General features: G+C 44.2%; 2 protein-coding genes and 3 long non-coding RNA genes across 8 annotated transcripts in view; 3 read left to right on the top strand and 2 right to left on the bottom strand.

Annotated features, from left to right (window-relative positions):
• Positions 1-87,172: 87,172 nt before the first annotated feature.
• Positions 87,173-193,713, top strand: FBXO11 (F-box protein 11). 2 transcript variants are annotated; one of them, XM_006269541.4, is made up of 23 exons: positions 87,173-87,478; positions 144,670-144,797; positions 144,910-144,991; positions 153,785-153,926; positions 155,524-155,653; positions 158,866-158,949; positions 159,034-159,166; positions 164,827-164,933; positions 165,020-165,131; positions 170,259-170,365; positions 170,459-170,596; positions 182,639-182,856; positions 183,276-183,361; positions 183,445-183,539; positions 187,260-187,382; positions 187,467-187,552; positions 188,112-188,188; positions 188,340-188,483; positions 189,415-189,525; positions 190,473-190,580; positions 191,843-191,951; positions 192,198-192,296; positions 192,387-193,713. In XM_006269541.4, the coding sequence occupies exons 1-23, from the start codon at positions 87,355-87,357 to the stop codon at positions 192,514-192,516; spliced, it is 2,673 nt and encodes an 890-aa protein (XP_006269603.2). In that variant the 5' UTR covers positions 87,173-87,354; the 3' UTR covers positions 192,517-193,713. The 2 variants fall into 2 exon arrangements, with proteins under 2 accessions (XP_006269603.2, XP_019340884.1); XM_019485339.2 differs by having other exon boundaries at positions 153,782-153,926.
• MSH6 (mutS homolog 6) lies at positions 193,680-247,811 on the bottom strand. Of its 2 annotated transcripts, none has more exons than XM_059718985.1 (10): positions 247,724-247,811; positions 229,310-229,512; positions 223,383-223,549; positions 209,221-211,771; positions 207,646-207,917; positions 206,802-206,919; positions 195,440-195,529; positions 194,666-194,820; positions 194,344-194,543; positions 193,680-193,851 (listed from the first exon to the last, which is right to left on the bottom strand). In XM_059718985.1, exons 2-10 carry the CDS (start codon positions 229,467-229,469, stop codon positions 193,770-193,772), a joined length of 3,795 nt encoding a protein of 1,264 aa, XP_059574968.1. In that variant the 5' UTR covers positions 229,470-229,512; positions 247,724-247,811; the 3' UTR covers positions 193,680-193,769. The 2 variants fall into 2 exon arrangements, with proteins under 2 accessions (XP_059574968.1, XP_006269601.3); XM_006269539.4 differs by lacking the exon at positions 247,724-247,811 and adding an exon at positions 233,177-233,472.
• On the top strand, positions 236,889-248,971 carry LOC132245852 (uncharacterized). The gene is made up of 2 exons (XR_009457583.1): positions 236,889-237,297; positions 246,002-248,971. It is a non-coding gene; the product is annotated as an uncharacterized LOC132245852 (long non-coding RNA).
• A 13,863-nt stretch (positions 248,972-262,834) lies between these two features.
• On the top strand, positions 262,835-276,143 carry LOC132245850 (uncharacterized). 2 transcript variants are annotated; one of them, XR_009457582.1, is made up of 3 exons: positions 262,835-265,317; positions 271,952-272,106; positions 275,485-276,143. It is a non-coding gene; the product is annotated as an uncharacterized LOC132245850 (long non-coding RNA). The 2 variants fall into 2 exon arrangements; XR_009457581.1 differs by lacking the exon at positions 262,835-265,317 and having other exon boundaries at positions 266,444-272,106.
• A 4,539-nt stretch (positions 276,144-280,682) lies between these two features.
• The window catches only part of LOC109282658 (uncharacterized), a 16,957-nt gene continuing 9,281 nt past the window's right edge, over positions 280,683-288,358 (bottom strand). Inside the window, exon 5 of the long non-coding RNA XR_002089684.2 lies at positions 280,683-283,274. This is a non-coding gene — a long non-coding RNA (uncharacterized LOC109282658). The remainder of the gene's footprint in view (positions 283,275-288,358) is intronic.

The raw sequence follows: 288,358 nt of genomic DNA, 5'->3' as shown, positions 1-288,358 counted from the left end.
TGGGTCGGTGCACGGAGGGTCCCAGAGGGACTGAAACCCTGGGAGCTGCACGAGGTGGTTAAGGTCTCCAACCCCCTGGCATGAGACCAGGCAGTTGGTGCATGGCTGGTGCATGGAGGGTCCAAGAGGGACTGAGACCCTGGGAGCTGCACGAAGCAGCTCGGGTCTCCAACCCCTGGCCAAGGCCAGGCAGTTGGTGCACAGCTGGTCCACGGAGGGTCTGGGAGTGGACTGAGACCCTGGTGCCTTATGAGGTGGTTCGGGTCCCCATCCCTGGCATGAGGCCAGGCACATGGTGCACAGCTGGTGCATGGAGGGCCCAGGAGCAGACCCCAGCGCCACACTAGGTGGCTCAAATCTCTGACCCCTAGCACAAGACAGGGCCAATGGTGCATGAAGCGGTGCACAGGGCCCTGAGCAAGCCAGAGGCCAGGACAGCCCTTGAGCAACTGAGGATCCCCTGCTGAGGAAGGGGGCGCCTCACCAGAGGAGTGAGACCAGCCTTGACAGGACTCAGAGAGTTGTGAGTTGCCCTGGGAAGCGGATTCCCACAGGGAAGGAGGGTCTTTCCCCCCATGATGAGCAATAGGGATATTTAAGTTGGCTAAAGGGGCAGCTGGTGTATCTGGGGCTCCCCACTCCCTTCTCATTCAGGGCTACTCCTTCTTCTGGGGCATTGCTATTGTTTATTTCCTTGGGCCCTGCGCCTCATATTTTGTGAACCCTGTGCCTCATATTTTGTAATTTAGTAATCCAGTAGAGCATAAATAGCCTTAATGAGACAAATGTTTTGACCCTTTGGATTCCTCTCCTGTTTATAGAGTTTATGTAGATATATAAATATTCTGTCTATAGTTCCTGTAGGTAATATATATATATATATATATATATATATATATATATATATATATAGGTGTATATATTAATTTTATAAACTTTATATCTTATTAAATTGGTATATAGTTCCAGTAATCCTGTGTCCTGGCCCTGCTCTATAGGGGAAGGAGGGAAACTGCATGCAGCTGGTAGTTTCAACCCCCCACAGCGCACCTGCCTTGCTAACATTTCCTTCGTTTGGAGAGGGGAATACAAACTTAGGTAATGCCTGGGTTACATACTGTACAATTTCTGTAGTCATGGCAGAATTTTGTCCTGCTACTGCCCAGCAAGGGCTAGGGATTGTACACACTACTAAAGGTCTATACTTATATGAGAAACACTTCTGAATGCATGAACAGTAGGAAGCTTTAGCAGGACTAATTATCAGATAAAACAAGCTCGAAATCTGCTCATAGAATGGGAGAACTGCTGTGCTGAGGCCCAGTTCTATTAAGCCTCTGAATAGAAACCGCTGCGCTTATAAATGATGTTTGCATTTGGCAGTTATTTATCACCATTTTAGTATATTGTGCTCCAAAACTGAGAAAACTATCTGATTGCCTATTAATAAATTCACTTAGGATTCATCAAAGGTCAACAGTTCTTTCTTGCTCTCAGAGCTTACAAGGGCTGAGTAGTGTTGCTAAATTCTGTACTGGACCATAAGTATTTGGCCAGTAATTTAAGGCTGCTGTTATAAGTTCAATATTGTGCCTGTAATGGAATATCAAGAGCACAAGAAACCTGTACCCATATAATTGTTTAACAGATAATTTAATACTCTCTCTCTCTTTCTAGCTATTTAAAACAAGAAGCAGAAGTGTGCAGGATTGTTTTTGTTTTGCCTAATTATTTTGTTAAAATAATTTCAGGGCAGAATAATTTATTATAGCTGAATAATAGATAACCCAAACATCTGATACTAATGCAGCATTATTAGCTGATAGCAAACAGGCCTTAACATAAAACACTATACTAATATATTGTTCATCATTGCATTGTGCACAACTTTATGGCTGCAGCGATATCATGAAAATGGTCTTTCATAGTGAGACCATTCAGGGACAAAGTAAAATTCATCTGAGGTTTTAGACTGTTGGAAATTATGTTCACTGTGGAGAAGTTCCCTGGCTGTAGTATAGTACCTGGTATCAGCTTCTTGAGATTAGACTTTAACGGATTTTAGTTCTTATATCCCTGACATTCCAAGCGTATGGAACCTAGACCATAACAGTCTGATTGTTTTTGTATTGTGTATACTAAATTTACAAATTTTAGGGAGTTAACAACTATTTTTCCCCCCAGGATTCAAGAGAGAGAAGTGAACCAGAATGCAGAGTAAGTAGAACTTTTTTACCAATATATGAGCACCTTTTTCTGTCTCCAGATCACTAATGCAAAGCAGGCAGAGTACTTACTGTTGCGTTTCTGTCACATCAAAACTGACTTATTGTACTTGGGCCCAGAAATGATTAATAATTGGACAGTCCTACATGCAAAGAAAGAACATGACATTAGCAGGGGGGATGTTTCAAGGTGGGGGAAGGGAATGCTGGAATACAAGGCAGAGAATTTTTTCACTGGAAATTCTGCGGCAGTTGAGAGTTGGTGTTGGCTGGACCAGGCTGGCAAGAGTGTCTTTCAGAAGTTTCTTCTATAGAAAAAATGGAAGTTAAATGTAGAGCTGTAGCGCTCTGTAAAACAATGTAGCTTACAAATACTAAATAGCATTTGTGGTCAATGGTGGGAATCTTTCTGCATTTTCATTTTTTCAGAAAAATGTTTGAAAATTGCATATTTTATAAGATAAAAGTGCCTTATGTTCTAGGAAACACAGGCTCTTAAATCCACACTTCTTCTAGATATCTGGGTATCTCCTCGACTAGTGTGCTCTGTGTTTACTTATCTGGGAAGGGGTTATTTAATTTGGGATAATTTTTTGTATGGTGCATGGAACTTTTTTAATAAACTGTGTTGACTGTGTATGGGTCATGTACCCTGAAGGTCTAAATAATACTGAAGACAGGTTTTCAAAGATAATTGTTGCATGGAAGGGCCTGCAGCCTGAGTTGATTTGCGGCTGAACTTAAGAACGGTGCTGACTGCATATCGCTCATAAATAAGAAACCTTCCTTTTGTTGTTCCTATATTTCTTTGTTGTTTTCTTTGTATTTGGGTAAAGTGCCTGTAGTTATCTAAAACCTGATTGGCTATTTTCTTGATTTATTTTCCATGTTTTATGTGGTTGGCAGGAAGTCCTGTACCATTGAGAAAAGAGGGTTTCTTTCCTCTAGGAGACATGGCAGGAAGTTTGGGACTTCAGGTGGAATACATTTTTATTCAGTCTACACCACCCTGCTGCCACTGTCCTTTTTGATATGTCCAGGGTGTTGATATAGCACTACTACTTTGTTTGCTGCTAGGACTTGTCTAATCTTTGGGTTGACGACCAGCAATAGAGTGGTCTATCACAACAAGGAAGTAAGGCCTGTGGAGGGAGGAACCAGCCTGCGGCAAGTCTATCTTATCCAGCAGATAAGAGTAGAGGGCAGCAATTAAAAAGAGGAAGGTGCTCACCAGATTGCAGCACTGAAAAGGAGACCTATTTTCGAGGCCCCAGGAATTGGAAATGATTTCTTTTTGTTGCAATATGGGAAAGAAGAGGAAAACGCGGATGAAGCCAAATCCTGTTATTGTGACTCCCTCTGCAAAGAGCATCCTTCTTTAACGCTTACAGCACTTGATTCAAACATGGGTTGTAAACTTAAAATTAAGGATGGTGCATAAATTCAGCAGGGTCCATAAACTGACACTAGATTAAAAATGGTGAGAAAAAATGGTTTGGAACTGCCATTAGGTAGTTGTTTGTTTTTCTTACTTGTTCATTACAGAGTATCGATCAATAAAATGTCTGGGTATACTTCTTCTTATCAATTAGCTATTGATTTTAGGTGTAGCAGGTAACATCAGTAACCTCTTTCCTATTTTTGAGGTTTCCAAGACTCAACTTGTGAGGTGATGAAGAGTTGATAACCACATAATACTGGTCTTTACCTTGTTTACAGGAGCTGAATTGTATTAAAGAAAGCTAAATAGCCATTAAATACTTTCATTTTACTTTGCACTGTAAACAACTGCAGTAATTATAACAAGGATTTTAAAGTGACTGTGAGTGAGGAGAGGTAGGCTGAAGAACAATATGAAGTCCCCCCCTATTAAAAGTGTTGAGAAACATTGTCAGGTCCTGACAATGAAACATCGTCATCATCTAGGCCTGTTGTTAGGATGATAATTCATGAAGGAACTGTTAGCACCCTAGGCTTCCTTCTTTTTGCCCTGGTGTCTTGTCCTGCCCATTACAAAAACAGGTAGGGAACTGCAACTATTCCTGTTTTACAGATGGAAGGCTGAGACTCAGGGATCACCCAGGAGGTCTGTGGTAGGGTAAAGACTTAAACCTGTTTCCTTGTTGTAACAGGGGACCCAAAACCTGTTACTCGGACATAATGGTGGAGGAGAAAAACCCAATCAGTGCACCTGGGGCATGTTTCAAAGCAGGCCATATGAAGGTTGGAGACCAGGCAGAGGGCACTGAGAGAAAAACTGAGACATTTGGGATGCGATCAGGGATTGAGGCAGCCCAGTCCAGGAAGACGGGATCTTTACCAGGGAGCCAGGGAGCTCCTGACACTTTTAAGAGCATGTAGCAGGCTTAACCAGCTGTGTGGGCAGGAGTGCAGGCTGACCTTTATTTAAGAGAGTGAAACCCCTGTATGTGGCTAGAGGGGACAGAAACATGGCAGGGCTCCCAGGCATATATAAATCCAGGCCCTGAGTCAGAGCCGGCAGTCAGGCCCTGCAGGCTGCAGGCAGAGGAGCAGTGCCCAGGGATAGCCAAGCTACGCACAATGGTGAGAGCAGGCATAGCTCTGGGAGTTATATGTTGTGGGAGGTAAACTCTGTGAAAGCAGTTTGCTTGTATTTCAGTTATACTGGTGTATGTTTGTTTTATGTTTGTTGAATAACTGGAGCACTGAGAGTGGCTGTAGGGGTGAAGGAGGCCATGAGTGGGGTACCAGGTAATTATCCTCTGTTGCAAGGCTGAGGCCTGAACCAGTGGACCTGGGCTGAGGGGCCTCAGCTAGAGGAAAAAGGGGCTGAGGTTGAACAGGCTGAATCCCAGACAAGGGTTGAGGTTCAAGGGGCCCAGTGTTAGTTTGGGGAGAGAGAGAGAGATCGACCCAGGCGTGCGCACACACAGACTGAGGCACACAGAGGGAGAGGCACACACACAAGCACACTCAGAGAGAGAGAGAGAGAGAGGGACCCACAGAGGCATCCAGAAAAGCACTGAGAGCAGTACCAAGAGTGGCACTGAGAGCAGCACCAAAAGCAGAAACCAGAATGGCACCCAGAACAGCACTCACAAAGGCACCTGGAGTGGCACCCACAAAAACATGAAAAAGATGCACCCGGAGTGGCCCCCAGAGCAGCCCTCAGAGCAGCACACACAGAGGCATGCAGAGCACAACACAGAGAGGGAACTAAAGAGGCACCTAGAGTGGAGCCAGGAGCAGCACCTGGAGCTGTACCTACCGAGGCACCTGGAGTGGCACCCAAAGTGGCGCCTGTAGTAGCACCTGGGGAGGCATCCAGAGAGGCACCTAGAGCAATGTGTAGAGTGGCCCCTAGAGCAGCTTCCTCAGAGGCACCTGGACCAGCACCCAGAGCAGCACAAAAATATGCCCCTGAAGTGGCCCCCAGAGTGGAACCAGGAGTGCCATGTGGAGCTGCACCTAGAGGCACCCAGAGTGGCATCTGTAGTGGCACCTGGAGCAGCATGTGGAGTGGCCCCTGGAGCAGTCCCTACAGAGGGACCCAGAGAGGTACCTGGAGCAACATGCACAGAGGCTCCTAGAACAGCACCCAGAGCAGCATGCACAGAGGCACAAAAAGATGCCCCCAGAGTGGCTCCCAGAGCTGCACACAGAGAGGGAACCAAAGAGGCACCTGGAGATGAGCCAGGAGTGGCATGCAGAGCTGCACCTACAGAGGCACCTCATAGAATCATAGAAGTAGGGTTGGAAGGGACCTTGTAGATCTTCAAGTCCGACCCCCTGCCTGGGCAGGAAGAAAACTGGGCTCAAATGACCTCAGCCAGGTAGGCATCAAGCCGCTTCTTAAAGACCCCCAGGGTAGGAGCAGCACCTGGAGCAGCTTCTACAGAAGCACCCAGAGAGCGGCACCCAGAGCAGTTTCTTGATAGGCACCCAGAGTGGCACCCATACAGATACCCAGAGTGGCACCCACAGTGGCACGCAGAGAGGCAACTACAGAGGCACCCAGGGCAGCACAAAAAGATGCACCTGGAGTGGCCCCTGGAGCAGCATGCACAGAGGCATGCACAGAGTCACTTGGGTGCTACACCTACAGAGGCACCCGGAGCAGCACCCAGAGTTGCACCTGGAGAGGAACCCAGAGTGGAATGCAGAGTGGCACCTGGAGTGGAGCAAGGAGTGGCACCCAGAGCCAGAACCACAGAGGCAACTAGAGTAGCACCTGGAGTGACACCTAGAGATGCACTTAGAGACTCACGTGGAGCAGCACCCAGAGTGGCACCCACAGAGGCACCTGGAGTGGCATGCAGAGAGGCAACTACAGAGGCACCTACAGTGGCATGTGGAGTGGGAACCAGGAGCAGCAGCCACAGATGCAACCACAAAGGCATGCAAAGATGCAGTAGGAGCAGCACCCAGAGTGGCCCCCAGAGCAACAACTACATAGGCACTCAGGCCCCCAGAGTGGAGCAGCCCCCCCGGAGCAGAAACCAGAGTGGCTCCTGGAGAGGGAACCAAAGAGGCACCCACAATGGAACCAGGAGGAGCACCTGGGCCCAGACCTACAGAGGCACCCAGGGTGGCACCCAGGGAGGCGCACACAGAAGCACCTGGGGTAGCCCCCAGAATAGCAACTAGAGGCACTCAGGGCCCTAGAGTGGAGCAGCCTCCATTGAGGCCCCTGCTGAGGCATGCAGAGCGGCACGCAGGCTGCACCTGGGGAGGTCCCTGAAGCAACACAAAGAGTGGTACCAAGCAGGCCCCCATGGAGGCCGCGTGAAGCAGCCAGGCACAGACCGTGGCAGAATGTGGCCACCCAGAGCAACTTTGGGGCATTGGGGTCTGAACTCTAAACTAGCGAGCCCCTAGTGAGCCCCTGGAGTAGAAAAAGGGCACTGAGAGCTCACCAACTTCCAAGTCACCTCATCATTAACTACATCAGGCAGACATCCCTGAGAGGCAGGAGCAAAGGTTGATCAGGACTTAGGTGGCCATCAAGGGGGCACCATAGCAGCCATAGGGCATGTCTTGTTATACCTGTGCTGGTGCTTTAGTCACAATATTACCATCTCCTGATATTTGTTATTGCAGCAATACCTAGAGGTACCAAGCCAAGTCAAGATGTCTTTGTACTAAGTTCTTTATATACACAAAGTAAGAGATAGTACCTGGCCCTACAACTTACAGCCTTACCCAAGATTATACAAGAAACCAATGGCAAAGACAAAAATTGAACCCAGATCTGCATAGTTGAAGTCTGATATCTTAACCAAAAAACCATCTTTCTAGCCTCCAAAGAGTGCTTCTAGTATAAAGCAGTGTGCAAGATACAAGAGGAACAAATCCAAATTTATAATGTTTCAAAAAATGAATACGCTTGAGCTGTGACTTACCTGGCCCTTTTAATTGTTTAATATCAGATATTCTCATGGGTGAGCACACGTGTGTTCTCCACCCAAGCCAACATATCTAACCATTGAGTATCACTTCCCCTGTAGGGAATGAAAAGCCATCTTTACAGGGTTCCATTAACCACTCAGACTTATGATGTAAAATTAGTTTTCTAAAATGTTTTCTTTAAACTCACTAGTGCCAACTACAAGTCCATCAGTAATTGTCTGTTCAGGTCTGTTCAGTTACAAGGACATAAAACTTGGAATAAGTATTTTGTAACAGAATTGGAATAAAGTGACACGCTTCAACAGTTCATTTTCTTATTCCAAGAATCTTTAACCAACAAATGTTCTCAGTCACATTAATATCTCAATACAAGAAAGCTCTAGAACCATTTACCTGTCGCTAAGTTAAATTCATCTAATGCATTTAGAGCTCTGTGCAAAATGTCCTTATGATGCAAGTCATTGAAAAAAAATTAAGAAGTTTAAGTATCTGTTGTAAGGAGGTATATACATGTGTCCACTATAGTGTGATAACCAGGGATCCTGGTTTTCTCTGATTAAAAAATCCCCACTTTTTGGATTAAACAAGTAACCCTAAATCCATGTTTTTCCATGATTAAAATGAAACCCCACTACACACACACACACACACACACACACACGCATGGAAATATGTTGATTTGGGGTTACTTGTTTAATCCAAAAATTGGGGATTTTTAAAAATCAGGATCCCTGGTGATAACACACAAATGCAGTAAGCAGTCAATGTTTCTATGTGTATGCATTCTTATCTCAGACAAAATAACTTGGTAGTTCTAATATTATTGTAACTCGAATATCAATAAGTAACTTGATACCCTTAGAGACACTTCAAGAGAATCAGAAACATTAGATTCTCTTAGTCAAAAAGACTGAGATTTTTTTTTTTTTGGAATTTTTTTTGCCTTCCAGGTCAAATCAGCCAAATTAGCTCTGAATCCTCTTGATTGGGCAGAACTCAACTGCTCAAACACCATATATGGCACTACAACTGGCAAGTATCCTTGGCTTCGGATACTCCCCATTGGAAGGCATCCAACAAGAAGGCCTACACTTGGAGGACTTGGGGGTTGGATGCCTCTGAATCTCATTTGTTCATAGCCAACTGCCACAGGAACAAGCTAGGGAGAAGTTCCCCATTTCCATAAAGTAGGTGTGTAGCTCAGATCTTCCCACTACTGGGAAGTTAATAACAAGACTCTTGTAGGGTGTCCTGTCTGTAGTGCATTGGACAGGGGTACACACACCACTACAAAAAGCCATTCAAATCCATCTCAGTCTGGGCAATATATCAGTTTAGCAAACTATTCTTCATCTTAGCCCAGAAGAGGCCAAGAAGCCAAAAAGGCTGAGATGTTAGTAGAAGGTTAGGCTAGTATAACCTATTTGAATAAGATAATATAGTTCTGCCCATGAATTCAGCATTGAAAGGGCTTAGCACACTCTCAGGTCATGGTGAAACACTACTTTGAAGACATTTCAAGTTCCTCTTCACTCCCACAGCTGAGCTGCACCTTTCTTCCCCATTTCCAATGATTCCTGTTTCTTCACCAGCCTTAAATGTCTGGCAAAGATCACCAAATGGGACCCCAGATATTTCACCCAGAATCCCTCTGTTGCCCCTTCTCTCAGCCTGTTACATATGATTGGTGTAGCCCTGCCCTCCATGAGGTGGAGCTGGACCAGGTTGTCCTGCACTTCATCTGCATATACATTTTTGGAGGATCCAGGAAAAGAACACCTAGTTCCAGTCATGAGTGTGAGGCTAATTAGCATGTGGATCCTTTGTGGGGGTCTTAACTACAGACACATACTGAGCAGGGCTGAGCTATGGAGTTGCTATGGTTTGAAAATGCTATCAACTCTGCCAGGGCCCAGGTCAATGAACTCTATTCTAAATCATGAGCCTTTTGGTTTTGGATTAGTATCATACTTATCTGGCAGGGGAGATAGCACCATGACATGTTTTTTCAGCCCAGGTGGTTTTAATTACTTGGCAAGGTAGATATCGTTCTTCTTGGCCTTGTATGATTTGGTGTAGTTGAGGGTGGAGGCTTTTCCTTTATACTGTGGGCAGGCAAGCCTGCGAGAGTCTGCAAATGCCTCCAAAATGTGAGGATCTCGGTTATACAATTTATGGTGATGGGGAATTGCTCTTGTGCTTTCCCTCTAGTTTGCTCCTTGAGCCTGTTGGCTAGGGGCAAGTGAGACTAGGGAGCATCTGAACTACAAGGTCTCTGGGCTTGGGGCTTCCACACAATGATGCCTGCCATGGATTTGGGAGTATGCGAAGCCCCTGTCTGAAGAGTCTGGGAAGTACAATACTTGCTCGTGGTAGTGCCACACAGACGTGAATGATTGAACTCTGTTCAGTCAATAGAATTTGGAACCGATTTGGCCCCAGAAACAAAACTTAAAAAAAATCATAGTTTGTGCTGTATATAAGCAGGTCCAAAAGTGATGCTTAAAATGGTGTTTATGGAGTACCTGTGCTAAGACTTGCAGCAGTCAAAAAAAAAAAAAAAGATAAAATGCATCAATTCTGGATGAATAAAGTCCATGGGTATCCAAAATATTGCCTATATATTTACTTCAAAGTCATTGTTTTCATATTTGCTCCTCATGTCCATGTGCTCAGAAAGAGTAGTCTGCCAGTAAGGAGGGGGAAAGGGGTGCAGGGGGAGGAAGTCACAGGGCACAGGGCAAGGAAAACACCTAATATTCCCAGATTTATTTTCCCTGCTGTAGTAGTAGGAGGGGAACAAATTCAAAGCAAACCTCAAAAAATTAGATTCTATACCTGGAAGGTTATAGCAAATGTAAACATTTTCCATATATAAAATCAAATTATTGGGGGTCATCTTATATTTGAGTTAATATGGTATTTGACTTAGAAATTTAGGTCCCATTTTCAAAAGGCAATAGGATTTAGATACCTACATTTCTTTTACTCCTATTTTACCCTTAAACTTTTGAGATAGAAATCCTAGCATCATTGAAATTAAGAGCAATGCTCTCATTGTTTTCACTGGAGCTAAAATTTCATCCTTGGAGAAGATAACTTTGGAGCTCTGTTTGCATACTCCTGCCCTACAGAAGTGATGTGAAGGACACTGAGTTGTTGCTTTTAAGATTGGCTTCTATTTATTTTGGAGACAAATCATATCCCTACTGAATGGTCATGCATTGATGCGGTTGTGCCAGATTCAGTGCCATCACTCAGCGTGCTAACAAAAGTTAGCAAGTAGGGGGCTGTCTGGAATGGGGCAGTGTAGCATGTTAGGGTCCCAAGGGTGGCTGTGATGCCTCCTAGGATGCCTTCCCATCTTGTCTGCTACACCTTGATGGTATAATAAATAGGGAGGTCTTTGTGTGGCCCCAGTTCCAGAACCCCTGCTAGGGTTCCCCCAGCACCCTACTGGTCCTCATGCCCCTCGCTGGGCCTCACTATAACTGTGCTGCTGCAGGGCACCTCAAGCCTTAAGGGGCTAATTGCATGGCCCCGAATCCTCTCTTACACCACGCCTCAAGCCTCGTGGGTGTTCCTATGACATTGTTCCCTCTGTTGGGGCTCCAACCTCCTCAGCCTCCACCCCTTTAATCTCACTAGGCCTTCTAACCTAGGCCCACCGTGACAGACATGGCTTTGAGGCACTAGCTTAAATTTATCCCTCTCAGGTGCCAGGCCCATAGTCTCTGTGTGGCTCTGCAGCCTTTCACTCTGCCCTTCTCTGGGCTCAAGAGTAGCTTGAGCCTTGAGTCTGCCCCTGACACCCAGAGAAGAAACCAAAGCAGCACCTCCCATCCTGGGCTCCTTGTTTGCTCCCCAAGTCTTACTATTCCTGCAGGCAGCAAAGCCATCAGCCTAGCATCCCAGGGTGGATCTCCTGGACAGGAGCACCTTCCCCCATGGCTACCAGGGAGAGACTCCCTTGCCACCTCTAGCCTCAGGTTTATATGCTCCAAGGGCCCTGCCTACATTCTGGTCAGCTGACTGCCTGAAGGTGCCTGCTAATTGTTCCCTAACTATACGGAGCCCTGCAGAGCTCCCTGGTTGGGCTGCTTTTATCTTAAAGTAATGGGAAGCAATCTGTTACAGGTAGAAAATGCATCCATTAGCAACTAGTAAGTTTAAAGCTTTAAAAAATGATATTCTAAAGGGACAGCTGGGTGGGGAGTCATTTCTCAGATTCAGTACTCTTCAGGTGTGGAAACACTGCTGCTTTGTAATGTTACAATTGTTATGACAGTAAGTATGACCAGACTATTAGCATCTAGCCGCAATACTAAGTAACACTCAGTATACTTAGGCATGAAACTCCCATTCATTAGAAGTCTTTCTTGAGCAAAAGGTGATGAATAGGATCCTGAAGTGAAAGCAACAGGAAGAATTTTTTTCAGTGATTAAATTCACTAAAATGTGTCTCTCCTTAGTGTTTATCAAAAGGACTTTAAACACCAGGTGAAAGGATTCCATTATGTTAGATTTCACTGCAGCTAATGCTGCCATGAAGGTCTGATTTAATAGAAATGTCAGGAGACAACCCAAGAGGGATTGTTGTTTGAAAATAACACTGGAAAGTCATAGCATCCTGAGAGTAGGCTTTTGATATAATATCAGTAAACATGCTAAAACTGCTTGTTTGGAGTAGTCACATCATTATTATGGTTCTGTTGTGGTTCTAAGGAAATCATTCTCTGAATCTGGATCACTATCATAGTAAAGTCTGACAAGCTTAGAATAAAATGCGTTTTTACTCCTTAGTCAAAGCATTCATCTAAGAATCATTATACAGAAAGAATGTAAAATCAAAACCTTGGCCTTATATAAATGCATATGCACAACTATTTTATGTGAAATAGTGTTTTATCTATTTAACTACTGAATACTAATGAGACCTTAGAAACATTAAAAAATGTTTCTGTTATTGTGGAGGTGGAGAGGGTAAAACAATGTGACTGAGGACTGATTTGCAAAATCCTTGGAGTACGAAATACATATTGTAGTTTCCTCTTTTGATGCACTACATCAAAATAATAATCTAACAGTGTAAAATCTTTCAGTCAAAGTTTTGTAAAGAGAATGGATTATAATGGAAAGATGAAGAATAGGCATTAGGCCCTTACTGTGTAGCTCTTTTCATAGAATCAGAAACATAGAGCTGGAAAGGATCTTACATGGTCATCAATTACAACCCCCTGCTAAAGGGAAGATGATATCTGTCTAAAACAGTCCAAGAAACGTCTGTCTAACCTGCACAGAAAAAATTGACAAGAGTTTCCACAGCCTGTCTAGGTGGTCTGTTCTAAGGCTTAGACATCCTCACAGTTAGAAGGTCCTTCCTACTATCTAACCCCTGTGACCAAAACCAAACAGTGCCCAAAACTGAACAGGATTTCTTGCCAGTACTGAGCAGGTTAGAAGAATCACTTTCTAGGACTTACATATGACAATTCTGGTAATACACCCCTATTATGAAGTTGCACTGTTGACTTATACTCTGTGATCCACTATAATCCCCAGGTCCTGTTTTTGTAGTACTTCATTTCAGTTAATAATTTGCCATTTTGTATCTGATTGTTCTTTCTTTAATTCTTTGAATTTTTCATTCTCTTTATTGCAGCTGCTTCTCCAATTTATCACGATAATTTTGAATTCTATCCCTGTTCTCTAAAATATCTGCTAGCCACCCAAGTTGGTGTCCTCTACACATTTACTAAGTGTACAATCAATTCTGTCCTTCAAGCTATAACCAACTTGAACAATAAATCAGGACAATTGAAGGACAATTCTGTCCTTCAAGCCATAACTGACTAGAACCATGCATGCTCTTGGTGCATGGTTGTCATGGGAGACTTCAACTACCTGGACATCTCATGGAAAGAGCACTCAAAGCTTCCTCAAAGCGTGGATGAGCTCTACCTGTCTCAGGAAGTGTATGGGCCAACAAGAGGTAAGGCATTGCTGGACCACATACTGGCCAAAGGGGATGATCTAGTCAGTGACCTAAGAATCAAAGGGAAGCTGGGTGACAGTGACCATGAGTTGATCACTTCCGCTATCTATCGCAAAGGTGTCAAGTCAGTCAGCAATTTAGTAGTCCTCGAATTTGGGAAAGACAATTTTTATAAGCTCAGGAGGATTGTTGTCGAGACCCTGAGAGGCAATGATTTCACAGGGAGGGGAGTTCATGATGAGTGGTTGCTCCGTAAGGAAGTGATCCTAGAAGCACAAGGGAAGTCCATCCCAACCCATAGGAAAGGTGGTAAAAGGGCTCAGCAGCCCTCTTGGCTAAACAGGGAACTCAAAGACCTCTTACATCTAAAAAGAGAGCCTAATAAAGGATGGAAGACAGGAAACACCACTAAGGAAGAGTATTCTGCATTGGTCCACACCTGTAGGGAGTGAACTAGGAAAGCCAAGGCTGCAACTGAACTCAAACTGACTACACGAATCAAGGCGTAACAGGTTGCCCTCCCCAGCGGCATTTTTTGCAGCCTATGAGGGGCACTCTTGAAGTCCCTTAATGTTTCACTTCCGTCTTATCCCACCTTTACTCATCTGCCACGTCTTGATGTAAATATTATTTAGATGTTCTTATAAGTGGGAGACTGCCTATTGTACGTCTATGTTGGGATTTTCAGCCACCACAGGCCTTGCCCCCTGTCTTTCTCTAGCTAGGGCTACCAGTCTAAACCCACCAGGTAGGATTTGACTCTGAGGCTCTAGCTCCTTAATCCTCTCTGGGACTGTGGCTCTCCTTTTGCTTTCACTATGGAGCCAGGTCTTCTGAGGTCTTCTGGCCCCTTTAACCCTGCTCCCCCTGGACGCCAACTTGTTGGGTCTTCTGCCTCTTCAGGCTTGGCCCTTTCTTATACTGGCCAAGATCCCCACACTGGAAGCCAGATTCAAAGTCCTGCAGCCAGCTCTGGGCTACTGGCCCTAGACAGCTGCACCCACTAGTGTACCAGGCCCTTTGGCCTTTTATGACTGCTCCCCAAGGTGCTAATGAGGCCTCCTCTTCCCCCACAGCCTCGACCACAAGCCACTGGTCTATCAGTCAAATACAAAAAGTAAGTCTATGGGCTATAACCACAAAAAATAAAAGTTAAAGAAGGCAGCATGCCAGCTTACGTTTTTTTATGGCCCTGTGCTCCTGCTTCCCACCATCTGTTACGCTCTGCCTTGTGGGGCTGCTGCAACTTCTCTGGGAGTCATTGGGAATTCCCCCTACAGCAGCTGGACAGGCAGCCAAGCATCTCTGTGGAGCTCTTATGCACAAATTCCTTCCCCCCTGGCTGCTGCCCCTGAACTGCTGCCAAGCCCAGGGTTTTTATAGTTCTGGCCTGCCCCCTTCCGGTCACCTTACTAGCTGGCAAGGGTCAGCTTTTAACCCCTACCCTGCCAGCAGGCTGTGTCTGGAAAGTTCTGGTCTTAAAGGGACCGGCCTGCTTTCTGGTAACAGGGATAGGGTTCCCTGTTACACACACCCCTCTCTTCTCTTTTGTCCAGGGTCTTTCTTTCTCCTCCAGACTCTCTTCTTCTTCATATTGTTGTGAGAAGAAGTCAGCTTTACATTCTTGGTCCCTGGGCAATGCTTTACCAAAAAGCAGTATGGCTGAAGACGGAGAGCCCATCTCATTAGCCTAGCATTATCTGTCTTTATGCTTTGTAGCCATCGCAGCGGAGCGTGGTCCGTGATTAGTGTGAAATTTCATCCTAAAAAATAATGCCAGAGTGTTTCTATGGCTCATTTGATTGCCAAACATTCTCTCTCTATTGTAGCATAATTCCTTTCAGGCGGGTGCAATTTGCTACTTATATACGCTATTGGACATTCTTCCCCTTCCTCCATTTGGGCAAACACTGCACCAATAGCCAAGTTCGATGCATCTGTCTGTACCAAAAAGGGTCTATTGAAATCTGGTGTATATAGCAGTGGCTGTGTACAGAATGCATCTTTCACCTTTTGGAATGCTCTTTCTGTCTCTGGTGTCCATATCACTTTGGTTTGGGCTCCAGCCCTTACCATCTCAGTCAAAGGCACCACTAAGTCTGCAAAGTGCGGTACAAATTTTCTATAATAATTTGCCAGTCTCAAGAAAGCCCTCACTTGTTTTTTTGTTCGGGGAGCTTGATACTTGCTTAATGACTCCACTTTATGCAGCAGCGGCCGCACCGTGTTTGCTTCTTCCCAATTGTGCACTTCTTTGGGTTGGTGGTTAACCCTGCCTTCCTTAGGTCCTGCAATACCACTCGCAGAGCTGTTAAATGTCCAGACCAATCTGCAGTATACATGATAATATCATCTATATAAGCTGTGGCGTAACCCCCCTGAGGGGCTAAGACTCTGTTCATAAGCCGTTGAAACATTGCAGCAGCTTCATGTAATCTGAATGGCATGCATCAGAAATGGAATAGACCCCAAGGTGTGGCAAATGCTGTCTTTTCTTGGTCCTCGGGTGCTAATGGGACCTGCCAATAGCCTTTCATAGATTTCATAGATTTCATAGACATTTGGGCTGGAAGGGACCCTGGAGGATCATCAAGTCCAGCCCCCTGCACCAGGGGCAGGAAGTCAGCAGGGATCATAGGATCCCAGCAAGATAAGCATCCAAATGTGTCTTGAAGGCGTTCAAAGTGCGTGCTTGAACTGCCTCCGGCAGCAGTCTATTACAAACCTTGGTGGCTTGGATAGTGAAGAAGTTCTTTCTTATGTCCAGCCTGAATCGGTCACAGTGGAGTTTGTGACCGTTCAATCTTGTCATCCCTTGTGGGGCTCTGGTGAACAGATGTTCCCCCAGATCCTGATGAGCACCCCTGATAAACTTATAGGTGGCCACCAGATCGCCCCTGAGCCTTTTCCAGGCCGAAGGGCCCCATGGCTCTCAGCCTCTCATCATAAGGCCTGTTTTCCTGACCTCTGATCATGCACGTGGCTCTCCTCTGCACTCTCTCAAGCTTCTCCACATTCTTTTTGAATTTTGGAGCCCAAAACTGGATGCAGTACTCCAGCTGTGGCCTCACCAAGGCCAAGTACAACGAGAGAATGATGTCCCGGGATTTGCTTGAGAAGCTTCTATGGATGCAAGCCAGCGTTTTGCTCGCTTTACTAGCTGCAGCATCACACTGAAGGCTTGTGTTCATCTTGTGGTCAACCATGACCCCCAAGTCCCTTTCATCTGTAGTGCTAACCAGTGTAGCACTACCGAGCCTATAAACATGCTGCAGGTTTTTCCTCCCAAGGTGAAGAACCTTGCATTTATCAGCGTTGAACACCATCAGGTTCTCGTCTGCCCATTTCATGAGTCTGTCCAGATCCGCCTGGATCACCCTCCTATCCTCAGGTGTGGATGCTTTACCCCAGAGTTTGGTGTCGTCGGCGAACTTGGCCAGTCCACTTCTGACACCAATGTCCACATCATTGATGAAGATGTTAAATAGTATAGGGCCTAGGTCAGAGCCTTGTGAGACTCCACTGGTCACAGCGCACCAAGACGATTGGCTCTCATCGACCACCACCCTCTGGGTCCTACCGCAGAGCCAGTTCCCCAGCCAGTGGATCATGATGACGTCAAGGCTGCAGTTAGCCAGTTTAGCCAAGAAGTGATCTTGGGATACCAGATCGAAGGCTTTTTTGAAGTCAAGATGTATGACATCAATCTCTTCCCTTTTGTCCAGGTGATAAGTCATAAAAGGTCATAAAAGGAAATGAGATTGGTCAAGCAAGACCTACCTGCAACAAACCCATGCTGGGTATCCCTCAGGATATTGCCTTCAGCTAGTCTGTTAAGGATGGCCTCCTTGATAATCTTTTCCAAGACCTTCCCCAGGATAGAGGTCAGGCTGATGGGCCTGTAGTTTGCCGGATCTACTTTCTTCCCTTTCTTGAAGATAGGCACCACATTGGCCCTCTTTCAATCATCGGGCACTTCACCAGAGCTCCAAGAGCTCTCAAAGATCCTTGCCAGGGGCTGAGCTATGATGCTTGCCAGCTCCCTGAGTACCCTTGGGTGTAACCTGTCAGGGCCGGCTGACTTGAAGGTATCCAGCCTGTCAAGGTGTTCCTTCACGAGGTCAGCTTTGATGGAGGGCAAGGAATCTCCCTCACCTGGGCCTCCCTGACCGATAGTGGGCAGGGCCGTCCCATGTAACTGGTGAAAAACTGACACAAAGTACCCATTTAGCAAGTTCGCTTTTTCCTGGGCGTCAGTTGTCAGTTGCCCCATCTGGTTTAGCAGGGGTCCAATGTTGCCCTTGCTTTTCCTCCAGCTCCCCACATATCTGAAAAAGGATTTTTTATTTTCATTGATATTTGTAGCTAGCTGGAGTTCCATCACAGCCTTGGCTTTCCTGATTTGCTCTCTGCAAGTCTGGACCAGAGCAGAGTATTCCTCCTTGTTGGCGGTTCCAGTCCTCCATCCTTTGTAAGTCTTCCTTTTAAGATACAGGAGGTCTGCCAGTTCCCTGGAGAGCCAAGGTGGTTGCTGTGCCCTTTTGCTGCCTTTCCTCCGAGATGGGATGGACCTTGCTTGCGCATCCAGGATTGCTTCCTTGAGGAGCAACCACTCATCCTGAACTCCCCTCTCCATTGGGTTGTGGCCTTTTAGGGCCTCTCTGACAAGCCTCCTTAGCTTGTTAAAGTCAGCTTTCCTGAAGTCGAGGACTTCTGTATTACTGACTGACTTGCCAGCTTTACAGCAGATGGTGAAGGTGATCAGTTCACGATCACTGTCACCCAGCTTCCCTTTGATTGTTAGGTTGCTGATTAGGTCCTTCCCGGTTGCCAGTATGAGGTCGAGCAATGCTTTACCTCTTGTTGGCCCGTAGACTTCCTGCATCAGGTAGAGGTCGTCCACACATGAGAGAAAGCTTTGCAACCGTTTGGATTTGGCTGAGTGCTCCTCCCACGAGATGTCTGGGTAGTTAAAGTCTCTCATGATGACCATACACTGGGATTGTGCAGCCTCAGTCAGTTCCCTGGTGAACTCCTGGTCAAGGTCTTGACTCTGAATAGGGGGTCTGTAGTAGACCCCCACCATAGTATCCCCTGTAACCTTTTGTTAGGTCCAAAATAGAGATGTAGCTGGCTTGCCCAATATTCTCCACCATTTCGTCCACTCTTGGCATCAGATATGCATCAAACGTAGCCACCGCATTTACTTTCTGGAAATCAATACAGAGTCTAATTTTCTCATCTGGCTTCAGTACTACCACGATGGGGCTGCGCCAGTCACTTTGGGATTCTTGTATTATGCCTTTTCCTAACATCATCTCGATCTCATCTCTTATCTGCTCCTGGAGTTGTTGTGAGATCTGCCTCCAGCTTTTGTGGATCAGCTGGCCTGGAGGGGTCTTAATTCGATGTGTCAGGCCTCGAGCTTCCCCAGGGACCTCTTGGAACATGTCTCTGTACTCTTCCACTAGCTCCACTGCCTATCGCCTCTGTTCCTCAGATAGTTGTGGAGCCACTTCCACTTCACTTTTCCTATCCCCTTCCCTCAGGGAGGGTCCCAGTTCTGGTTCATCTGGTTGAGGGGCCAAATATAGGCACTGTCGTTCTTGCCATGGCTTCTGCATGTTAATATGGTATACTTTTTTCTTTTGCCTGTCTGGCTGATTTACTTCATAATCTACAGGCCCTACTTGGCGTATAATTTCATAAGGTCCCGTCGTGCTAGTAACTTACTCTCCTGGTCTGGTAAGAGAACCGATACATAGTCTCTGAACTCAAATTTCCTTTCTCAGGCCCCTCTTTTGTAATAGGTTGGTTGTCACCTTTGGGTCTCCCTAAGATTTCTTAAAGCTTCTCTCCATGCCACTTACAGGTGGCATGGAGACAGGCATGGTCTGCTCTGTCCAGCCAGGGGCATGGACCAAGGTGGTCAAGGGCCCTAAGGCCCGCCGCACCAAGACCCCTGCCCCGCTGGAGCTGAGCAACAGGTACGCACCTCTTGCCGCTCCAGTGGAGCCTGCTGAGTTGCTGGCTCCCACAGGCAACATGGGCCCAACTGCAGCTACTGCCCCTGCTCTCCCCAAGACAAAACGTAAGGTGTTTGTTGTGGGAGACTCCCTCCTAAGGGGGACTGAGGGGGCAATCTGCCACCCCGACCCCTTAGCCTGGGAAGTCTGCTGCTTCCCGGGGGCCCACATCCGGGACATTGCGGAGAGGATCCCAAAGCTCCTCAAACCCACAGACCACTATCCCATGCTCCTAATTCATGTGGGCACCAATGACATGGCTCGGAATGCTCCCAGCCAGGTCATGAGGCGCTACAGGGATTTGGGAGCAGGGCTAAAGGGTCTGGGGGCACAGGTGGTGTTCTCGTTGATCCTCCCAGTCTCAGGCTATGGGCCGAGGAGCGAGAGGAGGATCCACGTGGTCAACCAAAGACTGCAGTGCTGGTGTCGTCGGGAAGGCTTTAGCTTTCATGACCACAGCCCGCTCTTTGGTGAGAGAGGCAGCAAGCTGCTGGGAAGAGATGGCCTCCACCTCTCTCCCCTAGGGAGGAGGCTCTTCTCAGCCAGACTGGCTGACCTGCTCCACCGGGCTTTAAACTAAGCCCGCTGGGGGACGGGGGGACTACCGCCACTGCTGGCCCGCTGAGCAATCCTTGCAAAGCCAGCAGTTCAAGGCACTTAAGGGAGCCCACCCCTGCCCCAGCCCTGGTAAAATCTGTGGGCAAGGAAGGAGCCCCCAGGGGGCACTTGCCTGCCTGTACACAAATGCCAGGAGCTTGGGGAATAAGCAGGAGGAGCTCATCCTCCTGCTCAATGCAAATAATTATGATGTCATAGGGATAACGGAGACCTGGTGGGACTCCACCCATGACTGGACCACAGGGATAGATGGCTATACCCTGTACAGGAGGGATCGTGTAGAGAAAAGGGGCGGGGGTGTAGCTCTCTATGTTAAGGAAAGCTACGCGTCCCTGCAAGCCGATATTGGCGACCAGGGTGGACGGCTGGAGACCCTCTGGGTTAAAATCCGTGGGGAACACGGCACAGGGGACACAATGGTGGGAGTCTATTACAGACCTCCCACCCAAAGTCCTGAGCTTGACCAGGAGTTTGCCCGGGAACTGGCTGAGGCCGCATGCTCCAGGACCATGGTTGTCATGGGTGACTTCAATTACCCGGACATCTCATGGGAGGATCGCTCAGCAAAATCTGAGCGGTCGCAAAGCTTCCTCTCATGCGTGGATGACCTCTACCTGACTCAAGAAGTCTATGGGCCAACGAGAGGCAAAGTGCTGCTCGACCTGGTACTGGCTACTGGGGATGACCTAGTCGGCGACCTAGTGATCGATGGGAAGCTGGGTGACAGCGACCACGAGCTGATCACCTTCACCATCCGCCATAAAGCTGGCAAGTCAGTCAGCAACACGGAAGTCCTTGACTTCAGGAAAGCCGACTTTGACAAGCTCAGGAGGCTTGTCAGTGAGGCCCTAAGGGACTGTGACCACAGGGAGAGGGGAGTTCAAGAAGAGTGGTTGCTCCTCAAGGGAGCGATCCTCAATGCACAAACTAAGTCTATTCCATCTCGGAGGAAAGGCAGCAAGAGGGCACAGCAGCCCCCCTGGCTCTCCAGGGACCTAGCAGACCTCCTGAGGCTAAAAAGAAAGGCCTACAAAGGATGGAGGATGGGAGTCACCTCCAAGGAGGATTATTCTGCACTGGTCCGGTCCTGTAGGGAGCAGACCAGGAAAGCCAAGGCTGCAACTGAACTCCAGCTAGCTTTGAGCATCAAGGAAAATAAAAAGTCCTTTTTCAGATATGTGGGGAGCCAGAGGAAAAGCAGGGGCAACATTGGACCCCTGCTGAACCAGATGGGGCAACTGACAACTGACGCCCAGGAAAAAGCCAACCTATTAAATAGGTACTTTGCGTAGGTCTTTCATCAGTCCCATGGGACACCCATGCCCGCTACGGAACAGGGAAGTCTGGGTGAGGGTGATCCCCTGCCCTCCATTAATGCTGACTTCGTGAAGGAACATCTGGAGAAGCTGGATAACTTCAAGTCATCCGGCCCTGACAATCTTCACCCCAGGGTACTCAAGGAGCTGGTGAGCATCATAGCCCAGCCTCTAGCACGGATCTTTGAAAACTCTTGGCGCTCTGGTGTAGTGCCCGAAGACTGGAAGAAGGCCAATGTGGTGCCTATCTTCAAGAAAGGGAGGAAAGTGGATCCGGCTAACTATAGGCCCATCAGCCTGACTTCTATCCCGGGGAAGATCTTAGAAAAGTTTATTAAGGAGGCCATCCTTAATGGACTGGCCAACGCCAACATCTTAAGGGATAGCCAGCACGGGTTTGTTGCGGGTAGGTCTTGCTTGACCAATCTCATTTCCTTCTATGACCAGGTGACCTATCACCTGGACAAGGGAGAAGAGATTGATGTCATATATCTTGACTTCAAAAAAGCCTTCGATCTGGTGTCCCATGATCACCTCTTGGAGAAACTGGCCAATTGTCGCCTTGGGTCCTCCACGATCCACTGGCTGGAAAATTGGCTCCGGGGTCGGACCCAGAGGGTAGTAATTGATGGAAGTCACTCATCATGGTGTCCTGTGACCAGTGGGGTCCCCCAGGGCTCTGTCCTTGGACCCATACTGTTCAACATCTTCATTAATGATGTGGACACTGGAGTCAGAAGTGGATTGGCCAAGTTCGCCGATGACACCAAACTTTGGGGCAAAGCATCCACGCCAGAAGACAGGCAGGTGATCCAGGCTGACCTGGACAGGCTCAGCAAGTGGGCGGATGAGAATCTGATGGTGTTCAACGCCGATAAATGCAAGGTTCTCCACCTTGGGAAGAAAAACCCGCAGCATCCTTATAGGCTCGGCAGTGCTATGTTGGCTAGCACTATGCAAGAAAGAGACTTGGGGGTCATCATTGACCACAAGATGAACATGAGCCTGCAGTGCGATGCTGTGGCTAGTAAAGCGAGCAAAACGCTGGCTTGCATCCATAGATGCTTCTCAAGCAAATCCCGGGACGTCATTCTCCCCTTGTACTCGGCCTTGGTGAGGCCGCAGCTAGAGTACTGCGTCCAGTTTTGGGCTCCACAATTCAAAAAGGATGTGGAGAAGCTTGAGAGAGTCCAGAGAAGAGCCACGCGCATGATCAGAGGTCAGGGAAGCAGACCCTACGATGACAGGCTGAGAGCCCTGGGGCTCTTTAGCCTGGAAAAGCGCAGGCTCAGGGGTGATCTGATGGCCACCTACAAGTTTATCAGGGGTGACCACCAGTATCTGGGGGAACGTTTGTTCACCAGAGCGCCCCAAGGGATGACGAGGTGGAATGGTCACAAACTACTTCAAGATCGTTTCAGGCTGGACATAAGGAAGAATTTCTTTACTGTCCAAGCCCCCAAGGTCTGGAACAGCCTGCCACCGGAGGTGGTTCAAGCGCCTACATTGAACACCTTCAAGAGCAAACTGGATGCTTATCTTGCTGGGATCCTATAACCCCAGCTGACTTCCTGCCCTCTGCCCAAAGGGCAGGACTCGATGATCTTCCGAGGTCCCTTCCAGCCCTATTGTCTATGAAATCTATGAAATCTATGAAACACCTGGTGTCTTTTTGTTTGCTCCTGCAGACGTTGGGCTACTTGTTGCAGCAGTCCCAATACCTGTTGCTGTGCCCCTAAATTCGAGGCTAGGATCTGCACCAGCTTTCCTGGCTTCTTTTTGGACCCAAGGGTTCTTTCTTTCATTTGGGCAAACCACCATCTCTGAGTACGCACTACCATAGGAAGTTTCCTGGCCAATGCACCAATGTAACAGATTGCCCTCCCCAGTGGCATTTTTTGCAGCCTATGGGGGCACCCTTGAAGTCCCTTAATGTTTCTGTCTTATCCCACCTTAACTCACCTGCCACATATTGATGTAAATATTATTTAGATGTTCTTACAAGTAAGAGACTGCCTATTGTACTTCTATGCTGGGGTTCTCAACCACCACAGGCCTTGCCTAGCTAGGCCTACCAGTCTAAACCCACCAGGTAGGGTTTGACTCTGAGGCTCTAGCTCCTTAATCCTCTCTGGGCCTGTGGCCCTCCTTTTGCTTCCACTATGAAGCCAGGTCTTCTGGCCCCCTTTCACCCTGCGCCCCCCAGACACCAAGTTGTTGGGTCTTCTGCCTCCTCAAGCTTGGCTTTGCTTCCCATTGTCTGTTAAGCTCTGCCTTGTGGGGCTTTCAACTTCTCTGGGAGTCATTAGGAGTTCCCCCTACAGCAGCTGGACAGGCAGCCAAGCATCTCTGTGGAGCTCTTATGCACAAACTCCTTGCCCCCGGCTGTTGCCCCCGAACTGCTGCCAAGCCCAGGGTTTTTATCATTCTGGCCTACACCCTTCTGGTCACCTGACTAGCCGGCAAGGTTCAGCTTTTAACCCCTACCCTGCCAGCAGGCTGCGCCCGGAAAGTTCTGGTCTTAAAGGGACCGGCCTGCTTCCTGGTAATAGGGCTAGGGTTCCTTGTTACACAAGGACAATAAAAAGCCCTTCTTCAGATACGTGTGGAGTTGGAAGAAAAACAAGGACAACGTTGGACTCCTGCTAAACCAGTTGGGGCAGCTGACAACCGGGACTCAGGAAAAAGGAAATCTACTTAATGATTACTTCAGGCCAGTTTTTCACCAGGTCAAAGGGACCACCCTGCCTAACATGATGCAGGATGACCAGGGTGAGGGTGAATATATGCCCACCTTTGGCATAGCTTTTGTGGGGGAACACCTTGAGAGGCTGGACACCCACAAATCATCTGGTCCAAATAGATTGCACTCAAGAGTGCTAAAAGAACTAGCAGACGTCATAGTGTGGCCACTGGCAAGAATATTCAAGAACTCATGGCGCTTGGGCAAAGTAGCTGAAGATTGGAAGAGGGCCAGTGTGGTGCCTATCTTCAAGAAAAGGAGGAAAAAAGATCTGGGAAAGTACAGGCCATTCAGTTTGACCTCAATCCCCGGAAAGGTCTTGGAAAAAATTATCAAAGAAACCATTCTTGACGGGCTAATGGAAGGCAATATTCTGAGGGATAGCCAGCATGGGTTTGTTGCGGGTAGGTCTTGCCTAACCAATCTCATTTCCTTCTATGAACAGGTGACATATCACCTGGACAAAGGGGAAGAGGTTGATATAATATATTTGAACTTTAAAAAAGCCTTTGACCTGGTGTCCCATGATATCCTTATGGAAAAATTGGGCAACTGGAGCCTCAACTACATTACAGTCCGATGGCTGGAGAACTGGCTCTGAGATCGGACCCAGAGAGTGGTAGTTGACGGAACCAAATCAACATGTTACTCAGTGACCAGTGGTGTCCCCCAAGGCTCTGTTCTCAGACTTATACTCTTTAATGTCTTTATAAATGATCTGGACTCTGGTGTCAGAAGCAGACTGGCTAAGTTTGCTGATGATACCAAACTTTGGGGAAGAGTATCCACACTTGAGGATAGGTTGGTGATCCAGGCCAACCTCAGTAGGCTTGCAAGGTGGGCAGATGAAAACCTGATGGCATTCAATATGGAGAAATGCAAGGTGCTCCATCTCAGGGGGGAAAAAAACCCACATCACACTTATAGGCTTGGCAATGCTGCACTCGCTAGCACCATGACTGAAAGAGACTTGGGGGTCATGATTGACCACAAGATGAACATGAGCCACCAATGCGATACCGCAGCTGGCAAAGCAAACAAAACTCTGGCTTGCATCTACCAATGCATCTCAAGCAAAACCCAGGATGTCATCCTTCTGCTGTATTCAGCCTTGGTGAGGCAGCTGCTGGAGTACTTCATCCAATTCTGGACTCCACAATTCAGGAAGGATGTGGGGAAGCTTGAAAGAGTCCCGAGGAGAGCCACACGCACGATCAGCAGGAAAGAGAACAGGCCTTATGAAGACAGGCTGCAAGTTATGGGACTCTACAGCCTGGAAAAGTGCACGCTCAGGCTCAGGGGTGACTTGGTGGCAGCCTATAAGTACATAAGGGGTGTGCATCAGGATCTGGGGGAATGCCTGTTTATCAGAGCACCCCAAGGGATGACAAGGTCCAACAGTCATAAACTCCTCCAAGACCATTTTAGGTTGGACATAAGGAAAAGCTTCTTTACTGTCTAAGCCCCTAAGGCCTGGAATAGACTCACCCCAGAGGTGGAGCAAGCACCTACTCTGGACACTTTTAAGAAACATTTGGATGCTTATCTTGCTGGGATCCTATGACCCTAACTGACTTTCTGCCCTTTGGGCAGGGTGCTGGACCCGATGATCTTAGGAGGTCCCTTCCAGCCCTAACGTCTATGAAATCTATGAATACTGGACCCATGACAGACCTTAGGAGACCCTCACTTGATACCTCCTCCTAGTTTGAGATTGAACCATTGATGACTATTCTTTGAGTACAATTATGCCACCAGTTATGTGACCACTTTACAGCTGTGTCTAGACCATATTTCCTTAGCTTATGAGACTGCCATAGAAGACAGTGTCAAAAGCCTTACAAAAGTGAAGGCATATCACATCCATTATTCCCCCCTCATCCATAAGGTATCACCTTGTTACAAAAGGAAGTCGGGTTGGGTTAAGCTTAACTTGCACTTGACAAATCTATGTTGGCTGTTACAAATCAACTTGTTATCATCTATGTTCATACAATTGATTGCTGATGATATGCTCCAGCAACTGTCCAGGTATCAAAATTACTGGGGAAACCTTCAGTCATACTCAAGGACATTCAGCCAATTTCAAGAAGAGGGGTCCTCTGTTTAAACAATCAAACGTAAGAACATGTTCTGGATTAATAAGCGAGTCTTACGACAATTCAGTGGAACATACTAGTCCTCATTATGCCCAGTTTCTTCAACATCCTCAAAACCAAACAAAAGAAAACTATGCCCATGTACACACGTGCTATTTATTCCTAATCTGTGATTTTATTTTCTGAATGCAAGTGCCATGTAGCTGCTCTGTTTCATTTCTCTGCTGCATTGTAGCAAAGCAAAATGTCATGTTTTTACCACAATGGGCATAGAGAGACTAGTTTGCAAGGCACAGTGATCAGAGAGTTAATGATGTAAAGGATGCTTTCTGCAACATGAAGCCACTGCCAACTGGTGATTAAGGTTGCCAAATGTCTCTGCTGAGAGGTGCAAAGAGGCTCAAAAACAAGATAAATAAAAGATAAGATATACTGCATTTTGTAAAAAAAAATGTTTCATACCTAAAAAAATGCTTCATACTTTAGCACCTTTTTTCTGAAAAGTATTACATTAAAAACATTAAGTGTAATTAATTAAATTAGTCTTCTAGGCACTTCTGTGTAGTAATCCTTCCGTATGCTTTCCATATGGGAGTTTTATTCCCCATCTTACTAGTATTTTGTTATTATTATGCTGTAGATTTTTACATGAGGCCTGGACACTTTCAAGAAAATGATTATACTTGCTTGAAAAGCATGTGCTGTTGCATAATCACAGAGCCAAAGCCAAAGAAACCATTGCTGTGCCCTAATCAGGCCACTTGTAAATAAAACACACCAGATGAAAAGGATCTTCTTATAGAAAAAGATGCACAAAAGAGAGCTTCAGCTCCCTTGCTTTTACAAAAAGACCACACATCTTCCTCCTTCCCTGCCTCTGTAGAATGTGTTGGCTAATTTATCCTATGTTCTATATTAGATGGTAAAATGAAGTAGCACTACTGATTTCTATTCGCTAGCAGGAGAAAGAGCAATTCCAAGAACAGGGATACAAATAATTCAAAAGCCACCTGCAGGTGCAATGCGAGTTTAGGGGAGGTGCAGCAGTGGTGGTATGAAAAGAACATTACTGCTCTTTCTTTCTCCATAAAAGAATGCTTGCACTTGTATGAATAAAATCTTGACTACTCATTTATTAGATGGGCAAACAAAAGCACAATAATACCAGCATCAAATCCAATTGCAATTCTGACTGTTACAAGTAGTGCTAAATAAATATGATGTCTGTTCATACATATATCACATTTATTTACCACTATTGTAACAGTCAGAATTGCCAGCTTCAGGAGCAGCAGTCTACACTACAGGTTAGCAATTCAGAGAATTCCTGAGCATTGTTATTAGTCATTTATTGCCAAATGTTTTAGAAGAGAACTAGCTTTCCTATGTCCAAGTACATAGTTAGCATTTCAAATAATTACTGGAGATAGTTGGTCAGGTTTCCAACTAGCACAAATCAGCATTGCTTAATTATAAGCAATTAAGTCTATTGGAGTGTTACTGACTTATACCAGATACGGCTCGAACTCAATGAGTGCATCTACACATGTATTTGATCCAGGATCAGTTTAATTGTAAGTAAATTACTCACGAGTAAACACTCCCAGGCAGGCATCTAAACATGCAGGGAAGTGGGAGCAGATTTGCTGCTAATGGCAGAAAATTGCTCCCACTTCCTGGGGCCATGCAGTGGGCCCCTACTGCCACCAGGGGGAGCCCTGCCCCAGCAGCAGGGAGATCCTGGCCCTGGCTTCCTGATCAGGGGCAAAGGACTTGGAAAGAGCTGCAGGAGAGAGGTAGGTCCCAGCCCCCTGCCCCAATGCATCGGTAGGGCAGGTAGCAGATAGCAGGGCAGGTGGCTGGGACATATCCCAACCCTGCAGCTCTTTCCAAGCTGTGTGCCTCAGTCACCCAATTGGGGCATGGGGCTGCGACCTGCCCCTGAGCAGGACAGTTCCCAGCCTCCACCCCACACACGGAGCAGAGGCTGGGGAGCCTGTTTCCATTCAGCTCCACACCATGGAGCTGGGTGGGGAACAGGCTGGGGAGCTTGGGAGAAACCATGGAGTGTGGGAACAAGCTGGGGAGCGACCACAGAGCTGGCACTGAGAAATAAGGATCTCCCAGCTCCCCAATTGTGATGGCAAAGAAGGGGTTGGGAGATAAGGATCTCCTGGGCCCTGCTCCCTGATTATGATTTTGGAGCAGGGGGCTTGGAGCTCACTGCTGCTGGGGCAAGAGGACATATTCCCTATCCAGGCTTCAGTGGCAGCAGCAGGCAGCTCTGGGGGGCAGGGAGCAATCTTCCACCCTCTAGTGGACAGCTGACAGGGAGCAGATTTGCTCCCAGTCTGTCGTCTACATGACTGTTAATAAGCCAGGGGTGGGCAAAATACGGCCTGCAGGCCGGATCTGGCCCACGAGGCCATTCTATCCTGCCCGTGGGGCCCCTAAAAAAAAGTAGAAAAATCAATATTTCTCTGCCCTTGGTTCCGGTCAGAAATGACCGGAACCAAGGGCAGTAGGACCCAGGGGAAGCCCAGTGGGCTCCAACAACAGCAGGGCCTGCCTGTCCCCACCCCCCAGCCAGAAGCCCCAGCCGGGGTTTCTGGGCTGGGAGCAGGTGGCTGCCCTGGCACGAGAAGCTCAGGTAAAGCGGGGGGCCCAGGCAAGGAAGGAGCTTGCGGGGGGAAGTGGCCCCACCCATGCCCGGTGCCCTGTGCTGCAGATGCTTGCAGCCTGCATGGGGCAGCCTGCGTGGGGCTGCCTGTGCCCGCTCCAGACAGCCCCATGCAGGCTGTGAGTGCCTGCAGCATGGGGCACCAGGCGTGGGGTGAGGGAGGGGCCACTTGCTCCCTGCGCTCAGCTTTTCCCTGGGCTCCTTTCCTGAGCAGAGAAAGATGGTGACCAGGGGATGGGGTACCTCTCAAGGGGTGGGGCACCTGTCAAGGGGCGGGGCTACCCATGCAGCCCTGGACAGCCTGGCAAAACTGGGTAAGCAGCCCTCTGCCCAAAATAATTACTCACCCCTGTAATAAGCCATTACTAATCAAAAGTAAATTTGCTACTTGCATTTGCAAATTTACTCATGATTAGTGAGGTTTACTGCATAGTAAGCATGCACACACGTAGACACCCATGCTTACTCTGCAGTAAACTATGCTATTGTACAGGTAAGCTTCTCGTGTAGATGCACCCAGTGTGTCTTCATGCGAATTTAGTTTAATAATGGCAATTTCAGCCTATGGAACTGGTGAAGTGGTGAAAGAGGCATACAACAACTAAACCTGCTGTCCCTCCCAAACACACTGGCAAAATAACTGGCAGCATATAAAATATCTATGGAAGGGACTTCCCATCTGCCACAAACTTTTAAATTTCTTCTTCAGATGCACAATAGGCATTTCTATTTTAAATGCCTACAGTTTTAAGGATGTGGTGCTTTAATAAGGAAGCATGTAAATGAATTAGCACTTTTGAGCACCGTTTTTTTAAAAGGAGAGACTGCACACACTTCTCAGCTACCTTCAGAGATCACAGCTTGTAGCCCTTTTCCAAGAATGCTCCTGACAATTACACAGGGCATGTCTACATGTGCAATTAATGCAACTGAATAAACTCTGGTGCAGTTTAAGCTGGAGTAAACTAATACTGAAGTCACCATATACACGTGCATTTAAGCACACTAATTTACTCCACCACTAGATAGTACTTGTGTCTGACAGAACAATCCAACAGCACTGTAAATTAGTTTACACAAGCAAAATTGCTGCGCATGTATAGATGGTGACACTTTACTGCTCAGTAAATTAGTCTACTGTACAGTAAAGTACATGTGTAGATACATCCATAGGATACAAGACCAGCAGCTGAGAATCAATGAAAATCACTTCAGAATTTTATTGCAAGTGCAGAACTACTAATGTATTCAAACCCACATTTTTCTGCACACTACAGTGGATTAGGTAGCAAAGCTTTATATGAGAAGTGAGCTATCTAGACAGTAATGATGACTTTTTTATAGCATTATAACTTAAAAACAGTTCTGAATATATTTCTATCATTTCTTTTTCAAATTGTGTCTGATCTTGCCCAACTAGAAGTATGCATATACGAGCAATGAAATTAGGTAGCTTTCAAGATCATTTCACAAAGAATTACTGTACTCATCTACTTGGTAGCTTTCCATAAGACTGAATGGAGGGGGAGTTGAAATATATCATATTATAATGAATATATATGATAATGATCATGTTCTCCCACAAGTCTTCCAGTGTAAGTACTTGGTTAATTAATCCTAAATCCAACAAGCTGGCTGATCAGGAATAGTACAATTGAATTTACACAAGCTTTCCTGACCATTAGTTTTTGAGGACAAGATTCTGCAACCTTTACTCACATTGAATAGTATCTTACCATTTGAAGAGCCCCTCAGAAATCAGTGGGGGAATACTCTATATTTATAAGAGTGGCAGAACCAAAGCAATTCTTAGCTGAAGCTGGCTTTATTCTTTTTACCTATTTTCTCCTTCGTTCTATCTCTCTCATTCTTTTCTTTTTACACCCAAGAAAGAAAGCTTTGCATTGAAAAAGAAGCCATTCAAATATTTTTCCCCCATCCAAGAACATATGAATATTTCTTGTTAAAATTAAGGTGATGGTTGACAAAACTTGGCAGATTTGAGCGTGTTTCTAAATTTGGAAGAAGACCAACTTCTCTGACAAAATGGGAGTGACAATTTGTGGCTTTTAAATGTGAAGTAGTTTATTTCTTGAACAAAAAAGTGTAGCTGCAGTAAAATTACCAGAAAGTGTTCAGAAAAGCAGTCGGAGCCAAAAGAAAAAGAGATACAAGATTTGTGAATTTTTATGCTGCCCAAGAGAGGAAAGAGGTGGAGAAAGACAAGGAAAAGTATTTTCCATTTGCAGATGTTTTCTGTGAGTTTTTCCAGAAGCAGAATGGGCTGTAGTTTGGTAGAGGAATTAAAAGCCTAAAGAAAGTCATAGGGAATAAAAATGGAACAAAGGAAGATGAAAAGAAGTTATCCAAATTAGCATCAAAATATCTGACTTACCTTTGAATGACAAGGGCTACAAGAGGACAATCACCCTATCTGTTCCTCTATAGCCATATCTATATAAATAAATGAAACACAGGAAATATGATATCCCTACAAGCAAAATAAGTGTGGAAGGAGGGAACACTGCTTCTTTAATGGCCACCGTGATCATATCCTTCCTCATCCACAAATTGTTTTGCATGCGCTGCAAAAGTGACCTGGACAGAAACCCATAGGAGAGACTGGCAGTAACATAACTGAGGGGACAGTGACTGGAGCAGCAGCTGCATGTTGTAGCAGGGCACTGAGGTACAGCTGCTCCTTTAGGGGAGACCATGACCCACACTCTTCGACCACGACCCACACTTCTGCGCAGGAGACATGCTAGGGTGGGATGGGCTACATCTCTCCCCGAAAGGTAAGTGTGTTTTCTCTTCCAGGTTGGCTGATCTCATACGGTGAGTTTTAAACTAGGTTCGTCAGTGAATGGGGATGCAGAGGTACAGGAGGACAGTTTGACATCAAGCCAGGTGACACAAGCAGGAACAACCCAGTTAAATGACAAGGACCCAGGCAAGCTTGGGAACCAGAGGGCAGCACAAACACCATAGGAGGTCTCAATTGCCTCTACACAAATGCTATAAGTATGGGGAATAAGCAGGAGGAACTTGCCTTCCTGCTAGCTAGCAAAAACCCAGACTTGGTTGGGCTTACAGAAACCTGGTGGGAAACCCATGACTGGGCAGTAGACATCAAGGGCTATAGGTTGTATAGACGAGATAGAGTAAGGAGACAAGGGGTTTGTGTTGCACTCTATGTTAAAGAGCAGTATATATCCTCGATGCTCAGGATGGGTTCAGAAGAGGGACAAACTAAGGCACTCTGGGTTAGAATGCAAGGGGTCGTGGGGAAAGGGGTGTCTACCACAGACCGCCTCACCAGGGGGATGAGCTGGACCTGGAATTTTCAGGTCAGCTCATGAAGGCTGTAAGGACAAGGGATGTGATTGTCATGGGTGACCTAAACTACCCAGACATCTGCTGGGAGGATCAGTCAGCCAGGTCTGATTGCTCATATAGGTTTTTAGCCTGCATGCAGGACCTCCACCTAACCCAGGAAGTACATAATCCCACCAGAGGAAAAGCCTTGCTGGACTTGGTCCTTGCCACAGGCGATGACCTGGTGAGGGATCTGCGGGTGCTTGACTACTTGGGCGTTAGTGACCATCGTCTGCTGGAATTTACTATCTGGCACAGGGTGGTGAAAGCAAGCAGTAAGGCAGAAGTCCTTGACTTCAGGAGGGCCAACTTCAATGAGCTAAGGAGATTAATAAGAGAGACATTGGGGCTCGGAGCCTCAATGAGATGGGAGTCCAGGACGGGTGGTTGTTCCTTAAGGAGACGATCCTCCAAGCTCAAGGGGAGTCAGTCCCAACGAGAACCAAAGGGGCCAAGAGTGCTAAACCCCCTCCTTGGCTCAGTAAAGACATCCAGGAGGGCCTGAGGGCAAAAAAAAGGTGGCATACAATCAGTGGAAGAAAGGGACAATCACCAAGGAGGATTACACCTCCATTGCTCGTGATTGCAGGGAGGCAGTTAGGAAGGCCAAGGCAGAGATGGAACTAGGGCTGGTGACCAGAATTAAGGATGACAAAAAGTCCTTTTTCAAATATATAGGGAATAAGAAGAAGGCACCAGGTAATGTAGGACAGGCCTGGCAATCTGGTGATTGCAGCAAAGGAAAAAGCTGATCTCTTCAATGAGTTCTTTACCTCCATATTTCTGAGCAGGGACTGGGACAACTCGCCCACTAGGATTATGGACAGGCTCAGGGGACATGAAGCCATGCCTAGAGTCAGGGACGATTTAGTTGGGGAACTCTTAGAGGGGCTGGATGTGTATAAATCAGCAGGTCTGGATGCTCTTCATCCAAGGGTACTGAGGGAATTGGTGGAGGTCATAGCAGGGCCCCTGGCATGGCTGTATGAGCGCTCGTGGAAAAGGGCCAATGTGGTCCCCATTTACAAGAAGGGGAGAAAGGAGGACCCGGGTAACTATAGGCCAGTTAGTCTCACCTCGGTCCTTGGGAAGACCTTTGAGAAAATTATCAAGGAACATATCTGTGGGGGCCCAGCATGGGAGGTAGTGCTCAGGGGCAACCAACACGGGTTCACTGAGGGCAGATCCTGCCTGACTAACCTTGTTTCCTTTTACAACCAGGTCACAAAGTCCTTGGATGTGGGCATTGAGGTGGATGTCATCTACCTGGACTTCAAGAAGGCCTTTGACACTGTTTCTCACCCCATTCTCATAAAAAAACTAGGCGACTGCGGCATTCATGCCTACACAGTCAGATGGGTAGCAAATTGGCTGGATGGTCACACCCAGAAAGTGGTGGTGTGTCATTTTTGACCTGGAGGGATGTGGGCATTGGAGTTCCCCAGGGCTCAGTCCTCAGGCCTGTGCTATTCAACATCTTTATCAGTGAATTGGAGGTGGGAGTGGAAAGCACGCTGTCGAAGTTCGCTGATGACACACAGATGTGGGGAGAAGTGGGCACACTGGAGGGAAGGGACAAAATCCAACTAGATCTAGACAGGTTACAGAGGTGGGTGAATGAGAATAGAAGGAATTCAATGCAGACAAGTGCAAGATGCTGCATCTAGGGAGAAGGAACCTGCAACACACCTATAGGCTGGGGAACACCCTTCTCATCAACACACTGGCTGAAAGGGATTTTGGAGTCATTGACTCCAGGATGGACATGAGCTGTCAATGCAAGGAAGCGGTCAGTAAGGCTAACTGCACTTTGTTGTGCATCTACAGATGCATCACACGCAGGTCCAGAGAGGTGATCCTTCTCCTCTATGCGGTGCTGGTCAGGACGCAGTTGGAGTACTGCGTCCAGTTCTGGGCACTGCACGTCAAGAGGGATGTGGCTAACTTTGAGAGGGTCCAGAGGAGGGCCATTCACGTGGTCAGGGGGCAGCAGGCCAGGCCCTATGAAGATAGACTAAAGGGCCTGAATCTATTCAGCCTCCAGAAGAGAAGACTGAGAGGGGATCTGGTGGCTGTTAATAAACTCACCAGGGGGTACCAGCAGAAAATAGGTGAGGCTCCGTTTCCCCAGGGACCACCTGGGATAACAAGGAATAACAGCTACAAACTGATTGAGAGAAAGTTCAGGCTTGATATCAGGAGGCATTTCTTTACAGTTAGGGCTGCCAGGCTCTGGAATGGGCTCCCAAGGGATGTGGTGCTCTCCCCTACCTTGGGCGTCTTGAAGAGGATTTTGGATAGATATCTAGCTGGAGTTTTATGATCCCAGTACTCCTTTCTGCCCAGGGCAGGAGGTTGGACTTGATGATCTGTTCAGATCCCTCCTGATCCTAGAAACTATGAAAATATGATCTAGTTGGGGATGGTCCTGCCTTGAGCCAGGGGGGTTGGACTAGACGACCACTTGAGGTCTCTTCCAATCCTGATTTTCTGATTCTAGGAATGGAACCCCAGAGAGGCTCAGGAAGCTTGCAGACCTAGCCCAGGGCTGGAAGGTATACCAGCATTAGACGGGAGGGAAGGTTTGCCTTCTTAAAGGGGCAGAGGGCTGCTTCCCCTTTATGCTTACGTTAAAGCCCAGTGGTCTATTGTTTACATTGCAGTTACATCAGTGGCTTGGGTTGGGAGTGTAGGGGCAGTATACAGAGGTCCCATTAGTGCCCGAGAAGCATACAATCACCTTGAGCCCTGCCAGGGGTAGGCTCAAGGCTCTAGCAACAGTTGAGCCTGGAGAGGGGCAGAGGGCTAGGCCACGCAGCCAGGGGCCCGGCCTCCAAGAGGGGCGTGATTAGACAGGGATGAGGGGCCCAGCAGACAGGAGCCAGGGGCCCTGTGGCCAAAAGAGCTGAACAAAAGCTAATGTCTCAAAGCCAGGTCTGATATAGTGGGCCTGGGCTAGAAGGCCTAACTGAGAGTCAAGGGGTGGAGGCTGAAGAGGCCAAAGCCCCAACAAGAGAACAATGTTACGTTAACACCCACAAGGCTTGGGGCGTGGTGGAAGGGAGGATTGGAGCCATACAATTAGCCCCTAAATATTTAGGTGCCCTGCAGTGGCAGAGACACGGCAAGGCCCAGCTAGGGGTCTGACACTTGGGCAGAGGATAATAGAGACCAGTAGGGTGCCAAGGAACCACAGGGGGGGTCTAGTTGGACTAGGGTCATGCGAAGGCCTGTGGGCAGCCTCCCTATTATATTTATTATTCCAGCAAGGTGTGGCAGGTGAGAAAGGGTGGAGCGGGGCACAGTTGTGGAGCCACCAGGGGGTGTCATGGCCTGCCCCCTGGGATCCCAACCTCGTACATGTGTGCTGTCTTGTGGGGCCAGGGGAGAGCACAAAAATAACCACTAATGCAGCTGATAGCTGGCCGCAGCCCTGCCAGCAGCAGTGCAGCAGTTGGTGCTGTTCCAGGCACTGCTGCTTTTCAGGGTACAGAGTGGCTCTGGTGCACCTCTGGAGAATGGGCACATGAGATGCCAAAACATGAAGTAACTGTCACAACCCAAGGGTGTGATTTGATGTGTGTGTGCTTCGGCACTGCTAAATTATTTCCCGCCACTCGGAGCTTTCTTTGCAGGGTGCATTTCTTAGTTGCAAAGAGAAATGCACAGTGCAAAGGAGTTCCTGCCATCCGCATGCAAATTTGTGTCCCACTATTGGCCAGTTCTAAATTATTCCCACATGGCGGCTAGTGATTGGCTTGCTAGCCATATAAGAGGCTTGAGCAGTTTCCGCCCAAGTTGGAGGACTCCACAACCATCTGGAGGAGGAGAACGTCACGTCTCGTGAAGATCTCTAAGCGCTGCGGAGCCTATCGGACCCAGCGTGTACCTTGAGAAGGCTACAGGGGTCTGATCAGCCTCTGGCCTCTCCCCGTCGCCGAACGATCCCTTGACGAACCCCTTCCCTGCGCGCAAGTTCCACGGAGCCTAGCAAACTTCATGTGAGTGTATCCAGAGCTCTTTCTCCGAGTTGTTTTCTCCGGTTGACACGATGGGCTCGCGTGTTTAGAGCTTTCAACCGGATTGGGCTAGAGGTTCGCGTGGAAGGAACTCTTGTCCGCTTTTCTTCTTTTCTGTCTGTAACCGCAACTCAAGCAAGTTTTCCTGCCTGCACTGCGACCATCTTCGGTGTAAGTAAAATAATCTTTAATCAACCGCTAAGCGTCCGTGCCTAATTCTAGTCCGCCGGCCTGCATTCCCCGACCCGCGTGCCAGGGCTGCTGACCACAGCCTGCCGCACGCCCCCGAGAACCTGGGACTGCTCCCGGCCCGCACAGTAACATGACTCCGTAAGGTAATGACATTTCAGGTCAAACCTTTTGGGTCATTTCTTCAAATGGAAATATTTTGAACATAAGGTTGAGCCAACTCAAAACCAAATAAATTGTTTTAATTTTTTTACAGAAAATGTAATACTTTGGAGGAAACTAGAAATTTCCCACAGAAAATTTTGATTTTTGCCAAAATGGCATTTTCCAGGAAAATATTATTTTGAAGGTCCAAAAGCAGCTCTATAGCTGCCCCAAAAAAGGACAAGGGAAATTGCTTTGCAGGAGTACTATGTCCGCTAATTGCAATAATTAACTAGTAAAATATTTGGTTTTGGTTTTAATATGCACCTAGAATATGTACCCTAATTTTCCGTTGCTGAACAACTATTGCTTACTCCATCCTTTTCCACAGCTAGGTGGCTCATTGTGCTAGTCAGGCATGTGGCATCGCTAACTTCAAGCTATTTAAATTGTAAGTACAATACTTACTAGCATTAGTTTCTCAATGCAACTGGATAGAAAAATGGCAAAGCAAAAAAGGAAAAGTAACTTTCTCTTTAGACAAAGACAGGTTTATTGCTTAGTCCAGTGGTTTTTAAATTGTGTTCTGCCAAAACTTGGGGTTCTGTAATATATCACCAGGGGTTTTGTAATGCACCTTAGCCCAATTTACTGCGCAGTACAGGTGTGCGTCTACACCTGCATGCCCTTACTGTGCAGTAAAAATGGCTAATTGCAACCAAATTTGATACCTGCTTCTAGTGCTAAGCTCCAGTTCTTTGTAAGCAGCTGTAAAAGGAAATGCCACCAGGTTATTTTGTTGCTGCCTTCCTGAAAGAAGGAATGGAAGCCAGTGCAAACTATCCCAAGGTATTTAGAATGTCAAATAATCACATCAGCTTCCAGGCAATAATTAGTCAGAGACCACGTCTACATGAGACACTTACTGCACAGTAGCTTGTTACTACTGCATGGTAGGGTTGTGGGGCATGAACCATGGCGCAATGCTACTGCGCAGTAGTAACAGGCTGTGAGGGGATGCTACTGTACTGGTTACTGCTCAGTCATTTAGTACTTGGGTATACAAGCCCTAAATGACTGCGCACTAACAACTCATGTAGACACAGCCAGAGCAGGTTGAATTGTATTCTTTATATCACCAAATCCATTTTACTGGCAAATCTGAAACAAACAATAGAAAATAACAAGGTTTGAAAGTGGTGGTATCAGCAGGAAAAGTCAATTTACCTCTGGCCCAAAGAAAAAAAATAGACTTCCATCCCTTCCTGTGAATAAAAAGCGCATGTGCGATACAGTATCTTTTTGGAATGACCCAAAAAAGTTGGCACCAAGCCACAATAATGAAGAGAAGAAGGATTAAATTCATGCAATGTCTCAGTTTGAGACTAACCTCACCAGTGGGTATATTATTAATATGTAGTCTTCAGATAAAATTTTCTGGCAAACAAATTGAGGAGCATCTATAAAGAAAAGGAAATGGCATCTTTTTACTATGAAAAATATTCCTTTGCAGCTGAGTTTATATTATAGTGAAGAGACTTGGTTAAGCACCCAGTTGTATAGATGTTGATCCAAACAGAAACTCTTTGCAGTTATGTACTATTGCTGCAAACCTCTATTGGTACAGCATATGGGTACAGCAGGCATCACCAGTTAGCATTATTATACAATCTTCTAACTTTTTAATGTGAAAGCAAGTTTTGACTTCTGCGTTGTTGTTTAGATTTGGGGTTGTGCAAAGTTTTTGTGCCTGGACAGTTTCAGGAAGGGAGGGAACTGTGTAAACAGCAGAGTTTGCTCACAGCCTCCACTCTTATTAGTCTGTTCTGAAAGCGGAGTTGCACCTTGGGTAGGGAACCAGGCATAGATGTTACCTGAGATTCCTGAAAGAACTGCTTAGTATGTTGTTCAACCATCTTGTTCTTATACCTGTAAATAGGCAAGCCGCATTTAGAATATACTCAGATTCCATGGAACTGATTTTCCCCTAAAGACAAGCTAGTGTTTAACACCCTGGACATCTGCTTCAACTTGGTAGGGGAGAAACACAGGTGTTGGAAGAAACAGTAACAAAACTGAACATCATGTTGAATACACGGTCATTTGCACTACTTAGTCTGGAAGGCTTTGGGAGCTTGAGGTCCAGAAGAAGAAATGATGTGTATTTCTCTACATAAAAAATAAAGATGTTGATGTTTGGATATGTGTTCTGGTGCATGTAGCAAGTATAAGGATAATGAATAATTAATAATCACCATTCTTGTGACAAGAGCATTTGAATAATAGTAACGTATTATATTACCCTACATACACACTCGTTGTTTTGAGATTATACTACTGAGATAAGTGAAGGTTTCACCTTACCTCTCAAACTGATTTAACTTAATCTGTTGATTTTTATAGGACCATTCAATGAGTACAGTGCTTCATATGAGCAAAAATATTGTAATCTGTCCCATAAGGAAAACACTTAAGTGTGTGCTTAAGTGCTTGGCTTAATGGAGTTTTAACTGGTAAATTAACATTCCCATTTTCTAATGTTGAGGTGTGGTAAGGAACAAGTAGACTCTGGAGGCAGCTTTTAAAATAACTTTAGCAAAGATCATACAGCATTATTTACAGAAACTAACTTGAACAGCTGTATCTTTGACTATCTTGCAGGACTCATTAACATCCTGTTTGATGCTTAAATAAGTTACTGTGTTTCATGGCAAGAAGGAGAGAGAACATGTGTTTTAAAGTAAATTACAGGATTTAGAAACAAAGATCAAGGAAGTCAAGCTATCTTGCAGATAATTCTGTTCCCCCAGGCTCTCTTACAAACTGAACAAATATGAAAAGAAGCAAAATGACCATGGCTATTATGCAGAGAAAGACATGAGAAAATAAGTGCCAGAGTTTTCATTTGAAAAAAAGAGGGAAGATATGAATAATATTAGATAATGAGAAGGCAGCTCATGAAGTCACTTCTGAGTCAATGGGCGCATCTACACAAGCTGCAGTAATGCACTTTAGCCCTATTTATTGTGCAGTACAGGTGTGTGTCTACACCTGCATGCCCTTACTGTGCAGTAAAAATGGCTAATTGCAACCAAATTTGATACCTGCAAATGCAGGTAGAGTTGTGCAAAGTTTCGGGCAGTGATTTGATTTGGAGGAGAATTGGCCCAATTCGGTGGCCAAATCTCCAAATCTGAATTGAATGAGGGGACCAGTTATAAGGTCCAAATCAATTCGAAGCTCTCTGAATCTTTGGAAAAGGTTTGGAGAACTTCGATGATTCAGACAGTCCCCGGTGGCTGCAGCACGGAGCTGCAGCCGGACTAGGAGCTAGTAAGTGGGGGGCGGGGGTGGGCTGGAGGAGAGGGGAGGGGACCATGGGAGGACCCCCGCCAGGCCCCATCCCCTGCCTGCTCCCTCAGCGCCCCCAACTCCCACCTGCTCCCCCAGCCCCCCCCATGGCTACCCCGCCTGCTCCAGTTCCTGGTGCTTTAAAAAAAAGCCCCACTCACCAGTTGCTGCTGGGCGGAGGGCAATCCCCGCTGCCCCATGCTGTGTGGGGGGGATCTGCACAAGCCCCCTGACCCTCCCCCTTGCTCTCCCAGCTGCCCCATGGCTGCCCTGCCCACCCCAGCTCCAGCCCTTTAAGAAAAAAACCCCAAGAAAAGCCCCACACTCTCCGCTCCTGCAGTAGCCTTGGGGCCTCGTGTAGAGCCTCCTATGTGGCAGGAGGCAGCAGGGATCACCCCCCCAGCAGCAGGAATGGTGTCTGGGGTTTTTCTCTTTTTTTTTTTTTTAAGGGCCAGAGCTGGGGCAGGCAGGGCAGCCATGAGGGAGGACTGGGACAGTGGGGGAGGGGCAGGGGGCTCATGCAGAGCCCTCCCCCCACAGTATGGGGCAATGGGGGGCAGTGGGGATCACCCTCCCACTCAGCAGCACCCACTGAGTTGGGGCTTTTTTTTCCAAAGTGCTGGGAGCTGGGGCAGGTGGGGCAGTCATTGCTGGGCTGGGAGATTCGGAGATTTGGCTGACTTGATTCAGGACAGTGATTCGAATCACCAAATCAAATCATTGTCCCTTGAACTGGCCGAATCCAAAGCGAATACTAGCTGCTTCTCACAGGCCTACCCTTCAGGTAGTTGAAGGCTGCTATCAAATCCCCCTTCAGTCTTCTCCAAACTAAATAAGCCCAGTTCCCTCAGCCTGTCCTGATAAGTCATGTGCCCCAACCTGAACCATTTTCACTGCCCTCCACTGGACCCTCTCCAATTTGTCCATACCCTTTCTGTAGCGAGGGAAACAAAACTGGACACAGTACTTCAGATATGGCCTCACCAGTGCTGAATGGAGGGGAATTATCACTTCCCTCAATCTGCTGGCAACACTCCTACTAATACAGCCCAATATGTTGTTAGCCTTCTTTGCAACAAGGGCACAATGTTGGCTCATATTCATCTTATTGTCCATTGTAACCCCCAGGTCCTTTTTTGCAGAGCTGTACCAGTGCATGGAATTGTTCTTTCCTAAGTGCAGGACTTTGCACTTCTTCTTATTGAACCTTATGAGATTTCTTTTGGGCCAATCCTCCAATTTGTAAAGGTCTCTCTGAACCCTACCCCTACCCTCCAGCATATCTAATCTTCACCACGCTTGGTGTCATCAACAGACTTGCTGAGGGTGCACTCTATACCATCTTCCAGGTTACTGATGATGATATTGAACAAAACCGGGCCCAGGACCAACCTCTGGGGCACTCTACTTGATATTGGCTGCCAACTAGATGTCAAGCCTTTGATTACTATCCCCTGAGCCTGACGATTCAGGCAGTTTTCTGTCCACCTTACAGTCCATCCATCCAACCTGTATTTCCTTAGCTTGCCTGCAAGAAAGTTGTGGGAAACTATCAAAAGCCTTGCTAAAGTCAAGGTATATCACATCCACTGGTCCTTCCTCATCCACAGAGCCAGTTATCTCATCACAGAACACAGTCAGGTTAGTCAGGCATGATGTGCCCTTGGTGAATTCAGGCGGACTATTCCTAATCACCTTCTCCTCCAAATGCTTAGAAATAAATTCCTTGAGGACCTTCTCCAGGATTTTTCCAGGGACTCAGGTGAGGCTGATCAGTCTGTAGCTCCCCAGATCCTCATTCTTCCTTTTTTTTAAAAGATGGGCACTATATTTGCCCTTTTCCAATCTTCTGGGACATTTCCTGATCACCATAAGTTTTCAAGGATGATGGCCAGAGGCTCTGCAACCGTATCAGCCAACTCCCTCAACACCTTCAGGTGCATCCCATTCAGTCTCATGGATCTGCACATGTCCAGATTTTCCAAATAGTCCCTAACATGATCTTTTGCCACTCATATCCTCCCCAAACTGTGCTGCCGGTGCAGTAGTGTGAGAGCTGACATTGCTTATGATGACTGAGGTGAAAAAGACATTGAGTACTTCAGCATTTTTTGCATCATCTGTCGCCAGGTTGCCTCCTCCCTTCAGTAAAGGACCCACACTTTCCCTGATCTTCCTTTTATTGATGACATATGTGTAGAAACTCTTTTTGTTACCCTTCATGTCCCTTGCTATATGCAACTCCAATTGCACTTTGGCCTTCCTGATTTCATCTCTGCAAGCCTGAGCAATACTCTTATACTCCTCTCTGGTTATCTGCCCAAGTTTCTACTTCTTGTAAGTTTCCTTTTTGTGTTTTAGCTCACTGAAAAGTTCCCTGCTAAACCAAACTGGTCTTCTGTCATACTTGTTAGTCTTCCTGTGCATCGGGCTGGTTCATTCCTGCACCCTCAGTAAGGTTTCTTTAAAATACAACCAGCTTTCCTGGACTCTTTTCCCCCTCAGATGGCCCTCCCCCAGGGTCCTGCCCAACAGTTCCCTGAGTGAGTCTAAGTCTGATTTTTCTGAAGTCCAGGGTCCTTACTCTGCTGCTCTCCTTCCTTCCTTTCCTCAGGATCCCAAACTCAATCCTCTCCTGGTCACTGTTGTCTAAATTGCCATCCGCCTCTATATTCCCCACCAATTCTTCCCTATTTGTGAGCAGTAGGTCAAGAAGAGCTTAGCCTCTAGTTGGGTTCTTCAACACTTGCATCAAGAAGTTGTTCCCAACACTCTCCAAAAATTTCCTGGATTGCCTGTGCACTGTTGTATTGCCCTCCCAGAAATGTCACGGTGATTGAAGTCTCCCATGAGAACCAAGGCCTGCGATCAGGAAATTTCCACTAGCTGTCTGCAGAAAGCCTCATCCATCTCATCCTCCTGGTCTAGTGATCTATAACAGCCCCCTACCACAATATCACCCTTGTTGCTCTGCCCTCTAACCCTAACCCAGGGATTTTCAACAGGCTTATCTCCAGTTTCATACTGGAGCTCTGAGCAGTCATACAGCTTTTTTACATAAAGCACAACTCCTCCATGCATCACTGCTTCAAAAAAAAATCCCAGTTTATTCAAGGCTGCTTGCTAGGACTTGGCTAGGAAAAAATATTTCAAGTCAGAAGGCTACTTTGCCTATCACTAGCAGTTCACGAAGAAAAATGTGGGAAGGTTGTTGTGATACAGAAACTCTAGGAAGAAGAGTTCAAAACAAATAGGTAGGAATAATGAAGAATTCTCTCTCTCAGCAAGCCCAATGCTCACAGCTTGAGTTAATGGAGGTTGAAACAAAATCTTTCCCCAGGCACTGAGCATACTTCACAAGTCACAACAGCCATTGCATAACAGCTTACAAGACATAATGGATCCACCCCCACTTTGCTCTCAGCCATCCCATAAAGGTAGAGTAGACACAGCCCTCAAGCATAGTTTCAGTGGAAACAATGGGTACAGAACTGACTGCACTCGGTTCTTCGTCATCCATACACTGAAACTTTACTATTACATTCATTATCCTTGTAATGTTACTAGGGCTAGAAGATCTGATTTCGACTGATTTTAACAGGTCTGTGCTCTTTCAGTGTGCTGTGTGTGTATAGTATATATTCCTTCCATTATTTGCTCAGGATCATTCTCTAGGAGGCTTGTTTGATTCCCATTTGCTTCTTAAGATCCAGCAGCCACGAACAAAAAGATTTTGTTCTCTCTGTTACAGAAAATGAGTTTTTCTTTCACATATAGACCATGATATATTTATTCAGGCCCTTGGCCCCAGGAGATTGCATTACAATAATAGATTCTTCGTGTTGCTACATTTGAAGTCTATTTGGAAATTTCAACTAGCATGGATTATAATGGCCTGTTGCCTATGTGCTTTTCAGAGGGAACATCATTATACCCATATTTCAAATTCTGTGCTTACTCCAATTTGTTTTCAAGTACAATTCAAAGCGTCTGTTTTAACCTGTGAAGTTGTAAGTTAGGCCCTACCTACAATGGATCTCTCTTCAGTTGAGAGCAGTGGAAGCCCAAGCTAATAGCCTTCTGGTTCTTTGAAGCTGAAACCAAAGAGGATGGTGGCTAGACTGGTTAATAAAGTGTTTTGAAGAGTTTCCAATTATGGTATAGCCTTCTAGGCTTCAGGTGTGCACGCCTACAATTCAATCTGTCGTTTTTTAGTCGTTTTTCTAGATTACTCTCTGATGTCAAGCTCTTATGTAGCAGTACCTATAATTACTCCTTTCTACCATTTCCATTTGGCTAAGAGACTTCCACCTTGGTGGTCAATGAACCTGTCTCCATTCTACACATTTCATCACCTCTCTACTAGACTACAGTAAGGCCATCTACCATTAGGAAACTCCTACTAGTACAGATGCTGAAGGGCATCATTATGGCAGTGGCAGACTCTTCATATGAGGTGACAGTCTTCCAGTAAATAGGAAAGTCAGCAGGGAGGCTTTAGACGATTGAAGAAACTGATCTGAGATCTTCACATTGTGCAGATGTGACACATAGTTCTAGGAGGAAGGAATAGGTCCTGGGGATGTTAGTCACAGCTCTTTCCCTTTGTTTCTCTCATCTATACACCTCCATAGTGAGGTGAGTGTGCTCAAAATAATTGATGCCTTGTCATACATCATAGTGCCATAGAGGATGATTCCATGCTTGAGTTTCCCAGGTATGGAGCTGCTGCCATATAAACAAGGCTTCAATGCTGGTGGTGTTTACTTGAACCAGAATGCTGGTGTTCATTCTTCTGCTTGTCCTTCCAATTGATGTGGACGATTTTCTACAGACATCATTGATGGTAATGTTCCCAAGCTTTCAGCTGTTCTCAATATGTCATTGAAATTTCACATCCATTCAGTAGGGTAGAGAGGACAATGGCCTGGTAGACAAGAAGCTTGGTTTGGATCCTGATGTCATTTTCAAAGCCATGATTTCAGAGATGCCCAAAAGCAACACTGGCTGTTTGTATTGTGTTGAATATCATTATCTATGCTTATTTTGGGGGATAGTGGCTACCCAGTTAGGAAAAATGCTGTACAGGTTGCCCTCTTATTGTAATAAGGGGAGGAACAGCTGGTTGGTTCAGGGTGGGTTGGTAAAATATCTTGACAGCAAGTCCAAGAATTTCATATGCCTTGCAGAAGCAATCAAGAGTGACCTGGAGCTTTTCCACCGAGTGGGCACACACAATACAGTCATCATACAGGGATCCCGGTTTTCTCTGTTAAAAAAATCCAGAATTCTGATTAAAACAATTCTAAAATTCTCTGATTTAAAACCCCCCAAATCCACATTTTTTCTGCAATTAAGATGAAACAGCATATATATAGGTATCAGTTGAACACAATGTTTTATTGATATATTCACTATTTTAAAACAGTTTGGAAGCCTACCATTGCCTCGATAATAAAATACAATCCTAAATATGTGTATATTTTGGCATTTGATTTTGGTTTATTTTATCATGGAAAATCAGAGCTCCCCCTGCCCTCTTTGCTTACTAGGATGCGGGTCCAGCAGCAGCTGTTCCCCCAGCTGTTTTATGGTACTGAGCAGCCCTGATACGCTGGTGCCCTGCTCCTACCTATGCTGTTGACCCTCATTCCCAAGCCAGTACTACCAGTTCTGCAAGTGCCCCTTACTCCTGACTCAGTCCCCAACTCCCCTCGGCCATGCCAGTGCCCCTCACTCCTGACCTGCAACCCCCTGCCCCCTACCCCACCTGGCCCTGCATGGACTCATATGATGGTTGTCTGCAGGGACACAGCAGGGACGGCCTCCAGCATGAGATGCATACAGCACACCTCATGCAGAAGCACAGGCTGCCCACTGGGACTGGGACTGGTGCTGTGGCGTGGTGCAGCAGGGAGGACCAGCACCACTCTCTACAGCAGCAGCATAAAGCACAGTGCAACTCAGGCCCGGACCATGCTGCAGGCAGCAGGAGGAGGGCAAGGGGCTCCAGGCAGCCTTTGTCCCACCTGGCCAGAGTGCAGCAGCTGCGGTGGTTCTAGCTTGTGTGGGCAGCACTGGAGTGAGTCCGGCCCTGGTATGGGCTGGGGGGAGAGGGAGGAGGAGGAGGAGGGGATGCCTGTGGTGCCTTCTGCCTCAGGCTGGGGGGTCCCCCAATGCACCAGGTGGCCTGGCCATGGTCTCCCCCTTGGGCAGCCCCTCCTGGCTGCCCCAGCTCTACCCTTGAGAGCACAAGCATTGGTCTCTGGCCTGACCACACAGCTCCCTGTTGGCCCTGAAGGACCATCCCCACTTCTGCTGGAGGGGCAGGCACCTCTGGGCAGGCCCTGCTGGCAACAGCACAGAGCTGGGCTTACTGGTGGCACCAAGCAGTGTCTCAAACAGCTCCTGCCTTACCACAGCCCTGGTGTCCAGACACCTTCCTCTAGTGCTGGCAGGTACTACCCCTTCTCTACCCACACATACACACACACACACACACATGCGCGCGCATGCACAGAGAATGGACAGTTCCCAAGCCCTGGCCCTCCAACATTCCCCCCCCCCCAATAGACTTACCTGCATCAGGCTGCCAGGGCTGCTCTTTACCCTGCCTGGCTGTATGCCAGCCATGTGTGTATGTGCATGCACACGCATATGGTGCCCCCTGCCTCCAATTGCTGTCCCCTAACTCCCCCCAGCAGCTCCTTACAGGCTGGAAGACTATCAGCCTGCAAGGGGAAACCTGTGGTTTCCCACATTTTTCTCCTTTAAAAGGGGAAATCCATGATGGAGATCTGTAATGGAGAAAGGAGCATTAATCAGTTAAGGCTGAGAGCATGGAGAGAGTTCTATTTTGTCTGCCAAAAATGGAGTGTTAGGACTGGGTGGGATTTTGTCTTTCTGCTGTTTTTGGACAGCTACTGGTTTTTCTTCTTTAAAGGATCAAATCTGCATTTTTCAGCAGGAAACAGAAAACCTGGATCCCTGGCCATCAATGTAGTGAAGATCAGTAATGGAGGTGTTGGTTATTCCCTTATGTTTTCAAAAAGGGGATGTGTCACGAGAGGGGGTCCTGTAGGATGGCCATGCTCTTCCCAAGGCTCCCTTACTGCACCCTCAATTCTCACCTGCCATGTCTTTGATTGAATAATTAATAGGGAGGCTGCCTCTAAGTCCTCTTGGACACGGTCGAGATTGATTCTCAGGACCCTGTGGGTCCCTGGACCCCTGGTGGGTCCCGCTCCAGGATGGATGTCACAATCAGGGCATCCTCGCCTTATGGGCTATGCATAGCTCCAACCACCCTTTTACCATGCCCCAAGCCTCGCAGATGGAACTGACGTTGTTTGGTCTGGGCCTTGTTATAATTTGGCCCCCTGGTCCTCCTTGGGCTCTCCGCAGCTCTGTCTTGCACTGCACCTTCACTGGTGCTCAGGCTCTCCACAGCCCTGTCTTGCACTATGCCTTCACTGGCGCTCGGGCTCTCCGCAGCCCTGTCTCACTCTGCACCTCACTGGTGCCTGGGCTTTCCACAGCCCTGCAAAGTGCTGTGCCCTCTCTGGTGCCTGGGCTTTCCACAGCCCTGCAAAGTGCTGTGACTTCTCTGGCGCCGGGGTTGGTGCACCCCCAAATGCTGCGCCTCCTCTGGTGCCAGGGTTGGTGCACCCCCAAATGCTGCGCCCTCTCTGGTGCCAGGGTCTCCATGCTGCTGTGGGTCCCCTATGAGGCCTCTTCCATCCCCTAATAGCCTCATCCAAACCACTGGTGTTATCCAGCAAACAAAACACAAGTCCCTGGGCTATAACATAAATTAAAGCCACCCAGCTATAACATCATTCAAGCCACCCCAGGGGTGCTCCGTCCCTCATCAGTATCAGAGGCTGTACCTGCAGCCAGGCCTCTCCCCTTTGCTTGCTCTGGGAGAGCTCCCTCCCCCTTGGCTGCTGGCAGGGAACAGCCATCCTGGCCTCAGGCCTGGGGTTTATATGTGAGCCAGGCCCTGCCCCTTCTGGTCAGCTGACCACTGGCAGGTGTGGGCCACTAGCTCACTCTGGTTGCCAGCAGCTGGCGCTCCCCACTCACTGCTAGGGCTCTTTCCCTAGCAGTTTCCACTCTTTAAAGGAACAGGGCACCTAAGTGCTCTGCAACAGGATGTATTGAGAGGTGTGTAAATGCATGGAAAATTAAGAACATGACAGACTGAAAGGGTGAGACTGTTTTTACTTGTTACCAGGTTATGTGAATTTTCTGTCAATTTTTGGCACTTTATGGCAGGAATAAGCAAATTTTTGGTACTTTTGGCAGGAATAAGACATAAGGAAGAACTTTTTGGCAGGAATAAAGAGAAATTAGCAGTATCTCTTCACATGTTACATGTGGACAACTCTTTACTGGGTGCCTGTTGCTGTCTAGGTATATTTGAAAGTGTAGATTTTGACCAGAAAACCCCTAAATGGCTTACTGCCAACCTAGTTTCTAAAACAGGTCTTTTATTCTGCTACAGCTGTGATCAGGAATCGCTCAAGCTGGAGTTCTCTCAGCCTGATGGACAAGGAGAGACTCACAACTCTGTAATTCACTCCCTCCACACCATGGTCCAAAGTAGCAGTAATCTGTTAAGGCTGAGGGCATGCACAGGCATGTATTAAAATGCAGTCATATGTTGTGTGCCAAAAATGGAGTGTTATGACTGGGTGGAATTTTGTCTTTCTGTTGTTTTTGGATAGCTACTGGTTTTATTTTTGTTTGTATTAGTATGACTGCATTTTAATACATGCAAAGGTACCGAGAGACCTGGATTATTATATATTAATAGGGACCTACCCAAATCAAGGCAGCAGATGGGTGATTTTGGAGGCCAATTACAAAACTGGCTGCCCTTTTTATGTGCTTATTGTGGAAACCCCCCCCCCAACCTCTGATTGGCTGAGGGGCCCTGTTGGTCCCACCCCTCGCCACAGGTTGGTAGATGGCCCCAAACTGCAGCATAATCCTCCTCAGGCTGCAGTATGCTGCTGCAGCATGCCTCTGGATGCTTAAAAGATGGCAACAAAACCCTGTTGGTTCCCTGACAGGCCTGGGACTGGTGCTTTTACTGAGTCTACATCACAGGCTCAGTCTCTCATCTGCTCCCCCTCCCTCTGTGCCCCAAGGCTGCAGGGCTGGGCTGCTCCCCCCCCCCCCTTCGCTTTTCTCTCCTTGCTGATAAGTTGGGGGTTTTTTTGTATCAAGCCTGCCAAAACTGTGGAGCCTGCAGTTTTTCACAGCAAATACCTGATTTCACGTTTTCTGCAAAAACCACAAAAGCATAATTTTGGTAGGTCCTATATACTAATGTCTATTTTATAAATCTAAACAAACACTCATACTCTGTGAAACTCTATCAGCTGAGCTTGGCAAAAAAGGAAGGATGATATAGGGGTGAAAGCACTAGACAGGGATATGTTACAACTGATGTCAACAGACTTCCTATGTGCTCTCGTAGGCTTTCTATATGGCCCACTTAGCCACTTGGGTCTTAGCTCCATATTATAAAGAAATCGAACCACATCAGAAAGGTTTTACCTACCTTAGGTCCGTGTTAAAAGAGAAATGCAGAAAAGACTATGAGGTGCTTCCATCTGCTAGTAATAGTGGCCATAAGTGTCATACATTGATAGCAGGAGTTTGTACGAGCCTTGTCTTTGGTTTCAATTTACATAGGGAATATCCCTTGAGGTTTTGCTTTGAGTTTTAGCTTGGAGAGACCGTCAAAATTACTCCATTTCACAGTGAGTTCAACATGGGCATGAAACAATAAATCTTTCAGGTACATTAAAAAAGCCTGTATCTGGATTTCTTCCAATACTCCTGTGGCTTTCAAGAAACATGGGACCAAATTTCAAATTCATTACAAAAACTATGAACAGACAACATTCTTGTATATTTGGGGCTTGTAACACAAGTTGCATACAACTCTTAGCTAATGTCTATATACATAAGTAGGAAAATATCATAATAGAATCTTTTAGGACTAAAACAGTCGATACTGCCAGTGATATAGTTCCCTTCAATTATAGAGAGACATTAATCAGCAACCTCCATTTATACATGTCTTTCTAGGTATTTCTACTAGATTGATCACTCTGGTATCCAAATGCCTGTCCTTTGATTGTGAATCCATACAGTTCTGCTTCTCTGGTGCTCCTATGCTGCACTGACTTGCTGGAAATGGTCTGTTTTGGACATGAGACAAGAAGTGAAAGGGAGAGGGCAAAAAAATGGATGGAAAATTATTAAAGGAGGAAGTGGAAAAATCATTAACTGAATTACGCAGATGAATTTTCTGATTGTTTTCCAAAACTCCTACCATCAGGTAAAATATTTTCTTTATTCTTACCATGAGTCTTTCAGATGCTTAACTATTGCAGATTTTTTCCTACAATTATTCTCACAGGAGTTGTGAAAATTGATTTGTATGAGTCCTTTTTTTGGATTACACTAGATACATATCTTTTCATTCTGACATCCAGTTTGAGACAAGAAATCAGCTGTTATCATTCCTCTGCATAACTTTAAGGTTAAGGAAGGAAAAAAACTTGAATATGAAATATTCTCAGTGCAGATTCTATGGTTTTCATTTACATCTGACTCTTTTGTGCCTTTTGGCCATCTGAAAATTTCAGAACATTTTTTCTGTCAGCCTCTATATATCTGATTCTTGGCTAAATAAGAAATATTAGCCCCTTACATTTCTGTCTAAAATACAATACTGCTCTGAGGGAGTGAAGTTACAGAGATGCTACACAAGGGATTCTGCACACCCTAGATTCTGCCTTGTCATGGAGTTGAATTTAGTTGGGGCATGGAAACTCTGATACTTTTCCTTAATGTGAGGATAATCCCGAAAGAGCAGCTTCCCCCCCTGCAGCACATATACATGCTATCTGATTTGACTCAAGCTTTCATTTTCTGCCATAGCCTTCCCTTTGCTCAGCTCCTCTCCATCCTCTTTGCTGAAAGATTCTCTCAGGATCACAAACAGCCTTCTTTCTCTACTACCTATCAAGGCCATCTCTACCTTACTATCTTATTGTCCAGAACATCATAATAGAAAGTAGAAGCTCAGTGGAGTAAGGCTTCTTTTTGTCTTTGGTCCAGGGGAATGGTACTGTGCACTGATGAAGTAGAATTTCAAAGTGATAATAGGTAAAGAATCCAGCTTCTCTCTGGAAGAGGATTTGTGACAGAGGGCAATGGAACACATACCCAGTAAACAGATGGTTTTAAACTCCTTTTAGAAAATGTGTGTTGACTTGATATTGGGCAAGTTCCTGAAGACATATTGAGAAATGACAAAAAAGAAAATGGGTTTACTACAGTAAGAATTGTCAGATGGGACATAGAAGAGACTACTAAGGGAATCCAAGGAGACTACCATTGGAGGGAGGCAAAATTCTTCGTGTGTGACCTTTAGGAGGACTACACATGCACAAAATGCAAGCTTGGTTTTTTGTTTTTTGTTTTGTTTTTTTTTTTTTTTTTACACACAAAAAAAAATGTAGGAAGGATCAAGTAATATAAGTTATTAAAACTTATATTTCCAGATTAGACAGATTATGAAAGGAGGTCCTGTCAGGCAAAACAGCAGGTTTGGTCCAAGAATGGGAAGGAGATGGATGGAAAATTATTGCAGTAAAAGGAGTAATACATAGTACCAATCAATCTAGACACAACATACTGTCCGAGGGACACCAGGGCTATGGGGGAACCCCGGGCCAAAATAGAAGGGGAAGAAAGCCCCTACTTACCCTTCACAGGAGCCGGAGGCAGCAGTGGAGCGCACACTGGAAAACCACCTGCGTGGTTCATTAGCCACGCTCATATTCAGCTGGGGCCAGGTGACGTCAGCGAGAGACACCACCTGGCAGGAATAAAGTGCAGCCCCGAGGGCACAGGCGGCGTGCAGATGACCAGAGAGCCCGCAGGGGAACCTGAGGCCAGGAGCACACACCCGCAGGGTCTGTCTGCCCGAGGCGGCGAGGGCAGCTGCAGCTGCGGAAGCAGCGAGAGCCGCAACGGTGGAGCAACCGGCATAGAAGCCGGCAAAGGAGTCAGCAAAGGAGCTGGTGGAGCAACTGGAACAGAAGCCGGTGAAGGAGCCGGCAGAGGAGCCGGTGGAGCAACCAGCAAAGAAGACAGCGAAGGAGCCGGCAGAGGAGCCGGAGGAGAAACTGGCGAAGGAGCTGGCAAAGGAGTCGGCAGAGGAGCCAGTGGAGAAACCAACAGCGAAGCCAGCGGAGGGGCCGGCAGAGAGAGCAACGAGAGCGGAGGGAGCAGCAAAAGCCAGGACAGCTACGGGGAAGCCCGGAGCCGAGGGACAGTGAGGAGCGAAGATGACAGAAGTGAGACCGGCAGAGACCCTAACGGGGATAGCTGCAGTAGAGGTGGCAGGAGGTCCCGAACTGGGAAGGCCAGTGGAGTTAGGGGGCCGGAGGAGGCTCACAGCACCTCCAAGAGGAGCCAGCTGGGCCTACAGGACCTCAGGGGACTATAGTTACGTCCCCAGATGGGAGCTGCCTAGGGGACAACCCCCCGGACCTTGGGGACACTGAAGCAGCAGGCAGTCACAGGGCTCCATGGGCTGGTGGCTCACTACTTTCCTTGTAGGCCCTCTTGCCTGATGATTGCACCTCCCCGGCAGGCACGGTTGGGGGGGGGGGCGTTTCTTCATGTGGTGGCACAGTGGGTGTTGGAATAGGGGTAAGGGTCGGCAGGAATCAAGGGCCTCTTAGCCTTCACACCAGAGCCCAGCCTAGGACACTGGGTCCTGCTGCGCTAGGACAATGGGAAGTCCAAGGGAAGAAACCAGGAGGGGCCAGTAATAAAGTAAGACTTGGAGACCCGCGGCAGAAGAAGGCGTTTGGCCGGGGTGTAGGGGAGGTTGGAGCCCTGTGAGTGCCCGCCGAGGGCCGTGATGACCCTGGAGGCTTCCTTGAAGGGGACCCCCTTCACTGAGGATCAATTCAAAGTCGTGGCAGGCAAGTTAGGGGGGGTCTTCCGACATCATCCGAGGTACCCTCTGGGGTCCACTTGCAGGCCCGGGGCAAACCAGGTCAACTGCCCGGGCAAAAGCTGCTCGAGAACGCCTAGTAGAGCAAAGGCGGGCACACATACATAAATCTGTAATGAATTATAAATATGCTGTTAGTGTTATAACAGTCATCTCAAGGAATATGACCATGCTTCCCAGATAACGATAACTGGAACATATGGCAATTCCCAGGGGTCTAAGATGAGAAGGCCATAGACAATAAAAAGGTTGCTAAGAACTTCAGCTTAATACAGAAAGAAAATAATATAATTGAAAGGAGCTGTACTTCATGGTGCATCTACATGTGCACTTTAATGTGCGTTAGCCTATTTAAATGTGCATCACTAAAAAAATGCTATTTAGTTAATGTGCTTTAAAATAGGTTAATGTGCATTAAGTGTCCCTTAAAATCTGTGGGCACTTATAGATGTATTCCAGGAGGTAGGGGTGGTGAGAATGGGGATGCTTTAATTAGCGTAGCTCCAAGAGCCATGCTAATTAAAAGCATCCTAAGAGTAAATTACCTACCTTGGAACAATAAATGCTGGACTTGGCCCTGGAGGGGTAGCAGGCAAATTGAGCTGTGCTAAGGCTCTTAGCCACAGTCCAGGCCTTCCTGGAGCTAAGCAATAAAATTGAACAGAGTGCCTTTTGTGGCACTGGGAGATGTGAGAGCTGTGATTGGTGCACTAGACAAGCAAGGCACAACAGTTTCCTTATAAGGAATGTGCCTGGCACAATGCCAGGGGATTGGTGCACCATATGAGAAATGTTTGGCTGAGTACCAGAGGACTGGCCAATTTGGTATGAAAAAGTTATAAAAAGTAGTTAAGGTGTGCCAGTACATGGTGAACCTGGAAAAAAACAGGTACAGCTCCTGCATCTCTGCTGGACAACGGAGAAGCCATAGACATCATGCACACAGCAGAAGAACCAAGGTCCCCACTGAGACGCATACAGAGCCACTTATCAGGTTGTATTACAGGGAGGAAACTTGTAATATTGTCTAAGGGTTACTAATTAAAGTTCACTTGATAACAAATTGGATGGGTTGCCATGTCAATCCTTTAGGGCTCTGACAAAGAAATCATATTGGTAACAGAGGGAATCTATGCGCTAAGGGAGTCTAAGTACCATGGCATTGCCAACCCCAAATATTGAGAGTATTCTCCCCAAAAATGAGATTAAAAAAAATAAGTTCTTGTCCTTTGCCTTGTTTCTGAGCCTTCAGGTAGCCCCTGCATCACATTTTCCAACTTTTCTTCACAACCACCAGGGTTACAAACTTACTTTAGGAGAAAGCTGAGATTCTCATATTGTCCAATAACTCCTAGGGCAGGGTTTTTTGTTTAAAACACCAAATAACATGGCAATTGGAAACACTGGCACTGTAGTGATGTTGCTTATACAATTTGGCCATTTCATTTCTACAAAAAACAATACAAGAAAAAAAATTAAAATTGTGCATAAATTATTAACATTTTTAGGACTTGGCCTTAAATACTGTATACAATAAAGAAAATTATTTCCAAAGGGGGCCCAGCAGGAAGGGTATTTTCCCCAAGGAAGGCTGTGGTGGTGGAAAGCAGCTGTAGACTTTAAAAGAGGCTAATACAATAAAACAAAATGTAACAACATAAAATGAAAAAAAAAAAATCAAAAAATTAAAACAAAAAAGCAAACAAAAACCTATGCTGGCTGCAGAAGGAGCAGAACATGGATGCTATGATTGGCTTAGTAGCAATCTGAACGAAGATTGGTTACAAGTAGGCACTGCACTGTGGTTAGAAATAGATTTCATGTAATGCAAGTAATAGAGCTGGTTCAAAATGCTTCTAATCCAAACTGGGTGGGTTTTTTTTAAACTAGAAGAAAAAACAAACATGAAAATATTAGCATTTTCCAAAAATAAATCTGAGTTCTTGATGGAAAACAAAACCATAATTTTTCTTGTTTTCCAGATCATTAATTACAATTTTAGTTTTTCCTATGTCAGATTCCTACTTTCAGGTCTGTGTTGTACTTTAAGTGTCAAAACGGGGGGACGAGAAAGAGAGAGAGAGAGAGAGAGAAACAGAGAAAAGGAGAGAGAGAAAAGGAAAAAAAAGTACCCCTCCCTTCTCAAGAAAACCCACATTTGAAATAATTTGGCATTTGCTTTTACTTACTTAAAACATTTCCAAAAGTTTGAGTAAAAGAAAATTAAAGGAAATTAAATTTTAAAAATATTTTGGGAAAATGTTCACTGTTCTCCAAGTCTCTCTAGGCCTTATTAAGCCTTTCCATCTCTCTAATTGGGAAACGTAAGATTTTGTAGTGGGTAACAGAAACAGTTAGAGCCAGGGTTTCTTTTCCTTCCTATTCTGTTTGCCCATTAGGTACCGACTAAAACTGTAATGCAATCTTAAAACACTGAATATTACAAATGCTATAATTTTTCATGTAGTCCAAATTTTAAAATTTTTAATGGCATAAATAAACTTTCAATTGCTGCATAGTTAAGAAGTGCATGAAAACCATTCATAACATCTACATTTTGGGAATGGATGTCAGCACCCAGGAGGCTCCATTCAGCCCTACTTTTCTAAGTATTTTATTTTCTATTCCACTGAATGTCAGTAAACATCTATGCCTCGCAAGCTGCAAGAAAAAAATTTAGCTAAGCAGCACGTGGTTAATGAAAATTTTAAATTACATACTATATAGTTCTTGAACAGAAGTGATCACAAACAGCACATAGACAATCCCTTTTTTCAGGAATCTCAGCCAAACATTAATGCACAGTTTCCAGGAGGTAACTCTGGGCCAAGCATTATATCAAACAGATTAGGACAGAGAGTAAATTCTCATTACTTCACGCAGGTTCCCAGTGGCAGGGCAACCCGAGCAACAGCCTTGGCTGCCAACTTGAGGGAGGGAAAAGGGAACGGGGGGAAGGCTGCTGCTGGTAGCTGTGCAATTGCAGCTGGGGCATGGAACAACCCTGTGCTCTGGGTGCCTGGCTACATCACTATGACATTGCAGGTTCCTTTAAAAAGAAACTGCACTGGAAAAATCATAGGACAATATTTTTTCCAAAGACTGTGCATTGTTCACACCCTAAAGAACTTGCACGACAATGTGTAACAGTGCCACCTGGTGACTTGCATCACAATATTATTGTATAAAGCAATACAAGAAAATAAAAAACCCTTGGGTTTGCAGTGTCTAGTTCACTTGCTGTCTCTGTCTAGAGATGTCTCCTGATTTTATCAAATTCTACTATAATTCAGGGAACAAATTAGTTAAAAAAATGCTTCCTTGTGGTAAGAAACCCCCTTTGTGAGTGTTCTACAACTGGAAATCTTTTTAATACTGCTTGCACATTAACTATTATAAATGTTCATCATAGATGTTCTAGAATCCCAGATTCCAGAAAGTTCCATTTTGATGCCACTATTCAAATAACCAGCCATACAACTTTGGTGGGACTATGTACTTGAAAAACATGTCTCTGTACACTACTATGCACAATGTAATTTTCCAGTTGTATAATAATTCTCACAAAAAATGTTTATTTCAAAATCCCAGCACCTGGAGTCAGGGGTGGCTTGTAAATCCAAGTTTTTAATTAAAAAGATGAGCAATGGTTACAGAGAAAAACCTGGAAATGAAAATCATGTGATCAAACAACAGAAAGAAAACAGAATGAGCCTCAAATGTAAAATTTTAAACATAGTGCATTTTCTTACATACCACATATGTTGTCCCCCCTCCTTCCCAAGAATACAGACTATAAAAGAACGCAAACTGTAAAAAAAAAAAAAAAAAAGAAAGAGAGAGAGATTTGTCCAGAGTTGTGGAGAGAAATGGACAGGGAACAAAACGGTGCAGGGGGGAGACAAGATGACACAGGGGGAGTGACACTCCCGGAGCAGCTGCTCGATTCAGAAAGAACAGCCCTTGGGGTAGAGGGGCATGCTGCCGAAAGCAGAGAGCGCGGGATGTCCCTGGGAAAGCCTGAGAATGTGGTGTGAAAGGGGGAATCCCCTGGGACTGGTTTTGAGGGGGGAAGAAAGCTCAGCCGGGTCCTGTTGAGCCAGGGGTCACCGGTGCAGCAGATTCACCTTTGCAGTGTCCCAAGCGGCAAGGGAACTCCAGCAGAGACAGCTGCGCTGTGAGAAAGGCACCTGTCATGCAGATTACAGCAGAAGTTGGTTTTCTTGGTTGTTTTTTTTCCGTTTGGACTTTAAATTGACCCAATTGGGCTCTAGAGAGACTTAGGAATGAGAGAGCCCGAGTGGTGGCAACTTACTCAAACCCTTAAAGAGACAGGCAGGTCTTGAGAGCCCTGTTGAGGCAGAACCTCACCAGGAGGTAGTGTGATCTGTCAGAGAAGACATGGGATGGGACGAAGATGGAATTCCTTGGTTTTATTTGAACTATTAAGTTAGGATTATCCCAAACTGGACACCCAGTGAGACTGGGGCGAGCTGAATCCTCTCAAAGTTAAAATTAAGACTTACCTGACACTGTGTGAAGTAATACTAACCCACTGAACTCTGGGTTGATTCTACATACAAAAATAAAACTTGAAAATAATGGAGAAGTGAATAATAAAGAAAATTGTTTTACCCAAATAAAACTGTGATTTCAATCAATGACATAACTTTTGGGTGGTGCTTGGAAGGGATACAGGGGAGGTTGGAGCCCAAGAAAATCCCCACGTAGGTTAGTGCAGTAGAAAGAAGTAAAAAGCAAGTAACACCTCCTGACTAATAACATCATAGAAAAATCAAGATGTGGCAGGCGAGAGTTGGAACATACCGCAGGGAGTCTAAGACTGAGCAATCCCAGTAAGAAGGGGTAGGAATAAGACGCTAGGCCCTAGGCAGAAACACCACAAGAGTCATGACCAACTGTGTGACGTAGAGTAAGTCCTTCTAGAAACAGTGTGTCTAGGAAGTGAGGCATCTCAGGAAATAATCTGGGTGAGGCAGCAGGATCTTCCTGGTGTGGCAGGCAGCAACAGGGTTAGGGCCTAAACTCTTGCAAGGGCAGTGGCAAGACTGTAACTCAGGGGTGGGCAATTATTTTGGGCAGAGGGCTGCTTACTGAGTTTTGGCAAGCCATCGAGGGCCACATGACAGGCAGCCCAGGGCAGATAAATATTAATTTTCTAAATTTTTTAGGGGCCCTGCGGGCCAGATAGAATGGCCTAGTGGGCCGCATCTGGCCCCCGGGCTGCATTTTGCCCACTTCTGCTGTAACTTGTTCAATATAAAAGTTCCTGTAAATAATAGTGCTGTTTCCATACCAAAAGACTCATCAAAATACTACAGACTGCATGTAGCAGCTCACTTGCTCTGAGTCATCCTCAATTGCTGATCAAGGTACAAAATGCAGTGCTCAGCCAATAGCTATGATTGTTAGAGGGTTAACACAGGACTCCACCCCCTTCTGCTTGCTGCATCCAGAAACAAATGGCAGCCATCTTAGCAGCCTGAAGCAAGCAGATGCCCTGCTCTAATATTCTTCCCTGTTTCTATACCAACAAATAAAAATCATCTCCCCTGCTTAAGGTGCACACACCAATTTTGGAGAGCTGATTTTTGGGAGTAAGGTGTATGTAGTATGCAAGTAAATATGGTATTATGAATGAGTTGATCTCATGCATTTTTTTTGGTGGGTGGGGTGTGACTCAAGTTTTTTGACTATTTGTACTGACTTGGGGCCACTGCGTGAAAGCAAGAAAATAATGATAATGAAATGTGAAGACTGACCACTGCCCCTCAATATTATCATCTTGTTTCACTGTTGCTGCCATTTGCTGTTTCTCACTGAAAACATTAATAATGTCACATGTCTCATCTGTGTATTTGACAGATTACTGATGAAACTTTGGTTTACCTATTCTTTCAGACAAAACAGCAAAGTTTGATAGTTAGAGTTTTATTCTTTCAAAACTTGTAACTGTAAAGAATAATTTTTAGGGATTAGTAGTTTGTAACAAATATACAACCTCAAGGAGATTATGGTGTTTGCTCATGCATGTCTGTTCAATTGCTCTTCTTCATGATTATATAAAAAATGTAAAATAACAAATAAACCTGGTTACATGGCTTCAATTCTATTTCCATTTTTTCCAGTCTTTAAGTAATGAAAATACCTCCCTTCCTACTACATTCCACAGCTTCAACAATCATAGCTGAGGATACCGGCACCTTAGATACTTGGATGCCTTCTGGGTAGGGCATGATACATATTGTACATCCCTGTGAATAAAAATGACATACTCATGTGACTAAGGTTTTTTAATATAAACTTTTGAGGCAATGAAGCAGGGCAATCAATTACAGCAAAAATAGCCTCTTTCATCACCCTGACTTCCAACAGTCTAGATGGTCCTAGTAGGCTCCTGTTTACAATACTCATTCTTTCCCCTGCTTCAGCTTCTACTGCAGGGGTGGGCAATTATTTTGGCTGGAGGGCTACTTTAGGAATTTGGGTGAGCTTTTGTGGGCTGGGGGGCAGGGGTGCTGACCTGTCCTCAAAGGGTGGGGGGGGGATGTAATTGATATTATCTGGCCTAGGCTCATCAACCCTACACCCATCACCGGGAGTGTCAAATGGAGTGGGCAGGAGAGGTCTCCATGGAGACTGTCTGGGACCCCTGCAGGCAGGGTGCACTTTGCTGGGCAGATAGGATGGGGCCACAAGCAGGGGTGGGGTGGGGAGCAGCATTGGGAGTGGGATGGGCAAGTGGGGGCCAGTGCCAGGATTGCAGAGTGGTGACAGTGTGGGGCCAGGGCCAGCTGCAATCCACTCTCTGCATGGCAGCTGAGCATACCCTGCCCATGAGGGCTCCGGCTTGGTCTCCATGGAGACCCCACCCACATGCTTTGTCTGGAGCACCTGGTGATGGATGGGAGATGGATGGATGGGGTGCTTGGGCAGTGGGGCTGGGTCCAGTGGTGGCAGAGACACTAGCTGCAGCAGCCAGAAGGAGCCACTGCTGGGGCTATCGGGAAGTCGAGTCTGGCCACTGTGCTGTGCTGTCCCTGCCCCACTGCATGCCTGAGTGTAGCGAGACCAGCTGAGCCATGGCCCGGGCTGCCCCTACACACCTGTGCCAGGCACAGTAGAGGGACCTGCCACAGGCTGGATAAAATCACTTGGCAGGCTGGATCTGGCCCACAGACTGGATTTTGGCCATCCCTGTTCTACTGCCACCAGTGTGGGCGTGTTTTAGCTTGCCCTGGCTCTGGTTTGGGGCCCCTGAAAGGAAGTTCATTTAGCACTAATCTACATATATAATAACAACAGTCAACATTATCATCATCACATGGTAGATCCCTCTTCTGGTTCATTCTGGTTAGAGAACAGCACATTCTTCCTTGCTCAATCTGATTGTCACTGAATGTACTCTTTCTCTGAACCTTCTGTCTACCCCATAAGTTGAACATTTACTCTTAATTTACAAATGCCCAAGACTGTACATGTGATTTCCCCTTTGGAGTATAGCAGTAATGGTATTCTGCAAACAAGATAGCTGCTGGGTGGCAAAATTTAATGAATTTTCAAATGCCAATATTGTTTTTGCCTTACTCTTTACATTGCTTCTACATGTGGATTGCAATATGGGGAAACTATATGGCAACCTGTTTAAAATCTACTGGCTAAAAGCAATCAAATGAAGCAAATTATTATTAGGCGCTTATTATTAAGTATATTCTTGAAACATGCAGTATCTGCCATAATAATTTTTGTCTTGATGTCTAGCAAAAAATCTGAATTAATTTTCTTTTTGGCAGGAGAGGTTTGACTGCCTCTGAGACTATGGACCTGACAGATGTGGGTACTTTGCCAAGAGCTCTCTTTGCTTCTCTTCAGTCTCACATGACTAGAACATAGTGACCCTGTCGTCACACTGGGAAACAATACTTCTTTTTTATTTTGGGGCTTTAAGTCTGTAAGAGGACAAATTATTTTATAAACAGGCTGAAAGACTTTTGGTTTTTGTGTTACTTTATTTAATATCTTTTAGACTTAAGGTTTGTGACAGCCTGTTAGATGAAAGTCTTTCAGTTGTTCTTTGGCTTTTCAGAATTAAGTAATTTTATGTAATCACAGTATTAATGTGACTTTCTCTATTATGAACCATAAATATCTGAAAATTCTTAATACATTTAAAAGGTGTCATAATATAAATCTTGAGTAAGTTACTCAATGTTCAGCAACTTTGAGTTGGTGAATGATTACTTTGTATTAAACAACAACAGAGTTTAATCAATTCAAAAAGGCGTATCTGAGGTTGTAGTAAAATACAGTAACTTAGAGAAAGTTATAGTGAACAGAAAGATAATGTTGGGACTGCTCTGTGTTGTTGTGAAAGGTACAAGCATAACAATAAATTTGATGAAATAAGATATTTGCCAGTTTATCTCAAGACTTTTCTACATCTGAGTCAGAATTAACAAGAGAGCCAAAAAATATTTTTAGGGATGAGCGGTACTTTTCTTTCATTTAACTGTTGGTACCTGTGACAGAACTCAGGCGGAGGGGGGTTCTCTGTCTCATTTAGATGGGTTCTCTTGCCTTCGGTCCATTCATAAACTTCTACTTTCCCAATTTGTCTGCCATACCTGACTGTTAGGTGACCTGTCCCTACACTAGGGAGAAACCTGATGACACTGTCCCCCTAAACCATCAGGATTTCTGGTGCTTATTTGGCCTCTGACTACTTCTACTATGACTTATACCCAGCTCAGTCCATGAGTTGGGCTCTTAAGCCTCAGTCCTTCAGAGTTTGAGTTCCTGGCACCTTCTGTCCTTTCTTTCAGTCCATTAACTACTTCCTGGCTTTTACTTCTCCAGGGTCTAGAAGCCAGAGCCTTGGCTTGGTAAGCCCACAACCTAACCCTTAGGCCATGTTCGTAGACCCACAGGCCTGAGACACCCAGCTTGGGTCTAGTTTTAGGGCTTTTATGCTTATGCCTTTCAACCTGTTCCTCCTACTGATACATAACCCTCAAGATCTTAGGCACCCTGTTATGAGGCCTCCTTATCTTTCTTTATAACTGCTCCCAGTCCACCAGGTGTTAGTTAGACAGAAATTCTAACTTAAGCTTATCCCCACTCTGGGTAAATGTACACAGTCTGTAACGTGATGCTAAGCCTTTGGGCTTGCTAAGAAAACAAAAATTTTATTCTTTCTTGCTACAGGGGCAAACTCCCAAGCCTGGTCCTAGTACCAGCCCGCCACCTATCTATGGGCAAATCGCTCACCTATCTCTCCTGCCATGCCATGTTGTAAAATAATTAAGATGTTAATTAGACAGGAGGGCTGCCCTTTGAGCACCCTGATGTCAACAGGTGGTATTCACATGACTCCAACCCCCCCTTTATCGTGTCCTGTGCCTTGCAGATATTATCCAGTTTGCTACCACTCCAGCTTGAAGCCGGGCCAAACTCAGAACATAGTGAGGCCTCTTGCATACTGCCCTGTTTGGGGCCTCACAGACTCCACCCCCCTCACAGGGGCCTCTAACACTCCTCTTGCTCTCCCCGGGCTTCTGTCATTCTGCCTATTGCTGGGCCACACACACACCGCCCTGCTCCCTCAAATGACCAATGCAGGCCATCAGGCTTATCTCTTTACCCCTTGGCCAGCCCTGGCACAGCCTTTTGGGTCTCTCCTGTGACCCTCATCTGCATAAGGGCTGGGCAATTAGCCAAACTGTGGGCTGACTTTGCCCCTAGCCCCGCACCGGGCAACTAATCAGTCTTGCTCCCCTTGGGCCAACCCTTGGGCTAACAATCTGCCCCTTACACTAGGTCTTCCCTATAGGCTCAGGTGCCTCCCCTTGGTGTGCCTGGCCCACCACTCCAGGGTCCAACACCCCTATAGGGCTCAGGTGTTTCTGTAAGCATGCCTGCCTCTCTCTCCCCCCACCCCCCGCTTCCTCAACAACCCACCAAATGGTGAGGGCTGGGGTGGGGTTAAGGCACCCCTACCTCCCTTTCACGAGGGAGGAAACTGGCTTGGAATTTCTTGGGAACTCCCTCACCACAAGGAGTCCCACCAGGTCACCCTTCCCTGGCAGGGTGCAGTTTCCAGCCATGCCCAGAACCAGGAGCCTCCTGCCATCCCCATAGCTCCTGCCCTTACCTCCATAATGTTCCAGGAACAGTAGCTCAGCCGGGTGGTGTTACTCCCACAATGGCTGGCAGCAAACTGGCTGCCACAGCCCTGGGAGCTGGGCTCTAAAGTAGCTGCCCTCATTAAACTCCTGCCAGCTGCTTGCTCCCAGCCCTTAAAGTGACAGGCACCCAAAAGGTATTCTGTCACACCCCTTCTAAGGCAAACAGACACAGTCTGTAACTGAAGGCTTAGCCCATTTGGGCTTGCTAATCAAACACTAATTTTAACTTGAGCTTATTCCCACTCTGGGTAAATGAACAGTCTGTGTGGCAGTGCACTGTGTGTGCCTGCCACTTTAAGAGCCTGGAGCTGGCAGCCTCCAGGTGCCTGATGAGGGCAGCCATTTTGAGGCAAGGGCTGCCTATATAAACAAGGCAGTTTGGCTGCAGGAGCCAGGCAGCAACATCGCCTGGCTGAAGGGCTGCTGAGAATGACCCGGAGGTAAGGGGGAGCTGCAAGGGGATGGTAAGGGGGCTCCTGGTCCTGGGCATGACCTGAAACTGCACCCTGCCGGGAGTGGGTGGCCTGGTGGGGCTCTCAGTGGTGCGGGAGCCCCCAGGAAGTGCCAGGCCAGTTATCACCCCGGTGAAAGGTGGGTCGGGGCACCTTAACCCCTAGCTCCCACCACTGGGTGGGTAACCCTGTTTGTGGGGGGTCCCAGAGGGCGGACCCAGAGAGAGTCATTGAGTACAGGGCGTGGTGCTGCGGTTGCCCCTGGGAGAAGGGAGTAGTGGCACGGTGAGGCCCGAGGATAGAGAGTGAGGGGCTAGAGACCCAGCCCGAAGGAGAGAGTACCCTTGACTGGCCCAAGCTGGGGCCAGGACCAAGTGGGTCAAAAGGGCCAGGGGCCCACCGCGAGGGACGCCCAAGAGCCGGGGGCCTGGGGTCCCAACTGGCCTGGAGGTGGGCCAGGGCAAGTGGCCGAAGGTCCCGGGGGGACCATGCCCGAGAGGGGAAGGTAGCTTCGGGGGGGCTAGGTAGCCTGGATGAAGGCGGAGAGGCCGCCTGATCGGAAGGATCATAGGGGGGTCCTGTATGAATGATTCTGGGGCCCAGTGTGGGGCCGGTGATTATGTGAACACCATAATGCCATCTGCGAGGCTTGGGCTGTGGTATTGGGGAAGTAGGAGCCGCAGAGAGCGCCCCCTGGCATCAGGGCACAAAATGGGTAGCCTCCTGCTTAATTGACATCTTAATTGAATCAATTAACACCAAGGCATGGCGGGCGAGATAGGCGGGCGGTTGCCCAGAGACAGGTGGGCGGGCCATGGAGATCGGCCCTGAGGAGGCCCCCTGTCATAGTTGTGGTCAGATAAACACAAACCCAGTATTGCTGCAGGCTCTCCCCATCCAGTTCTATTCACTGTCTATCACAGCCTTCCCAAAATTCAGCAGGGAGCAATTGGTCTTCTTGTACTGTGTGGACCTAAGTGCCCTTCTCTCTTCCGGTGTACACTTTTATATTCACTGGCCCCTCCCTTTTTCTGGTCACCTGATGCCTGCTGCTCCATCTAGTGGAGTTCCTCACTTCCTCTTTAGTATCCTTGATAGGGGTGAGTTTGCCCTGCCTCTCTCTACTTCCCCTTTAGCTCCTTTTTTAGGCTTTTGACTACTGCTAGCCCAAAAGGTCTGAGCCTTAAAGGGGCCATGCCAGTCTGTCACAGCGGTGTCCCACAGGAGGGCCGTGATCTCCTTGAGGTCCCTCTCACCGTGTCAAGTCCAGCCCAAGGGCACCCTCTTCTTCTTGCCTGCCACGTCTTTGATGTTCAGTAAGTTCGAGAGGCTGCCTTACACCTCCTTGGGCACGGCTAATCGGGACCTCCGTCCCCGTGTTCTCCTGGACCCACCGGGGGTCTCCCTGTACGATGGGTGCTCCCCAGGCACCCTAGCCTTAGGGCCACGTGTGGCTCCTACCAACCCCTAATACCACGCCCCAAGCCTCGCAGATGTTCTGGACATTGTCCTGTCGCAAATCAACTCACCCGCTCCCTCGGGCCTACTCCGTACGCTCTATGGAAGTGCCCCTTCCTGGGCTCTGTGCCCACTCTGGGCTCTCTCTCATATACTGCCCCTCTCTTGGGGCTCTTAAGGCCGACTTTAGGCCTTCTCTAAAGTGTCGTCCCCTTCAGGGACCCTTATCCACTCTGGGACTTCGTATCGAGCCCTACGGTCTCTTAGGCCCACCGCACTGCTAACCTCCCTCCTCCAGGTGCACCGTACTGCTATCCCCTTTTGCCGGGGACCACCGCCGCACTTTGCCCTTATCCTGGGCTCTGTACTGCTAACCCCTTTCGTTGGGGTCCACCGCAGCACCCTGCCCCTGTCTGAGGTCTATTGCAGCACTAGCCTACTACCCGGGCTTGCTACGCCCATCCTGGGGTTCTCCATATTCCCCCTCTTCTGGGACTTGCTGAGCCCACGCTGGGCTCCCCAATAATACCTCCCCCTCTCTGGGGCTCTTGCCCGCTCCGGGCTTCCTGGTCCTTGCCCCACTTGGGCTCCTACTCATGCGACCCTCTCCTGGTTCTTGCTGTGCCTCTGCTGGGGTTTCTCAAGTGTTGCCCCTCTCTAGGGTTCGCTGGGCCTGTGCTAGGGCTCCCCAATAATACTGCCCCCTCTCTGGGGCTTGCTACACCCACTCTTGGGCTCCTAATAATACAGCCCCTCTCTGGGGCTTGCTGCGCCCCCCCCTTGGGTGCCAGGGTTCTCACGCTCCGCCATGAGGCCCCTTTAAGGATACTGCGCCCTCATTAGAGCCGGGGTTCCCACACCACTGGGGTTCCCTCTGAGAATACTGCGCCTTCGCTGGCGCTAGGGCCCCACACCCCTGTGGGTCCCTTGGGGTTCAGCCGCTCCTCTCTGAGCTTAACTGACCCCACAACTGTGCCCTGCAACTCTCAGGGCCTAATGCGCCCTCACTAGCGCTGGGGTTCCCACCTTACCGTGAGACCCCTATGAGGCCTCCTCCAACCCCTATAGCCTCGCCCAAACCACCGGTGTAATAAACAACCACAACCAAACACAAGCCTCTTGGCCACAACTTAACTCAACGTCGCCGGGCTAAACCATGGTGCTCAAACCTCTTCGAGCTGCCCTCCTTTTCTCAGCTAGAGCGGTTCCTACAGTGCTCACATCCTAGCTCCAGGAGCTCCTGCCTCTGTGGCTGTTGGCAGGGAACTGCTAGCCTGGCTTCCGCCCTGGGTTTTATAAGAGCCAGGACCTGCCCCCTTCTGGCCAGCTGACTCTCCTTAGTTGCCCCGACAACCCGCAGCTGTGCTCGTTATTGTCCTGCCAGGGCTCTCTCCCTGGCAGTTTCTCCTCTCTAGAAGCAGGAGCACCGAGGTGCCCTGCGACACAGTCCTCTAGGTTTTTCCACCCATTCTTTATAAGAGGCATTTGACTCCCTGTTACAGTATTATTGAAATGCTATGGAATCTACAGAAGCCACTCACTTGAAACAAAAAACATCTTTTCCCCCTTTGAATCAAACTGTAGCACTCAGATGTATTTTTTTAGCAAAAAAGTCTTTAAAAATATAATTATTTTATTTTCACTACCCTGAAACTCTTTGTTTAGGAAAGAAGGGAGATTCAGATTGTGTCTTCAACTATTAAAATATTATTCAAGACTTTATGAAGGGTACAAATTTAGTATTACATAGGGAATTCTGTAGATGCTGCCCTGTAGATACTGCCAACTATGAAAAATACTAGTGTACAGTAGTATAGATTCTAATCTAATTTACACTGATGTAAATAAAAAGCAACATTACCAAATTCAGTTAAGTTATTCTGGATTTAGTGAGAGAAAATCAAAATCATGCTCACTATGTGGCTGACTATAACAAAGTATAATTCATGCCTCTCTTGTCCTATCCTGCTGCCACCACACCTATGATCAACAGAGGTAGTTAGCTGGATATCCCTTGGCATAAAAAGGGAAGCTCCTGCATCTAATTTAATATTAGGTGCTCTTCACTTTGCCAAGCAACTTCCTTCCTTCATCTTAAGGAGCTTAGTGTTTTCACCTCAAGTCACAATGGAAGCCTAATTTGTCTACCTAGACTTTTTTGGAAGGAAGAGGCACAACAAGGACTCAGATTTATTAGGCAAAAAGCCTATTGGTTGGATTTGATTTACTGGTTATGTCTTTGTCTTGGGGAGAGGTGTGGATGCTAGGGTAGTTTTTGATTTAATGGTATTTAATATTAGACAAATGTACTTAGAGCCCTGGATAAATGTGTGTACGAAACGATGAAGAATGCCTTGCATTTGAAAGCTTGTGTAACTTTATCCTAACCATGCAGTTGGTCCAATAAAAAATATCATCCAAACAAATCCTTGCCATTGTGTGAACACATGTATATTTAGTTATAAATTTAAAACAAATATAAAAATCAATTGTTTCGTCATTGAATATCATGATAAGATGAAGATATTATTGGAATAAGGCCAAGGTTTGGCTTTCTCTTCAATGGCATTTGACATGCCAGCTAGAACTGGAAGATACTTACTAATATGAATGTACATCTCTTTGTGGACACACACACACACACACACACACACACACACACACACACACACACACTATAGCACCACATACTAAAACACAGAAAAAGCACACATTTTCCATTGAGAAATGAGTCAAAAAACAATAAACATCATATTTCTGCCAAGAAAACTATGATATTTCTATAATCTTTGACCGGTCAAAAAATATGCAGTCAATTGACCAGTCAATTGACAGTATTTGACCAGTCAATTGACCAGTTTGCCAACCCTAACTGTACAGATGCAAACCTTACTCTGATAGACAAAAATATTTGTTTCCTCACATGCTTTGTTATGGCACTCATCACTTCGTTATGGCACTCATTGGAGCGCTTTATAAATATTATTGAAAGATATTTTCACAACATTCCCCTGAGGTGAAGAAGTGGTATTATCTCCTTTCACAGATGGGGAACTGAGATTGATGGATATCTGTTACCTTTCTCTATTTTGCATGACCTGCCAACTATTTGAAACATTCAAAACCTGATTTGTACAAGGCTTATGTTTATACGTTCATAGCACTGCTCTCATTGACTCCATTTGCTGTTGAGTGCTCAGCACTTCTGGAAATCAGTTTTCATGGTCTCAATGATCAACGCATACCATTTTTTTTCAAGGATGGGCATGACTTGTATAAGTGACTTCCCAGAATCACATAGCAACTATGTGATAAGAGTGAAGAATAGAATTCCATTTATAGGATATCATTTGTTTTAGCCATGAAACAGTCCTTTCCTTGCCTGCAATCTTATGCATCATTCACTGCACACCTTTCAATTTCTGCAGCAAAAGAGGCAGGGATTCTATAGAGAAGAGGCTCCGTAACTATACAAAGAACAGGCTCATTTTGTGCACTGAATGAGGCAGGAATCCTGTATAAAAAGTATGTGACCATGTATACAGGATCAGAATACATATGCACAAGGTATAAAGACTGGGTCATAGGCAGTTTTGTCTAGTGGTTAAGCCACCAGGGGAGAGCAAGGGCCAGAGGCAGAATCCAGGTCACAGGCCAAGTTAGGGTTCTAGAGTCAGGGTGACTAGATTACCAAAGCTGAGCAGGGTTCACAAAGCCAAAGTCCAGAAGCAGAGTCAAGCAGGGTCAGAAACCAGAGAGCATGCAATCCATGGAAGTTTACCACAGCAGACCTGAAGGCAAAACTGCTAGCTGGCCTGCAGTCTGCTACTATAGATAGACTTAAATGGGGAGGCTGCTTTTCCTAGCAGCCAATCAGGAAGCCCTAACAGTGGCCAGCTTGTATATCAGCTGTGGTAAGGCACCCTATTACAGTGCCAGGCAGGTTTGGCCAGCTGGGCAATTAGTCCAGACTGGGCTACCTATTAGGGCCCCTGACACAAGAGGGCCAAGTAAAGGTTGAAGAAACAGCCTGGAGTCTGGCATGTCTTTTGAGTGTTTGAATTTGTGACCTTAATAACATTTAAATGGAAGATTTTCACCTACAATTTCCTCATTTTTAAAAAAGAATGGAGTGACTCAGAAATCCTGGTTTCCAGGACAGATTTTTCATAAAGTATGTTCCAGGGGGTAGATTCTTCTATCTAAGCAGGACCCCTTCCCTCCCTTTTCCTGCAACTAGTTCCTGTACCAGTCCTGACTCTCCCCTCCCAGCTCCTTCTCCCAGTTCTGGCCTCCTCTCAGGTTTCTCATCCCCTTGCTCAGCCAACTCTAGTATCAACCTTTTAAACTTCCAGTCCATGAACACTACCTCCCAAACTGGGAGCAGTGAAAATTTATTCACCTAGTAATGTGTCCATAGGTACATCTGCACATCTAGGATTTTGAAAAAGGGGGTGCAGATGGTGTGCTGCATCATCATACGTAATACAACACATATTTTTCTCCAGTTAAAAAGAAACTAAAAGCTTCACTAATGCGCTAGGGGCCTAGGGATATATTATTCAATTTAAAATTGAAGCAAAAACAAGTATATCTTTATTGGAATGTGTATAAATTTGCTATATCATGTACAAAAAGCACAACAAACTAGGCAAAAATAATCAAAGATGTTGTTTCGTTAGTCCTGTAGTTATTAGAACTAAATGAATGTCTCTCTTCCAGATAAAACAAAGTCTAGGCTTCTTGAACATCTTGACAGTGCATCCAATACTTCACTAAAAGTAATTTCCACACCTGAGTAAATGTTTTTAGCTAGAGTTTAAAACAGCCTGCGGGACTGTGAAATAGGAGCTACATTACCAGAAGCAGCTAACAGGCAGCAGAATTGCAGAAGAAAGGATAGCTCAATTAGTGGAACATCAAGTCCATTAAAAAGGACAGAGGGAGTCATATTAGTACCTGTAGAATGAAGAGTTTAGCAAGAATTAGGCAGATTACAATGAGCCATGAAGTCAATTGACTCCCTCACTGCTGCCTGAATAGGAATGCTGTTGCCACTGCCAGGGGGTTGGTTTTAAACTTTTGGTGGACCAGGAATCAAAACACTGCACCCACCTTGGATCTGCTCCTGACTATGCCCAGTATTCTACCTCTCATCACAGTTAGTAGTCTGATTTCAATATCTTAATACCCCATCTCAGTTTCTGACCTCAGTTTCTTCGCCCAGCCAGTCTCAGTCATTTCCCTACACTGAGATGCTCCATCAGATTTCAGCTTGAGAACAGCTCCTCAAAAGGGGCAACACTTCAGTTTAGGTGGCTACTAAGACAACTTGAATCCTGACCATAGTGTCAAAAAGTTTCAGGGTCTTAATTTGCTTCTTAGATGAACAAGCATTGGGAGGAGTTCCTCTGAATTCACAGAGATTGCATCAACTTAAGTGAAAGAATCAGTCCTATTGAACTGTTCAGTAATATGAGAAAATTAAAGCAATTATTAGTGCAACAATAGAACAATTCACAACAAGTTAACAGGACACATCACTAAAACACTCACATCCCCTCATGCATTATAGTAGTTAAATAATAATCAAGAGTGAATGAAAAACCTTGGCATATTCCCACAACATCCCAAATTGATTTAAGACACAGAATACATAATGCTTTGAAAAGAGTTTATACAGAAAGCATTTGACTGGCAATTTTCTTTTCCCACTTGTTCTAACCCTACTTAACATTGAGGAAGTAGATTTTTTTTTTACTTGAACTCATTAGTCCTGTGGTGGACAAATAATATGTCAGGGATATGAACAAATACTTAAGTGGATTTCACAGGTTAATATTATTTACACAGATAAAAATAAATATACCATAAAAATATCTGGTATTCGTTATTCCTGGGATAAGGAGATAACCAAATTTTTTATATAAGGGGCAATCTGAAATAACCTGGCAGGGGTTTATAGATAATGTGGAGCTGGGGGGAGGGTGGGGGAGAAGGGGGAGTGGTGGCGGCTGCACATAGAGCGGCAGCAGTGCAGGGTGGTGGGTGGTGGTGGCTACCGCCGCGTGCAAACCTTCCCCTGCCCGCCCCTCACATCCGGCCAGGCAGAAATTCCGGTTAATAGAATTTCCGGTTAGTTAAATGCTGGATAACAGAGATTTTACTGTACATGATATAAAGCTCATAACAAGGAACAAGTAACTTTTGGTAAGTGGCACAGCATCCATTCAGTCACAATATCACAGTCCTGTGGGGGAGGGAAGGGGGGACAATAAAAAGATTAGTAATCTATACTTTGTTAATTCTTAAAAAACAATAAAGAGAGTAAAACTAGCATTTATAAGCTTCTAATGAGGGCTAGTCTGGCAACCCATAACCATTCACTCACAGTAACTGACAATAACCTGTCCACCTAAACAGACTCTAGGAAGGTATGGTACCATTATTTTCTCTTCTTGAAACCTTCCCCAACTATAAAGAAATATTCTGTATTCTTAGAAAAGTTTGTGGTGAGTCTTACACTATTTGATGTTTTTCTAACATCCCAGCTTCTGGAGGCTTATGAATACATACAAATCTCAGTTTTCTTAGGGGTCTTTTGTTTGTAGGCAACATTGCAGCCTACTTGATGATGGGAAAGAAAGCCTGAACCCATCAGCTAGATATTTTAAAATCCCAGATGGTAACTAAATAGAACCCTACATTTATTTTATAAAGGTTTACTAATTTTGGACAACAGGTGGGCATCAGAATTGGATGCAAATAACATATTCATAATTTTGGTATGCTTGGGGTTGATGAGTTAAACATGAGTATCAGTAGAGCGAAATTACCTATTATACAGAATAAGAAGTAAAACAAATATTTAGTATCTGTAGATACAACACACATTTGCTTTTATTTTATAGATGATCTGATAGACTAAATTCTATTGGTGCTCACTACACTGCAACAGCTAGCACAAGGGCTCTTCCAGGGTCATTGATACAATTTTCATGTCTGTCCTTCCAAATGGTCTCCTCTCTCCCCTCCTCCATCAAAAAAAGTTCAAATCCTGAGATATTAGTCACAAGTGACTAATAAAGACTATAATATAATAGAACACCTGTTATTCCAATTAATACAACTATTAAATCTTAATTGTGTCAACACCTTTTTTATCTAAGTTGTTTTGATAGCATACTTTAAGAAGAGCACATCTCTTTATTTTAGATATTGAGGCCAAGATGACAGAAACCTAATATGGATATTTCCTTAGGTAACAAGTACTGTTTCTCGCAGAATTTCAGCATAAACATTAAATACGTAAGGGGGCTATTCTATGAATCACATTTTTCGGGATATTTTTAATTACAGCTTCCTTGTTAAGTGCAGTGTGACTTATTCAACAGGCATTTTTCTTAACTTCTATTTCATAAGCCTGGAGAGAGGTAGTTAGCTGTGTTAGTATGAAGTCAGGCAGAAGGCCAGGTACAGATGCTGAAGACTAACTGATTCAAAGATGCATAACCTTTCATGAGCAAGAGCTCACTTCATCAGATGCTAAGCCTGTACTGACTCCAAATATTAGAGACAAACTCCTGGAATTACACCAGAATCTCTTTACCCTGGTTTTGTGCATTTCTCAGTAAGTAATGGTAATCTTGCAGTGCCACTGAATTTTGAGTTTCCTCTTACTTTTATTGACTTGGTGAAATAAATCCTGGCTCCACTGTTGTCAATGGAAATGTTACCAGAAAGTAAAACAGTGTACAAATTTTACTTATTCACATCAATGGTGGGTAAAAACTCACCGTTAAGTCCCATTTACATCTCTCCCCACACATGTTAACGTAAGATAGCTTCTATCTGAATGCAGAAATATCTCCTTTTTCATACCGTATATCTTTTGATGCATGTTAAATCAAAACCCCAGAATTTTATTTAAACGGAAGAATTTTTAACCATCTTCAAGGTAATTGCTGTTTAAAGAGAAAGAAAAATGAAGGCATTAGTAATGTCTTTCCATGTCCAAAATACATAGATATATTGATATGAATAATGTTAAAAGCCAGACATTTATTAGTTGTGAGCAGTTACATGGAAGGATTGTATATTTTAATGAATTAGGAATTATTCTTTAAACGCTGAACATTGCTATTTCTTGTACTGACATCTGCAGCTGAAGTAATATGTAAATAAATATTCAGCATATAAATAATGTGTGTATATCTGTGTGTATATATATGTTTGTGTGTATATACACACATACATATACACGTATGTGCGTGCATATTTATATATAGGCTGGAAAAGTTCTTCGGGTGGATGTGATATTTTACTAGACCAACTAAATAGTTGGAAAAATTGTTCTTTGCAAGCTTTCTGGCACAAACACCCTTCTTATGCCTTCTTCTTATGAAGAAGGGTATTTGTTCTTTGCAAACTTTTGGGCACAATTTTTCCAATTATTTCGTTGGTCTAAGAAAGTGCTTATACATGTGAGGGAGATTTAGTTCTTTGGGTTGCATTCTATGCCCCCTAAATTGAAATGGTGAATTATTAATTGAAGACTCACTGTTTCAATTTCCACCACTGTATATATGTGATTGTCTTGCCAGCTGCAAGAGCCTGCTGAAGGCAGAAGCTGCGAGGGGCCTGATCTTTTTTTTTTCTGGTAGAGCCTGTCAGCTTCTCCTGCAGACAGTGGGCAAGCTGACTAATGGCTGCATCATTTCAAATTGCATCATTGCAAACTAAACTTTGCAAGATTTTAAGGAAGTTGTTCTTTTTTAATTTTTCTTAGACCAGCAGCAGATTGGGGCACAATCTAGTTCTCAAAGGACTACCTACTGACTTCAGGAGCCAGGGTTCTCATCCAACTCTCACTGAAGTCAATGAAAAGCTTCCAATTGACTTGAAAGGGATTAGGATAATTCAAAAGCAGAGCTGGATGACAAATACATTTAGGAAAATTTATTTATAATGTTATTTGTTATTTGATAATCTGTAAATGTAAGAAATTGAAGAGAATCAAACTTCCATTTTTAGTTTACAGGTAAAGCTTTGCTTTTCTTTCTAATCTTTGAACCACAGTTTTAATTATTCTTCTGAGAAGATATTATAAGCTTGGTGTCATAAACTGGGTCTTTGCAGATGCATAATGAGATCATATGGCATTTGCTACCTCTTGCTCTATTCATCCTGATTTCTTGAACTCCCAATTTATGTTTTGAATTAAGTAAACTTCTTTTTCAGTAAAAAGGTTGATTTGTGACAGGATGTTGTCTAGTGTCTTTATGATGCTTTTACAGGCTCTGCCTTGTGTGTCACTGATATGCGAAGCATATTGTGGCTACTGCCTTCTCATTTTTCTTTTTCCCCTCATAGCCTTCAAAAATCTTATCTAAAGTACAACGTATGCATCTTTGACAGTGTCAAAGTCTTAATTCATTTTACTCAGTCACATAAAACTTGCCCATTTCCCCTTTCTATAGACACGGAAGAAAATGTAACATGCTATCTTTTAACATAAAAAGTTTGTTTGCCACAAACTGGTTTAACCCCAGGGAATGAATCTGGAGAACAATTAAGACTTTAAAAACCTGTGACAAGTTGCTCTACTTTTACAACCTCTCCATTTATTTTCCAGTAGAATCTTTTATTTTTCAATTTTAGAGAGACAAACTGCCTTTTTTTCCTGGGATTACTCAAGGAAATCTTCCTGGACACAAATGGCTAGGTGGTCCATGTGAGCATAAGAGTCTGCCTATATGGACCAGTTTGTAATGTGCAGCCTCAATCCTGTATGAGTATTTAAACATCCATCAAATATTTTAAAAATCTTTATTTAAACAAGTGCCACAGGACACAGAAATTCTTTGTTCATAAGACAATGGTAGGGAATAGCATAGCGTGGGAAGAACAGGAGGAAAAAAAAGCAACGTGGAACAAACAGGATTAAACTAATTTGCCAGTAATTCAAGAGATGCACGCCCCTCATATGCTTATGCACATGATTTGTCATATTCTTTGACATGACAGTTAAGATGGGTAACGTAGGAAATATTGTAGGGTAGGGGAATGAAATCTATAATAAAATGCACCACATTGAAGGTGGGGTGCATCTACCAACCTCAAGTTAAATAGATCAAGATGACAGGGGTCCATTTGCTAGAGTGTTTTTCATGTATGTCTCTTTTGAGTGATGGTATACTATTGACAATACCTCCTGGGATTCAGAGGATAGAAGTGATAGAGAAATTACATTTTACAGAAGTTACTCTTAGACATTAACCACCAGTTACACTTTATTCACCTGAGACACCAAACAAAAGACCATCAATGAATTCTGCAAATAGACACAAAATGATTCTTCTGCTATTGCATCCTATGATGAGCTTGTAATAACTTAAGTTGTGGTTTGGACCGACCAGAGCTAAAAGGGGTAGCATATATAACTTCCTTGTTGAATGAGAAATACTGTACTCTGACAACAGGCACCCTAGTTTCTACTCATGTGCCTACAGATATTTAATAAAACTAGTCTTCACAAGTTGTGGGGAGTGAAATGGAGGGGAAATGGTAATCAAGAGCCTAGAGTATCTCCTTTCATGAATGGGCTGGTGGAAGAAGTCCAGGGAGATAATAAAGATTTCAAGATTCCCCTTGTAGATTTTTTTCCTAGCTTCTTCTGAGGGAGTTTAGAGTTCACCCCCACCCTGCCTCATGGCAAAAGCATGGGGTTAAACCACTAAACCTCACAGACAACCTCTAGATTCATTGAGATTGGGCTTATTGCACAGTGGCTGCTCTGTTTCCACAGTCTTAAATGCCTAATGTGGCTTTCTGTCAGTGCAACTCTAAGAAAACATTTCTTCCCTCGCTCGATTCATCCTAGACTCCAGATTTCCTATGCTCCCAAGTTTATGAGTTGTATTAAATGCATGCATTTTTCAGTAAGAAATTGATTTGTGAGAAAATATTGTCCATCTTTCTCATACTCTTATAGAACTGTGTTTAGAATGATTTTCAGTTATACATTGCTTCTCCATACACACTTCTCACATTTTCTTCCTTTCCGTAACATTTTAAAAAACAAAAGCGGAATTGGATCCATCTTTCTGAGAGCAGGGTGGAGTGTTGAAATGGGATGGTTCCACAATAGTTGGCATGACAGTTGTGAGAGGGGCTAGAAGAAGACAAGGCACCTGGTTAGTCTACATACAGCCTGCTAGAAAAACTGACACTGCTGCTATTCATTGACACCTCTCTGGGAAGAGACTAACTTATCTGTCTCTGGAGAATCCATACCACTCTCCCCACAAAACTCTTTGAACCCCAATGGTTCTTGAAACTGTAAAGAAAAGTTTACAAGTAGTTTTCATTAATCTCATATATGTATCCACACACACACACACACACCAGCTTAAATAAATAAATAAATAAATAAATATAAAAACCCTATTACTCTTTAGGCTTCCTGGGAGCCTCTTGGGGCAGAATCTAAGAAAAACTAGGTTTTGTTGCATCCCGTTGAAACAGACGCATACCATCTGTGTAACAGTGGCTGTTTATTTTTCCTAAGGACCCTTCCCTTTTCCTTTCCTACAGCAATGCTGGAAGATTCCCTTAAACACCCCATGCACCTGGATCTGGCTGCTGAACTATCCTGTGCACCAGCCTGAGTTAATGTACAAAGCCACATTATCCCACCTGCATGGCTCCACACAGGTCTGGAAATCTGGCAGCACTGGAGCAACAATTGCCTTTGCCCCCTGCTGCCAAATTTCCAGGCCTGAGGGGAGCCAGATAGGCTGGATGACATGGCTGGAGGTTGAGCACCACCCCACCAATTTAGGAAAAAGAGAGATGGGTTTCCAGATTAGTTACAGGAACATTATCTGTAAAAATCTTATTCTTCAGTAAGTGGGAAGATTTAGATATGTTGTCTGGGATTAAAAGTTCATTCCCCAATTCCCTTGTACATTCAAGGACAGAGAAGTTGCAGAAAAAAAAAGTGTGTGTATATAATTTCTTTTTAAAACTTTATTCATTAACTAATACAACATCTCAAACAACAAACTGACATATAAAAATGCATCCAATCCCAAAACTCAGCACTTAAGACTCCAACACAAGGCACAGAAACATTATCACATTTAAGATCTTTTCCATCTAACAATCGATCTAGGAACAGACACCAATGTTGAAAACAGTCCAGATCATGGAAGTGGCTCTCAAGAAAATGTTTCTGGTTGGGTTTAGGGGATTTTTTTTTGATAGCTATAGATTCTAGGGTGAGAGTAGTCAAGGGCATTTGGTCTCGCACTTCCAAAAATGCAAACATTATCTCTGAATGAGCAAAGATATAAGTAGTGACTTGAAAAAAAAGCACAGCTGAATTTTTCAGATGTCTCAGCAAAAGAAAATGTTCCAGTGGAAGGACAACTGGAAGTAAAGCCAGGCAAATCTCATTGAAGTAAACCTGACTTAAAAGCTCCAGGTGAAGGAGACCTTGAAAGTCAAGGTGGCTCTGCAGACAGTAGTGAAGGCAAACAGAAATCAGAGTTTTTCTTCAAGGTAAGCACAGTTTTCCTTTCATATACTTACAGTATTATTGAACATTTTTCAGTTCATTTCCCAAACTAATTTGGATGAACTTGTTGTTGCACGGGTGCACTTTTATGATAAAAGCTGCTTCTGAAAGAGTTTGTGGAGGGAGCAGAAAGTTCTTTAAACGGATGAGTGAAACAATGGTACCAGCAAAGTCAATGTCAGGATTTTAGGTTCAATTTAGTTAGCCAGAATTTGGGCCAGCTTTTTAATAAGTTACTGCCTTCTCCCTTATGGCCCACCACAATCCCTAAGATCAGCTACGAGCAATCTCCTACAAGTACCATCAGTACACCAAGTCCACTTGGTGCAAACACATAGGATGTCACTTGTGGCAGTCGCTGTTCAGCTCTGAAATTCTGAACCCAAACCCGGACATCTTTCTGAAGTGCTGCAAGACTTTTCTGTTCTGGCAGGCATTTAGCAACCAAAGTTAGGCTGAAACAGTGTTTAGTTTACCTCAGCTTTAATTCTGTTTTATTTATGCAATTATCTTATTAGGTTGCTCTGTTTCTTTTACTGTAGGCTGCCCAGAGCCTTTGTTGGGAAAGGGAGCATATAAATGTATAAACAAACAAACAAAGTGCATATATATTTTCAGTTGCAGAGTAAAGTTATTTTTGTTTGTTCCCAGATCCAGAAAATTTAACTAATTCTAGACATTAAGTAGATGTACAGGAGAGACCCTTGTTACAGGCTCAGCTAAGGATAAAACCAAAAAAACCCCCCACACACTACTGCTTCAATTGTCAACATTTATTCAGTCCAAAAATCCTTGTGACAAAAGACTTGTCAAGATGTACTGAATGTGACCTTATGAACAGAGGCCTCAGTGCAGACTCAAGGGACCTGGGTTCTGTTTCTGGCTCTGCCACTGGCCAGTTAGGTGACCCAAGACAAGTCACTTTACTTTTGTAAAAAAAAAAAAAAAAATGGAGATAATAGCACTCATGTCTTTTGTAAAGTACATGGAGATCTACCACTTAGTGACATTTATGCAAGTCTGATCATCTCTGGGTGCATCTCCATGTGCATTAATGCAACATGATGAACTCTGGAGCACTGAGCCAGAATGAACTGCTGCCGAGTGCAGTTTCTACACATGCACCTGGGACAGCACCAACATAAGGCTGTGCATGGAGCAGGCCCCTAGCTGGCTGGGCTGACCAGGCGCACTTAATGCCCCTGGTCGCCATCTACATATGTGTTTCAGCTCAGTGAAGTACTCTGCTCTAAGATAGCACTGTCCCTGACAAAACTATGCTATGGTGGAAGGAATTAGTTTACTGTGCCCTAATACCAGTATACGTGTAGACTGTGACGCTTTACTGTGGAACTAATTAGTCAACTCCACGTGTATAGATGCGCCCTCTGTGAAATAAATTGGCAGAACATTGCCAAAATATTCACTTCCCTGGCATTTTACAAAATCAGGAATCAAAAATGTAGTGATGATGCATCACGCTATCCTGTGGGGAATGAAAGCTCAGTCCTAAATGTATCCAAAGTTCTTCATCAATTGTCAGGGGGCAGCCTCTGAAGTGAGGCTTTTGAGGATTGCAGCATAGATATGAAGTAAATGAAAGAAGACAGTGGGGATCCCAGCAGATGTTCTTAGAACTATCATTAGGCTGCCTGGCTGGCTTTAAAAAACAAATCTTATGGTTCAGCCCATATTCTTGGTTCCAGTTACTTGATTCTTCCAAACTGTAATCTCCCATTCCACTTGCCATAGCAGGGAAGGCAGGAAAGCAGTTGTTACCTTTGTATATGCTACTCCATTTATCCATCTTCAAGTTTTATTTTAAGGTCCTCTTCTTTGGTACAACTAACTGAATCCAGATTGAATACTGCATCTCACCACTTCCTCCCCCGCCATTGTAAAAATAAATCTATTATTATATTGCAGACCCTCTTTACTTTTCCCTTTCTACTTTACTATAGTTATTTTATACCTTTATGTTCCCCAAATTCACCATAAGAAGTTGTCATTTGTGATTACATGTTTACTCCCTTATGTATTATGCTATTTTTATCAAGATGACTGTATAAATTGGAGACTTTAATGTAAAAAAAACCCAAAACAACCAACCCCCCCCCCCAAACAAAAAACCGTGAAGAATATATTTTGAAATGTAAAGCTGTGGGCAGGGGGACAGGACAACCTGCATCATTAGTGTCCCAACTGGCATGGGAAGCCTGTGTGTAGCATTCAGGAGAGTGGGGAAGAGACAGGCTAAAGGACAAATAGAGCAGGGAACAGAAAACAGAGCACTAAATCAGGCAGGGAGCACAGGACAGGAAGTAGAAAGCAGAGTAGCAGATCGTGATCCTGAAAAAGGAATCTGAGTGGAACTCAGAGACAGTACAGGGCTAATTTGCTGCAGGCAGGCCTAAAAAGTTTGTTCACTTTCTAAATCAGTGGGGACCATCAGAGATGTAGGGAATAAAATGGAAGATCAGATGACAACAACCAACCTACACAAAGTTTGGCTATTGGTACGGTAAACTGAAACACTTTGGGATGAATTTGCCATATTACTCTTGATTGCTAGTCCAAACATAAAAACAGCATAAACATATGTGGCTACTTCTGATTTTCATCAATGGAGATACAAGACCCAGTATATCCACATTTGATGTTTGTGAATCATAAAGCTATGAAGCATAAAGCTTCAAGCAACTGCTGTTCTTCCAAGGGAGAAAGAAAATTGTTTTTAAAATGTAGATACCCAGTGTTCTGGGTGGATTATTATAGACCTGGTGAGAGGGAATGGCCACAGCCCCATACTACTCTTATGCTCTCAAGTTGTAGTTAGCACTTGCTGCTTTTGGTGGAGCGGGGTACAGTCTTCAAAGGCTTCCACAAAGTTCACCTCTGTGGACCGCTCCAGAAATAGACAGGGCAAAGGGGAAGCCAAGGTGTGTAGTGCCTTCAATAAATCCCCAATGGTCAAAAGGGTGTTTGAAATGTGATATGCAAGAGTGATTCCAACTTTAATGTGTACTGCTGCCTCCTCCTTGTACTCTAATGCTCTTACCCACAAGAAAACCACTAAGTTCCCTACAAACAAAACAAACAAGAAATTCTACAAGACAAACAAGACATTAACACTGTATGCATGCGTCTTCACCCCAAGTATTTTGCTTGTGTAACTATATTGCTAGTCTGTCCCTGGGAGGGAAAACATGTAGACTCTGCAGTAGCAATTCCCCTCCTGCACATTTATACAGGACAGGGCATGGTTACAAGTTGAAAACAGTGTTCCTGTTTTAAATCCTGCACATTTTGGGGGACATTCAAGTCTCAAATGACTGTCCAGATTGTGGTTGCTTTTGATGAAGCGGTACTGCCTCTCCCACCTTTTGTTTATGTTCTTAGTAGTCAAGACACAATCTGGGGCAAGGACTGCCTCTTAATATGCTCTGTACCACAAGCCTTTGGCAGCACAGCTATGCTAGCCAGGGGGCTGATTTAGGATCATAAGTCTGCCAGCAAAAGCTTGCAGTAAAGTCACAACTGTACTGGCAAAACAATGCTTTTTGTCACTGCAGTTTACTTCCCCAACTAGAAGGCCTGACTGAACCTTGCTGGCAAAAGCATGTTTTTTCTGCTATAAGCTGCAACCACACTAAGAGCACTTTGCTAGTATAGCTAATAAAAGTATAGCTAAGCCAATAAAAGTTCTCCCACAGTGCGGAACCCAGCCTTACTACCTGCAAAATGTCAAAAACAACGGGCTCTGATCTCATTTGGGGGTCTTTAAGTGCTACTAGTATTCGTTTCAGCCATTTGTCTTTTCCCAGTGACTACATAGTAGTAGAGAGCAGGTGGAGGCTTCTGTAACAACACAAAGATAGGCTCATTTTCATTTAAATACTGCAGTAGCGTACAGCAAGTCTCAACAACAAAGTTAATTAGGATAACAGCTCAATTTCAGAATCACTGATACAATAAAGATGGCTACTAATAGAGGACAGGGTAGACCAGGGGTGGGCAAAATCTGGCCCACTAGGCCAATCTACCTGGCCTGTGGGGCCCCTAAAAAAAATTAGAAAATTAGTATTTATCTGCCCGAGGCAGGATCCAAGGGAAGCCCCAGCAGGCTCCTGCAACAGCAGGGCCCGCCAGGCCCTGTCCCCCCCAGTCAGAAGCCCCTGGCCTGGGACCATGGGGTTGCTTGTGGCTGTGCCAGCATGGGAAACTCAAGAAGCGGGGTGGGAGGGAGGCAGGGGAAGACTGCAGGAATTGCTTTAGTCCTTGGGGCTGGGCCAGCTCCTACCAAGTTCTATGGTCTGGCTATGCAGCCAAGGGCAGGTGGGAAAGCAGTGGCAGGGGCAGAGAGTGGAAGCAAGCAGAAGCACAGGGCCTGTGCCAGTGTCCCAGGGCCAGCGCGGGTAGGGCCCAGAGTGGGTCAGTAGGAGTGTGGGCTGGCAGGGGTCCGTGGAGCTGGGCTGGGCTGCATCAGCAGGGAGAGGGGGTAGCTGGTCCAGCTCCACAGAGCCCCTGCCAGCCAGGACCCCGCGCTCCTGCCGACCTACTCTGGGCCACGCTGGTGCTGGCCCCAGGACACCGGCACAGGTCCCGCACTCCCACCCAGCTGCTGTTGGCTCCCATTCACTCCCAATGCCCCCACTCCAGCCCCGTGGTACAGGTGGGGAGCAGCGTGCAGCCCCAACCCTATGCTCGCTGGCGGGGAACAAGCTGGTGCTCAGTGCAGGGGTAAAGCGTGCCCTTCCCCCTCATTGTGGCTGGCACTTCCTGCTGCAGCCACTTGCAGCCCATGTGGGGCTGTCCTGCCTCTCTGTAGGGCAGTGGTGGCAATGGAGAGCAGGCACAGGCAGCTCTGCGCGGGCTTGGAGCGGCTGCAGCATGGGGTGCCAGCCACTGGGAGGGGGAGCCACTTTCCTCCTGTGCTGAGCACCAGCTTGTTCCCCAGAAGTTGCTGCTCAGGGCCGCTGGTCAGTTTGCTAAGGCCACCCACCTGGAGCCTGCGCCACGCTAGGCTGTGGTGCGGCTGCTTCACCGCCACCTCTGTGCTGCCAGTGAAGCAGCAGTGGCCATGTGGAACAGCTGCTGGGCAGCACAGAGGTGGTGGTGAAGCAGCTACACCACAGCATAATGCGGTATGGGCTCTGGATGGGTAGCCACAACAAACAGTGCCCAGCAGCAGCAAGGAGGGGGGTGCGCTTTTCTCCTCACCGAGCAGCAGGTTCTGCTGAGGCTCAGTCCCAATGGGCAAGCCCGGAGCCAGTGCGGGGCCCAGGCTAGCAGCAGTGGTGGGTTACGAGCTGGTGCCCCGCACTGGGGGGAAGCTCTCTTCACCCATGGCCAGTGTCCCATACTGTAGCCACTTGGAGCCTGCGCAGGGCTGCCTGTACCTGCTCTCCATTGCCACTACTACCTCGTGGGGTGGTGATGCAGCAGAGAGGCAGGACAGCCCCTGTGGGCTCAAAGCTGCTGCAGCACGGGGCACTAGCCATAATGGGGGAGGGAGGGGCGGTTTCCCCCCTTGCGCTGAGCACTACCTTGTTCCCCGTCGGTGAGTGCAGAATCGGGGCTGCGTGTTGTTCTCTGCCTGTACCACGGAGCTGGGGCAGGGGCACTGGGAGTAAGCAGGAGCCAGCAGTAGCTGGGCAGGAGCGCAGGGCCAGCGCTGGTGTCCTGGGGCCAGAGCAGGGTGGTAGGAGTGTGGGGTCCTGGATGGCAGAGGCTCTATGGAGCCAGGCCAGCTCCTCCCCCGCCTGCTGGCCCAGCCCAGCCCAGCTCCAGAGACCCCTGCCAGACCACACCCCGCATTCCTACCACCCTGCTCTGGGCCCTGCTGGCACCAGGACATGGGAGCATGGGGCCTGCACCTACTCGCTTCCACTCCCCATTGCTGCTTTCCCCACCTTCCTGCCCGCCCACTCTGCACTACGTGGCTTCCATACCTGCATCCATACCCACACACACACACACGCATCCACACATACCCCCATAGGTAAATCACTTCTGCATATACATCACAAACACCCACAAATCAGGACAAAAATATTCTTTTAGATCAAATTAAAATAAATTATTATAGGTGTTTGAGTTTTAGTATGCAATTTCCCCCCCCCCCCCCCCTTAGATGGCAAACCCTCTTCCCCGAAGGAGTAGTTCCAGGGGCAAGGGCAGAGACTTCCAGTGGCAAAGGTCAGAGGTTGGGGGTGGGGGTGGGGGAGGGGGAGACTTCTAGCACCAAGATGACAACCAGGGGGCAGGGCACCTGTCAAGGGGCAAGGCTACCCATGCAGCCCTCAACACCTTGCCAAAACTTGGTAAGCGGCCCTCCGCCCAAAGTAATTGCCCGCCCCTGGGGTAGACTCTTGGTTTTGTCACGAGGGATGAGATACAGAGCTAGAGTTAAGGCCGTTTTCTGAGAATCTTCAAGCTTCCCAATTCCTGACTGGTCTAAAAACGTGTGTTCTTGAGAATATGTTTGTGCGTTAGCCTAAAACTTTCTTCAGTTAAGATAAATCATAATAACAGCATAGATGAACAATGTTTATCACTTTGAAATTTTCTGGAAGGAAGTTATTTTATATGCATATATTATAAAACTAGCTAGAATCTTAAGTTCTCTCCTTGCCTCAACAGGACTTCCCAAAGCAACTCATTCCCCTTCCCATCAAATGAAGTTCTTATTCTCCCCAATCCTGAAACCAGGCCAGCAAGATTTAAAAACTGCTCTCAGTCATGGCCATCTGTAGACTTAGTATCAGAGACAAAGCATAGACTTTGGCTACTAACACTACAAATACAACGTACTGCATACTGGAACATCCTGTTATAAGCCAGTTTTGCCAAATTCCTGCTATTGACCCAATGCCAGTCAGAACAAGTCCTCATCACAACCGCCATATTGGAAAAGAACTGATGTTTCTAAATCAAGGAATTGTATTAGAATTCTAAGCGACAGGAAAGATAGAGGTTTCAGATCTTCAAAACACTTTTCCCTCCCAAAACTCAATGTTTATTTTCCACAAGTCTTTTCAGTAATGTTCTGTCTGAACCTTAGAATTGAAAAGTTTAGACACGTTGATTTAAATTTGGCAAGATTAGGCAACAGATTTGAAGGTTGTCTTCAGTCTTCAACTGATAGGTTTTAAGACCTGGGAACAGTGCACTAAGTTCAGGAGAGAGCTGGCATTGAACAAAAATTAAACAACCTGCTGAGATGCTGAAAATTCATGCATTAGAGCAGGAAAACGCATAATTAAAGCGCTTATATAGAAATTAAATGCAATAGTGTAATTTTACAATTTTAAGACAAATATTTGGAAGGGTTGGTTTTTGGGCTTTTTTTAGTTGCATATTATAAACCTAGACATATGTTTGTTGAAATCCCGTAGTACGTACTGTTCTTATGACACATTCAAACTATACCACAATTTTGACAGAAAAAAAAAATTATACATATAATTTCAACCAGGGTCTAAGTACCAGCATGGGTACTCACAACGTAGTCTGTACCCAAATAAGGAAATCTGAAGTGGAAGCTCTCTTCTTGAAAAAAAAAAAACCAAACAATTTTGTCTCTATGAAAAGATAATTCTTGTTTCTGATCTCCACTTTTAGTGGAAGGGAAAGTGTTAGAATTCACTTTTCAAGCAAGAGGGAAACTACTGTACATTGTTTCTTTTGACCATTCTTCAAAGCAACAAAATAAGCCAGTCCACAAGATACTAACCAATTAGAAGAACCAAATACTTTACATAGTTGACTATTTTCAGACATGAAATTTAAAGTTAATTTACTGTTACATTGGGCTAACTGAAATATGCTAGAAGAAAGAAATTTGGAGTTGGATTTGAGTCTTTAAACACAAGCAAAACACCCCAAAGCACTACAGCAGGACAACACTCCAGGCATTTCCAAGTCTTGTTTGTCTCTATTTGTTCACTTTGAATCAATGAATCTTTGACCTTATAGTTTTTTCAGCCTTCGCTGTTAGTTACACTTGCCCTAGTGAACCAATGTTTATTATTTAGACTCAAAAAGTAGGCCCTGCAGAGGCTTCAAGTATTTCCATTAAATGGTACTGCCAACACACTTGGAGTTATACTCATATATGTTTACAGGACTGGGGCATAACCACTGATAGAGAAAGTGTTTTCCCCTTACCTACCAGTAGTCAGAGTATTGCCATATACAGAATTTGTGCACATAGAAAGAAATAGGATTTCTTTCACCAATTTCTAGTCTTGAGCAGCCTGTGGACCAGCAGCCGTGATGAGCCAGCTTTCCAAGTGCATTGGAGCAGCAGCTCCAGAGCTGAAGTGTCAGGCCAAGATAAGACATATGCTCTCATCAGTAAGATACAGTGAAAGTGGCAGAATGTATACAGACAAAGGGAGTCTGCACTGCATAGATGGAGAGGCAGGGGGAATATGTTGAACAGTCAGGCACAGAATAATTAGCTGGGGCCTGGGAACCAAGGAAACCCCCACCCCAAGCTACCCTGGGGCCAAGGATACTACCAACACATGGTTACCAAGGCACACAAGACACACAACAAGGCATTACAGGGCTCCCTACCTACCATTTCGCACATAACATTAGCAGAGGGCTCTGCAGGACCAGGCCCCCTTCAAGCTTTCTCTGTGGGCGCTGCTCCGAGGAGCCAGCTTAGAGCCCACCGCAGACTTTGGCGAGGCGCACAGGCCCCAGCTCCCGGTGCCCCCACCAAGGCGGCTGCACGAATAGGCTCACTCCATCCCTCCCACGCCAGCTCCCCCCGCAGGAGAAAGGCCTCTCCCTCCCCAACAAGGTGGGGGGGGGGGGGGGGGGGGCTGAAATATCTTCCCCGCTCCCTAATTGAAAATACCCCCTCCCCCGCCTACTACCCCAACTCATCCCCGAGCCGCCTCCCTTATATCCCGCTCCAGCCCCCCCCCCCCGTCGCCTGCCCTCTAGAAGCGCGCACGAGATTGGCTGAAGGATGGTGTCGGTTCCGTGTAGCCAGCGCGGATTGGGCCGGGGCCGCCTTCTCGCGCGTATGTGCGCGCGCGCGTGGCCGTGTATGCGTATGCGCGCGCGCGCGTGCGTGCGTCTGGCTGGCTCCGGCGGTGTCAATGGCTCCTCCTGCCACGGAGCGGGCGGCGGGCTAGAGGCGGGGACGAGCGCGGGCGCCTTTAAGAGCACGGCTTTTTTTTTTTTTTTTTTTTTTTCCCAGCCGAGGGGGGAGGGCGGGCGGGAGGGGAGAGCGGAGCCCAGCTCAGGAGCGGAGCGGACGTCCCCGCGCAGCGCCACCGGCCCCGGGCCCCCTCCCCTCCCCCGCCGCCGCCTTCCCGGCCTGGCCCGGCCCCTCCCGCCGCGGCGCCGGCTGCCGGAGGAGTCGCCCCCTCCCCCTCCCCGCCGCCGCCGCTGCCCGCACGAGCCGGCAAATGAACTCGGTGCGAGCCGCCAACAGGAGACCCAGGCGAGTGTCCAGGCCGCGCCCGGTGCAGCCGCCGCCGCCGCAGCAGCCGCCAGAGAGGAACAACAACGCCGCCGCCGCCGGGGAACGGGGTAAGCGCGGCCTGGCGGCAGGGCCCGGCCCGGCCTCGCCCCCGCGCTTTGTTCGGCCGCGGCGCGGGGCCCGGGGCTGGGCCGGTTGGGGGGGCGATCTGCGAGGCGGCGGCCCCGGCGCTTGCTGCGCAGTTGGGATTGAGCGCGGCGGCGGCCCGGGCCCAGCCGGGGGGGCGGCGCAGCCAGCGCCATTGAGGGGCCTGGGCCCGGCCCGGCCCGCTTAGGCGTGTATGTGTGTGGGGGGGTGCGGCCTAGGGGACGCGGTGACAGCGGGGAAGCACCATTGTGCGGGGCCGGGGCCGGGCTCCTTCCCTCCCTCTCCTCTTCTCCTCTAATGGAGGCGCTGGCGGTGCGGGCCGGGGGAGGCGGGGGTCGCCCCCGCTCGCGGAGGGACTGTTGCCATCATCGCGGGCTGGGAGGGAGCGAGAGAGAGAGAGAGGGAGGGAGCGTGCGCGCCGGGTTGGCCCGGCAATGGCTTTTTTTTTTGAGAGAGCTGGGGGTGGGATCGGAGGAGACATTTTGCACGTCTTCTCCGCGCAGCGGGTTGTGATTTTTTTTATTTTTTTTTCCCCTTGAATGTCTTGGCTGTCAGTCCCTGTGGCCCCAGAGCACGGCCCAAGCGGTGGCAGGGTTGGAGGCACATGGTCACGTGCCCCTCACCCCACTTCTTTCTTTCTTTCTTTTTTTTTTTATTTTTTTGGGGGGAGGAATGAAGAAAAAAATAATCAGGGGAGGCCTTCATTGTCAGCCCCGCGGCGCCTTTTGTTTCCGAGAGTCTCTAGGAGACTGCGTTGGAAACGAGATCTTGCCCAGGCAGGGATGCACGGCCATCAATATTTCAGTGTTTGGATGCCACCAAAACGCCTCACAGGAGCACTGCAAAGAACATATAAGCAGAGGAAGTATTAAAGGAGGAGAAAAACCCCCTCCATTCCTCCCCCTTGCTTCGCTTTGCCTCTTCCTCCGCCCCTCTTGCGCACATTGGTTGGAGCAAAGAATGTTACCCAGACCAGATTGCCGGGTATAGACCAGGAGGATGTGATGTCTTATGCCCAATTATGGGTCTTGTGTAAACCTTCGCCTATCTTCAGCAATTATGTAATTAAAACATTTCTGGCAAAGTGATGTTTTTAAAGAGAATTTTCAGAGAATTTCCTCCTCCTATGTGCCAGGCCCTGTAGATTTCCATCTCTTGTGTTGCATGTGCACTGTGTAGGCTTTCTTCATCCCCTGAGTTGACAGTTTTAAAAATAGCTGAGAAATAACTCGGTGGACAAGAAAAATGACAAGGTTCCAGGTTACCTGCTGTGAGTATTCAGTAGGTTTTCTTGGCTCATCGCAATTCATTCGAGCTCTGATACCTAGTTAATAATCTAGGCAGAAACTTTTTCAATTAATATATGCAGCTGCAATTTAGTCAGATCACGTTTTTTGGTGTGGGGTGGGGATTTTTTTTTTTTTTTTTTTTTTTTTTTTTTTTGTAGCTTAACATTTGTATGGTACTCATTTACTGGAGTTTATCATCTCCTGATGTCAGAACTACAGCAATATCAAGTAGTCTTGTTTCTTAAAATGTCTGCTTTTTGTTGGATCACTGTTGGTTTTTTTTATTTTGTATTCTGAAGTCTGTCTTGACACCCCCCCCCAGTCTGCTTCATATGTTTTTTGGATGTTAACTTTAGTTTTACATGTAAGTTTTTAAAGCATCAGGGCTGCACTTCCTATTCTCCTTTTGGTTTCAGGGCTCAAATGTCTCTGAAAATTAGCAGTTTTTCCAGGGGCTGCAATAGTTGTTGGATTGGATCATAAACACTAGGAATGGTCAATGAAGCTACTAAGGTATTAGGCTAGAAAATGACAGTCCGTAAAGAAGTGATGTATGTTTTCAACTTATACTCAATCTAGGTCAGCATAATAAAAAGTCATAGCACACAGCAACTTAACAACAGACTTCCTTTTGAAAAGAAATATCTAAACTAGGTTTTAGTGCTGCAAAGGGGAGTAATAGTAGATGTGACAATGAATTAAAATAAAAATGGATGTCTGTGCCAGTGGGGCCTCATATGGACACAAATAAACAAATACCATATGATGCTATAATCACTGTTTATCTGTGGAATTTGTAGTGGCTTAATATTATTAAGGCAGATAGTTTAGGTTCATATAATGCTCAGACCTCTCTGTATTATTGAATACTCTCTGTGCGCGCACAATACTTTACAACCACAGTAGAGGTTCTGTTTGAACTAATGGATGAAGACTATGGGTTTTACTTCCTGTTACTGGAAATAGATGGATCAGTCAGTAAGTGGCACGAGAAGAGAATTTTTTTTATTTCCGTTTTTGGATAAGTTAATTATAGGAACTTAACCTATCCAAAAATGCAAATTGTTTGTTGTAGGACATGACATTTGCGTTACAAAATGTGAGAACACAATCTATTATTTGCAGTGGGATCAGGACATGCGTGTGTAACTACAATGTCCACACTTATAAAATAATACAGTATAGAAGTACGTAACTAACACACCCTTTTGTTTTTAGGGTAGAAGGGACATGGTATCTATGTGAAAATAAAATATACTCTTACAAAATCTCATAACTTTCATATAACCATGATTTCACATAACTAACAATACAGCGTAGATGGGTCTCTTACATCTTCCTTTGAAGCATTAGGGATGGGCTCCTGCCCAAGACCATGTACTGATTAGATGGACTTCTCTGCTTGAATGTTCTTATGTTTGCTATGCAGTGTTGTTTTTCACCCATTGAAATAGTTCAGATATGATTTTTGGAAAAAAACAAACTTAGGCTGATATCCAAAATCAACTCTTGCTCACTAGATAGACAAAAATATTAGCCTGAGAAACTTCACAGGAGATGAGTATAGTGTTTTTTCCCTCATTCCACTATTTACATTTCCAAAACAAAAAATTCTCTACATATATAAAATGTTAGGGCTTCCAATTCCTTCAATACTACATACATGATAAAGCATCTGTGAAATGAGGGGTTGTTGTCCAGTAGTAAGGGGCTTGGGATCCAATTCTTGTAATTTTCAAGAATGCCTTGTAAGTTTGCTTCCCTTCCCTGCACCCCCAAGGTTTTGTGATGGTAGTGGTAATAGCGAGTCTTATTTAGACCTGGGTTGTGCAAAAAATTATGCTGAAACAAATAAAATAAACATGTGGATTAAAACTTAATTTATGTGGAATAACCATAGCTAACTTTAGTCTTTTTATTCTAAAACAAGTGTTTGCACAGACTTCCGACAAAATAATGACATTGCTTTGGGTTTGTGTATAGCTCAGCTTTTAGATGGCAAAAAGCCAGGGATTCCCAATGTGGAAATACATTTTAATATTGGTTTTCTATGGTCCTTTAAAGCCACTTTATGCTAAAAAAAGATATGTTAATATGAGGATGTGCATTCCTTGTTTTAATGGAAAATTTCCAAAATACATTCTTAAGAAATAAAATTAGAAGTTGTAAACTCAGTGTTTTTAGCACTACTTTTTTTTTTTTTTTTTTTTTTTTTTTTTTTTTTTTTAAGTCCCAGTTCTTCATTGAACATTCTGAATACAAGGGAGTACCTCCAGTATGGTTCTTGGTGCAGGATAGAGACCTAAATTAGGTAAAATACCGTGAAGCTGTTGTTTCAGCCTTAACTTTTTGATTCTTGCCTGTTGTTTGTATCAAGACTGGGGGCCATGGATTAATATACATTAAAGATCATTTTCTGTAAATGAGACTGTTTAGATCTATTATATAATGTACAGTTTCTTCAGTTCTTGTGGAATTTCAGATCTTATTGTAGATCTGGCTTACAAATTCTTTAAAATCTCTTACTTTATTTATTTGCTTCAAGCTCTTTTCCCTCCTGCTCCCCTTTCCTGGTTACAGCCATAACACTGATTTCCCTGTCATAAATACAAGATGCATTTCTTTACTATTTCTAAACTGGGAAGATCCCTAGCTCTTCTCATTGGGATTTTTGGGTTGCTTTTTTTTTTTCTTCATAAAAACTAAACTCAAATAGAGGAGGGAGAGAAATTGTGCAGTACTGCATTGTATATGTAGATTACATGGTGGTTGCAATGAGAGAATAAAACTACATATAAATAGGAAAAATATTTAGTATAGCTTAAACTGACCATGAAAAAAGTACCCACTTTATATTGTCATCTCCTACTCTTTCATCATTTTCTGTTTGTTCTACATTTCTGTTAATTTGTTATAGAATATTTATTGGGTTTTTGATATGGGGGACAAGAGAAATGTATCCAATCACTATATTGCTTACAGTTTAGTAATGCTGGTCAGTATCTGAATTGGAGTTCTTGCTCTTCAGTAAAAATAACATTACAATTTTCAAACTACTGTTTACTAACTTGTTTTCTGCTTTTAACAGGAGATTATTAAAACTGCTAGTAAAAGCTAATAAAATCATCTAGGTGTATACGCTGATGTAGATAAAGGCATTTTAGACATGCCATAATGGAGCCACTTGTCATTAAGTCCTTCTTCCTGTAACTGGTTACTTAGGGACTCTTAAAATGTGACTGTCAGCCAAATATTGATTCTTCTTGGTGTAGTTGGAGAGGCCAGTGTAAATTTTACAAGGGAAAAAACCCTGTTGCTTACCAATATTCTTCAGCTAGTACCCTGGTGTAGGTGCTGCTGTCATTTTAAGGTACAATTCTAAGATCTATAAAAGCCTGGTAAGAGATTACTTCTTGCATTTTGCTTTTCTGGCAGTCATTCCTTAGGTATCCAGTTATTGTTGTTCTACTCCTCAGATAAGAGCTGGTTGGGTATTTTTGACATGGGCTGTATACAGTAGAGGTGCCAAACTCCCTTGGTTCACTGCCTTCCATCTAGACTCTGAGGGTCCTCATGGGCTAGATCTGGACCCACCTCTATTAATGGGCTGAGAGTGTCAGGGAGCCATGTGGGTTAATGTAGCCGTTGTTGGCTCCTCCACTGCCAACATGTCCCCAGTGGAACTTCACACACCAGAATCTGACTGTAGGCCCTGTCCTGACTTGCTCCACTTCTGAATTCCCAGTTCCTTTAGGTGCCTCACAGATGATACAGCTCTGCAGGTTGGATCTGCAGGCCTCATCTTTAATGCCCCAGGTCTACAGTATTGCCATTTTTTCCAAGTCATGGTATGTTTTCCTTAAATTTACAGAGAGTTAATTGGAACATTTCTGAAGCCCATATAAATAAGTTAATATGGTTTGTTTCTTGTTGTGGAAGAATCCTTTTAAATATAAAAAGAGATCTTTTGAAGGTACTTGCTAATAGAGTATAATAGTTGTCAAATACTATTTTAAAAGTTTTTAAAAATAGAGTACGTATATTGAGTAAGGCTATGTGTAAGTTGATATACACTCTAGATTCCATGGTGATGAACAAAGTATGATAATCTAGATGGATAGATGCTGGGACAGTTGAATAATTATTAATGGCCTAATCTAGGTGTTCCCAAACTCTGACAGATCATGCACCAACTTAAAATGATGCGTCCTCAAGTACCACCAGCAAATTTTTGTCATATAAAGTAATTATAATAAATCTGTTAACTTGTACACAGACAGCCTGTCAGTGGTACCACTGGTGGTACATGTACCACAGATTGGGAACTGCTGGCCTAATCCAAAACCCACTAAAGCCAACTGCAAACCTCCCTTTGACTGCAGTTGTGTTAGGATCAGCCTTTAAATGACACAAATGGGAACATTGTCCATTTCCTATTTGTTCAGTTGTTTCTTCATTTGCTGTAAATATACCCATAGGTAATAATTTTTCAGAAGTAAAATGTGAATGCTATAGGGATCCCAATAATTGTTGATGAAACACGTTGTCCTGAGAGGGCAATCTTTAAATTGGAAAGTATATTTTGCTTAAGTAGGTGTGGAAAAACTATCTTTTATGATGTCCCTCCTCACTGATTAAATTGTGAAAGCATCCTGATGGAGGGAAGACATTTCCATGTTAGCTTCTATTCACCTTTGTTTTACTTGTATGAGCATTCTTATATGCACCCTGCCGGTTATCTGAGTGCCCCAATAGTGGTTCTCTGGAGAAGCAGGTGTACCTTCTACTTCCCATTCTGCTTTTGGGTAAGATAGCTTTTTGCTCTGTTTCATGCTTATTCTTAGGCCTGAGAGAACTTTTACTTGGAAAGTTGGGTAAAATTAAGCATATGTGAATTATCTGAACATTGACAAGTGAATGTGAAATCCATATTTTGACATATGTATTTTGCACTCATTTCACATACAATGTATATTTATTTATTTAAATCTGGAATACAAGTTTTATATTAAAACCTCACACTAACTCGCATCTCAGTGTTGTCCTTGAGATGTGTGTTCTTGGGAAATGTTCCCCCCCTCAACATAATTAGAAAAAATGTAGCGTTTGATAGAAAATTGGTGTCCTGTACAAGTACAGTGTAATTTGCTGTCCCAGTTGCGGAAGGAAAATGGGTACTGCCCAGTAATCTAGGATGGATAGAAGTATTTGGGCAAGTAAAGGTGTACTCTACTTAACGTAGGAGATTAGGATAGTAAGAAACAGTAACAGTACACCTGCGTCACTTACTATGGTGTCAAAGCCTCAAGAATAACACGTGCAGTGACAGTTCAGTGGAATATGTTTACCATTTTCATCTTTTTTTACATCATTGGTTTGATTTGGTTGTTTTCCGTTTTAACTTCAGTGTATCATTTCTTAGAAAATAAACAGGAATTCTTTAGGGTAGTTGTGTAAAACCTTTTGTGAAGCAATAAGTCTTAATTTTTTTTTTCTGATAGTCGGATCTATGGCTTTCCTAATTTGTAATGGAAGGTGTTTCATAGCTAAAGATCTGCCTCTAGAAACAGTGCCTAATCTTTCTTGGCTCTTGCTAATTGCAGTTATGTCTTGGGTCAAGGATAGGGTGCCCTTTGTAAGATAGGCAGGACCCAGATCTCAGCAACTCGGAAGATAAAAACAGGACGCTTGCATGTATCTAGTATGTGAAGTCTATAGAATGGTATGGTATCATTAGTTTTTGTTACCTAGGTGATGAGACGCTTCATTTTGATCTGCTTGGAACTTATTCTCTGCCTGCCTTCTTATCTCTGGTACTGAGCTACATAATAGTTAAAGCTGGAAAGGGGGACATCTCATGTGACTAGATAATTCCTCAGTAGGAATCTGTATAATCTGTTGGCCAACTAAAGACTGGGGAATGAGTGGTATATGTACATTTGGTTATTCTTTCTGTTTAGCTGTCTAAGAACAGCTGAGACTGAGTGTGTACAATATCATAATCACAGAAGACCCTTTATTAAAAGTGGGTTTATATCTCTTCTACCTGCGACAGGTTTCCTGGGCTCAGCAGCAACTCATGATTAGTGGGCTGTTGACAGATTTGATGTACTGTATATTTGCCATTGTCCATTCTTATGTCAAATTTAAGGATTTAGTGATTTGAAGAAAAACTTCTGATTATGCTTTGTGAAGACCTGGGTAGATTCTGTTCTGAAGATGAAGCTGTTGTAAGATATATCAATATGCTGCTGCTAGTCAATAGAATTAGCAAAAGTGGGAATTTTATACACCAAGTGAGGTTTGAGAATCTAATTGTTCAAATTGTTCTTGATTAATACTTGGTTCCAAGCTTAGCTACACACCATTTTTACTTACCAACCCCTTTTTAACACTTGCATTAACTTTTATTTTTATTTGAAATGGGGGAGGGGAAGTTCCTCAAAATTTGTACAGTGGTGCCAGCTTTGTTGCGTTGTCCCAATCTTCAATATTTTGTTAATGAAGACTCCAGAATAACAGAAATACCTCTGCTAGTAATAGAGAATTTGTTCAATTACAGAAAAAATTAATATTTATTTAGATCCTTCAGCTTCTTTTTTTGCTTTTCATGCACGTGTCACTGCATGCAGTTTCATAATCAAGTTGAGTTTTAAGAAGAGGTTTAAATCTTGGGGGGGTGTGTGTGTGGATCTTGACTTGAAGGAAATCTAGGTAAAATGAGTCATCCCCCCACCCCCCATAACACCTCTTCAGAATTTTTTTTTTTTCTGCATTAAGTCAGTGTTTTGGTAGGAAATCTAAAACACCAAGATGGGTGCTTTTTCCAGGTGTTGCTTCTTATATGCTGAAGAATACAGTATTAGTTATAAATAGATTGCATTTGCTTGTGTCCTGACAACTTTTTCTCTGCTACTGGAAAGACATATGCCAAGTTTTATCACATTCTATTTGACAAACCAGGTTGAGGGGAAGAGTTCTCTGAGCTCAGAACAGGGAGACCATGAATTCAAAACCTGTTTCTGATGGGTTAAATGTGAATATACTTTTCCTTCTTATTGACCAGGCCCACAATGCACAAGCCTAGAAAGATGTAAAATAGGAACTGCTACTTCATTTTATTTAAAAGGGGGAAAATGCAAAGGTTAAACAAGGTCACTGCAGGCAAAGTCAAGAATAGCACACCCAGCACTAATGTTCTTAGCTGTTTAGCTAAGAATATGCTTTGGTTAGCCTCTGTAAACTACTAAACCGTAGTCTTCTCCAAATATCAGAGCTAGATATGTTTATATACTAATATTTTTCAGCAAAAAGTTGTGTGAAAGCTTGTGTCAAATTCTCTGCCCTTTTAGCAAATCTCTACTTTTGTTTAGCTTCTAGAGGAGATCATTATCAGCTGTTGTGAAAGAGGCAAGATATCCCGTAGGTTTTTCCCCTTTAATGCTGTGAACTTTTTTTTTCTTCATTTATTTGTCCTGAAAGTGTTTGAGTACTTATGACAAAAGTAACTGCACTTCACAGGTGGTGATAACCCTCCTGAACTATCTTGCTCTTCCACTTTCCTGTCTATTGGCTATCTGATAATTTCTGTTGTTCTGTTTTTATTTACAGATGGCCTTTTATCCTTGTCCCTTTCTGGGGGAAGGGTCTTTTGGTACCCAACACCTTGTCCAAGTCTATCCCAGCTATGCAGTTGGTCCAATAAAATATATATATTGCCTACAAAAATCCTTGCATGTTGCAAAAATACCTGGGATTTTTATAATACTGGCTAGACATACTAAAACTTAAAATCTTGTAATTCTGATAATCATGTTCCCCCACTTATTCTGTGAGTGTGATTTGAATCATGATTTTAGTTGTTTCACCAGTTGTTTCACCAACTGCAGGGATTAGACATTTGAAAAACATAATGGCATAAAGCAGTCATCTGTAGCTTTGGGTTTTGAAATGGTATTCAGTATCCGATCGAGCACTATTTTCTTGTTCATGACTCAATATAGCAGGTCATAGTGAATCAGTGTAATTTTAAGTCTATTACATTTTTGTTGATGGGAATAGGCAAGGTGGATGCCTTTCTCAGAAGCCCTCTTGACTGTTGATGGACACTTAATTCTTGACTTGATGGATTGGTTGGGATATTTAAACGTTTTGGGAGGAGGCTCTGTTACCTCTTAACTGCCTGGGAAAGAATTCCCCTGGCTTAGAATCCCTAAGACTTTCCTGTACAGCAGCTGTGAGGGTTATCTTGCAATCTCCAGTGTAGTGGATGCTAAGAAGTAGAAGAAAAGTTGCTGTAGTTTATGCTGCTATTGTGATTCTGGGCAGAAGTTCATAAATAGGGCAAGGGGTTAGGGGATAGAGAAAAGGTGGAGTGTACCACCTTTCATTGCAAACTAGAGCAGTTCTTGGCTGCTCCTTTTTCTGGCAGGGACTTTATCAACCCCCTCTGCATCCTAGGTTGAATGATCTAAAAGTCCCCTTCCCTGTAAATACAGCACTGAATCTTGGCTCCAGTCTGATGTACAGACGCAGAAGCATGTGATGTCATGTCTTCAGTTTCATTTTTTGTTTGGAGTGAAGTACACTTCTCATGTACCCAAGTAGGAAAACCATTTTATAATGAGAGTACATATAGAAAAGCCAACAATTTTAGGGATTCAGATCAAATTTAAAAACTGATGGTGCCTTTTTATAGGGGTTTCTTCTAGTTTTTGAATTCTTGCAAAGATAAAAAAAATATTCAGTTCAAGGCATTTGGTGCATTTTCTTTTTAATACTAGAGGTATAATTCACTGTGCTCTCCCCTTCCCCACCCAGGGTATGTTTATGATAATTAGGGAGCTATCTAAATTGGAGCAAAACGAAGGGTTTTTTGTGGTCTGCTCATAGTGCGCAAAGACACACTTGTGGGCATTTTGAAGTGGCCATGCCCCTTGCAGCTGATTGTTTGAGAGGCCCCAGTGGAGGAGGGACAAAGGGGTGGCTGCCATCCTGGCTGCTCTCCTTCATGCTGCTCTGCTACCTCCCTGCCCCCTGCTTCACCCCGGTGGGCTGTGAGGCTGGGCAGCGGCAGCAATGAGGACTGCTGGCTCCCACTGGGGAGCCAGTGTTTTATGTTTTGAAAGTTTTTATTTTGTGGGTAGCATGCAATTCTATGGGAAATCATGGCAAATGCCTTTTTTTGTGATGATCGTAGGAACCGCCATTGGGGTTTCTACAAAAATCGTGAAAACACAATTTAAGTAGGTCCCTAATGATAATGGACAAATTACATTAGATACAGTTGGACTAAGCAGTAGCCTTTGGTCCAGAAAGTTCGTAGTATTATTGCTCTTTGTAATGAAATCTTTATCTGTGTGTGTTCCAAGGGCTGTGGCACGAAAGAGACTGCCAAGCCTTTGAAGACTTACTCTGCAGTGAAGTAAAAAGAATCAAATTGGCATGCTCAGTTTTTTATTTCTTCTCCACACCCTGTCTTTGAGGTCTTGCTTGTATTCTTTGGTCCCACAATATTTACTTTCCCAAGATCTCTAGTGGGGTATGCAGTTGATCACCTGAAATAGTGGTAATAAGTGGCTTAAAAAGCCTGTTGCTTGTCTGTCTCATATACAACATGGTATCTGAGTGTAATCAGTATTTAAAGTAGAAGATGCACATGTGGTGGAGGGAAGTACTGTTATTCTCATTTTAACGATGGCGGGACTGAGGTATGGAGAAATTTGCATGCCTGTCCCACAGTCACATGGGACATCTGTGGCAGACCAGGGAATTGAATGCTTGCTTCTCAGCCCTTAAACCTAAATGCTTTGATCACTCTTGGCACTTAATCACACTTTCCTTACCATGAATAATAAAAGGCTAAAAACAAGATTCAAGTTTTCCTTTAATTTAGTGCACTAAATGCAAAGTCCCACTAATACTAGTGAGTCTTTTGGCAGGACTATTACTTGTATACAACACGCATTCTGCATGCTACAGATGCTTCACTTTCTGTAGCTTCATAAACATAACAGTATGACAGTTAAACTTGTAGATTTGTATAAAGGTATGGTAAACCCTAAATATGATTCAAGAAAATTATACATCTCAGTTGATATAAAATGCTGTTGTGAAGCACAGCGTTTTCAGAAAACACGTTGAAAGAACGAGTAAAGGTGCACATGGGCGTTTCGGGCATTTTTAAAATGGTAAACTGACAGAAATAAGATAATACCTCCATGTAAAGACTTGGAAAAACTACAGATGCCAATCAAAAAACATCAGTATGAGTGCATTTAGCTTTGTTTCTTTATTCACAGCAATGATGTCCAGTCTCTGGACACTAGGCTGACAACTTGTGATCCTTGATGGTGAGTGTTAAGAAGGAAACATGCATTTGATTAGCAGTTGCAGTGTGTTTCCCAATCAGTACCCTGTGTCTTATAGTCAGAAGTGTTTGAATTTTCCTGTGAATTAGGGAAGAAGTGGGAAGTGCTATCTCTGTAGGTCTAGGAGTGATTTGGACAGCTCTGGTTGTTCCATAATCTGTTTACTTGTGGGACTGGAGATTTTCCTGAGGAAAACCCAGGATCACATTCTTTACCTTTTTTGCATGAGCTTATTAAAACCCTTCACCTTCTTCTTTTTTCTTCCTCTTCCCTTCCCCCCATCCCCCAGATTATCTAGTCCAGCCCTCTGCTCAAAGCAGGATCAGCCCTGACTAAACCATCTCAGCCAAGTATTTCTCCAACCTGCTCTTGAAACCTTCCCAGGATGGACATTCTATACTTTCTCTAGGTAGCCTGTTCCAATGCTTGACCAACCTCCTAGGCACATGGTTCCTCCCAGTCTCCAACAACCGGTGCTGCAGTTTGAGTCCTGTCTCCTGTGGCTAAGGACAAAAGTGCATCTCCATTCTCTCTGAAATCTGCCTTCAGGTATTTGAAGGCTGTTATTGAATTCCCCCTTGGTCTTCTCTTCTCTAGAGTGAATAACCCCAGTTCTTTTAGCCTTTCCTTGGCTCCATGGGCTGCATCTGGCCCACAGGCCAGAGGTTGAGCCCCCCTGCTCTATTCTGTTGGTCTCCTTCCCTGTCTCTGCTGCCAGTTGCACAAGTCATCTGGCAGCTGCCCTTGTATGTGAAGACTGAAGTAAAAACAGGCATTTAAATACTTCAGCCTTCTGTGTCTCATCCCCAAGTAGATTGTCTTCTCTATTCTGTAAAGGACTTGTAGTTTGTCTGATCTTCCTCTTGGCATTCTTGTAGAATCCCTTTTTATTGCCCTTCATGTCCCTTGCATGCTGTATCTCAAATCATGCCTTGGCCCTTCCCAACTTTCTCCCTGCATGCCCATGTGATATTCTTATTCTCTTCTGCAATACTGTGACCAAGTTTGTGCTTTCTGTAGGATTCCTTTCTGAGTTTTAACTCATTGAAGAGGTTGTTGTCTACTCAGGCTGGTTTCCTGTTGCACTTTCCATTCTTTCATTCTATTGGGATAGCTTGCTTCTGTGCCCTTGAGTCTCCTTAAAGTGCATCCAGCTTTCCTGGACTCTTCTACTCTCACTTACTTTCCAGGGGTTCCTGCCTACCAGTTCTGTGAGTTTGCTGAAGTCTGCTTTTCTGAGGTCCAACATCCTTATTCTGCAGCTCTACTTCTTTCCACTTCTTAGTATCTTGAACTGTGTCATTTCATAGTCATTGTCACCTAAGTTACCTTCCACGCTGCAGCCTGGGGTATTCAGCACAGCCTCAGTCCCAGTGGGAGCAGAATGGGGTTGGGGTGTGCTCAGTGCCCCAGGCTAGAAAAGGGAAAGAGCTTGGGCCCAGGCAAGGGGAAGAAGGAAGGAAGCAAAGGCTCATGAAAGGTGAAGTCAGGCAAAGCAGAAAGTGGGAGGAGCAGGGCAGAGGCAAAGGGAAAGGGGGAGGCCCAAGGCTGGGGGAACAGGCAGGGGGCAGGCACAAGTAGGGAGCAAGTTGCTTGACCTCCCCCACTACCTGCCTCCCTGAAGTGTGGTAGATGGGATGAATGAAAGATGACCCTCTAATAATAAGGCTATATACATGGAAAATTGGAACAAATTTATAATTTTTTTTCTAGTTATAGAATCTGACTATTTGGGGGTCAGCTTAAACTTGTGGTCAACATTAGATTCAGTACCTCCATGAGAACCAGGTCCTGAAACTTGGAGACTTCTGCCAGTTGTTTAAAGAAAGCTGCCTCCACCTCTTTCACCTGGTTTCTTAACTTGTTGCGGCTGCCCCCATGGCACTCCTCTTGCTGTCTTCCGCTCTGACCTTTACCCAGGTGCTTTCAGCCAGCCTACCTTCCACTTTATACCTCACTTCTGAATGTGTGTCAGTTGCCTTTACCTATAGGGCAGCACCTCCTCCACACCCCCCTTTTGCTTATCCCTTTTGAACAAGTTATACCCATCCATGACCAAGCTTGAATCATGTGAACTATCCTGCCACATCTCTGTAATCCCCATTACATCATCATTCTGTGCTTGTACTAGGACTTCCAATTCTTCCTGTTTGTTCCCCACATTCATTGCATTAGTATATAAATATTTCATGCATCTAACTGACTGTGCTATCCTCTCCCTGAGAACATCTAGCATGCCAGGGCTTTCCCTTACTAAATTTTTATCCAGGTCCCTAGGCTCTTACCTCTGGGCTTTTTTCCTGACTCCGTAGAAATCTTGGGACTATGTCCCTTAATTCAGTGGTCAGGATGTCACCTGGTGAATTTTGCTTACCTCTTCATCCTTTTTTAAAATTTTTTTTAACATTAAAAGACTGTTCATGTCCAGAACTATAAATCAGTAAGCAACTCAAAATAAATTCATATTTTTAACTACTTACTGATATTTTAGCATTGTGAGCCAGACTTTCTTGCTTGGGATCCACTATTAATTGCTTTTGGTCTGTATTTTAATATCAGTTTTATTTCCAAGTTTTGATATCTTTTCTTTGACTTTGGGCTTCCCTCTTTGATTTTTTTCCCTTGACTTCAGTGTTGGCCTCTTTCTGTTTTTCTCTCTGGTTCAAGACTGTGGGGTGTTTTTGTTTTGTTTTTTTAACCTTTTTAAAACAATCTCTCTATGGTTTCCCATTGTGTTATTTAAGAGTTTGGTGTCTAAATGGGAGTGGCCAATTTGACTGTTCTCTTATGTGGTTTGTAAATTGCAGTGCAATAGCTCTCATGCTTCAGCTTTCGCCTGTGATAGCCCTGTGAAATAGATGCTCAATCTTCCTGGTTTTTACAACAGACGAAGTCTAGAAATAGGCATTGCCAAATGAAGCAAATCAGCTGTACCAGGATGCATTCAGCTGTTCTGCTTCATTGAGCCAAACACCTGTTGCCTCTTGATGCTGTAGCAGCACAATGGACATGTTCTCCTGACACTTGATGGGCCATGGTCCTGCATTCCTTGGGAATTCAGGTACAGGATCAGGCCCCTCAAGCCCTATGAGCATCCACCCAGTTTTCCCTGCTTACATAGGTATGCCCCAAGGTTTCCCAGGGCACATCTCTAAGCAGGGAAAGCTGGGGCGGTGCTTCTCTGGCCTGAGGGGCCTGACCCTGCACAAGAATTAATGAAGTACACAGGCTTAGGCCCTTCAGTCCCCTAGAGCAGCTACCCCAGGTGGCTGGAGAGTGTAGGCAGCTCCAGGTTGCTTGTACTCTCCCTCCACAAAGCAAATCGGTGTCTACTGCTAAATAGCAGCACAAATTAATACCACCTTTGTCACTGCCACAGATTTTCAGTGTTTTGTAGTGCAGGGAGGGGCATGGATATGTAGATGTTTGCTTTTGCCATCATAAATGTATATATGATGGCATAAAGGGGATATCTGTTTCCACATTATATAACTTCTCAGTTAAATACTGATGCAGGTGTACTTGTATACAATACTGGCAAAGTATTGCTAATGTGGATGCAGCGAGCACTTGTATATTTAAGTTTTGCCACGTGAACAGGTTCCAAATTACAAGTTGAGGTACCTTTGTTTTGAGGTCTTCATTAACAAAATGTTGAAGATTTGGGACAGTAACAAAGCTAGCACTACTACAGAAAATTTGGGGAACTCCCCCCCCCCCCCTTTTTTTTTTTTTAAATAAAAGTTAATGTAAATGTTGAGAAGGAGTTAGTAAGTTTGGAGAGAAAAAAAAAAAGGTGGCTAATAATATTAATACTTGGTTCCACTCAAACTAAGATCTTCAAACTTCAGGTGTGTAAACTCTCAATTTTTAGTAACGCCGTTGACTGTACAGAGGAGCAGTAGTAGCATGTAGATGTATCTTAAACAATAGCTCCATCTTCAGAACAGAGCCTACTCAAATCTTCATGGAGCATACTCGGATATTCTTTTTCAATCACTAAACCTTTTCATTTGTGGTAAAAATAGACAGTGGCAAATATCCTTACTAATACTATTAAATTTGTCAACAGCTCATTGCTAAAGCAATCTGAAAAAAGCCTGATTCTGCTGGTATAACTGTGCTAGAGGGGTTTTCTGCACAGGTGCATTAGTCAAAGGCCATGTTCCATCAGAAACCTTACCAAAATAGTTATGCTGCCAAGAATGTATATTGTGAAGCAAGCGTAGAACCAACATTTTTTCTGAGTGGACTTTTTAATTTTTATTTCTTGAGGTCACTTTGTTTTCATCTTCAGCAAGCCTGAGACTTGATGCAGTTTGTATGTCTAGTATCAGGGTTCCTTCACTTACGTTTTGATCCGTTAAGTTTTCTGATGAATCTGATTATCTGTGATTCCTGTTCTGTAATTACAGTGAGCTGCTTCACAAGATGTGGCAGAAAAGCCGGTGAAAATTCATTCTGATTAGTTGTTCGCTAAAGATATCTGCAGCTCTATAATTGTCTGATATGGATATCTCTCCTTGGCCCTTCCCCCACTGCTTTTACTGTGCTTCCATGGTCAGTCATTGACAGCTCTGTCATGTCTGCGGTGGAAATTTCCTTTTTCTGTGTTGTGTCCTCCCCTTTCCCCCTCCTCAGCAGTATTGCAATCAAGGGTTTGCAGCCCTCTGTGTCTAATGTTACTTTTTTCATCAAAGGCCAAGTATCTTGCATTTTAGTCGTGTCTTAGAAATTTTAAAAGAAGATAACAAATTCTTTATGAAGATTATTTTCCTGGCTGAAGAATTGTTACATAACCTTATGTGCACTCCATTGTGAATTTTAGTCTGTTGGCATCTTGTCTTATTGCCACAAGCAGTACTAGATGTGCTGCGTTCCCTTCCTTTCTCTTGGCTTTTGAATTTTTCTTTCTTTTTGGTTCTCTTTCTGTGAATAGATCAGATCTAATTACATATATAATTTTCTTTAATATTTCAGTCTCTTTCCTCTGATTCAGAGACCAGCTTGATATGAGAATATTGTCCAATTGTCTCCTGTGATTAATATAGGGGTAATAAAGAGGTATTGCTCTTATTTATAAGTCCTGATGCTATATAAAAACTGCTCAAAATTGGCATAGCCAGAATGGGTATGCTGTTTATTAGCAAAGGTAATAGTTTTGGGGGTATTATGATGATCGGCTCCATTGTTCTTTTTCCTTTCTAGACTATTTATTCCTGCTGCATTTGTCCCTTTAAAGCAGTACTTTTTCTCTTTCCCTCGGTGGAGATGACCCCTTCCTCTTCCCTTTTTAGGATCCTTAGTGAAGATTTTAATGGCATTCCATTATTCTGTGTTGAATCTGCTTTCTTCTGCCCTTTTAATTTCTCTTTTCTGGACTGAAGCTTTTCTCTCCCTTTTTCCTTATGTAGCCCCCAGCACTTGCCTTTCACCTGCTCTGGTGTTTTGGGTGTGGAGAACTTGGATTCGCCCTTAACATAGAAGAGAAGTTTCCATTTATTTTGAAGAGGCACTTTGTTATGTCTAGAATGGCATAGCGGATACTGAGCACTGTCTAGTCCCCTCTGTGGACTGACTGTACACTTAACTTGGTAGGATGCAATTGAAAACTGAATGTTATTACAAACTGACTTTGGTGCCTCCCCCTTGAACTGACTTATAAGTTGCTGCCATTTTATCTAGAAGAGTGGGAAAGTGAGTTGGGCTCTTGCATGGAGGCAGTGCTATCTAGTTTGTACCTCCCTTTTGCCTTTTAAGTGAATAATTCTGTTCCTGTGCTACTCAAGGTGGCTTCTGTTTCTTCTTAGTCAGGGTTGTGTCCCCTGCTTATCCCCTTTCTGGTCTGATGAAATGTGAATTGCTTTTGTTCACGTGAAAGGTAACTTAGCATGTCACCTTTGGAGACTTTCCAAGTTAGAAAATAAGGCTATTTTAAGGTAACCTAAGAAGAAATGCTTAATAACTTCTAATGCTTCTGACTTGTTATAATCTTAACTGCATTAGGAAAGTTAATGCCCTAGGTAGACTAACTTTTTATTAAGGTTCATTCAGGAAGAACAGTGCTGCTCTTGGAATGAGTGATGGGATGTTTTCCTTTAGAACTGTGTGGTGTGGGCATGTTGTTCATCCTTGTGCCTTTATTTGTCTTCAGTTATTTGAATGACATGCTTTGTAGATGCTATGTTCTGCATGCTTTGTTTGTTAGTTTAACTTCTATTTTAATACAGAATTTCATAACAGAAAAAGGTAATTCTGTATTGGTTGGTGTAGATGAGGGATAGTGGTGGTAGCTTCCTAATTGTTTCTGGTCTTCCTATGTCAGACTAGAGAAGCACATACTGATTTTTGTGGTGGTAGGAGTTAAGACTCTGAATTTGAATTGAATTGTTTGGTTCTATATGCATTATAGTCCTAGTGGTGGGTGTGCGTGGCTTTGGTAACTGGATACAGGGATATTAACCTGGGTAAGTAATGTGTAGGTCTGAAATCAGTAGGCAGCAGTGACTGTTTTAAAGCTGATGATGATGTACATATTCTGCATCATGAATGTCAAACGTGATGGCTTACACAATCCCGTGTTTAACTATAACTACTTAATTCTTAGTGAAATGTTATTAGTTCTGCATATAAAGTACCATAAGTATTTGTGCTGTCTTTAAAAACCCTTTGCAAGGGACATGGGCTCCATTACACACATGGACTCATGATAAACTGTCTTTGTTTGGTTTTGTTTTGTTTCTTTAAGAAATCAGGCTGAACTGATTAATCACTGTGTCTTTAGCACTATTTTTCAAATGTTACGCACCCAAATTTTGAAAATTGGAACTTCTGATTCCTCATACCCTCTCCCATAAGCTGGGAGTTTTGAAAGCTGTGTCGGGAAACTGAATGAGTAACTCACTTATTTTATTGGGAAATGGGTGTTAAGTGTTGAGTGTTTTCCCTCCACACTCTTCCCTCTCCCAAATAGAAGATAATTGTTTAAGCAGAAAGTTTGAGGATATAATATATTTTGTATGTTACATTCCACTAAAGAATTGTTGTGCGACTTAAACAAGTATTTAACAAGGTTTTCAGGGTCTCTTTGTTAAAGGAACTTGAATAGAAGTTGGTCTATTCTGGTATGTGTAATGCTACTGTAAAAGTAGAATTATATGTATAGCTGTTATCAACCTGAATCTATTAAACCAAGGGCCACTTTTTTTTATCTGCTGATCTGTTGTTGACCTTTCAGGCTTATCCTAAGGCTGTATTAATCTTTAGTAGTTTATTTTAAATATTTACCTACCGGTTTTTTTTTAATTTTATTTTTATTTAATGTTTTTGTAATGCAGCTTGTTGTGGATCCTGATACCTGATTCCCCTCCCCCATCTTCCTTTTTTTAAATAAAAAGTTATATATTTATTTTTGCTAATAATTGCATTTATTTAATGCCTTCACTATTTGTGGGAAAAATAATTTGCTATAAATAAATGCAATATGCACATATAACATTGTGGGATGTTTGTGTAATGGTTGTACTGTATGCATGTATGTGTTTTAATGGTAAAAAAATACTAGCTGTTGAAGTGGTGATAGATCATAGAATGATAGGATTGGAGGTGACCTCCAGAGACCATCAAGGCAGGATTGTCTTTGACTAACCCATTCTACTCTAGTGTCTGCTGAATCTACTCCGTAAATATGTCCAAGGATGGAGATTCCACAGCTGCCCTAGGCAGTCTGTTCTGGGCAGTTGCAATTTGAGACTGTTACTTCTAGTAGTCTCCCCTGTGACCACAGAGCATAGACCATATCGGTTATCTTCATAACCATCTTTCAAGTAGTGAAGATCATTATTAAATCCCTCCTTAATTTTTTCAGTCTTTTTCCTTTTATAAGTCATGCTTTCCAGGCTTCCTAATTTATCTTTGTCACTCTCCACAAGATTTTCTAATTTGTCCAGGTATTCCTTGAAGTGATGGGCCCAAAATTGAACACAGGATTCTAGGTGAGGCCTCACTGGTGCTGAATAGAACATGAGAATTGCTTACCTGGATTTGCAAGTGACATAGGCCATTGTCCTTATTTTTCACCAAGGGCATGCTGGCACATATTCAGCTTACGGTCCACTGAAACCCCAGTGTCCTTTTCTACAGTACTGCAGCCTAGGCATTCTTTTCCCTAGTCTGTATTTGTACCTGTAATTTTTTTTGTCCCAAGTGTAGGAGTTTGCGCTTGTCCTTCTATTAAGTTTAACTTAATTGATCTTGGACTATTTATCTAGTTTTATCCAGGTAAATCTGAATCCTAGTCCTATCTTTCAGAGTGACAACAACTCCACCCAACTTGGTGTCATCTGTAATGCTAAATCATCTTCAAAATAGTTAAGGAAGATATTTAAACAATACTGGGCCCCTTGATACACCGCTGGTAGCTGATTTTTATACATGAAATCCTCACTTTTCGTAGGGTCGGCATTCACGGTTTCCGATATTCGCGAATGCTGAACCTGCTTCTTAAATACACTTAAAGGAGCTCCTCAGGAGCTCTGTGCTTGCTGCTGCTGGGCTCCCACTGCCAGAGCAGCCATGCCACGCTGCCCCCCCCCCCCCCCCCCCCCCCCCCCACCCCGACGGCCGTTGCGGGCACTGAGTTCATGACAGTGCTTTATTCGCAGATTTCGCCATTCGCGGGGCGCAATAACATATCCCCCGCGAATGGCGAGGGTCACCTGTATATGAAATGTGAAATAAAAAAGGCTTAACTACTTCAGTATTCTCCATCTGTTTTTTAGAGTTCCTTCTGAATTTAATATAGGACCACACTTTCCTTTAGTTTTTCTCTACTGACTCATTTATAGACTACTTTTTTTTTTTTTTTAATTGCCTTTTTACATCCTTGTTAATTGCATCTCAGATTATGCCTTGGCCTTTTCTCTGTACAAGCCTGTGAATACTCTTTTCTAGTTCTGTGACCAAGTTAACACTTTGTGTCAGATTCTTTTTTGAGTTTCAGCTCCCTGAAGATATCATTGTCTAGTCAGGCAGGTTTTCTACTGCATTACTCATCATTGCAGCTTGCTCCAGGGCCCTTAATGTGGCCTCCTGACAGTAAAACCACCTTTCTCCCACCTCAGACTTACCTGTTCATCAGTTCCCTGAATTTAAGAGCCTGCTTTTCTGACTTTTATAGTCTTTATTTTGCTGCTCTCTCTTCTTCCCCTTAGCATCTTGAATGCTATTGTTTCATGGTCCCTCTCACCCAAGTTACCTTCCACCTTGAAGTTCTCAACAATCTCTCCCGGTGAGCAGCAAATCCAGACGAGCTCCCATGAAATATAGTAATTATTTTTCACCAGCAAATCTACAATTTTTAGAAGAAGATATGAACAGTAATGTCTCGTGTCGAAACACTATGGGGTTAGCATCCAGAAACTAGGGGATTGTGAGTGGCTTGAATGATTGATTTTTATTTTCCCAGAGAGCCTGGGGGAATGCTGAACTAGGACATTTTCTGGTTCTTAATATAGTATATTTCATTTTAACTATGTGTTTCCTTTTTAAAAAGAAGTGTACCTTGACCATGTTATGTACCGGAAATCCAGCAGTCGGGTCTCCTTTACTTAAGGAACTGTCTGTACAAGACACTGTGAATTGCTGCTCCCTCTGTATTTCTCCATTAAATTGTGTGCCTGGTAGCACAATTTTAAATGGATTGTGCAACACTAAGTTGCTTTTTTGCCTCTCCTGCCTTACCTTTCTGCTCTTCTCATCTACTTTACATGCCAGTTGTTTCAGATTCTATTTGATTTTGTCTGCTGCAGTGAGTCCTCCTTGATGCTTTGTCTACCATTGCTTTACTTTTGTGGGTGGAACATTTTTCTCTTGCTACACATTACTAGAGACCAGTGAAATATCAGTGTTTTTATGAGCCTTTGCTGCAACATACTTCTCCCCTTGGAACCTAAAAATACCTGTGAGCTCTTCCTCTTTGACACTTATTAGTACCTGAGTGTCAACAACTCTGATCATATAATATGGTAGAACTTTCTAGGTACTAGCAAGGAAACACTGGAGTGTTTTAAAGCTCCTTATTTAAACCCAGTTATTGCTATTTCTTTGGGTGAGTGTTTGACTTCTTAGGAGTATGAAACGATGCTAATCTGATGGTCAGAGAAGAGGATGTCAGAAGGGAAAATGTAGAAACTTCTTATGTCAGCAGCATAGTGGAGTGGGAGTGATAGGGGCAACTGTTCTCGCTCCAACTTGCGGGAGCAGTGGAACCCCCCCAGATGCCTCTGCTTCCACTTTGTCTGAGGTGCCCAGCCATGTCCCTACACTGTTGTCATACTTAAATGGAAAATGGAAAATTATTTTTCAGTGACTCACCATCTAGTTAGGAGGAAGTATGTCCTGGGTCTGGTGTTTAATGTCTTTAACTAATGATTGGGACAGTGGGATCAAATGCATGCTTCCCAAGTTAGTTGATGACACCAAGTTGGGTGGAGTTGCACATATTCTGGAGGGTAAGGCTAGGATCTAAAATGACCTGGAGAAATGGTTCACAATCAATGGGATGAGAATCAGAAAGGGACGTGTGCAGACTCCTGCACTTGGGATGGAATAATTGTATGCTAGATGAAGGAATGACTAGCTAGAGTGCAATACTGTAGAAAAGGACCTGGGGGTTAGAGTAGACATAAACTGAGTAGGTGTCAACAGTTGGCTTTTTTGCAAGAAGAGCACAGAGCATCCCCAGTATTAACATGTGTCACTTGCAAATGAAGGGAAATTATTCTTCTACTCTATTCAGCACTGGTGAGACTTCTCCTACTATATCGTGTCCACTTTTGGGCCCCGTGCATCATGAGGGAAGTGGGCAGTTTGGGAAGAGTCTAATACAGAGCAACAAAAACAATTGGGGGCCTGAGAAGCACAAGTTATGAGGAAAGGCTGAAAACTAGAGTTATTTACTCTGGAGAAGAGAAAATCGAGGGGGGAGTTTGATAACAGCCTTCAAATACCTGAAGGGAGATTTCAGAGAGAATGGAGATGCACTTTTTCTCCATGGCCATAGGGGATGAGACTAGGACTAGCAGCTTCAAGCTGCAGCACGGGTTGTTGTAGACTGAGGAGACAGAGGTTGGAGACTAGGAGGAACACCCTGCCTAGGAGGTTGGTCAAGCATTGGAACAGGCTACCTACAGAAAATGTAGAATGTCCATCCTTGGAAGGTTTCAAGAGCAGGGTGGACAGATACTTGGCTGGGATATCTTGGTTGGAGGATTGATCCTGCTTTGAGCTTCTGAGAGGTGACCTTGTGAGGTCCCTTCCAGGCCTACTTTCCTATGGTCTTCCTATTCAGTAGATTTAAAAGTTTTATCTTTAATCTGTCCATAAGACTAAACTTTTAAAAATAATCTTCCTCTTCTCTCCTCCCTCCCTCCGCCCCCCTACCCCGAAAAACTTCTTTCTTTAAAATACATAACCATCAAAGTGTTAAAAAAAAAAAATCAGCTAAAACGCATCTTCCTTGCAGGAGATTTTTAAACAATGTGACAGAGCGACTAATATAACTAGTGTCCGTTTTGGGTGAGCTAGTCCAAGCAATTTTGTGGATACTCTTAAATCAGTATAAAAATTTGCTTAAACTTATGAATTCAGTCATTTTTCATGTCTATACACAGAATCTGCTTTAGATAACTTACCCTCATTTTAAATTAATTGAAAATGGAGATAGGAAAGTCAGTTCCTTTCTCTTTAATGGGATCCACATCAGTCTCTTAACTCGTGAAGTTCACTATTCTAGGCCTTGGAGATGCCCAGGCTAAACCCAGACACACAATTTTAATGTTAATAAGAAGTAGAACTTAACCCTTCTGATCTTCTTTATATATTCTAATACATGAGCTATCAGATCTTCTTGAGAATTTTTCTTTTAACAGCCTTAAAACTGCATGTAACAGGTCATTTTTGATGTTACAATATGGAAGATTTAAATAACTCAATTTTTCTGTAGTTTTTCAAAACATTTCATTCACTTTCTTGCACTGAATAAAATATTTTTCCCCTATCATTGTGATCCAAGCAGAAGACAAGATTTTTTTTCCCCCTTGCATTGATGAATCTAAATTTGTAATGCAAGGCAAACTTTGAATTTCTTGGATTTTATACAGTTCAGATTTTAAAATTTTTATTTCTGGGGAACCTAACTTTGCCCTCTTCTACATGCATTCCTGCAAGACCTTATGTTCCACGATCATGCATAAGCGCTTACTACTATTTACATATAAATAGTTTTTTATGGAAGAAATTACACAGGTCATCATATTCAGTAGAGCTGTATGAAGATTCGGCAGAGATTTGGCCCAATTTCGGTGGCCAAATCTCCAAATCTGAATTGAATTAGGAGACCCTTTAATCTCTCTCTCTCTCTCTCTCCCCAAATCGAATTGGGACCCTCTGAATCGATTTGGAAAGATTTGACAATTCGGACACAGACGCAGCTTTTAAATGTGGGTTTTTGTTTGGTTTTTTTTTGGGGGGGGGGGTTGTTTTTTAATACATACCTCCACTAGGTGGCTCGTGAATGCTGAGATGCTGGGGCAGATGAAATGTCCCACAAGAGTGCAGGGGGGTCCCCAGCGTGCTCGGTAGCAGACCCAGAAGTGGACCAGAAATACTTCTGGTCCACTTCTGGGTTCACCACCGAGCATGCGGGGGCCCCGACCCCCCGTGCTCCTGTGGGATGCTCCATCTGCCCCAGCATCACAGCGTTTACAAGCTGTGCCTGGTACCTTGAGGTATATAGAAAAAACATTTTAAAGCTGTCTGTGGCCAAATCGCTGATTCTCCAAATCAGCATAGAGTCTTCAGTTTCGGATATGGCCAAATCGAATTGAGACAGTGATCCAAATTAATGAATCGATCACTGTCCCTGATTTGGGCCAAATCCGAATCGATTATGGCCCATTTCACACACCCCTAATATTCATTCTTCTTGGAATAATATGGAGAAAAATTTTCTTGGTTTTTTTTTTCATTTTGTTTTGTTTTCCTGACTGATTTTAATGTGTATTGAATTGCTATCTGATTTCACTACCTAGTATTGTGTAAAAGATAAAAGATTATAATATGCAAGAAAGAAAGAGAATTACATTTCTGTGATAGCCTTCAAGTTCAGTTTTGGGGTTCTGAGGTTGGTGCATAATTAAGGTTACTATTTTAAGGGAATTTCCTGTGTACTATCATTTTTTGTTGGGGAAAAAAATAAAAATTGTTGTGGGGAGGGCTAACTTATTCAAAATAAAACTTATTTAAAAAAACATGACAATATTCTGCTTCAAAATTGAATTACAGTTATTCTAAACCTAAATCTCTAGTGGCTGACAAAAGCTGTACCCACAATGTTAAACTTTCATAAATTGGAAAGGTGGCAAAAAAGAAAGAAAGGTGCACTCGGGTTTCTTTATGCAAGGGTTGTGTTCCAAAAAAAATCTCACATAAAGTGAATCCATTATTACATGTAATTAATGGGGTATGCATTGGCCTCACTCTACTACCCCCCCCAAACCATGACAAATTCAAGCAGTAATCATACAATATTATAACTGCTGCATGGAGAGACTGTGAGCTCCGCACTGCAAGCAGTGGCATGCGCGGGGGTGTGTCGCCAGGGCAGCACGGGGAAGGCTGGAGAGGCACCCAGGGGAGGGAAGCTGGGAACAGTAGAGTCATGCAGAAAAGGTGCTTGCCCCACGCTGCAAGCAGCGGCCCACACAGCGGGTGTATTGCTAAGGCAGCTTGGGACGAGCACCTTCTTCACGCGGCCCTGCTGTTCCCTGCTTCCCTGCCCCTGAGCCTCTGCAGCCTGGCAGGCCCAGCTGTGCCAGGTTGCACCTGCCAGGCTGAAGAGGCACCCAGGGCAGGAAAGCAGAGCAGCAGGGAATGGTGGCTGCTCGTTCTGCGCTGCCCTGGGGACGCGTCTTCTGTGCTTGCTGCTTTTTGTGGGGCACAGCCCCGTACCACAGGAGGCACGTGGCCAGGGCAGCGGGTTGCAGGGTGCTGTGACCAGGCAGGGAGAGGAGCCAAGCCGGGCCCAGGATCGAGGCCAGGGCCCACTGCCCCGGTGTGTCCGCCCCTTCCCCTTGGAAGTGTGTGTGGTACGGGGGAGCTGGAGCTCCCCCAATTTGCAATCGGAGGCTCTGTTCTGCTCCCCGCTGGGGCCCTGCAGCTGCATACTGTGGCCCCAGGCTCCAAGCACCCCCTGGCTGGACAACAGCCCCAGCCCTGCCCAGCTCCCACCCTACAGGGGCCTCAATCCCTCCCTCCCCCCCACCCCCCCACCTGCTGGAGCTGCCCTCAAGGCTATTTGGGGGCACATGCATGTGTTGCACATGCACGTGGCGCCCCCTGTCCCACTGCCTTCCTTCTGCTTCCTCCCAGATCCCTGCAGGCTGGCAGAGTTCCAGCCTGCAGGGAGCTCATTGCCAGCCAGCTTCGCATAAGATCGGATTTTTCTTGCACAAAGCGAATTTCTGGTATAAATAAGGTCATCGCATATAAGAGAGTTTGCATAAAGAGAGACCAGAGTGCATTCTTATTAGAAAATACCGCTGTTCTTTGCCAACGAATACAAAAGATTAATTTTGTGTCGGTGCATGCGCGTGCACCCATGGTTTTGGGGGTGGGAGGTGTGTATACTCAATAGTACATAATACTGCTTGGTGAAAACTCTAGGCATTGGACTAGATTGGTGATTCTCAGTCTTTTTAAAGACTCATGACTTTCTTTGATTACTTCTCAGAATGTATTGGTACTATATTTCAAGATTCATTTCTTGCAATGCTTACCTTCTTGCATTTGTAGCACTCTTAAAAGGATCTCATGGGATGGCAGTAACAGGCAGAGGTCTCCTGAGTGTGTGGCAGGGATTGGTGCATAGTGCTTGGTGTCAAGAGCTGCGTGGTGGAGCAGATTGAGGAACCTGTTGGTGGGTCACTAGACCCCTGAAAGAGGCAGCTGTTCCTGTGGGGAGCAGAAGGAAATGACTGACTACTGGTGTAAAGGCTGCTGCCAGGTGAGGGCACCGTGGGCAAGAGCCTTACTCCATGGACTTGCATACTGGACCCGTTCCCTGCAGCTCTTCCCATCAGCTCCAAGAGCATGGGAGGAGTGAGAGAAATAGCTTAACCGAAATAGCCTGGCCCCTGCCATAGTCCCATTCTTCTGTGCCCACCTGCTTTTAGCAAAGTATGCCACTCGGAGATTTCCAGGGGGTGGGATCTACACTTCTCAGGACAGCTTGTTCTCCTGTGTTCCTAGACTTAGTGGGAGGAGGGGCTTTGGGGAGTACTGCTGGGACACTGGGGTAGGTGCAGGGTCCCAGGTGTGTAAGGTGCTAGCACTTGCTTCCTTTCACAGGGGCTGAGTGTCATGGACCATGGTACTGTGGATCTCAAAGCACCATGGTTACAAACCACTGGCCTAGATTTTGGTGTGTTTGATTGTCTTGGCACATTTCAATTCAGATTCTGTAAAATAGCAGCGTTTTTAGTGCTCATAGCTGGGAAGTGTAACTTTTGAAATGTAAACAGAGTCTACATCAATGGTCAGCAACCTGGGGCTCACAGTTGACTGGTTGATCCCGGAGCTTCTTTAGGTTGATCCTGGGCTGCGGGGGACAGCTGGGCACATGTGCACATCCGCTGCCCCCAGCCCCAGCAGATCAATCAGTGGGGCAGGGAAGGCACGGGGTCCAGATCCAGGTCCTGGTGGTGAGCGACTGACCAGGAGCTCAGCCAGGAGCAGGGAAAGGTAAGTAGGGCCCCAGCCCCATTGGGTGGTGGGAGGATTGGAGCCTGGGGGGCTCCTCCAGGGCAGGGGGCACTTCCTCCCCATCTCTGCAGGGGCAGAGGCAGCTGGTGCTGTGCCTCAAGCCCTGCTGCAACTGGCCACATGCGGTGTGGCTTGGCTCAGCTCAGCAGTAGGGACTCGTGGTGTTGGGCCGCAGCCAGGTCTGGGGCACTCTGCTGCCCAGGTGCGTGTGTGTGGGGGTGCCCTTTACTTCCAAAAGGTGATTTTGCACTATAAAAAGGTTGGAGACCACTGGTCTACACTGATGAAGTACTTCGGGGTTTTTTTGAGCATTTGTCAATGTGGATTCCACTGAAGGCACTAAATGCTTCTTGCGCGTGGGATTGGAGTGTTCAGTAAAAATGTCTATGCTGCTTTGTTGGGTCATAAGTGGCAGAACAGTAGTGGTTCTCTCAGTTCCCTTATCCAACCTGAAGTACTGAGCTGGATTATGAACACCCTGCCTTGTAGCTTGTAGATAGGATAGTATGGGCAGAGAAATTCTGGCTACCCAGTGTTAACATAACTAGGCCCTACAACATAACATTATTTACCCATAGATATTATGTCTACTTTGTGTCCTCACCCCTCTTCCCTCTATTTTGGCCATCTGTTATATCTCCTCATTAACCTCATCTGCAGGGCTTTAGGGCAGGAATTGTCATCTTTTTTTATATGGACAGTGTTAGCCCATTTTGGGTATTGATACCACACCAATATAAATAATAACAGTGGAATAATTAAGAAGATTCCAGATGTGCCTGGGAGACTGGAAAATAAAAAGCAGGTGAAATTCTGCCAGGATCACTCAGTAAAGGAGATTGTAAACAGACAGTGGCTACAAATTCTAATGGAAAATAGGTTTCAGAAAGATTAGAAAAATGGGATCAGGTAGTCTGCATAAACTAAAATATGCTCATTAGCTTTAAGGACATGTAATATAGAGAAGTATTTTGTGCACTTTCACATCTGGCAAATTGACTCATTTAGGGTGCAGATGTAGAAGGTTGAATATATGGTTATTTGAATTGATATAGACTGCAGGGACTCTTCTCGTAGATGCAGTATTTTTTAGATCGATGTATCGTGTGTTCTAAAATCTAAGCCTTTATGTAAGGAAGCCAGTTCTCTAACCTTTCCTGTTTCAGAGAGTCTTGAAAATGTGAACCAGTAATGGTGTGTATCCTTGAGCTTTTTTTACAGAAGGCCTGAAACCAGCAACAGAAAGAGGTGAACTGTCTTCATTCTTTTATACCAGGGGCACAGTAACACCTTTTGTTCAAAGATACCAGTATCAAGTGCTTTGATCACCAACGAACTAATTAAGAAGCTAAGAAAAGAGTTCATTTGGTCTGGTAATAGGGTGTTAACTTGTGAGAGAGAGCCTCCCCTGTCTCCCCACCCCCAACCTCAACTCTAGACTTTGTAAATTGGGAGAGAGAAACAAATCAAGGAAGTGTGCTCTAACTTATGGGTCTCTCCAAATAGGAGATGAGACTGAGAACATCCACACTTTGAAAGAGAGAAGTTGAGAAGCCTAGCCGTGGTAGTGTAGTCAAATTAAACATTTGCAGAGTCCAGTGCAAGTGGTATGTTGGGCTTGGTTTGTGTACAGAGCCTAGAAAAGTAAACCTCCCCCCCCCCCCTTGCCTTTAGATCCATGGTGATTTTCTTTGCTGGTTGTTTTTATAGATAAAAGAAGCCTGACAGATGTAATGGTGGGAGCAGGAAGTTTTTTTGGGGAGGGGTGTATTTTTATGACTTGGAATTTTATTGAGAGCTTTTTCCTCCCTTGTGGAGGAGGAGATTTAGGTTTTTCTCCCCCAAATAATTAGTTCTCTATGCTATCTTCATATCTAATCTCTAATGTTGTGCATTGTTTTATTTTTTTATTTTTCTTTTGTTTAAAGCCAGCAAACAAACAAGCAGAACAATTTTCTGCTCCTCTTTGGGGATGGAACTGATTTATCTGGAAACCTTCTGGCCTAGTAATAATATTCTAATCAGGTCATTCTTCTTGATCTCATAAAGTGTTACTGTATTGGTCAGCAAAATCTACACCTCTGATTCTGGATTGTAGATTTAAGAAATATAGCTGTAAAGAGTGTTCTTCATATTCTTTTGGACCAGAATGGTGAATCTGTGAAACTGACTCTTGCAGATGAGAATGTGGATGGGGGTGCAGTATATAAAGTATAGGAAAATCAGCTTAAATTGGAATCTCCTCTGGTTTAGAAAAGAAAAAGCAATTCCTTTAATTACAGATTTTTTTACAATACTGATAATTTCAATAAACACAAAGTCTTAATGGTAATTTCAAAACTGTTCCCGTTGCTGTGTATTGGACTTCTTGCTGGCAAAATTTTATTTGATCCATAGAGATTTTTTGTAATACTGTTTAATAAATTGACTTTGTCTACATCTAATAATATTACATCTTTCCAGAATATGCAGTAGTACTAGCAATGCTGTTAACGGTGTTGCTAAGACATCACGCACTTTTCAATATTGTAAACTATCTAGGGCAGGGGTTGGCAACTCCTGGCACACATGCCGAGCATGGCACGTGAGGCCATTTTCCTTGGCATGCATTGGGGCTGGGGAGGAAGCAGCTGTTTGTAGCCTCCCAACTGCAGCCGGCCCCAGCTCTGGGTAGCTGCTGCCATCTGGGAGCCCGGGCTGCTCCCAGCAGGCAGCTGGGACGCTGCAAGCCCAGCAGGGAGCAGCCCAGGCTCTGTGGCTATCAGCAGCTACCCAGAGCTGGGGCTGGCTGCAGCTGGGAGGCTACAAGCAGCTTCTGCCTCCCTAGCTCTGGCCCTGGTCCCAACAGGTGCAGTGCCGGCACCTGCTGCCTTTCTGGGGCTGGGGGCAGGAGGGCAGCAGCTGTTGGCCCGGCTCTGGGTAGCTGCTGATAGCCACGGACGGAGCCTGGGCTGCTCCCATGGAAGCCCTGCTGCAAGCAGCCCGGGCTCTGTGGCTGTAAGCAGCTACCCAGAACCTGGGCCAGCTGCAGACTTCTGCTGCCTCTCCACCCCCGGCTCCAGCTGCCTCCCAGCCCCGGCCCTGGGCTCTAGGGAGGAAGTACTGTGCTGCCCTTAGCGCTTCTGCAGAGCAGCGTTGGAATTCGGCATGGGAGGGCACAGCAGGGGGCGCAGAAAGCTGCCTGATCCCAGCTCCCTGCTTCCCTGCCACACTTCCCCTGTGTGCATGGGAGCATTGTGGGCAACATGCAGGGTTGTGCCCCTTGCTGCTGCCCCTGCTTGCAGGGGAAGTGTGGCAGGGCAGTGGGGATCAGGCAGCTTTCTGCGCCCCCTGCTGTGCCCTGCCATGCCAGGTTCCAACGCTGCTCTGCAGAAGCGGTGAGGGCAGCACAGTGGGGATCACTGCTGGTACGTACTTCCTCCCCGAAGCCCAAGACCAGGTCTGGGACTGGGAGGCAGCCGGGGTCGGGGTGGGGAGGCAGCAGATGTTTGCAGCTGGCCCAGGTTCTGGGTAGCTGCTGACAGCCACAGAGCCCAGGCTGGGGGGCAAGGGGCAGCAGGGTTGGGAGGCAGGGACTTTGGGTGGGAGGCAAGGGGCACCGGGTGTGGGAGGCAAGGGCTTTGGGTGGGAGGCAAGGGTCATGAGCAGGGCATCCTGCCATGTACCCCCTGCTCTCATTTTGTTTTTCTGGCATGCCAGCACTCTGGCACCTTCCAAGGTAAGCATTGTGCGGTTTTTTGGCACTCCCGCCAAAAAACATTGCCTACCCCTGATTTAGGGCTAGGGCTGTCTCTAGATCTATGTATAATGCCCCAACACAGTGAATCTGACAGACCTTGGGATGTTTCTGTAATGTAAATTAGTTGCAGGAAGTCTTGTTTTCCATAAGTTGCACCCTTTTTTTGTCCTTGATTTTTTTTGTCCTTTATTTTTAGTACTTCTTTGATAAATGCTGTTGGTATTGAGACGTTTGCATGGTAGTTGCTTCATTTTATGGTCAGTAGGTGCCCAGTGTGTTTTAAGTATGGTTTATAGGAAGAGTATACACTGCTGCATGGTACTAAGCAAGGCATAGGCTTTCTGAAATATCCATGACAGTATGTCTGTCGGCTAATTCTGTTGAAATCTGAGCTACCTATTTTGATGTCACTTAAAATGCAGTCTCCCTAGGAGAGGTTTTAGAATGTTGAGAAAATATTCATCCACCTAACTTACTAATTCTTTTTTCCAGCTCCTTTCTTCTTTTCCTCTCGTTTCGTGCTCTCAAAAGGAAAACTAACCTTAGCTCTGCCCAGCTGTTGTATAGGAACCTCAGTTGTGGATCATCAGCTGTGGGGTAGGGGCTAGAGACCTTTAGGATAGTATAAATGCTATCAAGTTAAATGGGAGATCCTCCCAAATCTAATGGTTCATTGGGCTGGTATGGTTACAGTGTACCTGGTTTTAGAGCCAGTGGCACACAGGAGTGAGTGATGTGGTATCACGCCTAGCTGCCTTTAACTCTCCAGCCTATTATAACAGTTACAGTATTTGTTTTAATGCTCATGATTGGCTCTTTAGCGCTCTAGTGTGCCTTATTCCTGTAGAGCAGTATGTTGAGTAAACATCTGTAATTCCTTGAACTGGGGAACTTCCAAAGCTGCAGGGACCCTAAATTGTTTGAGTTCTGCCTCTTATTTGTTTTATTTGGGACATTCTTTGGGGTATTTCCTCTCCAAAAAGAAAAAAAAAAAAGCTTCTGTATATAGAAGTTCTCTAAAGAAAGAATTACTTGCCTAGTAATTTTCTTTAAATAGGATTCTTGGTCACCTCTTTTTTTGGTGAAAATGGGGATTTGACTTCTACAGGTGTATGTGCATGCTGCTCCTTCCGCAGCCATTTTACTTCGCCCCCCTGATTTTTTTTTTTCTTTTAGGATCTTTCTATTAGCCAAAAACTTCAGTTAGTTTAGTGAGGGCTGTTACTTCCTACTGTTCAATTTGTATTCAAGCAACCCACAGACAGAAACAAGCAATCTGTGACCAGCCATGTGCAAAGAAGTGTGTGTTTATCTCTCTCTCTCCTTTTTTTTTTTTTGTTTTTGATCTTGGACTCCTTATGATTGATAAAAATTGATTTGTTCTTTAAAAAATAGGATTTTTAATTTATATTGCATTCTTTTCCTTTTAAAAAATAAGAAGAAATAAACCTGTTTAAAATGAAATATCATAAATATAAAATATATGGCCTAAACTTTTTTATAATAAATCTTAAAAAACCCCCCAAACAAACCCAAATCAAAACATGTATGCTGAAATACTTGAGCCTCTATGGAACACTTTTGAATTTCATTTTCTTTTTTTTTCTGTATAAAGAAGGAATAATGGTGGGGAGGGAATCTGCTGTGACCTCCAAAGTCAAATGATGTACCATGTTAAGCACCTGATCCCTTGAGGAATCCATGGACTGTTTTGTTGGGTACTAGAGGCTGGCTAAATTGTTATAGGCATTGAGACCTGACCCCTAGGAGATGCCATTGTCTAAGCTTTTACTTCCACCCATGTCACTGAGTAGGCTTGTACTCCTTCTTTTTAGCTTCTCCCTCTCTGAGCTATGCTTTATTCTGTGTTCAAACTTGTGGAGAAGTTTGTGAATCTAAAAAAAACTTAAGGTGGTCTCAGTTAACAAAAATAGAATTCGGTTGTTTTGTAGTTTTAAATTTAAAATTTCAGTTACCACCCAACAAATCATAAGCAAAACTTAACAAGGTAGTAAATAATAGAAAACTTAATATTTTTGAGATTAGTTTATTCTACTTTTTAGTATCTAAAAGATTTAAACTAAACAGTTGCTTAAATAAATGGAATATATTGTATGTACATATACATTCCTTGTTACTAAAATAAGGTTGTGCAGTCGCACAAAGTATGCATTTATCCAAACTTGGCATAAGTATTTTACATTAAGTACACAGTGCTGGTAGCCCCATGATATAAACTGCCTCAAATTGATTAGTTTGTCATTTTTTAAGGCTTCTAATACTTGGTTTCAGTATTTTCTATAAGTGGAGTGCACTAGTTAGAGTTTATCTTGCAAATAGCAAAAAGATGTATCAAATTTAGTGTAAATGCTGTACTTGGTTTTAAAAACTACATCTAATAATAATTTATATCAAAGCAATAAGTGCATCTGGCTGTGGAAAATAAATCCAGTACAAATAGAATATTTAAAATTGTTTATTAAGATGGAAGTTTTGGACTTGGTAATGTAAATTGCCCCACCCTAACTTCCAGAGACCTCTTAACAGAAGCAAATGGACAGAAGGACGCAACCAAATTGCAAAGGAGTTGGGAGAGACTGGGGCATGTCATGCTGAACCTAATTTTTCTGGGAGACTTTTGGAGAAAATAGTCAAAAAAGGAGTTTGATAAAGTTTTTTAAATGCTTTTCCTGTTGACTGACCTGAAAATGTTTTCATTAATTTAATTAATTGGGTTAATTTTGCCTTCCCTTTACATCTTCGTAATGGCGTGGCCTACAAATTTTTATATTTTTAATTGGAAAGGAGAGACACTGTGGATTATTGCAGGGGGGAATCTTTATTGGAAGATAACAGGAGGTCAGAGGGAGAGGCCTTGCGGAAAAGCGGAAATATTCTGCAATCAGATTGGAACCTAAGGAAAACTGAGGAAACTGACCGTTTTGTATATAGCAAGAAAAAATTCAAATTTAAAGATTTTTTTCATTCTGTTGCTAGATTAGATGAGGTGGTGTAGAGGAGTTATCCAGGCTAGACTCTGTATCCAAACAGAGAGGAAGAAACTGTGCATACTTGGCTGCCTCCGTATATGGGAAAGGATGTGTTGGTTGGTTGGTTGGTTGGTTGGTTGGTTGGTTGGTTGGTTGGTTTGTTTGTTTGTTGCTTGTTTATTGTTTTGGTTTAACCTTCCCTCTCCTCCCTTTTTATTATCAGTAGATACAGGTTGAACTGTATTCACATTTGCATGGGTGTATAGATGAGTGATAGTGTTCTGGTTTTGCTTTATTTTTTATAAATACAAATGTATCTATTGTTGATTCTTACTCCAGATCTTAAGAGCTTTGTGTGTGTGTGGGGGGGGGGGGGGGGGGGGGGAGGGGAATGTAGAGTCCAGAAGCTATGCACAATGGATGACATAAGATAAGGTTTGGCAATCTTTCACTAACTGCTGGCCGAACTAACACAGCTTGGTCCTAAGACAGGCTGGAGGTGGCAGTTGTTAGATATTCTGTGACTGGCTGGCTCTTCTTGCTCAAATTTACTAAGTGAGGTTTATAAACTTCTGCGATTTAAATGCTTTTTGGCATGTTTGATGGGTCAAATAAAATCTCTGTGGGTCTGATCTCTGCATCAGAGTGGATTTAAATCGCTGGTCAAGAAACCTCAATTTAATTATTGTTTTTTTACAAAAAAGGTCATTCTTGTGTGATATATCCTTTATTCATTTAACTTCTTGAAACTTCACACTTTCAGAGAAAGGGAAGGGCTTGACTGTGTACACAAACTTGCAGAGAGACAACAGAGCTAATGGGAGAATAATCAGGTCTGTTCTCTTTCATCTCCAGATACTGCTTGTAGGATGTTATCTCTGAAGACCCAAATCCAGTTTGAGAACTGGCAGGCAGGGTTCTTTGGATAGATGCAATATTTTGTATTAGACCAACTAAATAGTTGCATAAAACTTCTTTTGCAAGGTTTCGGGCACAAACACCCTTTTTCAGGCATAGGGAGATTCTGTTGGTGTTACCTATGCCTGAAAAAGGGTGTTTGTGTCGGAAAGCTTGCAAATAACTTTTCCCCAACTATTTAGTTGGTCTAATAAAAGATATTACGTCTACCCAAAGAACCTTGCCTGCCTATGTCCTTAGATCAACACAGCTGCAACTAACAGCTCTGTAGTTTGAGAACTGACATTAAGCATCACAGAGATGCTTAATGGGATCTTCTAGACTGAGCACTGTGTCCCACTGGGTAGAGTGGTTTTCTTTAATCTTTACTCATCTATAGAAGAACCTCTGGGAACCCCATAAAATTATGTATAAAGCCTAGAATATAGTCCATAGCCTGTTGTGACCTATTTATAAAACTTTTCTAAAAAGGTTACATGAATATATTGTCTCAAATACTATATAATTAGACATTATAATCCCTATTCCATGATGGTATCTTTGAGCTTTTAACACATCTTAAATTAAAAAGTATCTTTTATACAGGTTTATTTTTTAAGTCATCTTAACAAAAAAAATGAAAAAGTATGGATAAATTTAAAAAAGTCTGATTTTGTTTGTTTTGTTTTTGTTTTTTTGGGGGGAGGTTTGTTTTTTGGAGGGGTTTTTTTTTTAATTGTTTTAAAAATTGTTAACTTTTTTATCCATTCTGTTCAGCATAGAACAGTTCATCCTCATCTTGGAATGGGTTAGGGGTGCAGGTGAGTCTTCAGTGGAATCTTGAACAGAGGATTGTGGAAGTATGGGGTCCAGAGACCTGGAAATATGAAATCCAGGAGTACCTGGAGCAATATGAAGACAGGATAGAAGATTGTGGGGTGAGATGGTTATAAAGGTGAGGGGAAAAGTAATCCCCATCCATGTTGATACTGGTTTCTTGATCTAAAATTTTAAATATCTTTTTCAGTATATTAGAGAAGTTAAAGGTGTTCAACATTTATGATGTCTGGGGATGAACGGTTAAACGTTTAAACCAGTTCCTCTTTTGTCATCCATTACTCATCTACTATTAACCAGCTAAGTTTGTATCACCCACACACTTTGGTTCCATCTACAGCTGGGAAGAATGTATTCTGAAGTGAAAACAAGGAGTTGCTGCATATCAAAATCCAGTTTCCTGGTCAAGAGAGTCATTCTATTATAAAAACAGCAATACAACATCACTACTTACTACTAAAAAAACTGCAAGGTAGTCCTCCATACACATGCCAGTAAATTTAAATCAAAAAGTTCTTGGACTCTGTAGCTGCTTGCTCTACAACAGATGTGAAAGTCTACATGAACTTTTGGCAATTAGTATAATTTTTATCTTAATTATACAGTTTAATTTGACCCCCCCCCCCCATTTTCAGGTTTTCATTTTTGTACTGACAGTATTTAAATGAATTGGAAATTATTGAGAATCTGGAATTTGGTAGGCAGATGGAGGACAGCTGGCTCTGTGTGTGTGTGTGTGTGTGTGTGTGTGTGTGTGTGTGTGTGTGGGGTAGGGGTGGGTATAGTAAGGACCAAATCAGGTTAAGAACTAGATCTTCTGAAACAGTAATCTTGCAAAGGTATGAAATAAATTTAAGCTAGAGTTCTGCTGAAATTGTCAGCAATAAAAAATAGTTAATGATAATGACAGTTAAATTGTCATCATTTACTGTTTCAGACTTTTTTAGATGAAAGGGGGTGGTTCATGCTGCATATTTGACAACCATGGAAACCAGGAAAAAATATCTAGATGAAATCAGAGTTTAAGGTATCTGATAAGTGCGCACATGCATGGAACTAGAACCTGAAGACCCTTCTGATCCCTCCCATTCCTTCCCCCCCCCCCCCCCAAAAGTAGAAAAAGTACCTGACTTATAGGACTCGGTAGCTACCATAAATTTCGCACTTGATCTGTTGTTTTAAACCTGTGATCTGCTCACCTCGGAGTCCACAGACTTACATTTAAGAGATCCGCAAAAGAGACTGTGATCAATTGAAAGTATGTGACTTCTACAACTCACACTTATAATTCAAAGGCATCCACACCTCCGTTCAAATTTTTTTAGAGGTCCACAAATGAAAAAAGGCTGCAAACCATTACATTAGATTTATTGAGGACAGTTTTATAGCAAACTGTAAACTCTTTAAAAATCTGCCAAATTTTTTATAAGTTTTACATACAGAGGTGCACTGATACATCAGTCCTTATTGTATCTGCACCAAATAAAAGGAAAATTGACGTTGATCGGCAGTTGGCTTTTTTTTGGCTGATGTGGCCAATAATGTTGATAATAAATGTCATGTGCACAGCTGCAGCATGCATAGGCCAGCCTGGAAACTTGGAGAACAGCATTGGGCTGGTAAGTCTGTTGTGTGTTTTATGAAAATTATACAAGTTTTATTTCAAAGGAGTAGAAATAAATAGCATAGACACAAAACTGAAGGAATGTAACCAAGCACCTACGCCTTTCTTTATAGTAGATATTTGCATTTCCTGATGCATACTTTCTGCATTTAAAAAAAATATTTTCTAATGTATCCAAACATGTAGAAACCACACCAAGTGTTGAAGGGAAGGAAGGTGGTGTTTTTGGTTTTGGGTTTTTTTTTCTACAGTATTAAAATAAAAAAATGGTGTATTACTTATCTGTTGTAATGTTACCATCAGTTATGTGACGTAGGCAAGTTGAAAACAAGTCTGTGTCTTTTTAGTCTTGGCGATCTAAATCGATAATGTAAAACAGGCATTAAAATTGTGTCCAACTATATATTCAAAGTGTGTACATACATTATGAAATTATATATAAGACTACAACCTAGCACAGTTAAAGATATGGAATACAGAATAATATTTAACATTTTCTTTGTTCATAAATTGCCAATTTAAAAAATCCCCTGCATTTTTGAGTTAGTATTACTTATTAGGCCTGTAATATAGATATTCTTTATATTTTGTATTAGCAGCTCTTATCCAAGTTGTGCTTGGGTTTCACCAGGTGGGTAAATGGGCATTTTCATCCAGAGTCCTAAAGAACTGGGGGAGAGGTAGTTGATTTTCATTTTCAACACATTTCATTTGGCAATAAGGGATTATTTTAAGTGTTTCTTGCTTGGTTTGTTTCTTTAGGGTGTGTTTTTTTTTTTTTTTTTTTTTTTTTTTTCCTTCTGACTTCATTAGATCTTGACATAATATTGAAGTCAGATCAACAGCAGCCCCCTTCTGTTAGCTTGGAGCAGTGTTGGCTGTAGGGTCTGATCTTTTTACACTTCTTGCCAACCGAGTTGTTCTGTCAAAATTTTGTATTTCAGACCAAGCCTAGGCAGCTAAAACTTCTTATTTTTGTTTTCTTTTCTTCAAATGTTCTTGGCTCTTGGGACTGCTTTGGTATGCTTGACCTAGAAAGGTTTCAAAATCAAGTAGTGGTGGGATGAGGTTGACTCTACAAACACGCAAGCTGACTTGCAGTTAAGAATAAATACATCTAGTGCAGACTCAAATTTATTACAAAGTGTATTAGATGGAACATGTAAAGGAAGTTGTCAGGCTGGATAATGGGAATGTGTGGCTTTTCTATTTTGGTTTTGTTCTGTTTTTGTCCTAAACTGAAGCATTAAATGAATGAAACTAATCAGTGCATTTTAGATTCCCCAGTTTTGTTTTTGTTTTTTTGAAAACTAAACTGTTAATTTTATTAAGTGAACAAATGAATACAAGTCTATTGCTTAAGCAGTCTAGGATTAGCACTTTTTATATTTTTGAAGCCTCCTTTCCCTCAATACACTAGAGACAGCAGACCCCAAGGGTTTCAGTAATAGAATGATATGTTACTTATCTGCCGTAATTTTATTATTGGAAAATTCAAAGTTGTGTTTGCATGTTGCACCTTGGATTTGGCCTCAAAAAGTAAGGTAAGGGAGGCCACGTATTAATGATAGTTTAGGGCTGAGGGGGGCCAACCTTTTAGCCCCTCACCTTCCCTGAGTGTCACTCCAATCCCCTGCTGCCCAATCTGATGCTCTGCCTTCTGCTCCCGGAACCATCTGCCACTGCTACTTGTCCCTTCTCTCATCTGCTATATGTCGCATGCAGACTTCTCATGTTGCTTAAAGCACCCATGCCTCAGGTTAGCAGCTCCTGATTTGGGAGAATAGGCAGAGGATGTTGCAGAGACCATCAGTGCACTTGTATTTTTTAAGAGTTTGAGGCTTCTGTAATTTGTGTGCATAACCTAAAATCTTGTAAAATTCAATTATATGTCCAGATAGCAGCAGCTAATTCTGTTTTTCTTTTCAGCTGCCTTGTGTCAGAGATGTGCTGATGTGCCTTATACTACAGATCTTGTCAGTTAGCCACTTTTTCACAGCTTCCAGTGTAGTGGCTTTATGTATTTGGGTAAATATCACGAAGACCATTTAACTCTAACTCATGCAGAATGTGACTGCTGATTTACCAAATAAGATCTCACAGGGAACATTTTAAACTTTCACTGCTGTGTTGGCTTGCTTCCATTCTGTTTTTAGGGGTAAAGTCAAAAGTTATCTCTAACCTATAAAAATGTAAGTAGTTTGATTCCTGGCTACCTTGGAGACGTCCTCTTTTCGTAGTGCAGGGGTTGTTAACCAGGAGTATGCATACCCTTGGGGGTACTTTGAAAGGCCCCAGCGCGTACGTGGGGGCCAGTGGAGATGGAGTGATGCCACCCCATGCCACTGCCTCACAGGAGCAGGGCCAGGGCCAGGGCAGGACGAGATCAGGGCCACACAGACACTGCGCTACCGCTGCTTGCCCTGTTCTATGTCTGGCTGCTTGCCATCCCCTCTCCCCCCGCTCGGCATCTGGCTGCTTGTTGCTCCTCCCTGGGGTGGGTACACTTACTAAAAAGGGGGCTGCCAGGGATATACTTATTAAAAAGGTTGAAAACTCTTGTCATAGTGTAATACAGTGGTGCTTAACCTCTTGGCCCTGTAAGCCAGATGAGAAGGATGGAGCTGGTTCATGGTCTAATTTGAGCTCCATGTGTCAGGACTAGATTCCGGGGCGTGGCACTGCCCCATGCTCTGGGAGCAAACCCTTGGGCCTGGCACTGCCCCCTCCTAACCAGTATGGAGGGATTGTCCCCAGGGGCCAAAAAGCCACCCTGTCCTGCCCTCCCCCTCCACTGGTATTGGTCCTAGGGGACTCTGTGTCACCCCTTCCTACTAGGATTGGTCACTAGAGGCATGGCACTGCCCCTTTCTGCCCCAGTGCCCTTGGATTGAATTCAGATAGTGCTGCCCCTGCCTGGCCCATGTGCCTGGATTGGGCACTGAATCCAGTGTGCAGGGCCTGGGGCTTCCCATGAAGATGGAAATCTGTTGGTAGGGGAGCAGACTAGTGGAGAGCTCCGCCGGCTTGATGACACAGGGCCACAGGCCAGATTTGGCCTGTAGGCCAGTGGTTGAGCACCCCTGCCATAGCAGTTAAGATTAGATGAAATACTGACGTTGACCGTTTCTACCTGGTTTTAACAGAGTTAATTTACATTATTTTCAGTGAAGAGGTTTTCAGCTCGGCTCGTCTTTTAGTCCTTTGTATGAGAAGTCAGTCTGACACTGAAAGCATGTTGCAAGGCAGAGGTTCTCTGAAGGGTTAAGGTAAAGATAATATACAGATGGAGAGGAAAGTTGTAGTCCCCCATAAGGTGGATGGGTGGTTTAAACCCCCCCCCCCCTCAAAACAACAAAAAACAAAAACCCAAAAACCAAAACCAAACAAACAACCTGTTGATAATCTTTATTAAACTGGTCATCACCAGTATGGTGTTTGTGTACCTTTCAGGACATAGACAAAATCTGTTATGTATATAACACCACCCAGTTATGCCACTGGCACTTTAACAAATGCTGTTTTTTGATAAATAAGCCTGCCTTTTCAGAAAAAGATGTGGTTTTGTTTTTGTTTTTTTTTCTGTTTATATGTTAGGGTGGCTAAATAACATTTATTATTTGCATAAGACTGCAGTTTATGGTAAACTTGACAGGACTTCTTGATCTTCACACTGTAGCAAGCCACATGTTTGATACCCTACACTGGGGTGGGCACTTTATTTGGGCCTGTGGGCCACATGGGGAGTTCTGGTGAGCTGTCGCAGGCCAGGTCAGGCCCTGGACAGTCTCCATGGAGACCCTGTGCTGACAGTGTGGGGTTGGGGCTGGAGCCTGGGGCAGAGTTGCAATCCACTTCCCGCTTGCTCCTGCCTCCAGAACTGGTGCCCATTGCAGGGGTGTGTGGGTGATGGATCATAGCTTGTTCCACACTTGGCTGGAATGGGGCTACGGGCAGGGAGCAGAATCTGGGAATGGGGTGAATGGAGTTGGAACTGTTATCCCAGGCCACCTGCCCATCCCACTCCCAGATGCCACGCCCCACCTGCCTCTAGTCCCATCCCAACTGAGCATGGAGCAAAACCGTGATCTGCCTGCATGCCCCTGCAGTGGGTGCCGGTTCTGTGAGTAGGGGCATGTGAGAAGTGGATTGCAGCTCTGCCCCGGGGTCAGGCACTTGCCCCTCACTGTCACTGCCCCATGATCCCAGGGTTTCCATGAAGACCAGCCAGGACCTGTGCGGGTAGGGTACAGAACTCCGTCATCTTGTGGCTGCCTACAAATTCATTAGGGGGACGCAGCAAGGGATCAGTGATGTTCTGTTTACCAGGGCACCTCTTGGGGTAACAAGGAACAATGGTCACAAACTGACAGAGCAGATTTAGGCTAGATATCAGGAAAAACTTCTTCATGGTAAGGGTGGCTAGAATTTGGAATGGGCTTCCAAGGGAGGTGGTGCTCTCCCCTACCTTCGGGGTCTTTAAGAGAAGGCTGGATGAGCAACTGGCTGGGGTCATCTAACCCCAGTGCTCTTTCTTGCCTAGGCTGGGGGTTGGACTCGATGATCTGTTGAGGTCCCTTCCTACCCTAGCATCTATGAATCTGTGAAACTCCTCACGTGTGGCAGGGGCATGAGGGGAATGGATTGTGGCTGTAACCTGGCCTTGACCCTGGACTGTCGCTGCCCAAAGATCCTAGACACAGACCTGCTGTGTGCCAGGCAAGATCCCTCGACATCCGCCTGCCACACCATGGCTGTCCAGCTTGTGGCCCACGGGGTTTAATTGCAGTCTGGGCTCCTGTCTGGGCACCAATTCCCACACTGATCTGGATGCTGTTGCTGGGATCTTCAGGCTCGCCCTCCTTCCTCCACCTTTCTCCAGCTTCCTCTGAGTTATCCTAATTTAATGACTGTAATAATTTTGGAAAGGCTTTTGGATTCAAGGTTTAAACCAGTCTCTTGTTGTAGATCAGGATGAGATCTATAGGGTGCAGAAGAGCATGGGGAATAAATTATTCCAGGTTTGTCTACTGTAAGGTTCTTATGTCACTTTCTGAAGCATCCCATTCTGGCAGTTGACTGAGGTTAGAATTAACTAGATTCAGTTTGATCTAGATTGACAGACTTGGTAACTTTCCGTTTATGGTCTCTTAATAGGGGCGTTGCTTTTGCTTTCTTTTGTCTGCCTTCAGTTAATAGCTCTCTGATGGTCCTAATTTTCTCCAGCATGGTCGAGAACAGTGGTTCTCAAACTTTTTTGTACTAGGACCCATTTATAAACATAGATGGCCAGTCTCAGCCCAGAGCCCCTCACTCCTGACTTGTTGTCCCCCACCCCTAGGCCTTAGCCCCCCAGTGTATGGGGCAGGGGAGGGGGATGGGGAGGCCCAAGCAGCCCCTTGCAGGCTGGAACTCTGAGAGCCCGCAAAGGAAAAAACAGTTTTCTGCATTATTTTCTCCTTTTAAAGAAAAATCCATTTTTAAAGTTTTGTTCGTGACACTTGCATATATTTTTTGTGAACCACTTTTGGTTTTGTGACCCATGGGTTGAGAAACTCCTGGTGTAGAACAGTGGGGAGCCAAAGTGTTACTTCAGTAATCTTCCCCTGCCTACTCTAGTGCTCTGTTTACTGCTCCCAGCTCTGTTCTCCTTGTCTGAACTTCTGTTTTACAGTCTGCTTCCTTCCCAGTGCTCCTTGCCTAATTTGCTGCTTTGTTTTCTATCCCATCTGCTGTTGTGCTGCTTGTCCCCTCCCCAGTCTGTCACATGCCAAATGCAGAGGCTGCCCATATCACTTGTGGCACAGGTTGGCCACCTCTGGCCAAAATATCTCTCTTTTTATAAGTTCACTGTAAAAATGTATCATCTTTGTCCCTGTGGGATTCCGTCTATGATTAAGTAAGGTTGGCTTTTATTTTAATAGGATTTGAGCAATTCTACCTTAAACTCAATCAAGTTGATCCAGTTGAATATTTTTAAATCTGATGATCAGTACTGAGCCACATTCCGCTTGTAATTTGAGGTCATTATTTCTTTAGTTTTTATTTATGGTGGCAATTTTGGTTGCAACTTTATCAGCTAGCAGAATAGGAGAAGGTGCAGTTCTTTTTTCAAATATTCCATTTGCTACCATTCATCCTAATATAGTTGTTGAAAAATCTTTTTTTGGTGGAGGTTGAAGTTGGACAGATTTCATCTGGTTGAAAATCTGGTGAGATTTACTTTACTTCTGTCCTACTCCAAAATGTAAGAAGGATCTTGTCCTGCTTGTAGGTGCCACATATCTAAACATTATTTGAAAATGGACATACATCTCTCCCTCAACTCTTAACTTGCTGTGCTTCTTCTTCAAAACAGTTAGGAAAAGCTGTTTTGAAAATGTGACTTGATTAAGTTATCTCTGTTTTCAAGAATGCATCCAAAAAGAGACTCTTGTTGCTTTTTTTAGTGAAAGCCAGTCAGGCCAGAGGTCAGGCTACATCGTTGGTAAGGGAAGTGCTGTTAGTAAAGGCGATTTACAGAGCAGCTGCCTGGAAATTTCATCTAGTTATTTGCTGAGCACTATAGAATGCATTTCAGCTAGTTGTAGCCATCATTTACGGGTGATGTAATCCAGTATGTTTTTAAAAAAATATGAAAGGGAAGGTTTTGTTATAGCACAGCGGTACTGTTTAAAGCAATCTAGTCTTGAGTATTGGAACAACTTGCTTTAGAAAAGGAAACTCTTTTCTCTACCTGTAAAATGGATCTTTAAGCGAGTATCTCTAGTAATACACTTACCTGCACAATTATTTTAGATTTGTAACCTAAACAGATTTCTTGGTTAATTATAAGGAAAAGCATTGTTGGTCACTGGGCACATCTACATGATACATTTACTATGGAGTTGCCTAATTAGCTCCACATTAAATGTCTGTCTACGTGTGCGGCCTTATTAGGCCTCAGGAAGCCAATAAACTCCGCAGCAGGTTAGTAACTACAGTGTAGATGCTGATGTACCTGGTGCTTCAGTGCAGAGACTGCTTGGCAGCTAGCCCCACACTGTAACATCTTGTCCCCCAGGCAACCTTTCTGCAGCATATTGAGCTGAGTTGGAGCAGTCCCAGGCTGCTAGGCTGATTCCCTTGAGCACCTTGCCAGTTGGGGCTGCTCTGACCTGGCTCAACATGCTGCGGTCCTGGACTTGCATGTAAATGCAGTGCCTGGCAACAACAAACTTTGATGCAATATGTGCCAGAGTTTATTGCTTCACATTAACACGCATGTGTAGATGTGTCCTATATGTGCTACCAGAGGTGACCTGTTGTGATGGAGGCTTGGATTTGTTTCTCTGCCTGGCATCCTCCAAGTTAATATTCCTGGCTCATGACCACTAGAAAACCTTATCTTACTTACTTGTATGATCTCCTGACTATTAGTTTCTCTTGCCAGTAGTTTTTATGTAAATTTAATTGGCTCCTGGTGAGCTGTGTCCTCAAACATGTTTTACAATGACTACTGCAGACTGATCATAATTCTAAGAAAACATAATTGTAGTCCAAAGTTTTGGAGTTGTCCTGTGGCCCCTCTTGTGACTGATGGCTCTTGTCCATCCACATTCTTTATCTGCTGTTGTGCCACATTGTACTTGTGTGAGGGCTTCGTTTCCTGTCGGTCTTGCGTCCGTTGAAAAGTTTTTGGATGCTCCAGCTTGGACTTGACGGTTCAGGAGGTCACTTCCAGTCCTGTTCTCCTGTGTTTATCCTCTTGGAAACTGTCTTCTCCTTTCTTGCTAGCTTTGTCTGATTTATGTGGCTCTTCCATTGAGATGGGGACTGCAGGGTAAAAGAAGACACTTGTCTTCTGCCTCTGCACTCATTTGGAGGCCAGGTACAGATAGAACTTGAATTGGTAAAAGGACACAAAGTAGACTCTGGGCAATGTAACTTTTATGTAGATACTAAAAAGGGGGAAAATAATAGTTTTTACATTGAACAAAATAAACTCCCTCTTGCCAAATCAAAGCAAATTACTTTCAATAATTAAAGAGACTTGAATATCCAATTTAATTAACAGAGCAGTTGTTTTAGTGGTGCTATCTACTTCCCGAGAATAGTAATAGAATTAATGTGCTGTACAGTTTTTTAAAGTTTTTAGATAAGTTTGGGACTGATGTTTAGAGGTGCTAGAGACCTTTCATATGTAGTCTTGTTTTCTTTTTCATCATGTGTAATAAATACACTTGTGTTTTTTAGCTCGAAACAAACATTTTGTATTTTTTTTCCTCAAGCAGTAGAAGCACTGGATCTCTTACGCCGCAACAATTCTAAATATGTTGTTGGTTCTAAGATTGTTAGCCAAAGAAACAATTTTAATTTAAAATGTACCTATAAGGGAGCCAGGATTATTTTCAGGAGCCTTTTATATGCAATTGATATTTTCTTGCAAGTACAATTCTTTATTTAATATTAATAAACAGTATGGAGTAGTTGTGGTATCGTGTTTCTCCTCTCTGGAAGAAGGAGAATATACCCTGTGTCAGTTCCACAGGGTATGTTGTACCTATAAAACTTCTACAGTCCTGGGCATGTGTCCCTTTTAGTGCTAGGTCCCGGATCTCCACTTTTTTTTTTGCAAGGAATGCTCTCTACCCCTGCACTACTTTTGGAAGAGCCATGAGAGAAAGAGAGTGTCTAGGTTCATTCTGGAGTCACCTAGGGAGTTAAATACCACGAGCAGATGTTCTGGGGATATGGTATATTTGTGTGTCAAATTTTACCTTTTAAAACTAATTAAAAAATATAAACAAGATAGTTATGCAGAAAAAAATCTATCAAAGTTAGATTTTTTTGGGATCAGTACAGGGTAGTGACTGTACAATACAAAATTTTGGTCTAGAGGACTCTGTAGATTTGCGTAGGGTGGATTCATTTGAATCGAGTCAATTTGAATCACTGATTTGAATCATAATTTAAATTGGCAAGCCAAAAGCCCAATTTGGTAAATTATTGTTTGTTATCAACTTTCCCATAGTGTATTTTTGTTTTGTTTCTTAAAGGTGTATTTTCATTAGTTTGGATATGGAAACTTTTTAAAATCAAAACAGGGTGCACCTTTTACAACTGATTTATCAAATGTTAGTGTTAGCTGTTGTAGTATTAGAAGTATGAACTGTGTTTAGTGAATTAAACCAATTATTTTGGGTCACCCTGAGGAAATTTTTTCTAAAATGCTTAGGTGAAAGTCAGGTGAGGTTTTAAGTTTCTACTTGTCCAAGTCTCTTTACCTAGGCAGTTTTGAAAAGTGTTACCCCATTTTTCAGGTTTTTAGAGCCCCATAAAGCTTATTTTCCTTCCCTTAATAGTCTCAATAGCCAGCACTTGGTAGGGAGGAGAAAAACAAGCTTCCCTGCTTTTATTAACTCGCAATTTATTTCTCGGCTTTCAGTGAACTAGTCAAAATGAAGCAAATACTTTCTGCACCTGCAGAAGAGGCTGTTGCTGGCAAAAAGCTGCTTTGGTACTTCCACAAACTCTGGTTCCGGGTGCTTTGCTAGTGACTTCCACTAGTTCAGTGGTATTGGCTTTAAAACATACTCGGCAAACATGTACTGCTTGAGTAGTTTATCAGTGGCCCCAAAATTTATTATAGTTAGCCTGATTGGGCCATTAGTAGATGCCCGTGTCACAGCAACATTTTCCTCTTTGGCAGCTAGGCATCTACGCTGGTGCTTTGTGTTAAGAATATTGTCAGGAAGATCAGGGGGACTAAGTGCTTGATCCATTTGTGTCTCTAATGCCTACAGTTTTAACTTTGCTGTTGGGTATTTCTTGTTTAAATGTTTTTTTGTTTTTGTTGAAGTTCTTTCCAAATTTCAACAGCACCTTCTGTATAGCAGCTATCATTCTGCAACTTATCCAAGGCTATAGGTTTTAACATATTCATATTCAGCATATCTTCTGCATTTCTCCTTAGCCTGACGTTGACTGCTCTAGTTGTGATACTTCCATCAATTTTATCACTATTTTTTCACAGATGTTCCTCAAAATAGGCCAGTTATTAATAAATAGTCCAAAGCAGTCAACCACTAAATTCTATCATTCATCTTAAAGGAGAAATAGCTTGGATCTCCCCAGCTTTCTTCAGTGAAGCTGAAGCAAGCTGGTTATTATGGAAATACTTTGCAATTTCAACAACGTTTTCCTTTATTCCTGGAGTACTTGAGTTTGTCTCCTTTTGATTTGCTTGGAAAACTCATTTGCAGTATCGACATAATCTTATTTCATGCGGATACAGCATTTCTCATGAACTTCTGTTTACTGTTTAGGACAGTAGTAGTTAAAGGAGTATTCACTGAACAATTATAAGAAATATAAATGTAGGTTAGAGCCACCTCAACGTATGCTCCCTGGTATCTTTCACAAGCTGTTTCTCCGGTGGCCTAACTGATTATGTCCTTATGCTAGTGATGGTACAAACTTTGTACCTGGATCTCCTTACCATTATTCAAATCTTACATTACCGGTGTCAGTCAGTGGCTTTTATTGGAAAGAGACTGGGGTGTTATTACCATTTTTGCGGAATGAGTTTATTACATTTTAGAAACAAGGTCTCCCCCAAACCCTTCTGGTCCCCCCTGGTGAGTTTATAGACGGTCACCAGGTCCCCCCTCAGACTTCTCTTGTGAAGGCTGAACAGGTTCAGGTCCTGTAGCCTCTCATTGTAGGGTCTGCCCTGCTGTCCCCGGATCATGCGGGTGTCCCTCCTCTGGACCCTCTCAATGTTGTCCACATCCCTCTTTAAGTGGGGTGCCCAGAAATGGACATAGTACTCCAGCTGCGGCCTGACCAGTGTCACATAGAGGGGGAGCATCACCTCCTTGGCCCTACTTGAGATGCACCTGTGGATGCACGATAGGGTCCGGTTTAAAAACATTTTATTTTTTTTAATTGTACTATTTGACCCTAAAGTGGTCCTCTCTTCTAGACATTTTGGATTGTTTTTACAGGACTGGCTTTTTAACAGGTACAGCAGCTTATCCTCTGCCCAGGTGATTTAAAGAATGTTCTACTGCTCTTAGTCCAAATCTCTTTTCACTTTTGTGGGGTTCTGCAGTAATGCTGGTTGAAAGCTGGAAAATACAGCCTTAGAACAGGGGTTGGCTGCATTTTTAGGCAGAATGACAAAAATACCCATAACCTGAACTCATAAGATGTTGGCATTCTGGTGCGGAAGGCAGGGGAGCTTTAAGGGGCCCGATCCTTGTTGTGGAAGCACAACCCTGGCCTCTTCCCCGCTGTGTTCTCTGGGGAATCGTGTGCCAAGCAAAGTGCCTTTGCATGCCATTCTCTGGCACCCTTTCCTACCCCTGCTTTAGAATGAACTTAAATATAATGCTTACTTGACACAATTCAAAGTGGAGAAGTTTTTCACTTTTCAACATCTTACTTTACATTCTTCATCTTTTAATTTTCTTCTATTTTCCATTTGGGAAATAATACAATAAAATCAGCCATGTTGAGGTTTTTTATTTATTTTTATCTACTTTTGTATCTTTTCCCCAAATTTCTCCAATATTGAAAAATTAGTGTGGTAAAATGAAAATTTATAAATAAGAAAATGGAAGAGTAAGAACTCGTTACAAGTCATTCATTTTGTTTAATTTTTGCTAATGAATATAGAAGTGGTAGAGGAAAAAAAGGTCAAACCATAGTTTTCTAATTACCTGGGAGTTAAACCTTGTATGCTGTGGTATAATTTTTGTAACATGCTTTGAGATGTATGCTAAACAGTGATAGTGTTAGAATGAGTGAAAAATAGACTGTCAGATCATTTTATTGATGTGCTGCTAGATTGCCATCACTTTGCTATTAAATATTAAATTGATTTTGTTTTACTACACAACATACGGTAAACTATACAAAGAAAACATTCTGAAGCAGAAGGTTTTGTGCATGTCCACTTTTCACAAAGCTGCTCTTGAGCCAACTCGGTTAAAATAGCAATGGCAACTAATATTTCTTTTGGTAGGCATGTGTAACACAAAAAATTACTTTGTTGAAACAAGTGGTATGTAGTTAATCCTTCTACAAGAACAGATGAGTGTATAATGCACTTTACTAGTGTCATCAGATCCAATAAGTAATATTTATGGATAAGTACTTAACTGGAACGTCCCAAAACAATACAAAGGTTTCCCTTGCTTTATGCGGGTTCTGTATGTGCAAATTCACTCTTATGTGATGACCCTTTTTATACCAGCCATTCGTTATATGCAAGGTAAATTCGCTCTTATGCGATCGGTGTGGTGGAAGCCTGCCGTCAGCTGCTTTGTGCAATGCGTTGTAGGAGTGATGCACACCAAAATATAGTCTGTTGTGTGGATCTGTGCTCCTTGCTCGGCTGTGGCACATGTTTCTTTAGTTGCCATCCCCATTATGATAGTGCCCTGTGCTTGTGTGTACTGTCTGGTGTTGGTGAGTACCAAAATTGTCTTGTAAAAGTGGAATAAATGGGTCTTGGGGTCGGTACAGTCGAGGTCTTGGAACGTATCCCTATTTGTTACACTTGTAAAGTGGGCTCCCTTCATGCAAATTTGAGTTGTGCCATTTTCCAGGAATGCATGTACAGCATAAAGTGATAGAAACCTGTATTTCAGTCCCTCCTTGAGAGACCTGGGTTGTAGCTTTAGTAGTTGAAGTTTGTTGAGTGGTGTTCTCTGTACACTAGCCAAATGCCTGTCAAGAATGATTTGGGGTGAGAGGGAGCAGGCAGGGATGGAGTCCTGTGCCCCCCACCCCTTGCTGCAGCGGCGGGGAGAGGGGAGGAGCGGGCCTGGGCCTGAGGATGGGGAGGAGTTGGGCCGCTGGGGAGGGGAGGAGCAGCGGGCCTGAGCTGACCAGGCAGTGGCAAGGAGATAGGAGGAGCGGGCTTGGGGCTGATGTGGGAGGGGGAGAGGGTGGGGAAGAGTGGGCCTGGGCCTGAGTGGGGGAGGAGGCCTGCTCCTTCCCTCCCCCCACCGCTGCCATGTTGGGCCATCCCACTGCTCCGTCCACCACTGCAGTGGGCCAGGTTCTTCCCCAGCTCGGGCTTGCTTTTCTCCCCCCACCGCTGCCGTGGTGCCCCCACTCCTTTTCCCCCCCCCCCCCCCCAGCGTCATGTCTGCTTTCCCTCCACTGCCACCATGTTGGCCCTGGAGGCGGCGATGGCAGAAGGGGGGAGGAGTGGGCCAAGGCCAGTAATGCTGCTACTGCCTGTCACCTAGGAGCAAGGGGGGGGGGGGGGACAGGCCAGCTCTGGTGGCCTTGCACCCCCCCCCCATTGTCGCTACCTTCAGGGAGCAGGGTGGGAGGCGAGGCCAGCATAGCCTGGGCCCCCCCTCCATCCTCTGTGTTCCTGCCGTCATGGTGGTGCTCCGATGTGCCGCCACCTCCTGTCCCAACACTTATTCACACTTTGGCTGTTTCGGTCAGCCAATCAGAACACGAATAAAGCGTTATGGACAGACAGACAGACAAAGGCTTTTATAATATTAGAATTCTTTAGTCTAGGGGCTCTCTTTCATTATGTGGTTGTACAGTACCAAGCACAAGCGACTCTCTGCTAGGTCTTCTAAGTGCTAGTGTAGTACAGCTATTATACATTTTGCTATGATTTGTGTGCATTAAGAATAAGATATAGGCTCCACAAAATATTGGTATTTACCCTTTGAGTATAGAAATAACCTTTATGAGAAGTAAATGTTAATTTGATTTAATATTTTAAAATATAACCTTAAAAAAATAAACGTTTATGTCTATTTTTGGTCCTAATCACTTTTAGTAATGGAATAATTCAGATTTTCAAACATTCATATTGTTAAATTTATTGTAATTGCCTACTTACAGAACATTTTGAAGACTTTACCTTTTAATAAAGTTAAATACGTTACCTATATTTTTTAAGTTAAATGATTTGTTAAAACCAGGTTAGTAGTTGGCTCACTCATTAAGTTCAGGTCTTAGGACATGAGAAATAAATTGTCATCCTTTCTATGCCCGATTTCATGCTAAACTGTTACCATTTTAGTAATACTTAAATTAATCTTATGGAAGTATCTGTGTGCACAGTTTAATTATTCTTTGCATTTCTAAAATCTTTTCTTTGCAAGTTTTTATCTTAACTCTAAGATGCATCACTCTTACTTTCTAGCCACCTATTTTTTCCATTGTTGAGGCTTTATCTAATGTAGATTCAATTTGATCATTCAGAATTCTTTCATTAACTCCTACGCATACATGTGTAGTATAGTATATTTAAATCTCTTGCATCATCTAGTTTTAGAAATGTTTTTCTTGAGCTATACCCTCTCTCCCCAAGTAATCATGATAGAGGAAAATAAATATGCGTTTCTCCCCCACTAGGCACAAGACACGTTTTCACTGGTCCCATCCTATATGGCTTTTTTACTTTATGAATTTACAAGGTGTTATCTATGGAAATCTCTCCCTCTGTCTCCGTAAAGATCAGTGTGTTGTGAGACCAGTTTTCCTGTTTGTTCATTCCAAGTAGTAATTGGGACTAAAAAGCAACACAAACTTTTATGGGCTCTTCCCTCTCCCTTGTGAAAAGGTCACATAACTTTATAATAAGGTTGTAGCATATAACAAAACCCACTGCTAACAATCTTAACAGCATAAACTTTTTTTTTTTTTTTTTTTAATACAGCAGATTGACTGTGGCTGCATCCACAAGTGAAATCAGCCTACCAGCCTGGAGCTGCTCTGCCCTGGCTCTGTGCTGTGGAGGGGTGGTTGGAGCATGAGGGTGCTACAGTATGGGGCTACCCAGCAGGCAGCCCCTACACTGTAGCACACTCAGGCCCCGGCCAGCCTGTCATAGTCTACATGTGCATTGCAGTGGAGTAAATGACTCCACCGTAGGATAGTACTTGTCGGGCAGTACTAACCTATGGCACAGCTAACTAGTTTATTCCAGCCTAATAGCTCCATACATGTAAATGGTGAGGCTTTGCTGCGGAGCTGATAAGGCACTTCTGCAGTGAACATCTTGTTTAGATGCTCCCACTGTGTATTATAATGAAGACCCTCTTTTAATGAACTTGTCTCCTGGTCCCATTGGGATTTGTTACAGTGAGGTTATGCTGTATGTATTCGTGTAGTTTGTCAGTTTGTCTCCTTTCCTCCCCATTAATAGTGATATTTTTATAAAAATAACAGTTCACATGAGGAGGGGGAGTAGTTCTGAAGCATGCTTATTAGTTGCAAGTAAACAGCAGTATGTCTAGGCTACTTTTAACTTTTGTGCTTTGCAAGACATGCAGCACTGAGTATGTTGGGTCCTAAGGTTATGTCAGATTGTAGTCAAGAACATCAGCTATTATAGGTTTGAGACCAAGATGTTTCTTGCAGGCCTTGGTTGCTGAATCCCTTTGACTGCTTCAAGAATGTAATTTGTTTTACTGGCATATGGCAACAAAATGAAGGAGAAACCAAGCTGTGCAGTTTCTAAGCTACCACTGGCAGGGAGGAGAAGGGAAGGTCTAATGCTTTAGAGCAGTGGTGCTCAATGTTTTGGCCTTGCAAGCCAGATGAATGGTGTGGTTCTGGTCCTTGGGTCAGCTAGGATCTTGCATGCCAGGATCAGGCCCCTAATGGCCTTCCATGTAAACCGCCCCCCTCCCCCCCAATTCCTGCTTTAGAGGGGTATTCTAGAATTTAGAGACCCGTGTTCAAGTCCATACTTTGCTACAGACTTGATCTTGAGCAAGTCATGTAGGGTTTGATCCATGAAGAGACTTGGGCACTTGTCTGTCTGACTGGGAACCACAGACCTGGCTGTTTGCCACTATGAGAGATGAATAGGGGTTGAAAGAGAGAGCATGTGCAAGCAACCCCCCAAAGAAGATTCTTTAGCCGAGGAGGTAGAACATTCCTTGAAAGTGAGGAGACCTCTGTTCCAGTCCTTGTCTGCAAACCTTCCTGCATTTTTGTGTTAAACAGTGATTGGATATAACAGAACCATACGTGGGGGCAAGGTTTCAGAACCCAGTCCCTGCTTGTGCTGTCTCTCTGGCCTACTGCAAGTGGCACAGCTTCAGAAAGGGGGGAGGGGTGGGAAAGAAGGGAGTGCCCCCAACTGAAAATTACCTGTAGACCATTGACTGGGACATCGTATATAATAGCCTAGATCTAACTACATCTCCCCCTTCCAAAACAAAGTGGACACCTGCCAGTCTTTATGACAATGGCTATAGATCCTGATTCTGTTCTGACCTCAGTGCTGTTAGTGTGCCCTGAGCAAGTTTGGCCTTTTAAGGCACTAAGGTAGAATACAATATTTGCTTGGTTCCAAGATTGTTCCCCACCCTATTTAACATGGAGGTCAGGGGAAGCCCCTTATCTTGGAATTGAGTACAAGGTATGTGGCTCTGGGTCTAGCTTTGGCCCCCACCCAGGGTCTTGTACTCCTTTTCCAAGGTTGGGGGGGGGGAGGGGGACAGGCAGCTGCTCCAGGGCTGTGACTGCAGATGTTGATTGTCTCCGCTCCCTGTTTCACCTTGCTTTAATGCCTTGGGCCTCAGGGCCAGGGCCAGAGTTGCCATGCCACTGCTCCTGGGCCAGGCTGGGGCTAGAGCAAGCTCCTGCCCCCTGTCCCAAGCTGGAATAGGGATGGAACTTGCAGCACAGGAGCAAGGGTAAGCAGTGGCAGGGGCATGGAGGAAGGCTAGAAGCTGTGTGGGAGAGATTGGGGATAGGTGGGTGTGGAGGTGGTGGGGGCTGTGTGGGCCAGGGGCGAGCCGGGCCCGTCTTTGCGCACGCGGGCTGCGGCCAGCAGCTCGGGCACGCGGGGTCGGAGGAAACCGCGTGGCGGCAAGGCACGCGCTGGCTAGAATTAGTCACAGAGGCGTAATGGTTGATTGAAAGATTATTTACTTACACCCAAGATGGTCGCGGTGTAGGCTGGACAGTTTCCAGGTGCAGCTCCGCTTAAATCCTCATTGGAGGACTACGACAAATTCGGTTCTTTGGCCTCGGAGTTGTAAGGCTCCGCGGGTTCGGCAATTCTTTCCCACGGAGTTGTCGAAGCTCCGTGGGCTCTGTTCGGTTCTCAGGCCCCGGAGTTGTTAAGGCTCCGTGGGTTCGAAAATTGAGCATATAGGAAAGGGATACATCTAGGATTGCGCTTGGCGACGGGGAGAGGCCAGAGGCTGTTTAGACCTCTGTTGCCTGCTTAAGAAATGCGTTGGGTCCGTGAGGATCCGCAGCGCTTAGAGATCTTCACGCTCTCTAAGTGATTTCTCTCCAACTTGGGCAGAAGCCACCCAAGCACTTTATACGGCTAGCAAGCCAATCACTAGCTGTTACGTGTGCATATATTAGAGTTGTCCAATAATGTGGCACGAACTCTCATAGAAACGGCGGGAACTCCTTTGCACCGTGTATCTCCGAGATGCAAAAGAAATGCACCATGCAAAGAAGGCTACAAATTTGGCGGGAAATTCCCTGTTGCACCGGAGTTCTCTTCCGCAGCAGAGAACTCCACCGTGCAAGGAAGCTGCAATTTTAGCAGGAACATAATTTAGCGTTGCCGAAGCACACAAACAAAAACTCACAACTTTGGGTTGTGACAGGGGCCAGTTTAGAACAGAAAAAATATAAAGGACACACGCATACACCATGAGGGAGCACATTTCTTACAGCACTGCCACTCTCTCTGACCTCACTGCCCTAACGTGGAATTGAAATCTAGACAGCACTTTTAAAAGATGAACTTGGGGGAAAAATGTGTAAGCTATCTGAACACTAAGAACAAAGACACTTAACACTGATTCTGATTTTATGGCATATTATAGTACCTGATTCCTGAATTCTTCTAATAGATGAAAGATGAGAGTGGCCTTTTGGTAGGCCTTGAACCTCCAATAATCATCATCTTTTCTTCATTTAATTGTTTATCTAGCCCTGGGAATTTCTCTCCCCACACTTAAAATTGTTTTTTACTATGCTGTACTGGCTTTTATTGCTCAGAGCTGATGGAAGAATGCTTTGCATTTGAAAGCTTGTCTAACTCTATCCCGACTATGCAGTTTGTCCAATAGATGATATTACCCTAAGAAATCCTTGCCTTGTATAATAGACCATCACGGCTACAATACCACTCTTTTGCTACCATACCGTTTCTGGTCAGTTAGTCAGTTTTGAATCTTCTCCAGCATCTGTCTGTGTATGGGAGTTTTGGACTCTCATATTAAAATGAAAAATGACAGTTTTCATTAAAGATATAAATATAATGGGAATAATCAGAAAAGGGCTGTTTTTAGAAATTTTCACAATTTGTGCAAGCCTTTGTTCCAGAACTTTTTTGTTCTTTAAGTATACTGGCTGCTTTATTTTCTGTACTGGAATAACATTTTAGGATTTCCTCAGTTGTTCTCTCCAGCACAACCTTGATCTGTTTCCGCCATTAAGTAATGTCCTGGATATTTTAATATAATGTTTTCTTTTGGCTGATGTGGCTCACTTTTTTTGGTTTATTTCCTCAAGTCTAAAATGGTTTGGCAATGAAAAAGCAGTTAATCTTAAGATGATTCCAAAAATCGTTCCTCAAAGTTAGTGAAAATGTGTGTGCCTTTTTTGTTTTGTTTTTAGAATGCTTAAGTGAAAGATGCAGGTTTCCTTATTACTTAAGAAAGAAATATTGAGTTTGATTGAGTCTTCCAGCTGTGTTTATACTTAAAATTTTTTTTTGTGCCTGTGGTAGAACATGTGGTGATAAATGGTTTAATTACTGAAGTATTCAAACAACTGATTATTCTTTTCTCCTTTCATTAAGTCTGTTCCATTCCATTTTCATAAAATGCTCACATCAAATTGTACAACAATAAATCAAATCTTTACAATATCTATATCCTTGCCCTAAAAAAAGGTGAAAAGAAAAAAAGAACAAATTTGAGAGTATGCTATTACACCATTAGTTTCTGTTCATTTTTAGCTAAACAAAAAGCAAGCAGCTGCTTTCCTACTTTAGGCTATAGCCATCCCCTTCCTTCCTTCCTTCTCCTTCCCTCCCCCCCCCCCCCCGAATTGGTGTTAGGACATACTTTGAATAGGAGATCCTGCCTCAAATTTTACACTAAATAAAATGCTAAATTGAAGGGGTTCTTGATAGCATGTTTGAATTTTCGAGTCTTCCATTCTAAAGATTCTGTTGTACGCAAGTAAAAAGTCAGATAGGATCATATAGTGGAACCAACATTGAATCATATCATATGTAAAAACTTAAACCCTAGCATATGGAAAGAATGTTTGACATTTCTGCCATTGGTATTGTATAAATACTGAGAAGACAATACGTGTATAGAAAATAGGTGAAAATGTAAAATATATAGTGCATACATTAAAAAATTGCTGTTATGTACGTCTAGCATCTGCATTAGTACAGCTTTTGTGGGCCTGTGTGCTTCTTGGGTAAGCAAGCTGCTGAAGTGTGGTAAATACTTTTGTCCCAGAAAAGTACCAGTCAAAGCTGTTTGCTGACTTTCCCTTAGAACTTGGTGAAAGCTGTATAATCCTAATTGCTGGGTTTCCTTTTTGTCTTTTAACAGATGATGATGTACCTGCAGATATGGTTGCAGAAGAATCAGGTCCTGGTGCACAAAATAGTCCATACCAACTTCGCAGAAAAACTCTTTTACCTAAAAGAACAGCTTGCCCTACAAAGAGCAGCATGGAGGTAATTTATTTTTAAAGTTTTAAATGTATTCTGTTTCTGGAATAAATGTTTAACTGGCAGTTTTTACCAGAGCCTTAATGGCTTAACCAGTTCTTTTTTTATATGGTTAAAGGGTGCGTCCACATCGGCAACTGAGAACTTCGGTCATCGAGCTAAACGTGCTAGAGTATCTGGAAAATCCCAGGATTTATCAGGTAATATTTTTTTAGTAGGGGGAATGGTTGGACAAACATGTTTTGACTGCAGCATTCCAAAGGAAATTCTTTCTGCTGATTTAAACGTGAAATAACTTAGGAAGAAAACAAGTTCTTGATCGTTGGACTTGAATTCGGAAGCTTAGGTATGATTTAGCTTTTCAAGTAAAATATAAAGCACTGATTTCGAGATATGGCTGCATTTGAAGATCCTGATGCCTAATGGGCTTTTCCAAATGTGGCTTTTTCCACTTTGCCTTACCTTCAGGTGAAGGTCAGTGTTCTTGCTCAAATGGGACATGGTCAGGCATTTTATACCTGTTGCCTAAAAATGAAAATTTGACAGAGGTAGGAGAAGAATTGAAAATTCCAAGTGACCTCTTTCTGTTTGCTGATCAGTGAATTCTTTAACTTTATTTTTCCTCTTTCCTTTTTCATGTTTCCTTTTTCAAATCTCAGCATGAGCGCAAGTCCTACCTCTTAGATTTATCATTGTATTATAGATCTTCATGAAACATTTCTTTTGCTTCACGATTTGTAGGTCTTTCCTCTCCTTTTACAACAAGCTTGAGAAAATGAGACATGGATCTCTTCCTTATGCCAGAGTGAGTGAGTGAGTGAGTGAGTGAGTGAGTGAGTGAGTGAGTGAGTGTGTGTCTGCAGTGGCATAGAGCAGTGTTGGGTAGCGATAAATGAGCTAGCTCAGGAACAAGTAGAAGCAGGTTGAAATAACAAAACCACTTCAGCCTTGTAACTTTCCTCTTCTCGAGGTAATTTGCTCCATGTAGGGCAATGCAGGAACATGAATATACTGCTTCTGACTGCTTAGACTGGTGCATCTGTACAGCACTGCACTGCTTTGAAGTGCCTTTGCAGAAATCTCCCATTTCTCCAAAGCTTGTCTCTCCTTTCCATTCCTGTTCACTTATTTTCTCTTTGGCATCTTCTGTCATCCCGACCTTTTGTCTCCTCAAGATCTGCATGTCTGTCTTTTTCCTTCTGTGAAATCAGCACTACTACCTCTTATACTTCCTCATTATTTATCTCCCATTGACTTCTCTTTCCTTTCTGTTCTTATGTTGTATGTAAGTGATTCTTAACCAAGGTCCTGTGAGATCTTTCTAAGAGTGCTGCACAATATGTAGTGCTGTTAGGTGTGCAACCACCTAAATATGATTTAAAAGATAAACCCAGAGATTTTCAAATAGGAATCCATAGTGTCAAAAACATTCTGACCTGTTGTGGTCCATGTTCTTTGCTTTATTATTCTCCCACAGTAAAAAAAACAAACAAACCCAACTCCCTCCCCCCACCCAACAAACCACAACAACCCAACAACATGAGTGACAGCTAAGAGCTGGCACTTTGAGCGGTGTCTTTAGACTAAAGAGGTGAGAACTACTTTATTATGTGTAAGAGAGATGTCTTAGCTTGACCATTTTCTCTTCACCCCTTCTATTCACCTCTTCTATTAACATTTGTTCCTTTCAAGTGATTCAGTATTTTTTAGTTGCTTCCTATTACAGCTTATCTCTGTCTCCCCTTCTCAAATCTAAAGGCTGTTGTTGCTTTTTCTTTTGAAACTCACTGCTTTTGGTTCTCAGTTTTCCCTTAGGTTGGATTTTATCTCCAACTCCATGGCACTTCATCTTCCTTGCTCCAGTATCTTTCTCCTGCTATTTAGAAAATAAAATCTTTGCACCTCAAGTCCTACTCTTAAAGTTGCCAAGAAAATTAATTGCTATGTCATCAAGTGTGATTCTGGCTAGTTTCTTTTGTGAACTGTGAATCAACTCTCCTTGCTTTTGACTGGGAGTGTCTGTCTTTCTCCATCTTTTCTTCAGACTTTTTCCCTTTTGAGATGTTCTTTGTTATACCAAACTTGCTTATACTTCTCTTAGCTATTTCCTTGCTGTATATACAGTTTTATGCTATATTTACTCTTTGTTGTACTTTTTTCTATTCTTGATTTCTTTGCTTTGCTTAACACAATATCTGTCACGAATCATCCTCAAGCTTGTTACTAGTTACGCATTTGTTAACTCTGCTGTCACTGTACTGAGCAACTTTGAAGGAATTATTGGGATTATATAGTCTTCTCCAGCACAGAATTGCCTCTGCCATTACCAACTGTAGAAATTGTGGGAATAGAGGGGGAGTTTCCATAGCAATGTTCTCAGGGGAAATATACATACTAATTACAAATCTGTCATTCCAAACTGTGATTACATCTACTTCTTTGTTCAATATTTTTTGTGTGTTTCAAATAGTATGTGTGTCTGTTGTTTAAGAATAAAATGCAATGGCAGGTACAGTAATTTTTTGGGGAGGACTGGGGGCATGAGTGGGAGGTATTCCAAGAATGGTATGAATGGAGACAGTGTGCTCGTTACAAATGTATGGCTAGTAGTTGAAGGGAAATGAGATGTATATGTAATGTGGTGTAAAGACCAGTGGTGCAAGTTGTGGTAGTATGTATTAAATGAATTTTTAAGTAAAAGGAAATGCAACAAAACATAGCGTAGACCAACCAGTTACAGTGTTTGGTTTCCACTTAGTATTAAAATGTAAAATAGTGGACACATCTACACATACATTTAGGTACACCTAAACTTAATGTGCATTAGCTTAATGCACATTAAGGAGACCTATGCACGTGTAGAGGCGAGCCTGTGTTAAAGCGCATTAACATTGTGTGCGTGGACTGATGTGGGACTAAAGTTAGTCCCAAGTCAGTCCATACACAGAGTGAATGAGCCTTAATGCATCTATGCATGTGTTTAATGTACGCTTTAGCTATTTGGGCCTAAATTTGATACTTACTTTTGCAGGTATCAATTTTAGGCATGAATGGCTTAAAATTGCCATTTTTAAGGTGCATTAAGGGCGTGCACATGTAGATGCGCACCCTTAATGTGCCTTATATCGGGTTAAAGCACTTTAAATCAGCATGGGTAGATGCACCCATGTATATATCCTCAGTCCCTACAAAGTAATTACTAATTTAACATGTATCTCAATTTTGTCACAGCTATGGAAAATAAATGTATGTTTTCAAAATGTCAACATCTGTCTCTCTCTAAAATATCTCGTCTTGTGTCAGTATTTGACAATTTGAAGTACATTTAATCTAATCTGTAGCTGTCAGTCTGGACAATACTACTTTAATTTTAGAAGGGAAAAAATTATGAACATATGATAACCTTGATGGAAAAATACAACATTTGTGTTTAACACAAGTGAATGTGCTAATTACCTTTCTGTATTAGAAAGTTTAAACATGTAAGGGAATCCAAAAATAATGCAAAATGGAAAATGTAAAATAAAACATCAAACTAGTACTTAAGTCAAAATCTGTATTTATGAGCCATGCATATAAAATAATTCCGTTTACAAAATGACAGATGTGTAGTACATGTCTGAGACCTTCAGATGACTCTGATTTCTAAATAATTACAGAAGGACTTCATTTCAGTCTGTTCTGAATTTTTACATACATGATCTGGAATCCTCTTCTGATATACACTTCTCATCTTGATCTATTGCTCCTTTTGTCATCTGTCCCCTCCTCCTTAATGCCATCTCTTTAATCACCTAGGCTAAGTACAGACATTTAAAAAGCCCAAAGCAGAAATGCTCTCAGTATCATGCTTTATTCCCGTGTACTCCCTCACTAATATACGGCACTAACTAAATAGTTTGTACTTTATGGGGTGGGGGAGGACTGTGGCATCATGGAAGTGGCCTGCACTGGCTGGCCAAGGCCATCAGTCTGGGGACGCTCCTGCATGCTTCCCAGGTGACTCCAGAATGGCCTCTCCCCATCCCTTGCCCCCTCTTCCCCCTCCCCCCCCACTCTAGCTGTTGGCTCTCAGCAGAAGTTGGAGGGGGGAGAGGATGGGGGAATGGAGCTCCCCTGCAGTATGCCTTCCCCCTCCCCCCACAGCATGTTAAACCTGAAATGAACTTCTGGATCCCCTATCCCCAAAGGCTTTATTTTACCCCAAATTATGGGCAGTTTTATTAAAAGCTAAGAGTTACATTCATAAAATAGAAAGGGTGAAGGAGGTTGCACAGCTCCCTTCCACATTTTACCCATAACAGCATCCCAGTTATTTGGCATAGGGGAGGCTTAGGCTCAGATTCCTGTTGCTTGATTCAGAGCAGTGGTCATCTCCTTACAGTGCCCCAGTGACTTGAGTAGATAGTATTCTCATGTGGTTCTCTCTCAGGTACTCCTGCTGAAGCTGTTTCACTTTGAATAAACTACTTAACTATTAATTGGAACAGCACCTGGAACCTGATGTTATCTTCCCTAGTGGATGTCCTAACAACTGGAACAGTCATTCTTTGAACCAGAATTAAACGACTCGCCCAAGTCCGAACTAAGTTTGACCTTATCTGCACTATAGACTTTCCCTGTCTTCCAGAGGAAAATGGGAGTCCCCTCAGCTACCAAGATGATGAAATTCATACTTTCAATCAACATACAAGCAGCACTTCTGCTGAGAAGGCTGTAGAATTCTCTCCATCTGCTAATCTATTTATTGTTAGATTTTAAGGTAGCTACAAGTACTTCTGTCTCCTCCAGTAGATTCCATGGATTCTGATGGCTTGTCTCTTTCCAGTGTACTACCATTCTCTAGTGAGATACTACTCAGCCAGGACCTAGCAGTGGTAGATCAAAACACAATACAAATCCTCTTCCACTAGAAATAGACACCACCTATTTTTTGTCTGTAGGTTTCACATAAGTAGTAGTTTCCCTTTCTTTGGGGATATTGGTGGGGTTCCTTCATACTTCAGTCTGTTTTGTCAGGCACCCTGGTAATACTCTCTTCCTCTCATAATGACACCATTCTCCCAGGAATTTCATCCCAGGAGCAGAAAAGAAGGTTATTCCTGAAACAAACAGTACAGAACTTCTAGTCCTTCTGTAAATCAGGATGTCACATTGCCTTCAGCACTCCTCTTAGGGTACCTACTTCACATGTTTGGTGCTCCTAGGTGGAGAGACTTGTTTTTGAGTACACTCATAGATTCATAGATGTTAGGGTCGGAAGGGACCTCAATAGATCATTGAGTCCGACCCCCTGCATAGACAGGAAAGGGTGCTGGGTCTAGATGACCCCAGCTAGATGCCTATCTAACCTCCTCTTGAAGACCCCCAGGGTAGGAGAGAGCACCACCTCCCTTAGGAGCCCATTCCAGACCTTGGCCACTCTAACTGGGAAGAAGTTCTTCCTAATGTCCAGTCTACATTGTCTACACTCTCCTGCTCATACTTACCAAACCTGGAAATGTAATGTTGAAGCTATTCAGGGCAGCATTCCCTGCTCCTTCTTAAGTATGCCAGACACATCTGAAGAGCTGAAACGAGGGCATCCCTAGAATGGCATCAGCATCTTCTAGGTTGGTGGGAGCATGTGGGTGGTGCATGTTTTAGAGGTGTTGCTATCCATGAGTACCCAGGAATACACTTTGAAATCTTTAAAACCTCTTGAGGCAGTTTCACCTCACAGATCATGTATAGTCAAGAGGAGATACCTGAATCTGATGCTTGAAGATCAATGTCTTGGGTTTTGAACTAGGCTTTTTACAGTAAGGATATCTGGTTTTATATTTATTTGACTCTTGAGAGATGATCCAAAGAAGAATATGGAATATAAACTATTTGGATATATGAATCTAATCTGGTTGAGTACATTTCCATTTCCTTTAAAAAGATTTTCAAAGTATGGTATGTATAAACTTAAAAGAAGGCAGATTTCTTTGGTGCTCTTCAGAGAAGTAATTTTGATTATACCTTGGGGAGACCATCACATTTGATCCTCTGGGGTTCTACACATTTAAAGGATGGAAAAGGTGAAGATCAAAGAGTGGGAGTGGAATCTATACCGCCTAACTCTCTGAGCAAGGTAGACTGAAAGACCAGAACCTGTTTTGTGCCATGGCCTAATGGAGGAAAACTAGAAGCCTCTAAGAGGAACAGAGTTGGAAGTGAAATTTGTGATCACCTTGTCTCAAACATAATCTCAGAACCTCGGTTTTAATCCAGTCGTTCCCATTAATATGCTGAGGGTGAAGATGAGAGTTGCCAGCGGAATGGTCCACAATGATCCCAGTCATCTTTCCATTGACCCTCAGATCTTTGGGCCGTGTACCTGATTAAGACACAATTAGAGCTTTTTCTCACTCCGTGAAAAAACATACATATCCTCCCCCCCTCCCCCCTGAGCCTGTTCTCTGACAAAAATCCATTGCTGATTTTAAAAATAAAAAACCTCACCAAAAACCTACTGGCTTAAGGTACTGACCAGAAGAAGTGGTCACTTGGAAGAAACACCATTGATAATATTTTTATATCACATGAATAAAGTTCATACACTAGTGTTGTAAAAGACATATCAGTCCGGCAGGTTAAAACATACATTAGTTTCTACATGACAGTCTGAGCATGGGGTGCAATGAGAACCTTTTGGACAAGTGTGAAACTGAAAGAAGCCAAAGAATTGTTGATCAGTGTCTCAGTTCCTCAGAATCATGTCACTTAAACAGTGTACAGTTCAGTAATACACAGTTCAAGATCAAGAATCTAAGTGACACAAACCTTCATAAAACCTATCTTTGCATTCTTTATACTCAGTTCATCTCTGCTGCTTTCCATTGAAGGTAACTTGACTACTAGCACCTCTTTGGTCAGGAGGATATAAGACACGATGCCAAGCTCTGAATTGTAAATATTTATATTGGGACATGGCAGTTTCTCAGACTGACTGGCCTTCTTTCTCAGAGTCACCGTAATCATCTTTGTATAGTAACAAATACTATGTTTGTCATTTTGGATAAGTCTTAAAGACTGTCCTAAAGAAACATAACAGCATATGATAAATATGAACGGACAGTGTAGGACAGTGGTTCCCACCTCGGGTTGTGACCCAAATGAAGGTTGCAGGGGCAATGCCGGTGGCACCGTACACAGAGGACGAGCTGTACCGTGTGCTGGGAGCTCCCCTGCCCTCTGGCCACGGTACTCCACTCCCAGCAGCGGGTCACGGCAAAAAAAGTTTGGGAACCACTGGTGTAGGATATGAGTATGTACATAGAGATGCTAAGAGCCTCGGTACAGCTTCTGTGAAGAATTGGTCTGCGCTCATGTAAAAAAGCTGTGATTGATGTTGAATGGGGAGATAAATGTATAGTGTAGCTTAAAGTACAGGCCACTGTGTGGTACTTTAACCAAACTTTTTCAAAATGCCATAGAGTTGAACTTGCCTTTTCTCTGTAGATGAAGTGTTATTTGGTAAACAGATGCAACAGATCATTTTGTGGGTGTCTCTCTATTTGTAGTACTAATTGTGTAAAAGTTACCCTTGTTGTTAGGTGGAAAGTATGGAAAGCAAGTGATCTTTCACTCGAGCTGTACATTTATGTATATTAATATTTTAATAGCACCTGCAGAACAGTAACTGAAGAACCTATCCAACTTCATCTTTATTTAATTTGAATCTTCTCTTCCTGTCAGCCTTGGCAACCCTACTTTGAAGACTTTGAATAGGGCCTGACAATGAAGGGGACAGAAAAGAAAAAAGTTCTGTCTTTACTATTTAATTTTCCTTCTGGAACTATCCATCTCATAGCCTAGCATGCTGTGGAGGATTGAATTTTATATTCATAGGTGGTTTGTTTTTTTTCTGGCTATTGTTTGGCTTCCTTTTAAAATTCTTTAAAAAAAAATTCTCTTGTAAGAACCATCCTAAATTTCTTGACCCTTAATTTTTTGGGGGGGGAAGGTTCAACTCGTACCATATGCTGCAAACTAATACAACTTTAACTTACGTAGCTATGGATATAGAGACTGAGTATCCCGCTGTGAAATCTGTCTGTTAGGGACAGTATGTTTAAGACAAACAAAAAAATCCAGAATGGAAGAGCAGTTTTTCTGGTTAAATTGTATATGGAATTAGAAAGTAGAACTGTACAGGTTGAGTACTGCACTACCTTTTAGTCTTTACTCTACCTTGATGTCATATTTTGCACACTAATCTCTCTTGATGCATTTAAAGTAATCAAATAGATTATTCAACATTTTTTGTCTTAAAAGAGAGATTAAAGCAAGAGCATCAAGAGGTGGGGGTGGGGTGGGGAGGGGTGGGATAAAGAAATATTGTTGGGGCTATTGCTAGTTAAGGATCTCCTGCACTATACATATCTCTTCTCTGGTATTGTCAGCATGCGGTGAAAGAGGAAGTATAATAGCAGTTACTAGTGAATGATCCTTTTAAGAAAATTTGTCTTGTGCTTGAAGAGATTTTTTGAGGCGATTGGGACTTCAGGATTGCTGTGAAACGGGAAATAAATATAAGGTGTTAAAAGATTTACTTTATCATGTACATATTGAGAGACATATATGGCAACTTTTTACCTAAAGCATGCCAATTTTAGAGCAGATTGGTTGCCCCAATTAAAAGGTGGAGAAAAGTTTGAAAGAAAACCTTGAAGGAAATCTAAATTTAACCTTAACTATGATTTCACAATTGTTTCCTTTATTTATGCCTCTGGATTTAGATTCAATTTGCTCTTTAAGTAAACTAGCAGATTCAGGCTGCAGAAGGCTTAATACCTTTGTTTATTGTGTGTTGAATAGATTCTGTCTCTAAATTTGTAGTATTAATCAATGTGCAAAAGCCACTCTTACAACTAGAGTATGGAAAGTAATTGATCACTTTCAGTCAGAAACTGGGTAGGTTAAATGCATCGGTAATCTTAGGTCCATTAATATTTTAATAGCAGCACCCGCAGAACAATATCTTCAGGAGAAATTGCCAGATGAAGTGGTTCTGAAGATCTTCTCCTACTTGCTGGAGCAGGATCTTTGTAGAGCAGCTTGTGTGTGTAAACGCTTCAGTGAGCTGGCTAATGATCCAATTTTGTGGTAAGTGAACAGCTATTCCTCATTATCTTGAGATATATTGTATATGCTGAACATAATGCGAGGTATAATAAAAAAAAAATTGAAATGCTGGTTAGAAGTTATAATTAGCTTAAACTAAAACAACTGTTTGTTTTTTGCTATACATAACTTAATATAAACATTTATTGCATAAACATATCTGTTGCACACACACAAAAAGTGAAACTTTATTTTTGAATATATAGTAATAGTTGTTCAATGTACAGTGATTCATTCTTTCAGTATTTCCTGTCCCCCACCCCCTTTTTCTTCTCTTTGAAAAGTTTTTTGTGCATCTTCACTTAAAATAGCAAGTACTTTAGAATGTCCAAGAAGATTCACTCTGTTACTAAATTAGGAATTTAATGTGATTTTATTTGCTTGGTTTTCTAAAAGGATATGTTGTCTATTTTCTTTTAGATATTTTATGTAATGAAAATCAGTATTCTGAATAGGAATGTTGTATGAAGGGCTTTTTAGATGATATAGAATTAGAATGAAATCTGAACATAAAATCTGGTATGTCTTTGTGTGTTTAATCTTAGTGGTTACTTACAACAATAGAAGATTTATTTTCTTATGGGAACATGACCTCTGAATTTTTGTATCCTTATAAAACAGGGATCTATAATATCAACAAAATCTAACTTTTGAAAAATCTCCTGTATTCTAGCAGTTGACACAGACCTGAATATTTTATTTGAATTTATCTAGTAATGTGATGTATAATTTACGCTATCAAACTCAACATGTAACATGTACATGTGCCAACGCATTTATCAGCTTTATAACAGGTACAACATTTGTGTTTTTAAAAAAAAAAAAATTCTAAGGGGAACTCAGTTTAACCTTCCTGAACAGTTTTAACACTTATAAAATTAAATGCTTCAGCAAGGCATTTAATCAAAGGCTTTACTCTGTCCCTATTCAGGAAAGCATTTATGAACTTAATCAGTTAATGTATGCCACATGTTTCATATATTACACAATTAACTAGTTAATCATGCAATAAATTTAGACTGGCACCACATGCAAAATAATTGTCATGCCATAAAAAATGATCATCCAGCTATAAAAAACAAAAAACCACAAAACCCAAAAAATAAAGAGCCAACCAACTATAAAGTTAGTGCTTAAAAATATGTAACAACTCTATGGCTGGTTTCTCTCCAGCTTTAATTTGAATATGTGGCAGGGGCCAATGTGTTTAAGAGCACTGCTGAGTTCAGCCCTTAAGTATATACAGAATTCACATTACAAAAACAACAGCCTCATCAATCTTAATTAGGTATAATGATCAGTATAAATAGTTTAATTTAGGAAATTATTCATTCATTTTTATAAAGATATTTTTGGTTTTCAAAGTTTTGAAGATAACTTTTTTTTGAAAGTGTTAAATATTGGACTAACTCTGCTCCCAGTAAAATCTTGAGTTTTACCATTTGACTTCCATGGGAGCAGAATTAACTGAACAGTGAGTGCTTTGGAAATTGTACATTCAAGATATGATTTAATTCTGATACAACCAGTTTATAACCTTGCAGCATTTTAAACGCACTCAATTTGTCTTGTATTTCAGGAAACGACTGTATATGGAAGTATTTGAATATACACGTCCAATGATGCATCCCGAACCTGGCAAATTCTATCAGATTAATCCAGAAGAATATGAACACCCAAACCCCTGGAAAGAAAGCTTTCAGCAACTGGTATGAGTGATTCTTTTTAGATCACAAAAAAACCTTCATGTTGTTTTAAAGATGACTTGCAAAGGTAAAGCACCAGAGTTTAGTAACAGACCTGGAAAGTAGAACATTTCTTTGACAACAAGACCATCTGCACATTACTTGTCTTTTAGCCTTTAAAGGGAATAAAAGTATAGGGTTTGGAGGCTTGTTGCCCCTCTTAGCCTGATAGGAATTAAACAGTAGATTATCCTGTATGGAAAAACAGTTTTAATCTTAATCCAAAATATCAAAAAATTAACAATGAATGGACACCATACCTTTTAAAAAATGTGTGTAAAGGGGTTAGAAAATAATATACAATATCAAGATCTGTATATTAATGTTATAATCAAGTATAAATTTTAATTTGTAATAGTAGTCATGTTGGGTAATAGAACTAGACTGTAAGTATAGGAGAGTTAGTGTGTGTTTATGAAAAGTGGGTGCAATGCTGAAAAGGAGTAGACATTTATTTAAATATAATTTTTACACCACGTCATCACAAGCACCCACAGAATTAGGAAAAAGTAGGGTAAGAGAAGTTTTTCATGATCTGGCCACATTTTGATAGAAAGAGATGATAGTCCTCCCCTTTTCTCTATATCACCTTTTTAAATGTCAACACTCTTTAAAGATGAAATGATGTTCATTTTCAAGGACAGTGACAATCATTTCACATTCAAGAAGATATATATTTTAGAAGAAGAGCACCGTATTTCTTGCATACCACATAGTCCCAAATAACATGCACCCTGCTTTTGGAAGGCTGAATTCGGTGGAGAAGAGAGGGGAAGAATTTAGGGGGAAAAAGACATTTTCCACACAGTGGCCAACTCTGTGACCATAAGGCCTCCTGGAAGCAGAGTGTTGAGGAAGGGTGGTGTCCTATGAGACAGTCAGTCTGGATGAGGCAGTAGGAACTTCCTTATTGCAGGAGATGACAAGCCTAGGCTTTGCAAGGGCAGTAGCAAGACTGTTACTTATGAACTGTAAATAGTTATTTATATAAGTTCCTGTAAGTAATAAAGTGTTGTTTCCATTCCTTTAGTCCAGGGGTCAGCAACCCCCGGCACATGTGCCAAGCACAGCATGCAAGGCCATTTTGCTCAGCACACCACTGCCAGCCTAGGCAGCTGCCAGCCACAAAGCTCAGGCTGCCCCCAGCAGGCAGCTGGGTGGTTGCAAGCCCTGCTGGGAGCAGCCCGGGCTCCATGGTTGGCAGCAGCTACCCAGAGCCTGGGCTGGTTGCAGCCAGGAGGCTGTAAACAAACATCTGCTTCGGGGTCCGGCATTAGCTCCATACTGGCAGGTGCATGTGCGCCTCAGAGCAGATGGTGGGGAGGGGCCTGAGGCAGCGTAACCCCGGCCTCTGCCAGCACAGAGCTGATGACTCCAGAGCCTGGCGCAGCTTTTTGTACCCAGCCTGAGCTCTGGGCAGCTGCAGCAGGCTCCACAGCCCTGACATCAGCTCCATGCCGGCAGTGACTGCACGTGCCCCTCAAGTGGACAGTGGGAGGGCTGCGGTGCCTTGGGCCCTATCCCCACCATCCGCTCCGAGGTGTGTGTGCACCCGCCGTTATGGAGCTGATGCTGGAGCCCGGAGCAACTGTTTGCAGCCTTCCGGTTGCAGCCGGCCCAGGCTCTGGTAGCTGCTGCCAGTCATGGAGCCCAGGCTGCTTGCAGCTGGGCCTACCTGACTCCCATCCACTCTGAGCCTAGTCCCAGCCCAGCCCCGCACCAGGATGAGGCTGGCACTGCCCCTTGCCAGGAGCACCGCACCTTTTGCGGGCTTAACTTTGCAGGGTGGGTGGGTGGTTGGGCTGATAAGCAGGCTCTGGGCCAGGGCCTCGATCAGCTGCACTGCAGCCCAGGGGCTGGCTCCCTGGGGAAGCACAGGGGCTCTGGTGGGACCATGGCATTATTGGGTCAGACTTTGTCCAGTGGCCCAGGAGCCTGGCTCCATGCGCCCGTGCACCTGGTTCTTTGCGTTTGTCTGCTTTATGTCTGGTTTGGTGTGTCTGTGTGCACACGTCTGGTTCCAGATGTTTTTGTGCGTGTGTCTGTTTTGGGTGTGTTCTGGTTCTGTGTTTGTGCACATGGTTCTATGTGCATGTGTGTCTGGTTCTTTCTCTGCTCTTTTTTTTTCTCTCTCTTATTTGTGTCTCTCATTGCAACATGCTTAACAAAAAAGGAATATGTAACAATAAAGGCGACATTTATGATTATTAAATATACTAATATGCAGGGCAGAGCAGGGCCAGGTGGGGAAGCTCGATGCCACTGCCACAAGCCCCGTACTGCCATGGCACGGTGCCCATCGCAATAATGGGGATGGTAGTGTGGAGTCACGCCCCTTACTGCTGCCAGGCAGTACAGAGCTCCCAGCAGCAGCACTGAGCTTCCCTGCCTGGTCCCACTCTGTCCTTCTGTGCTGGGTCTTGCCTGCTGGGCCATGGATGCCCCAAAGGGGAGGTCAGCAGGGCGGGGATCCTGCAGCAGGCAGCCTTCCCTTGTCCTGGCACAAATCTGGGGGGCGTGTGCCCCCTGGGAATGTGCACAGCAGCAGGGAGATATTTCTGATATAAGAATGCTCTACTGCAGCAAACAAGGACGTGACATCTAGTGGTTGGAAACTGAAGCTAGATTATTTAAAACTAGAAATGAAGTGGTTTTTTGTTTTGTTTTGTTTTTTTACAGTGAGAATAATTTAACCACTAGAACAATTTACCTAAGGATGTGGTTGGCTCTCAATCACTTGGTTTAATATTTTTAATTTAATATGTTTTGTATGATATGTACAAGTTTAACCTGAAGGTATAAGCATGATAAAATTCTGATCTGTTGTAGGCTGTATATGATCAGGTTGCCTTAAATTTTATGAATGTTATTGCTTGCTGGGATTTAACACCAGTAACTTGCTTAACATTAACCCTTTTTCTTGGTCTTCAGTAATACTGAAACTAGTTACAAAGTCATAACATTTATCCATGTTTAGGAGGAAATGGCAACTCTGCTGTATAGGGTATCCTCTGCTATTGGAATATTATTTATTAGTAATGAAGCCCATCAAACTGTTCTAACTGTATCATTATAGTGGCTTACATTTAGAAATATTTATCTGTGCATACAGGTATATTTATTGTTATTTGTTGGGGTTTTTGATTTGTTTTTTTTCTGAAATTTCCTTATTTCAGTACAAAGGAGCACATGTAAAGCCCGGCTTTGCTGAACACTTCTACAGTAACCCTGCAAGGTACAAAGGAAGAGAGAATATGCTGGTATGTTTCCAAGTACCTTCACGTGAATATTTGCCATCTTTGTCATGGGTATCATTCTCTAAGCTTGTGTCTGTTTTCTTCTAGTATTATGACACCATTGAGGATGCCCTAGGTGGGGTCCAGGAAGCTCATTTTGATGGACTTATCTTTGTTCACTCTGGTATATATACTGATGAATGGATATATATTGAATCTCCAATCACCATGATTGGTGCAGGTATTTAACTTGAAAAGCATCTTTTATCTAAAAGTATAACCTTTTGCTTTGCTGCTTTTTAACCATTGCCTTAACTATTTTTTGTTCTTAAGGAAAAAAAATAGATAAACTTAGCCATGAAATTTCTGTTGTAGTCACAGAAGGATATCTTTTGCCCTCTTATGGAACTTGCTTACTTGCAGATGTTTACTGCATCTCTGGAGCAAATTCATCCATTGCTGACCATAATGGATGCAGCCCAAACTGGGCCTTTGTTGTGTAACACTTAAGGGCCTATCACCGTTCTGCCAGCTCTCAAATTCATCTTGATAAAGGATATTATAGTGATGCAGAGAGATTGTATTATGAGGTAGGATATTCTTTTCCTGTCATCTAGCTGATAGTATTGTCCTCTTTATCATGTGTCCCTCTTGGTGCTTCTCTGAGAGACAGAGACTTAGATTTGGATGTTCTAGACTTCTCATGGTTCTTCATACTACCATTCCTTTCCTCATCTGAAAAGCGCAGAAGTGCATTCCAGGACTAGTTGGGATATTTAATCTCTTTCATATTTAACTTTAAAATATCTCCTCCTTAAGTATTCAGAGACCCTCCAATTGCAATATGAGTTTATTTAAAAAAAATGGTATTCTGAGGATCTTTCTAGTCAGTTCCTTAATTGTTAAAGTAGAAATGGGCACTTCTTTCCCTGATTGGGCAGTTGTCTTCCTTGGAAGCTTTCAGAAAACGTGCATGTTAGAAACTAACTTCCATGAGTTAAAGCAAATTCAGCAGTGGTTTCCTTCTCCAGGTAACAGGTTCTCCTGTAGAAACGGAAGCCTTAGACAACAAAATGAAGAAGACCTTGATCCTAAGAGTCTTGGGTTTCAGTAGTCATTAGTTTGCTGCACCTTCTTATTTAGTGACTGACTGAAATTCAGATAGACATTTCAGTAAATATTTTACCTGCTGCAACTTCTCTCAATCTGTCTAGACACTTCTTGGTTATTTAATAGATCAAGTGATATGTCCTAGAATTCTCTGTCTTAGTACATGGAACTCTCTGGAGCTAGCCTTGTGTTGATCTGCTTTTGAGGATGATCAGTATTTGAACAGATTACAAAGTGATGTAACATTTTCTCTCTTGGTGTTTCACTCAAGATTGGCATCAGTGGGCACATCTACATGTACAATTTAATGCAAAGAAATACATTCTGGAACTTAATTGCTCCTGGGCCTGCTGTTTGAATGTAAGCCACAGCACAATGAGCTAAGCCAGAGCAGCTCTGACTGGCACAGGGCCCCGGGGGTCAGCCTGCTGCAGAGGGGCTGGCAGGGACACACGAGTGTTTCGGTGTGGGCCCAGCCAGCAAGCAGCCCCTGCACTAAAGCACCCTTCTGCTCCATGTAGCCAGGTCAGTGTCTACACATTCAGTGCTGTGGAGTTTATTAGTTTACTCCGACCTAATTGCCCTGCATGTGTAGATGCTGAGATGTTTACTGTGTAGCTAATTGGTCAACTCCTCAGTAAACTTAACATGTACACGTTGCCCAGTTCATGGCTGTTGAGAAGATGCCCAACCACAGTGTGTTGGACTAGGTGCAAAAATTGCCAGGTGAAATCCTGTTTTTGTGGAAATTTGTTTCAACTAGGAAGTCCCTTCTAGCCTTGACATATGTACATCTGTCCTTGGAGACTAAGTTTTAGCTTCTTTCTGGGTGTCCAGGTATGTTAGACTGTCTTGAAATGAATCAGTCAAGATTCCCACTCCTAGGCTCCATCTCCTATTATTCTTTCTAAGGTAACAGTAATGTTGGTATTTCTGTTCTAAAAACCTATATCTCAAGTGTCTATTTGTTCTGGATATCAGTAGTTCCAAGGATGTTCCTGTCATGTCATATAAGGCCAACTAAAATCAGTTCTTACCCTTTTCTTCCTTTCGAGTTCCAAAATTCAGGGTACCAAAAATTTCAGCTGACTCAGTAAGTTGATGTTTAGGTGTTTTAAGTCTCTCCCTTCTGCCATGTTTCTGGAAGAGCGCGTAATCTTCCAGAAGATTACAGTTAGGAACCATCATCTCAGTACTATTATCACTAGAGAAAAGGTACACTCTTAAGTATTCTAATTCAAATAAAATCTGTGGGACCAAAACCTTTTCTTAGATGCAAAATGGATTGGGCAGTTTGTCAAATTTTAGAAATGCAAAATGATTTAAATGAGATCAGTCTTGGCAATTTTTGCTTATGGGTTAACTTTTTTTTTTTTTTTTTTTTAACTTCCATTGGTTTTCATGGACCTTTATTTTGATGGCTCACTTTTAGCAGATACTTTTAAAAATTAAAGATTGGCATTTTGACACTTGGAAAATCCCCATAATAGTATCCACATTACTGATGTTAAGTAAAGCAATCATCATTATTGCAGTTACTTAAAAGCAGGTTTAGATGGCGTGCTGCATAATCCAATAACTGGCTGAATGGGTGCCATATCTTCAAGAGTAGTTCAAAGCAGTCCAGTTATTTATTCATGATCAATGCATGATGTAAGATATAAGGAGAAGAATCTCGACTTATTGCAAACTTTTGCACCTTTGAATAGACAGTAACATTGCAGAAGGAGAGAGCCTTTTACTCTCTGGGGAAAAATAACAGAAGCAATTTGTGAACTGCCTCCTCTTGGGTTAGTCTTCTGTGCATTTCAGAGCTTTAGAATTTTGTTAGGACATGGTCCTTTTTGGCAAGTCTTGCAATAATGGGTTTTTTTGATAGTTCTTACTGAAGGCTCTTCAGGAAGTAGGAGAGGTTATATTTGTGTGGTACATGGGAACACCATAAGAAGTATGCTGGATTAGCTCTATGCAGATTAGCTCTAGAATCAAGAAAGGGATTTCTGCTTTATCAAGCAATTTTAAAATACTGTTAAAACATTCTCCTTGGCATCCTGGCTCATGTTACATTATAAACCTGGGGGAGTCCACCAATTCTTTTTGTTTGGTTCCAGGGAAAAGTCCAGTTAAGAAAAAAGCCTTTGTATTCTTATTAGCTCAGACATTATTGCTGTTGCAGTTTATCCAAGCTGTCAAGTGGGAGGCAAGAGACAAGTTCTCCTGACAGAAGTGATGCATCTAGTTCAGTGGGCAGAAATACATCTGGGCTCCCTGAAAGAACTCAGTGTTCCAGGCAGCTTAAAAACAATCGGGCAGATTAGCTTTATAGGACCTAAAATTATGAAAAAGCGGGTCTTCCACTGACTGGTTGTCTTGTTTTTAGACAAGATATAGGTGTCCTGTGTGTTTTTTACTGCATCTGCTGATTTGTCTTAAGTTAGTTTCAGCTTTATACCTTAACCAGGGAACATCTAACCAGGAATTGTCCTCTCACTGAAGTTTGGTAAGAAATCCTTTGGTATTCCTATGGCATGCTTTTCAGGCTGCTGTTTTTTATCTGATTCAAAAGATTGGACAAATTTGTGCAGGATAGGCCCATCAGTGAGTATTTAAACATGATCAAGGTGCAGCCTCCAAATTAGGACCTTCTATGACTCTCAGCTATGGAAGCTATAAGAGAAGAGAGCCCGGGGACAGATCAGTCTGGATATGCCTTGCATAGATACTTTCCCCCTTAACCACCACTCTTTGTTACTGAGGTACAAGCAACTGGACTAGGCTGACCTGTGATCTGACCCCCTGTGACATTTCTTATGTTAAGAATGCCAAAAGATTGAGGAAATTGCATTTTTTTTCTACGTCCATTTTTGAAAATGGAAAAACTAAATCTAGAAACTCTTTCCAATTGATCTCTTTAATACACCCAGCTAGTATATCCCATAACAGTTCTCTCAGGCCAGAAATCCATGCCATTAGGTCCTTCTCCTGGGCAGCAAAAAAAAGTCCTGTAGAAGAATTGTGCTGTACATCTGTGGCATAATGATAAACACCTTCTCCAAGCACTGCTTCCTAAATCTACCTGAATTTTCAATATAATGTTCAAACACCTATTTTTTTACTGCATTTCTTCCTCACTAGGTCTTGGGACTGTTTTTTTCCTTACGAAGCAAGTGTTTTGGTATTGGTTTCTGGTTCCTTTCTCTTCTACCACAGTCTCTGTTTTCTTTATCTTCAGCCCATCGGAAAAAGTAATGGGTTTTTCCTCTGTAGGGACAAAGGTACTGCTACTTGGATCTTACATGGCTATATCTATGGCTAGGAAAAACAGATTGTGAGTTTATAATACAGTTGTCATATGATGAAAAAATATTCTATTACGATACAAGCGCATGCCCTCAGAATAAGGTTCTTCCAGTCATTGGCTAGAACTAAGGGGGTAATGTTAGGGAGATAGGAAGCAGGCTGCTTTTATTTATATTAGGCAGGCAAGGTTCTTTGGGTAGATGGTCTAATAAAAGGTATCACAACTAAATAGTTGGGGAAAAAGTTCTTTGCAACCTTTCAGGCAGAGACACTGTTCTTCAGAAACTGGGAGACCGGAGTAGTTACTGGGCTGTTGGTTGTAGCATATTGGTCTCAGTTCATGGGCAGACAAGGTTCTTTAAATTAAATAGTTGGAAAAAGTTCTTGCAAACTTTTGGGCACAAACACACTTTGGGATATTCTGCATTGGGAGACTGTTTATATTAATAGCTCTGCGGTAATGGAAGTGGAGACCTTGCCGCCACAGAAAGGGGAAATTGTAGTAAAAAATGTGAAAATAGCGTCACCCTGATTGATAAAGAACTAGTTTGTACTGATGTCACCAGACAACAGATAGATTAATTAGTAAGAAATACGTTTTTAGGTAAAAATGTGTTTCCTTGTGTGTAGGCCCTTTTGATGATTATAGTGCTGAGGCCAGTACAGCTTTAAGAGTGAAATAATTTTGTGTTAACCAGCACACCTTCTCCTGAGTCTTTAGCAATGCAAAATACTTCTTTCTGGGTTTTACTTTATAAAGAGTAAGGAAGACCCTTGTTCTTCTCGCTGGGAGTCCAGTGACAAATTACTGAGTCTTGCATATTAATAATTTCTAAGTGGTTTGAAATTTTTTTGAAAACTGCAGTTTAGTTCTACTTTATTAGATTAGTTCATTAAGTGGGTTTCTAAAATATTCATACTACTAAAAATGAGGACGTATCTGCAGAATTCTAAATATATGTTGCAAAATAAGAAGAGACCACTTGTTAGGCTTGTATAATGTATTAATAAGCCTGTATATGTTGTGTTGATGGCGTACTAAATCTGGATTATTTTAGTTTTAAAAAATATCTAGAATCCAAAGCAAACTGTACCAGCTAACTGTTTTGCAGCAGTATCAATTTGGCATCAAAATATGTTATAGCTGTTTCATTTTGATTGATAAAGGAGAACTCTTAGTTTAATCAGTTAATGATTTTTATGTTTTCTAACTTTAATATAATCAAGAACAATTTCTTAGTAGCTTAACAAAATTAAATTGGAAATCAAAAAGCCTAGTCTACATTAGAAAGTGTTTGAAAATATATAGTTGGCCTGGCCTGATGCTAGATGCAGTGATGTAAAATATTGCTTTTGTGGTATGTTTAAGATCTTCTGCTTTAAGGCTTTTTGTATTCAACTGTTGTTCAAACAATGCATTTTCTAATTGCATCAAATTCCTTTTAATTTTACATTGTAAAGTAGTAAGATTTTAAAATTCTTTGTTTACAGCACCTGGAAAAGTAGCAGATAAAGTCATAATAGAAAACACTAGAGATTCCACCTTTGTTTTTATGGAAGGTTCTGAAGATGCTTACGTTGGTTATATGACAATCAGGGTAAGGAACAGAAGCAGAGCTTTGAACAATTTCAACTTTTATTTTAAATATGGAACATTTATTTTATGTTTTGTGTGTTCTTTTAGTTCAATCCTGATGACAAATCTGCTCAGCACCACAATGCACACCACTGTTTAGAAATTACCGTGAACTGCAGCCCAATAATAGATCACTGTATCATTCGAAGTACCTGTACAGGTTAGTGTCCTCTTGAAAAAATCATGAACCTTTTGGCTTTGGACTAATGTAATGCATAGTTTGTACTATTGTGTTTATGGAATACCTGTGCAAAAACTTGCAGCAGTTTCAAAAAAGGTAAACTGCATCAATTCTGGATGGACTAAGTGTACATGTACTATAAGTCTATGGGTACTATATACAGATTACTACAAGCATGTTTATTTCAAGGTCACTGTTTTCAGATTTGTTCCTTGCTTCATGTAGAGCAGGGTTTGGCAGGAAAGGGGGAAGGGGCTGCAGAGGAAAGAAATTTGCAGGGAGGTAGAGGGCAGTTGGGCTGCTTTACCCAGCTTCCCCTCTCCTTCCTCTCTCCCTCATTTATTTTTTGTGCTGTAGCTGTGGGAAGGGGGGGGGGGGGGGGGAGAGCAAATTTCTAGGCAAAACTCTTATAATTTAACTTTATACCTGGAAAATTATAACATTTTATACATTTTCCTTATAGAATGTAATGGGGGAAGGGGGTTATCATATATTCAGGATCATGTTATATTTGAGTAAGTATGGTACATATAAATATCTGTATTTAAAGAAAAGATGTGGTCTGGTAAGGCAAGTATCAGTATGCTGAGGAGTATCAGGGATGATGTGTACCTAAGTAGCCTGATTCAGGAAAGCAAAGAATTGATCCCAAAAGACCTAAGAAAATGAAAACCAGAAAGAATGCTTGGCAGTTCACAGAAAAAGGAAAACCAAGTAATAGAACGACAAGACAAAGGGTAATGGGTAGACTGTTGTAATTTGAGATAAGAAACCTACTAGGAAGTCTGCACATCTAAAAACATCCAGTTGTTACATGTAAATAGTTAAAATGGGAACTGCAAAAAATCTTCAAAGATCCATCTGATAGAGTGGAACAAATGCTGTTAGAAGCAGTTGACCATGGGTGCTGATCCCAACCTGAAAGAAGACAGTCAAATACTACCATGAAGATTTCCAGCTCCCAAGAAACGTAGATGCTCCTTGCTAGGAATTCTGTGCTAAAAAGTAAAGGATATTTTTCTGCTGCTGCTTGTAGAACAGGGTGCATTGTCCTCTTGGTAGTTTTGTTTTTCTGGAAGATCTGTCCTCCTGCTATGGTGGAGGGACCTGTTCAGGTTGGATAGTTGGTCTTAGAAAATTGGTTCCCCTTCTACTCGGATATTGGCTAGACTGAGTAAGTACGTGAAAAAGAAGGAACACTGGAACGTTCATTTAGCACAACATCAAATTGGGTGGGGAATTAGATGTCTAAGGAAGCGAAAAGAAGCAGTTTTTAATTGCCCATACATCAGTGCTAGAGGCCCAAGTAACAGGAGAACTTAGATTTGCTCACTTATTAGGGTGCATGTGACCTGATTAGTATTATTGAAACTTTGTGGGAAGGTTCACTTGGTTGTAATGTTAAAAACAGTCATTATAAACAGTTTATAGAGGGTAGGTAAAAAGTGAGGGGGTGCTTGTCTGGTCTCTGTTTGAGTCATTGGCTACTCTGAAGTCACAATCTTGAATGCTTATGGATCACTACTCTTAACAGAAAGCATGGGACAGGGTATGAGATGGTGACCTGTAGCAGACACTAACTTGTATTGGAGTAGGATGACTAGTTTCCTAAACACCTATATAAAGTGTAAAGGAGAGAGGGTGGGCTATGTTGCTATGAATAACTCTAGTAATGAATGACATCTGGCAGCAGGAGACTTGATTCTGCATAACTGAAATATATATATATTTGGAATCTCTAAAAAGTTTAGTTTTAGAAAGTTTAAATTCTCTTCCCCAACTAAACAGTAAAATATGAATGATGATTGAGAGCTGTTTAAGAACAACTCACTAGATGTCCAAAAAGCCATAAATCTTACCATCAGAAAAGCTGACTGTGCTGGTTTAAAAAAGGTTGACTTTAAGAGAAATGAAAACAGTTATTTAAAAAGTTTAAAGGGGGAGGGAGGTTGATAGTAATGTGCATATAAGAAGTTAGAAATTTAAAGGAAAAAAAGGTGGTATGAGAATCAAAAGGGTACAAGGAAAAGTTCTATGGCAAAAGGAATCTTAATGGTGATATTGATCCATTGCTGTTCAGGAGTTTAAGAAGAACTGGTCAAAGAGCGCTCTCTGTGGTTTGCAACAAATCTTGGAACCTTGAGAAAAATCCAGAAGCCTGGAAGAAAGTTAATGTTGTGCCCTTAATTATAAAGGTTAAATATAATGACTGACTATAGGCCTATCAATCCTGCTCATTGATCCTGGACAGAATAATGAAAAGGTCAATATGGGACTAGAATAATCTAGAATTTAGAGACAGTAATACAGTTAAAGCCAATCATCATGGATATGTTGTAAATAGGGTCTGGGATACTAACTCGTTATCATTTTAATGAGATTTCTAGTTTGGCTGATAAAGGTAATAGTACTGATTTTAATGTAATTGACTCCTGTAAGCCATTTGACTTGGTACCACACTACATCTTGATTAATCAACAGGCATGATAAAAATATAAGATGCATTAATTGGAATTGGTTAAAAGACCAGTTTCAAAACGTAATTACAAATAAGCAATTGTTATTGAATAGCTGTGTTTCTGGTAGGGTCTTGCAAGAATAGATTTGTGACTTACAGTGAAAAATACAAAGTCATAACTAAAAGTTTGCAGCTGCTGGTGATTTTTTAAATAATGATGAGGACAGGCTACTGAATTGCTTTGTAATCTGGTACGGACAAACTATGTGCATAGCCTTATGGCTGCATGTGATTGTATATGTAGGAACAAATATTTCGTCTCTTCTTAAAAAAAAAAAAAAAATGGAGGAATTTTTTGGAAACACTGTCCCTGAAAAATAAGCCTATACTTATACATAGGTTTGGGAGGTATGGTAAATAATTGGATATAATCCCAGTGCAACATGGTGGCAAAAGGACTGATGTGATCCTTAAATGTCAGAAGGGAATATTGAATAGAAGTAGCATTATAATATCTCTACATTGATGGATTGTGGTTGGAATGCCTTGTCCAATTTTCGTGTCTACTCTTAAAGTTGTTTAAAATTTGGAGAGTAGCCACTGAAGAGTCGTGAGAATGTTAAAAGGATTGGAATGTCTTTCTTACATTTTGCAGTGTAAATAGTTCAATCCATTTATTTTATCAAAGAGAAGGTTAAAGGTGTGGTGAGTTGTTCATAATCTTAATACCTACATGGGAATAAAAATTTAACTATAGAGGGCTCAATAGTCAATAGTTTAGAAGCTAAAGGTATAACAAGAAGTTGAAGCTAGATAAATTCAGATGAGAGTTGCATTAAAAAACAAGTTTTTGACTACAAAGATATTTAATCTTTGTAGCAATTTAACAAATTTCATAATAGTTTGTCCATCACTGGAAATTTCCAGTTTGAGATTATATACTTTAGAAGGGCACCTATACTTGCTTAAATGCTACTATTGGACTTGAACCAGGAATCATCACAAAAAAGTCTTTTAGCCTTTATGATGTAGGAGGTCAGACTAGACAATTATAATCATCCCTTTGACCTTAACATTTACAAATGAGTCTATAGACTATTACAGTATTATCTCTATTGAGATAAAGACTGTTTGGAAACTGCAGCTATTACACTGGTTATACTAGGAGGCCATATTTATTGTTAGGCTGGCCAGACAATAAAATGAAATCTTTACCGTGTTGAAGTCCATGTGAATTCCACCAGTGACTTTAAAGAGCTCCAGATAATACCTCTGAATTCAACCAAGAAAGAGGAGTATCGATGTTTGAACCCTACCTGGTTTTAACCATTGCTCTGTTAGTCTTCTGGAGGGGTACCATGACAGTTAAGATCTGCTGAGGCAGATATGAGCTGGGAGGGGATTTATGGAAGGGACTCTTTGATGACAGTCCCTTTGCTTTTGAACCTTCTCTTCCTTTCCTTCTTCCCTTTAGTTAGTGCTGAAGTTACTTGATCTGGCTGCAGAAGATAATGCAGCAAGATCTGTTTGCTATAGGCTTTTGGAAATGCTGGCTTATGAAAGGTGGTTATGTCTGTCCCCACTTCAATTTTCATGATCTCAAGAGAGTATAGAGTTTGGTTGTGGTGTATATTTAATTCAAATTGTGCCTGATGTGAAAAGCATAGATGCACCCATGGTTGGTTGGTTGCGTTTTAAATAAACCTTAAAGAATTATTATTCTATTCTAGCAGTGGCATGTTGTTGAGTATCTTGGGGTGATGCATGCCTCATACATTTATGTACACATGTTCAAGTGACCAGGGAGAGTTTTCCTGGATTTGTTCTCCTGGTAGGAAAGCTTACCTGGAGATACCTGAAGAGACATTAGAATGCTGAGCCCCTGAAGAGCAGAGAGCTTGTAGTGCTGATGTTGCAAAAGGAGAGGGCCCCTTTTTGCGCACGTTTTAGTATGCTCTGCAGGCTCCCTCAGTCTGCTTGGAAATGGATGGCAGCACTGCACTGGGCATCTGTGAGTGGCTTCCCCAGACTGCTCAGTCAGCTTGTGTCTTTCTCCAGCACAAAGTGGGGATTGTTAAGGGCACAAGTTCTGCTCCCTGCTTGATTTGGAGTAGTGGAGTCCTGCCTGAGAGAGACTGTCTCTGGGGAGAAGCGGAGCATCCTGGAATGATAGATTTTGTTGTGGCTTCTCTCAGAAGTTGTACAGACACTTGCTCTTCTAGGAGAAACTTCCAGGAGTGACTTTCCTGGCTGTTCCAAGGTATGGGTTTTGGGGTTTTTTTCGTTTTGGGGGGGTGGGGAGAAGGGCAGGATTTGTTTGTTTTTGTTTTGTGTTTTTTCCTTAAAGCAGCTATTTTTGCTCTAGGAGAAAAATCCTGAACATCTGTACACTCGTGCTTTCTCCTGGAAGAGAAGCAACTCTTCCAGGGAAAATGACATATCTGTATGTGGCCTGATCATTCTCAGTCTCCATTTCCATATGTACAAATTGGAGATCGGAATAATATCCTGCCTGTGCTTTTTAGTGCTTTAATTGAAAGCATCATAAGTGCCATTTTTTTTTAAACATGCCAATACAAAATATAACTTCCTTTGGGAGCAGCACCAAACTGTTTATAAACAGTTGTAACTGTATGCTTTTCTTCCAGTTGGCTCTGCCGTATGTGTTAGTGGCCAGGGAGCTTGCCCTACTATCAAACACTGTAACATCAGCGACTGTGAAAATGTTGGACTTTATATTACAGATCATGCACAGGTATTCTTTCTCTCAATGTTTTCCTAGCTTTCATGGATTTTATTATTGTTGATTGCTGGGTTTTTACTTGCTCTTTCCCTTTCTTCCCAACAGGGCATATATGAAGACAATGAGATCTCCAATAATGCATTAGCAGGGATTTGGGTTAAAAACCACGGAAATCCAATTATCAGACGGAATCACATTCACCATGGAAGAGATGTTGGTGTTTTCACATTTGACCATGGCATGGTAATGTATAACAACTTTTGGGGAGAGATTAATGTATGTGTTCTGTGGCTATAGCTTTCAAACTTTGGTGCACATCTTTACTGAAGAGAAGCTGGGGGCTTTTGGCCTGTTTTTGTGGGATTTTTGAAAACTTATAAACTAGTATTTAAAAACCCTAATGTTGTTTTTATTTTCTTTTCCTTTTTGCAGCCCCAAATTAATTCATGTAGTTGTATTTAGAATTCAAAACAATGAAATAACACTTTCATAATAAAATGAAGCAATGTTCGAGTGTACATTTACACATTTGAACTTTTCTTTTAACAAAATCATAAACTGAAGGTTGGTTATTCTGCAATTTGATAAAAGTATCTGAAAATTGGAAGTATACTAAAATGTTGTGTGAAAACTGTATTTAATGTTGCATCTCTGTAAGAAGATTTGCTAAACCTTTTTTAAATATCGTGCATTTTCTAATTCTTTTCTTTATTAGCTATGAAGTCTATCGCTTACCACACAACTCTGCTTACGAATTGAAGCTATTTTTTTTAATCGTGTCCCTTCCTAGTCATAAAATAAAAAAACCCAAAAATGTGAACTGAATATAAGCTGATGCAGATTTAAAACAATATCATCGTATTGATCCTGAGATAACTGGAGTGTAAACTTTCTTTACTCATCTTAATGGCTTATTAGCTTTGAAATGAGAAATGGCTTTACATATCTACATGACTTGTTGCTGCTGATCATTTGAGCAGAAATTTACTGCTAGTATGCTTGTTACCCTTTCCTGAATCTTGTACCGCAACTGATGCCTGCTTGTGTGCTAAAGCCCCAGCTGCCCTCTTCCAACTGCCAGAACAAAAATCCTTTTTTCTTCAGTTATGTATATGTATCTGTCGGGACCCAGGGCAGCCAGCCAGCAGCTCTCCCTGACTCCCACCCAGGCAGATAAGGGTCTGGGGCCTTAGAAGGCTGTCAGGCGGGTACTTGTGACCCGTGGAGTGGAATTAATTAGGCGGATACTTATCGGTTGCAAAGCAAGATTGTTTACTCACATCAAGGTGGTGTAAGACGGAGGTCAGCGATATTTAGTTAGTTACAGCTTAGAGATCGTCATTCAGTCATTCTGCAGATATATATATACGGGCCGGTGGTCGGCTTATCGGGCATGCGGGGCAAGGGTACGCCAGGGAGGTCGCGGCGGGAAGACGCTGACAACTGATCAAATTGTCAGATTTACTCCAAGGTGTGGGCAGAGTTGTCTTCGACTTTGCGAAAAATGTAAGCGGGTTTTGTTTGTATGATAGCCAATTGTTTTTCGCCACGTCATAAATCTAATTAGAATCGCCAATTATCTAGCGGTCTTCGCTAGGGTGTTATCATAGGGTTACTCCCTGTTTTCTTTGACCAATTATAATGATTTATATAAAGCAAAGAAGGCAAAAGTTTTTATCTCTGTTAGTGGCGCAGCAATAAATTTCTTTTTGACATGCGCAGAAAAAAAGCAGTTACTATCATTATTGTTAACCCTTAGTTAACCTAGTGCAGAAAAAACTGTTTTAAATGGTTATTACTTGTTTGTGACATGGGCACTACTTAATTTGGTTGTGACAGTATCCAGATGCAGCACATTGGAAAACAAAAAAAACCTAATGAGAATATGAGGTGTGAATTTAATCAGACTAGTGCATCAATTTGATAATGAATTAATTTTTATTTTTAGTATAGTAAAAGCCCTGCATTAAAAAAAAAAAAAAAAATACAGTAACAGAATTTCCTGACTGTTTCACCATGGTAATATAAGTCAGATTTTTTTATATAGAATTTAAGTCCATTTTGCTGTGGAGTATGCAGAAAAATCATAGATTCTATAACCAGCTCTATTGGACTTTCCTTTTTTTAAAGATGCTTTATAGATAAACACAATGATCTTGTCCTTAGCTGTGCAGTTTTTGGGAAGCCCCATGTTAATCAACTTCCCTCTGAAACATTGAGCCTAAGAATGATTAACACTGGAAGACATGTTTTATAGTCAGGGAGATGATGTATATAGCTACATCCATATGTGTTTGTTCCAAGTCCTATCCCCTGGCATTCCATTCTGTAGTTGTTGGCTGTGGTTAAATGGGTCGGGCTAGGTCTGAAAGGGGAGCAGGTAGACTTGTCTTCAATATTTTTAAATAAATAAGTTCTGTCTGATCTTGCTATCCCTTTTGTATCAACTGTTTCTTCTACATTCTTTTTTCTGTACTTCTGTCCCGTGAGGCCCTGACTCAATGTGTGTCTTCAAAACTCTCTTCACACAATATAGGACCATTCTTGTAAATTACCAAATTTACTACTCGTTAATAATGGGGACATGAATATTTGAATTACTATCTAAACCACTTGTTTATCAATCAAAATACTTGATTACTGGGCTTCATCTACTGAACTTCAGAATTAAGGGTTTTTTTTAGCTCGTTTTGTGTTTTGAGTAGTTCTGTAATAAATAAAACAGAAGCATCATGCACTAAAACATTTTTAGCCAACTCTTGGGAATATAATTTGTTGTTTTTAACAAGTGCGGAGTACAAAACTAATAGTTAATTTAAGATATAACAAGCTTTGAGCAAAAGCGAATGCATACTGCTAGTATCATGGGTAAGGAGGAAAAGGAGAAATTTAGCCTTTGAATATTCAAATTTTGGCCTAAGGAATTATTAGGTTTTTCTCTTATGTGCAGTAAGTGGGCTTCACTTGTTCTTTTGAATGCTATATTACTTTATTTAGCCTTAGTGCACACCACACAAAAGCTGTCTAGAGAATTTGAATGTTGTTTACCAGTATTATTTATAAATAGAGAACTTTTTAATCAACTGTACACAGACCGTTATAGGTCTCAATTTCTCCATGATATCAAAGTTTCATTTTGAGTAGAGGAAGGAGAATTTTGGAAACAAGTTGTAGCTCCCTGATTTAGACCTGTCTGGCTCCAGTGAAAGGGAGTGTTCTATTATTTTCAGTTACGTTGATGGCAGAAAGTCCTTTGTTAGTGGAAGATCAAGTGGGAATTGGTTCTGCCATGTGTCTGTACCACACTTTTCTTTGCATGGTGACTGTAGGGACCACCAAACATATACCAGCAGAGATTGCCCTTGTATTATTCTAGTGTGAATCTCCTGGAAGTTTTAAGATCATTCCACATGAAGTAAACCTAAACAGTGCAAAATCACTTTAGCCAGCTTTCTCTAGGTGTGTCTGCGCTAGGGAGTGTTACTAAATTCTACTTTGGTTAAACTGATGTTAAAACTGGTGGGGGGCAGGAGGAAGTTCCAGTAACCATTCATTGCCAACAGTTTTCATTAAACTAAATCTCTACCTGACGTTGGTGAAAATATTTCTAGCTTCAAGAGCATTGATTTGAACCTCTGTTCATCTTTTTGAAGGTCTGAATTCTCCTGGAGAAATGTATTGAATGAATGTGCTTGTTGTATCTTAATAATTTCTACCTTACTTTTAGAAGAAAATTCTTTTGACATGCAAAGTTTAGATGAACATCAAAGTTTTAATGCTCATTTCACTACTTGTCTAATAATTAGATTGGAGATCTGAAGTTTTTGTAGTATTTTCATGCTTCTGGGTGAAAGTAGAAAATACAGGTCTTTGAAGATCAAGGGGAAAAACACTCAAAAGGATTGTGTTGTGCATACTTTCATCCGAATGGGTTTACCGCACTCCACCCATAATATAATAGGACTTAAAGAACTTTCCTTGATTTGTGAACAGAGTTTATCTTTTTGACGTTGAGTAAAAAAAAGCAGATATTAATTTAGAGGATGAAGTTACAGTGGCATTTAATAAGGCAGTACGGTATCTCGGTTAAGCTGGAAAAAAAATAGCACATCTTAACTCACTTTTGGAACTAAAAGGAGATCTCTCCAAGGTCAATTGTGCAAGTCCTAGTATTTTCTTTTGACTACTTGTTGACCTCCGCTGCTGCTCAGACCTAATAAGATTGATATTAAAATGGAAATAGCTGGGCTTCAGAATTGATACGGATACAAGTACAATCTGTTCAAACTTCTCAACACTATTGTTTGTCTGTTTGCAGCCTGCATGGCATCATTTCATTGTAAGCCACTTTCCTTGTAAGTGCACTTGCTAGAAAAAACAGTTCTTGTAATTACTGCATTTACTTGAATATAACACAAGATTTTTTCTGTCCAGTCAGCATGCGGGGAGGGAGAGAGAGTAGCCCCATGTCTTATATTCACAGATGAAGTGGAGGGGGGAGAGCGGGCAGCTGCTGTGGCTCTGACTCTGAGCCTGGGTAGGGGCCAGAGATGGACCCACAGCAGCCTCCGCTGCTTCTGAGCATACTGAACACTTGTCTTAAAAATCAGTAATGATTGTCCAGTCTTTTTATGTGTCTTCAGAGGTGTGACAAGGTTTGGAAGTTTTATAAGGATACTCATAATGGTGAACTGTTACGATCTTGCATTAAGAAAAGCAAATATCCTGGCCCTGTTTGAAAGACAATTGAACATATAGCTACTTTCTATAAACAGAAAGGAAAAATGGGTTGAATTACAGCATCTACCAATGTAAGTGTCCCAGTTCTAGTACTGTGATATTTCTGAAGCATAAAATTCTTTGCAAGAACACTTCTCGCCTCTCGAGGGAACTTTTTGGCTAACAGTATTCCCTTTGTTCTCTTTTGTGCTGGTAATGCTCTTGGTGAGATGACATCAACTGAGCAAATTACAAATCTTTTTTGGTAACTCCTCTTCCTTGTTTTGCATGTGACTACTTTAACTTGTCTAAGGACAAACAAAAGGGGATGAGATTTCCTTGTGGCCTTCCTCTTTATTTTTTTTTTTCTCTCATTTCATATTTCTTTTTCATAGACATTAGGGCTGGAAGGGACCCTGGAGGATCGAGTCCAGCCCCCTGCCCCAGGGGCAGGAAGTCAGCTGGGGTCATAGGATCCCAGCAAAATAAACATCCAAATGTGTCTTGAAGGCGTTCAAAGTGGGTGCTTGAACCGCCTCCGGCGGCAGTCTATTCCAAACCTTGGGTGCTCGGACAATAAAGAAGTTCTTCCTTGTGTCCAGCCTGAATCAATCGCGGTGGAGTTTGTGACTGTTCGATCTTGTCATCCCTTGGAGTGCTCTGGTGAACAGACATTCCCCAGATCCTGATGAGCACCCCTGATAAACTTATAGATGGCCACCAGATTGCCCCTGAGCCTGCGCATTTCCAGGCTGAAGAGCCCCATAGCTCTCAGCCTCTCATCATAAGGCCTGTTTTCCTGACCTCTGATCATGCACGTGGCTCTCCTTTGCACTCTCTCAAGCTTCTCCACATCCTTTTTGAATTGTGGAGCCCAAAACTGGACGCAGTACTCCAGCTGCAGCCTCACCAAGGTTGAAGACAGTGGGAGAATGACGTCCTGGGATTTGCTTGAGAAGCATCTATGGATGCAAGCCAGAGTTTTGCTCGCTTTACTAGCCACAGTATCACATTGAAGGCTCGTGTTCATCTTGTGGTCAATCATGACCCCCAAGTTCCTTTCATCTGTAGTGCTAACCAGTATCACACTACCGAGCCTATAAGGATGCTGCAGGTTTTTCCTCCCAAGGTGGAGAACCTTGCACTTTCCGGTGTTGGAACGCCATCAGGTTCTCATCCACCCATTTCCTGAGCCTGTCAAGATCTGCCTGGGTCACCCTCCTGTCCTCAGGTGTGGACGCTTTACCCCAGAGTTTGGTGTCGTCGGTGAACTTGGCCAGCCCACTTCCGACACGAATGTCTACATCATTGATGAAGACGTTAAAAAGTATAGGCCCTAGGACAGAGCCTTGTGGGACCTCACTGGTCACAGAGCACCATGACAATTGACTTCCGCCAACCACCATCCTCTGGGTCCTACTGCAGAGCCAATTCCCCAGCCAGCAGATCGTGGTGAGCTTGAGGCCGCAGTTAGCCAGTTTTGTCAAGAGATAATCATGGGATACCAGATCGAAGGCTTTTTTGAAGTCAAGATGTATGACATCAATCTCTTCCCCCTTGTCCAGGTGATAGGTCACTTGGTCATAAAAGGAAATGAGATTGGTCAAGCAAGACCTACCCACAACAAACCTGTGGTGGGTATCCCTCAGGATATTGCTGTCAGCTAGTCTGTTAAGAATGGCCTCTTTGATACTCTTTTCCAAGACCTTCCCCAGGATAGGGATCGGGCTGATGGGCCTGTAGTTTGCCAGATCTACTTTCCTCTCTTTCTTGAAGATAGGCACCACATTGGCCCTCTTTCAATCTTCAGGCACTTCACCAGAGCACCAGGAGTTCTCAAAGATCCTTATCCTTCTCTTTTAAAATCTGGAGGTTTTGTCCTGAATTTATAGCCTGCACATACTCTTCTCATGAGTTGGGCTGAGTTTCTGTGGCCGAGTGCTAGCTACAGAATATTCCATAGTGCTTTTGTTTTTCAGATTTCTTCTAGCCCTATCTACTATATTTCAGTAGGTGAGGAAACTAACCACTTGTTCTTAGCGGCAATTTTCCAACATTTTAATCCTTGCAGGCTACTGGAGCCAAGGAGTTAATGAGCTGGCACTTAAAAGAGCAGCATATCCTCAGTCTTCAATGTCCTGTATTGGACACAAGCTGACAGGCACCTGCCATAAACCATATAATTAGTCACTCAGTATGAAAGCAACAAAAACTAGCAGAATAAGTTAACATAATTATCTAAATGCAAATCTTTAGCAAAAGAAAGTCTATCTGCTTTCCTTCCCATCCTCCCATAATGTAGTAGCACTGCTCTGATAAATGTTCTGTATGTCTTGATCTACCTAGAAAGAACAGTATTTTAGGTCCCATGCTACACTGAGTTACTTAGCAGTTCATTTTTAAATATTAAAAATAAACCCAGGGAGTTTAAAAACAATTAGAAAAAATATATTTATGATGTCATAAATAGCATAATCAGAACTTCATCTGAGCTGCCACTTGTACAGCAAGTGAAAATTTGAGCTATAAAATAGGGTCTACAGCAGAGGTGGGCAATTATTTTGTATGGAGGGATGTTTACTGAGTTTTGGCAAGCCATCAAAGGCTGCGTGACAGGCAACCAGGGGCAGATAAATATTACTTTTCTAAATTTTTAGGGGCCCCGTGGGCCGGATAGAATGGCCTGGCTGGCCGCATTTTGCCCACCCCTGGAGTCTACAGACTCTTACAATTGAACTTAACCCTATTGACTTAAAATCCTGACACACACTAAATTGGAAGGATTGTCAAACAGCTTTTATGTATAATGATCAGAGACTGTAATAGTCTTTGCCATATTTTATGGGCAGTTTGTTTTTTTTCTTCTGTGTCTTGATGTTGTCCCCAGACTGGATCCAGCTCAGAAAGAGCTCTAGAGTCGGGCCTGGGGCATGAGGCAACTTTGACAACCGTGATGTAATATATTTGTTGCATTAAGTTTCATTTAATTTTTTTTCAGTTGGGGGGTGATAAATAGACTTGTAAACAATCTGTACCCTGTTCTGTTGAAACAAGAGAACAAACATTAAAATCAGCTTCAAAGTAGGAACTGAATGTATTAACATAGCATCAACAATTCTGACTTTTAAAAAGCAGTCTGAAAATAGAGACATATCTTTGGTAGGTAAAGTAATTGTCTAATTGTAGACCTAAGGGGCAGTATTTTACATCTTGGCTTGCACTAGAACAGCATTTTTCAATCCATGGGTCATAAGAACATATGAGTTGCAAAAAAAAAAAAAAAAAAATAACAAACTTTAAAAATGGATTCTCATTTGAAGGAGAGAAATGTGGGAAACTGGGTTTCCCCTTGTAGGATGGCAGAGTTCCAGTCTGAAAGGGGCTGTTTGGGACTGTGGGGAGTGGAAGGAACGTGATCAGGCAGGGGGTGCCACATGCTTGTGTGCACACGCATGTGGGGGCCAGGCAGTGTGGAGAGCAGCTCCTACAACTCCCCACAGGTAAGTCTATGGTTGGGCAGGGGGGCATAGATGCAGTGTCAGTGGGGCAGGGGGGCTCACAGGTGATGCTGCCCACCACCCCACCTCCTCTCCAGGGTAAAGCCATGGCCTGAGGGGAGTGGCCGCAGCAGCTGGGCCATGACAGAGGGGTACATCTGCGGGCCAGCCTGCAAGTGGTTGGCAGTGGGAGAAGGTGAAGGCAGTGTGCGATCCCTTTTCCTGCTCCCTCCCTACCTGTTTTGTTACTCCTTGTGCTGCTGATGGTGTGGCTGGTGGGGTAGGATTCCAGTGGCAGTGACAGCAGTGAGTCTTGCTGCTCCGTTCTGCCTTCCTGTGCCAAGTCCTGCCCATGCCAGTCCAACCAGACTGCAGTCGTATGCCTGCTGTGGGTGCACAAATATGGGGGGCCATGTGCACCCCCCACTGCCCCGCACACTTACCTTCTGCCCCACACCCTATGGGGCTGGGGGTGCAGGGCAGTGGCTCAGGAGTGAGGGGCACCAGCAGGGTGGGTGGGGTGGGGGACTATAGGTTGGGAGTGAGGGGCACCAGGAGGACCAGGATGCTGTTTTCTACTTAAACTATTTACTGGGATGGGACTGGCCATTAGTGTTTACAAACGGATCCTGGTACAAAAAAGGTTGAGAGATGCTGCTCTAGAAGAAGAAAAGCTTTATAAATTAGTGGCTGGTGCCCAAAGTAAGTAGAGGAAGGGGATGCACAGCCCTGAAGAAGATTGCTGCTGCTTCTCATGTGTACAATTATTCTGATCTTTCAAAGTCAAAGGAAGTCAAAAGAAGTAAACAGTTTGGGTCTGTCTCTTCCCAAAGCAAATTCTGCTTCCATCACTTGTCCCATGCTGCTCCTTAAAATGAGTATGCAGCCCTTTCTGCTCTCTCTTGTCTTATCCAACCTTTGAAAAAAGCAAGCTGTATTTATTCGGACCTGTTAGCTTCACTCTGACTGAAAATAATCTACTTTGCCAGACGTGATGGTCTGTGCTCAAGCAGAGAGGAGCAGTCCACTGTGGACAGTATGGAACAGGTACAGCAGCCCTCTTTTAAGCACATCTTGTGACTTCAGTGCTACTGGGACCGGGGACTGGCAGATTGTTGAAAAAACAATTTTTTGTGACATTTCTGTGAAGGAAATTGTTATTCCTTAGCCTTCTTTGTAAAAGAAACTTTCAATTATTGAAGAATAATGGGAAAATATCACCACTTATTCTAAGGTAAAAAACAAAAAAAATGACGTGCTCTGGATTCAGTTTGTTATAGGTACACAGGGCCTGAACTGAAGCCAGCTGTGACAATAAAGTAACATAAGGTGCTCACTTTCTTAAAGAACTGAAATAATTTATTTTAACTTATAAAATAATGTTTTCATTTATAACTTTTCTAAAAATAATGGAGTGCTTAAATGATCTAGATGAAAATAAATAAAAAATAACTTAAATTCTCTAATAAATTTTTAAGTGGGAGTGAAGGTTTCAGAAACTCATTTTAGAAACCTTTATTTCATCAGAAGCAGTTACTGCTCTACTAACAAGTTGAGAGCATTGCAATATAACCTGATTTAAATCAGTAAGTATTAAAACTTCTGGCAGTTGCTCTGTCACCAGCCATGCCTACCTCTGTTAAAACATTGTGCCTAAGAGGACAGTGAACAATTAATCTGTAAAGTGAGCTTTTTTTTTTTCTTCAAGCATGAGTCCTCAGGGAGATTTGATTGAAATAACTATGAAATAAACTGCCATAACACACTGAACAGTAGGGGTGTGTGAAACGGGCCATATTCAGTCAGCTGAAGGGGATCCCAGGTACCCCTCCAGACCCAGGAGGCACCAGTCACCAAGCCAGGGGGCAGGGGGAGGGTCCCTTGCGCTACGCAGTGGACCCAGAAGTGGACCAGAAGTGCTTCTGGTTCACTTCTGGGTCTGCTGCCAAGCATGCTGGGGACCTCCCCGTGTTGCTATGGGATGCTCCATCCACCCAGCATCTCAGCATTCACAAGCCACCTGGTACCTTGAGGTATGTAGAAAAAACATTTAAAGCTGTGTCTATGTCTGAATCATCGAATCTCTCCGAATCTATTCAGAGGGTTCCGATTTGATTTGGAGAGATTAAAGGGTCTCCTAATTCGATTCGGAGGTTCAGCCACTGAATTGGGCCGAATCAAATTGGTGACTGAAGCTTCGCACAGCCCTACCGAACAGGGATGTCAGCCAAATATTTCACGTGAGGTTCTTCGGGGGCAAGAGACATCAGTTTAAGCCAATGCACTTTATTTTAGATTTAAAATCAAGTTAAACACTTCTGTGTTTAACTAAATGCTTGTACATCATCCCCTAATCTAAAAAAAATGGTATCTAATGAAACAGTGATTTTTATAAATAAGTTGTTAAACCTACTCTGGTTGACCTTTTGTTCTAGTTATAGTGACAGCAGGGAAGGTATTCGCCAAGACTCTTGAAAATTGCTAGTAATTCTACGTACCTTAGATTTCCAAGTTTAGATTCTCAGGAACTGTTAAATATCCATCACTTGAAGTGAGCGAGGTCTTTTTCTGTTTCAAATTAAACTTCCAAAGTCACTCTTGAAAAATACTGGGCTTTCACATTTAGGGATGGTGTCAGTTAAACTTTTCAGAATTAACCTTTATTGCTGTAAGTTATTAAAGTTGGAGGGGTGGGGGGAGATGTTTATTCTGTTTTGTTTTAACAAAATCAAGACGGCTTATCAATTCTGAAAGGCTCTTAAAATCCCATCTAAAACAGAAATTAAGTAGATGAGTGATTAAAATACTCCTTTTCCCATAAAATGCATTTAAAAAAAACTAGTAAATGGAAAATGGCACTGGGACAGATGGGAATAGATATGCTTTACCTTTGCTGGTGCTATTTAAGATTCTTTTTAAATCGCTGCTATTCCTAGAATGAGAGGTTTTTGAGGATTTTTCTGTAGTAATTTAAATTGTCTGCTCCCCTTGAATTGGTTCTAGCTAACATTCTGTTTGAGTTCCATTATAAGATCTGCTGACACCTCGTGGAGAATCTTTTGAAAAGCATTTAAGATCTGGTGGTGTTTTTTTTTCCTTTATCCCTCTCATCTACATGGCAGTTAATCTTTCCTTCAGTTTTAAAAGATCTATTTATCAATCTGTTTTCCCCCCTCCTTCTGCTTCTGCTATCTGCAGTAATAATAATCAGTTTGATATCACATAAATTATTAATAATCACAAATGGGAATATGACTTTAGGGAATAAAGCTGAAGAACCAGATCCTGTTGGTTTGCAGTTCACTAGCAGCAAAGAAAAAGGTGAAAATACAACATGAATAAATTTGTTTGGAATTGAATTGTTTTTAGTGAGGAATCTTCTCATTAAAAGTGCATTTAATTTTATTTTTTGTCTTTAAATATCCAAGAGTTTGGTGCCTACCTGCCATTGACTTGAGGTTCTGTAAGAGCATTATCAGTTGCATCATTGATGCAATTTTGGAAAGACTTATCCATGACTACCTTTACTCGCATTGATGTCTAAAAAAAAAAAGTTACTTGCTTCTTAGGATTAACATCTAAACCAGGCTGGTAATTCTTATTTTGATTTTGCAATGGAATTGGATTTCTTAGCATGCCCTATAAAATTTCCCAGTCTTTTTGTCAAATAGTACAGAATTCAAAATAAAAAAATGCAGATTCTTAAAAAGAGTAATTTTGGTGCATTTTAAACTGAACTTGAGCACAATTGGTATAAGAACATTCCAAATATGCAACATTGCATTATGGAGCAGCTGCAACAAATTGTTGTGGATGGTAATAAATAGCAGTACAAGCATGTTTAATTGTTCTCCATCATTTTTTGTGTTCAACCTTCATCATTATCTGAGAAACTCTTATGCCTTGAACTATGTAACTCTAAAGAGAAGTACTAGTACTGTCTATGAATGTTGCCTTTTTATTTTTCCTTTTTAAATTGCCAAGTGGAGGAGGAGGCATTTTATGACTAAGATCTCTTGACTTGCATTAAACATTGCGTATAAGGATTTCTGTTATTTTTGTGTTTTAGGGTTATTTTGAAAGCTGCAACATACATAGGAACAGGATAGCAGGCTTTGAGGTCAAAGCTTATGCCAACCCTACTGTAGTTCGTTGTGAAATCCATCATGGTCAGACTGGAGGAATCTATGTTCATGAAAAAGGAAGAGGACAGTTCATAGAAAATAAAATCTATGCAAACAACTTTGCAGGTGTCTGGATTACCTCAAACAGTGACCCAACAATAAGGTCTCTTTGTCTTTGAATTTTTTCTTTTTTTGGAAAGAAATGGCTCTGTGTGTGTCTAAATTTGTTTTTGAAAAGGGTCTGGAGGGGGAAGGAAAATCTGTAATTTCATGTTTGTTCAGAAGAACATTTCTGCATATGTACAAAAGAAATGGCTGTTTCAATGTGCCATTAACTTGTGTATTTTATTTGAATGCATACATTTTAGGATGTAATTTAGTTATTTTGTTTAAAGAGCTACCAAACTATCTCTTTTAGGTTTCAAGCCTAAATGTTATATAACTGTGCATTGACAGTATATAGACAATGTGTAGTTATGCAGCTTTTAGGTTTGAAACCTAGAATATAATATATTTAGATTACAAGATGTACTGCAACTTTCTTTAATAGTTTTGTAACATAAATGGGTTTGTTTCTTTTAGGGGCAATGCAATTTTTAATGGAAATCAAGGTGGAGTTTATATCTTTGGTGATGGACGAGGCCTTATTGAAGGAAATGATATTTATGGTAAATATTTAAACTCGCTGAATCTTGTTCTTTTATTTTGTGGGTCAGACTCTTAACTTACAAGCGTTTTCTTTTTTTACCAGGTAATGCGTTAGCAGGAATACAGATTCGAACCAATAGCTGTCCCATTGTTCGGCACAACAAGATTCATGACGGTCAACATGGTGGAATTTATGTGGTGAGTAATATATACATGTATTAATCATGCAAAGTAAACACATTATTCTTTTCATCAAGTTGTTATATATACTAACCTACACCCTTATGAAATAGAACAGCATTTCTCAATATGTGGGTCAGTATATAAGAAAATAATGCATTTATTTGCATTGAAAGTTTCTTACGTTATACAGAAAAGGCGACCAGATTACGGGGAAGCTTATTTTAATGTTTAATAGGAGAAGACTTCATAAATGTAGCTAAAATATGTATTTTAAATTTGAGGAACTGATCTATTGGATACCTCATTCAAAAAGAGGTAGCTAGTAGAATACCACCTACTTCTTCTACAAGGCTTTTATTCTTGCATTGGGTTCTTATAGTAAATTGGTTGTAACTTGACCGAAAGAACTGTCAGACTGAACCATTGAAAAACCATATGAATAAATATTTGTGGAAAGCAAAGTTTGGGCTGTCACAAATCCCCTGATTACCTGAATATGCCAGTTCAATATCAATTGAGGATCCAAGAGTAATTCTGGTTTTAATTTTAAACAAAAAATGCACAAAAACAGCTGCCATAGACTAAAAATGAGGAAGAGATGCAATGATGGGGTTACACGAAACTTCTATATTATAAAGTAGGAGTGGAAACAGTTGGATATTGGGTGCTTATTACTACACATTGGAGTGTGTTTGATATTGTACCTTCCTGTAGGCATTCAGTGAGCAGCTGTCCCACAGTTTCTTGTAGGCATTACTCTAGGCACCTGCTAGGATTGATGCTGCATTGCATTCTGAGATTTTGAGTCAAGATATTTGGTAACTCGGGCTCTCTAGTTTTCCTGGTTGGTTGTCTGGCAGAACATCACAGCGATGAGACTTCTGCCATTGCGTGACAAAGGAGTAAAACGGATACTAACTTAATTAGTCACCTTGAGACTCCTAACAGTTGTACATCGTCAGGTACTTGCACTGCTTAGCCTTTCTCAGCAGCAGATGATGCTGTACCTTTGTCTGCTTCGTGCACATTTTCAGCTAGATGCGCCAAGAGAGGTGCAGCATGCATGTCTAACAAAGACAAGTCCATGAGCTGTGTGGCTTGCTCCATGGATTTGCTTGGGAGCGTGGAGAAGATGAGAAATATTTCTCGTTGTGTAGTAAATGAATTTTTTTCAAATTTGGGTTTACATGCTTACCATGTGTCACCAGTATGGCCCTACTGAAATCATGGCAGAAATGTGCTACACAGTGGCTCCTATAATCTTGCTCGTTTTGCCACTGTGTTGACTCGCTTATTCCTTTAAAATGGTGTGGTGTGTGGAACTGTTAAGTCTTTGGAAGGGGAAGGGGGTCAGATTTTGCTTCTGGTTTAGAAAGCCCAGAGTGGGATTAGGGTGGGACAAGCTTTGATGCAGGGAGCAAGAAAGGCCAGTTCCAAGACCAGTATGGCTCCTATCAGGGCTCCCTGTCTTCTAGGATTTTTTTTTTTGCCTCGGAAATTGCAGTGACATCCTCTGCCTGAAATTTACAGGCACAGTTGCAGCTCACTGATTTTTTCCTCCCAACTAAGGCAGTGCTCTGATACTGCAGATCAGTATAATGCCATCTTCTGCTGCTAATCTGCAGCAGCAGTCTGCATTTTTTTGAGGTAGCATTACTACAGATATGAGACATTAACTATTAAGTAGGGATCTATGCCATGTCTTCACTGCAGTTTTGAGTGTGGTGAAGTCAGTTTACTGTATTTTCTTGGATACAAGATGACTCCAAATAATCAGATTCTGTATACTGAAAATGTCTAAAGTTCTGGTTTTAACTTTCCAGCTACTCAAAAAAAAATGACAAATGGTTTAAATAAAATAATTTTACATAAAATTAAAATATTATAGTAGATGCTTGATTTTTAGTGTGACTTTTTTTATCTGTGAATTGTTAGAATGATATCTTTTAAAAGATTATGCTTATGCAGCCCTTGACAGCTTAGGAAAACTTAAGCGGCCCTCCAGCTGAAGTAATTGCCCACCCCTGACTTAGTTCATTGGACTGGGCGCCAGTAGTCTTGAGCATTTCAAACCATAGTGACCCCATACCCCAGCCCTGCTATGTGTGCATACGTGCCCTCCAAATTGTGCCCCCCAAATTGTGCCCGCCCCGCCTTCCCCCAGTGCACACAAAGGATCCATGTGCTAATTACCCCACTCATGACTGGATCCAGGTGTACATGTCACAGGTCCTGAGATCTTCCAATAATGTGTATGCAGATGAGGTACAGCGCAGTCTGGGCCCCAATAATCACGTCAGGCTGAGAGAGAGAGAGGGGCAGCAGAGCTTCAGAGTATTTTGGTGATGTTTGCCAGACATTTGAGGTTGGTGAAGGAACAGATGTCATTAGAAATGGGAAAGAAAGGTGCAGCTCAGGTGCGGGACTAAAGAGGAAGCTGAAATGTATTTGAAGTGGTTTACTGAGACGTGAAAAAGAGTTGGTGCTGAGGGGGATCGAGCACAATATGGGCACTCTATCTTATTCATTTGGGCTGCACTGACCTAGTTTTGTGGTAGGTTCACATCAGTATGTTTGCCTATTTTATGGGTTGTGTGTTGTGGGCATGCTCAACATTAGGCTGTATTCAGTCAACATCATAATTAGTTTCTGTGACTAGCAGCAGCTAAGTGATAGACAATGTATTTAGTGACCAAGGTTTGCTGGTATGCAGATATAAAATGTGGGGTATTTTTTTTCCATGCTGGTTTGTGGGGAGGGGAAACTCATCTTATATTTAAGTAAATATAGTACTGCATGTTAAATCCGTTGTGTCCACATACTAAGTAGATGTTGTTGGGCATAGTATTTGACAGAGATTCGCTAACATACTGTGTAGTGCAGTGCTAACTATAGGTTCTGTAGCAAAACCTAGCAGATTTCATATTTCACTACAAATCCTTTTAAATGTCAATTAGTAAAGCATGGTAGTGTTAGTTGTAGCCATGATGGTCCAGGAATTATGAAAGGCAAGGCTTTTTGGGGGATATTTTTTTTTTTTTATTGGACTTTCATAGATTCCATAGACTTCATAGACATTTGGGCTAAAAGGGATCCCAAAGGATCATAGAGTCCAGCCCCCTGCCCCAGGGGCAGGAAGTCAGCAGGGATTATAGAATCCCAGCAAGATAAGCATCCAAATGTATCTTGAAGGTGTTCAAAGTGGGTGCTTGAACCACCTCTGGCGGCAGTCTGTTCCAAACCTTGGGTGCTCGGACAGTAAAGAATTTCTTCCTTATGTCCAGCCTGAATCAATCGCGGCAGAGTTTGTGACCGTTCGATCTCGTCATCCATCGGGGCGCTCTGGTGAACAGACTTACTGTATAATTAGAATAAAGCTAGACAAGCTCTTGAATTTAAGGCATGGTTCATCAAGTAGTAAGGCATTTTGTTCAAAAGCTTATCTATCTCAGCTACGCAGTTGGTCCAACAAAAAATTCCACCCACAAATTCTTGCCTCTAGTTAGTTAAAGTAGGAGTAGTGCTAAAACTCTTAGCATTGTATTATGCAAAATGTTCAGAAGTGTACAGTGTTGGGAGCAGAACAAAATTAGAAATGAAGTAACTTAAGACTTTGCCTAGAAATGAGGTCACTTCATAGAAGTTTCTTAAAGGGACTTCCTTCTTTTTTACAGGAGGCAAATGGTCAGGGCTTGCAATTGGCTATATTTAATCCTTGGTTTGTCTTGTATTTAGCATGAAAAAGGACAAGGTGTGATCGAAGAAAACGAAGTTTATAGTAATACTTTGGCTGGAGTTTGGGTGACAACAGGAAGTACTCCAGTGTTGAGGAGAAATAGAATACATAGTGGCAAACAGGTGAGATTCGCTTTACATGGTAAAATGCTTTGTTCAGATTTCTTCCTTGCTTTTAATTTAACTAACTTATTTTTAATGTGTCAGGTTGGTGTTTATTTTTATGACAATGGACATGGAGTGTTGGAAGACAATGACATCTATAATCACATGTACTCAGGGGTTCAAATAAGGTAAAATGCATTTTTATTTTATGTCTATAAAGAAGTTATAGTCGACTTCATGTACAGCAACATGTGATAAGAGCAACAACGGCTGCTTACCAGGAAAATGTTCCCAGGAAAAATATTACATGCCATGTATACAGATGATTCCTTATAATAGCAACACTCAATTTGGAGCAGAATAGCACCAAGGCATTGAAAAATTACTACTAACAGGCATGTGATTTCCATTGTATTAACCCCTTTGTGTCTCCTTATCACTTTGATAAGGAGCCCTATTTTATGGGGCTCCTTTAAATCTGACTGCCCTTAGTTTTAGCTATCAAGGAGGAATTTGTTGAAGTATATGCTGTAGGACTTCCCTTTAACCTCTACTATGTGCAGCTCTTGATGGCATGGAGTCTAAAATCTGTTTGACTAGAAAGTAGAGCATTTCTAAAGGCCTGGAAGCAATATGAAGGGGGGGGGAGAAATGCCTGTTTTCCCCCCTCCCTGTCAGTTTAAGTGTTCAGTCTTATGAAACAGTAAACCATTCTTCAATAACACTTTTGCTTGTGGTTATCTACAGAACTGGAAGCAACCCCAAAATTAGGCGCAACAAAATCTGGGGAGGCCAGAATGGCGGTATTCTTGTTTATAATTCGGGTAGGTCTAACCTTTTTCTTATTCAGCATTAAATTATGTATTTAATGCATTATACATGCATTAAATATGTATAACATTCAGCAGTGTTATGCCTTTCAAACAATCATCCTGCTTGACTTTTTTTTTTTTCCTCCCTCCACCCTGCTTATAGGGCTTGGATTTATAGAAGACAATGAAATCTTTGATAATGCAATGGCTGGAGTATGGATTAAAACGGACAGTAATCCTACACTAAGAAGGAATAAAATCCATGATGGACGAGATGGGGGCATCTGTATATTTAACGGGGGCAGAGGTAGCATTCTTTCCTCATTAGGATACACTAAGAATAGTGGATAATAATCTAATTTAAGATAGTTTATTTTAATCTGATCCTGAAGAGACTCTGATCAAAGTGCTGAAGTTGTGATATAATAGGTTGTTGAAAATATATTGGTGCTTTTTAGTCTCCATTATATCTGTAATACTAAACAATAGTAGGCAAAGGAGCCATGTGACCTCATCCAGGAAAACTGGATATGCTGCCAAAATAATATTTTTCTTTCTTCTCTCCAAGGATCTACATTTTGTTATCTTTCATTTGAGAGAATATAAGGAATTGATTTAATAGTCAAACCAGAGTTGGATCTCTCTCTCTCTCTCTCTGGTTTTTCCCCAGTTTCAAATATTTTTGGGGGGGAAAAAGCCTGACTGGAGAATTCATTCACACACTTGTGAAAAGACTGTACCTCAGTTTTATAAAAATCCAATTCTACCCTGTTGTAGTCTCATAATGCTGATTAAAAATAGCATGGTTAATCATTCAGTATGGCTAAGCTCTTAATTTTAGGCAATGCAGTTCTGTGTGTGGCTGCATTGCAGTGGTACAGCAGCACTTACAAACTTGTGCTAAATGCTGGCTATAGAGGAAAGACAGCAACAGAACACAGAAAAAAATCTTTGTTAGGGAGATTGAAAGATTTGGTTTCTTTTAAATATGAAATAATGCTTCTAGAGGTGCAGCTTGGAAGCTTATTCTTCACATTTTCCCTTTACTGTATTGATTATCCTAATTATATTATATATCTTTAGATGCATTTAATTTGGGAATAACTATGACGGAGATCATCATTCTTGAAATCCCCATTGGTGGCCTAAATAGAAAGTTTCCTGTAGCAAGCTAATAAAGGCAATCAGGCTGACGTTTTGTCCTTAAACCTGTTGTATGTTGTTGGTTTTGTTTGTAGGTCTCCTTGAAGAGAATGATATCTTTAGAAACGCCCAAGCTGGTGTTCTTATCAGCACCAATAGTCACCCTGTGTTAAGGAAAAATCGAATATTTGATGGATTTGCTGCAGGTTTGTACTGCTTAAATCAAATTTTGAAGCACTAGAGCTTGCAGGATTTTGTTCTGTGGAATTAATACTGTTGGGGAAATAATGCATCTTTTCCTCCTCATTGTCATGTATCAAACTTTATTTTGTGTTTTATTTTAGAAGTGAAAAGTTGAAGGTTTTTATTTCTAGGGGATGATTTTCAATTTATTGCTAATCCTGTTTTAGAGAGGAAAATTTCAGGATCTTGTATCCAGGGTGTTTGGAACTGCTTTTTACTAAAATGTTTCTGTTCCATGGGATGCAGGAGGCATGGAAAAGCTTGAGATACGAGCGTGTTACCTAGTGCTTAATAACAGTTGATAATTTTAATTCTGTTGCACTTTAAAAGTGGAAATACGTGCTTGAGTTTTCACCTTCTCTTTCAGAAAAAGGAAGTTCCTCTAAGGAAACCTTTAAAGGTCATGCTTGTGTGATGAAAGGGAAGATGGGTTGGGGGGGCGGGTTCATTGTTGCCAAGAGCAGTTCTAGCTCTCTCACTTTGGAGGCCGATTGTTGGTTAAGACTAAGACTATTCAAGTGACTTTTAGAGCTTGATACTTTTCTTTAAAATGTCTTGTGTTCAGATCATGAGCACTCAGATATTTCTTAGCATTAAATAAAGTTGTCTCCCAGGCTCTGTCACTTACAAAAGTATTAGCCAAGGTGTTGTCTTGTTGTCTAAGAAACTGTTCGATTACTAGATTACTCTGAAAATATGGATGCTAGCCTCATCTTTTCATGAAAGGATGCTGTGAAAATACTTAGCCTTATACTTGTTACAATGTCATTTTTAGATCTTAGTTGCTTTGCCAGTTTTGTTTTTCTTGACTGACAATAGAAAGTACAAATTGGTAAAAAGTAGCTGCTGAGACTAAAATGAACAGTAACCTAAACCCTTTGATTTCTCCCCCCCCCCCTTTCCATTAAAGGTATTGAAATAACAAATCATGCAACTGCAACGTTGGAAGGCAATCAGATTTTCAACAATCGGTTTGGAGGCTTATTTCTAGCATCTGGTGTCAATGTAACAATGAAAGGTGTGTGGCTTTTTGCATTTGTTCATATATGCTGAAGTTTAGTTGTAACCCAGCTTGTCTGTTTTTAGTTCAGTTCTGCATCTTAAGTTACTCTACCCAAACTTTCACCTGAAGGAAATATGAAAACTGCTATCTAAGTTCCTTTTGCAGGGTTTTCTGATTTTAAAAACAAAAAACAATTCTGTTTAACCCCCACCCCCATCCACATTTTTCCATGATTAAAACAAAATGCCATAATGGAAAAAACGTGGAAGGTAGGGGGTGTAAACCGGAGAATTTTGGTTGTGTGTGTTGTTGGGTTTTTTGTTTCTTTTAAAAAGAGAAAACCAGCCTTACTGATTAGCAACTTGTCAGTAGACTCATCTACTCAAAACTTCCTTTTGAAAACAAGACACTGAAGAAAATTCTGGTATAGGAAGTCATATCATGTGGCTGAAAGCAAGTGTCCAGCCAGTACAGTTGAGAAACTTTGCTTTATATGTTAATTTGTAAAATACTTAATGTAAGTACATATATTTGAAGTCACCTTTTGAGGAAGAGGGGATTCAGAACACTTTGTAAAAACAATTATGCCATTTATTTAATGTGCTTTGCATAAAGTTTTAACTTACAAACTTGAAGTGCTTCTAGTGAAGGTTGACTCGAGTTGTCATGTCCTGTTTTGGCCCCTTAATTTTCTTCAGTTTTTATCTGGGACTCATAGCCACATCAAAACCAGCTCACAGGTAAAAGACAGCAGTAGACTTAATATCTGGAAGTGCAAATGTCCCTAGTTTATACAAGTTTGGGATGAATTGAGGTCCCAGGGCTCATGAAGTCTATTCTTGGTTTGAGGTTGATAGTGTGTTCTAATAAATTACTTCACAAGATAGCCAGGCATGACCTATATAAGCACATTCTCAGTTCTGCCGAAAGTGACCATTATAAAAGGTCTGTAAAAAAAACTTGCCTGCAGAATGGAGGGAACCATGATCTAAAAAACTGAGATTGTGAGGTACAAGGGGAGGGTGTTTGTCACTCAGGTAGGATTTCATTGGTAGCCCTTTCCAATTTGGGTATTAAAACCCAGCCAAGTTGAAATCCTCAGTTAGACTAAGATGAGTTAGTTATTTCACAGATCAGATTTTGCACTAGAACTTGGGACCTACTGCTTGAACTCCTGGCACAGAGTTCTCACTTACCTGTTTGGTAGCACTGTGTTTTATTGTGTGGGTTTCTTTGAGACATTAAGTAGGTTTTTTGTTCTTTTTTTTCTTAAATAGATAACAAAATAATGAACAATCAAGATGCCATTGAAAAGGCTGTCAGTAGAGGCCAGTGCTTATACAAGATATCGAGTTACACCAGCTACCCAATGCATGACTTCTACAGGTAACACATTTTATAAACATTTTGTGAAGCACAAAATGTAAGGGAAGATAATACTACTTCCTCATGTAACATTCCTTTAGTATGCTTAAATGACATGGTTACCTAGTGCAAGTTATTAAAGAACTGATAAGTTCAAGTACTTGATAGACTCTTATATTTATGTTGCTACCCCAAAAAGCAGTTGGCATTTTCTCTAGTACCTGTCAGTTTTCAGATGGTGCCTGATGATCTGTATTTTTACTTTAGATGTCACACCTGTAACACCACAGACCGTAATGCCATATGTGTAAACTGCATTAAGAAGTGCCATCAAGGACATGATGTAGAATTTATTAGACATGATAGGTAGGTGTGGCATTACATTGGCTGAGCAGCTTTGCCTTTCCAGTATAAAGCTAGTTTGGTTTTCACTTACCTTTTCCTTCTCCTTTACAGGTTTTTCTGTGACTGTGGTGCTGGAACACTGTCTAATCCCTGTACACTTGCTGGAGAGCCTACACATGATACAGATACACTATATGACTCTGCTCCACCTATAGAATCAAATACATTGCAGCACAACTGAACCTTGTCAGAAAGAAAGTCCTGCCATTCTAATATCATAACTGTTAAACTTTTTTTTGGAGGAAGTTGTACTTGCCCATTTCTGCAGAAAGAGACTGTATTAAATGGATGTGTAAGGTGTTGACACTATGGAGCTCAACCTACCAAAAAGAAAGTGGCAATATGTTGACTCAGGATAACAGAACTGGGCGTTTTAGCATTACTGTGTAAACAAAGACTTTGAAGGGACAGAAGTGAAGAAAATAAGCTGCAATTTTGTACAGATACCAACTTCTGAAAAGCTGGTGTTTTTACAAGTAGCATTGAAACGCAGTCCAATTTGCAGTAGTACTATTCTGTAGACAAGCAGCATTCTTTGTTGCTGCCTTTATGGACATGGGTACCAATTGCTTTTGTAACATGGTAAAAATGTGAGCTAGCACTTCTGCATTTCTTTTGATTTTTTTAACATTTATTCAGATTGAGAAATATGATTTTAATGCTTTAATCTCATGTAGTTTGTTTTTAATTTCAAGCAAAAAATCTTATTGTACTTGAATGTGTCCTGTTTTGTTAGCACACCTAGACTTGCTGTAACTGTACTCATGTCCCAGTATGTACGTTCTTTCTATGAAAGAGAAAACACTAATCTTAAATTATATCCAGCAATTTTTCTGGTATCCTCGAAGTTAGAATAATTTCCTTCCCTGCCCCAGCAATAGTCTGTACTCAAATCACCCTAACAAAAAGCGAGTGTTTTAATGAGACTTCCTAGGATATAATGCACTATAAAACAAAGTACCCATGTAACTAAGCTTTGTGAATGAAAGTTTTACTATGTTTTAAAGTACACATTAGAAAGTCTCCTCAAAACAGTCTTGTATTTTACTCTGTTCATAGTTTTTTTTTGAACAGTCTGGACATTACTTACATTAACTGCTGGAAATCACAGCAATTTCCTGCTATAATGAAGCTGAGACAAGTATATATACAGCCCTATACAGTTTCATAGCTTTTTTTCCATTTATGTGTATTGGTGACAGTGGGTAATCAACAGCCTGAAAGTGTATGCATGTACCATAACATCTAGACTTAATATATTGTGGAGTATTCAATAACCATTATGTAGAGGGTAGGTAAGAATTAAAAGGGTTTAATTTCCTAGGAAAGAAAATGGAAAAATGGTCATTTTTAAAAAATAAAGTTTATTAGATCATAACAGTGTCTGCATACCACCTTTTTAAGAACCGCCACTAAAAAACTTGTTGCGATAGCTTAAAGATGATTGATCAGTCTCATCAGTTTCTGAACAGTGCTTTTATCTCCTGTTGCATCCTCTGCCATCAAACAAAGGTACCTTAAAAAGAAGAAAAGTATGACACTTTTTTTCAGCTTAAACAAGTGTTTCAGGCAGACAGACAAAAAAAAAAAAGACGAAATATGTTTCTAGTCACCGAATCTTTGCAACCACCACTTAAGAATAATATTAAAAACTGAAAAGAACGGAAGGAGAAAGTAGGGAAATGTAACAAGAGAGCCAGGTACTTTATGGTATTCAACACTTAAAGCTTCCTTACTTGTTTTTTCTTAAGGTATGAGCCTACATACAGTTGCCAGGGCTTAGTGAATAAAACTACAGTGTTTCTTAATAAAACTGTACTAAAGAAACAGAAATAGTTGCCAGGTAGGAACTTGAAAGGAACCACTGCCCCCTGCTGTTTAGCACTGTAGCAACATCAGTCTGGTGCAAGACTCCAATAAGTATTGATTAGTGCTAGAAGAGTTAACTTTTACACATGCATCTGCTCTATGAAGTCATGGAGAGAAGCTGGATAGAAAAAAAGCTTACCTAAACATTCTAAGTGAAAGCGTCATCATCTCAAACTCTCTTGCTTTTCTGTGACCATTCTGAATAATTTCCTCTGGAATGTTAGCAAGCCTTGCTGCATTAAAACCATAGCTTTTAGGACAAGCTCCCTTAGTGAATTTATACAGAAATGTAATAGTTTCCTGGCTTGGATCTTCACTGTCATTTTCAACCATGCATGCCTAAAAAGAAATTCACTGGTTTAAGTTATTTTTTAATAACAGCATTTTCCCTCTCAAAACTTGTTTTTTTGGTGGTATCTCTTTTCTTCCAAGAAGTGTTAAGTTTAACAGCTTGTACATACCATGTGTCCTAGCCGCACAGCATTGTTGTGTGAATGGTCTTCTACTAATGAATGGTAGTGTGTTGAAAACAATGTGCGGCACTTTACATTTTCTGCAAGTTCTTTAACGACTGCACTTGCTATTGCTGTTCCATCAAAAGTAGCTGTGCCTCTACCTGCAAGAGGAATAAAAGCCTTTATTTAACCAAAAAAGAAAAACAAACACACTACTTTAGCAGAGTTCGTTCACCCCTTAGTACTGCATTTAAAAGGATGTCCCCCCACCCCAAGTTACTGATCTAGTCTTGTGTAATTACCAGTGAAGACATGACATATCGATAAGAGTTGTTATTACCATGTATAATCACCTGGCTTGCATAGGTCTTTTTACAGCAACAGGAAAGGTAAACATTTGAAGACAACAGTGAAAGATAAAACTACACACTGGCAAGGGAATAAAGGACAATAGCAATACCAGACCAGTTAAAAATTACTAGTCTCTTTTAAATTCAGAGCAGTTTTTATCCCATCCCACTGCATGGTACAAGTGAATCATGCAAATTAGCTGGAATGGGAAATTCAGGTAGAGCAAGTTAATAGTGTTTTAATGGGGCCAGCATCGGGTCCCCTAGAGCCAGTAGTCATTTTTCAGGAGATAACCATGCAGGCATTAAAATAGCTGGGTATTAGCAGCATGTGGTAAAACCACTTTTTAAATACTGTGTCAGCAGTTTGGATGTTCAGCCATGCAGTGAGCCTTTACTTCAGCTTCTGCATACAGAATAGCTAAAATACCTAGTTCATCCACAAGCACAAGGGAATGCTCTGTTGCATGCTGGAGTATGCTGGAAGTCTCGCTCAGCTCAACAAAAAAGGTGCTTTCTCCTGAAAGGAAAACACACATTTTATATCTATTTAAAAAAAGCAAATAATTGGACATATTTCAGCTTGCTGGGAGTTTCTACTGTAGTAGGTGACCAACATCTACAGCTCTTCTTAGAGCTAAGGGCAGTGATACAAGCTGACCTGTTAAATACTTATTTCTTAAAAAGGGGAAGGGGCAGTTGAATAAAACTTGGCAATTCTAAGAATCACCCTGGCCTGTGCAATTTGAACAACATTCATGAAACAGGCTTACCTCCTGAAAAGGATGGATCGGCCCCCTTCTTTGATCTTTTATAAAGGAATGAAAAGCAGCCTTTCAAGATGTTAGTAAATCCAATAGGAGTTGTAATGGTGGTTTTACAATATAGTTTTTTCCATCCTATGGTTCTTAGAATTTCCCCCCATCATTCTTCACTGTGAAGGGAGGAGTATAGCTCTTCTCTTTTTCTTTCTTTCTTTCTTTTTTTTTTGGGGGGGGGGGGGGGGGGAAATCAACTTATGTATGAATCTCTACCTTTTTTCAGTTCCAATTAATACAAATTCAAACATCCAAAGACTCCCCTGAAAGACCTGCCAGCAAAACTGAGGACTAGTCTTAAAAGTCCTTTACTTTCTACTAAAATACACATTTTAACAAAGTGATATATGAAGTTCAATACATTTTATAATTCTCTGCAAATCTTACTTAATCCAAGCCACCACCTAAAGTAACTGAATGCAAGGCCACTACACAACAGGAAAGGGCTTACCCAGCTAGCATTTACCTGGGTACAAATCTGAACTGCAAATGTGCTTAAGGATAAGAGGGGGAAAAGAAACTGCATCACTATTAAAGGATACCAGTGCAACAGTTGTACGTGCATGATTCTCTAGTGATAGATACGTCCTTAAAACTACCCCAATTTACCACTGCTTCATTCAGGATAAGAATCAGGGCAGTTTAGCTCACTTCTATCGCTACAGGAGATGCCCCTACAATCATTAGATAGCTACACACCTGTTCTGTGCTCCTGAGCACTGCATCTCTTTCCTCCCCTTATAAAGCAGCTAAGATGTACTTTTGTGCACACACTGAGAGTGCCTGCACACATGCAACACAGGGAACTGCAAGAGTTATTTAAAAATCAGCAAATGAAGCCTGAATAGAACCTTAACTTGTCCTGGCATCAAAATATAGGGGGGGAAATCCCATTGGTGTATGGAACCAGCAGTTCTTCTTAAGCTTTGACAAGGTGGAAGTTGTTCCAAGAAGTTCTCTTGAGAGTGTATAATTATACTGAAGAATCTGAAGCTTCCTCCTTATTTCAGGTCTAACTTTTTCCTCTACAGTGCCTTCCACAGAGCTGCTTTCATTCTGCTGCTATAAATATTTCCTCACAAGGAAGTAATTGTGAAATAATGCTATACTGAAAGAACCAGATTACAAAGCTGGCTCCTTTCATGCAATTATCTACATCCCAAAGTCATATGAAAACCAGTATCAGTTCTGCATGGGTATATGTGGTATTCTAAGATGCATCTCTCTCTCTCTCTCCCTCTCTGTGTGTGGGGATTACTGTGTGTGGCAGCTCTCTATAGAGTCTAGACCACATTCTTTATACAGATGAAAAGCCATTTTGGTTTTCTACTACAATTTACAAAAAGTTTTCCAACAGAAACAAAATGGGGAAAAAAATGCAAGACAAAAAGGCCACCTCAGGAGAGTTAATTTGATTCCATAACTGCAAAGGAAGTCAACATAGTTGGGAAAGATGTCAGACGCAAAAAGCTTTTCCTGGGACTCAAGGCCAAAGAAGGGTATTTTAAGCCAAAAAGATCATTTCATCTCTCTCAGGCATACAGTTGCTCCAGTAAGAGAGATTACCAAACAAATCCTACTACTTTTATGCTCCCTGGACCATCTATCACTGCTACACTACCGGAAGGGGGGAGGGGGGGGCAACAGACCCCTCCCCCCCCAAAAAAACCCCCCTGATATAGTTGTAAATGTTTACTCGCCACATTTACACAGCAAAAGTCTGTTATTAGACAGTGAAATAGGAATAGGAGAAAAAATACTTTGCTTTATATAAAACAAGGCACGTCTTACAACATGATAATCTGTTTTGCAATTTAGCACGCACACCGGAGGGAGCCTCTGTTCTACAAACAGTAGAGATTTACAAAGAAATGGAATGATAATAGGTAGTAGGGCCCAAACTAAGCACTTTTGCAGATGCTAAGCAGAGGTATTAGCAAAAAGGTCAGTGCCTGTATTCATCCAAAAACTTCTCTCCCTTGGTTTGCTAAACTCCTCCCTTCACAGGTGCTTCATTTTGACTTCTACAAGTCTTCATGAACTCCATTGTATTGTTAGATGCTCATAAGATGCCTACAACAGCACCAGATGACCTTCTACACACTATCTCCTAAATGAGGACCACAGATTCTGGGACCAAAAAAAGGAAGAGTTAGAAATCAGAACAGCTACACTATAAAAAACAGAACAAAGTAAATGGACAGAGCAGGGATTTAACATGCAGGCCTGTCAAACAGCCTGGTGCATACCTGCCCAGTTCCTGAGCATGCAAATTGTTTCTATACTTCCAAGCCTTAGCACCTGAAAAGAGCCTTATATACTTTGCAGTCTCATCCTAGAAAGTAACTAATTGACTGGACATACCCAGAGCTGATTTTTCTCTCTCCAAACCAGAAAGAATTGCTGGGTAAAGCTTGCTTCTGAAGACACAAATAAGCAAGTTTGTCTCCAGGCACTAGACATTAGAACCCTCAAAAGCAAGTTTGGCTTGCAGATCCCATCTTTCTACTGCAAGAAACTTAGTGTGCAGTTTCCCCACTCTGGTAAAGTGGCCTTTCCTAACAGCAACTGTTCAAGACAGGAAGCTGAAGTTTCAGATGGCTTGAGAAGTCACTGATAATCCCAAGCAACACCAGCAGCAGAATGTTTTAATGCGTTTAAAAAAAAAAAAATGTTTTGTCAAGCATTTGTATCTGCTCCACTACATGACTTCATCCGTTTCCACCCCTTTGCACACTAACAAGGCTCCTCTACCAGTATCTCAACCAGTGTGGTAGCATCCAGACCACCATGACTACAGACACAGAAGCATGAAGGAGAACTGAAGAACTGGTCAAAACATGCAACCATTGCTCCTTCCCACACAAGCCATTATGTGCCTTCTGCATCTACTGGCTCAAGATCAACAACTATTTCCTCTCCACCTAGGCAATCCCTGGCACTCCTATGGCCTCCTTATATAGGGTATGAGACCACTGCTATGTAGTAACAGAAGCAGTAAGTCCTTCTATGTCCCGTTCTGTCTTATGCCCTACAACCAATTCCTTAGATTTCTTCTGGGCAATAAACCTCCTCACTTCCTTCATCTTCTTTCTTAAATAGGAGACAAAACCACAAGAAATCCAGACCAATTCTCTCTCAAGCCTTTGTCCTTTTGTTCATCCTATAAGCATGCCCGACTCAGCCTTGGGAGACCTATTAAAATTTGAAGCTATTTGGTCCTTGGCAGAACTGACTTTACTCTGGATACTACAAAGGTACAAAAGGCCTCCCTAGAAGAGACCCTGATCATCATAACAGTCTAAGGAGCAGGTGGACATCTGTTCCACAATACTTGGAAAAGCATGTTTATTCTTAGCAGCCTCACGTGGAACTACAATAAGCTGCACCATATCCAAAAAACCTTGTACCTATCTGCAAGCAATGCAGTCCCCAATTTCAAAGCTCACCAGAAGCGATCCATCTCCTGCCAAAAACATGGCAGACAAATAATGCCTTGAAGGCAGCAGGACAGAAAGACGCAGGGGAGTAACGCAGAGGAGGTGACCAGTTCTACATAGTGCTTCAGGCCTTGCATTCAGCCTAGTGGCAGTGGAGAGGTATACTCAAGTGTCGAAGCTAGTGGAGAAAAACAAAGCAAATTGTCCAACTCTTCTCAAGTACTTCAACCACCTACTCAGTCCTGGAAAGCAAGTCAAACAGGCTGAAAGAGTTGGGCCTGTTTGGACAGAAAACTCAGGATGGATCAGGCTCACAGGGTAGTAATCAATGGCATGATGTCTAGTTGGCAGCTGGTACCAAGTGGAATGCCCCAGAGGTCAGTCCTAAGTCTGGTTTTGTTCAATATTTTCATTAATGATCTGGAAGGTGGGATGGAGTGCACCCTCAGCAAGTTTGCAGATGACACCAAGGTTGGGGGGAGTAGTAGATACACTGGATGGTAGGGCTAGGATTCAGAGTGACCTCAATAAATTAGATAAATTAAATTGGGCCAAAAGAGGTATACTAAGGAGAACTGCAAAGTCCTGCACTTAAGATGGAACAATCCTATGTACCAGTACAAGCTGGGAACTGACTGGCTAAGCAGCAACTCTGCAAAAAAGGACCTGGGAAGTACAGTGGACAACAGGCTGGATAGTGTGCCCTTGTTGCAAAGAAGGCTAACAGCATACTGGGATGAATTAGTAGATTAGTTGCCAGCACATCAAGAGAAGCGATTCTTTCCCTCTATTCAGCCCTGGTGAGGCCACATCTGGAATACTGTGTTCAGTTTTGGGTCCCCTACTACAGAAAGGATGTAGACACATTGGAGGGAATTCAGCAAAGGGCAATAAAAATGGTGAGGTGGCCAGGGCACGTGACATGAGGAGAGGCTGAGGTAACTGGGCTTGTTTAGTCTAGAGAAGAGAAGACTGAGTGGGGATTTAATAGCAGCCTTTGTCTACCTGAAGGGTTGTTACAGAGAAGATGGAGCTAGACTGTTCTCTGGTGGCAGATAACAGAACAAGGAGCAATGGTCTCAAGTTGCAGCAAGGGAAATTTAGGTAATATGTTAGGAAGAATTTTCTCACTAGGATGGTGAAGCACTGGAACAGGTTACCCGGAGAGGTTTTGGAATCTCCACCCTTGACTCAGGTAAGACAAAGCCTTAGCTAGGATGATCTAGTTGGCGATGGGTCCTGCTTTGAGCAGGAGATTGGACTAGATGACCTCTGGAGGTCCTTTCCAATTTCCTAATTTTCTATGATTCTAAGTTCATCTTGCGGAAAAGAGAAAACATGATAGCAATCTTCAAATACCTGAAGGACTGCCTCAAAGAGGAAAAGCACCATTTCTCTCTTTCTGAAGAGTGGAGGATGTGGACCAGTGGTTTGCAATTGCAGCAAAGTAGGTTTAGGCTGGTTATCAGCAGGGATCTTGGTTTTTTCCCCATTTAAAAAAAAAAAAAATCCCCAATTTTTGGTTAAAAAAAAGTAACCCCAAATCAACATTTTTGCATGATTAAAATAAAACACCACTATGGATATATATATTGTGGTGCTCCATTTTAATCATGGAAAAATATCAATTTGGGGTTACCTTTTTTTAACCAAAAGTTGGGGATTTTTTTATTTATTTATTTTTTAAATCAGAGAAAACCAGGATCCTTGGTTATCAGGAAAAAACTTCTTCACTGGTAGAACAGTGAGGCAGTGAATAGACTGCCTAAGAAAGCTGTAGACTCTCCATCATTGGAGGTATTTGAGGCTGGACAGCCACTGATCAGGGATGATCTAGATGTAGCTATACCCTATAGATATTTCTCATTTTCCTGGGCTTTGCTAGCTGCTGCACAGGGCTGCAAGGGAAGTCTGCTCTCCACCTCCCACTCCCAGCTGCTGCATGTCAGGGGGTTTTTTGTTTGTTTTTTAAAGTCTTCCTCAGAGGCACGGGGTGTTGGCTGCAGTCAGAGCTGGGGACTTTGACTGGGGTTTGTCAGTACATTTGCTGGGATTCGAAGCCGGGGGTTCCTGGCTAGATGGTCTTGGCCGTCCAATTAGGGTCAGGTCAACTGCCATATTTGGGGTCAGGAAGGAATTTTACCCCATGGTCAAATTGGTATGGACTGTGGGGGGTTTTGCTTTCCTCTGTAGCAAGGGGCATGGCCTTCCACCTGGGATCTCTTGAGTGTTTTTTTTAACAACCTTTACAGAAGCAGGACATTGGCAGCTTGGTCCCCCTCATTTTACCTATGGCAGATTAAGGCATTAAATCTTGTGTTGTGTCAGGGTTGACCGTATAATTTTGCTAAGAGGTTAGACAATGGATTTGTACAGAGTGGCTTGGATAGGGATGACCCTGGCTCAGGCAGGGGGTTGGACTAGATGATCTCCGGAGGTCCCTTCCAGCCTGACTTCTCTAGGAACCAGCAGTGGGAAGGAGAGGAGGCAGCACACGTGTGTCCCGCACGCACGTGTGCCCTGCTTACCAACCAACTGACCGGAGGCGGCGGTGGCAGCAGCAACAACAGAGGAATCGGCAGCGGGGGCAGCAGCAGCTGATCCCCCGAAGGTAAGTGGGGCGGAGGGACCCAGCGCAGCTGAGCCGGATCCGGAGGGGAAGCTCCCCGGGTCCCATATAGCTGAGCCGGTAGGGAGCCGCGCTCCCGAGCCGTGCGGCGCGAACAGAGCGCGCAAACAGGGAGGGCTAGGAAGGGGACTGTCCCCCCAGGCCAGGGGGCACCCCCGGGGCTAACCCTTGGGGGAGCAGGCTCCTGTAGCAGCGGATCCCCCCAGCGGGGGAGCGTAGAGGCAGAACTGCCGGCAGGCACTTCCGGGTAGACCGGGGCGCCTGATTGGCCGTTGGGGCGGGGCGGGTAATTCAAACCGCGGGCTTTAAAGCCACGGAGTGACGTAGTTCCCAGCACTCGGGAACCAGCAGCGGGAAGGAGAGGAGGCAGCACACGTGTGTACCGCACGCACGTGTGCCCTGCTTACCAACCAACTGACCGGAGGCGGCGGCGGCAGCAGCAACAACAGAGGAATCGGCAGCCGGGGCAGCAGCAGCTGATCCCCCGAAGGTAAGTGGGGCGGAGGGACCCGGCGCAGCTGAGCCGGATCCGGAGGGGAAGCCCCCCGGGTCCCATATAGCTGAGCCAGTAGGGAGCTGCGCTCCCGAGCCGCGCGGCGCGAACAGAGCGCGCAAACAGGCGCGCTCTGTAAGAGCATGCCGGCGTTAGCGCCGGAGGGCGGGCCAGGAGTGGGACTCCTGTAGGGGTAGGGCGTAGACACCGCGCAGGTCTACAAACAGCAGCTTGTAGAATGGTGTCTACGAGGAGTACTGCTAGGGCCTCTGCCCAGGGGGACAAGGCTACCAGGGGCAGGTCTGAGGCCTCCACCCAGACCGAGCCCATGGGGGAGCCGGTGTCCCCCTACCTCCTGGCCTGTGGGGTATCCCCAGCAGGGCCGGGGGGAGCAGAGATTGGGGGCCCCCACACCTGTCCAGCAGGTGCCTGTCTTAGGGCTCTGGAGGCGCAGGTGAGGGAGCTCCGGGAGGAGGTTAGCAGGCTGAGGGGGATCAGGGAGGCGGAGGATGAAATTGATAGTTATTTCCTTTCCCTGCAGGCCCAGGCACCAAAGGAAGAAGCACCCCGGGGAATACCCTCCACAGCAGAGTGGCAGACGGTCACAGCCAGGACCGGAGCGGCACGCAGCGAACCGGTACCAGCTTCTCCAGTCCGACTGGTGAACAGGTACGAGGCCCTGGCGACCCTGCAGGAGATGGAAGGGGAGGAGGACACCCTTGGGCAAGAAGAAACACCACGTTCTTCACACTCCAAACAGATCAAGAGATCCACGATGACCCAGAGGAGGAGGCGACGAGTGCTCGTCATAGGAGACTCCATCCTGAGAGGTATGGAAGGACCCATCTGTCGCCAGGACCCCTCGGCACGAGAGGTATGCTGCCTCCCTGGAGCAAAGATTCGGGATGTGACGGAGGTAATCCAGGCCAGGATCAAGCCCACCGATTATTACCCCATGGTCCTAGTCCATGTGGGTACTAATGATGCGGCCAGGAGAACCCCCAATCACTTGATGGCGGACTACTGTGCTCTGGGCGGTGTGCTGAAGGAGTTCGGTGCCCAGGTGGTTTTCTCTTCCATCCTACCAGTGAACGGACGAGGAAGACGGCAGGAGAACTGCATCAGAGAGACCAACTGGCGGCTTCGGCAGTGGTGTCTTGAGGCAGGCTTCGGCTTCCTGGACAATGACCCGCACATCAGGACGAGGGACATGCTCAGCTGGGATGGGCTTCACCTGTCCCCCAAAGGTAAGCGTGTGTTTTCTTCTAGGTTGGCGGATCTCCTCTGGCGGGCTTTAAACTAGGCTCGTCGGGGGGAGGGGAGTACGAGGGAGGGGGAAGCTGTGGACCACCAAACCATGTGGCACCCACAAGGACAGCCCAGCCTGAAGGAGAACATTGGGAACCTGAAAGCCATGGGGAGGCCAGCACTACAGAACAGGTAAGGAACAAGAAGGTAAGAAACAATGGGCCCCATGGGACTGGGAGCGGGGGGGCAGCAAAGGCACCAGTCGCAGGGCTCAAGTGCCTATATACTAATGCTAGGAGCATGGGGAACAAGCAGGATGAACTAGCGCTCCTGCTTGCACTAAACACCTATGACTTAGTGGGGCTAACAGAGACCTGGTGGGATTCATCCCATGACTGGGCGGTACATACTGAGGGCTATAGATTGTATAGAAAGGACAGGTCGGGGAAGAAAGGGGGGGGGGTTGCACTTTATGTCAGTGAGCAATACACATCAACCCTCATCAAGACAGAATCCGAGGTTGAGGAAGTAGAAGGATTGTGGGTTAGGCTACATGGGGGGCAAGGAGAAAGGGATTTGGTGGTAGGGGTCTGCTACAGACCCCCACACCAAGGGGAAGAAATAGATGCGGGGCTCCTGAGGCAACTCTCGGAGACCATAAAAGCTAAAGAGGCGGTAGTCATGGGGGACCTAAACTACCCGGACATCAGCTGGGAGACGCAGACAGCAAGGTCCCATCGCTCACGCAGGTTTCTAACTTGTGTACAGGACCTCCACCTGACACAGGAGGTGCATGGTCCCACTAGGGGGAATGCCATACTGGATCTGGTATTGGCAACGGGAGATGACATGATAGGGGACCTCCAGATCGGTAGCTATCTGGGAGACAGTAATCACCTTATAATAGAATTCAACATAAGACGGCGAGTGGGTAAGGTAACTAGTAGGGTGAAAGTGCTAGACTTTAGGAAAGCTGATCTCATTGCACTCAGGCGATTAGTCAAGGAAGCACTGCAGAGTAGGAGTTTTGATGGGATGGGAGCCCAAGAAGGGTGGCTGTGCCTAAAGGAAAGGATCCTTTGGGCACAAAGCAAGACGATCCCCGAGCGAGGCAAAAGAGGGAAAGGGGCCAGGAGGCTTCCATGGCTGACCAGAGAAATCCAGGGCAGCCTAAGGGCCAAAAGGGGAGCACATAAAAAGTGGAAACAAGGTGAGATCACTAAAGATGAATATACCTCCTCTGCTCGTGCTTGTAGGGAGGCAGTTAGGCGGGCCAAAGCTACCATGGAGCTGAGGATGGCAACCCAAGTAAAGGACAACAAGAAATTGTTTTTTAGATATATTGGGAGTAAAAGGAAGGCCCAGGGAGGAATAGGACCCCTGCTAAATGGGCAGAAGCAATTGGTGACAGATAGAGGGGACAAGGCTGAACTCCTCAACGAGTTCTTTGCCTCAGTGTTCCTAAGCGAGGGGCACGACAAGTCTCTCACTGGGGTTGTAGAGAGGCAGCAGCAAGGCGCCAGACTTCCATGCGTAGATCCTGAGGTGGTGCAGAGTCACTTGGAAGAACTGGATGCCTTTAAGTCGGCAGGCCCGGATGGGCTCCATCTGAGGGTGCTGAAGGCACTGGCCGACATCATTGCAGAGCCACTGGCGGGAATATTCGAATGCTCGTGGCGCACGGGCCAAGTCCCGGAGGACTGGAAAAGGGCCAACGTGGTCCCCATTTTCAAAAAGGGGAGGAAGGAGGACCCGGGCAACTATAGGCCGGTCAGTCTCACCTCCATCCTTGGTAAAGTATTTGAAAAAATTATCAAGGCTCACATTTGTGAGAGCCCGGCAGGACAAATTATGCTGAGGGGAAACCAGCATGGGTTTGTGGCGGGCAGATCGTGCCTGACCAACCTAGTCTCTTTCTATGACCAGGTTACGAAACGCCTGGACACAGGAGGAGGGGTGGATGTTGTATACTTAGACTTCAGGAAGGCCTTCGATACGGTATCCCACCCCATACTGGTGAACAAGTTAAGAGACTGTGACTTGGATGACTGCACAGTCCGGTGGGTGGCGAATTGGCTAGAGGGTCGCACCCAAAGAGTCGTGGTAGATGGGTCGGTCTCGACCTGGAAGGGTGTGGGCAGCGGGGTCCCGCAGGGTTCGGTCCTTGGACCGATACTCTTTAATGTCTTCATCAGCGACTTGGATGAGGGAGTCAAATGTACTCTGTCCAAGTTTGCAGATGACACAAAGCTATGGGGAGAAGTGGACACACCGGAGGGCAGGGAACAGCTGCAGGCAGACCTGGATAGGTTGGACAAGTGGGCAGAAAACGACAGGATGCAGTTCAGCAAGGAGAAATGCAAAGTGCTGCACCTAGGGAGGAAAAATGTCCAGCACACCTACAGCCTAGGGAATGACCTGCTGGGTGGCACAGAGGTGGAAAGGGATCTTGGAGTCCTAGTGGACTCCAAAATGAACATGAGCCGGCAGTGTGACGAAGCCATCAGAAAAGCCAATGGCACTTTATCGTGCATCAGCAGATGCATGATGAATAGGTCCAAGGAGGTGATACTTCCCCTCTATAGGGCGTTGGTCAGACCGCAGTTGGAGTACTGCGTGCAATTCTGGGCGCCACACTTCAAGAAGGATGCGGATAACCTGGAGAGGGTACAGCGAAGGGCAACTCGTATGGTCAAGGGCCTGCAGACCAAGCCCTACGAGGAGAGACCAGAGAAACTGGACCTTTTCAGCCTCCGCAAGAGAAGGTTGAGAGGCGACCTTGTGGCTGCCTATAAGTTCATCATGGGGGCACAGAAGGGAATTGGTGAGGATTTATTCACCAAGGCGCCCCCGGGGGTTACAAGAAACAATGGCCACAAGCTAGTAGAGAGCAGATTTAGACTGGACATAAGGAAGAACTTCTTCACAGTTCGAGTGGCCAAGGTCTGGAACGGGCTCCCAAGGGAGGTGGTGCTCTCCCCTACCCTGGGGGTCTTCAAGAGGAGGTTAGATGAGTATCTAGCTGGGGTCATCTAGACCCAGCACTCTTTCCTGCTTATGCAGGGGGTCGGACTCGATGATCTATTGAGGTCCCTTCCGACCCTAACATCTATGAATCTATGAATCTAGGATTGATACGATTTGTAGGAATGCAAGGAACTCACCTGACATAATTCTGTCCGAGGCACCTAGTCGCGTAAACACTCTGTCAACAGGAGTAAGCCTGCAAGCTTCGGCAGGTAAGTAACATCCCAACTGAGCCATTATTACCAGGAGGCCAGCCTGCCAAATGAGAAAGGATAAAAGGGTTGGACTCGATCTATTGAGGTCCCTTCCGAACCTAGCATCTATGAATCTATGAAAAGCTGAAGAGACTTCTCGTCCCATGTGCTCATTTGGGATTTAGCTCTCCAGCGAGAACAAAGGAAACAAACTGCATTTCCTCCCCCCTGCTCCTCCCCAACCGACACTGCATTGCATAAAGCTGCTAGAGTGTACAGAGCTCAGGCTAAGTGGGACTGAACCTAGTTAATACTCCCACAAATCTCTAAAGGAACAGAGTACTGCAGGAAGTCTGAGTTTATCACCTGGTACTCTCCTCCCCACTCCCTCCTCTCCCACAAGCTCCCATGCACCCAAATGTGTCATGAATCAACACCCCAATATGCCAGCAGGGGAAGCGTGTTGTGAAAAGCACCCACTGACAGATTAAGTTTAACAGCTGAAGTCCTGCACCTTATGTGGCCATTAAAGACCCTTCAGCACATTCTGACAGTCTGGATTTTAGCCCTTTTGTTCCTGGCTAAGTTAAGTAGGTTAGTTACCCCCAACCTATCTAAACACCTACTGCATTTTTATGCCATAGTTTAAATTGCTGTAGCATTGCTGTATGCTGCCAACTATACAGGTATAGGAGGTGAACAAATTTCAAATCATGCTGTTAAATAATAATTCCTCTATGCAAAGTAAATTAGTAATTGGTAAAAATGAGCCATATTCCACAGTCACCTGTCTCATGAGTGTAGATTTGCCACCCATATTTGGGCCAGTTACTAGAACACAGTAGGCTTCACTAGTGCTCTCTTCATCTTCATCCTTGCAGCCTATCACAATATTATTGGGAATAAAATCATCCCCAAAAAAAGTGTTTGTAATGCATGGATGGCAGGAACCTTTAAGCTCCAAGAAGGGTGGAACATTGTTCTCTGGCAGCAGAATCACAGGTCGGCACATTGGTCCTTCACCATCTCGACTATAATTAGCAAAGCACAGCAGGACATCTACAGAAATCAGAGAAATGTCTTTAATTTAGGTTACTCCCTTTCTCTGTTCTGCACATTCCAAGAATATCTGAGAACAGAGAACCCCGCTTTCTAGGGTATATTTTATTGAAGATATTACTCGTTTATTAGGGCACCACTTTATAAACCTTTAACCTAAAGCTTACGTTTGAAGGCAAAAAACACAAAACGACCCCCCCCCACCCCAAACAAGCTCAGCTGTGGTTTTACTTACTGCATCTTGCACTGTTTTCCCCTTTTTCAGATTGAAAACCAAGGAGGAAAACCTGTTTCCATGACAATGAATTATTTAGTGGTAAAAGGCATTTAACTGCATTATTTTCGCTGCAGTATTACTTGAAATGTATTTCAATGAAGTTTTAAAATACTGAAAGGCTGTGGTCCTATCAAAGAGGGACACAAATCCATACTGTTATTATGGGCAATGCGTGTCATCTTTGGAGCTGGTGCGACTCCAAGTCGAGTGCTTGATCACAGACCCTGTTCACTAGCACCACTAGCTTTTTTTTCACTATTGCCTGGAGCACATTTCAAAACTGCTTCATGCTAGGAAAAAATCCCCCAAAGTAACAACAGTGCTTACAGTTCTGCAGAGGTGGAAGGTGAACACACCAGATCACCCTTCCTTCCAAAAGTACGAAGGGGATCCAAGGGAGTTAGTTTGTTGCTCTGCTCTCTCACTTGTTCCACCCCCTCTGCCCCTCAACTTCATAAGACATAAAAAAGTTAGAAAGACCTTCTACTTGCTGGTATCTTGCAAAAACAGTGGACAGGGCACCAGCCCAAGAAGAAGGGAGAAACAATACTTGGTCTTGGCTAGGCTACAGGTTCACATAGTTTCATTAAGAATCCTTTGTGCAGCAGTAGCTGGGATGCTGCACCCATCAGGGAATGCAAGCTCCTAATCTAGGGTTACAATTCCTAGGTAACACGGACTTGCTGACCAAGGTACCCTGAACCGTGGAGGAGGATGTTGCTGGCCACGTGTGCGCCTTTACATGTGGCACAGACAAAAAAAAAAAAATTAACACCACAGGGACCAGCCAACAATTTCTTCTGTCTTATAGTGGCACCGGGGAAAACTGAGTCAGGCAGCCACTTGTCATTTTCATCCTCAGATGAGGCGCCACAGACTGCTGCGCTCAGGACTTTTATGGAAAACTTGCAACTGGCCCATGGTTCATTTTAGTTTGCCACGATCAGGGTGGCAGTAACTTAGCACCATCAGACAACAGCAGGGAGTTCCCTTACTAACTTGATAAGTCTCTAGATAAAAGCTTACCTAGGACAGCAAAACAATCCACTGCTGTTTGCCAGTCTTTGTTGTTTTTATCAAAGTTGTAGAAGAGTCGTCTCATGCAATCTTTCACAGCCGTATCTCTCCGCTCCTCAGCGTTCATCATGTCAGCCAGCATCTTCTCGATCTCCTTGGTCCAGTAGCGTTTGTAACCCTTTCTGGTGGACTTCAATTCATACTCTTCAGGCAAGCCACGTGTCACTACACTTTCTGGAATTTCTATTTGATATCGATTCTTGCCTGCCCCCCAGTACAGCATAGTTTTGAATCCAAGGAGCTTGCGCTGCTTATTCAAATATTCCCGAAGATCCTCTTCCACGTCTTTTATATCCTGCAAGGCCTTATCATAATCAGGGTCAAACCCAGACTTTGGTGTGATCACCCCAGTTTTTCGAGCCTGATTATGGTCAAAAGCAGTGTCCCATCTTTTAAGCTCTGTGTGGAGGTCTGGAAAGCGGCCCTCTGGAGTTTTAGACTTGCGGGTCACTACTTGTTTAAGTATTTTGGATTTGAAATCATCAGCGGTTTCTTCCATCACGTCTATGATCTCATTCATTGCCTTAAACCCTTCCAGTGCAGACAGAAAGTCAGCAATTTTTTTTTTGCTGTACTTGGTTTCCTCATAAAAGACGGCCCGACTGTCCGGATGACTCTCACTTTTCAGTGGAGATCCAATACTATGAATTTTACTCAGCAGCCTTTCCAGGTCTGGGAGTTTCTTTAGTTGTTCACTAACTTCGGACATTTTAGTAGGCACTGCCAGAAGGTCTTCAACCGCATCTAAACGATCATTGATAGCATAAGGATTACAGAGTGGCGCACAGATCCACTGTTTCAGGAGTCGCTTTCCAAAGGGTGTACAACAAGTGTCCATCCTTTCCAGTAACGTTCCTTCCATGGTGCCAGTAGTTCCATTCTGGAGGATTTCCAAGTTCATTAGAGTCACCCCATCTAATACCATCCTCTGACTAGTTTTTGCAAAGAAACTACTTGATCCAGTAGCTTTGGTCAGATCAATGTCCACAGGAATGTATTCCTCAAAGTTTGCCAGAGATAAGAGCTCCTGATCAATAAGGCACTTCTTAAGGTAGAAGACACAGCCACCAAGAGCCGACAGAGCCAATTCACTGTTGTCACCAGGAGTAAGTCCCAGAGAGTCGCTTTCTGAAGTCATGGATTTGATCACAGGAGGCAGAGTACAGTCATCATCAGACTTTTCCTTATCCTTGAAGTATCCCTCCTCAAGCAGAGTTTTTAGTGTTTTAGAGGCATTCCAGAATTGGGAGCCTGAGATCAAACCTTCTTGCATGCAAGAAGACAGTGAGCCTCTCAGTATTTTGTACGTGTCTGAAGAGAGGTTTCCCTTCTCAAACAGGATCTGCACAGGAGTATAATGTGACACCAAAGTTCTGAACCTTGAACAGTGGCGGTCATCTGGAAACTGCCCAACATAAAATTTGCCAACAGAAGTGTCAACAAAACAGACACCATATACACGTAGATGACCAGAAGAGTCTTCAACTTTCTCTTTTATACACAGAAGGTATCTGTTATGGTTTTCAGATGGATCACCATCCAGAACACTGTAAGTCTGCGTCCCTTTAGTAATTACCCGACATATTTCTCTTCGTACAACCTTGTCAAACTTTGTTGGGTGAGCCAGGGATTTGCAGCGTGCCTCCATCATTTCAGGTGTCTCTGTCTGCTCAACCCGGACTACTTTGTACCCCTTCTGAACTAGAACATCAGAGAACCTGCCAAACGCAATTTCTGGGAACCCTGAATGGGCCCATATACCTTTCATAAATATCAGTCCAAGCTCATTCACTGCAGTTACAGCATCCATGTGATACAACTCGTAGAACTTGCCAACTTTGTAGAAAATCACAGAGTCAAAGTTCTGACTCTTGAGCTGCCACCACTTTCGCATTCCAGGGGTACATTTGTTCAGGTGGTCCTCTGGCACATAGAGGGTGCACGGGTCATAACTGGGGTCACCCTGCCGCCTCCTGCATCCATCTCTCCTTTTTCCTTCACGGAGCCATTCAAACTTCTCATGCTCCCATTCCACAGAACTGCCAACTCCTCCGCTGCCCGCATTTGGCTGAGACTCGAAGCTTTCAGGTGCTGCAAAAGATGTCAGCTTGGACTTGGTTTCTGAAGACATGGTTACCACTCTTTTGGGTGCCTCGGGAAGGTCATTCTCCAAGCTCCTCCTTTTAGCTGGTCTGTTTATGGCTAGTCTCTTTCGTTTAGGGGCAACTTTAACGGGACTTTCTACATCCATCTCTGTGTCTGGCTCAGAGTCTCCAGATTCACCTTCATCCACTCCACTGCTGTCTTCATCGCTGCTTGCTTCATTTTTAGCATCTGGCTTAAACTCCACATCTGAACCTTCATTATCAGTGTCAGAGTCCAACACTCTTCTCTTCTTGGATTTTCCAGCACTTCTTCTCTGGCTAGTTGTTTGCTTATTTTTTTTCACTTCCTCTTCGCTCTCATAATCCTCACTGTTGCCTGATGCACTTTCACTCACCTGTTAGAAGGTGAAGACAAATAATATAAACAACTACATACACTAGGATACATACAGCAAAATGCAATGAAACACCACAGGTAGTCACAGTCCTCTGCAAACTTTTGTCAATATAAGCAACTATGGCATTTCCTGCAAGAGATTGGAAAGAGTTCAGACCCAATCCCAAAATAACTCTTCGGAGGTTAATATAACAGGACAGATCAACAAAGGATAAAAGGAAGGATAAGGGAGAGGGCTGGAATATGTGTGAAGCTCTTCATTAAAGGCCAGAAGAGAACACTAGATCATCCAGTCTTTATCTCCTGTACATCACAGGATGCTGCACTTCCCTCAGTTAACCTGGGTTCGGTGCAGGAATTCATGTTTGACTGAACTGCCTCTTTATCCAGTCTCTTTTTTGTAATAAAAAGATGAAGAATCAATTATTTCCCTCATAAGTTTGTTTCCTTAGGTGATGGACAAACAATCAAATTAAAGCAAGTTCATGAGGGTAAAGACTTGCCTAAAGAACACCTGATGCTGATGTTCACATACCAGCAATTTACCCATGATAAAAGAAAGATTAACCAGGGTAACTGCAAGCACACTTACCATGTGCCAGCTGTTCCACAGCAAGTCTACCACCTGTTTTGATCAGATTATTTTTCCATGCATTCACAGTTAAAAATGAACTTTATTTCTCATTTAAGTATCTAACTTCAGCTTCCTGCCATTGGTTCTCATTATGTCTTTCTCTAGGGGTGCACTGATAAAGATTTTCTTAGCCGATACCGATGGCCAATTATTAGCCAGCTATATTGGCTGATATTGATCCGATAGCTGATTTACAAGAATGCAGCCCAGCAGCTCAGAGAGTAGTGTTTGGCTGGTAAATCGGGGGGGTGGGGCGGAAGGGGCATGGCAGAGGGCAGGGAGTGGTTCAGAGGCTGCCCAGGAAAGGCTGTGAATGCAACCATATGAGTAGCTCATCCAAGGGGCATGGGGGAGTTGTGGGGAGGGTGGCTCACCTCCACACACTCTCGGGAGAGGCATGGGGGGGGAAGGGGGGTAAGTTGCCCCCACCCCAGATCTATGCATGGGGTGAGGACAGGCTACCAACTGAGCTCTCAGGGCTGGGTTGGAGTTGCACTTGGGGCAGGCAGGCAGTGGCAGCAGTGGTGGGTGACTACGGCAAATTTTGGGGTGGCTGTAGTCCACCCCAAAATACTTGGGCCTGCTTTCCTTGTCTCTGAAAGGCCAAATATAACTTTTACATCTGGCATAACTAAAACACATTTGTTTGAATTAAGTCCAGTTTATTAAACCATTCAGATTTCTCCCTGTGACGGTTCTCCCTTCCTAATTATCCACAATTCTACCATCCTGCATGCTGTCTGGAAATTTTTTTCAGCACTAATTTTGTATTTACTTTCAGATCCTTGAAAATGTTAACTATCCAATTCCAGTACAGTCCTATAAAACCCCCATGAGCAACATGACCATATGATTACTTATCCCCATCACCACCTACTGAGGTGCCACTCAGCTACCTTGTAATCCATTTAACCTGTGCTTTATTGTTACTGTATACTGCTAATTTTTAATAAGCATGTTGTGCAACACTAAATCAAACATCTTACAATAGTCTATTATATCTACACACCGACCTTTATCCACTAAACTTCTACCTGCCAGGAAAAAAAAAAATCAGGTTTGTTGCCAAGACCCATTTCCCACAAAGCAGGGTTGCCTGGCATGAATTAAATTCCTATCCTTCAACTTTTACTAGCTGAATCATGCTTTTCATCCTTTTGCCCAGCACTGAGATCTGGACAACTTATCTGCATCTCCCCAACTCATCCAGCTTGCCCTTTTGGAATACCAGCACAATAATAATTCTCTTCCAGTCTTCTTCCTGCAAAAATCCACAATAATACATTTAACTGAGTGGGCCATAGATCTCCTCAACTAGTTCTTGCAGAACTAGAGATGCACCAATACATCGGTCTGATATCGAATTGGCATTGATATAAAGAAAACTGACTATCAGAAATTGGCCTGATGTTGCCAATAATTTGGCCAATAAATGCCGTGCATTTGTGCAGCCGCAGCACAGCAGGTAGGCGGCCTTGCAACTTGGAGAGCTGCATGCAGCTGGTGAGTCTGCTGTGGTGGAGGGGGAAGAAGGGAGAGGGAAGGGGCATGAGGGAAAAGATCAAGGCCCCTGTGGTGAGAGAAGGAATGGGGCTGGGCTGGAACAGGCACTGCCCAGCCAGGGTGGGGCAGGGCATAGGATGGAGCCTCAGCTCGTGCAGGGAGGGCAGCTCCTGCCACTGCGCATACCCTGGGAGGGCACCAGGGAGGGTGGGGTGTGCACCCAGATCTGCATGGGGCACAGGTGGGCTGGGCTGCATCTGTGGGCTGGGGCTGCGCCAGACTCTTCCCATGCATGTGTGGGGGGTTAGGTTGGGCTGTGCTGTGCTCAGGGCAGGCAGTGGCACTGGGAGGGGGGTTGAGGGGGCTATGGCAAGTTTTGAGGTGGCTGCAGCCCCCACCCCTGGTAGCCTCATCCCAGTGCCACCGCCACCCACTCCAAGTGCAGCCCAGCCCAGGCCAGCCCCCACTGGGAAGAGCCCAGTGCTTCCCCAGTCCCAGCCCACAGCTGTAGCCCGCCCCCCCCACGCAGATCCAGGGGTACATGTCACCCCCCACCACCACCAAACTTGCTGTGGCTCTGTCCCATGTCCGTTCCACCCCAACCAGGCAGTACCTGCCCCAGCCCTACTCCCTCCTTCACCACAAGGGCCTTGATCCTCTCCCCCACACCCCTTCCCTCCCCCTCCCCTTCCACCACAACAGACTTAACAGCTGCACACAGCTCTTCAAGCTGCCAGGCTGTGTATTGGAAATCAGACTGGTATTGGCTGATATGCCACCTTAAAAATCAACTATCAGTATCAACCCCCCAAAAGATCTCTATCGGTGCACCCCTATGCAGAACTCTTGGATGCAGGTCATCTGGCCCTGATGTTTATCCCTACTACATGACATCTTCCTTGTTTAATTAACAGCCTGGAAGCTACTTTCATCTTCATATGCTACATATACATCATCCTGCTTCTCTCTAAATATTTCAGCCATTTTCTACAAAATTGTTAAATTTTACCATATTCTACTAGTAATGGACCTGTGCTATTGCTAGGATTCCTTTTGTTCTTTATACAGTTAAAATTCTTTACCATCCTTAAATCAGGCCTGCCATGAATTTTCCTTCCTCCTTTATTTTTAATTTCCTTAAACTATTTTCCATGTCATGTTTTCTAATATATAATCGGTCTTACTATCTATTTACTGTTTTTCCTATTTATTATATATTGCTCTCCCCACTGCCAGGTTTGCCTTCAGGTGAACAACAAACCAGGACAGATTTCTGATCAAGTTGTCCTTTTCCTTGATTTCTTGCTGAATCCTTCTTAAAGGACTTCTCAATTTTCATCCTGAGGGGGACGGAGGGGCCAATCTGCCACCCCGACCCCTTAGCCCGGCAAGTCTGCTGCTTCCCAGGGGCCCGCATCCGGGACATTGCGGAGAGGATCCCCAAGCTCCTCAAACCCACAGACCACTATCCCATGCTCCTTATTCATGTGGGCACCAATGACACGGCTCAGAGCACTCCCAGCCAGGTCATGAGGCGCTACAGGGATTTGGGAGCGGGGCTTAAGGGTCTGGGGGCACAGGTGGTGTTCTTGTCGATCCTCCCAGTCTCAGGCTATGGGCTGAGAAGGGACAGGAGGATCTATGTGGTCAACCAAAGACTGCGGCGCTGGTGTCGTCAGGAAGGCTTTGGCTTTCATGACCACAGCCCGCTCTTTGGCGAGAGAGGCAGCGAGCTGCTGGGAAGAGATGGTCTCCACCTCTCTCCCCTAGGTAGGAGGTTCTTCTCAGCCAGACTGGCTGACCTGCTCCACCGGGCTTTAAACTAAGCCCGCTGGGGGACGGGGGGACTACCGCCACTGCTGGCCCGCTGAGCAATCCTTGCAAAGCCAGCGGATCACGGCACTCAAGGGAGCCCACCCCAGCCCCAGCCCTGGTAAAATCTGTGGGCAAGGAAGGAGCCCCCCAGGGGGCGCTTGCCTGCCTGTACACTAATGCCAGGAGCTTGGGGAATAAGCAGGAGGAGCTCATCCTCCTGCTCAGTGCAAACAATTACGATGTCATAGGGATAATGGAGACCTGGTGGGACTCCACCCATGACTGGACCACGGGGATAGATGGCTATACCCTGTACAGGAGGGATCGTGTAGAGAAAAGGGGCGGGGGTGTAGCTCTCTATGTTAAGGAAAGCTACGCGTCCCTGCAAGCCGATATTGGCGACCAAGGTGGACGGCTGGAGACCCTCTGGGTTAAAATCCGTGGGGAACACGGCACAGGGGACACAATGGTGGGAGTCTATTACAGACCTCCCACCCAAAGTCCTGAGCTTGACCAGGAGTTTGCCCAGGAACTGGCTGAGGCAGCTTGCTTCAGGACCATGGTTGTCATGGGTGACTTCAATTACCCGGACATCTCGTGGGAGGATTGCTCAGCAAAATCTGAGCAGCCGCAGAGCTTCCTCTCGTGTGTGGATGACCTCTACCTGACTCAAGAAGTCTATGGGCCAACGAGAGGCAAAGCGCTGCTCGACCTGGTGCTGGCTACTGGGGATGACCTAGTCGGCGACCTAGTGATCGATGGGAAGCTGGGTGACAGCGACCACGAGCTGATCACCTTCACCATCCGCCGAAAAGCTGGCAAGTCAGTCAGCAACACGCAAGTCCTTGACTTCAGGAAAGCCGACTTTGACAAGCTCAGGAGGCTTGTCAGTGAGGCCCTAAGGGACTGTGACCACAGGGAGAGGGGAGTTCAAGAAGAGTGGTTGCTCCTCAAGGGAGCGATCCTCAATGCACAAACTAAGTCTATTCCATCTCGGAGGAAAGGCAGCAAGAGGGCACAGCAGCCCCCCTGGCTCTCCAGGGACCTAGCAGACCTCCTGAGGCTAAAAAGAAAGGCCTACAAAGGATGGAGGATGGGAGTCACCTCCAAGGAGGATTATTCTGCACTGGTCCGGTCCTGTAGGGAGCAGACCAGGAAAGCCAAGGCTGCAACTGAACTCCAGCTAGCTTTGAGCATCAAGGACAATAAAGTCTTTTTCAGATATGTGGGGAGCCGTAGGAAAAGCAGGGGCAACATTGGACCCCTGCTGAACCAGATGGGGCAACTGACAACTGACGTCCAGGAAAAAGCCAACCTATTAAATAGGTACTTTGCGTCAGTCTTTCATCAGCCCCATGGGACGCCCATGCCCGCTACAGGGCCGGGAAGTCCGGGTGAGGGTGATCCCCTGCCCTCCATTAATGCTGACTTCGTGAAGGAACATCTGGAGAAGCTGGATACCTTCAAGTCAGCCGGCCCTGACAATCTTCACCCCAGGGTACTCAAGGAGCTGGCGAGCATCATAGCCCAGCCTCTAGCGCAGATCTTTGAAAACTCTTGGCGCTCTGGTGTAGTGCCCGAAGACTGGAAGAAGGCCAATGTGGTGCCTATCTTCAAGAAAGGGAGGAAAGTGGATCCGGCTAACTATAGGCCCATCAGCCTGCCTTCTATCCTGGGGAAAAATCTTAGAAAAGTTTATTAAGGAGGCCATCCTTAATGGACTGGCCGACGCCAACATCTTAAGGGATAGCCAGCACGGGTTTGTTGCGGGTAGGTCTTGCTTGACCAATCTCATTTCCTTCTACGACCAGGTGACCTATCACCTGGACAAGGGAGATGAGATTGATGTCATATACCTTGACTTCAAAAAAGCCTTCGATCTGGTGTCCCATGATCGTCTCTTGGAGAAACTGGCCAATTGTCGCCTTGGGTCCTCCACGATCCACTGGCTGGAAAATTGGCTCCGGGGTCGGACCCAGAGGGTAGTAATTGATGGAAGTCACTCATCGTGGTGTCCTGTGACCAGTGGGGTCCCCCAGGGCTCTGTCCTTGGACCCATACTGTTCAACATCTTCATTAATGATGTGGACACTAGAGTCAGAAGCGGACTGGCCAAGTTCGCCGACGACACCAAACTTTGGGGCAAAGCATCCACACCAGAAGACAGGCGGATGATCCAGGCTGACCTGGACAGGCTCAGCAAGCGGGCGGATGAGAATCTGATGGTGTTCAACGCCGATAAATGCAAGGTTCTCCACCTTGGGAAAAAAAACCTGCAGCATCCTTATAGGCTCGGCAGTGCTATGTTGGCTAGCACTATGCAAGAAAGAGACTTGGGGGTCATCATTGACCACAAGATGAACATGAGCCTGCAATGCGATGCTGCGGCTAGTAAAGCGAGCAAAACGCTGGCTTGCATCCATAGATGCTTCTCAAGCAAATCCCGGGACGTCATTCTCCCCCTGTACTCGGCCTTAGTGAGGCTGCAGCTGGAGTACTGCGTCCAGTTTTGGGCTCCACAATTCAAAAAGGATGTGGAGAAGCTTGAGAGAGTCCAGAGAAGAGCCACGCGCATGATCAGAGGTCAGGGAAGCAGACCCTACGATGACAGGCTGAGAGCCCTGGGGATCTTTAGCCTGGAAAAGCGCAGGCTCAGGGGTGATCTGATGGCCACCTACAAGTTTATCAGGGGTGACCACCAGTATCTGGGGGAACGTTTGTTCACCAAAGCGCCCCAAGGGATGACGAGGTCGAATGGTCACAAACTACTACAAGATCGTTTCAGGCTGGACTTAAGGAAGAATTTCTTTACTGTCCGAGCCCCCAAGGTCTGGAACAGCCTGCCACTGGAGGTTGTTCAAGCGCCTTCATTGAACACCTTCAAGATGAAACTGGATGCTTATCTTGCTGGGATCCTATGACCCCAGCTGACGTCCTGCCCTTTGGGCGGGGGGCTGGACTCGATGATCTTCCAAGGTCCCTTCCAGCCCTGTCTATGAAATCTATGAAATTTGTTTCCATGGCTAAATTTTTCCTCCCAACAAATTGTGCTTATAATTTTCCTAAGCTTATTTTTTAAATGTCCTTTGCCTGCCCATATCATAGGTTACCAAGTCATGATTACTGGCCTGTAGGCAACTACCAATTTTCAGTTTAGTGATTAAATCTTTTCTCTCATACTGAGGTCCAAAAATCAAGTTACCCCATACTGGGCATGCCTACATATGCCAGGGACTGTGCATTTAGTACTTGTTAAAGCAAGTACCAAACGACTACGCACACAGTACCACAAGTACTGCACAGTCCCAGTGGTGCATCGTTATTTTTAGACGAGCCCTCTATCAACTCTTATCTTTTTTTTCAATGGGTTATAACTAGTAATTTTAATATCCAAATTGTACTTTTAATATCCAAATTGTACTGAAATCTTGTAGGATGATTTGTAAGGCCAACTATATCAAGTTTCCTTTCATTAAGGATTTCCAATTCCTCTTGTTTGCTAATCAGGCTCCTAGCAGTGGTATACGAACCATCTACAAATTTCTTCTCCTTCACATGTTTGTCCCCTCAGTTCAATTTGTTCACAACATGCTAAATCTGATTTGTGCTAAGACCCAAACAAGAAGTGCAGCTGATGAATAAACACTCGGGTTGGGGAAGGGGCATACTTTTACACGAAATACATGAATATGCGGGAAAAGCACTCTCACAGGCCAGGTCTATTCTAAAAACTTGCTCCTACTGTCATGTCAGTTAGGCATGTGGGACTTCTTCGTGACAGTGTGAACTGACAGAAGCCCCAACACAAGCACCATCATACTGGCTGTAAAGTGCTTTTACCAGTACAGCTTATTTTGCTTGCTGGACTAATATCAACTATTCTGCCAAAAGCATTTTTCTGCCTGTAACAGCTTCTAATACTCTAGAAGTCTGGGCCAGTATTGCTACCGGCATAACTGCAATGGGGCTTGGGCAATATATGTACCAAAGGATGCCTGTTTGAAGAAGTAAGTAGTTACAGTTCAAATGGAAATGCTACAAACTAAAAAGACTTAACTGACATGGGCTGAGTTAAAGTCAATTCTTTGTGATATTATCTAAACCCCTTTTTTAGTACGAGATCATTGTTCCTCTTCCTCAAATCACTTATCCCAATCACTTCCCAAGTGTTGTAGCAAAAATAAAACGCAAACTGCAAGTTACTATGCGAAAATATCACCACTCAACAAACCCAGAGAACTGAGACAAGTAACTTAAACATAGATCATGTAGACAAGTCCAATATTTTACAGGAATTACATTTTCAACTGCTGCCTTACAGAAATATGTTCTCTGTGCTTAACTGAGTTCAGAAACAATTTTACTACATGATTAAATAATTCAGTGAAGGTGCAAACAGTGAATACACCATTAGAGACTATTTTTAAAAATTGTTTCCTTACTCACTGTGTTTTGGCAAATACATACTACTTTGCATCCTTCAGGACACAAAAATTAAAATCTTACAGTATTGCTACTACAATGGATGATGATTTGAAGGCTGCTTTCATATTTATTCCTCCATTTTTAATGGAATTTTAGCAGTAAACAACTTCATGATAGCAGGTAAAAATGTAAGATAGAAATCAGGAAAGCTAAGAGACTGATGAGCAAACAAACACATAAAAAAAATTTAAAATATATCAGAAGCAGACGTCTTGTGAGAGAATAAATGGGAATTCACAGGGCATTATCAAATAAACCGAAATGGATAAAAGACATTTAAGAGAAAACTAAATGACTGTTTTAAATCATTCTTCAGAGAAAATATTCAGAAGATAGTACCCCTTCTCAGACAGGAAAAATGGAACATGATCACAGACTGAGATGTCAAAAGAGAGGGGATAGGAAAGCTGTTAGGCTCAGAAGAAATGCACACAAGCATTCTCAAGGAACTTGCAAACAAAGGGCATTTATATATTTTTTTCCCCGTGACGTGCTGGAGATCCACTGCTTCAGAGACTCTACATGCAAGCTGAGGAAAACTGCTGCATCGCATTCAGTTGTATAAGTGGCAAATTCTATGCGGAAAATGGCAGCGCTGCGCTTTTGAACTAAAGCACTTTCAAGGTGTTTTAGTTCAAAAGTGCACCACTGCCATTTTCTCAGCATTGATGCGCATTTTGCCATTTATACAACTATAAGCGTTGCAGCGCTGGGTGCTTTTCAAAGTGCCCAGAGCTTGTGTGTGTAAAAATGCCCAAAGTACCTAGGATGCTACTGTGGAGCAAAAAGGAAAAGCAATATAATGGGTTATAAAGAGTCTATGGGACAATACACAAACAAACTGCTAAAGTTCTACATGGCATCAGTTGGTCAGCAGGGTGGCCCATGATTCTGCATTAGGATTGATTTTCCCCATGAGAAGTTTCTTCTATAACTACGCACTGTAGTTTTCTGCATCTTTCTCTGAAGGTGTTGCTGGTCACTGTCAGATGCAGGAGTCTGGAGAAAAAGGGCCACTGATCTGAACCAACATTGCAATTTCTCTCTTTCCCATGTCTCTACATTTCCCTACAACAAAATGAGGGATCAAAGACTCATAGGTTCGCAGGAAAGTAGGACTGGAAGGGACCTCATAAGGTCCTTTAGTCCAGCCTCCCTACTCAAGGCAGGATCAGCCCTGACTAAACCATTCCAGTCTGTCTAACCTGCTCTTGAAAACTTCCAAGGATAGGGATTCTACAATTTCTCTACATAGCTTGTTCCTATGTTTAGCCACCCTCATAGTCAGAAAGTTCCTCCCAATCTCTAAACTAAATTTCCTCTGCTCAATATGTGGCCATCATTCCTAGTCCTGTCCCCTATGGCCACACAGAAAAGCCCATCTGCACCCGCTCTTTAATTACCCTTCTGGTACTGGAAGATGCATCAAATCCCACCTCAGTCTTCTCTTCTCCTGACTAAATAACCAAGTTCTTTTAGCCTTTCTCCGTAAATCTTTTCCCTCAGACCCCTGGTCACTTTTGTTGCCCTCCACTGGACTCTTTCCAAACTGTCCACTTTGTTCTTAAGTGTGGGGCCCAAAACTAAAAGCCGTACTCAAAGTAAAGCCTCAGCAGTGTTGAACACTGGAAGAATGGAATGGAAGTAGAGCGGAGTGGAAGAATCACTTCCTTTGATTTGCCAGTGACGTTCCTGTTAATACAACCCAGGACGCTGTCGGCTATTTCTGCAACAAGAACACACTGTTGGCTTATGGTCTACTCTAACCCCTAGGTTCTTCTTTGCAGTACTGCAGCCTAGTCCGTATTTGGGCATGCAATTATTGCATCCCAAATTCAGGACTTTGCACCTGTCCTTGCTAATTCTAATCCAACTGACTGTACATTTCTCCAGCACATTCAGGTCATTGTGGATCCTAGCTCTAGCTTCCAGAGCATCTGCAACTTCTCCCATGTTCATGTGGTTTGCAAATTTGTTAAGCATGCACTTGATCCCATCATATAAATCATTAAAAGATGTTGAACAATACCAGATCCAGGATAGATTCCTGAGGAATCCTACTTGGTACCTCCTCCCAACTAGACACTGAGCCACTGATGGCTATCCACTGAATGCAATGATCCAACCAGTTATATATTCACCATACAATACCAAGTCTGTATTTCCTTAGCTTGTTAATGAGAAGCTTAATGAGTTTCCTTAGTTTGCTGGGAGAGACGGTGTCATATGAGAAAGTTGCGAGTAGGGATTTAGAGGCCAATATTTAAGGAGTTATATTGGCCAATACTGATCCGATATCTGATACAGCTGCCATTAGGCAGTAAGTCCGGTGTGGTGGAAGGGGAGGGAAGGGGCATAGGGGTGAAGATCAATGCCCCCCCCCCACGGTAAGGGAAGGGGCAAGGGCAGGCACTGCCCAGCCAGGGCGAGGGGGGGCCTCTTGGGACGGAGGTATGGCTTGTGGGGTCGGGGCAGCTCCCGCTGTTGCCTCCACCCTGGGAGGGGGGGGGCATCTGCCCCCTGGATCTGCATGGAGTGCTGCAGCTGCGGGGTGGAGCTGGTGCTGTGCGGCTCATCTTGCTGGGGACTGGGCTCAAAGCAGACTCCAGCAGTGCTGGGAGGAGGCTGCAGCCACCCCAAGCTCCACCCCGCAGCTGCAGCCTGCCCTGTGCTGTGCAGATGCGGGGCCACACGCCCGCACCCCATGAGCTGTGCCTCTGTCCCATGCTCCGCTCCCCTCCCTCCCAGCTGGGCAGTGCCTGCCCCTGCCCCCTCCCTCACTGTGGGGGCACTGATCTGCCCCCACCATGCCCCTTCCCTCCTTCTGACTTACCAGCTGGAGGCAGCTCCCCACGCTGCAGCTACACACAGAATAGGTATTTATTGGCCAAATTATTAGCCCGACTGGGGCAATATCCAATATAGACAATTTTCTTCTTCCAATCCAATATATCAGTGCTCCTCTAGTTGTGAGAGCTAGGGATGATACACTTTAGCTAATAGAGGATTTCATTTCAATCAGACTGGACTGGAATTACTCCCAATTCAGGACACAAAGAAAAGGGTTCTTTGAGAAACAGAACACAAGAAAATAGTTGACTGATAAATCAGCACATTTCTCTCCTCTTCTAACTACTTCTAAGAGAGACCACGGTAAACTGAAAACTGTTACCTCCATTTCCTCATCTTCCGTGTCTGAAGGTTCATTGCACACAGCAAGCTCAAGCCGCTTACTTGCATCTTTAAGCATAGCATCGTCTGCTAAGATCATTGCTCTTTTAATTTCAGGCTTTGAACTGTAAAACATGCCTCCCTTCTGTGTTTCTCTGTCTGCTGAACCTGCAAGACATGCAAATATTTTGTTGGAACACAAAACCAAGTGTAGGATATGACTAGTCTTTTAGCATTACCATGCATCCTCTTCATTTAAAATAAGGGTCAAATGGACCACTATTATCCAACATTTTGCATCACCCAAGAGACCCACAATCCAACTCAAACTGAGATAATTCTATCCCAAAGAGCTGAAGCTTGTAAAAAACTCATGAGTTCTTTGCTTCTGTATTCCTGAACATGGATCAGGACAAATCACGCAGTTGCATTATAGATAGACACAGGAGGAACACAAGCCCACCAGTGGTCAGTGTCGACCTGGTACAGGGATGGATGGAGGGACTGGATGTGTTTAAGTCAGCAGGACGAGATGATCTTCATCCAAGGGTGCTGAAGGAGTTAATTGGCATCATAGCAGAGCCACTGGCACAGCTGTTTGAGTACTCATGGCACTCTGGACAGGTCCCAGAGGACTGGAAAAGGGCCAATATGATCCCTATTTTCAAAAAGGGGAGGAAGGAGGATCCAGGTAACTATAGGCTGGTTAGTCTCACCTCTATCCTTGGGAAAACCTTTGAAAAAATTATCAAGGATCAAACTGGTGGGAATCCAGCGGGAAAAATAATGCTGAAGGGCAACCAGCATCGGTTCATAGCAGGTAGATCCTGCCTGACTAACCTAGTTTCTTTTTATGACCAGGTCACAAAATGCTTAGATGCAGGAGTCGAGATAGATGTCATCTACTTGAACTTCAAGAAGGCCTTTGATACGGTATCACACCCTAGTTTCATAAACAAACTGAGAGGCTAGTGGCTGTGACATAGATGATTACATGGTCAGGTGGGTGGCAAATTGGCTTAAGGGTCGCACCCAGAGAATGGTGGTGGATGGGTCAGTATTGACCTAAAAAGCTGTGGGCAGTGGGGTCCCCGAAGGCTCGGTCCTTGGACCTGTGCTGCTCAATGTCTTCAGCAGTGACTTGGATGAGGGCATGGAGAGTACCCTGTCCAAATTCATGGATGACATAAAATTATGGGGTAGAGCAAACACACTAGTGGGAAGGGATCAAATCCAAGCAGACTTGGACAGGTTGGAAAAATGGGCAAAAAGAACAGGATGCAGTTCAGCAAAGACAAGTGCAAAGTGTTGCATCTAGGGAGAAAGAATCACCAGCATGCCTATAGGCTGGGGGATGACCCTCTCAGCAGCACTGTAGCAGAAATGGATCTCAGAGTCATAGTGACTCCAACATGAACATGAGTCGTCTATGTGACAAAGTGATCAGTAAAGCTAACCACATTTTATTGTGCATTAGCAGGTGCATCACAAACAGTTCTGGGGAGGTGATACTTCCCATCTATGCAGCATTGGTTAGACCACAGCTGGAGTACTGTGTCCAGTTCTGGGTGCTGCACTTCAAGAGGGATGTGAATAACCTTGAGAGGGTCCAGAGAAGGGCCACTCGTATGATCAGGGGCCTGCAGGTAAGGCCCTACAAGGAGAGACTGAGGGACTTGGATCTCTACAGCCTCTGCAAGAGAAGGCTGAGAGGGGATCTTGTGGCTGTTTACAGATTAATTGGAGCAGGGCAGCAAGAAATAGTAGGTGCCCCGTTTACTAGGGCACCCCTTGGAATAACCAGGAACAACGGCCACAAACAGAGAGAGCAGATTTAAGTTGGACATCAGGAAGAACTTCTTTACGGTAAGGGTGGCCAGAATCTAGAATGGGCTTTCAAGGGAGGTGGTGCTCTCCCCTACCTTGAGGATGTTCAACAGGAGGCTGGACAAGCACCTAGCTGGGGTCGTCAGACCCCAGCACTCTTTCCTGCCCAGGGCAGGGGGTCGGACTCAATGATCTGTTGAGGTCCCTTCCAACTCTAACATCTATGAATCTATCACTTGTTCTGCATTAAAAAGTGATGGCAATTTTTGCATTCAAGGACTGCTCTGCATACCTATCAAATGAAATAACTACACTTGATTTGAGCCCATCACGCTAAGAAGCAATAATCAAATCCTGCATGAACAAGATTTGTATTTTTACAACTATTTAGCTTTGTCAAAAATATTTATCCTAGTCTAAGATAAAATCCAAATCCAGAAAAGAATATTAACGGAAAGTGTCTGTTTGACAATAGCAGTCATCACTGAAAACAAAAAAATGGTATGGAAGCCCAAATATAGGTCACAATGTGACACTAAAAATCAGCTGAAACAGTTCCTTACACCCTCCATATGGACTATTTTATGAAACTGGGTGGAGTTCTAGCAAACTGACTTCCATATCATAAGAGCCCAAGGTTCCCATTATAGTACACACTTTACAACTAGAGGTGCATCGATATCAGATTGGCAGCAATATAAAGAAAATTGATTGCATTGAAAATCAGCTTTTATTGGCTGATATGGCTGATAAATGCCCTGTACATGCGCGCAGCTGCAGTGCAGCACTCAGGTGGCGAGGAGCACAGCCCAGCGGCTTGGAGACCTGCATCCAGCTGGTAAGTCTGTTGGGATAGAAGGGGAAGGGAAGGGGTGTGGGGCACATAAAGGCCCATGAAGTGAGGGAGGGAGTGGGGCTGGGGCACGCGCTGCCCAGCTGGGGTAGAGCGGGACACGGGACAGAGCCGTGGCTTATTTGGGGAGTGTGGAGAGTGGTGGGCAGTTCCCGCAGCTGTGCATATCATGGGAGAGCATGTGGGGCTTGTGCCTATGGATCTATGTGTAAGGGGGGCTGCTGCTGCGGGCTGGGGCTGCGCTCGGGGTGGGAGGCAGTGGGGGCTATGGCAAATACTGGGGTGCGCAAAGCAGTGGGAGCCACAACCCCCTGCCTGGGCTCCCGGACGAGCTGTGGATCTGTCCCATGCCCTGCCCAGGACGCACCTGCCCCAACCCCAGCCCCACTTCCTTCCTCACCACAGGGACCTCAATCTCCTCCCCCACGCCCCTTCCCTTCTCCTTCCCCTTCCACCACAACAGACTTACCAGCCGGGCACAGCTCTTCAAGCTGCCAGGGTGCGCATCAGAAATTGGATCAGCATTGGACAATATGCCTCCCTAAAAATTGGCTCTTGGTATCGACTCCAAAAATCTCTATCGGTGCACCCCTATTTACAAATACAGTGGAAGAGTCCGTCCAACCAGCTAAAACAGGTCTGTTCAATTGGCTGCCCATAAGGGGTCATGTTGAGGATCCCCAGCTCCTGCCCAACTGCTGCTCTCCCCCATCCCTCTAGCTGTAACAACAACCAGTCTCTGGGCTCCCTCCCCCAGCCAGCTTTCAGTTTTTGCTGCCTGCCTCCACCCCAAGGAGGGGACAGGGCAGAGCATAGCACAGCATGGCTGGCGGACTTAAAGGGGAGCCTGCTGCCATACAGATCTGTAGCAGGAGGGAGTACAAGTGTGTGATACAGGAGTGGAGAAAGAGGGGAAGAGAAACGCCCAATGGGGGTGTATGATGTAGCAGTTGGGGGGGGGGGGGTAGAGGGGAAAAAGGACTATGCAGAGGACAGAGTAGGGTGGGCTGGGTGTACAATGCAACATTTGCGAGGGCGGATGTCCACACAGCATGCAGCCTGCAGGACCATGGCTCATCCTGATGTGGCCTACAAGCGTGTAGTGTCTGGTGGTGCAGCCTACAGGGCATTTGGCTCCAGAATGCCTAGAAATTGGACAGTCCTAATCTAAAAGTATCTTGCTGTTATTTATCAACTAATACTACCAGAGCCCTAAGTTTCAGTGACATCGTAAGGTCAATTCACGACTTTAATGCTGAGAGCACCGTGAACACACTGACAAATAGGTGGGCCAAGACAAATTCTATATTGCGTGCATGCACAACAAACCGGCTCACACGGGCCATTTGGAGACTTGTGTGTCTGAGTTCTACACCAGGCTGTCTCCGAAATGGATTTTTTTCAAGACTACCAAATAGAAATATACAATTCAGGGTTGTAGAAAGCAACACCAATTCTATTTCTATGAATAGGCAAGACAAAAAAAGCACGTGCTTTGCCTTTTAGACAGAAATACTCTAGTCCAGGGGTGGGCAAGATACGGGCTGCATCTGGCCCACCAGTTGATCCTACACAGCTCACGGGCTGTCACTGGGAGCCTGAGGGAGGGTTGCGCCCTGTTCAGCTCTGCTCTGCTGCAGGCAGAGCCAGGCCACACAACATGCAGATGCCTCCACTCCTCCCTGCCCACCCCAGCATCCACCCCCTACCCTGCACAGCTTCCAGTCAGTACTGTGGCTGTGCAGTAATGGCAAGGCGGTCCATAGCAGCTGGGCCTGCACAGGACAGGGCGCAATGCAGAGCATTGAGCAGCCATCTCACTCACTTTCCCGATGTGATGAGCTGCTGCCGCATCACTAGGAGATGAGTCCATGCCAACCATGGGGGTGGGGGAGGGGAGAGCACTCTGTCCAGGGCAGCTATAGGTCATTGTGACAGACAGGCAAGATGGCTACCCAGCATGCTGCATTGTGCCCAGTCCCATGTGGGCCCACCTGCTGGGAGCCGCGGTGCCAGGACTGCACAGCGCCAACAGGAACCTGAGCAGGGACAGAGGAATCTGCATGCTGCATGGGCTGACCTGGCCTAGCCCCAGAAGAACGGAGAGGCATGGGGCGCAGCCCTCCCTCCTCAGGCTCCCAGCAGTAGCTGGCAGGCCGGATAGGATCAACAGGCATCTCCCCAGTCCCCCCCTCCACGGCCCACAACAGCTCACCAAAACCTAAGTGGCCCTCCAGCCCAAATAATTGCCCACCCCTGTTCTAGTCTGCCCTGTGTTGACTGCACTGTCCAGTAGGCCCAGCGTTTTAAGATATTAAATATAACACATTTTTGTTAGAAACTTATGACTCTTCATTTGTTTCCTTTCTTCTTTTTAATATTCTACCAGTTTTCAGTTAAGACCGGAATCATCAGCTTATTTTCTGTGGGGAAGATAAAAACCAATTGTATGCAGACAAATGTAGATGTATTTGATATGAAGCACACATTAAACATTCAGGCCATTTTCATTTTTAATAAGCCACAGAAACGTAAGTAAAGGGAATTATACAGTGTACTTGAGTGTGCATAAATACAAAAGGGACGGGCATACCACTAACAAACAAAATTCTGAATTCAGTTCCTGTTGTTAGTAAATAGCAGTGTCAGTTCTAAAGAGCGTCACTGATTTTGTATAACCAAATCCCATAAGCTTCAATACGGTGGCTAGCTAGCAAATTAAGAAAGATGTGTTACTCGGAACCCATAGTTTAATTCAGGTCAATATTATGTAGCAAAATTATAATTAGAAAATAAATACCATTGTTGATCAAATGTATTGTACAACAGATTGATTTGATTCTTGATAATGTTCTATCAAAGTACAAGTTTAGGACTTCATCATGCCACTGTAAGGAGTGTTTAAAAAAAAAACCAAAAAGCCCAGTTTTTCAAAAAAGTTCCTTTAAAAGCAATGAGACTTCTTAGAATTGGAAATTAAAGCTGAAAAACTAGTAGAACGTGTCTAGCATTGTACCTGTTCAAAGGATTGTATAATCCTCAATATATTTAGAATTTGTGAGGGGAAGTGGAAGCTTCTACCATTTTATACAATGGGGAACAGATTCCCCCCCAGGCAATTCAAGCCTTTAATAGCAGGGCTAAAATTAAAAATAAAATTCCTTGGGCCCCAGCCTAGCATTTATTTCTACCCAACACACAGCTTCTCTTCCCTTTCCCCTTTCAAGTAGTTAAGTTATGTCTCTTACCTTTATATGGCCTTAAGTATTTAATGCTAACCCAGCCTCTTGTGGGACTGTCATCAAAAAACTGAACATGGATACGAGAGGATTTCCCTTTCCCTCTGGTGAGTGTTCCTTCAATTGGGTGGTTGTATACCAGACATGGCCACCAGGGATAACCTTCCATCTTGGCCCAAACTAAATCACCAGGTGAATACCCACAGGAGACGCTGCAAAATAGACCACCACAGAATGTAATTAACATTTAGTATTGGAAAGCAACTCAATCTTTAGTTCTTTTCCTTCATAAAGGCAATAGCAATACTCCCAAGTCTGACTATTAGAAGCTTTGGCACAGCAGGTTTTGGGGATCTCTAGAAAACAAAGAACTAGAAAGGGACCTGGGTTATTATTAGCTAAAAACATGCTCTTGCCAGCAACCACTTTTTTCTAATCCCGTTTGTAAACTAATCAAACTCCATCTGAAGTCTGACTAGACATTTCGCTGCTTCTACTCCTGCTGGAATCTTAAGCTAATGCCCGATATGCGAGCACTCCGACTTCACAGAACCTGGCTCCCTCTAACCTGCATACAGTATTTTTTGTGCTCCATTGCTAAAATACCCGACATTTAGATAAAAGAGGACAACATCAGGGACAGAATGCCATGAGGGATTAGCATCTGCAAACAAAACCAAATTCCTAGGAGAGCTCAGTTCCTCTTACGGCAGGACTTTCAAAAGATCTCAGCATCCAATAAAAATAGGAACCAAGCGGCACTGTAAAGCAGTTTTGAAAATCCAGCCACTGTTTTGCAAGTTTCTAACCAGCAAACACATGCTGACCAACATAACTTCTGTAACAGATATTAAGAGGTCAGGCAAATAAGCAGCAACATGCAGAAAGAATCCCAGAATCATGGAAATTAAGGCCTGGAAGGGACCTCGAAAGATCGAGTCCAACCCCCCTGCTCTGAGCAGAAATACTGCTGAGTTTAAATGATCCCAGCAAGGTGTCTGTCCAGTTTCCTCTTGAAAAGACTTCCAAGGTTGGGGACTACACCACCTTGTTGGGAAGTCTATTCCAGGTTCTGGACACCCTTACCCTTCCTTGCATCCAACCTGAAACCATCCTCTGACAGTTTATGGCGATTCCTCCTTGTCCTCCCCTGGGGCACCCTAGTGAACAGTTTCTCTCCCAGCTCCCAAAATTCACTCCTTACATATTTAGACAGACACCAAGTCCCCCCCTCAGTCTTCTCTTCTCCAGGCTGGACATTTCCAGATCTCTTAGTCTTTCTGCATAAGGTTTGTCCTCCAGGGCCTTAAACATTCCTGTGGCCCTTCTCTGGACTCTTTCAAGATTTTCCATGTCCTCGTTGAAGTGCAGTGCCCAGAGCTGTACACAGTACTGCAGCTAAGGTCTCACCAGAGCTGAGTAGAGAGGAAGTATCACTTTCTTAGCCCTGCTTGTGACACATTGGCTAATGCAGCTCAGCATGTGATTAGCTCTGCTGACTACAGCGTCGCACTGGTGGCTCATGTTCATCCCATGACCAACCATAACCCAGAGGTCACTTTCAGCCATCATGCTGGCCAGGACATCTCCTCCTAAACTATATTCATGTTGCTGGTTACTTCTTCCCAGATGAAGCACTCGACATTTATCCTTACTGAACTGTATCCAGTTCCACTCCGCCCACCTTTCCAGCTTGCCCAGGTCTGCTTGGATTCACATCCTATCCCCTAGCATGACCACTTAGTATCGTCTGCAAACGTGGCCAGCGTGCTTTCCACATCCTCATCTAAATCACTGATAAAGATGTTGAACAGCATGAGGCCAAGAGCTGAAGCCTACAGGGCACCACTGGCCACCTCCCAGGAAGATGATACAGACCTAACCACTAACACTCCTCTGGGTTCGACCCCTTAACCAGCTCCCAACCCCCCTGACAGTGGAGTCTGCCGGCCCACAACCCCACAGGTTTTGTTGTTGTTTTTTGTTTTTTGGGGTTTGTTTGGTTTTTTTTGGGGGGGGGGGGGAAGGGGTTTCCATAAGTGTCATGGGATCATATCAAAGGCCTATTTAAAATCCAAGTATGTGACATCAACTGAGCCTCCCACATCTAAGCGGTTCATGATTTGATCACAGATGGAGACGAGGTTGGTCAGACACTCGTCTCCTTCCATGATCAAGTAATAAATAACCAGGGGCTCATGTATGTATCTTTGCAAGCTGCAAATTAAACAGCTTCTTGACAAAAGGCACAGGAGAACCTATCTACCTTTTTTTTAATCATCATTTAAACTTGGCCAGGTTATGACCCCTTTTACAGGCTCAGTAGTGATTTGCTAGAGCTTAACAGCTAAACTAGCTGAAGATTTCATTGTCACTTAATACACATGAACCTCTCTGGACTCTTCCTGAAATGGCTGCTTCCAGTTGTGCTGGGCGAGGCCAAGCACGAGAACAGAAAGCAGAGAATCTGCTGCACCTCTGCCAACAACTGCTTTGCAAGCAGCTGAGACACATGGGGGAGGAAGCCATTTGGATCAAGTACAAAGGAGCTGCCTGTGATGTTTTATAAATGCTAGATGTCTGTTTGTCTATTATATGCTTACCTAAGGTTAACTCCAGCAGGCACCAAATTGCTGGTATGCTGGAAGTGAGACAATAAGTTCCTAACAACTCTATTTACTGAACTTTACAAGCTACTGCTGAGAAACAACTATATAGAAGCCTACCCTGACCACTCCTAGACATACACATCTAGGAATCAAACAAGGCAAGAGTTAAAGGGCACGGGGAAGAAATCTATAGGGCCATTAGGAGAGCAGGCTGAAGCCAACCAACTCCCTCGAAATGAATGAGAGTGTGTGTGTGTGTGTGGGGGGGGGGGGTCCTATTATCACCTCTAGGTCAGTTTACCTAAAGGCACCCGTGGATAGACTTGGGACACCCCTCTGAAAATGCCAGCTCTGGGTTTTCACTTGCTTCGCTTACAGAAAAATAAATAGAGCCATTATTTTCTGTTGTGAAAACTCTGAAAGGCAACAACTATGGATTCCCATTTGAAATCTCTTGCGTTTATCTTGCAAATCATATTTCCAAACCTAGCAGTGGTAACACTGTGCACGGCACCCCCTCCCAAAAAGATCTCATGGCACCCTGGCTGAATACAGCTGCTCTATGCAGATCTAGCTTAGGTCAGACACAGAGTTGCATACCAGCTGTTTTCCTCCTGTTATGGCTCTTCCCACTGGTGAGACTAAACAATGCATTTCTGTGACAAGGCTGGTCTGCCCCACTGCACTAGCTCCACAAACCCACTCAGTCTTGCAGTGCTATTGCAGAGGGGGAGGCCTCAGCTTGGGGACCTGGCCTGGAAGGGGACAGATGGAGGGAGCCAGCCCGACACTGAAGAGGGAGACCCTTAGCAAAGTCAAGCTTAGGAGATCAGCTCGCACGAACCCTGGCAGATCCTGCCCGGTGCTCCCTCCGCATTCAGCTACGGAGCGCTCCCCAGCAGGGCAGGGAAGGGCCTGACCAGCCCCCGAGGCAGCAGCGGGAAGCACAGGAGGTGCCAAGGGCTGCCCACCGCGGCCTCGCAGACTGCCTTCTCCCCGCTGGTACCTGCCCCGCGCCCAGCCTGGCAGCCCCGGCCCTGGGCGCCGCCCGCACGTCCCCCCACCCCCGGCAAATACTGGGGGGGGAAGCCCGCGTGGCTAGGCCCCGCCCCCGGCGCTCTGGCCCCGCCCCGGCGCCCCGCGCAGCCTCCAATCACGCTGCGACTCCCCCGCGCGCTCAGAACGAGGCGGCTCCGCCCTCCCCGCGTTTGTTCCGAGGTGCAAGAGCCCCCCCTCTCCCAGCAACCGAGCAAGCACCAAGCACTACCTGAGCGGCCCGGCGCAGGGTCCTACCGCAGTCGGCTTCCCCGCCCCCTCGCTCTGCACCGCCGGGCCAGGGCTGCGCGCTGGGGCCGCCCCATGCCCGTTCCTTTCGGCCGGGGCCGGCGCCTTGGGCTCGGCAGCGGCCGGGGCCTTGGGGAAGAAGCGGAGCAGGGTGCTCTGCCGGGACATAGCTGCAGCTGCCGCGCCGGCCGGAGCAGCGCGCGAAATCCGGCCACACCCCCTTCACACCACGGGGTGGGACGCGCGACACAGGCCACCCGCGCATGCGTTCGGGGACCGCCCCCCAGTGGGCGCCGCTCAGAGCATTCCCCTCTATGCGGCTAAGGCAAGCGAGGAACAGGGGGCGGGGCGGGGCGTAGCGCAGGGTATAGTCTGTCTTGCGCATGCGCGGCCTTAGCATTGCTCTCCCGCGCAGCCTCTGGAGGGTTACCGCGTGGGCCCTCAGCTGTGTGGCATAGGGGCCTGGGCTGCTGCTTCTTGTGGTGCGCTTTGTGCTGGACCTTGTCAGGCATTACCCCTGCTGTACCTGGAGAAGGGCCTTTGTGCCCAGGCTTGCAAAAAGCAGTTGTTTCCAGCTGCTTAGTTGGTCTGATACAAGATACCACATTCCCCCAAAGAACATTGTCTGCCTGTGTCTTTAGGCCACAACCAGCACTCCTGAGCCTATTGCACAGGGCACTGGGGAGTCACGTGCTACAGTGTGGTGGGAGAAACCTCCCTAAGGTTTGTTGTCTAGCTGTAATTTGATAGACAACAGGGTAAAGACAGACAGCTGTTTATTTGCTTGAGCAAAGACCATAATGCAAGCAAAAGGCAAAATGGCCCTCCCTAAAGGGTGAGGTGATCTTTTATACTTATTACAATAAGGCAAGACTTACAGGGTTAACAAGAAAGCAATATTTGGGCGGTGCTTTACAAATCTTTGTAACAGCATATTTCTATTAAGCTGAACTAGCACTTTGTTTTAAAAGCTAAAAGTTAAGTAACAGTAACATTATAATATGTTAGCAAAACCTTACACAGTAGTAGATACTTCTCAAGGACACAACCACTGCACCCAGAACAATGGCTTCCCTGTCTTATCTTCTTGCTGTAGCTGATTTTTCAGCACACAGACACAGATCCACTTTTTAACTCAGAAAATGCTTAATACAGTTAAAATGATTACTTGACACAAGCAAAGGCTTAACTATCATTCTGCCTTGTGGTCAGCTGCATTGCTAGGCCACAGGTCATGCCTTGTATTCAGCTGTAAAGCTAATACTTCTTAATAATCCAAATTATTGTTAACCTAACAGTATGCTATCAGAAAACTATTCTATTTCAGGGTAATAAACATGCTCACCACAACAGGCAGAGCGGCCGCACGTGCAAAGTAGTTACCGTGGGGTCAAATGGACTCCTCGGCTCTAAAAAAGAGCCATGCTCCTATGAAGTTAGTGCTTGACCATGTGTGATGGCTTCCGAGTTGTTTTCTATCCAGCTTTCATTTGAATGTGTACCAGGGGCCTAAGGCAGTGGCTTTCAGCTCCTGGGTGGGTCCCCACCACATTTAGACTTGGCCCAAGTAGTGAGAAGGCTTTCTATTACAAGAAAAATATTATATTGTAATGTGTGTGTGCGTGTGTATGTAATGTATATGTATATGCGTGCATGTATATGCATATGTATACTAGGGCTGTGTGAAACACCATCATCAACTTCTGTTTCACCGTTTCTAAGGGACAGTGTTTCGTTTAGTCATTTTGTTTCATTTCAAAAGCATTGTTCCATTTTGTTTTGTTGAAACTCTCGCTTTCAACATTTCACCCATAGGCTATAATAGGGAATCATGAAAATGCCTAAAACTTTGTCATTTCTTCCCTGATTCAAATGAAAATTGCAAAGGTGGTAGCCCCTGGTGATGGCATGAAGCCTGCCAAGTTTCAAGGAAATAGGTGCAGAGGTTTCTGGGAAACTGCACTTCAAAATATTAAAAGCAAAACTGGTGACACTTGCCAGCAGCAGCAGCCTCCTGTCATCCAGCACTCAGATCCTGGAGCCTGCACCCACAGGAGGAGTCCAGCAGCAGTGCCTCCCACCCCCGTCCACTCTGTCACTCCTGCCATCTGCAGGGTCAGGGGACATGGCCCCAGCCCCGTCCTCTCCATTTTTGCGGCCTGCAGGGAGCAGGAGGGATGGGGCCCCTTCCATCCGCTCTGTCACCACCACCTGCAGGGTCAGGGGGCTGGCGCCAGTGGTGATGGCATTGCCGCAGGGGTGGGTGGGTGGAGCCAGTGCCTCTGGCCTGTACGCTCTGCCACTTTCCGGGGGGGTGGGGACAGAGGCCTAGGGCCAGGCTCACTCCCCCCAGCCTTGCACCTGCCATTTCAGGGCCAGGGCCACTCCCCCCACGGGTCTGGCGGGGACAGAGCCCAGCATCCGGCCCTGTGCCCCACTCCCCTCATTCAGCCCTGCCCCCCACAGTTCAGGCCTGACCCTGTTCCCCTGCCACCTCCACCCCCCTTCGCTTTGGACCCGACCCCATTTGCCCCATAGCAGTTCGGTTTCGGGGACACTCCCCCTGTCCAACCCCTCTCCACAGCAGCCCCAACCCTGTTTCCCCCCCTCGCGCTACCACTGCCTCCTCCGTGGAGCGGCGGGGGCACTTACCCTTTTCCCCACTCCGCCACCAGGCCAGGCCTAGCCTCCACCATCCTCCCTGCTGCTGTTGTGGGGCCGGTGCTGGGCCCACCCTCCCCACCGCTGTTGCGGCCCCCGGTGTGTCGCCCCCATACCCTCCATTTTGGGGCCAGGCCAGGTCTGACATGCCCACCCCCCCACCCCCGCTGCCACCTCCAAGGAGGTTCTGTCTGCTCCATTGCTGTTGCTTCCAGGGAGCAGGGCAGGGGGGTTGTGGCCGGCTGTGCTGGCCTCACTCCCCCACCGTTCTGTCCACTGTGTTCCCACCATCATGGCAGTGCTCTGCCGCACCGCCACCTCCTGTACAAATGTTGTATTTGCACTTTGATTGGTTGCCTGACAGAAACAATCAGAATGCGAATAAAGCGTCATGGACAGACAGACAGACAAACTGTGGCTTTTATAATATTAGAATAATGTATGTATATATAAAAATATGTTGCTTCAGTGGAAGCCAGAAAAAAAGACAGAAGTTTGTTGACCACAGATGATGGGAACTGATTTCTGTTTGCTCTGTTTTAGTGTAATTCACAACTGTTTTCCAATAAAACATTTTTACGGCCTTCTTTGAATTCTAACAGGGTTCTTTTGGGTAAAAATTGGTTGCATTGGGTGTTCAATAACAGATAGAGGGAAAACCTGCCTTTATGCTTTTTGAAAGCAGCCTCTTATCCTTTCATCTAGTGTTTGTGCATCGTGTGCTGTTACGTGCAAAAAAGCTGCTGAGAGACTGCAAGAAGGGAGGGATAGATAGAACACGTGAACAGTGTGTGTGATTAATTAGTAATCCTTGTAAAGAAACTTTGCATCTGAGATTTTCATCTCATATTTTCAAGAGCCATTCTTACAGTTTTTAAATAACTTTTTTACCATTCAGGCCTAAGCCTGGAATCCCTAATTCTTTACAGTTGCTTTACAACAGTATTTATCAACAAATTAGATCCCTGAATAAACACTGTGATTTACCAAAGAGCCTTGGGAAAGCCCAATAAGAATATTGCAGAAGTAAGAAAAAATATTTTAGTGCATAAACAGACATTTACATGTGAGCCTTATGAGACTTGCTTATGTGCATAATTTGTGTGCAGATGATGACTGCAGATGCAGGTGTTTTGTGCAGACATGGCACGTCCTACAGCAGACATAGCCAACTAGACTTTTAAGTGGTCACATGTGTTGTGCATAATTACAGTGTTTAATGCTTGCAACTGTGGACAGGAACACAAGAATTATGAAAGTACTCAACATATATAGGCGCTTGTCTTTGTTTTGAACTCTTCTTTTGAATAATCAGCTTGAGGATCTGGTCTTTGTGCCTTTTTTTGAATAGGTATTCAGGCTTCTTTCTAGTATGATCTGTGGAAAGAAATGCGAATCTGCTACCCCATAGGGGAATTTTCTTTCTCTGGCATTGGTTAATGGGTGAGTTTATGTACTGAAATTTGTGGGGCTTATGCTCCTTATGTATTTAAACTTTTATTCTGCCTAATGTGGCTGTTCTAATTTTTTAAATGTATTACAGTAGTATCTTGGTGGCAGTGATATCTCATGACAGTGAATGGTTATGCATTGTGAATTAAATATTTCTATTAGCTTTAAATGTATTGCTTTTCATTATCATTGAATGTCTCCTCGTTGTGGTATGAGGGAGTAAAGAACAAAATTTGATTTGTCTTGTCAACCATTTCTTTCATTTACATTTGTCATATCTCCTCCTTTTATTTCCTTAGTCTTTTAAATCTCTTTCAGTATGAAAATCTCTCCATGCTTCTAACCATTTTTGCTTTCTCTCTCAAACTTTTCTGATAGCCTGAAATAACCAATGCACCAGCACACTTGTTATGACCTTCCTTCAGCAAGACATGCACAGAAAAATGGTGTAGAGCTGCTATGCCACTGCAGTTTCCTCCTACTCAAAAGGAAAACCTTTCCAGCCTCTGTTTACTGGTGAAATAGCACTAAGGGGCCTAGCAAAACAGAAAATCTGTCTCAAAATAGTTTTATGAAAGCTCCTTTTTAGATCTGTCATACTAAATGTCATTAGCTAGCATAACTACACTTTTTAAATTCTAGAATTACCAACCCAGATATCCTGCTTCAGTTGCTAGTAGGAAAATTTCTTTGTTTTTTTCCGCAGATAATAGAGAGCAAAGACATTGAATTAGAAGAGAATGTCATTTTTTTCCAAATTGCTTTCATTTGAAACTACTGGGAGTAAACTAGATCAAAGTTGCAAATTAGCACAAGCTGAGTTATTCCATGTCATGGTTTTAAAGCCAGTACATGCACACTTGTATTTTTTTCAAGGCCAGAAGCAAACTGAAAAAAGAGTCAGTAAGATAAACACCACCACAGTAAAAGAGTTTACATTTTTGTGATTAGATGCTTGCAAACCTAAATAAATAATGAGGTGCGTCAGTTAACAATCCAGTGATTCACATGCAAAAATAATTGCTTTAAAACCTAGCATCAACACTGATTCCTTTGCAGCTGTTGTACCTCAGTTGAAAAAAATGGGTTGATCCTGGAATGATGAGAGATAAGAGGGGAATTAATTAACAGTCTTCAACTACCTAAAGGGTGGTTATAAAGAGGATGGAACTAGCCTTCTCAGTGATGGCAGATGACAGAACAAGGAGCAATGGTCTCAAGTTGCAGCAAGGGAAGTTTAGGTTAGATATAAGGAAGAATTTTCTCACTAGGAAGGTAGAAGCAGTGGACCAGGTTTTCCAGAAGGGTTGTGGAATCTCCATCCCTGGAGATTTTAAAGACCCAGGTAGAAAAAGCCTCAGCTGGGATGGTATACTGTATTTACTTCCATGTAAGACTAGGTTTTTTTCCTCCTAGTCAGAAGGGAACCCTTGTCTTATATTTGAATATGAAGTAGGTGGGGGATGGAGGGAAGCAAGTAGTTTCTGTGGCTCTATGGCCCTGTTCCCCAGTAGGGGCTGGAGTTCAACCTGTAGCAGCCTCCTGCCCTCCCACTCTGCTTCCCCTCTGCAGTAAATGCAGTACTGCAGTACACATTTGAGTAAATACAGTAGTTGGGGATGGCCCTGCTTTGAGAATGGGGTTGGACTAGATAGCCTTCTGAGGTCCCTTCCAAACCTCATTTTCTACGATTCTGTGATGACGTGAAGCTCTTGTAATGACAAAATCACTTTGCCACTTGCCTCAAAGAAAAAAAAATGACACACTAAGGCTGTAAACAAATGTCTACTTTGGGCCACCAGAAAAAAATTTATGGCAGCACAAGAGCTGAGTTAACAGATGTCATAGCCCTTTTTTGCACCACAAGTGCTTAAATTTAGTGGCGTCAACAAAGGTACTACAATTTGTGCTGCCTTTTTTTTCATCTGATATCTGTTTATTGATGGTGCAGCCCCAAGCAGAAATTAATTTGGCCCCAGGGGCCCAATCATGGAGATGAAAGGGTCCCTGGTGCTCTGCCTCAATTTCGGGCATGCATCTGCAGGCACGGGAAACCCCTGTTACAAATTCGCCTCTGTGGCAGCAGGTGTTGGAGGAGGGAACTCCCCTGGAGGTTCCCTCCTCTGCTTGCAGGTGGCACCCCTAACTTACTCTGGAGTAAGTGATAAAAGCATGCTGGGTGGCAGTGCACCTATCACACTGCCACTTCGGGTTAGGGGTCACTTGAAATGAGGAGGGGGGGGAACTCCTCTAGGGAAGTCCTCCAGGACTTGCAGACATGCCAGGTGAATGACTGCCCTCTGCAGAGTGCAAGGAGAGGAGAGAAGCCCTCTGCACTTGCAGACATACTGGGAGATCAATCCTGGGTGCAGGTCTGCAAGCATAGAGGGCTTTCGCCCCTCTACTCGTACACCATGGCAAGGGAATCTTTCCCCAATATGTCTGCAAGCACAGATAGGGGTGGGAACTCCTCTAGGAGTTCTCCCCCTTTTGCTTGCATATGGCCCCTGCCCCAGGGATGGTAGCATGATAGGTGTGACCCCAGGCTGGCAGCATGATGGGTGCACTGGTGCCCAGCACACTTCTTGCTACCACCTCTGGGTTAGGGTGTTGTGGTGGGAGAAAACTCCCTAGAGTTCGTTATTTAGCTGTAATAGGGACCAGACAACGCGGGTAAAGAATTGACAGCCGTTTATTTGCTCGAGCAAAGACCATAAAGCCAGCAAAAGGCAAAATGGCCCCCCCTAAAGGGTGGGGCGTTCTTTTATACTTTTTACAACAAGGCAAGACTACAGGGTTAACAAAAGCAATACTTGGGCAGTGCTTCACAAATCTTCATAACAGCATATTTCTATTAAGCTGAACTAGCACTTTCTAAAAGCTAAAAGTTAAGTAACAGTAACATTATGATAGGTTAGCAAGAACTTGCACAGTAGTAGATACTTCTTAAGGACACTATCACTGTACTTAGAACAATGGCTTCTTTGTCTTATCTTGTTCCTTGCTGTATCTGGTTTACAGCACACAGACACAGATTCACTTGCTGCATTTTACTTACAAAATGGTTAACACAGTTAAAATGATTACTTGACATAAGCAAAGGCTTAGCTATCATTCTGCCTTGTGGTCAGCAACATTGCTAGGCCACAGGTCATGCCTTGTATTCAGCTGTAAAGCTAATACTTCTTAATAATCTAAATTATTGTTAACCTAACAGTATGCTATCAGAAAACTATTTTATTTCAGGGTAATAACAAACATGCTCACCACAATGTCACATGCAGGCAGAGGGGTGAACCCCTACTCTGTGCTTGAACCTCACTCTGTACTTGATTCCTGTACCTGGGGATTCCCCCTAACTCCTGGCACCAAACAGGGGTTTCCCTGCTTATAGATACCTGCCCCAAGTTGGGGCAGGTCACCTGGGGTCCTTTTCTCCCAAGATCGGGCCCCTGAAGCTCTGGCAGGGACAGAGGGCTGACCAACCCTTGGAGATGACAGCCAATTTGATATCTTTTAGATCAGTGGTTCTCAACATTTTTCCTACTAGGACCCTTTTGCAAAGGTTCATGGCCTATCCTAACCCATACCCCCCCCCCCCCCCGGCCCTGTTGGTGCATGACCCACAGTGCTCACCCTCCCCAGGGCCATGCTGCTGTCCCTGACTCCTGACCCACAGCCCCAGCCCCGCCGGTGTCCCTCACTCCCAACCTGCAGCCCCCTGCCTCCCTGCAAGCCCTGCTGGAGGGCCCCCCAGCTGCCTCCCTTCCACTCGGGCCAGAGCATGGTGGCTGTGTGGTGAGCATGTTTGTTATTACCCTGAAATAGAATAGTTTTCTGATAGCATACTGTTAGGTTAACAATAATTTGGATTATTAAGAAGTATTAGCTTTGCAGCTGAATACAAGGCATGACCTGTGGCCTAGCAATGCCGCTGACCACAAGGCAGAATGATAGCTAAGCCTTTGCTTGTGTCAAGTAATCATTTTAACTGTGTTAAGCATTTTCTGAGTAAAATGCAGCAAGTGGATCTGGGTCTGTGTCCTGTAAAATCAGCTACAGCAAGGAATAAGATAAGACAAAGAAGCCATTGTTCTAAGTACAGTGATCGTGTCCTTAAGAAGTATCTACCACTGCACGGTCTTGCTAACATATCATAATGTTACTGTTACTTAACTTTTAGCTTTTAAAAAGTGCTAGTTCAGCTTAATAGAAATATGCTGTTATGAAGATTTGTGAAGCACCGCCCAAGTATTGCTTTTGTTAACCCTGTAGTCTTGCCTTGTTGTAAAAAGTATAAAAGATTGCTCCACCCTTTGGGAGGGGCATTTTGCCTCTTTGCTGGCTTAGTGGTCATTGCTTGAGCAAATATACTGCAGTAAAACTTTACTCATGTTGTCTGGTTCCTATGCAGCTAGACAATGAACCCCAGGGAGTTTTCTCCCACCACAATTTGGCACCCCAGATGGGACCCATCTAGCTTGGAGTCTTTGGAGACCTCCACCCCCTGACACCCCAGTGTGCACCAGGTGAGTTCACCTATTGGGTTAGTCTCGGGAGGTGGACAGTCCCCTCAGGACCAATAAGGCGGGATCCTCAAATTGGGTAAAGGAACGGTACCAGCGAGTACCTCAGGTCAGGTATGTTTTTGGTTTCTATCTGGTTTCTGGTTTTCTGGTTTAACCTCTAGAGGTCTCTGGAAGCAGTCTTTGAGGGTACCCGTCTGCTACTTTAAACGCTGTTAGAGCCGGCAGCCTAGCCGAAAGGTGAAAGACACGGATATAAGGTAGAAATGCTGTTATAACGGCCAATGACTAGGATCTTGGACTCAAGACGCCCCTCCTCACGGAGAAAGCCAGTGGGGTCCGAGAACACCGGTTGTTGTACATGGACGAAACAGCTTCTAGGCAGGTAGAACTTAGGGAAAAAAGACTGCTTGTGTTTGGATATAATCATGGGTTCTGGCCTAGGATATTCACCCCTTGATTATATGGTCAGGAATTGGAAACATTTGGAAGGACGGGCAGAACTGTCCAAGTCTCGTATGGCAGAACTCTGTTTAATTAATTAGAAGTCTCATACGTCTTAGTTAGATTTGGGAAGACAATGGCCAGAAAATGGATCATTTGACCCAAATTGCCTGGCTGCCTTACAAAAGATCTTGGAGGACCTCTGTCTCGACCTAATGAATTATTGGTATTTATGAGACAATGTTGCTAGTAAGCCTTTAGTGACCCCGACCCCTGTACCTTTCCTGAATTTGTTAGCTCCCCTTCAATGCCCAAAACCTTCTGCACCACCTTCATATTCAGATGATGATTATAAACCCATGCCCAGACCCCCTATCCCACCTGATCCGTTCATTCCCGTGCCGGCAGGGTACTCGGGAAATCGTGGGGAGGCATCACCCCGACTGCCTCCCGGCGACCACCCAAGTCCTGAGCCTGTAGATGGATCAAGGCATCCCTCTCCAGACTCAACTTCCCCGAACACTGATCCGACTCCCATAGCTAATCATACCCGACAACGAGTACCTGCCCCTAGCCTTCTGGCTCCCTTAAGAGCATACCCTGTGCCTGGCGTGGGTGGAGAAGTTATCAGTCACTGGAAACACGCTCTGTTCTCCACCACCGACCTCTTAAACTGGCAAGAAAACACCCCCAGGCTCAGAGATGATCCCGAAGTAGTTCCAAGGTGCTTCAAAACCATTTTCATGACTCATAACCGCTCCTGGTTGTCGGGACCCAGGGCAGCCGGCCAGCAGCTCTCCCTGACTCCCACCCGGGCAGATAAGGGTCCGGGGCCTTAGAAGGCCGTCAGGCAGGTACTTGTGACGCTTGGAGTGGAATTAATTAGGCGGACGCTTATCGGTTGCAAAGCAAGATTATTTACTCACGCCGTCAAGGTGGTGAATAGCGGAGGTCAGCGATACTTGGTTAGTTACAGCTTAAGGTTCGTAGGTCATAGGTTGGTCTGCATAAGAGTTTTTTGGTCGGGCAGATAAACGGAGAAAAAAAATCAGGCCGGCAGGTCGTTGATTTACGTCTGATAAGGTCGAGACGGGGGAGATTGACAAGCGATCAATTTGTCAGTTATTCTCACGCATATGTTCAGAGGTTTTTTCAGGTGTTTGTGCGGAGGTCTCCCGTTCTTCACGGAAGTGAAGACGGGTTTTATTTGTGTAATAGCCAATTGCTTTTTGTCATGTCATAAATTTAATTAGAATCGCCAATTATCTAGCAGTCTTCGCTAGGGTGTTATCTCACAGGGCTACTCCCTGTTTTCTCTGACCAGTTATAATGATTTATGTACAGCACAGAAGGCTAAGTTTTATTTCATGTTAGTGTCGCAGTTATAAATTTTTTTTGACATGCGCAGCAAAAAAAAAGCGGTTACTATCATTATTGTTAACCCTTAGTTAACCTAGTGCAGAAAAAAACTGTTTTGAATGGTTTTACTTGTTTGTGACATGGGCACTACTTAATTTGGTTGTGACACTGGTCAGATGTCATGCAGCTTCTCAAAAGCCTCTTAACCTCAGACGAGAAGACCCAAGTACTACGCCATGCTGACCAATTTCTAGCCGATCAGCAGCATCAAAACCACTACATGACTAATGGCGTACCTAGGCAAGATCCAAATTAGAATTATAACAAGGAAGAGGGACAGAATGCAATATGTATGCTAAAAAGGACTAAAAAAACCCCAAAGAGTCAGGAGATAAAACTACAAACTGGTCCAAAGTGACAGCTACTGTTCAGGGTCCAGAAGAACACCCTTCAGACTACTTTAAAAGACTCTGTAAAGCTATACGTCAGTATGAAAACATGGAGCACGAGACACCTGCCACTTTGCCTGTGTTATGAATACAAGTCTTAAGTCAGGCTAGCAAAGATATTAGAAAGAAGCTCCAACATGACACTGAGGGTGTTGAGAGTAAATCCATGGCAGAAATCTTAGCCATTGCTACTAAAACTTTTAATGGAAGGGAAGAAAAAAGGAAGAAAGAAAAACAACAGATGCAGAAGAACCAGTCTTTTGAGATCATAAAGCTGCCCGCAGCTTACTTCTCTGCACAATTAGATCCAGTGGCATAGGGGGGGAGTAGGCTGCCTTCGCGCAGTGGCAGCAGCTGCAACAATAGTCGAGAAAGCCCAGGAATTAGTCCTCAGATACCCCCTTATCCTAAAGGCTCCACACGCAGTAGCCCTCCTCCTCCTCCAGAAAAATACTCAACAGTTTTCTCATCAGAGAATGAACAAATAGGAAACCACACTTTTAATGGCTACAAACCTGGTCATAGAGAGATGCAATACCCTGAATCTGGCTACCTTATTACCTCTACCCAGCGACGGGGAACCAGACTCCCACGATTGCCTTCAAGTTGCAGCATTTTCAGACAAACCCAGGGCAGATGTTAGTGACTTACCCTAAAACAACCCTGACTTGATTTTTTTATGTAAATAGCTCTTCAAAAATAGTCAATGGAGTTAGAAAAATGGGTTATGCAGTAGTAACTCCATTTGAAGTACTTGAAGCTGAACCACTGCCTGAGCAGTTCGGCGCGGTAGCGGACTGTGGCTTCCAGCTTGTGCCGTGCCCTGGTCCCTCACCAGGCTGCTTTTGTTTTTTCTCAGAGTGAAATGCCAAAAGTTTTTGCATGTGTTCTATGAGACAGGGAAGAGTAGAACTGCTCGTTTCTCGAGAGCTATATGGAATGTTAGGCATGAAGTGTATTACTGCGAAAGTGTTTGTCACGGTGTGAAGTTCTGAATGTCCTGGAATGGTTTCTCTTTAGTGAGATTGAGGGGTTTTTTTTTTTTACTTTCTGTACCTGATCTTTTGTGAAATAAAGTAGTTAAAAAGGATAGAATATGGCGGACAGAAGAATAGTGCTACTTAAAGCAGCCCTTAAACCTTATCTACAACAACTTCACCAAAGCAAGCTTTTAAGTTGGAAAAAAAATTTTTTTTTAAATTTGCCACTATCACTAACAGGCTGTTCTACGCACCCGGAGTCTACCAGGAAGCAAAAAGGCTTTTAGAACACTGCAGTATATGCAAAAGTTTAATATCAAAGGAGGAAAATCAGGACCCCCTGAAGCCTGCCCCTGGGCTTATACTCCCTTTGAAAGACTACAGATAAATTTTGCAGATATGCCTAAAGACAATGGGTACAAAAACCTCCTAGTAATTGTTGACCAACTCACGGGGTGGGTAGAAGCCTTCCCCACCAGAAGAGCTACAGCACAACAAGTAGTAAAAATACTCTTTAACAAAATTATACCCAGGTTTGGGCCTCCACGTATCATTGAAAGCAATCAAGGATCACATTTTACTGCTGACTTAAATAAAACACTGACTAGCTGCCTAGGAATAGAATGGAAATTCCATACCCCTTGGCACCCAGAAAGCTCAGGACAAGTAGAAAGAATGAATCAGACCCTGAAACAAAAATTGGAAAGCTATGTGCTGAGAGCGGGTTAAAATGGACTAAGACTCTCCCACTGGCTCTTATGTCCATCAGATCAACCCCCAGGAAAAAACTAAAGCTCAATCCTTATGAGCTGCTGTTTGGACACCCTGTTCCCCAACATTTCCCCTTACTACCGGCTCACACTTCTTCTGTTTTAGGAAATGAAGGACTGACCTCTTATATTTTATCTCTACAGTCTCAGTTAAAATCTCTCCATAGGTATGCTGCTTTAAGCCAACCTTTACCTGCCGATGTCCCAGCACATCGCATCCAGCCTGGAGACTAGGTGTATGTGAAAACTTGGAAACGGTCTCCCCTTGAACTTAAGTAGCAAGGACCGTATCAAGGCCTCCTCACCTCCCACACCGCCGTAAAAGTAGCAGAAAAGGACAACTGGATTCATTATAGTGGTACAAAGAAGACAGAAGTTTCACCAGAGCTCAGGATCAGCTCCAACGCAAGCTTCCCTGACCTGGAAAAGGGGAAGCCAGAAGACGACGACTGCGGACTTTGCGGGAGCACCGCACGCCCACCTGACCACGACAAGGGTGAGCCAGAAGCAGATGAAAAAATAAAAACAAACACCTGGACCTGCAGCCCATTAGATAATATAAAACTCAAACTAACCAAAGTCCACGAATGAACTGTCACCCTTTTGGGGTCCTGCCCAGCCCAGAGAACACTGAACTCCAAGTACTGCATCCTTTAGACACTTTTGGATCAGACGAAACCAAGCACTTTGTGACTGTAACATGCCCCAGAAGAACAGTTATTGGAGCTGCAGGGTTATTCATACTGTTTGTGCTGATTTTGTTATAATATGGCTTTTATAACTATGTTATTTCTAATCTTTCTCTTTGCTGGAGAAATAAGTCTTTCACAGGGGTCGGCTATAGCTACCAGTTGCTGCAGATGTGCTAATCCTGGCACCCACAGTTTTCCTGTCTGGATAAGCGATTCAGTCAAACTCTCTGAAATAGATGGGAAGGTCAACATTGCCCGCTGGTATCCTCCCTCACATTGGTATAGTTCAGCAAAAGTCCAAATATTTACTTATGGAACAGAATATTGTGTAAAGCCTAGCCACCCAGTTTTCAGACAATTTGCGAAGTCTCCTCAGGCTAAGGCTACTCTTAAATCTACTGTTGCCCATATCTTTGATAATAATATGTATCTCCAATACGTTGAGAGAGCCACTAAAGCAGAAAACCAAAGTAACTGTTGGGTGTGCAGTCATTTTCCTCTCCACACCCAAGGAGGAATTCCCATGACTCCCATCCCCTTGGGCCCCATCGAGTCACTTTTAAACCCCTCTAATAACCAAGCTTGGGACCAAAGTCAGCAGGAGTTCCTTTTAGTAAAGCCTGTTGTTAGAGATTGCTGTTTTTATGTAAACTGTTCAGTATCAAACTGCATCAATTTAAGCACCAGCATATGTCACCACTATTTTACTAGTTCAATTGGAGGAGACTGGTGTAATAATGATACAGCAACTCCTACCTGTTGCAGCTCTTACAATGATTTCTACAGCAGCAAAATTTTAACCAAGGGCACTAATCCTATCTGTACCCCCATCTCCTCTTTAAATAATACCTTGTGGTATTGTTTGTACACTGATACCTCCCGGGGACAATGCTTCTTCAATGGAACTGCAAATCCTTCCTTTAAATCAAAGGGTGAGCGCGGAGTGCTAAAACTAGAAAACAGGGGCTGAATACCTCCTAAGTATTCAAACCTCGCTGCTTTAAAAGGACAATACTGGGTCTGTGACTCCCATCCCTACCATAAAATCCCTGCCAAAGAAAAAGGTATCTGCTATCCAGCACTGCTAAAACCCTCTACATCCTTCGCCATGCACCTTCCATGGGGCAGGTGGCAAAACAAGAGGGATTTTCAAGAAAGCTGTGATATAGTAAACAAATATAAAAAAACTCCGCTTACCAAAGGAGTATTAGTCGGGTGTTCTTTAGCAGGTATACTCCCGGGAATAGGCACTGCTTGTCTTAGAAGATTTACATTACGCCTCCAAGCTGTGATAGAAATCATAGCTCATGAATTCAGCGAAGGTCACAAAGACCTCTTGAAGGCCATTGCTGCCTTGGCTGACACCCAAGAAGAACTCTGATAAATGGTAATTCAAAACCGTATAGCCCTTGATTTTCTCCTCGCTGCTCAAGGGGGAGCTTGTGCGGTTATCAGACCAGAATGTTGTGTATGGGTTAACAGCTCTTTTACCATAGTACAAACCCACCTCAATGATGCAGCTGTCCATATCCAAAAAGCCGAAGATGTAGCTAAAATCCCCAAAGATGCATCTCTTAGCTGGCTTACTAACTGGTTCTCTTCCCTTACAGGATGGCTTAGACCTTTTATGCTAAGTATAATTGAAATAGTTATAACTATAGTCTGCCTGTTATGTTGTTTTCAGTGTTTATGCTCTCTAGGACAACAGTTTATGCAAAGGCAAATAAAAATGTATGGTCAGTTTATACAAATATCCAGCAACATTCATCAAAACCTAACCCCACAGGAATTTGAATACCTAAAAGTGTGTTCCAAAATTCCCTCTGGAAAATTGGAACAAAGGGGGGACCTGTGGTGAGCATGTTTGTTATTACCCTGAAATAGAATAGTTTTCTGATAGTATACTGTTAGGTTAACAATAATTTGGATTATTAAGAAGTATTAGCTTTGCAGCTGAATACAAGGCATGACCTGTGGCCTAGCAATGCCGCTGACCACAAGGCAGAATGATAGCTAAGCCTTTGCTTGTATCAAGTAATCATTTTAACTGTGTTAAGCATTTTCTGAGTAAAATGTAGCAAGTGGATCTGTGTCTGTGTGCTGTAAAATCAGCTACAGCAAGGAACAAGATAAGACAAAGAAGCCATTGTTCTAAGTACAGTGATCGTGTCCTTAAGAAGTATCTACCACTGCGAGTTCTTGCTAACGTATCATAATGTTACTGTTACTTAACTTTTAGCTTTTAAAAAGTGCTAGTTCAGCTTAATAGAAATATGCTGTTATGAAGATTTGTGAAGCACCGCCCAAGTATTGCTTTTGTTAACCCTGTAGTCTTGCCTTGTTGTAAAAAGTATAAAAGATCGCCCCACCCTTTGGGGGGGGCATTTTGCCTTTTTGCTGGCTTAATGGTCATTGCTCGAGCAAATATACTGCAGTAAAACTTTACCCATGTTGTCTGGTTCCTATGCAGCTAGGCAATGAACCCCAGGGAGTTTTCTCCCACCACAGCTGCAGCAGCTCTGGCTCATGTGGGCGGCAGTGGACTGAGTCCAGCCGTGGCACAGGCCAGAGGGAGGAGGAAGGGAGGCCTGTGCAGCCCCTATCCTGGGCTGGGGCTGCTATGCCACAACAGGCAGCCTGGTCACAGCCCCTTCCACCCCCAGATCAGTGACTCCCAGCTGCCCCGCCCCCACAAGCTCCCAGCCCAGTCTTGTAGCTCTCCCCTGCTCCCTGCCCCCACTGGAAGGGGCAGGTGCCTTCCCACCACCACTCTGCCCTGCTGAAGTCTCAGCGCTTTCCTGGGATCAGGGTTTCTTAACCCGTGACTTACAACCCTCTGAAATCTTCTTGCAACCCACCAGTTGAGAAATGCTGCTTTAGATGTTTGTGGAGCGGATCAGCTGATCACGCTTCAAAGAGGATGTCTGTGGGCTTATGCCTCGCTGATGAAAGAACTGTGGAAGCAGTAAAAGAATTTGGCCTTGAACCTGAGATTCAGCTGAGTTCTACTTGGTGTGAGACCCAAAGAGGAGGGGTAGGGTTGAGATAGCTGGGATCAACTCCCAGTACAAGTTACAACACTTCATAGCTACTTCTAATTAATTTAGCTGATGAAGGACCTCTTAGCAGCTTGTATGGCAGTTGGTTCTGGGATCATGCTGGCAGGAAATCATTGTGGTAGGTTCAGAACAGATTAACTCTCTCTTCTAAATGCATACACTAATGATCAGGTAGTTCTTAACAACAATTAGGGTGATCTGTAGTGAACTTATTCAATATTTCAGTCACTCAGTCAAATTAGTTACGGGGTGAAATGGCTATCCATTTGTTGCTCTGGTGGATATTGAGTCCTGCTGACATTTCCCTTGCCTTCCAGTAAAAACATATTTTTCCTTACAACACCTAGGGCCCTGATAGAAACCACAAAGCCTCAAGTTCCAACTTTCTTTCTCTTTTTCCAGTATTAAAAGAAATGCTGGGGAAGGAAATATGGTCCTGTTGCTAAGGAACTGGACAAAAAGCTAAGAGATGCGAGTTCTTTTCCAGGCTCCGATATGGACTTACTGAGCAGCTTTGGGTAACTCATGAACCACTCCTAGCCCCAGCAAAACAGAGCTTACTTCTTACAGGTTCAGCTGAGGCTTTATTTGTAATTTGTTGTAGAAGCCTGATGTCTTTGGTAGAGGTGATATAAAGATAAACACCATTTAGCACTCCTGTATCTGCCAAAGGTTGCAGAGATGCAATATGATAAGCACCTGTACCCTCCCCACCCCCACAGTATCCATCAGGTACATCCAAGTGTGACAGACAGGTGGAAAACAGGCCTAACAACTGAAATGTTTCCTGAAAAGGAAATATTTCAGCCAGGGGATAAATGCATGGACCCTGTCTGGCAGGGGTGGGGATCCTAGTGGAAGCCTAGCACTACTCTGGGATCTGGAGGGGTAGCTGGCAACCACCCTTCCCTCCCTCCCTCCAGACCTAACCAAAAGTGAAACACTGCAAGGTAGGACTTCATTTAAAGAGGTATTACTTTGTGTTTTAGCAGGTTTTTAGAGTGTTTGCAAGGGCTTGTAAGTGTAGACTGCTGGCCTTTTGTTATGTCTCTCTGTACCCAAAGATATTGGCACAACACTGGTCCATCTTCAAAAGAAGAGTGAAAAAGCACCAGCCTCCAGCCAGTCCAGCTTTAAAAGAAAGAGTTGAATAGAAGACATCTGGGGCTACTCACTCAAGACCTTGTTTCATGGTAACTTTGGACAGTTTCTGTTAACACCTTAAGTAACTTAAAGTACTTGTTTGACTTAATGTTATGCTACTTCAGGGCAGGATTTTCTCCAATCTGCCTAATTTTGCTCCTGTTCCATTAACTTGTGGGCACTCCCCACAGCTTTTCTGCCCAAGTTGAAATCCTTCAGCATCCCAGGGGACAGTGGGCCTTCCCGAGTCAGGGCAACCAGGGGCACAGTGGGGTTGGGCACAGCACCTTACCCCCCTGGGTACATCCATCAGTGTTAGCACTGCAGCCCTGGAGCACGCAGCACTGTGGAGCCTCCTGCTGCTGTTGGGACTGTCTCTGCTGGCAGCTCTGCTCCCAATGGGAACAGAGCGAGCTGGTGTGAGTGGGGGTGGGAGACCTCACCAGTCCCAGCAGCAGTGGGGAGGCAGTGCCCTCCTGTTCAGACTGACTTGCTCTGATCTCACTGGGAGCAGAGCCAGGAGGAGAGTTGGTCTAAGCAGTGGCGGGAGGCAGTACAGCTGGCAGGTTCTTCAGGGCTGCAGCACTTGCTCTGCCCAGCAGGAGCAGTGAGCTTGTCTTTCCCCTGGCTCCTAGTCCTGCTCCTGGTCACAAGTCTCTAGTGGCAAGTCACATCTGTATAGGTGAGGGGCAGTCAGAGGTTTTTTGCCTTAATGTGTGACTGCTCTACCAAGCCAAACAACACTAAGCTGATTAACATTTGTGCAGCTTTCAGCATAAGGTGTAACAAGACCCTGAGAAAACAGGCACCATCCATAAGGTAGCCTGATAGACTGACTGACTTTAATAAACTTCTTTCAGGTCAAGTCTGTCTAGAATCATGATTGTAATTTTGGACATTTGGGCTCCAGTTTAAAAAAGCACTTATGGATGTGCTGAAGTATTTATCTAATCATAAATTGAGTTAATTGGTTCATATTTTCACCTGGAGAAGTAAGTTTGTTGTGGAAGCAGCATCAGAAAGTTGCAGGCATTTGGAATTGGTGCTCAAAAAAACTTCTTTGAGGTTTTTTTTTTTTTTTTAATATATATATTTCCAACTCCATTATGTCAGAGTTCATGTCAGTCTAACTCAGGGGTGGACAAAATGTGGCCCGGGGGCTGGATGTGGCCTGCCAGGCTATTCTATCCAGCCTGTGGGGCCCCTAAACTTTTTAGAAAATTAATATTAATCTGCCCTGGGCTGCCTGTCATGTGGCCCTTGATGGCTTGCCAAAACTCAGTAAGTGGCCTTCTGCCCAAAATAATTGCTTGCCCCTGATCTAACTATTGCAGCATGCACTCCATACCATATGCCAACAAAAAATACTGGGCACATGAAAAAACAGTGCTAGATTCCGTATGTATCTTTCTCCTCCTTTAAATGTACTTCAAATTTATATTAATATTTTACACTGAAATGTACAAGATTTGTGGGGGATCATGGGGATTTACCTTCTTCTGCAGTATAAGACCTGGTTCCTTTCCTAGGATCTTCTGAACAAATATGGGCTACTTCTCTGTCATTGCAATGGCAGGGCACTGGCAGTGCTCTTTTCTCTTCTACTTTAACCTGTGGCATGTTACAGAGTGTTCTTGGTATTTCTGATATAGTGCCTTGTAGTTATGAGTGTGTGCCTGAAGTGGTTGTTATGGGGATTCCTTGGGTTAACAGTTACCTGGGAATACAGAGGGCTAGACCAAGGTTTGACTTTTCAAGTACTATCCTCTTTTCTTGCTTGCTCTTTTAATTTTGAATTCTTGGCTGTACGTGGCCTTAACCTCAGTAGGAGGCATGGAGTGGAGATGGGCCAGGTTCTAGAGGACTGGAAAAGGGCCAACTCTTCGAAAAAGGCATGGAGGATCTGGGGAACTACAGACTGATTAGCCTCACCTCAATACCAGGGAACTTACTGGAGTGTGGCAGCACAGTAGGGGGCAATACTACGCAGAACCACTATGCCAGGTCCAAAAACCTCACTTTGGGAGTCTCGTACAGGGAGCCTACAGCTGGCTGTCCTGCTTCCTGGAAAACATCCACAAGTATGGGGTAACGCTGCCACCACCCAGGCACTGGTCTCTCTTAGGGCTCTGTCCAGACCAGGGCACACAGACCTGCAAGACTTGGAGGTGCTTTGCCTACTGGCAATATTTCTGGGTGCCTCTTTCAGCCCGAAGCATTCCAGGATAACCTCAGGTAGACAAACTCTGCTAGCTGGGAGCAAGAGGGCTTGGCTCTTGGCTGTCCCAGCTTCTACAGCAGTACAGCAAGGCACACTATAACCTGATACTTTTATTGATCAGGGGAAGGGGTGGGGTAGAACAAGGAAGTCAGAATACACTTTGAGCAAACATAAGGAATCAGAGTCTTATACAGTCTTGGACATAATAATCCCTTTAACATGCATCTGCCTACACACAAATTCTAATTCCTGGCTAACTTCCAAGTTTTTACTTACAGGAATTCATCCAGGCTGCATTCTAGAGACATTTTGCTTGTGGCTTTTCAAAAAGCCTGCCAGAGAAAGAAAGCATTCTCACCTCCCCTCAGGAATTTATCCAGCCAGGTCACCTGGTTGACCAACCTGGAACAAATAGAAAGCAAGAGAGAGGGAAAGAGGGGTCTAGCTGGAATGGCCCAAAGGAGGGACAGAGAGAGGGGGATTTCTTCACACCAGCGTATCCTAAGGAAGGCCATTTGCAGGTATCTGAAAGAAGAAAGCCTGATTGCAAGCAGCCAGTCTGGATTTATGAAAAACAACGTGTCAAACAAACTTGATCTGCTCCTTTGATAAAGTAACTATTTGGGTGGATGAAGGGAATGCTGTGGATATAGTGTGTCTGGATTTCAGCAAGGCTTTTGACAAGGTCCCACACAACCTTCTCATAAACAAATTGGAGAAATGTGGTCTACATAAAACTACAATAAGGTGGATAGATAACTGGCTCAATAGTCACAAGCAAAGGGTAATTATTAACAGCTCCATGTCAGGAGGTTTTGAGTGGAATCCCACAGGGGTCTGTTCTGGGCATGGGCCTGTTCAACATTTTTATTAATGATTTGGTTGCTGGCATAGAAAGTTTCTTGAGTAAGTGCGTAGATGACATGAAACCGGGAAGGACTGAAAATACATTGAAGGATGCAAGGGCAACTCAGAAGGATCTCAACATATTTGAAAGTTGGGCTTAAGCTAACAGGATGAAGTTCAATGTGAACAAATGCAAAGTGCTACTCCTCAGGAGGAGTAATCAAAAATAAATATAAAATGGTGGATAACTGACTGAATGCCAGCACTGTGGAAAAGGACTTGGGAGTCTTCGAGTCTGCAGTGTGATGCAGCCACACAAAAGGCAAATGCAGTTTTGGGCTGCATTAATAGAAGCATTAGGTGCAAGTCAAACAAGGAGAGACTGAAGGCATGTTCAGCTTGTGGAAAAGGGGCTTATGATAGCAGTCTTCAAGTATTTGAAGGGCTGCCGTAAATAAAAGGGAAAGCACCTTCTCTCTGTTGCTGCAGAGAGGAAGACATGGAACAATGACTTGAAGTTGTAGCAATGTAAATTTAGATTGGCTATCAGGACAAACTTCTTCTCTGTTAGAACAGTGAAGCAGTTGAATAGACTGCCTAAGAAAGTTGCAGACTCTCCATTACCTGAGCTGCTCAAGAAGCTGGGCAGTCACTGACTGGGGATGATCTAGATACAGCTATGCCTGTGTTCTTTCATGGGTATTTCCCATGCTTCTGGGTTTTTCTGCTACATGTATCATGGTGTTTTAAAGCCTTCCCAGAGACATTGTAGGGTCAAAAGGCTGGGGACTTCGCCAATGCTCCTGCTGCCACTTTCACTGTGCCCCCCCCAACCCTCTGACTGGCTGACTGAGAGGGCAGGTTTAGGGCCATCTGGCTAGCTGAGCTCAGCTCCTAGTGCCAGGCTGGGGGCAGAGATCAGGAGGTTCCAGCAGGAAGGGGTGGAAGGATAAAGAGTTCTGAGGTGGGCTGCATTGCTCACATATGGAGAGCTGCTGTCCCTGCCCCTGACTGCTCCGCATGCAGGAGCCCCACTGAGGCAGTGCCAAGCACTTCCCTCCCACTGCTCACCTGGCCTCACCTGGCAATGCACCGCTGGTGCTGTTGCAACAAAATGCCATGGATATGGTCGCTTGCTGGGAAATCACTTAATTTTGTGATTTTCATGAAAAATGTGAAATTAGGATTTAAGCCAGGCCCTATCAATAAATAGTCTAAGAAAGGCTCCATAATAATGACCCAATAATGAGACTTACTTTGGGGTACCACTGAAAGCTTATGGATAAAATAGTATGGGTGCAGAATTACCTTTTCTCATTTTTGGTTGAAAAAGTGCCAAAACTGCAGGTAGTGGATTGTTTTCAGTAAAATATATTTTATAGTTCTCAATCCTGGCTCTTGTTGAGGACATGATTTTTCAATTCTGGGGTTGCTCTGAATTGCTATTGAAATTGGCACGGGACATGATGGCTCCATAACCTTTCTTTCAAATCATTACAATTCTACTTTCCCTGCCATACCTCACATTAGTAAAGGCAAAATCTTGCCCTAAGAATGTCACCTATATTTTCCTATATGTAGATTCAAGTGCCTTTATAGGTAATACAACACTTCTCAAGAATATGGGGAATAATTCTGTTAGTAGCTCATCTATGCAGTGATTTTTCATCCTGAAGAATCTCAAAAGCCTTAAGGAAAATTTGTAAGCAGGAATCACAATATGCACTGTTGATATAATTACCCAAATTTAATTCTGGTCAAAATACCAATGCTTTCAAAAAGCACCACAAGGCATCTGATAGAAAGAAATCTATTGTAGTAGTAGTAATTGTAAATATTGACGAAATGAGTTTCCTGGCAATTTATACAATGCCTTGACTTCTGGTTTGCTAAAAACATACTTATTCATGATACTTGTTAAATATTCTTGCGACATGCCCTCTTTGGTTGCTTAGCACTGCACTGCACTATTTTTATCATTACAGAACCAAGCAAAGACAAGATGCTTAGATTTCTTGAATTGGTTCTCAAGCATAAAACTTAACACATTTTTCCATATGAGCTATCACTGCGTTATAGTTATTTTTCCAGTGTCTCCTTTGTTTTATTTGGAATTGCTGTGTACTTTTAATGATTAGCTAATTAGCCTTTTGTAGGTTTCCCATTTGTACTTTGTTTAAAACAAAGCCATCAGTGTTTTTCATGCTTCTTGATATACTGTTTTTGTTCTGTTATTTACAGCAAGCTCTTTCAATGTAAGAACATCAACTTTTCCCCTTTTCAAAGTTTGTTCCTTTCTGTCTACAGTCTCATACATTTGTTTCTATTGAATTATTCAGGAGGCCTTGGCTGCTGGCTTTGTTTTACATAAACAGCACTGCATGATTTATTTTAAACAAGGAAATAATATATAGAGCCAAATTTTGTCCTGCATCTTCATGTTGAACCTATTAATGCCAGCACATCAACACATGTACATCCAAGGGTTGGTTTTGTGGGATTATGTGAATTTTTTAAACAAATGAAAGGGAAAAAAGGTCAAAAATTGGTCTGAATATCCCTCAACTGCCCTTTTACTGTGAAATTTGTCTCTGTAAGCTGGGCTGAGTAAGGCAATCAGGGCATACAATCTCCTGCAGCCACAGGCAACTGGCCTCACCTGCTCCAGCCCTTCAAAGCCAGTCCCAGCCTTCAGGTGAAAGTTGCTTCTGACCTTTCATACACTTCCTTGTTGGTCTTCTGATTTTGACCCATGGCTCTGACTCTGGCTTCCTTGATTCCGGTTCTCTGCTCATGATTTTGGTTGACCTTCAGCTCTGGCTTTTGGCTTCTGATCCCAGTTAACTTTTGGCTTACCACGTCTCCAGCTCTGGCTTCTGACTGCCTTGTGCTAACTTTGGCTACAACTTCTGGATCTAGTTCCAACACAAGACCCCTCCCCGATCCCTGCTCCCTGGGAAGTCAACCTGGACCAAACCCACACTTTGGGTAACTAACCTAGGCTAAACCATCCATTCCCTGGTGCATAAATAACAAAAACTCTGTTTCAGCTATAGTCCCAGGATCTAATACAGGAGGGGTGAGCAGGATGTGATCCCCAGGTGCTCCTTAAGTGAGGGAAAGGGTCATACACTAGAATGGAGCCCGGAGGTTGCTTCACCCTTCTGTCCCTCTTGCACCCTGCACCTTTCCTGCTGTGACAATGGCTCCGACAATGGGGAGGGCACAGGAGTAGCAGCTAGTAGTTTGCTGTTGGTGGCAGAGGAGGCACAGTACTCCCAAGGGCTTAGTACTGGCTAGACATATCTCTGCCTTATAGAGTCCTGTGGAGCACAGGTGATGCTCTTGAGATATAGTACTCCCCTTTCCCACATATATGAACTTACAAAGGAGACTTTGACTCTATACAAACAATACTATTGATTCTGCATGAACCAGAATAGACTCCAGCTCACATTCTCAAAGCTGTCCTGGCTCTACAATTCTATGAAGAATATAAACTTGGTAATGCTGTAACTTGTTTTTATCAGACAGGAAGCAGACTCAAAATCATCAGAGAACAAATATCTCCTGTATTCTTGAGATACTTGGGAAGTGTTGTATTAAGTGACTCTTAACCAGAGTACCACAGCACACTGGGGTTGCATGGAATCCTTTGGAGTGCAAACAGAACAGAAGAGTCAGTGATGTTTCTTCTGGCATCTTTAAACCAATAATGGGAGGGTAATGAAAAGGGGATAGCTCATTCTAGATATTCCCTGTTCATATGTTCTCTTTCTGAGGCATCCACTCCTGCCAGTGTTGGAAACAAGATGCTGGCCTAGGTGGATCTGATCTGACACAGTGGGTGCTGACAGATGCTCAGGCCCCCACTCAAACTCATGCTGCTTTACATAAAGTGCTGTGAGTTAGGGTGGCCTCCTGACCCAACAGACATTCACCTGTTGGGTCAGGGTGGGAGGGATGTTGAACTCCACCTTGGAGCCTATTGAGCCTAGGAGCTTGCCTGAAGCCTCTCTCCTCTAGCCCTGCCTCTTCACCCCCCACCCTTCACCTCTGGTGCTGTCTGCAGGAAGGGAGGGGAGAGAGGGAGTGAGCTGTGGGGTGGGGTTTGCTCAGCCTCAGCTGGGGGTGGGGGAGGCATGAGGTTGCAGGGGCTCCAATGCGCCTGCCCCACCCCTGCAGCTCAGGCTAGGCAAACCCCAGCTCGCTTCCACTCCCTTCCTGCAGACAGCACTGGTGGCAGGGCTGGACTGCATCAGCCCAGCCACAATTGTGCAACAGATTGACCCTAGGGAATAGAAGTTCCTTAAGGTGCTCCAAAGTGGAGCACCTTCATCTGATCCCTCATTTGATGAGGGTTAATTTGTCATGCAATCAGCCACTTTTAAAGCACTCTGTAGCTGTGCATGTGTATCATAGCATGGCTATAGGGCACTTTCAGGAGGCTGATGATCACATGAAAAATGTAACTTCTGACTGTACCCACAATGGCATTTATGTTCTTATGTGATTCACAGAGTAAACCCAAAGATTTCACATAGGAATCCATAGTGTCAAAACATTCTGAGTTCTTTGCAACAGGAGAATAGCTCTATTAATTTTTCCGTAGTCAAAAACAAACAAACAAGCGAAAGCTAAGAGTTGGCATTTTCCAAGGCATGCCTTGAGTTTAAAAATATTAAGACCCACTGCCTTTTGATGTTATTTGACATAGTTATTCCTTTGACCAGAGCTGTACTATCACGCTGTGAACAAAATGCTGACATAATGTGAACAGGTTCAGCACAACTGGCTCCAATGGATGCCAGTAAAAGGCTGAACTGCAAAGTGAGAAATTGCCCACAAGAGGTCACAACAAACCCAAACAAGGATAACAAGAAAAGTTCCTTTTATTTCAGTTCAATGCACACTTTTTATCTTAACTTGCTGACTGTTATTTGCATATTCATTGACATACACATCTAAACGCAGGACAGTCTTAAGTAGAGAGGTAAATAAAATTCCAGTTTTTTTAGTTCTCTGATTTATACTTCATAACCATCAATAAGAATCAGGGATTTAATTGACTTCTGTAAATTATTAAGAAAAAAAAATGTTCTATGAAACATATCTTTACTATTTATAAGTTCAAGGGAGTTGTGGGTCATCAGCTCTTTAAAAATCAGGCCAATATGTAGGAGTCTCACTTCAGCTTTAGAACTATATGTGAGAAGGCAATAGTCATTCCTTAACTGAAGTATCATGTATCACTTTAAGTTTTTTTTTTTTTTTTAATTTTCTTAAACAGTCAGAACACAAACTTTATGACTTCCCATGTTCCCAGCCCTAGCATCATCCACAACCAGCATAAACATAACAGTTTGCATGGTTTACTTACATATATGTATCTCTCATGGTGATTCTGAAATACTTTTTGTTGTTCTCTGGCAGGTAAGACTACTAAGAAGCAAGGTGTTGAGTCAAACTGCTTTCAGTTGCTCTGCTCTGGAACAAATGTATGGTAGCCCTATCAAAGCCAAACAGAGTAGTTATCTTGCCTGGTAAATATACTGCTTTTACAGCTGTATCATACACAAAAGCTTATGGATAATATACATGATACAGACATACTAATCAAAGTTCTTAATTTCATAAGACAAATCACCCCTGAAGGGCTATTGTTAGTTAAAATGGGTTGGGGGAGTGAAGACTTATGACTTCACCTTTAATAATGACATATTCATTCCTTGTGGTTGGTGGAATTGTTTTGTATTTATTTCACGCCGAGAGGAGTGAAGAGCAGTCAGACTTATGACCGTATTTAACCTAGTGCAGGTTTTGCATTGATGATGTGCCAGATCTGTTTATATGACCGACATAATATTATTAGCTTAGAACAGAATTATATGGGTTTAAATATATTAATATAATGTTGCTTTCTACAGGTTAACAGAGAACTTTATTTTAATTACCATGTTTTTTCACAAAACACATGCCCTCAAATAAGACACCAGAGTTAAGCCACATAGAGCAGGGGCAGAGCCTAATCTTCAGCTGGCTCACCCTGCATTTCCAGCTCAGGCAAAAGTTACAGTTTTAACTCTTTTATAGATGAATTGTCAGCAGCTCTTGACTGCTCAGCCAAAAGCTAAAACAGTAGCTGCTGCTGAAGACTAGACTCCATAGGTGGAGCTAGGATTTTGAAAAGAGCTAAAAATGTTCTGTAAGGCTGAAACAGGAAAGAGAGACCAGGCACAGCCAACAGACAGCAACATTGCTGAAGAAAGGATAGCATGATTAATGGAACATCCAGACCATTAAAAAGAAGAGAGGGTCATTCACACCTGTGGAGTGAGGAACAACTGCAGAAATCATGTAGAGTATTAAGTCAATTGACTCCATCAGTGCTGTCTGAATAGAAATGCCACTGCTGCTGCCTGGCAGTTGGTTTTAAACACAATTGGCTCCTGAAAACTGTGTCTTAAGTCGAAAGGTTGCAACTCGGAACCAATTTTCTCATAAAAACCAATGTTATAAAAGGTGGATTGGTTCCTGAACCAAGGCCCGATAGCCTATTTTCACTAAAAATAACTCAGAATTTTGTACTTGATCAATTATAGATGAGTAATATAGCTACATTTAATGTATTTATATTGTAAATAGCAATCATATTGATTTTGAAGGACTTCTTTTGGGGTGGCTTTCCTGGACTTTTTGAAAGGCTCTTGGTTGGACTTTTTGACGGTCCAACCAACTTTTTGAAGGTTCAGGGATGGGCTTCACCTCTCCCCCAAAGGTAAGCATGTGTTCTCTTTCAGGTTGGCTGATCTCCTCCGGCGGGCTTTAAACTAGGCTTGTTGGGGGAGGGGGAGGAAGAGGACCAAGGGAGCCACAGAACACCCGATCAAGAGACACCCACAAGAACAGCCCAGCCAAGACCGGCGATGAGCACAAGAAATACCCAGGTAAGAGACAGGGGCCCGGATAGTCCTGGTAATTGTGGGGGAGGTTCATACACCCTTAGGAAGTCTTAAATGCCTCTATACTAATGCTCGTAGTATGGGGAACAAGCAGGAGGAACATGCCCTCCTGCTAGCTAACACAAACCCAGACACAGTGGGACTTATTGAAACTTGGTGGGATTCAACACATGACTGGGCAGTAAACATCAAGGGCTATAGGCTGTATAGGTGGGATAGAACAGGGAGGAAAGGTGGGGGTGTGGCATTCTATGTTAAAGAGCAATACACATCCTCAGCAAACAGCACTGGGTCTGAGGTGGGGCAGACTGAGGTGCTCTGGGTCAGAATACAACGGTGTCGGGGAGAAAGGGACCTAATGGTGGGGTCTACTACAGGCCACTTAACCAGGGGGAAGAACTGGACTGGGAATTCTCAAGTCAGCTCATGGAGGCAGTTAAGTCAAGGGACGTGGTCATCATGGGTGACCTAAACTACCTGGACATCTGCTGGGAAGAGCAGTCAGCCAGGTCTGACCACTCACATAGGTTCCTAGCTGAGTTACAGGACCTCAATCTAACCCAGGAGGTGCACAGTCCCACCAGGGGAAATGCCTTGTTGGACCTGGTCCTAGCCACAGGCGATGACCTGGTGAGGGAACTGCGGGTGCTCGACCACCTGGGTGATAGTGATCATCGCCTACTGGAATTCACCATCCAGCACAGGGTGTCAAAGGCCTGTAGCAAGGCAGCAGCCCTGGACTTCAGGAGGGAGGATTTCAATGAGGTAAGGAGACTAGTCGGGGAGGCACTAAGGTCCCGGAGGGGAGGGGAGGGGAGTTGGGAGTCCAAGAAGAGTGGTCGTTCCTTAAGGAGACCATCCTCCAAGCCCAAAGGGTGACAATCCCCACGTGAATTAAAGGGGGCAAGAGTGCTCAAAAGCCCCCATGACCCACCAAAGGCATCCAGGAATGTCTCAAAGCCAAAAAGGAGGCATACACCCAATGGAAGGGAGGGCCATCACCAAGGAGGATGTAGGGGGGTAGTTAGGAAGGCTAAGGCAGAGATGGAACTGGGACTAGCAACCCAGTTAAAAGAAAATAAGTCCTTTTTTAAATACATAGGGAGTAAAAAGAAGGTACCAAATAATGTGGGGCCTCTGCAGGACATGCTTAGTAATCTGGTGGTAGTACCAGAAGACAAAGCTAATCTCTTTAACAGATTCTTTGCTTCCATTTTTCTGAGCAGGGACAGGGACATCCCCCTCACTGGGATTCCAGACGGCCCAAGGGGAGGCACAGCCAGGCCCAGGGCCAGTGAGGACCTAGTCAGGGAACTTCTGGAGGGACTAGATGTGTTCAAATCAGCAGGTCCTGACGATCTCCACCCCAGAGTGCTTAGGGAATTGGCAGAGGTCACTGCAGGACCCCGGCACAGCTTTACGAGCACTCGTGGTGCTCTGGTGAGGTCCCTGATGACTGGAAAAGGGCCAATGTGGTCGCCATTTTCAAAAAAGGGAGGAAAGAGGACCCAGGAAACTATAGGCCCATTAGTCTTACCTCAGTCCTGGGGAAGCTCTTTGAGAACATTATACAGGAGCACATCTGCGAGGGACCAGCAGGGGAGATTATGCTTAGGGGCAATCAACATGGGTTCATTAGGGGCAGGTCCTGTCAGACCAACCTGGTTGCCTTCTACGACCAGGTCACAAAATCCTTGGACACAGGTGTTGTGGTGGACGTAGTCCTTCTGGACTTTAGGAAGGCCTTCGACACGATCTCTCACCCCATCCTCATTAAAAAATTAGGCAACTATGGTATTGACGCCTACAGTCAGATGGGTCACAAATTGGCAGGAGGGCTGCACCCAGAGAGTGGTGGTCATTTTTGACCTGGAGGGCAGTGAGGTTCCCCAGGGCTTGGTCCTCGGGCCTGCACTGTTCAATGTCATCATCGGCGACTTGGACAAGGCGTTGAAAAGCACCTTGTTCAAGTTTGGAAATGACACTAAAATGTGGGGAGAGGTGGGCACGCTAGAAGGGAGGGACAGGCTACAACTAGATCTGGACAGGTTACAGAGGTGGGGGGGATGAGAATAGGATGGGTTTCAGTACGGACAAGTGCAAGGTGTTGCACGTGGGGAGGAAGAACCAGCAGCATACCTACAGGCTGGGGAATTCCCTTGTCAGCAAAGAGGCAGAAAAGGATCTTGGCGTCACTATTGATTCCAAGAGAAACATAGACTGCCAATGTGGGGAAGTGGTCAGGAAGGCTAACCACACCTTGTCATGCATCCATAGATGCATCACGAGCAGATCCAAGGAGGTGACCCTCCCCCTCTATGTGACATTGGTCAGGCCGTAGTTGGAGTACTGCATCCAGTTCTGGGCACCGCACTTCAGGGGGGATGTGGATAGCATTGAGAGGGTCCAAAGGAGGGCCACTTGCATGATCAGGGGCAGCAAGGTAGGCCCTATGAGGAGAGGCTACAGGACCTGAACCTGTTCAGGCTCCACAAAAGAAGGCTGAGAGGGGATCTGGTGGCCACCTATAAACTTGCCAAGGGGGACCAGCAGGCAATGGGAGAGTCCCTGTTCCCCTCAGCACTACCGGGAGTAACAAGGAACAACGGCCATAAGTTGACTGAGAGTCGATTCAGGCTAGACATCAGGAGACACTACTTCACAGTCAGAGTGGCTAGGAGCTGGAACCAAATTCCAAGGGAAGTGGTGCTGGCTCCAACCCTGGGGGTCTTCAAAAGGAGTCTAGATACACACCTAGCCGGGGTCGTTTGACCCCAGCATCCTTTCCTGCCCATGGCAAGGGGTCAGACTTGATGATCTGCTTCCGACCCAACCAACTATGGAGGGTTCTTGGCTGGAGTTTTCTCAGGAGTCTTGGCTGCAGGTTCTTCTGGAGTCTTGTCTGCTTTCTTAAAGAAAGTGTCTAAGGAAGTTTGGACAGATGTTCTCCAGGGAGATGAGTGATGCAGCGAACTTGTTTGCTGGCGTGGTGTCACATCAGATCAAGTGTTGTAAAATCGAAACCGACATCATAAAGTTGAAACAGGGTGTCAGTTTATACATGTTGTAAGTGTGAAACGTTGTAACTTGAAATGTTGTACATTGAGGACTGCCTGTATTAATGATACCAGAAGGGGAGATTAAATTTGTTTTCTGGCTCTGTAAATTTACGTATAATGAATGACTATAAATTCCCTCTGACACAGTCTAGAAGAAAGTCCAGAACAGTGACCAGGTAGAGGTTAATATTAGGCCTGTGCGAATAGGGAACTATTTGATTTGGGTTTGGATTCTGCCGATTTGGATGTCAGCAGTTCAATTCGGAGCTCCAAATTGGTTTTCCACTTTGATTCGGAGCCAATTCAGCCATAGGGTATAATGGGGAATCAATGAAATATCTATAACTTTGTTCTTTTTTGTCTGATTCAGAAGCAACTTGCAGGGGTGGAAGCCTCTGCTGCGAGCATGAAGCCTGCCAAGGTTCAAGGAGATAGGTGCAGGGGTTTCTGGGAAACTGTACCTCAGTCCTGAAAGCAAAACTCGTGTCACGTGTGTGTTAAAACACAGCGGGGTAAAAACTGCAGGGGTGGTAGCCCCTGCTGAGGCCACAAAGTCTGCCAAGTTTCAAGGAGATAGGTGCAGGGGTTTATGGAAAACTGCACCTCAAGCTGCTGACAAGCAAAACTCGTGACATAGGTGACACTGTGTGTGTATTAAGGCACAACGGGATGAAAACTGCAGGCCTGCTAGGCCCTGCTGCAGCCACGAAGACTGCCAGCTGTAAAAGAGATAGGTGCAGAGCGGGGTTCTGGGGCCCTGCACCTCTTGTTGCTAACAGGCAAAACTCGTGACATGGGTGCTTCTGTGACTCTCTCTCTCTCTCTTAGGGTGCAGGGGGTGGAAAAACACTACTGCAGGCCTGCCAGGCCCTGCTGCGGCCACGAAACCTGCCGGCTGTCAAGGAGATTGGTGCAGGGGGAGTCTGGGTTCTGGGGCCCTGCACCTCTGGCTGCTAACAGGCAAAACTCATGACGTGTGGGTGACACTGTGTGTGTGTTAAGGTGCACCTTCACTGGTTCTGGGGCCTCTACACAACATGGTAGTGTGCCTCAGTGAGGTCTCCTCCTCCCCTACAGCCTCAGACCAGTCCACCACTTTACATGACAACAGGTAAAATAACTTAGTGATTGACTGAGCACTAGCAGCAGCACTAGCAGCAGCATTAGCAGCATCTCAGGTGGCCAAACTGTCAGAGAGTCCTTCTTTTCTCTCGAGTAGGAGCTGCTTCTTCTCTAGTGTGTCTGTTAAGGTGTGCTCTCACTGTGCGACTCTGTGTGTGTGTGTGTGTGTGTGTGTGTGTGTGTGTGTGTGTGTGTGTGTGTGTACGCTTGTGTTCAGGTGCGCCTTTCCTGGTGCTGGGGCCTCTGCACAACATGGCAATGTGCCCCAGTGAGGTCTTCTCTTCCCCTACAGCCACGGTCCGGTCCACTACTGTAAACGACAGCAGGTCCAAATAACTTAGCTGGCTCAGCACCAGTAGCATCAGCGGCAGCATCAAAGGTACCCAAACGGACCTGTTACAGAGCCTTTCTTTTTATAAAGGAATTGACAGCAAGAAGTAAAGATGTTGTGTTGGACATATGATGTTACTCGTGGTGTGTGATGGCTTATCTTGTGTTTTTATGTTTATTATGGAAAAAAAAAAGGAATACTTAAAAAAATATATCTTAGGAAGCTTTTGGGTTGAAAAACCCTTTGTCAGGCTGAGAAAGTACCTGCAGTTGGTGTGTCTCCTGGTCCTGGATGGAAGGAATAGTAAAGAAGCCAGAGCCTGGCCTGGCACACAATGCAGGCAAGAAAACCAGTCAGTAAAAATGGAAATGGAGGCATCAGGGGGTGAGGGACAGGCTGGGGTGGGGGGTGGGGGAAAGGAGGATGTAGCAGCGCAGATAAAAGTACAGAGGCACCTGGGGTGTCAGATGTCCGGCAGGTCACAGTGTGCCAGAACTCCACTGTGTATATTGAGTCCATGAGTTTCTGTACCTACTACCTAGGAGGCTGATGAAGTGCAGCTCATAGGCCCAGCTCTGAAAAGTGGTTTCTACATTCAAATAAGCACCTAACCTCATCACCAAAACTAAAGGAAACTTCCTACAGCTCAAAATACAAAACCTGCCAACTCTCTCCAGTACCCCCACAAACTGCACGCCAGAATCTATCAAAGACAACAAAACCCAACTACCTGTGGGGGTACATTCCTCACCAAAAAAGCACTCTGCTTCCAGTCTCTCAGGCCTGATCCTGAGAGGGAACAAATTACAATGCAAACCACTTTTCACAGCCGGGCCTATGCACTTCATTTCATCAGCCTCGTAGGTACAGAAACTCATGGACTCAATATAGATTAGACAGTAGAATTTTGACACACTGCAACCTGCTGGACATCTGACTCCCCACTGTCCCAGGTACCTCTGCACTTTTACCTGCACTGCTACATCCCCCTTTCTTCCCCCACTCCCACCCCAGCCTGTCCCTCACCCCCTGATGCCTCCATTTCCATTTTTACTGACTGGCTTTCTTGCCTGCATTGCATGCCAGGCCAGCCTCTGGCTTCTTTACTATTCCTTCTATCCAAGACCAGGAGACACACCAACTGCAGGTACTTCCTCAGCCTGACTAAGGGTTTTTCAATGCAAAAGCTGGCATCCTGGGCAGCTAAGCTGAGCGCACTGGGAGCCTTACAACTGCACTGCAACCAGCAAGCGTCAGGCCTGTCAAAGATGTGACAGGTCTGGGCATTCCCCAGCCAGGACTTTGTGCATGAGTGCATTAGCTGGAGGCTATGGCACCTTGTACCCGCCTTTCACCAGGGGATCGTTGGCCCTGGCATTTACAGGGCTGCCATGCTGCCAGCAGTCCCATCAAGCCTCACTACCCTGGGAGGGTGCAGTTTTAGTGGTCATGCCCAGGACCTGGGCCTCCTCCTTTCCCATAGCCCCATCCCATACCTCCAAGTTCATCCTGGCAGGGGAACAAGCTCAGCAGGGACATATTCTTCCCCTACTGGCTAGTGATGCCATTAGTGCCCTCTTTAGCCGAGAGCAGGGAATTACCTGGCTTTTAAAAAAATTAAAAAAGGAAATCCGTGCAGACGGAGTGAGGAGGGTGGCACTCAGTCCATCTGCAGGTGGATCTTGGGGAACCCCAGCAGCAGCACCTTCAAGAATACCAGCTGCTCCACCAAAGCAGGATCCAAGCAGGTGCAGTGGGGTGTCACAACATCCCCAGCAATGCTGAAAACCCTCTCACTTGGAACACTGGTTGGTGGACAGGACAGGTGTTGCTGGGCAACTGTGGCCAGATCCTGCCACATCTGGCTGAGGCTTGCCTAGTAGGCCAAGGGGTCCCAGTCCAGTGGCTCCACATCCTCAGCGAGATAGGTAGCCAACGATCCCTCGGCACCACCTGCCCAAAGCTGGGGTCTGGTGCGTTTGGAACCCAGCATTGAAGCCATGCCCATGGTCCACATTGGCAGTGGCCGGTGTGGAGGAGACTGGCTGGTGCTGGTGCTGGCGCCAGTGCTGGTGCTGGGAGTGCTGGCATGGGAAAGTGGATCCCCCTCTTCCACATCCCCTCACCTCTGTACTTCAGTCTCCCTGACTTTGTTGACCAGCACCTGCGTCCAGTGATTGAGGGCTTTGGTGCTGCCAGTGCACATGCTCCCCTTCACCCTCAGGTTGCATGTGGCTGCCATCATGTGGACTGTACTGGACTGCAAGGGATCCAGCAATCTCCAGATGCCCTCCTTCAGCTGCCTCACCAGTGCCTGCACGTCTGGTGACACTGGCCTGCCCCAGCCAGGAACATTGATCCCCTGGAACTTCTCCATTTGGTTGTCAAGTTTCCTTACTATGGGGATCACCTGGCTGAGGAGGGCATCGCCAGCACTAAGGGTCTCAGTGGCCTCGAGGAGGGGCTTGAAGACAAAGTTGGCATCATGGACAGCCTTCACCATATTGACCCCGTTGTCGGTGACCATGAACCCGCGGGTGAGCTCGGCTTGCCCAACAAGCCACCCCTGCACCATGCAGTTCATGGGTCCCATGATCTCCCTTGCCGTGTGGGACTCATCCAGCACCTTGGCTTGGAGGAGAGCCCACCGATGGCCTGACTGATTGCACCAGTGCCCTGTGAGGGAGAGGTAGGTGTGATTGCCACCCCAGCTGCTCCAGATGTCAGAGGTGAAGTGCAAGGCTACCTGTGGCCCTGCCTCATGCAGCTCCTCCCTCAAGTACTCCCTGCATGCCTCATACAGGGAGGGTACCACTGTCCTGCTAAAGGTGGTGCATGCGGGCACTTTGTAAGATGGGGCCAGAAGCGCCATGAGCTGCCTGAACCCAGGCCGCTTAACTAGGGAGAAGGGCTGGCTATCCAGAGCAAGCATCTCCCCAATGCTCTGGGTAATCTTGCTCGCTTTTGCAACTCAACCCCCTTTCTGTCCACCTTTCCCCCACTGCTCCAGGGTGGCCTGCCTCTGCTTTGCAGGGAAGGAGGCTTTGGAGTGAGTGGGGGACTTGCCTTTTGGCATGCTCGCGTTGGTGCTAGGCTGAGCAGCAAGAAAGGCAAGGGGTTGCTGCCTCTTGAGATGCAGCAGCATCGCCGTGGTGGAAAAGTGTTTCACGTCCTTGCCCAGCTGATGTGCCTTAAGCAGTGCTGGCAGATAGCAAACCTGGGATCATCTGCCAGCTCAAAATGCTCCCACACTATGCTACTCAACCACCTCTGGCAGGTGGAGGAGACAGTGATTCTGCTGCTGGTGCCTATTTCTGGAGTTAGGGGAGGTGGTGCAGGTGCAGGGACATCAGGTGCAGATACTGCTTCCGCCTCCTTGCTTCCACTGGCAGAAGAAGCATCATGGTTGCTTGGGAAGAGTATGTTTGCTGGGGGGGCACTTAACAGCTCTAGCTCTCCCCCTACCCCCTCTCCCTCCCTTGCCAGAAGACCTGGCACCTGCCTTTCCAGCATGCTTCATATTAATCTTTCTTGTGCTACAAAAGGTGTGTCTGTCTGACTTCTTCTAGCTTGTGTGAATTGTTTGCTTTGCTTTCTGTAGACTGAGGCTTGCTTGTTGCTGTCTTGTAACTAAAGTATACGGTGTGTGTGTTTGTGTTGTTTTCTGGTCATGTGGTCTCTGCCCTGACTGAGTGGGTGACTGTCTGACTTCTCCCTCTTCTTCTTCTGGGTTGCGTTTCTTTGTTGCGTGTTCTGTGTTGTGTAGTGTACCTAAAATTTCATGTTCTTTCTGAATCTATCTGACTTCTTCTGTGTTCTCTTTAGTCAGTATGTAAACTATTAAAACTAACTATAAGTAATAATATTAATAACTAATGTAATAGCTGTACAATCTCTTCTATAAATATCTGATTTTTCTTCTTGTATATGTGTACAAGTGTGTGCATGTGAGTGCCTCCCTGCACAGTGATGGATCACACTGCCAGGGAAAACACTAAGCTTTCTTTTTTACAAGTTTGTAAAAAAAGAAAAAAAAAAAAAGAAAAAAAAGAGCAAATATAAATTGAAAGAAATGAATTGGATAGTATTAAGTAAAGAAATTCTAAGCTAAGCTAAACTAAGCTAAGCTAAATCCTATTCAATCCTTTCTAAGAACAAAAAGGAGCAGGCAAGTTGCAACTGACTGACTATGAAGCAAGCCAGGCAGCACAGTACCTTTCTGATGCTGTTGCTTACTCAGAACCAGCTCACAAAAGGCACAGCAAGCCTGCAGACAGAGGCTTTGATGCTGCTTCTATGTCCCTCCCCACAGACACTGTAATTGGAAGGGCAGTCAAAGAGAAATCATGCTCACTGGCCACCTAGACATGTCAGTCCTCCCCCCGCACTGCTCCCCCTCCCCCTTCTAAGTTTCTGTTTCCCCATACAGATGGTCCTCAAAATCGCCAGATCTTTTCCGAATCGATTCGGAAGCTCCGAAAGCCAAAAGCATCTAGCGATTCTATTCAGACTCACAGATTCGGCCTCTGAATCGTCTGAATTATCTCCAAATCCGAATTGCAGTCCAAAGCTTTGCACAGTCCTAGTTAATATGATGCAGCTTGAACAGTAAATGGCAGGATCCCCAGAGCTGGGAGTTCAGAGAGCAAAAGAAAAAGCTAAATTAAAACCATGCGTTTAATTTGTAATGACAAATTACAGAAGAAGCTTATTTCTAGTTCATGTTTTCCCATCCTGTTTCTAATATAGATTTAGCTCCTTTATTGGTAGTGGAATACCATAAAAGAGCAGGAAAATATAGAAAAATAGCCTTGGGATAAAAATGATTGCAGCTCTGCTATGTTTGCTTATTGTGAATTTCTGTTACGTGAACAAATGATTCATGGCACCATTCTGCTCCCATTAAATTCAATAGAATAAGAACTCTTTGGCCACTGATTTCCAAGATGAAGCCTCTTCTCTTCAATATTTAACTTTTCAGAATAATGATAACTTTTGCTTCCTTTGTAAAGTACCATCCACCTAAACTTCTGCCACCAGATTTCTGATTTATTGCTGTTCTAATAGTAAGTATTTTCCCTTTTTTACTTTTTTGATAATATAAAAGCATAGAAATGTAGATGTGGAAGGGATTCAAGAGCTCTAGTCCAACCCCCTTTACAGTTAGAACTAAATGTGCCTAAACAGATGCCTGCTTAACCTTTTCTTCATGGACAACTGGTGCCGCCTTAGTTTGGGGGGGGGGGGGCATGTGCCCCCCCTGCAACCAGTCCTGCCAACGGGGGTGGGAGTCCACGACAAGCAATCCTGTGGACCGGGGGGAAGGGTCCCCTGCGGGCGATCCTGCAGACTGGGTGGGGCGGGGATCCCCCATGGGCAATCCTGCAACGGCTGATCTCTATGGCCAATTGCTGCAATTGCTGCAACCACTTCCAGCCACTGCTTTTACAGCCTTCAACAAAGAAAATGCTACAACATACCCATGTAGCCCATTTTGGTGGCTCACTATCTTAAGTCTTTGTTCAAGTTAAGCTGATTTCCTCTTACCATTGCTTTAGTGGTTATGGAAAACAATGTTACCCTTTCTAATAAACTTTTACAGACTGGAAGACTTATCATGACCCTGTTCAAACTTTTCTTTTGTAGATGTACTAAATTCCTTCCATTTTCCTTGGAGGTCACTTTTTAAATCTCTTAGCATAGTTGTTGTTCCACTCTGCATTCATTCCAGTTTATCTATCTTAAAGTTTGGTACATGAAATTAGACAGTATGACAGCTGAAACCTTATCAGTGCCAAATTGAGCAGGATAATTTTATCTCCAGTGTCCTATAAATGACAGTTCTGTTAACATGTCCCTGAATTACATTCACCTTTTTGCGACAGCGTTAACACTAGTGACTTCTGTGCAGTTTGTGATCCACCATAATCCTCATATTTCTTACTGCCATACTGCAGCCTTGTCAGATATTACTCATTTTGTATTTGTGCATTTGATTTCTCATTCCTAGGTGTAGCACCCTGTACTTTTCTTTACTGAATTTCATCCTCTTGGTATAAGACCATTTCTCCAACTTCTCAAGATCATTTTGAATTCTGTTCTCCAAAGTGCTTGAAAACTTGCCTTCCCCAACAGCTTGGTGCCCTTTGCAGCTTTTATAAACATTGTTTCCAGTCTGTTGTCAACACTGTTAAGTTGTTGAATGCACTTAGCCAGATCCCTGTGGGATTCTATTTGAGATACTCTTCCAACTGACAGCAACACATTCATAACTGATCTTTGAGAATGTTTTTATTTTCCAACCAGTTGTGTATCTAGGCTATCATTCTCTAAGTATGGGCACACAACCAAGTTACCATTAGACAAGGTAGGATGCAAAATTACATGTTACCTACCTTGTGGTAACTACCAGTATGCATGTTCTTAGCCCACGGTAAATATGAGATGGTATACCCCTAAAATAAAGTGGGGTAAGCTACCTCACATTTACTTCAGTGTAAAAGCATGTACAAAGACAGTTACTGGAGAGTTACTGAAGCAGTACAAGTTCACACCCTGGCTTATTTCATGTTAATGTGTTTATTGGATCATACTATTTGCTTGCTTATGATAATGTCATGCAGGGCAGTGTGAAAGGCCATACTAGAATCAAGATATATCATGTATACTTTTTCCTCTTTAGACAGCAGATCAAGTACTTTGTCAAAGGAGGAAATTAGATGCGTTTCACACATTCAGAGGCAGATCCAGAAGGAGTGTGGTAGCATAGTCACCTCCCCAACTTTTTGCATCTACTGCAGGAGTAGCAGCTGGGGACTTTTTCAGTCCCCAACTCAGGTAAGAATTATCTCTGCTCACCTTCCCCTCTGTGCTTGATGGTACCTCCTCTCCCCTCCCATTTACCTCCTTCCCTTCTTGCCACTACCACTGCCCTGTCCCAGGAAGCTCCAGAGCCACTCCTGTCCCACTCCAGCTGGGAACAGTAGCAGGGGCAGGTAGATTTTTCCTCCCTTCCTGGTCCCACCAGGTGCTCCCTGACAACTTGGAAATAGGCACAAGGAAGAGGAACCCACCCACCACCACTGCTGTCCTTGGCTGAGTCCGGTTCTGCATACAGCCTGGCTGGAGCAAGGCAGGAGCAACTCGGGAGCTCCCCTAACTCCCAGGGCAGCCAGAGATAGCAGCAGAGGTGGGTGAGGGAGGGGATAAATAGGAGCGGTGGAAAGATGCTCTTGAGCATGAAGGGGAGGAGGGGGGATGCCAAGAGCAGGGTGGAGGGGATATTGTTATCTTCTTCAGATACTTTTAAAATATCCTTGGCAAGTGCTTCTGCAGCATGGGCTACCCAGCCTGGTAAGGGGGGAGCTGGGAGTGGGGGTGCAGCCATCCCTATATTGCCAGTCACTTCTCCTGCATCTCACTTTATAGAATCCTGGATCCACATATGCCCATACTGATTTTTTTAAATCACTTTATGGTCCACTAAATTCTTGCATATTGATGTTTGAATAATCCTTTCCAGAATCTTTCCTGACTGATGACAGGGCAGGGTGGCACTTCAATTGTTTAGAAAGATATCAACTTTTGCATGGGTGGATCTAGAATTTTGAAAATAAGATTGCAAATGGTGAGGTACATCATCACATATGAAACAACACACATTTTTCTCCAGTTAAAAATAAAGTAGAAGCTTTACTAATATGCTAGGGGTCTAGGGCTATATTGAAGCAAAAACAAATATAACTTCATTGGAATGAGTTAAAAAAAAGTCTGTAGGGCTGTGCAATAGGAGCTTAATTACCAGGAGCAGCAAATAGACAGCAGAATTGCAGAACAAAGGATAACTTGATAGACAGAATATCAAGATTATTAAAAAGGGGAGAGAGTTGTTAATACCTGTGGAATGAAGAGTTTAGAAGGGGTTAGGAAAATTATAATGAGCCATGGAGTCTATTGACTCCCTCAGCACTGCCTGGCTAGAAATGCTGCTCCCACTGCCAGGCAGTTGATTTTGAGCTTTGGGTGGACCACGAATGAAAGTGGGGTGCAAGTGTACCCATAGGTGCCAAGTATGTGGGGCCAAAGGGTCCTGGCCCCCCTCGGGAAGGGGGCTGTTGGGGCCCAAACCTGAAGAACAGAGAAAAATATGGGAAACCATGGGTTTCCCCTTGCAGGTTGGCAGAGTTCCAGCCTGCAAGGGGCTGGTTGAGGCTGGAGGGGAGCAGGGAAGGGTGATCAGAGGCAGGGGGTGCCACGTGCATGTATGCACGTACATGCACGTGGCAGCCAAGCAGTGGCGGAGAGCAGCTTCTGCAGCTCCCTCACCTTTAGACTTACCTGGAGGGAGTGAGGGGGCAGAGGCAAAGCATCATGGGGGTTCGGGGAGCACATGTGATGTGGCAGAGATGGGCAGGGAGCAAGGCAATACAACGGGGGAGTACATGTGCTCCCTGAGATTTCTGCACCCACAGCAGGGTTCAGGGCTGCAGTGGGGCCGGATCAACTCCAAGCAGAAGCTGCCTCTTTGGCCCAATGGATGGGACCAGGCTTGGTGACGGAGCACTGCATCACCATAGATACCAAGGGGAGATGTGGAAGCGGCGGCATGGAGTTGTGCCCTGCACTGTGGTCAGGCGGACAGGAGGTGCCTCACCTTGGCGAGCATAGTGTTGTGGTGCTCCTTCTTAGATTTCATAGATTTCATAGACATTAGGGCTGGAAGGGACCTCGGAAGATCATCGAGTCCAGCCCCCCGCCCAAAGGGCAGGAAGTCAGCTGGGGTCATAGGATCCCAGCAAGATAAGCATCCAGTTTCATCTTGAAGGTGTTCAATGAAGGCGCTTGAACAACCTCCGGTGGCAGGCTGTTCCAGACCTTGGGGGCTCGGACAGTAAAGAAATTCTTCCTTGTGTCCAGCCTGAAACGATCTTGTAGTAGTTTGTGACCATTCAACCTCGTCATCCCTTGGGGTGCTCTGGTGAACAAACGTTCCCCCAGATACTGGTGGTTACCCCTGATAAACTTGTAGGTGGCCATCAGATCACCCCTGAGCCTGCGCTTTTCCAGGCTAAAGAGCCCCAGGGCTCTCAGCCTGTCATCGTAGGGTCTGCTTCCCTGACCTCTGATTCTTGCGCCTAGTCCTGCCTGCTGTGCTGTGGAGGTGGCACTTGCCCTGAGCTGGTCCATCCCTGTTGCAGCCCCATGCCCCACTGTGGGCACAGAAATCTCAGGGGGCACATGCCCCCCAACCCTCCTACTGCATTGCCTGTGCCCTACCCCAGCCGCCCACCCACCCTGTTCCCCACACAGTTGGGGGCTGGGGGCACCTGTCCATCACTTAGGCCTTGCCCCCCACTGAAAAAAACGTCAGCACCTATGAGTGTACCGGTATGTCCACCACCCTGGATCCATCGGGATCTGAGCTGTTGTAAGTGAGAGCTTTCTATGGTGCCACCCTGTCCTGCCTTCTTCTGATTTCAGACTGACATGACTAATTACTTGTCTCAGAATCTTTCCAGAGATTAAAGGTAGACTGACTGAAATATCCTCTTTCTTCCAAAAGTTCTTAACAACAGTCATCAGTTGTAGTTCACTAAGCACATTATGGTGAATTTCATCAGGCCCAGCCTGCTTCAACCCTTCTATCTTACCTACCTATTCATTAATCTGTTTTATGTGGAGTCTAGCCAGCATACTTATCTCATTAAAAAAAAAAAATTAACAAGTATTTGATCACATTTTTGTTAAGACTGAAATAAAGTCATTGAATGCTTCAGCATCTCTGCATCATCCATTATCTTTTCCCATTCAGTAATTGATCTCAGCTTCCTTTTGTTTTCCTCTTTTCTTTCATAGAATGATTTCGATTGATGTATGTGTAGCAAAACCCCCAGTTTTTCTTTTTTTTTTTTTTTTAAATGCATTCACTCCCCTTCCCCAACCATTTCTGACTTTTTCTTTCCCTCTTTATTCCCTATAGATAAGTATAAGTGAGCTAAGACACAGTATAAGCTTCAGCATTTTATTTTGGTAGCCAGTTGTATTTATTTTGTTATTTCTCCTTCTTTATATTGTATAATTATGATGTTTATATTGATTTTTACTGTTCTATATTACTGTTTTACTGGTACTATATGATTTAGGTCTACGTATGTAAGTTAGCATAAGTCATGTCAAGTTTCCATTTTGTTTGTTAAGTCTCCATCCTGTCCCCAGGCCCGGTTGTGTAACGCATGACTCGCACCTACTCCTTCTATGTAACTTTGCTCCTGAATGAATGGGGATGAATGAGGGTGCTTGAGAGACAATGGCAGTAGGTCTAAAAATAGCTGCCTCTGAATGACCAAACCATCAACACCAATACCTGGACCAATGACCCAGCCCTGGGAACCACCCTCAGCATTCAAGAAACAAAAGATGAGGCAACCCACCATTGTGCCAGGCTGCACGTGCTCAGTAAGAACACATGGAGCCCTCTGGAACAGAACTGTCCTTGCCTGGACAGGCCCTCCCCATAGGAGATCAGAGGTAGTCTGCTCCATAAAAGGGGTAGTGAAGACTGACTCCTTGGGATGCCTTCTCCATCTGGACCAGCACTATGCCACACCACCTATCTACCCAGAGGCCCTGTTGGTGGCCCCTTCTGGACAACACCTACTGGACAAGGACCCCTTTCCAGCCTGGATAGGTAGCTATCACCCCCTACCCCCTCTTCAACCAAGGACTTGGACTCTGCTTCTCTTCCCCACCTGGACTCCAGCCCTTCCACTGAGTCTCTTTCTCCTGCTGCCATTGTGAGTGCTTGTGTGTGTGAACCAATAACTTCATGGGGCTGTGTAGTGTGTTGTCTGTTTAATAAACCTGTTATTTTGAAACCCTGAGTTGGGTTTTTGTTTCTTTCCTGGCTGTCTCCTCCTTTCCATCACTTATCTGCCCCCCCTCCCCATATCTCAGCTGTCTGCCTCAGTTTCCAGCCTCAGTCTACCTTAAGTAACCCCAAGCCTCAGTTCCTCAGCCAGCTTTTCTCTAGTCCACCGGTTCTAATCTTAGTTCTGGCAACTTTCACTCCCTACACTTTAACTCTCTCTCTCTCACCTTAACCTTCCCCCAGGTATCCCAAGCACACACATACATACCATGCCATCCAAGTTAAGAACTTACCTATGTGTAGGTTGGTTGTGTGTGTGTGAACTGGTGAGTTTATGTGTGTGTGTGTATATATGTATATATGTCATTGTGTGTATGATATACGAATTAATGATCTGTGTATGCATACTGAGTGTGCCGGTATGGACAATTGATTTTTGTCTAACTTTTGGGGTGTATAGTGTATGTGCTTGAATTGGTGATAGGTATGCATGTGCCTAGGCTAGTTTAGATGTGTATGTGCCTGAGTTGGTAGTGTGTGTGTACGCATCCAATTGATTTGTGTGTTTGTATATGTGCAATTGCATCACACCCTCCTGTCTAACAGTGCTATATTGAGATCCTGAGAGTTGGCCTGGCCCCACAGGGCTACATATGGACTATAATAGTGGATAGAAGCTGGCTGTATTGTGGGGCTCAAAGACTAGTAATCGGTGGTTCAGTGTTTAGTTGGCAGCCAGTATCAAGTGGAGTGCCCCAGGGGTCAGTCCTGGGCACTGGCAGCCAGTCAATAGGGGGCACTCAGACACCGCCCCACCAGTTTAAAGATGACACAAAAACTGTGTCAGCTAAATAACTAAATGAAAATAATAGTATCGTTAATTGGAATTATCCAAAACAGCATCAGTTGAATTAACAATGTAAACAAAAGTAATAATTTTTTTCTTGCCTATGTCTGCTAGTAGCATAATCAATGATTATGCCTGTCCACTTCGCATACACAGCAAAAAGTTGAGTATGCATAGTAAGCACCTTAGGGAGATCGCCGTACTGCCCAAGTGGCGCACGAGCAGTAGAAACATCTCAACAGTTTAAATGGATGGCAATAGCCACTTGTTTAAGCAGGCAGTGGGACACCTGTACTGATGCAGGTAAAGAGCTGTTACCTAGGAACAGGGGGAGGGAGAGGGAGACGGGAAGGGCCTGAGGCTTTTAGTCAGTCCCAAGGTTTGGATCAGGCTCACTTTCCTTCTGGAGCCTGTAAGGTTAGGTAAATGGACCTTGCAGGGGGTTGCGGGGCAGGGCTGGGGGGGAAGTTGGCTGGGGGCTGAGGGAGTGGAGGGCTTTGCAGCTTGGGAGCAGAGAGGTTTGCAGACTGGGAGAGAAGGAGGGGTTTGCAGCCAGCTGGGCACTGTGGCGGGGAGTGGGGCCATTGGCAGCTTGGGAGCAGGGGGGTTTGCAGCCAGCTGGGCACTCCGGCCAGGAGCTGGGGAGGGTTGCAGTCAGGGAGGAGGGAGGTTTGCAGCTGGATGGGCACTCTGGCTGCAGGGGTGGGTTTGCAGCTTTTGTAAACAAACAAAAATGTAATAAATAAAATAAAAAAAAGATTTGAAACTGGATGATACAGTGTGATGCTTTACCCACTACACCTGTCTTGGAGTTCACCACCCACACCTGGTCCTGGGGCTGGTTTTGTTCAATATCTTCATCAATGATCTGGAAGATGGGATGGAATGCACCCTCAGCAAGTTTTCAGATCACACCAAACTGGGAGGAGTAGTAGATATGCTGGAGGGTAGGGCTAGGATTCAGAGATTTTGACAAATTGGAGGATTGGACCAAAAGAAATCTTATGAGGTTCAGTAAGAACAAGTGCAAAGTCCTGCACTTAGGATAGAACTATCTCATGCACCAGTACAGGCTGGGGGCTGACTGGGTAAACAGCAGCTCTGCAGAAAAGGACCTGGGGTTACAGTGAACAGTTACCTGAAGATGAGCCAACAGTGTGCCCTTGTTGCAAAGAAGACTTATGGCATGCTGGGCTGAATTGGTAGGAGTGCTACCAGTAGACTGAAGGAAGTGATTATTCCCCTCCATTTGGCATCTGGAGTACTGTGTCTAGTTTTGGGCCTGCCACTATAGAAAGGATGTGGACAAATTGGAGAGATTCCAGTGGAGGGCAACAAAAATGGTGAGGGGGCTGGGAGGCATGACTTCTGAGGAGAGGCTGAAGGAGCTGGGCTCATTTAGTCTGTAGGAGAGAAGGATGAGGGGACATTTAATAGCATCCTTCAACTACCTGAAGGGTCATTCCAAAAAAGGTAGAGCTAGACTGTTCTCAGTGGTGGTGGATGACAGAACAAGGATCAATGGTTTTAAGTTGCAGCAAGGGAAGTTTAGCCTAGATGTTAGAAAACACCTTTTCACCAGAAGAGTAGTAAAACACTGGATCAGGCTACCCAGAGGGTTGTAGAATCTCTATCGTTGGAGATTTTTAAGACCCAGGTAGACAAAGCCTTGGCTGGGACAATCTAATTGGGGATGGTCCTGCTTTGAGCAGTGGGTTGGATTAGATGACCTCCTGAGGTCCTTTCCAACTCTCATTTTCTATGATTTATCATTGCTCATTTTGTACCTCTCCACTTTGATTTTACCCCTTAATGCTTGTGCTATAGTTAACCTTAATTATGTGCCCTTTTTACCACTTCTTGCTTAATTCCTTTTTCATTTTCAGGACATCAGTGAGCTGAGGCAATCTTTGACCACATTTCCTATTTTTCCTTTTGCACCAGGAGAATTTCTTATTGTATATTTAATATAGTCTTGCATTAGGATCAGGCCCCAGAGACAGCTGTGATGCCCCTGGTAGCCACACGGCTTCTGCCCCACTCCAGCTCCTCAGGGTCTCCTCCCTTTTCCTCTCGCCTACCACACCTTGACGGAATTAATTTATTCTAGAAGGGAGGCTGTCCTAGAGTGATCCCTAGCCTGTTTTGGCCAGCGGAGCTCCCTCATACCCAGTTGACCCCCAGTCCTGTCCCTCAAACCTTAAGTGGGGCCCCCCTTAGATCCATCAGTGCCTTAAGGGCTCTTTGTGGCCCATTCTCCTTCAGGGCTATTTGTGGCCTTTTCCCACCCCTATAGCCATGCACATGCCTCACAGATGTCACACTGTCACCAGTTACTCCTTTGTATAGGCTTCAGCCTTCTTATCCTTAGCCTACAGGTTACTCTGGCTGTAGACTGGTAGCCTAGGCTCACTGGCTCTGGTCCGACCTTTCAGTCTCAGCCTGTTATCAAACTCTGGTTGCCTCAGTTGCCCCCCTGGGCTCAGACTCTGGCCCTGTTGGCCTCAGGCCACCTCTGTTGCTCTTCTGGGCTCAGGCTCTGACCTTCATGGCCTTAGCTTGTCTGTGCATTTGTGCCTGGCCCTAGCAGGGCTTAAAACCTAGCATACTGCTCAGGCACCCCTGTGGTCTCCTTTCCCACCTTTCAGCCACATCCAGTTCTCCAGTATCAAACTACAACAAAAATACAAGCGGCTGCTTTAAACTCAAAGTCTCCCCGTCCGGGTCATCATCGCACTGCCAAGCACCTGCCCACTCCGTAGTTGTCTCTCAGCCCTGGGTGAACCTGACAAGGCTTCCAGTTCCCACTCCTCTCCAGGCTGAGCTGGCAAGAGCTGCTTTCCCTGCTGAGTTCAGGGCTGCACTGCCCCTCTGCCTCAAAGGCCCAGACATAACCATGGGGTGCCTCCCCTTCCTGTTGGGTACTTCTCTGACTGGCTGCAGGTGTGCCCATTCAGTCTCTAGGGCAATTTACTGCCAGCACCCTTGCTGCCTAACCCTCTGCTCTACTGTCCTATTGCTAGGCACCAAGCCCTGCAATAGGCACTTGCAGCCTATGGGTCCCTGGCTGACTACTTCCCTACATCCAGCCCATAATCCACTGTTTTCCCCAACTGGGGACACCCCTGCTGCTGCTCCTCCTTTAAAGTAACAGGAGCCCCTGGCTTCCTGTTACAAGTGTGTTCCCATAAATGCCAACTCTCCTGCAGATTCATACCACAGATTCTCTTTTCACAGGAAATCTGACCTAGCAGTTCTCTTAGTTTATTAAATTCTGCTTTTCTGTTCATTAATCTTGTTCTGCTGCTCATACTTCCATTCCCTTGGAATAGTCAGCACCAGCATTTAATGATCACTTTCCCCCAAATTACCTTCCATCTTTTGTGTCTCAATCTGTTCTTTTCTGTTAGTCAGAACGGAATCTAAAATAATTGCCCCCCTAGTAACTTAATTGGTCTTTTAAAACAAAGTGTTATCCCCAGAACATTCCAAGAATGTGATGGGCTCTACTCTCTTGTTTTTTACAACAGATAACTGTTGTTAAAGTTCGACAAGTCTAGTCTATTGGTTACATCTGACAGTTGCTCAAAAAAGCCCTATTCATCTCCTTCTCCCAATCAGGTTGTCTAGAGTATACATTTAGCATGACATCACCCTTGTTCTTTTTCCTTTTTATTCATTCAAGAAACCTGGCTGCTACCTTTTTCTGAACTTCACAGCAAATGTATACAGTCCTGATATACAAGGCAATACCTCCTTCCTGATTTCCCCCCCCCACACACACACCCTTCCACTCTTGTGATTTTTTTTTCTCCTTAACAAGCATCAAGATTCTGTAACACCAGTTACATCATAGCCTTGGTGTCATAGTAGGACTTCTCCTTCTTCCTGTTTAACTAAAAGCTGGAACTCTAGTTGCTGCTGAAGACTGGTCTCCATGGGCAGTTTTATGATTTTGAAAAGAGCTAAAGGGTTTCCAGGGCTGTGAAATGGGAGAAGAGAGACCAGGAGCAGCTAGTAGACAGCAAATTTTCCCCAAGAAAGGTTAGCTTGATTAGTAGAACATCAAGATGATTAAGAAGAGAGATGATTTCTAACACCCGGGGAGTGAAGAACAAGAAGCCGATAAGTCAATTGACTCTTTCAGCTGCCTGAATAATAATACCATTGGTTCATTAATTATGGAGCGTCTCTTTTGGACAGAAAATCAGCTTCTCCACTTAAGACATATGCCCCAGTTTTGAGGGTCTGATTTTTGGGAAAAATGTGTTTGTGGTGTATAAGTAAATATGGTAATAATCAGAGGGCTAGCTGATTCTCAGCAATTTTTCATGTCTCAGATTTTGGCTCTAGACAGGCAGCAGATTTCCCATGACAATAAAAGGCTGCAGCCTTGCACTTGGGGCTTTGGCTTGGCCACCGTGTACATCCATCTGGTCCTGCCATCCCACAGTCAATCACCCATAAAGGGCCAGGCAGACCTGAAGCATCTAACAGGACTTAACCCTCCATCCATTCCCTGTCACCAGGGTGGCTGGTTAGGGTCAGTTGACCCCCTACTTCTCTTGTATAAACCCCTGCATAGGAATAGTAAGTGTCTGGGTAGTAGTGTTTTATTTGACCTAAGTCTGTTTTTCCATTCCCTCCAATTTCCTCCCTGATTCTGCTCTTTGCTTGATCTTCTTGCTTCTCGACCTTGCTTGTTCTTTGACTCTGTGCCCTGCTTGACCTCCTGGCTTCCCAGCTTGGCTTACTCCTGGCCCTTGCTTTCAGACTGTCCTCCTGGCTTCCTGACTTGACTTGCCCCTGGATTCTTCTTGCCCCTCCTGATTCTGGTTGGCACCTCAATCCCTGAGTGGCTACCCATGTCCTGGCGTGATGATGGGCCAAGTAGGTAGATGAGTGTCTCCATCCACCTTCAGATAGTAGTTCCAGTCACCCCCAGCCTCTGTCTCCTTCTCTTGTAGGTGGTGTCTATAAGCTCCTGCTCTCCAATCCCTGGGATCTGTTTCTTTTCTCTAGGTCCCAGACTTATGTATGGACTCTTGTGTTCAGTGGGCAGATGACTTTGATGGGGAGTGGAGCACTGCCAATGGTGAGAGGTGGCCAGCAGCTAGTTTATTCCCTGCAGAACAGCCGATGATTCTTCCTCCCACAGTGATGCTGCAGTTCTTTCAGGCCAATTAGCTTCCTCTAGGCTGCATATGCATCCTATACACATCCTGATTACAAAGTCCTTATATTCTCTCATGCTTCTCAGCTGAGCCACTTGCAGTTCACTCATCTGCTTCCTGAGGGACACTACCAGCAGGCACCTCTCAGAATATATAGTACCCCCTTTGCTAGGGACATGAAGACTGCATTCACAGCGAAGTTAAAGTCAGCACCTAAGTTAATACCCCAAGGATAAAGAGGTGCAGGCAGAAATAGTAGCAGCAGTGTTGGCAACGTAGCATTTCCTACCCATGATGGGTTCCATTTAGGGTACCTGTAATGGGGGTGGGGGGTGGGGGGAGGAGCCTACCTTCTGCCAGAGAAGCCAGTTGGCTAGCAGACTTCAGCTCCCAGCTGACGTAGTCTGCTAGCCATGTAGCCATTGCTTAATATTAAATAGTGTCAGACAAAGTAACTGATCATAAGGTCAAAAAATACCACCATGAACTTTTACTGACACCGTTCATAATTTAAAGATATTAAATCATCTTTGTAGCCACAGAAGACAGGACAAAGAGTAAAGGTTTTAAATTGCAACAAGGGAAATTTAGGTTGGATATTAGGAACAACTTCTTAACTATGAAGGTGGGTAAGTACTGGAAGAAATTACTTAGTGAGGCTGTGGAATTTCCATCTTTAGAAGCACTTAAGAGCAGGTTAGACAAACACTTGGATGAGTTGGCTTAGACAGCAATGATCCTGCCTTGATCAAGGGGGTGGATTGGATGATCACCTAAGGTCCCTTCCAGCCTTTTGTTCTATGATTCTATGATGATGGATCACTGCACAATCTATTACCTTTGTGATCACACATATTTGTATGGACATTAACAATACAACTGTCCTTGAAATGGGGAATGTACGTGAGAGTTGGACAAGTTGGGATAAGAAAATACCAGTTGTTTTTATGCAATCGGTTATCAGATCAGTGTTTCAAAATGAAAGAAATCCATCTGTTTCATCCTCCCACTGGTAATGATGGATAACAGTTGAAGGGAACGCAGGTTGGCAGTAAGGAATGATGAAGGTAGCTACTTGCAGAGCTGGCTTGGTGTAGTTTAGTCTATGTATCAGATACTGTTCAAAGAGGCAGAGAAATATTGGTTTCAGAATTAACTAAAATGCATAGGAAGAGACTTTTTATTTCCTTATTATATATATAATTTTATTCTATGCAGATAGCTAATCTTTCTGCCTGTTGGCATCAGTACTAAATCCAGGAAGTGTCCTTCAATACAATGTTTCTATTATGAATGTGTGTCACAGGAATGTAGAAACATAGAACTGGAAGGACTTTCTAGGACATTAAATCTGGATTTGCAGGCAGCCATTTATACAAAAGGGTCCACAAGAACATTTCTTCTAACCCTACTCATAGTACAACCACAAAGCACCTCATAAAGATACCCAAAAATGTGCCATTGATAAAGAGCAGAGGAGACAAGGATGCCACTAATCATCTGCCATTACAATAGCAGGGGACTTGTTAGAGGAAAACAAAAAACAAAACAGAATAAAAAACCCTTAGTCCACTCCTTGCCATTCTGACCTGGTAGAAAACAACCCTGTCTGACTCCACTGTGATGACTGCTTTGATTTTGAGCAAGATGTTTCATGCTTCAGCACCACCTCCCTTGGGAGCCCATTCCAGACCTTGGCCACTCTAACTGTGAAGAAGTTCTTCCTAATGTCCAGTCTAAATCTGCTCTCTGCTAGCTTATGGCCATTATTTCTTGTAACCCCCAGGGGTGCCTTGGTGAGTAAAACCTCACCAATTCCCTTCTGTGCCCCCGTGATGAACTTACAGGCAGCCACAAGGTCGCCTCTCAACCTTCTCTTGTGGAGGCTAAAGAGGTCCAGGTGCCCTAGTCTCTCCTCATAAGGCTTGGCCTGCAAGCCCTTAACCATACGAGTGGCCCTTCTCTGGACCCTCTCCAGGTTATCCACATCCCTCTTGAAGTGCGGCGCCCAAAATTGCACGCAGTACTCCAATTGCGGTCTGATCAGCGCCCGATAGAGGGGAAGTATCACCTCCTTGGTTCTGTTCGTCATGCATATGATGATATCATGACGTCATGCATAGGACAATATATGTCCTATTTTGACTCTTTTTATATGTATATTAATAGATTTGTACATAGTTAAGCTATTGAGTGTCTTCATCTGGCTCTATAGGGGAAGGAAGGAAACTGCATGCAGCCAGCACTTTTACCCCACAGTGCACCTGCCCTCTTAATATTCCCTTTAACTGGAGAGTAATAATTGGGTAGTACCCAGACTATACCAGTAATTCCCTACCCTATCATACAGTCCCTTCCATAAACTTGTTGAGCATCATCATCAAGCAATTTGGGGTACTGGACACACAAGTGCCACTTATATTTGTTCTGTTTACTGATTTAACTCAAGCCAGTGTCCAGAATAGGCAAATGATCAGCTCTTTCTAGCAATGCCACAGTTATTATAGAGTTCCTACTATGTGCTAGACCAGATGTGCCCAATCTTTTCATCCCGTGGGCCAGATGGGCAGTTCCTGGTTTGGTCATGGGCTCTATCTATTCATGCAGGGCTGGTGGGGGGGGGTCTCATCTCGCCATTTGGGGGGTGTGCAGCCTGACACTGATCCATCTGCTGAGGGGGTAACGATAAGCCCAGTTCTGATCCAGAAGTGCTGAGGGGAGAACAGGGGGACAGAGTGACCCTGCTGATCCTGGTAACAGGGGTGGGGAAGGGAGCCCATCCCCAATCCAGACACTCCAGGGGGAGTAGTGGGAGCTGCTCAGCCTCAATCTGGATGTGCCAGATGGGGAGGGGCAGAGTGGCCCTGATTGGGACCCTTGGGGGGGCAAGGGGGTAGGGCAGAGCAGCACTGATCCAAATGTTGTGGGGGACGGGATTTGGGAAGCAGCCCAACCCTGATATGGAGGCTCGGGATGGGGGTAGATAGGGTGGTGCAGCCCCTATCTGGATATGTTGGGGGCAGGGAGCAGCCTAGCCTGATCCAGATATGCCGGCAGGCCCAACCCTGATCCCTCTGTGCTGCAGGGGCCTAGGCAGGGCTGGGCCTGGCCATGATGAGCTTCCTCTGCTTCCCAGCTGCCAGCTTTTTCCAACCTGTGGGGATCCCTGTAGGCTAGATTTCATGGCTCTGTGGGCCCAAGGTTGAGCAGCCCTGTGCCAAACAAACCTGTAGTAGCTGTCAACCAAATGTAAACAGGCTACCTAGGGATAGAAATAGACAAGTGACTCCTACATCAATGTAGTACAGTAAAAGTTATGTTATCTGGCATGAGTGGGGTAAGGGGGTGCTGGTTATCTGAGAATTATATCAGCCCCAGCCTGCAGCAGCAGCCCACCCTGCTCCCCGCAGATCCCTTTCCCCCTCCCCCGCAGATTCCCGGCAGCTCCTCTATCAGCAGCGTCACTAACTAATGTAAATAACAGAAATACTTGATGCACGTGCTGGATAGACTTGGCAATGATTCCGGTTGCTAAAGTGAGGATTTGTATTGGGGGGATATTGGAAATTCCAGTTAATAGAGTACTCTGGTTAGTTAAATGCCAATTAACACAGCTTTTTCTATACTACTGACTTTTTCTGGGATAATTGCAGACCACACTGTAGTAAATGTACAGTGTAGTAAATTACACTGAGGTAGGGTTACAAATTATGTTTACTCTTTCTTAACACCAGCGATAGGGTGGCTTGGACTGATGTAAATGTCGCATGTTCTGGTCCTCTAGTTCTTTACTCCATTTCTTTTTTCAGAAAACTATCCTCTAATGCTTTGACTCCTTCTTCTAATTTCCAGGCTAAATCTATTTACACCCAGTTTATGTTCCATTTGATCTCATTTCAGTATTGTTCTTTTAGCTCTTTTCACCCTCTGATGCTCACCCCCCAAATGTATTAATAAACAATAATGATATCCCCTTCTAACCTTCATTTTGCTAAGCTAAACAAGCCAAGGTCTTTTAATCTTCTTTCAGAGAATAGGTTTTCCATTCTTCTAATCCTCCCAGTAGCCATTCTCTGCATCTGTTGCAGTTTAATTTCAACATTTTTTAACTAGTTGACCAATACACAATACCCCAAGTGGAGTCCCCAGCTTACAGCAAAACTTTGCATTTTGCTCTATTCAGCTATATACTGTTTCTGTTATTTCAGTCCAGAAGTTTATCCACTTCTTCCAGTATAATGATCCAATCCTCCTTCATATTTTCAATATTCCCTAGCTGTGTCACCTCTGAGTTTCATAAGTACACATTGGAAGATTTGAGACCAAGACTTAGGCCCTGCAATTGCACGCTCACATCCATGGCAGTAGGCATGGAAAAAAAACCCAGCCCAGCCAGCATCTCATCCTAGCAAGTCACAGGGAGGAGATGCTTGAATTTATGGCCCAGTGCTTGCCTCCTAGCCAGCATCCTGAGCTACACCTGAGGCTGGGATTCCTCCTTGTGGGACTTGATAGTGGGTTGTGCTTCTGGGAGCTGGGGAAAATAAAAAAATAAAACTACAGTTGGTGGGGAGGGAGATACAGGTAAGCCAGACCAGTGTCTTGAACCCAGGACCCTACACTCAAAAGGCTAGCAAGCCAGCTTCTCACTGCTAAAGAGGGTCCAGGGTCAGGAGCCTGCTCTGTGGGGACTCTTTGATTGGTGATGCCTGAGGAAGCCAGGGAAAATAAATACAAAAAAAATCTGGGAAGGGATGCACCAAGGTCTCTAATGACAATGTCAAACAGAGATCAGGCCCAAGCCTGCTTTGCCCTTTGCCTAAGAAGTCTATTATCCTATTTAGGAATATGTAGGACTGGAAGGCACCTTGTGGCCCATCAAGTCCATTCCCCTGGGTTCACAGGCCATCGTTAATCAAAGGAATCCCTAAAATTGCCACTTCAAACCCTCCCCTACAACTACTAGGAATGGTATCCAAGATGTCAAGAACACCCTATAACATATCACTGGTAACAATTACCAAAGTGAGTGCATTGCCAATGCAACAGCATCATAAAATTGGTTGGACATGATCTTCCTTGGAAAAAACCCACATGTATTTTGTTCCATTTGCAATTTACCTCTGTATCTTTGCTTATTCTTTTCTTCAATAGCTGTTTGCAACTGGTTTTGACAGCATAACAGAAGTCTAGATTTTTTGAAGTCTCTTTCCTAAATCAATATAAAAAATGCCCTTTTCCCAGCTTTGACTGTGAACTAATATCTTTTAATTCACTGGGAATTAGTAGTGTATTAAAACAACTGTTCTGCATCCTTATTTGCATTCTTCCCTGCTGGTTCAGGTACATTATCTATGCAATATATTTCCCAAAGGCTTGTGTCTTGCAAGGGCAGTTTTATGTCAACGATGGTATTTAAAACACACACATTTATTACAAATTTAAAATAAAAAAAAAGGTCAGTCTATTACTGGCCCAAAGTGATTGGCATCACAGGAGGGATTCTTTATGCACATAGTGTTTTGCCTGCTGTTCATAACATGCAGCATAAAGTGCAAGATGTCTTAATAACTCAGAAAATGACACCAAACATTTTTCAGTGAAACAGTTCATCTTTGTGACTGGCACGTCCTGAATACTTGTTACTGGAGAGGAAAATCATTTCAGCATACTGTTGCTATAAAATAGATCATGCCAACTCAAGTGGTTAAGGCATCTTAGTTGTAGAACAGCACTTTCTTCATATTGCTTGGCTTTTACTCTCTGTCTCCATAGAGGTAAGAAGCCAAGCTCATGGCTTAAGAGCAGCATAACACAGAAGCAGGAGCCAGGGCTGATGGGAAGTCAGTGACTTGTGCTTGGGCCAGGAAGAAAGGGAAGGCAGGGTAGGTTTGCATTTTATAGAATAACCAAAGTACAGGGGTCAGCACAAGGATTTTTACTATGCTAGAGAAATAAAATGTTGCCGACCTCTGTTTTCATTCTGGGAGGAGCTGATGTCAGGCAGCCCCTTAAATAGCAGCCACAGCCAGCTTTGTCCCTATATTTCCCAGGGAGGGAGGTTGCAGGAGCCCGGAGCCAGCTGGCAGCAGCCCCCATGTCTACAGCTGCCTGTGGATTATTGGTGTGTGGGCACAGAGATGGCAGCCAGGGAGCTGGAGTAGCAGGTAGCTGCTGTGGGTGGAGGTGGTGTTCAGAGCT

Source organism: Alligator mississippiensis, chromosome 1, assembly GCF_030867095.1.
Source record: "Alligator mississippiensis isolate rAllMis1 chromosome 1, rAllMis1, whole genome shotgun sequence".
Classification (NCBI taxonomy): Eukaryota; Metazoa; Chordata; order Crocodylia; family Alligatoridae; genus Alligator; species Alligator mississippiensis.
Note: the sequence above shows the minus strand (reverse complement) of the source record. Positions and strands in the feature narration are given on the sequence as shown.

Excerpts from the sequence above, each read along its gene's own strand:
- MSH6 (XM_006269539.4), bottom strand. The coding sequence starts at position 233,361 with ATGTCCCGGCAGAGCACCCTGCTCCGCTTCTTCCCCAAGGCCCCGGCC. Across the intron at positions 211,772-223,382 it reads CGGAAGATGAGGAAATGGAG|GTGAGTGAAAGTGCATCAGG; the intron begins GTAACAGTTTTC and ends ACCTTCTAACAG. Across the intron at positions 194,544-194,665 it reads CTGTGCGGCTAGGACACATG|GCATGCATGGTTGAAAATGA; the intron begins GTATGTACAAGC and ends ATTTCTTTTTAG.
- FBXO11 (XM_019485339.2), top strand. The coding sequence starts at position 87,355 with ATGAACTCGGTGCGAGCCGCCAACAGGAGACCCAGGCGAGTGTCCAGG. Across the intron at positions 188,189-188,339 it reads TATTCTTGTTTATAATTCGG|GGCTTGGATTTATAGAAGAC; the intron begins GTAGGTCTAACC and ends CCCTGCTTATAG. Across the intron at positions 190,581-191,842 it reads TGTCAATGTAACAATGAAAG|ATAACAAAATAATGAACAAT; the intron begins GTGTGTGGCTTT and ends TTTCTTAAATAG.